The sequence below is a fragment of the Anopheles coustani genome, chromosome 2 (assembly GCF_943734705.1).
Source record: "Anopheles coustani chromosome 2, idAnoCousDA_361_x.2, whole genome shotgun sequence".
In the NCBI taxonomy this organism is placed as follows: Eukaryota; Metazoa; Arthropoda; class Insecta; order Diptera; family Culicidae; genus Anopheles; species Anopheles coustani.
Genome location: NC_071289.1, coordinates 23,871,057 through 24,081,599, shown reverse-complemented (window position 1 = coordinate 24,081,599; position 210,543 = coordinate 23,871,057). Strand labels below are relative to the sequence as shown.

Sequence of the window (210,543 nt, the reverse complement as noted above, 5' to 3'; positions counted from 1 at the left end):
TTTTTTTTTGTTTATCACTGATAAGAACGATAAATTTTGGTCAACACACACCGGCCACAGTCATAATTGTTATATGCTGTAATTAACACTTGGGCAAACATGGACGCTTTACGCTGTTTACGAATCCGACACGTGCGTAACCCTTATTATAATACAAAACTCCCGGGTTGATTGCTTTGTGGTCGTTTGGTAGCGAGTTTGATGGTTTCAATTAAGTCGGGTGTGTTTTTGTACCAGAATATCGGGGTTTCTTTATCAACTTTGAATGATACATTTTCTAATCAAAAACCAATTACTTTTATCAATTAAAATTGATTAACCATGGTAAAAGTGCACTTTTTAAGCGCTACAATTAAAAACAGGATTTATTTAGAATCATATAAATTAACTTTATATTTTTTGGGATTTTAATCGGCTGTTCTCATATAGTTGTAGGTCTATGTGTAACTTTTGAATACTTTGCCTGATTTTAAAACAGATTTATATTTTTCCTAGTGTGAAAGTAACTGTACTTCCTTCCAGTTTGAAATCAAAACGAAGATCCGGGAAATACATTTTTGTTGTGCTATGCCTATAAATACTACTTACTTGATTACCTGAAATCATAATGCAACATTTCAGTTCAAACTTTTTTTTATTAAGATTAGCTATTTATAGTATCTATTTATCAGCCTTTGAATAGCTGCAGCAAAAAAAAAAACAAAAAACCTCTCCAACATTCAAACAAAAATGTAATACACTCTAAGAAGCCTTCAACAACCATGAAATATAGTATGAGTCGCTAACAAATCGCTCATTCTACTACAGGGCAACTTATTGTTAAAGATCGTTTGCATATAACAACACGGATGACACAACGCTGGAAAGCAAACAACCGAAGAAGATTGCCTTTTCCGTTTCAGGCTTCAGTCAGCTATTTTATTTTTATTTGACAAAAAATGTACCCATGGGTGTTTTACCATTTTGTCCATGAACGTACAACTTTGTGACGCAGTTGATGTTTTAGTCATTTTCACGATCATCTAGCAAAAACCTTTCGGCTTAAGTGGTATACATAGGTATAATGAATGGAGAGATTGTATTGGAAAAATTCAGACCGCAAACAATATCTTAAACAGTAAGTGTTGATTATCTTCGGCTCAACCTAACAACAACTACGTTAAAGGCACGTGCCAAACAAACAGGTCCAAGGGAACAAGGAGACTCGGGTATATAAAAAGGTTCGGATGACTGATGTTTTGCAGTCAGTAAAGTTGATAAACCGACAAGCTGTAAAGCGACTTCAAGTCATGCGTTGTAAGGTTCCATTCCTCGCCTTGGTTTTCGCCGTCTTTTGGTCGGCTGAGCCCACTTTGGCCACCATCGAATTACTGATGACTAAGGTCGACTACCTTCAGGGAAAGTTGGCCGAAATAGAACTCGGTATCAGGCAGTGGCAAGGTGTATGTCTGAGGAGTACGCTCGGGTCGTGTCAGGATGAGCCGACGAAAGTGTCCGGGAAATACCTGGTCCAACTTGGGCCGAACAAGAAGCCGTTCGAGGTGTTCTGCGAGCAGACCAGCTTCGGCGGCGGCTGGACGGTGGTTCAGCATCGCTTCAACGGTTTGGAAAACTTCTACCGGAACTGGACCGAGTATCGCGATGGCTTCGGCAGCCTCGGTGGCGAGTTCTGGCTCGGGCTGGAGCGTCTGTACGAGATTACGTCGCGGCGACCGCACGAGCTGATGGTGGAGGTGAAAGACTTCCAGGGAAACTACGGGTACGCGCTCTACAAGGAGTTCGAAATCGGCGCTGAAGTCGAGCAGTACCGGATGAAGAAGTTGGGCCTGCAGAGCGGCCCGGCCGGAGACGCGCTCCGGGTGAACCAGGGGCAGAAGTTCTCGACCGCCGATCGGGACAACGATGCCAACAGTAACTCCAACTGTGCCGTCGCCCTCAAAGCGGGCTGGTGGTTCTTCTCCTGCACCAACAGCAACCTTAATGGGCCATACAACAACACCACGGATGTGTGGAATGCGATGACCTGGTACCATTTTAAGAACGACAATCGCCCGTTGGCCTACTCGAGGATAATGATTCGCGCCGTTTAGGGAGACTTTCGGATATTCAACAAGAATCAACGTAGTATGGAGTTTTGATTTTATCAATTAATACTATTAAAGAGAGTCGTTATAGCCGAAGTTGAAGAATTGCAACTTTCGGTTATCTTTAACCGTCATACGCCTTCTGGACCATAAACCAACACTTTCAAAATCGATGTAAACGATTCATGTTTCATTCATTACCATTGTAATATTAGTGTGTAAGTGCCTAAGTTCCGTATAAAGAGAGGTCACAGTATACCATACAACGAGCCAGAAACCGTGGTCATATTTTTGACAGCTTGGTTGAATTTTTTTGCAACAAGCAACTGAGGCGTTTGATACATGTTCTGGTTGCAGGTGAGGAAGAGCAACAGACTTGATAACGTCCATAGCAAAGCGTCCAGCAAGATTCATATCCCATGACTGCGCACCGAAGAGCACTTTTGACTACTCAGGACATTATTTCACTAGACTTTCCGCGAGATCCTGGATTCAGAATTGCTATTTCGTTTCAGAGAATGCTGCGAAGATCTCCAACATAATGCAACTCTTCTCGAACTAACTGTCAAAAACCGAAAGTTGCTTTCGTTTAAACAACAACGGCTTCAACATCTCTTGTTTTGTAGGGAGGATCATAAATAAAGGATCATAAATAAAGTAAATGAACGGTTAGGAAAAATATTGTGTTTTGAAAACGAATCGCCATCTGAAAGGAATTGCTATTTGAGTAAAAACATACTCGTTTGTTAAGAAATGATTGCCTTTTTTAATATTTGCCAGCTTAGGATAAATATAAAAACAGGTTTGTTTTCAAAAAGGAACGATTCGGAGTTTAACACCACTTACCTATCGAAAGTTCTGTGTAAACAAAGTACTTTCAAGCTATGTTTCTTCCGAAGATCCACAATAACAAACATCAGAAATGGTTCAAAGAGAGAGAAAACGTTCTGCTTGTGGAGAAGAGCGTATAAATACGTTTCCACCAAATCAAAACAAGCAACCGAGCGTGCTGATTAGATTCGTGCGAAATCAAACAGCCTCTCGTTGGATAAATCTCCCATTTTCCAAAGTGCAAGCGGTTTGCTATCGATTGCGGAAAGAACTGCGGGACCACCTGTGGAAAAGTCACGTTACCGTTTGTGGAAAGATGTGGTGGCATCAGGCGTTCGTTAAACAATCGCGGCTCTTCATGATTGGACCTGATTGGCAGAAAAAATGGCGCTCTTTTGTGTGATTTCACCAAACAAGTCGATTATCCGTTCGCCGAGCGTTCCGAGGCGGGCCAACGGTGAGTCCTTCCACCACCCCGCGACCACCACCGGGTGAAGATAATCTTCGAATTATCAATCAATTTAATAATTCCTCGCATGTCGCCGCCCGAGAGTCCGTGCCTCTTCGCAGCACACGTGGGCATCGCTTCGGTTCGGTAAATAGAAGCACATTTGCGAGATTGCACGTACTCCGCCAGTGCATGGGTTCCTCCGCTACCCATCGAAAACCCAGGGAGCAAGTCCGTGCGCTCGCTCGGAGCAGACAATTTAAACACCCGAGCTCGGCCGTCCTTATCCCGCCTTGCTCGGAAAAGGTCACTAGAGGCTGGGAGGAAAAACTCCACATCAGCTCGATGGCCTCAACCCGTTGCACAACCAGGGGTGGTGATGGGGAGGTTGGCACGGAAGCTGGGAGGGGACAGATAAGCGACAAGAAAAATGTCTGTATACCTCCGTAAGCGCACCATAATAAACTGCATGCTAGTGATTGCATTCCCTTCGCCCTGCCTTGGAAATGACAGCGAGGGCCGTCTCGGGCCGTCCGGAAAACGCTTTTCCCTCGATCACTCGGTCGTCTGCTGCCACCGAAAGTCACCATTGCACCTTGGGAGTCGGTAGCCGGACAGACGTCCAGTTTCAACGAGAAGACTTGGGTTGGGCAGGATACGCCGGAGGAGTGACTTTCTTTTAAACGGGCGGACAGTTTTCCCCCCTGTGAGGAGTGCCGGAATGCATTTGGCATGCGGGTTCATTCGATCTGCATTCGTCCTAAGACCCCGTAGGCCAGATATTGAAGCGAGGATAAGATGGTTTTTCTTCTACCTCTTTCTCTCTCGTGTTCTGACTATTGCAACGTCATCCGGACAATAACAAGCTGGAAAAATAGGAAAAAAAAACCCCTCCCGTCTCGGCTCTAATACTCTTCGCGGGCCAGCAAACAATCCTTGGGAGGTCTACCGAGCACCGGATAATACAATCGGACAGTTTGGCAGGTTGCAGCTGGGGATTTCCGTTCCTTTCCTTCTTCCCGTTTCAGTCCCGCCTGCTTTCACTCTCTCTCCCTCCGTCTTCGTTAGCCCTGTTTTCCTCCGTCATGTCGCGGCACAAACAACTTCCGAAAAATGGCATCCGAATCGACTTTCGGACCGAACGGGTCGTTGAAGTATTGCACACGATCGCCGCGCTGGTGTTGGTGGTGGAAAGCGCAAGCGAATTATGGCACCGAAGGAATCGCAACGCGGACGTGACTTGGGAGTTGAATAAACCCTGGAGCGGATGGGGAAGGGTGGTGGAATCCACACGGGCTCGCGATTTTGTGTCCTCGAGGAACCCATTTTTCTCCGGCCGCGAGCTACGCGGGTTTTTCCGCTCCGGCGGTGGAAATGAAAAGCCTCGCCAAAAAAAAAAGAGAAGTAAAACAAATACGAAAACCCGTGCCTTCCGTTGCAAAGGAAAGCATCGTGAAAACGCTGATGCTTTTCCCCACCTCGCGAGCTGCCCCTTCCGCTGGATGTGGTGGAGTAGAATCGAAATGAAAAACAGATCACCGATCGCTCCCAGTGCAGTGGCGTCTCGATTGTGTCACACTCGCCCCGTTCGATGCATCCTTGCTTTCGTTCGGTTTTCCTTTATTTTCCTCGGGGTTTTCCCCAAAAACCCGACCGAATGCTGGAGGGCGCGATATGAGTTCAAAATTTCAATCACGTTCAATCGTTTGAAATAGTGTGTGTTTATGTGTATGTGGGTGCTTTTTTTCTTTCGATTCATCCCCCCTCCCCTCTCATAATTCCCCTCTTCTAGTGGTCAACCCTTTGCCAACCACCAAAATGCAGTAGTTGTTAGTGGTGGGCTGAATTTTCCTCTCGCTGCACCCATCTTGCTTTCTCTTGCTTCTCCTGAAATCGTCCCGGAAAATAGGGAACGGGTTAAAGGGGATTTTTCGTTTTGCTCGATCTTATTTTCTTTCCTTTTTTTCTATTTTTACCTCTCTCCCTTGGTGGTTTTCTCCTACGTGACTGATTGTGTGTGCGTTTTCCACCTTCACCATCACCGCCGGCTTGACCGACCGCTAGGGTCTAGGGTTTGCTGGAAATATTTATTAAATCTTTTCCACGCCAATGATCCATTAAATATCGGACAAAATTGGTCCGAAATGTTGTGGCCCACACTTCGAGTCGGCCGACTCGTGCGAGCTGGGATGGGAATCGAAGCGGAGGGAAAATGGGAAAATAAACCCCCTTCGATTCCTTTCGGGCTGAAAGCAACTCAATACACACACACACACCCTGACACACACATACCGCTCGTCTATTGAGCATCGGATGAATGAGTTGTTGCTACCTCTAGGGGGCTGTCCCTAATCGTGGGATGGTTTGGCTTTCTTTTCCTTTTTCTCCTTCCGCTGAAACTAGGTGGAAAATAGCTCACAAATGGTCTCGACCTACCCCATAAGGGAGTGAAAAGCGTTGGAAATGGTTTCAGTTTATTTCCTTCGTGCTGTTTTTTTTCTCCACTATGTTTTACGATGATTGCTTCTGTCGTCGGTTTTGGCGTCCCTTTCGGGGTTTTGGGGGGCTTTGATTTGAGGCTCGAAAGGCTCGGCTGCTCGAAATGGATCATGATTTTCTGGCCGATGAAAATCAAAGGAAACGCGATTCGCACTACCCCATTGCCATTGGTGGTCCCTTTGATGGTAGTTAATTATTGGTTACCATGATGAGCGAATGGTTATCAAACGTCGGGTGTGGAATGTTTATTTCCCGTGGAAGGTTGTCGAAAAAGGGCCCAGAAGGGATGCAATTTAACACGCGAGATTTTTTTTATCGAAATTTCAGAAGAGTTACAACATTGCTGTGGGCAGTTAATTTTTAGCCCAAAACAAAACGAAAGCGACAAGAATGTTAAACATTTGAAATCTGATAAAAATATTGATCAAAAATAGAAACAAAAAAAAAATATTGATCAAAAAATCGATGAAACTTCATTACTTTCGATCGAACGATTGCTCGTTTTAACATTATTGTTACGTTACTTGTTACATAATAAAATTGGTATGTTAAATACTATTGTGATACTATAATCAAAATCATTTGTTTTTATGCTGGAACGCAAAAAAATCGAAAAATCAAAAAATACAATCTTTTCATCTGTCATTGATGCACAAAAAGCATCAATTTTCTTTATTCTTCTTAATTTTCTGAAAATGTAATGTAACTTTAATTAAAACTAAATAGCAAATATAACTATGGTCCTACCACATCAATACAAACTATCAGATTGATAAGCAAAAACACTCAAAGTGTTTGGTTATAACACAACAATAAACAAACACTTTTTAATTTTTGTAAAGTAGTGTTATCAATAAAAAGGGAAAACATGCTCTCGGCAATGCGGTGAAGGTGATAATTTGATAAACAGCATTGTGATAAATATCTCACACCTTCTTTGTGTAGGTTATTGCTTCATTGGATAGGAAGTTTTTTTTTATCCTACGCCCAAACGTGCATCCATCCATCTATATTCGCATGGTTCAGTGATGAGCCGATTAAAAGATTAAAGAATGTAAGCTTGCACATTAACTCACTGAATCGTGAAGATGTGGATGGATTTTCCATCAATTCAAAATTATATTTAAAAAATTGGTACTATAATTTCTATCAGCATTTAGTTTTTTTGCACTTTGTTTATGAAACTTTTTTCCGATTAGTAGCAACTAAAATAAGTGTTTAAAAATGCAGCTCTTCATATATATATTCGAAAAATATCTTCATCAAAGCGTTAGAAGCTGCTTCTGGTACAAGCGTTTCAAATTTCTCTTAAAAATGCAACCAAACTGTTGATAACGTTAATCCTTCTGGGCTTCGGTTGGCGCCGCTTGAAACGGTTTTTCAGCGAATAATCTACCATCGGCCGGAAAACCCGCTGTGCGTTACGGGATTAGCCACAAAAAAAAAAAAAAACGGGCCGACACGGACGGGCGAAATGGGAGGAAAAAATAAATTACCACCACTTAAGTCGCAAACGGTGTGCGCCGTACGGTGGCTATTTCCGTGCACCGGATCGATAGGACCGGCTCGTCACCGGCATCTTGCCCGTTGTAATCCCGCGCCAATCCATGAGCACACGCCCGGGCGTGCGAAACAGAGCGGAACGGCCAACGTGAGGTCACGGGAAAAAAAAACGCGGACCATGATGGATTCTAAGCCTTGCACGAACTAATCGCCCGTGACGGCACGCAATGGACCGTCGAGCCGCGGACATCCGCTGTAGACCCAACCCCTTTCCGCCCTTCGCTCCCACCCCATTGAGCCGAGCGAATGGTAATTGATATGCCCGAAGGATGCACTTGTGCAGTTCGATTGTGGAATGGAAATTAATCCTTTGTCGTTGGGTTATTGAGGGCAGAGAAAAAGCGTTTTCGAAGCAGGCGATGGGGAAATGGGATGGTTAGTTACCGCTATTGTGATAGGTGGCGCTGCTTAAGTGTCATCCATTGGCGGAAGTTTGAACCGACAGCAAAAAAAAAAAAGATCCAGAGAATCGTGGGAAAGGTCTCAAATGGCTTTTGAAAACTTCCCTATCGTCTGACAGACATTAAACACGTTCATACTGGCGCCTTCTGAATAGTTACACATTTTCCCAGCACCCTTTCATATAGCAAAGCGGCCCTTAAGTTGACCAATCCCCCTTTATTGACCTTCGTTAGACCTTCGTTTTTCTCGCACCTCGGCCGTTCGTTATGATGTACAACCGTCCTTTGAACTTCGAACAGCCGCTGCAAAACCGTTCATACCAGGCAACTGTTTCCCTTCCGCATCGCTAAAGGAAAATTTATCTTGCGGTCACCGTCGTCGATGAATGGTGCCAATTTCCGGTCAGATGGGTCACGGGTTGGGTTCTCGAAATTGCCGGTAGCCTCCCGGATACGACCCGAACAATTCGAATGCAAACAGGTACCGATTTGGGAGAAGCGTCCAGAGACTCTTCTTCCGTGCATCGGATGGACCGCAATGGCCGATTAAACGAGTGCACCGGAAACGGAAACCGATTTGTTTGCCACGAAGGTGTGCTGGTGTCTGTACCTCGTATTCTCTGTCTACCGCTTCCGGACGCCACATTTATGGGTGTATGTGTGTGTGAGAGGATGGAAAACTCCCACGAAACGGGCGGCCGAATTGATGGCGGCCATTTGGAGCGAAAATGCGCTTTATTTTAATGCACCATAATGGTTGTTTCTCGGAAGATTCAACGGGAAAATTGTTGCTAGGTGAAAAATCTTGCACAGTTTTCCGAAGAGTATCCTCATTTTCCGAGGAAGGAAGAGTGCGAACTGACCAAAATTAATCGCGCACCAACTTTGGAATATCGTTCGTTTTTGAAAATTCTACAGATACCAATGAAAGGAAATTTTGCATTTCCTGCATTTGTATTGGTGATAAGAATGTTTAAACTGTAATGAGAAAATATGAAATTACGGATAAATTAAGTTAAATATTATGCAACATATGTTTGTGCTCGGTTCAGAGCTACGACGAAACTAATCAACTAGTAAACGAATAACATTTGATATAATTGAAAGAAAATATTTTTTATTGCAGTTGCTAACTTTATTGTACTAGTTCTTATATAATTAGAAAAGGAATTTAAAATGATTAAGCCACTCAAACCAGGGAAGTGTAGTTGACCCGTCAATTTAAAAGCAATCAGCTTGTTTCTTTTCTGTTGATATCATAGAATGCTTCACATAGAATTTTCGTCTCATAGTCAAATGGCAGTGAAATATATAACTTATTGTTCGTTTATTAACCATTATTTGTGCAACAGACAAGTAGTTTGTTGTATTATTTATGGTTTTCACTGTTTTATTCGAGAGAGAAAATAGAAATCATTCAATTGACTCTCAAAACCCCCACCGCGCTGTGTGGGGATGCATTTGCAATTATTTAATCAACTGCAGTTAACTAGCAAACCAATCATCAACAGGAACAATGGGTCAGTGGGCGTCCAAAGGCAGCCAAAGGACATTACATGGTTCAACATAATCAAACCTCTGCTCTGCTAACGATTGTCAAACATATGAGGATAATTACAAAAAAAAAAGTGGCATCAAAATGTCATGTATGGATTTATACGGTAACATGGCAGTGAGCGCCCTTTTCCGGTGCAATTCAACTGTACTCCTTTTGAGTTGATTTTTATATTTCCATCGTTCAAACGCACGGCTCTAATTGACATTTTACGGCTGCACCTCACACTCGTTTCCCGCCGCCCGCCGGGATGCACTTGCTGTGACGTTTATTCTTTGCTGTTGTCAATTTCACTCGTTTTTGGTTTTGCTATGCCTGTCTGTTTTGTTGTCAGCCGGTTTAATCAACACTGGCACAATTGTCGATCCCCGATCACTATTACCGAATTAACCCACGATGCTGCTGTGGCGTTCAGGATGTAGACGGCTCGATGTACAATTGTCAATCGCATTCGTCGATTGCTGTAATGCTGCACACTCTTCCCGAAGCGGCCCCCGGAAACTGAGGTTGGCTCGACAGTCACACACACACACATACATACACTCTCGCAGGCCACATCATACACATGGTCGATTTCGCATAATGAGCAAATTTTCAATTCATGAAAATAATGAAATAATGATTTAATGCGCACCGTACACATAATCAAGCTTTTGTCCGTCCGCTATCGTCCGCACGGGAAAGCTCGATGGCTGCGTTCACAGACCTCCCTTCCCCCCCTCACCTTCCGCCCTTCCGGCCCAATCAAGCTAACCGACTCGACGACAGCGCACCTTTCACCCCATCGTCGATGCAACCCCGTCGCAATGCATTTATTTCTTTTATTTCTGTTTCGTGTTTTTTATATTATTTTCCACTCCCCGCTACGTTCTCACAGCTGCTGCACACTGCCACTTTAGCCGAAGCCCCATCGGGTGTCGGAACACTTTTTGTTCCGCCTTGGATGAATCCTGGAGAGAGTAGAGTCCTTTATATTTTACATTATTTTAGTGCCATTCGCCTCAACGTGGCGTTCGGCCGTCCTGCAGTATATTATTGCAATCAAGCGTTGGTAGGCAATTGATATCGGTGTGCATGTAAATTAGTTTTGGATTAAAATATAATTTCACCCATAAATTGATGAAAAATCAACCGAACCGCAACAGCGGGAATGTTTTTTTTTTTAAATATGTTTGTATTACTCGAGACGTTAATTTATACATTAGAGAAATTTGCTGCAAATGCAAAACAACGTTAAAATACTTTGTCAACATCTTTTTTTATGAATTTTGCAGAACTAAACTTTAATTCAAATCATTAGATGTTTTTTGTAGTTGTTTTCTTTTATAAATAAAGTTTATATTACAAACTGGTGGCCTTCATCAAATGTATCAAATGAAATTGAACTATTCAAAACGTATATAGAAATATTTAATATTAAGTAAGGATTGAACTGAGTAAAACAATTCAAGCAAATAGTAAATATCAACTAAGCGAATGCACAGAATTGAGACCAAAAGGAAACACTGAAAACAAGAAGTAAGGATGGTACTGCGATGCACTAAATCAACACTCATGCTTCCGTCGGGATTGGTTCAACATCGATCAATTTTAAAGGCAAGTCTACCACGTACAATCGATATTTCAGCTACCGCATGGTACATTTCCGGTGAGAGACCCTTCATCTTGCCACTGGTAAGAATTGTGAAGGAAAGAAGACAAGGTCTGCATGGAGAGCTTTTGTGTTTTTTCCGTAATTAGGCAGGGCAACATGCGCTCCCTAGTTGGTATCAGGGATCTATGAAAAGCCACATCCGATATGCGTACGGCTACATCGCCACGTAATTAGTTTCTTCGACGATGGCGTGGAGGTTGGCATTATAACGTGGTTCAGGTTGCAATGTACAGCATGGTCTAGAGAGGCGAGGCCTCTATGGAAACTTACACGGTTTTAATTAAGATCAGCGTCTTGCATAAGGTTCGGTATTTTTAAAGGAGGCTGGATAAACAAAAACAGACATTCGGATGAAAAATTTGACGTTGAATGGTAAAGGTAGCCGGCAAGGCTTTCAAATAAAAAGAGCTGGGCTCATAGTTCATGTCGAAGGTAACACATTTCAATGCAAAGGTTCGTTCAGAAGAAGTTAATGAATGAAGGTAGTCATCCAACACTATCTGAACTCCAAAAAATTACAAATCATTCTGCTCACAATAGGAGTTTGCCTTGTAATCATTCAAACCAGCTTTTGTTCAACATGGTGTGGCTTTGGCGTTGGAATTATTGTATACATTACATTCTTCAGTTCACATTGCATTCTATAATAAACTCTATCATAAAGGTCCGCTGTTATCTATCGTAGAAATCTGCCATGAAAACGATAAATAGTTAATAAATTGTATAACTTAAATTGTTCTTCATACTGAACAGCTTTAAAACTAAATAATCCGTAAGAGAATCGTGGTTCTAGATTAAATCAATATACCACCTTATTAATAGAGATAATAATTTATTTCCGTTTTATGCTGTAAACCACCATGGAATAAAAACTAATAAAATTCAACCAACTTACCTCTTCTGATTCATGAACCGTGAAGCGATAGAAGCATGTGGTCAATTCATCGAACATTTCCTACTTCCATCCGGCAATCCATTTGCACAACATAACAAAGTGACCCAACGGTTAGATCTGAACGACTCGAAACAGAAAGATAAAATGCATGACATCCTTGCGTCTCCAACGAACTAAACTTTACGTCTCTCATTTCCAGGAAGGCCTGAACCTGCCGCTCGGAAAAGTACGGGTGGCAAACCATTTGAAGCTGCATCGATCGTGTGTTGCACGTGACGTTGGATCAAACACTCCATCCGCTTGCCCGATGGAGCATCATCACCGCGTGCCAGAGGTTGTGGAAAATATTGCACCATGGAACCATCATTATCGGCCACGTCCCGTTCGCAGTTCACTGTGGCATCGTTAGGGACGCCGAGTCATTGATTGAACTTGGACCGACGGTCTGTGATTGGGTGTATCAAGAAGAACGTCGTGACGTCACGAAGCAGGAAGTGCGAGGACTCGTCCAGGACCAGACCCAAACATGAGACTCGATGGTTTCGTCAACGCTGTCCTGTGCTGGAAATTGGTGATAATTATCAACGCGATTGATGGGAAATCGATGCACGAAAAAGACAAACACGGTAGGTAACCGTAGCAGCTGATGAGATTTCTTTATTCATGGCCAATCTGTCATTTGGAACCATCTAGAGTCATTCGTTATTTGTGAAACACTGATCATATCTGTGAAGAATAAATAACATTCATTCTTATTTTACATAGCTTTTAAATTCCTAAAGTTTCATTTTAATTTCTATCTTCGTTGGATTCATTTGATTCTTTGATTTCTAAAATTAAACACTAAATCTAAGTAGATATACATATTTAGCTGCATCTAAATAAAATGCTGTTTCTTACCCAACAGTGATCATTTTTTCATTTACTTGAACAGTAAGTTATCACCTTGAACAGTAAGTTCGAAATAAAAACTGTGCATGAACAAATTTTCCAGGTTTATTAGGTTGTGTTGGTTCCACTTGATTGCCACACAATCGTGTAATTAGAACGCCAAACGTTAGCACAAAAATTGAAGGTATCTGTTAAAGATGAAACTGGTCAAATATTACACGAAACTTCCAATGTCTTTGCCTAAAGAAATCACTTTTTTTAATCAATTTAAAAAAACGAGTTAAAATTTAGGGTTTTTTCTTTCGCCAACATATTACTTCAATTTTTCAGCTATCACTCATCAAAACATGAAATAGGGAACTTACAAATACGTTATAACTCTTACAGTTCATTAAAATATCACCCAGAATCTTTATCATTGCTGATCAATTTATTGAAATTGATACCAATACTCTACATATTCGAAATATTTACAGGAATACTGTTTGGACAAATCGATACTACTTTAATAATTTAAACAAAAGAAGGTTCATACGAATGACGCATTAAAATTATGTTTAATTAGAATGTCGCAGGTGTCATTTAAAAGCAGGATTCCCAACGCAGACCGGTCACTGGGCCTGCCCGCGAACCACCGACCGATGCCTCGTCCGCAAAGCTTCGGGGTCAAAGGCATAAGCAAACTTTCATGCACACCTCCTTCCACCACCACCGAAGCCGAACCCCTGCTCAGGATTCCCTCACTCCGATGATTATAAGATTATGCTCTTTCGGAAAATGTCTTTTCAAGTTAGGCCAAAGCTGGTTGTTTTCCCCAACCTGACCCTTGCACTCTTCACCCGCAACCCTGGCGTCACGAAGGACACAGCGGTTCACCTTTCCAGACGCTGGCACCACAAAAAGCAGGCCGTGGTCTGCTCACGTGGGGTGTCTGGTTGCGGTCTGTGCCTGGAACTGTGCCACCATAAAGTTGGTAAAATTAATGAACTCCTTGATGAGCTGGCTCCTGCTTGTTGCCCCCGGTGGTCCCCTCCTTCCGCTCTTTCCCCTGGGTGTATCCATTACAGACCGGGTGTCTCAGTTGCCATCAGTCGACAAAAGGCAAAAGACAATGGACCGACTGGGAGGGAGGTTGAGGGGACTGACTCAGATAGCCAAGAGGCATAAAGTCACCGCAGAAGCGAAACTTTTCCAAAGAAGCAACTCCCACCGTCTCCAGTCCCCGCAGTGTTCCCGCGTCCAAGAAGCCCTTTGGAACGAGGGGCCTAAGTTTAGGCACGCAATTTTTCTTCCTGAGCTAGTTTCTATACGCTGGACAAGAGAATAAAATAAAACACCACTCTGGGAGAGAAACGGACGATTGACGGAGCTAAATACAGAAACTCAAGCTTCGCACAGTGCGGTAAAGAAAAGAGGCGACTCTTTTCTTCAGCCTCTTATTTTGGGAACCGAAGCTGTCAGCTAGTTCCTTCAATTTACTTGCTACTGACGTTTGGTTTGTTTGATCTTCATAATTCTTCGAAGGTCCCCTCCATCCCTAGTACAGTGCGGTGAACGGAAGCAAAAAAGCCGCCCGCTTCGTCTTTCCCGGGTAAATATCATATTGGCTCGCACACAGGTGCGGTGGGTTCGTCTCATTTCACACCATAACATCGATCCCTTTCACTGGAAATGGGTGGTACCATGTTGCGTAATTAAACTTCCAATAAACTTCATTCCACCCGCCGCTGCCGCATCCATTACATCGTGGTATTCCTTCAGCAGCCGAAGACGATCTTCTTCGGTTGTTTTGTGGTAATGGCGGCTTTCCGGTGTGTGTTTTTCCGTGCCGATTTCATCGCCTCTACGAGTTCACCGATTCGCCTGAAATCTTTGGCGAACAATGTCATCCTTACATCGGGGCACGCACAACATCAGTCGCTCGCCAGGTTTCCATCGACACGCGATTACTCTCAACATCATGAGGCGTTCCACAGACGCTCGTGTGGGGCGAAATTAAAGTACACCTGCGCTTCGAGTTTTCGCACGATCTGCCACATATCCCGGTAGATAAATCACACACGACAAATTAATCTCTTGCTGTAATCACATCCTTCCATACCGCGAAGCCGGTGGTGTACGTTTTGATCCACAATTTAGTGGATTTGGTTGCCATAGGCTTTTTGGTAGGTCTAAAGGACTTATTTTCGTTGAGATTAGGTTTTTATAAAACGGTTCATCGAATATGGTAAAAGAAGCCACATTTTAAGCCTACACGGTAATGTTAAGAAGCAAAAATTACATTTTCACACATTTTTTGGAGTGTTCTTTCTTTCAGACAGGTGTAAAAATTTACAGATTACAAAATGTGTAGCAATACAAGAACAATGAGTTTGTTGGATATGTGTGCCCTTCTTAATCCACTTTGATTAACTCAAGCACGTTTTTTGGGGTTTCTTCTCGTTCAGTCAGTCTATTGTTCAATAAATGTTTCCAATTCAGCTTTTCAAACACCGGGCAATTGAGAGTGTTCGTTAACAAAATACTGTTAGTTATTATTGTTATTTTGCTAATAACTCAAAATTTACTATTCGAAGCAATTTTCAAACAATCTTAACATCCGCTTTTAAACCAACCTTTAAGCAGTGATAGAAACGGAAAGTTTGGATACAAGTAATTTAAGCCATTATGATACAAGTAGTTTTAGCCATTGTGTGATGACGATGGATTTTTATGTCATTTGTTTAAATTACATTCATAAAAAGCAACTACAAATGAACTTATATTGAAAAATTTGAAATTTATCAGATTTATGAAATAACTTGTTTCTGTTATATGAGATTCTCGAGACATAAAAATTATGGAAAATTGAAACAACATTTCTATCAATCAATATATCATTTTTGACTACTACTTAATCATAGTAGGCGAGATTTTTCACCCATATCTACCCATAGATATCCACGAGTCCATTTTCAAAAAACTAATTTAATAGAACTATAACAGTAAGATTATAATAAAATAAAAATAAAAAATAAAATAAAATAACAGGGGTGCACTGCTATCCGGCTCAAATATAAGCAAGATTGAATGTGTCCAGGATGATCCACTTTGCAATGCTTATCCATTAATACTAGTTCTCTAGAAATATTCAATATACTCCACCAACCAGTGTATTTTTCGTAAATAATTGCCGTTCGCCTGATATGACAGTGCGTTTCCACAAAAAAACCGAATCTCAAATCCTTTTGCAAACGCCAATGTAGATTGTTTCTGTAGTAGAGATTTTCTCTGTTTCTCGGAACTGTGTTTCGCAAATCAAAATGAGTTTCGTTGGAATCGTGCAACACGCTTCCCGGGCGTGGAACAGACGTTCCACACGAGGAGCGCGTGCGAGACGATGGCATCTTTTCTTGAACGTAACGCGTGACAAACTTTCTCCTTTAACCACGCGAAGCAAAGATCGGAGATACGATGCAGGGGGAGTAACTTTCTTTAGGTCGGATGGCTCGACGGGAGCCAACATGACAAACTCAACGGTGCCTCGTGGGGTAAGCGGGTTCACCGGAGCAATCGCACAAGAAACACTCAAGATGTTTGCGTTAATGCGTCGCATGTATGCGCCAAATGTGTGCCGTTTTGAGCCCGGACGCAATCTTCGCAGTCGCAGTCAGAATTTATTACCGTCTAAAAGGTATATGCCCCCCCAGCGAAGTCGGTTCCGTGGAACACGTTAGTCTGTGCATTTGTGTGTGTGTCGTGACCTTCAACACACATGCCTTGAGTTTTACTTTGGATCCCGATCTTCTTCAACTCGCAGCCTGCGGGCGTTTGGCAATGATATCTTAATAAGCCCAATTGGCAAGACGGATGATTAAGACTGATAAAAGTTGAATCGGTGCACGCGTTTTCCCTAGCAAGAATAACATTGTTGAAAACTGAGATTCCACTACGATTTTCATGATGGCCAACATTACAATGCACATGAAAGACTGACGATTTCCGAAAAGCAAAAAAAAGTAAAGTTAAAATCAGAGAATACAAAATGTTGATGACTTCGGACTCGATCTCTCGATATTTTTCTCGTATACTTAAAATTGAGTAGAACAAGTTGATGTCCCAAACACATTTGGAGACCAATGCGCGTAAAAATCGAAATCTAAAATTAACATAAAAGTACCTTAATTTTGGGGCACATCAATTTTCCCTCTAAATTTCTAGAACGTTATCCCCATCGCTTTAAAATCAGTCCCGTATGGAAGAATGACTTTAACCGTTATCGTGAACACAGTAAACACGGTCAGAGTCCATTGGCATTGGCATCGTTGGACGGTGGTTTTCCAAAAATGGCTGGCTCTATCATTATGACAGTAACCACGGAATAATTAATGTGGACTCGGCCAGTCAGCCTTCGGCTTCATCAAATTCCAATGTCCAAGCTCCTAATCCGTGGTGTCGTAAACGTAATCGATGGTGCCAGATGGAAGGGAAAAATGGGATTTGCTTCCTATTTTACATCACCGGAAGAAGCAGACTGGAAGAATAATAAAATCATTCCGTTCCGATGGTTTGGCTTCGGGTGCTGAAAATCGCATTTCTGCAGCATGCGTTTTCCGGGTTCGAGACCGATTTTCCCGGTTTCCGGCTACGCTTTCCCGATGAGCAACGCTGGACCACTTCCGGGGCTAGCCACACTCGACCGGGCGGATGATGATGATGATAAACGATCGGTCGGAGTCTGTGTTGTGTGCGTCTTCCTGGACCAGTTTCACCCGCTGACCTGCCGTGCGTGGTGGACGCGTCGCTCAAATTTGCCACCGAATGATCTGCTCGTTATGATGGCCACTGCTCCCCGCCGAAACGCCATCGGTTTACCAGCCGTGTCGGTGGAGTTTTACGAGGTAACAATTAATCACTCTCGCGGTTGACGCTCCACCCGGGTGGGCCTTCGAAGTGTCGCGTTGCCGTGCCTTTGCCAGCTACCGTACCAGCTTACTTACTTGAACAGATTGCCGGGTTGCCGGGCTGCAGGTGCTTCTTCCATAGCTTTCCACGCCAAACATGCTACCATTCCGATGGCACACTATAATTGAAATGCCACGCGACGTTAATTTCTCCAGGCACGTTCCATTCTACCCGTGAAGAGGGCCGTAATGACACAAAGCTTCATCCGGCTTCATCCAGGAGTCAGCAAGTGTCGGAACTTTCGGCTTTCATTGTAAAAATAATCCCACGAATGTTAAAGTCGGTTAATTTTCTCCTTATCGTTGCTAGAAGGTACGAAATATCTTCCTTGACGCTATCGGATTATCACTACCTGTCCTGTAGTATTATGACATCGGTTTTTTTTAACAAACGCAATTAATGATACCATTAGTTTAAAAAAAGGTTGGTTTTATTCAATCAACGGAATTCAATGGGAATTACAATAGTTATACGATCGTTCATCGAATGCCCCAACTCAATATCTTTCAAACGATTCGTTTAACACATTTTGTACAGCTGCTTCTTACCTAAATTCCTTCTTAAACGAACTTTAGGTAAATTGAACCTTATGAAATACATACTCAATAGATTAAATAGATCAAAACAAGAATTTTCAATCTAAGATCAATGAATTGTTGGAACAGCTTAAAAAAGTTAGCAGATTGATGCAAAAAAAAAACTTAAAATAGTACCGATCCATGGTATAACATTCTTAGTTAACATTCATCTAAACAAAAATTTTCTTTGTATGCACCGGTAAAGTAATTCGCTCCTAAAAATTAAAGAAAATTCCAAAATTAACAGAATAGTACGGTCGTGCACACCTCACACCAGGGTCCATATTGAAGTCATTTCCTAGTGGCCGAATCCAAGGTACTGAAAATAATAAAAACGTCAAACCAATTTAGAATTGCAAAAGTAAAGAGTGATTGACTCATTCGAAAAAGCGAAAACATTCCTCATGACTTGTACCATGTACATTGTATCTTCGAGGTATGACTACGTGAAAAATACCTCAAGATCTTGCACTACAATATTTTTGCTGTCCGTTATTAGTCCGTAGAGCTCACAGTGTTAATCACTATAGGGTATACATAACTCTTCAAACACAAATATATTTAAAAAAACATCCCTTCTCTCTGTGTATGAGTCTACCAACGTAAACTGGAAGAAGCATCCTGCAAACATGCGGAAAAGCAGCTTCCAAAGAGGACAAAGCAATGGCGGGCCATTCAGTGATCGAAAACTGAATAAATCATTTCGAATCAGTATGCAGTACCGTTTTGGTGAAAAATTTAAATTCGATAGTTCGCGGAAAATAATAACACACCCACTGCACCACTTCCCGTGACCTACTTCTGTTAACCGGTACACGAACTGTTTATCATTACCAAGGGTTGTCTGTGTGTACAAATGGCCGCTGGCCGACGGTGACACAGAGAGAAGGTGAAAGAGGAGCTTCATTGTTCGATGACAGACCAACAGAAACAAATATTATTGAGACCTCAAACAACACAACACACAAGGAGGAATTTCCCGAGCACGCGATTCGTCTTTATGTTCGTTTATTTTTAATTTTATTTTCACAAGCGTTAATGAATTATGATTGAAATAGTGGGGCACCGCTGAGAATTACCCGAGGACATAAAGTCTACGGTACTGCCCGAAACTCCGCCTCGTTTGGGCTGCTTCACCATATGACAGCACCTCTGGAAAACTCTGCTCCATTCGCCTCCGGAACTGAACCGATCGCTGGAGCGTAATGGACGCGACCCCGGTGGGGTTAATCATTGATCAAAAATTAAAATCTCCGAAACGATGTTCTGCTCGGGAGAATTTTATTGTACACGCACTTCGCCGGTATCATCATCATCATCATCATCATCATCATTATGAATTTTATTGTTTTTGGGAAAATTGCAGTCTCACCGAGAACGATTTTTACGCCACCAAATGAAGCGTATATTAGGTACAACTTTTCTACATCGAAAGTTATACGACTTTATGCCTGCACTTAATAAATTTTTAAATTGTGAGTTGTTTTATTTTTTATTTAAAGTATGTATCCTATTTATAAACTCATACTATTTCTGAGTTTTCAATCCACATTTCGACTGATTTTGTTTTGTCAGATTGCCGCCCTACAAGATTGCATCTCGTTCACGGATCATCATTCTCGTGTATGCCATTCCACTCCAGTCGTGATGGGACGCCGACCAATACATGGCTTCCAGATCATCAGTCGTATTTTGATAACGGCCATTCAGGTTCGAAGCACCGCAGTCCTTGTACCACCAGGCCCCGTGGCGATCCGCCGCACAATTCACACCCTTCCAGGAATCGTTGTCGAGATCGTGGGAGGAAAATTTTTGTCCCACGTTGTACCGCAGCGCGTCCCCCGCGTCTCCATCGTAGGTTCCGAGCAGTTTCAGCGGAAAACGCTCACTTTCGCTGCCAATCTGGAACGCCGTGTAGCGTGCGTAGCGGTAGTTTCCTTGGAAGTCTTTTACTTCCACCAGCAGCTCGTGGGGACGTTGTGCCGTCAGCTTATGCAGATGGTCCAGTCCGAGCCAAAACTCATCTCCGGCGTTACCGAATCCACGACGATACTCGAACCACTTCCGGAAGAAGTTCACCCGCCCGTTCTGGCGCTGCTGAACCACTGTCCAGCCTCCTCCGAATTTACTCTGCTCGCAGTACACCTCGAACACGTCCGCACTGCGTTCGATCTGAATCAGATACTGGCCTGTTACCTTAGAAGGCTCCGCGGCGCAAGACCCGAAGGGTCCTCTCTTTCGTGCTTCGTGCAGCTCGCGCACGGTTTCCTTTAGAGCCGTTTGCCCTTCGAGCGCTTTCTGGATGTTCTTTTTTAGCCACTGGCCCTCGTCTTGCAACTTCCTAAGGTCGGCGTGCAGTTTTCCAATCTGCGATTGGCACTTTACGATTTTTCCATCACTCTCCCGGACGCTTTCTTTTATTTCGGACAGCGTACTCTGCAGGAAGTACAGCATGGTCATGACGGGGTCCGAATTGGCCGCAGCAGGTTTGGCTGACCAAATCAAGATACAACATAGGCTGATACCGATCGAGTATACCAGCACACCCATGATTTTCAGGAGAACTGATCGCTGGCGTTGAACAACTTGTTTACTGCGGCGCACGATCGACTGGACTGACGAAGACAACACACTGCGTACATTTCTTTTATACACCCTGCGAGACACTTAGGTCCGACACTTTGGTCGTTTGTGTTTTGTTTGTAACTGAAAACTGAATCCACATCCCACATGCATAGGGCAATGGACAGCACATGTGTTCACTCAATTAAGAGCTCGTCTGGGGGAATCCCCAACATGTGTTGAACTTGAATTGGCGATAGCGTTGCATACGCTTTGTGCCGTCACTAACAAAGTCACTGCAAGAAATACGACACCGCAACGTGTGAGAATTCAAACTTATCACGTGTATCAAATTATTCATATTTTGCATGTTTGAATTATCGATGTCAATTTGCTTACGGTTTTCTAAATATTGTCTTGTAGATCCTGCAAGAATTATTATAGAATTGTCTTACTTGTGCCATATTTCTAAACAAAAAAAAACCAGTCAAAAACTTAAAGGGCAGCAAATTCAATTGAAGTTTTTTGAAGTTTTGAAGTGTTATAAATATAAATTTAAATCAACTTACATTCAGGAAACTTGTTGAACAGCATTTCGAACACCTTTGATGTAGATGACCACCGTCGATCGAACTACATGATGTTCTTTTAGATGTAAGTTCCAATTATTTAGAATTTCTCCAACCTCAGCATGATGTAGCTGAAAAAGCTATCCCAAAGCAACTAAACACAGAGCCGCGGTTGGATCTACAGGTTAGAAAAATGTATATAAGAAAATTAGCAATAAGAACTGTGTTGTCAAATATTACAAAGCGAATCGTTCGGTTTGCAAAAATTATGCTGATCACACGCTCAGTACGAAGTTCGTGTTGGACTTGCAATCACATTAGTGCAGTTGCGCCAGTTGCGAAGCAGTTGTTTCTTCACTTTGCAAACGGCTGCTCTTCCCTTCCAACGCAAAGAGAAGCACATCTGTGCGTATCGGTTTGCTTCTGATTTTTATTATTTTTTCTTCGCACTCCACGCTTTCCGATAGAACCAAGATAGGTTCCAGTTGATTATAGTGGATCTGCATCACGGATGTTTTCATATGCCGTTCGTTCCACGGCAATATTTTCGAACAAACATACAAACTCACACACACACTTAATAACATCGTGCCCGGAGTACACCCTTCGTTGGAGCGCTGAGTCTTCCTTGCTCCACCGTCATGCAGTGAGATGCATGAAAATGAAACATAACCGAAACAACAAACAGCAAAGTTCGGGCCGTGCGCATCCGCTGCATCGCAATAGTTTTCCCGAGCCGCGCTGAGCATACAAGAAAATGGAAAAGTCGCACTGGAAGCTCGGAGGGCCCTATCGCAACTAGCACTGGTAAAGACAATAAACAAAAAACATAAACACAGAAATGAACCAGCAAAAATGGTTCGCGAAATAAAAAACCCTCCAAACGTTCCTACCAAATCACGGGCCATCCGGCGACCGGGGAATGCTTGGAATGCCGGGTGAAAATTATCAACCCAAACACAGGACGACAACATAAATCTTCACCCGCATCCACATCCAATGCGCGATGGTTCGAACGCAGAGCGTGGAATTGTCTTCTTTTGACGCCGACACTATCAAACTTCTTGCCCGGTGCGGTTGTTGGTGGTTTGGCCACATGGTTGCAAATTAAAAACTGTCAACGGGCTGGCAATGACGAAGGCTGGGCGCCCCTAAACCGACCGCTATTCATCATCGTGTGGTTGGTCGTTGCATCGTAGTTGGATAATTTTTCAGTATGGGTTTTGTTAAATTATTTGGAGTCCGTTTTATATTCGCGACTTGAAAATCGAATCTAAATGAATCTTGGGTTTAAACAGAACGTTTTTGGCACGGAAATCTATTTAATATTCAAAAAAGCTCTGATCTTGCTGGACACGTACAAACTAACATTGACAAAACTACGCCTATTGAAATGCACCTGTTGAAATGGGTTACGATTTTATTTTACTTCATTCGATTTTTTTGTAAACTTCACAAAGATAGTTTCGATCGAAATATCGTTTTGAAAATAAGGCTTTTGGCATTTAAACTTTGGAATAGTATTAGGGAAAATTGTAATTGAATCTACATTTTTTTCTTAATAAACATGTATTTCAATTTAAATTACAATTTTATGAATATTGAAATATGAAATATAATGGTAAGTGTAATGAACGTTTTAACTTTAACTTGAGAACTACTAGAACGCTTAATCCGTGTCTAAACAAATTGTTTAGTTCAAAATACACTTTATTTTATCAGGCCAATTTACAAGCAATCGCTTATACTATTTCTTTATGGAACAAGTGAGAACCTTTTAAAGGCCCCCTTTAAATACCGAAACGACTTTTGCATCTCGAATCTTTGACATATAGACTAAACACTGTGTAAATGTAGATATTTGTATTCTAAATATGCTGCAAATCATAAAGCCCAATATAGCATTGAGTTTATGTGGTGTTGTCCGAGATTTTACATAATCCCCACAGTAGACAGCACAAATAAAGCGAAAGACAATACTGATCAATCATTCAATTGTGTACATCGAGGGTGGAATATGCTCTAACAAATCACTGACTCGCAATGGTTTCCATTGCTCTTTGTTTCCGTTGGCCTACATGAAAGGGCTACACTAAACCCAATTGCGGCTAGGGGCACAGCGAGCCCCAAAATCCAGCGTCATTCGGCCAGCGCGTCAAGAGCGGGATTGATCCGGACGTTGGCATGCCAAAGAAAATTAGATTACTGTCAGCGCCAAATGCTTTATCTGTTCCATTTGCGCCTTTCGTCGGTATTTTAGTGCCTTGTGTAGGAGCGGTCTGATTGGTGTCTACCGGCGTCGGACGCGGAAATGTGAAGCTGGCAAAGGAAAAACGTATTCCACCGATGCGAGAAACCACCACCGATTGGAAAACGCATCGAAATCGAATAGTGGCGCATTGAGCACGGTGTGCGTGTCTGCTGTTTGCGGGATCATCAGATATCTCATCCGTGGTTTACGGTGAATCTCTGATTTTTGTTCTCACCAGCTCCATAGCCTTCGGGGAAGGAAAAACCCATCGGTATCGCGGCGTACACCTGAGGCATATGCAAACCAGAGGCGTAAAAAGGAAGAGACGAATGACACGATGAACTGAAATCTGCAGTTGGCACTGCTCAGATGATCTAGTAGTTTTGCTTTCCGTTTTCCACCAAAAAAAAAGGTTTTTGCTGCTTTAGAAATATTTGTCAATAGTTTCCAAGTCGTTTTTTACTATGTCTACTCCAGTCAGTAATCGATTTTTCGTTTCACTTAATTTGGGATACTCTCCCTGGCGATACGCAGCAAATATAAAAAGCTATCAAGTTTTTTTAAATTTATTTTTCCATGTTTCAAATTCGTAGTTCAAACAAGAATGAAAAGTTTAACTTAAATTTCTTTTTTATTAGCAACAGTAAAAAATATACCGATGTAGCATTCGTATTCATGGCCGTTGCATTTTCTTTCTTCCTGCAGATGTCTTCAGCGTGGAGGGAGTCGAAGGACGAAGCATTGAGCTACAGTGCCCCATCACGGTGCCCCTGTCCCAGGTCTACATGGTGCTGTGGTTTAAGGATAACGCCGGCATTCCTTTGTACAGGTAGGCCGATCCTGCCTTCACTCACTTAGTGGTTTATTATTTCTTTAACATTGTTCCTTTACGATCTCTGCTTTCCCCGCTCGGTTTGGTTCGAATGAAAAGCGTCGATGTTCGTGACAAAATTTCCCGCCAGCCGGCTCACTGGTCGGCCCCGGAAGTGTTTGGATCACGCGCCCGCTTCAATATTGATAAATCGCCAGCGTCGCTGCTCATAAAGGTAAGTTAGGCGATTTAATTAATACGTACGTGGGGTTTGGCGTTAACTTGAGAAAATAATATGTAAATGTACAACAACAACTGGTAGTTTTCAATGTACCAACAAACATACGCATGATATTGAAATCTAACAACCTAGGAAAATCGAAAGAGATTTTGTTTTGAGAAGCAACATTTTGAAGTAAATCATTCTAATGTCAGCCTAACTTTGCTACTTTGTTTGGTTAGTTTTGGAGAAGAAAAAGTTTAACTTTTTGTTCAATCCTGATCTGCTCGTCTCTGTTTAAGAAATGATTAAAATAAAAGGAACTATTCTCTCATGCACATCTAACTAAACTCAAATAACCATCAAAAGTTATCTAATAATAAAATTTACTTTTGTCTAAAATTATCTAACACTGCTATAAAAGTTATCCATTACTATTACTACTATCTAATGCTGCTACTCAAAAAAAAACAATGTTGTTTTACAATATACACATCTAGTTTTTAACTATGACGTTATTATGTTAATTTAGAAAATAAAAGGATAACTATATCCTTCTACAATGTCCAGACGTTGTTTAAAGCGTCGACGTCACGTGATTCGTTTATGTAACATAGAAAATTACTCCGTTAAGTGTAAAGTGCATCGACTAATCGTCGTTCAAGCGAACGTCAGGCTAAAAACAGAAAGCCCTGCACCTAAACACACGCTGGCCTCGCTTTTGAGAAGTACTATTTTAACAGTTTGGAAGCAAGCCGCACTACCCACGGAACATTGTTAAAAATATCCTGTTAGAGTGACTCATGAACGTTACCGACTGCTGTTTGCTTCCTACACGCTTAATCGTCGAACGTGCTGGACCATTTCAGACGCGTGTATGCTTATTTCCTTCCTCTACCAGACCAATAATTTACTACAGATTGCTCACACCATTCGCAATTGCTGTAAGATTGTTGCCAAAAGCACGAAGGTTGGAAAAATTGAGTAAGAAATGAATGAGTTGGTAGCTTGGGACCATGAAAAGCACGTACGTTTTCTTGACACGCACGCTGGTTTATGTTTGAGCGTTTTTGCCAAGACCCAAGCATATGGGTTTATGCCACATTAAACATACTACAAGAAGTTGTTAAATTAATAAACAAAACAGTGGAAAGCCAAATTCATTACGCTACAAATGGATATTGAAATTTTATGTCACAGCGCCAGCTCGTGCCGTGGCGTTGTTTGTGGAAATTGGTTGACCGAGCCCCCTTTGCTCTCTTCCCCTCCCCCTCCTCCTCTCCCTCTCCCTCCTACCCTCCTTCCTGCTCACGTGATACACATATGCGCTGAATAACGTATTCATATTGCAAAGCCCACGGTCCACCGAAGCGCAAGGTTTTTCTCGACAAATGAGGTCCTACCCACGAACCCCAGTCTGACCGGAACAGCGACAGGTCGAGTTTCGGGGAGGGAAAATCAATGTTTAACCGAAGAAAATCGTGTTTGCGGTTGTAACGCATCTGTCGGCGAGCGTGCGCGCGCGATTTTCCAACGGAAGTGCGTCGGCAACGTGTTTGGTTTTTTAAATTTTTCTTTCACCTCGAACTGGAAATCATTTACTACGGAAGTGTCTATGTGTTGTTGTTTGTGCGCTGTTGCCATGTGTTTCTGTTTGCCACAGCGGTGTCTTCCCCCTTACACACCCACTCACCGCAAACGCAAACTTGCTCGTCCCGTGCGCCCTTTCGCTCCCGGTACGTGCGTAATTATCCGAAGAATTCGATGGCAAAGTGATTCCTTTATTTGCTGCTACACATTTTCCATGCTTCACACCAACTTTTTGCCCCGGTTGGTGTTTGTTTATGTTCCACTGGTGACCCGCGGAGCCGCCCGGTCTGTGGCCCGGTGCTGGTGGAAAAGTTTTTAAAAATGTGCTGGGATTTCTACTTAATTTAATTAAAAATGCGGCTTGGCATTACTGTCAGCTGGCGCAATGGCTTTGGTACGTTCGGTCCGTGCTGGATCTCTTTTTTATTGAGATTTTATTTTTCCGCGTTTCTCCACCAGGGATAGGAAATCGCATCGGTGCAAATGATGAAGTTCATTAGTTACCCAATGGTTTACATGGTTTATTTTTCAAGTTGATCTCTGTCTAGTGTTTTTTTAGTCCTGTCAACAAAAGGTGTATCAGTGTTTAATTTATTGACATCATCGAACTGCTGTTCACATCACGCTGTGGCAAAGTGAACGATGTGTGTGAAACAAATAAATTTACAAGAATTACTTTTGATGCATGATAATGCACGATTCGCTTCGATTGAAATTATCTAGAGATTGCAGATGAAATGAAATCATCTACACGTGTTCCCAAAGCTCTGTATCAACTACAACTAAACTAAATACAGCAAATCTCTCTTTCCATTCCATTTCAGAACCTTAAACGGCACGATCAAGGAATCTACCGATGTCGAATCGATTTTCGAACGATACAAACTCAAACGTACCGGTACAATCTATCTGTCGTAGGTAAGTGATTCATTTTGAGAAGGTTTCTCCAAAATTACACCTCCGAAGGCAAATTCTACGTAAAAATTCGTGTTGGTTTGCGTCCTCAAAACTTCTGCCCATAGATGTTGCCGACGAGCAGGCAGATCGCTGACTGTAATTGATGCAATTAATTCTAGGGGATGGCAAACATGCCTAATGGTGTAATTATCGCTCATCTTAAGAGCTAAGCATTTACATGCATCATTGAGGATGCCTTAGTGGCTGCATTTCGCACTCGTAATAACAACCAATTCAAAGGCAAATGCTTCCCCAGCCATGCAGCGAAGCTGGATAGGAAAAGATGCGGCAGTAATAGTCCTTCGACATGGAGCTGTTGCTACGAAAAAGCGACGGATTGTTTGATGAGAACTAGTTACCTTTGCACACTCTGACTAAAGTGCCTCACATTTACGTCGGATGCAGTCTCTTTGATTTCGTATTTTTCATTTCAACAAGTACGCCAATTTACTTTAACATGAGCTGTCTGCTTTGACATGAACAGATGAGTGATGTGGTAGTTATTTTGCACAAATTAGAACTGTTCTTGCGTAAAAGAGTATATATATAAACGGTATGTATAAAGTATTGAAGATGTAGGGTGACTTGAAAAGAAATAAACGTGTTAGTGTTGTGTTACCTTTTTTAAAGAGCACTAATGTGCTTTGATTCGAGTCATAGGAAGTTTTTTAGTTGACATGTATTTTATAACTAATTTTTGTACAGAAAATGAATTCCAAAAAATTTATAAGCATTTATTTAATCTTAAATTATATTTTTATTCTACATAAAGCTACACAATGAAGTGTGAAGTTGATTTAGCAACAACTCAATATCTTACTTAACAACCTGCTAGCGCAATGATGTCCAACGAATGAAAGCATTTAGCACCAACAAATGAGTAACTTCACTAACACCAGCGCTACCGGGCGCCATCATTAACTACTTGCAGTCCTGCCAGAGCAACCGGTGGTCCTGGATCGCTGGGGACGTCATCTCAACGGCACGAAGCTCGGTCCCAAGGAAGAGGGCGACGATGTCGTTATCACCTGCCGTGTTTCGGGCGGTAAGTCTGACTAAACCGGGGAGCACACACACACACATACTCAAGAACACACTACTATGTGGCCACACATAAGCCGTCCTGCGCCAACTCATCCCTGTCGTTGGCCTGTCATTGGCCTGTCAAACAAGCGACTGCGAGTGGACGTGAGTTCGGTCCGGGTGTTTTCATCAAGGATTCTTGCGTCCTCTAAATCCATTAACGCCACACCGTGCCCACCCTGTGTAAACACCCTCCCAGTTCACCCTCCAATCCGTTGGCCATCAGATGTGTTCCGTCAATCAGGACCTCCTCGTCCACGACTTATTACTTCACTCGCTTACCTCGTACGCGGTGCCATAATGGACGCTCAAAGAACGTCAACATTTTGCTGTCCATTGCATCGCCTCGGTCGAGCGCGTTCCTGGCTTTTCCTTTCGCCAGCCAGCTTCCAGCGGATAGCAGTGTATAGAATCGTGCCCTGAAGTAGTATCTTCCACGGTTCTTTTCACTGAGTTCTTTACCTTATTCTATGTGCACTGACTATCTTCTCGGATCGCTTCCTTTAGTGGTCGGGCCATATTGAAGAGTTGCAGGACTTGGGTAGGAAAAGCAGAATGCATTAATACCTATTGCTCGTCATCTTCCCGCTACTCTGTTTAATGTGCCGGCCTCTACAGACGTCAGAAACGCAGAAACGCCGGTACTCGCACTAATCTTGTCGTTTCTTTTTTCTCGCGGCAGCGAATAAAAAAACCACAACAAGCACTCCACGCAATACATTCTAGCCAACAGCGAAGTAAGCAACTACACCTTCGAAACGTTGAAACATACTTCATTCTACGGATTGCGTTTCCATGGCGATTCCTTTTCCATTTGGAAACCGCTTTCGTAGCTTCGCACTCGAGGTGCAGTGAAAACACGACTCACTCCACTCGACTCGACACACAGCAAAAATGTAAAACCTAAAAAACACCCGACCAATTCCAAGGTAGAGGAGAACTAGAGGGAGTCCCACCCACAACCCACCGCGATATGAGGGGAGTGGAGAATGATGGTTAATTTAAAAAGTTCGCGGATATTGGATAAGTTTGCCGCCTTTTTCTCTGTTTGTTGGATAACCGTGCGCTGTCGGCTGCACTTCCGGTTTGCCGCCCGCATGGAACGCGGTGCGTTCGTGAGGCGAATCCGGGATCCCTCCTCCTTGCGGTCCCCTTGGATGATATCTTCCCAATGTCGATCGCATCTTCCATTTTGCCATCCCAATGTCAATGATTGACAGCGGGATCGAGAAAGTTTTGCTCGAAATTTGCCCATTCCGCTCGGCAGCCATCGGGGAGAGATGAATTGTTAATGGATTTACAGCCGGAATGTAGTTGTACATAATTAATTCGCATCGAGTGAAGGCAACCGACCGTACGGGGATACGGAAATACGAACCGTCGCTGGTAAAGGATGTTTGATGCTGTTTGGTTAACACTTCCGCTACTTTGCTATAATCCTTCAACCTCAAACAAATCAAATATAACGTTTTATTCATATTACAAACGGGCTATAGTGGCCTAAAATTCATAAAAAGACCTTTTTATGGACACATCTAGACAAAGCATTGTTTTGTGCAATCAATATATGTCTTTTTGAGCTAAGTACTAACAACTTCTGAAGTAAGAAAAATTCATTTAAAACGATTTACAGTTCAGATAAGTCTTTATTAGATGGTAAAAATCTAGTAATTTAATAAATCTTTATTAGATGATAGATACTTTTTGGATTTTGTTGGAAACGTCAGTTACTAAAGTTGAAATGAAAAATCTATCAATAATGCCACAAAATGTGCGACAGTAATTGGAACATGATTCTTTTTTATTATTTGAGCAATTAGCAAACCCAACTCTTTAATGTTCGTTACTAGCTAACATGCATGCGTTAGTTTGTTTATACATTCAAGGGTTCTCGAAGTTTAATTTTATGAAAACTCGCGGAAAAAGAAACAAAATGTGATATTTGGAGACAGGAACGGTACCAACCACAAATTTTTCGTTAGAAATTACAAACCGAAAACGACAAAACCATGCAAAGGGCACTGCAAACGGATTAGGAAAACATACAGATTGGTTGAGAAAGCACTTTTTACCGGTCGCGTTCACTGATCCCACACTTTACGCTGCTTCCCTTCGTTGGCAGGACGGCCGCAGCCCGAGGTTCGGTGGCTCATCAACGGGGTCATCGTGGACGATCAGTACGAGCAGAACTCGGGTGACGTCATCGAGAACCGGCTGCTCTGGCCGACGATCCAGCGCAGCGACCTGAACTCCATCTTCACCTGCCAGACGATGAACACGAAGCTGGTGGAACCGAAGGAGACGAGCTACGTGCTGGACATGCACCGTGAGTATCCGGCCCAGCCCGGGGGAAGCCGGGTACTATTTATTGTAAAAATATTTGCAAACCACTGCCCCACGCTCGAGAGAGTTGCCCACCAGAATGGCTAGCAAAGGAAAAAAAAAGGATATCGTGGTGGGAAAAATGGTGCTGCTTGTACAGCTTGTTCCAGCTGAAACTTTTACCCAGCTGGGTCGTGCAGCGAACCCCAATACCTTTTTCACGCTTTGTACTTCAACAGCCAACTGTACTCATTTTTCGTCCTTTCCTTCCTTTTTCCCGGGATGGGTTTTTTTTGGAATCACCCTTGGTTAGCCAAAAATCATTGCATCTGTGTGAAAGGTGATTTCCGATTCTAGTTGGCATGTACATTTTCATGTTTCGAGATTTTAGGCTCATTGTCCACCATCTTTAGTAAACCATTTTTCCACCGTTTCCCACAGTGAAACCGCTCACGATAAAGGTGGTGAATCCGCCAAACACGCTGGTGGCGGACAAGCGGTACGAGATCGCCTGCCAGAGCACCGGTTCGCGGCCGAACGCCATCATCACCTGGTACAAGGGCAAGCGGCAGATGCGCCGGACGCGGGATGAGATCCTGGACCACAACACCACCACGTCGTCGCTCAGCTTCGTGCCGACGACTGAGGACGACGGCAAGACGCTCACCTGCCGGGCGGAAAACCCCAACGTGAACGGTCTGTTCCTCGAGACGGACTGGAAGATGAGCGTTGTCTGTACGTGCCTACCACCACCGGGGTCGATGACCGCCCGGGACCCCGTGGCTGGTACTTATTTTGTTTGCCGTTTTTTCAGATCCTCCAATCGTGACGATCCAGCTTGGACCGACGCTGGTCGTGGACGACATCAAGGAAGGCGACGACGTGTACTTCGAGTGTCACGTTCGCTCGAACCCCGACTGGAAGAAGCTGCAGTGGTTTCACAACGTAAGTTTTCGTGCCGTCGGAACAATGTTTGTCTCCCGCTTAGTGGCATTAAGGGGTCGATCATTCGATAAATTGTATAAATAATGTGGCACTGAGGTATTTAAAGAGCAGATCTTCTTCGGGCAATCGAACTCTTCAGTAGTGTTTCCAAATGTTAAACACAGTCTTTAAAACATTTACCATCTTATTATTAATTAAGTTAGTTTACAAAACTAATTACTTGAGTGGAACATAGCACTGAAAAGCAAATGACATATAAAAGCTTCACTCTACTCACTATAATCACGTTTCCATTCTTTTTGAAACATTTAATATTTTCGTAATTAGCCCTAAGCCAAAGAACTTTAGGCTCGTAGAAGCGTACTTTTTGAAAACATTAAAGTGACCTTCCGTAAATTAACAATTTTGAAGAAAACTTTACAACGAAAAGGCTTTTACCACGTAGTAAATGCAACAAAACATGTAAAGAACATGAAAATCGTTTATTTGAAACAATCAAAACCTAACTGTTTCCATATCAAAACTGGTTAAAATCATGCTCTTTGCGATGTAGTGCAAAGAATTGATGAAAATTATCGACAATTTATAATAGTATGTGGAATGGCTCGTATACTTTTATCTTGTGCTTGTTTCGAGTAACATTTGATTGTTTTTCCAATTACGCTTTTTCATTCTTAAAATACTTATCGAGCTTTTGTCTGTCCAAAATGTCTCCTGCATGAAGAAAGGCGCTCTTCCAACTTGATTTTTAATCGTAAATTTGTGCACCTTTTGTGCTTGCCTTTTGCTTTAACTTTCGCCAACGATAATTATTGAGCTAAACCCGATCCACTCAAGCAGCTTGAAACACTAAAAAGACAGAAAGAAATTGAATGAAGAAGTACAAATTTTATGAAAAGTCCACATCGAAGGGATACGAAGGAAAAGCAAACTCATGAAACGTTAATCACATGACCGTTGAAGCAACAGGTTGTAAGAGGAAGGTGTAAATCGTTTAGCAAAGCAAACACTGTCCCCCACCACACACACACTCGGTGACACTTATCCTTGTGCTTCCTTTTCATTGCGCCATTCCTCCCGCTTCGCAGGATATCCTGCTCCAGTACAATGGGTCGGCGCGCGTCATCCAGAGCGGTCAGAGTCTCGTGCTCCAGAAGGTGACGAAACAATCGGCCGGATATTACGCTTGCAGTGCAATCAACGCGGAGGGTGAAACCGTCAGCGATCAGCAGTACCTCCGGGTGAAGCGTAAGTACCTCCAACCGATCGTAGGTCAGTGTCAACGCTTCTTTCCCGCTTGGAACGTTCCTTGGTTGGAAATATTCTCTCTAATGAGACTGGCAGCAGTTTCTTAACCCGTTATGTGTCAACCGGGCAGCTGAACACTTCTACCGACAGGAAATGCTGGCACCGGAAATTGATAGTTGATGGATTTTTCTCACTCGTGGTAACCACTAGACGGGACGGGGTTGCTTATTTTTCCAAGCCCCAACTATCAACCCAGCTGAGGGTGGGTAGAGACAGAGGGGGTTTTTTTTAAACCCCATTTTAACCACCCGCTCATGACTGACCGACGGCATCCGGTGGTTTCGCTCAGTGCAATCATTGGTAACCGGAGGACTCCCGGCACTTCCAGCTGGCCGACTCCGGGCGCCTGCGCCGGTGGCGGAAATTGAAAGTTGATTGAAATGGAATTACATTTAATTGTCGCTTCCTGCGCACGGACTGTGCTGGGGCCGCGGATATTTGCGGTCACCTCCGGAGAATTGTGCAGGAAAATATGGTCAACACCGGTTGACCAACTGACACACATTCGGCCAGTCGCCAATTTTTGTATGCGTTCAATCAATTTCAACAAAGTCGACTAACCGCTTGGAACTACTCAGAAAACTATTGAAACTCACTCAATGTTGCAACACAATGTTGCATTTACACAATCATAGAAATTCAGATGCATGAATCTTCGGCACAACCTAGGGTGATTGAGAATCAGATGCATGAATCTTCGACTGAAAGATTCTTGAGTCTCAAAGATTCATCTTTTTTATCTGCCGATTTAACCCATGGAGGAACCATAAGGCTTTATGAAAGATTCATTAAGATTCATCAATGTTTCGAAAGATTCATGAATGTTTTGAGATCGAATCCTCAAAGTTTAACGAATTAATCTTAACGAATCTTGATTGCAACTTTCATATGAATAAATTCAATAAATTTAATTTCGATGACCGAAATTTAACCGTATGTCCTGTGAGTCTCCTCATAAGGACGAAACATTATCCGGTACAGCATAATAAGAAAGCATCCAGCAACGCAGTACACTAACAATATTTTTGGTTCTTGACGGGCGAAAAGAAATCAATACTTATTCTTATTATGAACAAGACAAATAATGTGTTCCTATGTTATTCAACATTACTGCAAAATTTGAGAAGAAATGCGAAGCCTCCGCTTCGCTAGTAAGGTGTAAGTAAACTCCCAGGGTTGAAACTAAATATGTTAAAGACATATTTTAAAGAAAGTATGAAAACAAAACATTTTAAAATATGAATATGGTTCTGTTCTTGGTGATCATTCATACAACAACTAAAATAGAATAAAATGAAAAAATCTTATGAATCAAAAACCTGCTTGGAGCGACCTCTCCTTATTCATGTGTAATGCACAGAGCCTACCTTCTACTACCACCCACAACTAACGTCTCCATTTACACCCTTCCCTCCTGGCAGGCCGCCTCGGCCCGCCAACGGACCGCAAGTACTTTCACGCTATCATCCAAATAACTAATTCATTAGGAAAGCTCCTGTCGGTCGGGAAATATGATTATATCATACCGGGTTTTTCCGGGTGGCGCAACCCGACGACTGTCGCCGTATGCCGCCGGCGGTTCCGGTTTTCGTCAGACTTGCCGACCCGCAATTACATCGGCGAAAACCGGCAAACATATAATTTGCACTGCGGATTTATAATGAAACTAATTACGGTACAACGTGCGGATGGGGAAGGGGCTGTGGGCGGACGGCGAAGGAGGCCGTCAAGGGACTCGGCTTAAGAGAAACCTAAACAAATGCAAGCCCCGTGGGGGATTCGCGCCGCTTCCGGTTCCCGGTTGCGGAGAAGTCGGCGCTTGTAAGCAAACTATCTCTTCAGACGATTTTCCATTCATTATCCTGGAGATCGTGCATTGGGAATGCACCCTTCCATGCCCGTTCACTGACGATGGATTTTTTCCCCCTCACGAAGCGGCCATATCGTTCTTGAAGCATAGTAAATTTGACTTATATCTAACAACAAACTGCGCGATTAAATTATTTGTCAAGATGGAACCAGCTGCTGCGGTAATGCAGGGAACTTTTCCCTACGCCCATTTTTCCCTTGTCCGCCTTCCCGGTGTCACCACAAACACACTCGTGCACATACGGTCACCAGATTGCATCCGCGCAAAGTGGGTCACGGCAGCTTGGTTGCAGCTTGCACTAAATATTTACCCACAGCAGCGAGCTTTTCCCGATGAATGCGTACTTCCCTGGGTGAGGAAACATGTTTTCACCGGAAGGGGGAGCGACACCGCCCGTCGGCAGATAATTTAACCAATCTGTTTTATTTCTTTCTACAAACACCAGAATCCTCAAATGCAACAAATTGCGTCAACGAACCGTGCACACAAGCTTCACTTATAAACCCCACACACACACACACACCTCACCGCCATGGAGGTGAACCCTAATCAAGCAGCCGGCTTATGAGATTTTCACCGGACGCCGGACCTTGTTAGTGTAACCCTTCTGGCGTGATCTTCTCGGCGAAACGCGAACGCTCAACGAGCGGTGAAAATCCGATTGAGCTTTTCCGCCGAACACACGACGATGGGGGAAAACATTCTTCCCGTTCGTCATGCGAGCGACCGTCGACCACCACCCGAATCGCCAACACAAAACATTCCCGCTCCCACCAAAAACCCGGGGAAAATCCGGGTGGAAAATTGCGTCGGCTGCTGCAATATGTCGAAAATAGTTGAGCGGACGCGACGCCATCATGCCGACCTGATGCGACCGGCTGCAGCAACACCGCACTCCCGGGTGCAATGCGAATCATTTCGCCGTGCGGTGTGTGTAGGCCACTCCCCGCTCCTTACCAACCATTCCCCCGCTACCACCGAGCCACTAATATGCCGCGTCATGTTCCAGTTCCGGCCCAGCTGTGGCTTTAATGAAGGACGTGGCGGGGGATTGGGGGGAAATGTTTTTTCTCCACCCTTTTCCGATGCATTCGGCGATCGAATTCGACCGCACATTGGTAAGCCGGGCGAACGGAACGGCAGGCGGTCTCAGGTTCCGAGCGGTCCTGCCAATAGCGCAATGCTCTCCAACATCGACGCCACATCAATGCTGAGCCTTGCGTACATCGAAACCGGCCCGAAGCAATCGATCATTGCAGTCGAGTGCCGGTTTCGGCAGACTGTGTCAAATGCGTACTTTCCACCCCACCGTGTGCCCTTTCCCACGCCGTTCGGTTTTTGCATGTTTGATTTTCCATCAAAGTTGGTGAAAATAATTCCATCCACCGATCAAAACGTGTATGCCTATGTAAAACGCTGCGGGAGTTCAGAGAATTAATGCTGAAGCGGGTAACGAACACAAATTAATCACTCATTCCCAAGGTAAAATCGAATCGTTCCTAAAATTGTCATGGTGTTAACCCCACTTTTAGGTTCCCTCATTTTTAAGTTAATTTGGATAGTTTAGTGTAGTCTTAAAACGTAACAATACCACTTGGTTTTACTATATGCTAGAGATTTACACTGTGTCCTGTTTTATAGAACCAAGTCAAGTGTATCTGTAACATTAAATTCATTTTAATACATATTGCAAATTCATCACTTTTTGCTCCCCATAAGTGGTTTTAGTAACTTCTGTTGATAACAAAACATTAAAGTAACAGGTACCCCTACCTTTACTGTATTTAGTTTGAAATATTCCGTTTGAGATACTTCTATTCAGGGTTTTGGGATATCGATTCTTTGATATTCTTGTTAGAAACAGAAACAACACTTCTTGGCTCGTCTGACGTATTAGATTCCCCTCATGTCGGTGACAGACCTAACCCGCGTCAGAGATCGATTTTATGGTACATGAACCAAACCCTTATTTCCTTACTGGTAGGGATCTTGCTGAAAAGATACCTTTTTCATACAAAACTTGTGAATGATTCTAGAACCTTAATGTAATCCTTTTTTTTTATTTGGCACGGTGTGTGAGTGCCAGTTCCAACTACTGAGAAGCACATTGTTGGATGGTATTGTTGGTGTAGATTTATTGTAGCAATATATAAAATACATACATTGCATACCAAATCCAATTAAAATACAAAAACAATCCATATTCTGCTAGGACTTAAACACACAACGTTATAATGATAGATGACTTTTTTGATTTTGTAATGTTCAATCAACGCATTTTGCGTTACAGACAACTGAAGCTGTGATTTACACCGACGGACACTTGGTTTGGATCTGTATGGATGTACCTAATCATCTCTTAACTTCATTTAGTAGTAAATTTTGCAGTAAAATTTCGAAATCAATGTAAACAAATAAAATTGATTAAATTAGTCAATTTTTTAACTAATTTAAATGTTGATGATGATGAAATTCAAAGTTGGATCAATGTGAACCCTTGTAAGTTATCCATCAATGGTCAGCAATTTTGGCGAACTGTGTTTATTATGCCTTACAATTGTTCAGCTTATTTTTGCCACAACAAGCTTATAAGATTTGCAAAATGTGACAAAACTTTTTCTTTGTGGAAGTTACCTAAAACTTGTTTTTTTGTTCATATCAAGATTTTTTCTAACTATACCGCCACAAAAGCGTCATTTATCTCTCTCAAAATTCCTCCTATAGATGGTTCTGTTTCGGTGCTTGAAACCACCATCATTACATTCCCCCATTAATGCTCGTTATATCATAATCGCATTTCAGCAAAGGCGCTCACTTTTCGCCGCAGCGTTTTGTTTGTAAATTTTGCGCAGCTGATTAAAAACGGTACCCGATCGCGGATCGCACCAATATGCAAATGATAACCGATTTATGCTGTCGGCACAGTGATGAAGTGACCGCGCTTGCATACGATAATGGCGTTATGGTTCGTTAGAGCACGCTAACGCAAACGTAGGTGGCATTAGGGAGGGAACAGAAAATAAAACACAAATAAAAAAACGCTCCCTAACCTAACGAAACAATTCCGAACGATTTCCCAGCGGGAATGACATTTAAAATTTCTGCATCCCTAAGCCCTTGGTGAACGCTTTCCGATTAATTACATTTAGCATATTATTGAAATATGCGTCCGCTCCGGCAGAAGCTGCCCGTAATCAGATTATTTTGCAAATGCGATTTTGCAATATTGTCATTGATGGTGCACATTTGGGGGAGCTTACGTGACCCCGACGCATCGGTTTCCGTCTCGCCAAAGCACCGGACCAAAGTGCGGCCCGTGCTTAGGAGTTTAAAGGGAAAGGCAAAATAATTGGCCCCCTCCCACTCTCCGCTACGCAGTTGAACCCTCCCCCTCGGGTAGGAAAACCCAGCCGGAAAATGTATCACATACAGCGAGCAACCAACCCGAGTCTTTCGGTACGGGGAGGATGCGCGGAAATTTTCATTTCGATAAACGGCTTTTCCAATCAATATTAGCTTACCGATGCAACGGGCAACACTTACGGAAGGGGTTTTGCTTTTTTTCCCCCAATTTTTGCACATGTGCTTTGTTTCACAACCGCGCCAACGGGGAAACGATTCATTACACCGGCAGGCCAACCGGATTCAACAGCACGCAATTGTTCCGTAATTCCACGATTAGGAAACCACAACCGTGCAACACATTCCGTCCGGCCAAATACCGACGATGTAAGCCACGGCCGTGCGAAATTTCCCGGAATTTGTATGTGTAATCTAAGGTTTTATGTAGGAAACGTGGGAGGGTCGGTGAATCCGACTGGCCAGCGGTGAAATTAAACATATAAAATAACCTTATGGTGCGGAAACACCTTTTGTAGCTCACTGCACATTGGAGTGGAGTGTTTTTATTTTCCAAAAAGGTGGAATTTTGCAAAACAAAATATTCAGGAGCCCTAATCGGAAAGAGATTACGTTTAAAAAGCACTGAAAAAATAATAGCCTATTTTATATTCAATCGTTTCTCGAATGCTATCTTATCTTCTACGGATTAATTTATGAATTTATTTACAAAATTAGACCCATTCAATAATATTTGATGGCATACAATCGTGCTAATGGGAGTAAACTTCTTTATTAAACCATTCAAGTTATGATAAGGTGTTTTATGCTTCCACTTGTTTGAAACGCATGTTAAAAGCAATTATCTGATACCTGAAAATTATAAAACGAGTACTTAAAAGTTGTTTTGCTCTGGACAAGGTGCTAGAAAAAGGTACGAAAAGCAAATGATTTTCATGGATTTTATGAATAGAAAAGTTGTCAAAAAATCAATCTTTAAAACAAGGGAATTTATCTGCGTTTCAGAGTGAACAATCGATTTTGTTCTAGATGGTCGCATCCCAAACTGTATGCAATATTAAACAAATGTAGTTCTCCTTTGACCTTCTATTTCGCCATCTCGTGTCCATGGAAACGATGAAGCAAGCTAGTCCCGTTGTTAGACATTATAATAATCCTACCGTCCAATGTCGTGTGGGTAGTCCTGAAATAAATTCCGACACCCGTGCGTTGGAGGAACCATTTGGAAACCCGATTTTAAACCACTCTCCCATCGGAAAAGGGCAATCTGGTTTCGACGACGGCGAAGCGAAAAGGATGCCCGTTTGGCGGCGGAGGATTTTCACGAAATCCCATCCTTCATTAAAAACCGCCGGCTGTCTCACTAATCAGAAATCCGCTCGGATCTACAAGCTCCACCACTGTTGCCAACCCCCGGCGGCATGTCCTCCACCTGATACGTATGCCGGTGCTTGTGTGTGTGTCAGTATGCGGCATGCATCGTGGATGTACGCGCAACGGTGCAGGTGAAATGATTTTTTGATTTTATTGCGGTTCATAACTAGCCGACCGGGTTGGCTTCGGGGCTCCGGAGGCACCACAGGATGGGAAATATTTTTAATCCACACGATCTAAAGGAAGGGTTGGTTGTGTGTTATGCAAGCTTCACATGTGGAAACGAGGGGCGGTGGGAGGAAGAAATATGAAGCGAGTTCTGGGTCACAACCGGTTGCCCGGTGCGAATGTGGATGAAAGTAATTAACGGCCTCCGTTTCTGCGCCACTCTCATTACAGATGTTCCCGTGTGTGCGACGGATCAGCTCGGCGGAAATGTGGCGGTAGGCAATGGAACCGATGGTGGTGGTGGTGGTGGTGGGGCAGCTGCAACCAGAAGTGGCATACTAATTGGCGCATCCCGGAACGAGAACGTGGAAATACCGTGCCATATTGCCGCCGATCCACCGGCCAGGTAAGTGTGGACAGGCGTGTGTGGGTGTACTTTTAAGGATGTGTGGAACTGGCATGGGACAGAGACCAAACTAACGAGAGTATCACGACAAAACATATGGTCGACCTCAACGTTGGATGTTCAGCGAAATGTTCGAGATAATGGACGTATTAATAGTTATGAGACGTTCAGGCAAATTATTTCAACATTTTGATAAGATTATTGTTTTATGTTTAAGTCCAGTATTGTTAGTTAAAAACGCACTAGCAATATTAAGATAAAAATAGCCTTAGTTTGACTTAAATTGGTTTTCGTTCAGCTTTAACTTTGCCTTAGTTTATTTTTCGTTAGGTATTTCATCTAGTCCTTGCTATCTAGATAGTACACCTTATCAAATGTCGCTGGATGGTTATTTTAATGGGCCCTAATATTACTGCAAACCCCGAATTCGCTAGGAATGATTTTTGTGTTGCGTAAAACCTATAGAAAGTTGTAGTCAATCTTTGGTCTGTGCAACACTAGTAAAGTGTTTATGATGTGCTGTTCTTTTTTCCTACCAAGAAGTGTAAAGAGCGTACATATTTGTTTTGTTTGTGTTCGTAAAACTGAGTTTCAAATGCTTTAGATGATTTTATTTAAAAAAAACATGAATTAAAAAAATCTTCAACAACATCTAATTGTTGCTAATGTTTTATTTTATGTTTGAATCAAAATTGTAATTGAACCAAACTAAATCCTAATTGCTAGAGTTTAACCATAATGGTCTCAATTAACGAAGACCAAAACCAAGGGGATGAGACATGTTTTTAACTTCATGACTGAACATAAAAATCCATTAAACACAGTTGCCAAAATTTCAAACTCATTAAAAACTATTCCGTGAGCCTTGTTTTGCCTTTTAATTTCGCTGTTAAGCCTGCCCCGTCGTACAGTGCGGCCATGTACGAGCCGGGTTGAAAGCAAGCCAACCACAGCGAGAACGCATTCCAAGTACACTTCACATTACAACTTAAGCCTTACACGTACGCGTACGAATGCTCGTTGTACCACACACGGGGCATCAGGACGGCTTTTCGAAGCTGTAGCAATCCGGGCATAGCACGGGGACGGTGGCCATTAGCCACCAAGGCCAAGGCAAGCAAGAACCATAATCAACCACCCGGATCATTATGAGCCCAAAGACAAACAAACAAACGAACGAAACCCGTGTGTGCCTTTTTGAAAGCCATTCCGGCACCAGGGCCTGTTGCCACGGGCCGTCGATTGGACGACTACACTTGCTAGGCTACGGAAAAGTTCTTCATCGGCGACGGAGAGAAAGTAACAAACAAAAAAAAAAAACAATCACCTTATCACGGGAGCCACAAAAGCTGTCGTCCTTTGCGCTTCGTATTAATATGTGTTGATTGCACCACCACCAACACCATCAGCACCGTGTCACGCAAGGGCTGGATTCCAATTCTAGCGAGCGTACAAAAGTGCAACCGAAATTGGTAAAAAGGGGAAAGTGTAGTACGAGATGAAAAATAAATAAACACAAACGAGGAGGGGCCGAGGGGGGGGGGGGAATGAACGGAGAACGAAAGTCAAAAATAAAAGCACCAAAAAACGATGGCTGCCGAAGCGAAACAACAACCGAACGCAAACCAATCTCGCAGCATCGCGGTTGAACCGCCACCGGACCACCGTGCCACGGTTGCGCAAAGATGCTCCCGGCTAAAGTTTGGCCATTTTTCTGGCCACGTGTACAACAGGCGTCCGCCTGGGGGAATCGGGGGAGGCGCTGAACCGATCGCGGTACCAAGAGGGTGGGGGGGGAGAGAGTTGGTTGATTCCGGTGCATGTTTACTTATTAAAAAGTTGCCCCGTTTGCGCTGGGCTGAGGCAAAAATACCATCGACGAGAAAACCCGAGCGGTGGCTCGGGGTGGTGGTAATTTCGCTTACAATGGTCTCGTTATTTTATTAACATCTATTTTCTTACCAGAGAGTGTGTGTATGTCTTTTTTCTGCTTTCTTTTCAAAAGAATTTCCTTCCAATGTTGTACCGTTTCGGTGGCGTTCGCTTCTGCGCCACGAGCAGTGTTGTTCACAATTCCGCGACAAAACCGCAAGAACTTTCTCCCAAATCGCGCCCTGCTTGGCGGGTGAGCAGAAAACTCCTCACCGACGGGATGTTTAATTATTGACCACCTCGAGCTCGAGTGAAACCGAACGCATAAGCAAGAAGGGGAGGAAGTTTGCTGGACCAAAACAGTCCGTATAAACGTGTTCCGTTTGGAAAATCCTTCCGACGTCCAATTAAGGGTGTTGTTCAAGCCGGGAAACGCTTTTCAGTCTTACAGGGGAGGATAGGCGTTTAAATGTGTCAAAAGTTCAACAGCACGTTCAATTGCACCCGGTACCTTCGAATGAAATGCCCAAATTTTCCCCCAAACACCGAAGAACACCGGCTCTCGGGACGTGAATAAAGGGCTTTCCTGCCCCGGGCTTGGGAGCTGGAAAGCAATCCGTAACTGTCTGCGCATAAATGCCACGCGCCGCATCCTTTCCACCCTGCTAGCCACTCATTCACCTCTGTCCCTTTCTTTTCCTTTCTAGGTCGTTCCACTGGCGGTTCAACAATTCCGCCGAAGTCCTACAGGTGGATGCGCATCGCTACACAAACCAGGGCAATATTAGCATTCTTAACTACGCACCGGCTACGGATCAGGTGAGCGAGGGGGGGGGGGAGAGAGAAGAAAGAGGGTGTTGGGAGGGGCAGGAGGCTTTTGGGGATCGTTTGATGTTTCCAGTCCTTGCCCCACGCAGTTCGTAGTGCTCTGTAAATCCGGTTCGGACCGGTTTGGTGTTTCAGATACAACACAATGTACGACCGATGAGCGCTCTCTGAAGGTCACCGATGCACAGATGAATAGCAATGCAAATGAGACGAAAGTGGCCATGAAACGAGCGCGTGTCGGAATCCTCTCAAAAGCATTCGATTATTCCACTAAAACCACACCAAACACCAGGCGTCTCCATTGGGTTTTATTTTTATTTCGTGATTGATTTTGAATGATTTTTAACTTCTATATTTTTATTATTATTCTTCTATATTATTATTATTATTCTTATTATTATAATTATTTTTATTATTATTATTATTATTATTATTATTAAGTTTAATTTTAAATTTTTTTAAAAAAATTTTTTAGTTATCCAAAATAGTTTCCAACACAAAAGGGTTTTAAATTTAACACACATTACTTTTTATAAAAACTTATGGGTGTGCGCTGGATTAAAATGCTCATTGTCCAACGCTGTGAAGGAGACCTCCGAATAATGTCGCTACGCTTTACAACATCACTTATTTAAATTTATCCTACCCTTCGAATGCTGAAATGCGTCAATTGCTGGTACATCGACAATGGCATTAAACATTCCCATTCGGCTGGATTACGAAACCCTTGCGCGGACGGCTTCGAAAATTGTCAAAGGGATCCATCCCTCCTGCATCCGTGGATTAGGTGAGCGAAAGAAAACCTCAAGTATTCAACCGCAGCACCACATCAAAAGGCAGTCGAAATTCGAAAGTGCCCTGTCCCTGTGGCAGGTTCTTATTTTATGTTCGCAAACGAAAGGGCTTACCATTATCTGCTACCGGTTACGAGTCGCCGAGTCCGCCTCGCCACCTCCACCGTGCTCGCCTGCATCGTGTAAATGTTCGTAAAATTGGTTTATGATGTACGGTTGGCATCGAATTATGCATAAAAGTGAAGCGATTACTCGGTGTCACTGTGTGTGTGTGTGTGTATTTTTGTGTGGCTTCGTTTCCATCATCTCCGGAGCTGTTATTGTCAGGCTGTACAAGAACTGTCACTTAGTTCACTCTCACCATGCTGCAGCCGGGCGCTTACCCACTCTACAACCGCTCCACCGGTTGTATGAGGAAGGAAAGAGTAATTTCGACATCGAACATAAAAACTTCCTGCCCGCAAATCCAACATGATGTATAATGGTGTTGTTGGTTTTCTTTTCCACCTTTTCCATGCACTGGAAATTTTTGCCGGTGTTTTTCGCACCGGAAAAAGGACCAATTTATTGACCTTCTGTCTGCCGGTAACAAGGGGCATTTATTGGCGTACCGGTTGTGGCCGTAAAAACTGCCGCGTAAGCCCTGTAAAGCAGAGAAAACTCTTCCTTATTCGGTTTCATCGTAGTCAGGTGGACACATGGACTTGGCTGAATGGAGCAGTTACTGATGATAATGGAAAAGACGTTTGTGGAAAAGTGAAAATGAATGTACTTTGTGGTGTTACAGTTTTTTAATTCAATATGTTTATTGCTTACCTCACCTTACTCGAAAGTTATGTTCATTGCAAAGCACCGGGCGCCTCCATCCAATTTCTATGGCATTATTCCATTTCACTTCCCTTTGACAGCTATCCCAATTTGAGTTTTGTGATCTTTAATTTAGTTTTGCTTGAGGCTGAAATGAGCTATAGTCTTTTTCCGTTTTATAAGTTTTGAATAAACGTTACTAAAACAAACATACATATTTGTTTCGGGGTGTAAGCCCCAGTTGTGTATCACAAAACGGAAGGTACAAAAACTTCACAGAGAACAACCATCTAATAAGATATGTACCTTATGTACCTTACCATACTTTGTACCTTTGAAAGTTGAGAAAATTTACCATTCGGAAGGTTAAAAATATGCAACAATTATTCAAGTTTTTTTAAAGGTATTTAAGGTGGAAGTTTTCAAGCCAGGTTTTATTATTAAGATGGTTATACAGTACGGAACGGTAGAGACCTAAGCTTCAAAATATCCTTAAAGCTAATATGCTTGGCTAATCAATCAACGAATTTAAAAATTTAGTGGTCCACCAGGCGCCTCCATTAAACGACAAAATATCTGCTATACGAAGTAGAGTGCGTAAAAGCATGGTTGTATGTTCTGTTCAAAACCAAACTTTCGATGCCATCACTAACAAACCTGCGTGTCTACGTTTCTTCTAACGATCCGGCATTTTCTCTTTCTCTCCCTCTCTCCGACAGGACTTTGGCACGCTAACGTGTTGGGCCGTTAACGAAGTCGGCCCGCAAAGTCAACCGTGCACCTTTCAGCTCGTTCTGGCAGGTAATGATTTTTTTTTTCGGCGAGGGCTGGGTGGCTTCCGCAAAATCAATATCATCCCGGAGTGGAGCTAACCTAGATTTTGACGCCATCCACGTCATGACCGTCTCTCTTTGCTGCACACACATACATACACACACAAACATATGCATGCAGACACAAGCCATCACGGTATCGCAGCACGGTCTTTCGTTTTGGCAAGCCTCATCAAATTCCGACCGATCGACCGTCCGACCGACTGGCAGACTGACCCGCCAATATGGCCTTTCACACACTCACACACACACACAGACACATATGCACTCATGATAGGCCATGGCACGGGGTACCGCAAGGCTTGCATCACTGTCAAATACATACCATACGCACGGGGCATTCCCGTTAGCATGGAACTCGTTCGGGAAATCGGGAACGGATTAAATGGAAAACAAAAACATTCGCCATGGTCCGCCTTCTTTCACCCGTCACACGACCCTTCGCCGAATCGACCCAATTTTGGGGAGAAAGAACTGGCCCAACGTATCGAAACTGACGTGCACATGTCGTTTGCCGGGTTTTTCCCGAACCGGAAACCGCAATAACAAATCATCCCTCGAATCTAGTAGCTAGTGGCAGTGACGTCACGGTATGCGTCCGTATCGGTGAGAGTCTCCCAAAATGAAAATGTGTGTATATATATAATGCATGGTACCGGCACGTACTCCATCCCGAACTCCGTACCTAAAATTTCGATACTCGATGGCCCGTCTGTGGGCATCAATCATTTTGTGCACTAGCTTTCTTTCTGCCCTCTTCTACTTTCCAGTCCTTCCAAATTGACGACGCAGTCCACTCGAACGGTTTTCCTCGGGCTTTTTGCACTTCTCTTTCTCTTCGCCCACATCGTGGCAATTTTATCCACTTCGTTTCGGTCATTATCCTTTCTCGCTGTTGGCGTTGTTTTGAGAGCCACTGGGAACATGGTCACGACTCTTTTTTTTTTTGTTCGCGACTAGATAGCACAAAACCGCAAGGTTTGTTTGGCAAAAAAAGGTGAAATTCAACGTGTCAATCTGCCCAGCATTTGCCGACCGGTGATGACACCACCGTTGGAACGTTCCGTCCGGGAGATGGTGGATCGGTTCGCGATCTGTTTCCCCTCTGGCCATTTCATGCTTCCAAAAAACACAAACACACACTCTCGCATTCGCACGCACATCACCATACCGACGCAAATCCAAAACAAAGCTGCGAAACCGTTCCCGTTTGTTGATGAAGAGAAGCGCAAGCAAATAAAAGCACCAGCCTGTTTCCATTTTCAATCATCGCATTTAATCCGGAAGCGTATTTCCATCGCATTCCAACTGTCCGTGCCTGGACGGGTTGCGTTTGCCTTGGACGGACGAACTTGGTATGGGTTGGCAAACAAAATGGTTGGCCCACATCCTCGCCAACTCGTGGGGTGGCCGCTAAGCAACCGTGGCTAACAGGAGCGCGTGTGTCAATCTTTTTCCGTTCCGAACAGATCTGCCGGCGCCGGTCAGCAACTGCAGCCTGCCGAACCGGACGCAACAGCTAGCGGAGATCCAGTGTACGGCCGGCTACGACGGAGGTCTGCCGCAGATGTTTGTGCTGGAGCTGATCTCGAAGCGGACCGGCACGCGAAGGTAAGCAACATCGTGTACGTCTGTGCTTAGCAGTCGAACATTCGGGATACCTTGTATTTTGAAGCGCACAATCCAAGCATGCTTTGCTTGCCACGTATTTCAATCATTTTTGCATTATTGGTTGCAGCAAGCTAGTTACTACATTTGGTTCTTCCAGATAAAAAGACATTTAAATATTATTGCTTCGGCTGTGGGTAAACAACTGGTATTTTAGAACCAATAATATAAAATGCATATGTTTTTTCAAAGGGTTTCATAACGCAACGTTCGATAAAGAAAGCCCGTTTTTCAAAGGCATGGCATATTATGCTACTTCAATTTCATATAAACCAAACCTAAATAGTCCAAATTACTCGTCTGTAAGACTTACTTTAAGCCATCCTTAGAAATATCACTGACATTAAATTTTCTTTCATTTGTTCTTTTCTCGGCAGGTTTAATTTTTCAAACAAAAACGAACCATTCTTCGTGCTCGATCGATTGGAAAAACTCAGCGCCCTCATGACGCTCGAGAACAACTCGCTGTCCTGCGTGGTCTATGCACTCAATCAAAAGGGCCGCAGCACACCTGTGCTAATACAGGACTTTGAGATTGGTCGCATCCAGCCATATCGAGCCGGTAGGTACGCCGGGCTGCACCCTCCCCATCGCACGCGCCTGGCCTGGCGCAATGTGGATTTTGTTTTTCCACCCAACCCCCCGATACAGGAGAACCCTGTCTGGCCAATCGACCAAACGCGCCTTCAATAAATGCCACTTTCTCACTCTCTTTCTTTTCCGTCCCAGCAGAGGCGAAACGAGTGGACGCGCTCGAGTGGCTTCCGATTGCCGGTGGCATTCTGCTTACCGTCATAATATTGGCTCTATCGATTTCAACCAAAACATACCTCACCCGGTGGTGCTGGCGGTACGGCCGATGGCCGCGACCGACCGGCAGCGAGACGAAACGGGGCGACCCGAACGGCAAAAGTGAGCATCAGACGCACAACATACTCCGGGCGGACGAGTTCGAATGTGGAACGCACTGCTTGAAGGTAAGCTCCGGCTACACCCACCACCCCAATGGGGCGGCTTTCCGATTTTTATTTATTCACCTTTCCAATCAAATATACACTCATGTGTGGGCGGGGAGCTTGATGTTTAATTTTCCCGGCAAAGATTCAATTCGCTTCAGCATAGTGGTATGGCTCACGACCACCAATCATGAACCATGGGGAACTGCCGACGCATGCCTCCCAGAATGGGCTTAGTTCACCAGTACTGGTGCCATAGTAATTAGCTATCAATTACTTTCCTCCCTGGCAGCTGAAAAACGTGCAAATGCTTCGGCGTCACAGTTCCCGCAAGAAAAACACTTCGAAGGATTCCAACGATGATGAACCGGAACCGGACGTCATACCGGCGCAGTTTAACATAGGTAAGTCCGGGTGGGCATCGGTAGGCAGGAAAAGCCTCTACCCGAACCGTGGTTGCGAAGACTGTAAAATTGACCGACTGCGTCCTGATAAACGAAGCCGCTGCAACTCCATGCTCCTGGGTTGTAATTTATAATTTACTTAAATGGTGTACGTCCACTTACAATTGTCCCAAACTATATTTTTTCGTGAGATTTACTTGAAGTTCTGTTACTCCTTGCACGCCAAGTATTGGTTAAAAATTATGCGTAGTTGAGACACTTCTTATTAAAAAAAAAACATGCAAATTAATCATTTACTTAAACATTCTTTTCTGTTTTTGAACATTTGAAGTTAATTCAAAGAACAATGCTCAATGGATTAGGTTTAAATACAATAACAAAATTACAATAATTTGGAAATTGTTAAACAAAGTACGTTTTATGATATTCCTGTAATTTGCAATAGATAAATTTGCAATTTTTTAAAACCTACAGCTCATCAAACAAGTTCCTTTTGTTTTCTCGAATTGTGCTTACCAACTCATCGGCATGCTTATTACCAAACTGAAAAATATTAGTTTTTTACGTACAAAAACTTTTGTATGTTCATCGAAGAGCAGCGAATGAAAAATTATTGACAACCAAAATGTGATTAAATACGTTCGTTCCGTTCCTTGACGACCGTAACTTCCTTAGATTTTTCTTTAATTTACCGATCGTTTGTAACAACGCTCACTTTGTGCGTAGTTCTTATACAATAAGAGTTATGAAGAAAATTTGCTGAAAGCGGTGAACATATTACACTGTTTTATTTTTAAAAGTTCATAATGTAACAGTGTTGTTTAAAACAATTCACGTTGTTATGTGAAAAATCATAGAATTATGATTACCTAGTGTTCTACTATAGCTCGGAAAATGTTTTCACTTCGTAATTATTATTTTTCTCTTCAAACTTAGTAAATGAAATATGCAAGCGTTAGAAGTTACAATGTTTTTTTTTGTTTTATTACTACCATTATGTACGCAATGAACTTTTAATTTAGATGTCTTTAATTACATTAACGTTATTTGTTTTCATTTTTATATTATACATTACAGTCTCTGCTTCCCCGCTGCTTCCAACGCCTCAGCACAACGAAACTACAACAAAGGTATATCGAGCGTGTATCGATCCAAGCGATTGCCAGTCTTACGCTTTCCTATATTCGCCTTTTTCTTTAAGGATTCCCCGCGGTACGGAGCCTTTTCACCCACCCCCATATCATATCAGGCGAGTACGGTCGTGTTGGCGAATCACGACGCGAACTATCACACATCGATAACGGCCGACCTGCAGCAAGGAGCGGTCGCTTCCATACCTCCCGCACCATCCCTGGAGGCGCTCGAGTACCTGGCGCAAGGTAGCATCGTGGGAATTCTGCCCTCGACGAGATCCGGTCCCGGTCCGGGTAGCTCCGAGCTCGATATCAACGTGATCAAGGACCGGTTGCTGACGACACGCGTGCCCGAAAGCTGCGTTTGACGTGCTGCTGCACATCGCTGAAGTGGACCCGAATGCTGCGTTTGACGTGCTGCTGCACATCGCTGAAGTGGACGTACCACTTGCCGTTAGACCGGTCGAAGGTCGCACGGAGCGCAAGGGACTACGGTGCAAGTGGTCAATTTTCGCCAAGCGTGCATCGTTGAATTCACGGAGCGTTTATCAAAGTACCCGTGCACCGTGGGATGCTCAAGGAACAGAAGCTATCGCTGTTTTCTATTGTCAAGCGGAACGGAGAAGAGTGATCATTCGAAAGCGTTGTAGCCGCGAAAACTATTGTGCATATCTTTGAATTATCCTCGATAGAAGAACGCGAAGAGTATTATTAAATAAAAAGATCGTTATTATGTGATTGCTCTATCGAGTTTATGTAACCTTCTAGAATCGCCTTTTTACTACCGCAATCGAGTTGATCCTCCCTGAGACAGTAAGTATGTTTTTTTCCTAGCTGCTGTTGTGACCACATCGGTCCTATCATTCCGATTAAATGCCTCTTCGGCAGAATACTGGATCCAGCGTTTAAAACTAAATGTCCTTATTTTTCTTCACTCAACTTGTGGATCTTCCTGTTGGGCTTTTTCGGCAGCAGATTCCTTCTTGATTTTCTCATAGCAGTTTACCCAACTTCGCAACTGATCGAAGCTACTCCGATCGGTCCGCGCGGCGTTGAAATTGAAATTTCGATCGTAGCGTTGTTCCAGCACGTGGTTAATGGTGCTTCGCAGCAACACATTTAGCTTCACGAGATTCTTGCACGTTTTGAGCTCCATCTCATCCTCCGCCGAAACCACCGGTCCCGCACCGATCGGTACACCGAACACCACATCGTCAGTTGTGATAGGGACGTGTTGGCTTTTCCTTCTGCTGATTCGATTCGGCTGTACAGTCACGTTCGGTGGCAGCTTTCTCTTGTCGTTACGTTCACCCATGCTCAATTTTGTGGTATTTGGTTTGTCCGTTTCCATCATATCTGCAGCGTCCTCGTCAGCCATATCGATGACCAGCCCACGCTCGCTGATCGATGAATCGTCAGACAGCGCTCCGGTATCGTCAAACGTCGGTGGATAGTGAAACGATGTGGGCACTTCACTGATGGACCGAACGTCCAATATCTGGAACGGGGAGTCCTTGTTGTGCTCTATGATTACACCTTTCGAGGAATTTTCACTTCTTTCCGAATCCATTTTGTTGACCAATGAGCGGTTTGTTTACTTGTATCATTACATTTCTAAACAACTCGACAACTGTCAGATGCCGATTGATAAGTAGGTTCGTTCCTCTTAAAGGAATGATGCAATCAGCCCTGAAATGTCGATGTTCAAAATTTGAATTCATTTAGGCCCGTTTTTCCGCGTCAGTTGTAGAATGCTTTTCAAATAATTTGTTTCAATGAAAATATCACCTAGTTTGTTGCAGTAATCCTTGTTTATTTGCGTCAAATTGTACGTGTTATTTTTGCGTAACATCTTTAACACATGTAAAGTTCAGAAAAAAGATAAATTTAACGTAACAAAGCTCTAGTTGGAATTATCTTCGGCTCGAAGTCAATGGAGGGGTATTGTCATATTGTTGTATCCTACGACCACGACCAATTCCCCGTACTTGAGCTATCATCCCTGTTGGATGCAAATAACCCCGTCCGGCCGTTAGCATTTGATGCGTTTCAGAACTCTCGTCCGTGATTGTATCTTCCGTAGACTCCCGATCAGCTCGCTGACCAGAAGGAACGCCGGCATAGCTACTGTCGTAGTTGCGAATAGCACTAGAGTTCACCTCACTGGCAGCGCTAACAAACCGGAAGTTACCATTGTTGGTAGTTGACACCGATGTTGTATTGTTCTGCTTCGAGAAAACGTCAGCCATGGAGACACAGTTTAGTGGCATGTGATTTCCTGGCTGCAGATCGATGTGTAGATCAAGGCAGCAGCTATCTGAGATAACGTATGCCCAACGGATGCAGCGTGACAGGGCACAGTGCGTCCCATCCCCTTTCTGTTCGTGAAATTCACAGCTGATGTTCTCAGTGTAGGCATACAAGTCCCTATCGATCAGCGTCTGAGGAATGCTTTCCGTCGCGAAGCCCTCTGGCAGACTGAGACTGTAGTACAAAACACACTTTTTCAAAAGGAAAAACATTTGAGCTAGCGGACACACAACTATCTCCATGCCGGTCTTGTTCGAATTGAGAATTTCCTCTAAAATGCTCTCCACCTGCGGAATGTCACTATGGTCTGTGAACAGCAAAGGCAGCTTCTTTCCGGACAACTTGAGGAACATGGCAAGTTTGTTTGCTATCTCCTCAAAGTTAGCTTCACCGAGAGCATTGGGTGGTATTGGCAGTTGATGAAAGTTATTCGAGTGCTCCTGCGCTTCGAGGGATTTTCCCAGTGGGAGCGGGCCGGGATTGATAAGCATGTGAAACTTCTCCATGACGCCTTCTTCCATACAGTAGCGGATGGCGCCAACCTCGGCCGGAACATATCTTCCATCGGATAAGGCACAGAAGTAGCTAAACGAAATGAAATAAAATTCAAGCCGCTCCAGCACTGTAAGAGAAAACTCGTTATTTCAGAACGATAAACTATTTCGATATGTCCCATGCGTAACGGTCGTTACTTACTGTTGTTTTCGGCTGCATTGCTTATCATCTTTTCTACGCGGTTCCGGATAAGTGCTGTTTTCGACCGTGCAGCGCGCTCTTCAGCAAGTAGTACTGATTGCGGTATCCCCCGACAGTTTAGCCTTTCTTCGTTTTTTTGAATACTCTGCTTTCCCTTTGCTACGTACGGTGCACGTTCGCTTTCGTTCATGTTCTAGAAAATAAACGTATTAGTTGCAAATAACATGTATTTTCTTAATTAAAAACCATATAGCCAGTTGTAGACAACTGCACTATAGTGCTCAAACATGCCGTATGTGAACAAAAGGACGGACTACTCCGATTACACAAAATATGCTTTGTCAGATTTTAGTCGAGCAATGAACTTACCTTCCATATCGGTCCAGCAACCCGCGACACATCTTCGAAACCGCGAAATCTACGGCCTTTAGCTTCTTCACGACGTTTGTATTCGATCATGAAATGGAAAAAACCGTTGTGCTTTTTCTTTGGCATTTAGGAAGCTACTCGTTAATGACCAAAATGTTAACTTATCGCTACGAAACACCGAAAAATACTAACTGAATACAAAAATGAGGTGGTTTCTGTAATGCAACGGATCTGTCAAAAATGGTTTGTGCCAAGATGAATACAATATGCAAGGTAAGTTCATAATTTCGTAGTTACAGCCATATTGAATCGGATTTTTGACAATCGCAAATGTGGTTTACATACTAAAATAAGCTAATACAAGAATTAAAACATCAAAGATGACGCAACTCGTTTGTCACTAGCTGCTTGAGTCACCCAAGAAGACTTGGTGACTATCATAGAGTTAGTTAGTGCTGATGCTAGTTTGTTCTCAGAAGGTGATTGTTGCGTGTGATCGGCTAAGCCTCTGCGGTGTCCAACGATACATGTGTTAACCACCTGTTCTCGAACTCTAGAATTGGTAGCGACAGTTCTTCCATCGGTGTACCCATTGATGTAACTTTTGCAGAACACAGTACACTCATTTACAGCGCACTGGCAGCTTCCTTCGAAGAACGATGTTTCAGGCATATTCAATGTCCACTTCATCTATGATGAGCATACACGTTTTTCTATACTATAGAGCAATTGTCCGGAAAATTTGGTACACCCAGATACTAAACGGTCATGTTAAAATTTTCGTAACTTTGTGTCAAATTGATGTGTTCACTTCGACATTTACCTTCTCCTAACTATATACCTTGAACGGGTGCTGTCATAGATCCCGCTTATAGCATTTCGTTTCAGAAAACTGTTGACGCACGTTGTTTTAAGTAGACCGCTCAACAAAGTACAGACAATAATTTCTACTTGTGCTAGCTTCTTGCGTTTACGATATGGCGAAAAACGTGCCTCTTTATGGAGAAATGCTCCAGTGTCCCTACGAACTATCCCATTTAATACGCCCAGAGCGTATGCAGCTACACTTGATCAAGTGCGAAAAGCAGCACAAGAATATAAAACTGCTCAAGTGTATGTTTAACTTCTCGCACCACATTAAACCGGAAGATTATGCGGAACACTTGCGGATTTGCGACGATCGTCGGCTGGTCGAAACCACCCGGTATGTTCAGGAGGGAGAGGTTGCCCGCGGTATCGGAAAGACGTCGTCAACCATCGGAGCTGCGACGAACGAGATGGATCCACAAACAAAGCAGGCGTTCTGGGGTGAAGAAAATTGGGACGACATGAACGAAGCACCATATAATCCAGAGAAACACTGCCTAGAGAACAAGATCATCCGGAAGGCCAGACTGTTGACAAAGGCTGAGAAACGAGAATTTTACAAAACGGAGGCACTGCGCCACGATGAGCTAGCTAAGCGCACTGCATGATAAAGCTGCATTCTTATCCAAACTGATAAAATATATTAGAAAAACGTTCTTAGTAAACGGTAATATAAGCAATTCTACTTGATGAGATTTTTTTTCTTTTTCGTCAGAGTAAGAAAGAAAACGCAATCCATTCTCGTTATTTAATTTATTTGTCACTTATTCACTTTACGACTTTATCAATAATAGTTAGTGTTTTTTTCATTTCTCGATCGCTAGTAAGGTTTACTGTCACATTATGCTTGTTCGTTTTTCGGAATGCTCTCAGCTCTACAGTGTCTTCTTCGGGCTTAAAATTCTCATCCACGTATCAGGTGCTCGCGCACGTTCACGTTTATATCGAGTGTATAAACCTTCATTCTTATTTTACACGCAAAACATCGTTTCCCGCGGCATCGCAGACACCCGTGCAATTGGTGAACTACGCGGTGTCCAATTCGGTGCATGTTTTCAGTAGTTACACCAAAGTTATAACGTTATTGTTCCGGTAGTTCCATGCAGCTCAAGCCATGCACAAGAGTGTCGTGTTTCAGTTGAAGTGGAGGTACCACCGGTACCAAAACTAGAACATTGGTTCATCTTTCGTACACAGATAGATCATAATTGTTTCTAACGGGCAACTTCTTCTTCTTCGGATTCCTTTGTTCAATTGTGTAAGTATAGCGGAGTGTCTGCCTTGTGTTGATCAAGTGTCTATTGTTTTCATTTTTCAGATGGTTTACCTATTTTCTTTGCTAGTTTAGCTGGTTCTTACTAAAAGGTAAAAGAGAAAACACATTCATGTTCTGTGCATCTGGTTTTGGACATTATCCACATATCTCATGTGCCAGATCTTTGCTACCAGATTCCAGCGTTAGTGCATTCTAAATTCACCATGAATGCCAACATATGATTGCTCTTCTAATTGTCGACAAAGAAATTGAGGTCCCAGGTAAACCTAAAATGTATGATTATGTATAGAGGATATGTAAACTGAATCACATCAAATATGTTTTTGGTTTATTCTTTTCTTTAGGTTGATAAAGTTCAGCTTCGAAGCATCGTTTCTTCGCGAGACACTCGATGCAAACGTGCTCAAGTGCACCAAAGACGATACACTTTCGATAAGTTTGCAAAATTAGTACCGGTTGTTCCATTGCATTCCCTGATGACCAATCCCTGACGCCATCTTCGATGCTTCGATGCGATCATATTGTTTCGATTCGATAAAGAATGCAGACAACGGAGAGTTTTGAAATATGTTGTTTCCTGATATGGTTTGTAAGCCCATGTGATTGAATTAACTCTACCGAGGTCCAGAACTATGTCTTTTCCTTTTCCATCTTTTGCAGGTGGAAACCAAAAAACAAACACAGATCAATCTGGCCACCTGATATGCGTTTCTAGTACGTTGCTGTCATGATGTACAATTGCTGTTTTGTGCGCTTTCTCCTAGAAACTCTTCAGTAGTGTAGCACAACCTCAGTAAGGTAAGTTTTAAGAAATTTAAACCCAAAAGTCTCCTGAACCAAATACGCTGATTTTGTTTTTTGTATTTCCATTCGCATGGTCCTCTGCCCTGGGGAGTTTTTATATTTTGCAATTAGCAAATCGGTAATAATTTAAAAAACATTATCATCTCTTCCCCTTGTGTGTTGTGTTATTACTTTCAGTCGTATAACTGAAAATCATTCCGTTTTGCATTTCAAATTTTGCATTTCATCCATCGGTTTGCTATTGCTATGGTGATGCTGGTTGCTGGGTCCTGTTGAATTTCGAAGTTCATCTTTCAAGTCACATCAACCTCCTTCGACCCGTCAGCGCCTGCTAGAAGTTTTGTATTCTATATTTTCTCTATCCTTTGACGTTATTTACACATGTGTACTGCTGCTGCCAATTTTGGGAAATGCTTATTTGAAACAATTGTATGAATGAACGGTTGCTTGATGAGGGAATGGCCATGTGTTTTCCCAATGTTTGTGAATAGTGTCTTTACTACTGTGAGAGTTGTATATTTCTGTTTGCATCCGTTAGTTTCTCTTGTTGTTTCTTCTTGTAGCTGCTATATGCATGGATTTTCGTATATTTATGTTTTGTCTTTTTTTTTTCTTCTTGAAGTGCAATTACAATATCGAACTATCTAATTATTTTCACTTAGTTGCGCCATCCCCCTACTTTTTTCTGTCACAGTGTGAAAAAGATCTCAGACTGGTACTGCTAGAGTCGGAGTGACTGGTTTAATTCCCCCATTTTCCTGCACACCATCAAGCGACTTACTCCACGCCACGCGTACACCATTGGCCACCATGTCATGCACTTTGCTAGCCTTAGATGAACATAAACTGAGAAACCGAAAAGGTCAAGCTACCTGTTGACGAACAAACTTTGCATGGAACCCATGCATAAGATGTGAAATTAGTTTGTTTTGCCAATTTACTGTTGTTGTTTTTTAAATTCACCATCCAAAGCATAATCTACTTGTAGTTGCTTAACATTTAACCACGACGCATCTAGGGAAGATTATGCGCTGCGTGTACCACGTAAACTTTTCAATTTAAACACATTTACACAGAAATTATTTTGCAAAACAGAAAAAAAATAGTTGGACGAAAACTTAAACAAGTTGCCACCATAGATGGGTTTTTGATTTTTTTTCTCACTGCCTTCCTACAGTGTGCAATCATTTCACAGTTCCGTGCGTGAACTGCGTTTCGTTTAAAATATTTCAGATACCTTAATAGCTAGCTAGAGTTTTCTTTAGTAGACTTCTATACTTTTTATGTATATATATATATACTTTCCTCAAATAAACAAACATCGTTTCTGTTGTTTTGTCATTGTTGGAGTTTTAATAGCAATTATTCTACTCCAGTACCGTACGGTTGATCCGATGTTTGCAGTGTATGCCAACATCCTTCCCTCGCAGTTGAAGAGATATACACTTCCTGCCACACCGTGTAGGGCCGTGTGCTTATAGTTTATAACCATTTGCGTAGTTCGCCCTCTGCTTTTTCCCTCTGCACATTACAATACTATATGGAAGACATTATATAAAATTATTTCACCCTTGTCACCTGCCTATTGCCGCTTCACGTCTCATCTAGATCTAGGGATTTGATTGCCAGCCGACAAAGACATTCCCTTGTTCGATTGTGTAAATTGCCGCCCGTTCGTCCGTTGCTATTTGACATCCCTCTGCTGGTCACATCTTTTGCCTTTTCTGCTACCCACCCCGTGTTGTGTGACCCGATCGATAACGCTAAACACTACGGCTAGATGAAATTCCATTGGAATATTAATTTAAACAGTTTATGATATAGCGTGAGCATGAACCTGACTTTGGAGAAAATGTACGCATATGTATGTCATTGTGAGTGGAGTTTTTATCCGTTTGTTTTTTTTTTCTCTCGTCTCTCCCTCTTGGAATGAATACACACATCCGGTGCTGTCCTTAACTTTGAAATAGATGTTTAAATGTACAAGCTTTCGTACGGGAAACGACAATGTATGGGAAGAGACAAAACTGTGTTATAAGTAGTTCAATGTGTTCAGTGTGTGTGAGATTATAGTATGAAACTTTCTTCCGTTGGGGTATCCTTTGGAGCACATCCTGAACTAAACCGATTCGTGTATACTAATCGTAAAATTTTTGGTATCTTTTCTCTCCACCCAAAACAAATCATCTTTTTTTTTGTTCATTTGCACCGTTTCCTCCACATGTGGTTTCAATTATTGCTGCTCGTTCATTTGTATCGTCCAGTTGCTTTGAAAGTCTTCTTCATAAATTCATGATAACAATTTTATAATCTATTCAAGATGAAGATTTTTCATAGCCATGCGGTGTGCTATTAAAATATTAATTTTGATGTTTTCAGGTTGTATTGTTTTCGTTATATTTTTAAACAATAGATAAAGGTAAAAAATGCTTCGAGCAACAAACAAAGTTCGTTATTTCAAGCAAAATTTAAATTTCATCAATTAATATTCGGCGTTTCTTCTTAACTTTGTTTTTCTTTAACTTTTAACCAATGATGATGTTTTGTATTGTGTTACCTATTAATATACTCAAATGGTAGAAGAGGTTTCCTTCAGATGTGCGAAGATTTATAGGATTTTCATAGAACCGGTGGCAACCGTTAAAAAATTTGAGATTTTTTTTCTCGTTCAAACTCAACCACATTTCCACTTCTTAAACGACCGGTGCATGTGTTTGCTTCTAACGCCATACTGTCCAATCAACAAACTAAAAAAAACATACCCAAACTTAAGCTCGTTCATTTCACATCGTTCAGGTAATAGAATTATTCATCTAGTGCAAGCCAAGACACATTAAAAGTAATTCACTAACTCACTCCACCGGGGGAGGCGGGTGGAACGCCCTGCGGCTGTGGAACGGAATATTATGATGCAATATTAAAACTAGTAATTTTTATGCTGCTATTCATTAACAAGTTGAGGTGTAACGCATCACGACACCTGGCCAAAAGCATCGGTGTCAGTTTGCCGAGATGTCGCAATGGCAACCCCAAACTCAACGACAAGCCTTCTGCCACTAAACAGATACGAAACAGCATACGATTTCGCTAAGCCCTACCTTTCCGTCCTTTGTTTTATACACACTCGCAGTCGGTAAATCATGAATCTAATGCTAACCATACAATATGTGCTACTAATGAATGAATCTCTGCTCAACCTACCATCTCAACTGTGTAATTTACAATTGGCTACATTATCTACAACTCAGGAAACCCAGTAACACGGAGACGCAAATAAGGTACACTACTGCGTTTTGGTTTGGCAGCGAACCTGTACTCGTTTTGAGAATGGAATTAGATCCTCTTCCGATAGCTGTGAAGCTCCAAAGTTTTGCTGCTTTACTTGCCACAACTAGTTTTTTTAATTATTTGTTTCACTAATGGTTCTCTGGTTGTCACATCAAAGATTACCGTTTTTTGATAATCGAAACGAGCTAAACAAAACCAAAACAACGCCTTCTTTGTTCCTCCTAAATGCCTAAACAGTCCCAACAGATGTTTCCCCTTGGTGCTGGTTTTTCAAAGGGAGTTTTTACTAACAATTTACCTAAAGATGTAGTTAAGTTTGCAATTTGTTTTTAGTCGTCGGTCAGTTATCCCAACCACGCATGGCTTTTTTTTGTAACGCTTGTTTTTTTCCAAAGTTTGTTAATTTCCTCTGTATTGAGATTTGTATTGTCGACAATTTTGCTTCCAACGTGTGTATGTTTAAAGTGTGTGTGTGTGTGTGTGCATGTGTTTTAGCGTGTTACTCGTTGCGATTTGATGTTGCTTAATTTATTATAATTTACTCCACCCTGCTGCAGTTAGCGGAGTTGCGGAGCGGTTCGTATTTTGAATGTATGTACATGTACAGTTCGTAAATTATGTTACAGTTTTTGGCCGATTTTGATTTGTTTTTTTCTTTGTTGCAATTTTGGCCAAATCTCTACCAACCATCGACGTGGCAATAGAGGAAGCATTTTTTGAATCACCAGAATCTTTCATAATTTTCGAAAAGGTAACCGAATCTTTACAAAACTTTTTAAAAGCAAAAATAGAAGTTTGCCCACACGGTGATAAATGGTTTATTACGTGAAATTAAGGGAGATTAAATAAAGTATATATCAATACTATCGCCACACGAAGAAAAAAAAGTAAAACTATCCTAATAAAACTTTATGTGTTCGCTAATGTTATCGCTAAACAATACAATATGAACAAAACCCAAATGTTTGTGAAACCAAAGATCAATATTTAAACCTCTATCGTTCATCGCGCATTTCTTAGGCCTCTTCAAAAGATGATTTCCTCGCTGTTGGCCGTAGCAAAAACAAAATTAACCATAATCTTATCGATAGCATGTTGGGCGCTACTTGCTTCATTTTCATTTCGCCTCGGTTTGGTGCCAGAGGAAACCTGCTGGTTCAATCTTCGTCGTATTTTTATTTGGTAGGTTGTCATGAATATGTTGTTTACTTTTTTCTCTTCTTGAAACGCTTGACGGAGGTTTACCAGTAATCTAATGTACAAACTCGGTGTATTTTCTAACCGTTTCTTTATGGGTGTTGTCGGAAAACATTCACCGTAGGATTATGTTTTGCTTATAGAGTTCTTCATTTTTTCGCTTGCAGCGTTTCAGAGTGTTTTTGGTGGTTGGATTTTCTATCGCCTTGGATCGTTGGTGATATCGCTTTCATGTGGGTCGTTTTTGAATGTACTGTTTTTCGCACCCTTGGGGAGGATTTCAGTTGTGGGGACATGGTTTATTTATTTACTGTTTTTGATTTGCCAATGCATCTCTCCTCACGATTGCCGTAAACTGTATACATTTATAACTTTTTTTTACTTATTTTAGATAGTTTTGGATTTTTTCTTCATAACGTCACAAGTACAACCCAAACCCCCGTTGGTGTACCATGCTCCTGCAATGCGCACACATTCGGCCTATTTAATGTTCGGAAGGGTTTCTTTTTTATCTAGAGTATAAATGCACATGGAACTAGATTCTCGCTAGCTGTTCCGATGCACCCAAGGGCAAACTCTAGCACGAGCAACATAATTTCACAGAAAAGAGCTAATCAAGAAAACAAAAAAACCACAACACCCATTCCATCCCGTTCAACATAGTTCAGCGCCTTTTCGTTACCCTTGTGGCGAGATGCCGTAGCTTCTATTCTTTTTCGTTCCCGATGCCATCGCTCTGCCCTCCACCAGGCGCACATTCTAATTATTGTAGTAGATTAAACTAGCACTCAAAAGAATGCACCGATCAGCAGGGAGTTGGGAAGAAGGTGGCAGCGTCGATGTCGATCGCTCCCGTAACGGAATCACCTCCCGACTGCAGTAAGGTTGTTTTGGGTTTCTTTTGCTGACGACACCGGCTCGGTCGCACGCTAGAAGCGCTTTAAACGGCCACTTCCTATCACGCGCTGGCAAGCACCCATATCACAATGAAGGTCGCTATCGTCGAGTACAGCGACGCACGGAACAAAGTCGTCGCCGTGCCGCACTGCTTGATTTCGATCTCCTCCGGGTGGTAGCTGATGCACTTGCCCGGACGCTTCCGGAGCATCTTCTCCTTGGCCATGCGACGCACACCGCAGGCACCTGCACGTGGTTTAGGGTGAGAGAAGATTTGGGCGAGTTATTAGAGCATCAGCCTTCCCGAACAGTTGGTTGGTTGGTGGTGAACGATTGGAAACGCGCCTCGCTTACCTGCACCGCCGACGACCTCTTGGGGTTCGATGTCGAGCTGCTTGGAGCCGCACGGACACAGCACGTCCACTACCAGCAGGATGAGATTGCTGTTCGGTATCTTTTGGACACTGAACGGCCGCTCGCAGCCTGACGAGTGACAGTTCGTAAGTTTGCCCTGCAACGATAGATTCCTTTTTAGTACAGCTCCACCTTGAAAGTAACCTAAGAATACACTTCGATTGTAGAAAGTAAGATTGAAATGAATGTATGATAAATTTATAAGACAGCCTTGCAATTGGTCCAGATCTTGGTTTTTCGTGTTTCATAATTTCCGGATTCCAAGTCACACAGTAACTCACATTGAAAGCATTTGTTTTAAGGTATTTCGATCGATCTTGGATCGAACGTTGGCCGAGTCGGAAAAAAGGGAAAAATATAAGCAATAAACAATATCGGTCGTTTCTTTTCAGATCTCAGGTTTTCAGCCAGAGGCGCTCAGCGGCCGCTAATTCCATTGGAAATGGCTTTAAAAAAAAGCAATCAAACTGTAACCTAAAGGTGAAAATGAAGTAATACATTACCAAGTGACTATTTGGATGGATTTTCCTACCTTCAAAGGATTATTTTGTCCACTGGAGTTCAACCGGTCCGGTTGCAAGACGTAAAGATCGGTCTTCAGATCACACGGACGAGCGTGAGCCGGATCCGGCACGACCCGGGGACCGGCCTGCAAGTTCGAACGCTGCGGGGTAGGCGTCGAGCGCTGCTCGTAGTCGGGTGTGGTCACATCGCTGTGCTCCGGTGGCAGTTCGTAGTCCGGCTGCTCGTAGTCGTACGTGTCGTCATCGTCCGGCTCCTCCGCGTTGTCGTAGTTGTAGCTCGCGTGCTGCAAGGCACCGATCGGCGTCGGCAACACCGACAGCCAGTACGTGGCGAACGAGACGAAGTACTGCAGCAGCCACGACATCGGGCGTACCGGTTTCAGCGGTTCGCCCGCTCCGGTGTACGGGTTGTCCCGATCCGAGCAGATGCCCTGATAGTCCATCAGTGGCACGCGCCGGTAGATGCGATCCTGCACCAGCGAGTCCATAATGGTACCGTCGATTTGGCCGAAAAATTTGCCCGTGTGCTCGCTTCGCTCCGACAGGATCACGAACCCGTTGTCGTCCAGCAGGTAGCAGTCGAGCTCATCGGAGGCGCAGTTCTTCTTGCATGTTGTCGATGCCGTACACTGTGAAGGATCGAAGTACAATTGGTAAAGTTTTCACCCCGCACGGAACAAGTGTCGAATGTCAGCAGAGTGGGGAATTGACCAACCTTGGATGTGATGTTGATAAAATGTTTGAACAGCGACTCGTGCAAAAATTGCAATCCCACCACGGCAGCTGGTGCCTTGTGGCCTCGATGATCGATGAAGATGGCATGACTCGCCGTAACCAGCGTTGAACTGTTTTTACCGGAGTATCTGAAAAGAATGATCTGGGTTAGAATGCAATATTCACCCAAAATATTCGTTCAATCCGTACCCAGAATTGAACGGAACACTGAAAACGAATCCTTCTGGTTCCGTGGCGTACAGATCGACAGCCCGCTTGTACCAACTCATATCCATGGCTCGGGCGTTTGTTTCACTGAAGTGCCTGTGAGAGTTTTCGAACAATTAGAACAGATTCGGTTACATGTTTTCGATTTAAGGAGTCTTTCAGGTTCATCAATCTGAAGTTGTAATGTAGCCGTTTTTTTTTTCCTTTATCCCAAGTGACTTACGGTTCCGTCGAATCCTCCGAGTGCGGCAGATGATCGATCCAGCGCAGCAGTCCCGATCGTGTCGCCACAAACGTCGTCTTCACGCTGAACATGCTGAACCCGAGCCGGCTATGTATGGTTCGCAAAATTGGCCATCATCCAAACGCGACGAGCGAAGACAAATCCGAGTGGGGCAACGACAGAGAGCGCAAAGAGAAGGAAAACGGCAGTTAAAGTACTTGTTGAACATGCGTCGGTCGAATCCCTTCAGGCCTATCACGGCAGTATCATCATCGGCCACATCCTTCACATTATTGGATTATCTTCGGGCGACAATCTTTTCCGGCATGTTTTGTGAGTCGATTTGTTAGCCCCCTTTTTTCAAGCTGGACTACCGGCCAATTAAATATGCATGCGTTGTACTCCCCGGTTCGCACTGTTCCCGCGACCGTGGCGGGATGGGAAAAAAGGGTCACTGCCAGGTCGTAAAAACAGGGCGCACAGCCAATTCATTATCCGGTTCCATCCTTGGCGTGGACTAATGATTACGGTCTCGCCCCTCGGGGACTAGGCACTGGTTTGGTTTGGTATCGCTCGGTTCGGGCTTCCCGGGAGACAATCGGAAGGGTAAATCACCGGCCGAAGAACGTGCCCCAAAATCCCTCGTCCATCGGGACTCGGGTGGTAATCTCGGTGGTGTAGTTTAATGGGTGAAAAATTTAAATTAATTTACGTACCGCACCACTTCATTTTCCGTGCGCTCATAACGATCATGATTAGTAGCCATCAACGCAAATGGCGTACACGGCGGTCGGCCAATGCGGGACGAACGCTTCATTACGGGGGGTCTGTTCGCGTGTAGACCCTTCGGTTTTTGTTTTTGCCTTTTTTAACGGGCACCGCGAGGGGTTATTTGTTCGTTACAGAATCACGCTACACAGGAAGCGGAAGTGCACATCACGAAAGTGAGGACCTTCATGCAATCGTATTTTTTGTACAAAGTGACACGGTTACCACGACACTTTTTAATTGATTTATGTTGTTTTGTACTTCATGTAATTAAATCCAACTGTCCAGATGGTTTGATGGCGTCACACATGAAAGAACCATATCAAAATTACCTTGCCGGATGTAAGCCGGATGCGATTTCTTGAGTTCTAAACACCATTGACACAAATTCAGCCAGACTTTCGAATAAATTAAGATGTTTGAACTGGTTACATGTTAATTCTTGGTTACATGTTAACTTTGTAGAATGACTCTTGAAAGTATTATCATCCTGATAATATGGATTCATATATTCTCTCTTAAGCCGTTGAACACGTTTAAGACAGATTAAAGAGCTTAAAAGCTAGTTTTGTATAATCTCTTGGACACAATAAAGAATCATGTTCATGTCTCTTTTGGGGCATTATACCGTTAAAAACACGTTAGATTTGAAACGGCATTGATAAAACGCTCTTATATCCTTGCAATCAAAATACTTTCTTCTTATATCGTTTCTTCTTTCACTTCCCTTTCAGTGCAAATTCGAATTCGTCTAATTCGTTTGTCGAAAAGCGTATGCAAGACAATACGAACTCTTTCTATCGCACGTATTTAAAGGATGTGTTAGGCACAAAGGATTTTTTTCATAAATATCACAGTTTGCAGATTGATCATTGAATTCATTAACTTTTTAAACCATTTGAGTTCCTTCGGTTGTGGAACCGAGTAAAACAATCTTGTTTTGAAGCTGATTGACGAATGTGTAATTGCCTAGGTCCTTTTTCCCCTTTCAAATAATCCTTTTAGTTCATGTGACATACTTATCCTGCAGAACCCATTATAGGTTGAATAATAATTTAAATGGAATATACAAAAAGTGCTAGTAACAACATTTCGCGACTTCCCAAATGTGTCCATAAAACCGTGGGGGAGAAGAAAAAACGGGAGTAGAAAAAAGAAGGCTATTTGCGGCGAAGACGTTCAAAGTTTACCTGTGCAGCAATGCCATCAACGTGGCAATGGGGCTATATAAAGTGGTAAGTAAAATACACAAAAGGAAAGCAAAGAAAGTATGCGTGTGCGTTTCCATAGTGAACGGGAAAGAGGTTAAAAAGAAAGACACATTTGCAGCGGTGCAAAGAAGAGTGCAGGGTTAGTAAGATGTTCGTTAGTTGGTGCAGAACGCAGGTGAGAATCAAACGTAAGGCAACAGAAGAGCGAGTAGTAACAGTGGGGGGGAAACGTCCAAGCAAGGGGGTACGGGATTGGCCTACCTTCGGTCCTCCTTGCGCGAGGGATGGCTCGGGGCTCGATCCAACCCGTCGGTAACGATGGCGTCACGCACGAGGCTCTGCACGAGGGTACGGTCGCAGTAGTACGGTTCCGCTTTGCGCGACCCTTGCGAGTTGAAGTGGTGCTGGGCGTAGTGCCCCACCGGAATGCCACCGTGGCCGTGGTGTGGCTGGGGTGACCGGGGTCTTAGCTAAACCGCGATGGGCGAGGAAGGGAAATGGAAGAAACAAGGCAAACGATGAGCATCGGAATCGGTTAGAGTTGCGCACGCGGGTCGTCGCGATGGTTTCTGCTTTCTTTTTGTCACAGCTTACCGACATCCACTTCCACCCAGGCCTGCCAACACGGGCCAAGAAGTGCAGCATTTGCTCCTCGGGAGTGTCGAAACTTTCGTCCTTGTCCCGGTAGGTGGATTCCGCCGTACCCTCGCCATTGCCGTCGGCGTCCTTTAGGCTGTTGTACTCGCAGTACACCCAGTCCGGGTGCACCTTCCAGTTGTTGCCCTTAAAGTGTTCGGTCACTGTTTGGTGCGATGAACAAAACAAAAACAGTATGCATCGGTTTAGTTAACAGTCCGATTCGTCCCGGGTTTCGGGTACACCAAACTCCTCTTGGCTCACCGTTGATGTGCGAGTGCCGGATCTCCTGCTGAGCGTTCAGCTCATGCACGCCGTACGAATCGGGCAGGGCGATTCCCAGCGAAAAGGGCGTACCGTCAATGGGGCCGTAAAAGTACCTGCAAACGGAAGGATCTGTTACTAACCCAACCTTCAATCACCACAAACAATACGGACAAAGTGTAAGGTGTTTGACATACTTTTGGAAACGCAACGACACTCGCTTCATGCTGTCGAGGTGCGTCAGTACAGTGAGTTCGTTTTCGCCTTCCTTCTGCATCACCATCTCGTTGCGTAACTGTAAAGGAAACATCGGTACCCGGTTCGTCATCTCTTCTCCTTCTCGGTTGTCACCCAATGGTTAGTTACCTCTTGCAGCGTGTTGGCGTAGCGCTGATCGTGCCGGTCGTTGATCGTGTTGCTCGGATTATCCACCTCCGGCAGCTCGACCTCGGTCAGATCGACCGAGTTGTACTTGTGTTTCAGCGTCGCACTGTACTGATCGTTGTCGCTCAGGGGGCGCAGGTCGGGATGGTACAGTACCCGGCCGTTGTTGTCCACGATGAACGAGTACCCGTTGACGCCGAGCTTGTGCTGCGGGATCATCTTCTGGATCTCCTCGATCGGCACATCGGTTCCGACCACCCCGAGCAGGTTGGCAGCCCGGGCCGAATGGTTACGCCGGTCGAACACGGGCGTGGAAACCGTGGTGACCAGCTTGCGCCGGTTTTCGCTTTCCCGCCCGAGAACGCCGCTACGGCCGCCCATAAACACCGGGCTCCAGTGGACGGGATGGTCCGCCTGGTAGAGCACCATCGGTCGGGCCATCACCAGTGCGTACTCGACCACCTTCTTGCGTGCCTCCTCGGCGCTGTTAATCTGAACGAAGAATCCTGGAAAAGTGGATGTAAAATAGACGCACCATGTAAGGTTTTTTTTTGTTTTACGAAGTAAAATTAATATGTTGCCAATATAATAAGGCCTGTCAGGCAGCTGCCTTACGTTGGTCGCACATAAGCCATAGTCATCAAAAGTATTGATGTTGGCTAAATATTTTCGTGTGACGGGTTTGGATGGATTGTCCAAACATGTTGGGGTTTGGTGGGTTCCGTACCACGTTGATCTTCATTCGGTTCATCTCCATCAGTGATGTACTAATGTAAAGTATTGCCGAATAAATGTAACTCTTTCCATATGTTTTTTTTTTCCTTTTAGGGAACAAACTTTCGACAAACATTGCGTGTCTTATACCGCTCCATTCTCAGCGGATTGTCAGAAATCTAAAACTCTGAGCCATGAGTCATCAGCTGACTTCCGCGAACATAAAGTGTCGCACGACTTCCAAGACGTTCACTGTCTGATTTGATCTGAACACAAAACAAATGCAATTCTAACTATTTAGTTCTAGTTGTAGTTGGAGTAAATCGTTAACGTTTGACAATTTGCTTTGCTTCTTTCACCCTCTCCTACCTTTGTTCTCGCACGCCATCCGGTACAGGTTTTTACCGCCACTCTTGTCCGTCCCAATCAGGTACGTGAAGATGCGCACCGGCATATGTGGATGGTTGTAGTGCTTGATGACGTCCATAAACGTATCACTCGGCCCGTCGGTGATGAGCATAATGGCCTGGTTGCACTGGCTCCCCTGGGAGCTTTGGTTGTACTGTGGAATGCAGCAAGAAGGAAACCAACATCAGGTCAGAGAGTAAGAGTACCAAAAGGTCAGTATAGACTCCTATAGCTCATTGTAAGAGTTAACCGATCGTCCACTGGTTCAACAGCATCAGCAGTACCTTTCGCAGCAGCTCGAAAGCCGTCTCAAGGGCAGCGGAAAAGTTGGCCGTATTTTCACACTCCACCGCGTTGATGGCCGTTTTCACTTCCTTCACGTTGTCCGGTGTGGCGCGTACCTGATGTTTTGGGTGAGAGGAGAAAAACAAAAGGGAAAATCGTACGGTGCTGAGAAGGAAACAAATCAGAATGCCAAAACAGTACTAATCTTACCATCTTATCTTGGAAACACGGCACAATCACGCGGGCCTGGTCAGAAAACGAAATCAGATTGAAGAAATCGTCATCGCCGAGCGTGTCCAAGATGGCGCCGGCCGTGGCCATTGCAAGCTGGTACTCCTTGCCACTCATCGAGCCGGAAGAATCGAGCAATATAATCTGGATAACAAAACAAACAGACCAGTGTGACCGATGGTAGTTCATTAAGCCGGTTTTGACGGTGAACATTCTTACCACATCCTTCGGTGACGAGGCCGCCTGAATAAACCAGTCCTCCGACCGGAAGTCGTTAATCTCCTTGCTGCCGTATGAAGTCTCCGGTGGCCAGGCGGTGCCCGGGAAACGCCGGAGGAAACCGGTGCTACTACCGAAGTACTGCCACGAGAGGGCCGAGTCCCGTTCGATGTTGTTCGCGAAAAGCGGATCCAGGTGGGACGACCACTTGATCGCGCCCTGCGTTTCCGGTTCATCCAGACTGACGCCGACGGGCAGCAGCACCGAGCTGAGACTGATGTTCACCGGGTATCCCTCGAAGCGGCGCATATGACGCAGCAGCATCTGCCGCGAACCTTCCGCCAGCCGTCCGTCCGACTGGTACTCGTTGATCCGCCGGGCGTCGTAGAACCCACCCGGGTTGGACTTGGCCGTGCTTGACTCCGGATCCGACTCCGAAAGGGCTGCCTGCTCCGCCGAATCCATTATTCGCTGTTAGAAGAAATACGAAAGAGGCAAAATGTCAATTCAAAAGGACTATAGAAAAATGTTTTGGTTTCTATTTAAATTTGTTAAAACCACCTTTAGGATTTACAATTGTGGGATTTGTACTTAGCTTTGATGTGTTCTAGATTCAGCTTGGATCAATAATCGAAGTTGGCCGTGAAATACGACGTACTTTTCGCTTCATCCGCCTTCGTTCAATATTCAAAAACAAACATTAAATTCCCTAATGCTTCTTTTGCGCTGAATACAAGCATGCAGTTCACGAGACCCGTAACGATCACATGGTTCGCTACTTCCGAGGACGATGTCTGTCATTGAAAGAACGCATTAAGTTGAGCTAATCCGCTTCCATACACAATCTGCACATTCTCCGTTATGCCCTCATCGCATCGATTCATTTTCAGCTCTGGGGCAACTGTGCGAATCGTCTACAAACAGGAATTTTGCAACGAACACTTGGCAGTCGGAGAAGGGAAACGCACACTTAATGTCACGAAGGGACAGCCAGTCTATGCTACTGCGTACACGATTACAATCAAGATTTCCCCTCACACATTTCTTATCAATCAATCCTGCAAAAATTCACTTAACGAAAATGGCTCCTCACTTTTCGTCCCTCACTTAGTGTGCGATGGCTTTAATGTTTATCTTTATTTATTTTTCGTATGGAAGCGCTTAGTAGGGACTCGAGGAGCGAAAAATCCATTCCCGAAAAAACAGCTCACTCGAAGCGGACCGGAGCGCCTAAGTAGGCCATGATGGGATGGTTGGACTTTTACCGAAGGTGCACTTGACAGAGCGGCCTAATCGAAGCAAAGCAAGGGCATCCTTCCAGACTCACTTTACAAGAAGCTAATGGACGCTCTTTGTCGACGGGAAGGTTCGTGGATTAAAAAACGTGTCCTGTTTTTTGCTGGCTCTCGTTTAAACTTTACAGACATTGCCAGCGGGCATGTTGTTTGGTGCTGCGCCGCTTCGTGATCGATACGTTTCGCAACGATGGTAGTTCGATGCACCGTGGACAGTCGGCTCTGTGTCTGTTAGGTTCGGAAAACTTTTGATTAATAAAAATTATCTTCTTGTTTAACTCTGTGCCAACAGTCTTCCAATTTGTTAAATTCTACTCCATGCGATTTTAAATGGAAATTGAAATCTCTGTTGAGTTTATCTGACAAACATTGAAATTTGTAAATATTTTCCATTTATTTTTTTTTAAATTAGGATTTCTAATCTTTACTAACTAAGAAATCAATCAATGTTAAAGCACTTGCATATAATCTCGTTTACACTAAATTAGTAGCATAAGAGATTGTTTCGCAAAACGATCCCATAACTCTCATCGAAAACTGAGAGAACAGAATAATATCGATGTTGCTAAAACGATCGAATCAATTTGCAGTTAATGAATAGTTAATAACTTCATTTAATGTGGCTCCTGGTCCTGAGACTGAGCCTTACGAGCGTTCATAAACTTGTTGCAAATGACAAATTAGAGTTTCTTTTTGCGAAAAAAGATATTCTACAATTTACTATGATCGTTTGGTTTTTACTATGGTGAACAAAACAATTTAATTGTGTTTAGAACCCCACATGTTTATAATTTTCAGTAGCTTAGCGACTCATTTTTTGTGTTCAAAAATTTATTTGAAGCAAGCCCAAAATCTATTGGAGGCGTTTTTCAAAATTAGGAAGAAGCTTTGGGTTTTAGTAGTTTTCACGGGAGCATACTTTCCCACAAAACCGAATAAAAATTGGTTACTGTACTTAGGTATCGGATTTTCCAGTGCCTCCAATCCATCATATCCCCTTCTCATACGGGGGAATGAAAATCTTTCGAAAATTATAAATTAGAAGAATTTCTCGCTCAACATGTTGTTCAATTTACTATCTCGCCCCTAGTGTAAACGATAAAGTTATTTGTAAACCATACAAATTAATTCGATTCGGGGCGTTAAACAAATGTTGTAACCGGTTTCCCTCCCCACAGCCAGCCCAGGGATCGAGGGAACGCGCACGCGAGCGCCTCCTTAATAGATAACGTGAGTGGAATAACTATTATCATTTTGTCCCGTACTGTATCGCTCGCCAGCAGCAACGGAATCCCAACGTTCCCGGCCTTTCCCGCAACGGGGTTGTGTCGAGCCGTTTCCGGCCGTCGAAGACGAAGCAGACGACAACGACAACCACCACGACGACGACGACGATGGGACTCTATCTTTTCCCTTGTGCAAGTTTGGTAACAATGGCTAAAAGGTTTCCCATGCTGGCCCCGGTTTTTCCTCCAACAATCGCCGTCGCCCAAAGCGATAGATAACAAAAAAAAAACAACGAAGAGGAAAAAGAAAAGGTTCGCCCGATCCGAGCAACATTTCCCAGCGGCCTGTGCACCACAGAAGGAAATACGTGCTGTTGCTTCTATTCCGCACAATGCCGCCATTTCCGGGGGACCCCGCTCTGCAAAAGGCTTCACACAACCCTTTCCCTTCGTTGCTACTATCACGTGTTTCTCGCTCTCTCTCTCTTTTTCATCCTCGTGTGTGTGTGTGCGTTATGTTCACCTCCCTTTCCGTATATGAAACTCAGTGTTTTGTTCTATCCGCCGTTTGCAAAAGCACACCGCGCCATGTATGCCCGGCGTACGGTTCGATCGATCCAGGGAAGGCCCACGTGTAGATATATAAACTATATTTTCCATTTTAATTTAATACAGCGAACATCGTTTTCCCCGCCTCGACCCGCATTCGAGACCGCTGCGCTAAAACGGGCTTCTTGGACAGCGACACAACGGAGGCTCAAGAGTCAGCCACATTATTGGCTTTCACGTACAGACTTCCGAGACAACCGAGTGGGAAAGTCTTGCTCGTGGCTGCCTTTTCCTTACTATCCCCCCGTTCCCGTTTCGCTTCATCATAGACCGTTCGCCAAGACGGGGTTTTGTAGAAGCGGTACACGAGCAAGCCACTTCCGGTACACCACACGACGCTCGGGGTAAGACGCGCGGCCAATAAAAATATCGAAATTAAAGAGTATAACTTACATGGCAAGGACGTTTTCGATATTACGCTTCACTAGGAAATAAATTTCTAAATATGTTTCTACCGCTCGATATGGTCCGCGGCGTCCGATCGGGTCCGGGTGCTGCCGTTCCGAGTTCACGATAAATTGCATTGTTCCGAAGCGAAATTGGGCCAACGTAAATGAACTGTTAAATTTAAATGAATCCAAACCGAACGCGGGGTGTACCGGACGATGGAATCGAAACGCGCGTGGTGTAGCTGAGTGGGAGTGGGAGAGCTTACATAATGACTATTGTTTCATACATTATTAAAACCGGTCTTAATTTGTTTCTATTTTTAGGCGTTTTTATACGTGATATTCAAATGATCAAACAACTCTTTGAGTTTTGTTTTTCTGGGTTGTTATAAGGATATTCGAATTTGCTCCGGTTTGTAACTTGATAGAAGAAAAACGATTTAAAAAAAAGATTAAAAAAGATTAAAAATGATATTTACTTTGTCGATTGCAGAAACTTTTCCAACCGCCACCAATCAATAACTGCAACTGCGAAATACTTGGATGCATACCATCTTACCAACTTCTTCGCGAACAGCCCTGCCTCATTCGGTCCCATTCCAGAACCCCCCTCGGTGTGTTCGGTGCCTACGGGTTAACATTTCGCCCGGAACATGTACCACCGGCGCGCCGAGGTTGAGCCGGAACCGAAGCGGAAGTGCCGTGAAAACGAAACAAACCGAACGAACCGAAACGAGCATACGTCATTGTTAGCGCAAAGCAATGCACGCCGAACACGGCGTTTGCACACGAAAAACCGCCAGCAACAACACACCGCCGGAACGGGGGAAAAAAAGTTTTCCTCACACGTAAGCAAAAGGTGCTGCGCGCCCACGGAAAAAAAAACACACCGTATAGAACCGTTTTTCCGTGTGCCTGTTTGCCAAACGTGAAACGACCGAGCGACAGAGTGCTGATCACATACACACAGACACAAACACAGCCCGAGAACATGGTGGCCAATTTCGCAAAACACACACGAAGGACAATTTTCGAAACAACACTTTCCGGCAACGGTTTGAACAAAAAGTAAAACGAAGGACGAGACGAACACACACATGAAGCAAAAAAAGAAATCGTTGGTGAAAACAAACCAAACCATTTCAAGAAATGGGAACATTTAGTGCAAGCTTTTGTTTGCTCGGGATTTAACCAGCTCCAAGGAAGGTTTTGAAACGAGGATCATGCTGAGCCTTCGAGGTTTACCTGTTTGGTGCTCATTAGAATGTAGTGACTCTAATTATGCGTTTAAGTGGTAAGCCACGCATTGATTTAGTATACCTGTTGTCTGTTAATATTGGACAGGATTTTAAATTATAGAATTTCACTTCCCTAGTTACGACTTTGGAGTAACATATGACTTCACTTTTACACAACTTTCGAACGGGCAGGGTCCATTTTAAAATATCAACCTACTCTATCGAGTCAAAATAATACATTTGTTTTGGGACCAGGCAAAGTTGATTCCAACAACGATGGTCCTTTTGTTCAAATTTAGGTGGTGTGTCTGTTTGAAATACCCCTTCCTATCTACAACCATGTGGTTTACAACTCCCTTAAACTCTACCATCGATCTGCGAACGATGAGAAACGGTTCGAATGAAAATCGTATAGGATCGGATGTAAAGGATCATTGCGCTTTGTCTCTTGCTGCGTTCGCGTTCGCAGCCAGGTTCAGTGGGAAGCGCCAGTCCGAACCGTATTGCCATTGACCTTTGTGCAAACAGTTGACCCTCAACCGATTGAACCAATAAAGTACGAGTCTCACGTTCATGCTCGACAGGTTGTACGGACATGAGAGGAAGGCGCTTGCAACGTACTTAAGCCCTCCGGGAGTGGGGGGACCGTGTTCCGGTTTAACATCCGTACGATTATTTATCCGTTTGAGTACACAAAACGTTACGAGAACGTCCGGATCAAATGGGAATTATGTTTCCACATCAAGCGGAAGTCTAGAAAGTGGACAATAGAGACAAGATAACAGATCCTTCTGCTTCTTTTACTACGATTGCTTTATAAGTGGACGTTGAGGGATTACGAAGGGGATTTGTATCAGTCAGATGCATCCTTATGCGATTGAAAGAAACATACAGAGGTGCATTTAATATAAGGTTATTAGGAGAAACAAATAAGATGGAGGAGAAACAGATATGATGTAGGAACTGAACCTGCTTTTATGCAATGTTTTCACTAAATTAAACTTCTGCTAGGTTATACCACGAATACAGTTTAGTCTTGATAGTTATGATTTTGATGTTTTGTAAATAAAATGCAAAAAAAACTTAGATAAGCTGTAAATTATGTTGAAAATGTTATTTTTGAATTATTATATTCTATTCACTCTATGGTGTATATTTAAAATAAAATCAGTACAGACTTTGCCTATGAAATTGCATGAATGTTTCATTTGCAAAATAACATACTAGTGCAATTGCATTGTGAAATTTGTTTCGAAATCATTTTTTTTATGTGGCACGACATCCTCAAGTGGGACAAGGCCTCTCTCCGAGGAGAGTTTTCGGTGACCGAAAGACGGTATATTATAGCTCGGTGGTCAGCCGTTCGTAATACCGGGGGGGTGCCAGACTCGAGATTTCGAAATCATACAGAGCAAGAAATTCTAGAATCTTGTTTTCATTTAAACAAGAGCTTATGCACAAACTTTCTAAAAATGTGGTTTCAATGACATATTCTAAGCTATTTTACACAAGGCTTTTCTTATTATTTTTAACGTGGGCTCTATGATTATGTGCAGCGAAGCACTTTGTTCCATTAATGTGAGTAAGCGCATGCTTGGATGTTAGAAAAGGTCTTTTTAAAATAAGATTCCACCTGCAAGTGTTCGCCTAATTCTTACTCTGAGCACTCTCATGTGTAAGAACAAAATAAGGAAAAAAGGTAACTACTGCAAAAGAACCAGAACCCGCTGGTGGTCCCCTTCAGCTTCCCTTTTTCCGAGCGTAGCAGCGGCCATCCATTTCTACCGTCAGTGAGCGAAATGAGTCGCGCCAAAAAGAATGGCTCGGATTTTCGGCTTTTCCATGCGAGCACGCCAACCATATCCATCATCCGGGGCTGCCCATCCGGTCGCCCGCAACGCACAACACCCACACACACACACACACACACACACACACACATACCGGGCCCAACACCAAATCCTCATTAAATCCCGCACCGGATCGAATAAAAATCGCTGACGCACTATCATAATTCACACCGCCTGCCACCGCGTTCGGTTCGGCTATCTGTGCCCATCGGCCTTCTCGTGGCCTTGCTAGAGAGCGCAAGAGAGAGAGGGGGTGAAGTTTTCCGGGACCCGAACAAGATGGGCCATTAGTTCGCGCGCCATGCCACCGAAAACTTCCGGGTAGTCCGGGAAATGAATCGATCGATCGATCGATCGATCGATTAGGACTGCTTTTAGAAATGTTCTTATTATTTTTTTCTTTTCCCCCCTTCCCCCGCATATCGTGGTGGGCGAAGGGTCCCGTTAAAGCGCCGTAATAACACCTACATATTCGCAGTTCGCCGAAAACCACCAGGCGTCTCCATCGAACGGGCAGCGAGAGCGTTAGATCAATAGACAGGCGAGATTTTTGCTGCAAATTTCCACACATTCGCCTCATATTCGCTTCCTCTTCAGTGTATGTCTGTGTGGGTCGTGCTTATTTCCGTGGCGTTGACGGGTGCCGAAGTCAGCAAATATTTTATTACTGCCGTAAAGTTACTGGCCCTCCCGGTTTACTTCGGCAAGCCAGATAATAATTCTTCTCGTTGGGCCAAACCGCGCGCGAGATCTATTCACGCCCGATTCTGCGGGCGAATTCGATCACGTTTCCATCATTTGCCCCCTCTAGGGTGGGAAAAGCGTTTTGGAAAACGGGACGCCAGCGCGCGTAACGCGTACGCCATCAGTCATTCTATCTGTCATTTACCAACCGGCCGAACAAACCCGCCACGAAAACGTTCAAACTTACACCGACACTAGCGTGCACTTGCCAGCTTGAAGGTTCAACCAAACCAGAGAAGAAAAAAAAACCCAGCCATGTCGTGAAAATGTTCGCTCCAACCCAACGCGGGGGGCGCTGGGGAGGATTGGTTTTGTGGGGTTTTTCAGTTCGGCGGAAAGAATAGCAAAACGGCGACCCGACCAGTGTTCGGTTCGGTTTAGAATCAATTAATCATAATCTGTCACGCAAAATGGCAAATCTTTAATTCTCGCCCCCCCTCCCACGACCCCTCCGAACACCATCCATAGGGACGCATCCCCTCCCCACTCTCACTCACTTCGGCGAAATGTTGCGCTCGGAATCATTTTTCTCCGCCATCTCCGTTGGTTTGTTTTCTTCATTGTGCCTTCTTTTTTGTAGCCCTCGGCCGGTGTGTCTTTTCCTGGTTTTATCTTTCGACCATTAGTTTGACTCTAACCCACGCATCCCCCCGCATCCCTCGCATCCTTATATGGAAAACACACAACCCCGACATGGCGGGTGTGAAGAGCGTACCCGGCTGGCGGCGGGTCGGGTATGTCTGGCCGCGATGTATTCCACTTCAGCATACTCACTCGACGTCCCTTTCCCTCCCCCTCGTCCGGTCACATTTACTTCCGCTTCGAAGGGCGTAGAAAAATGTCAGTTCTTGCGAGTCGTCCTTTGTCAAACTCGAAGCTGCTCGAAAGGAAAAGGATGGTGGAGGGGGGGGGGGGGGGGAGGGAAACTTGTAAAGGGCTTTAGGTAGGGCGAAAATCACTAAAGGACTCTCTAGGGGGATTCTACCTTTCTCCTCTTCCCCGTGAGACACTCTTCTCATCTGAAGCGCTCCGTGTAAACGCAAAGCGAAAGTAGAAAGATCGAGACGTCGCGGAAAGGCGAAAAACACAAATTCGGTGGGCAAATCAAGAAAATTAGACACCAACACAGACACACACAAAGTCATACACGAACGACACAAACAGACAGACAAAACAAAAAAAAAAAAACGAAACGCTCTCAAGGACTCGCAGCGCACCGCAGCACAAGACGACGATCTGACATGATGAATAATCGTCAAGATTCCAGGCTAATGTCTGGGAAAATCATTGCCACCGTTCCGTTCCGTTCCATTTCATTTCATCTCCGACGCTGGGTACACCGAACGTCCCAGGCCGGCGTCCGGAAAAAGGGACCGCTGTGGAGAGCTTATGCTTTTGGGGGCTTACGCTTACGGCATCTCGGCGCTCGCCACGATTTTCGGTCCTGCTGTTTCCGATTGAATTTGCGAACGACGACGACGACGACGACGACGACGTTGGTTGTCAGTGTCGGCCGGACGACCAGATACGGACGGCCACAGCCTACAGGCGTACGGTCTACTCTTCTTGTGGTGAGTTGGAAAAGGAAATGTTAATGCGTATCTCCCGCGCACCTCACTCCGTTCTTAATTTCCCGATATCGAACCGGTGGCCGTTTCCGTTCCTCCTCGCCCCGGGAGTTCCAGGTCTCGTCGGCGCAAGGTGATGCGGCCGGCGTTTATTCGCCCTGTCACAAATGCGCTCCAATTTGTGGCGCTACGCCAGCCCAGGAGGGATAATAATTGAAACATTTGTCTACTTTCGCCACCTTCCCGGGAACCACAACGGGATTAAGGCAGCGCACAGAGATGGGGAGAACCATGATTCGAATGATTACATCAGTGCATTTTTTTTTTGTTTTGTTTGTGCTTTTCAACATGGTTTTTCTTTTTCCTTCGCTCGCAGCCAGCAGGGGAAAACGTGTGATGCAGAGCCAACGGGAAGGGACACAGCAGGGACACTCACTCGCTGTTTCAATCTGTCAATGAGGGCGGTAAAAGCAAATCACACCGGATTGGACGTTATGATGAAAATCTGCGCTGAAAATTCGGAATAAATCATTCCGAGGCGTTCCCGAAAATGAAAACCGCTACGTAATGGACGGTTGTTGGTCTCTCGGGACATTTTCGAGATAATTTCACGAACATTCCATTTGGAAAATGTGTTTTAAGCTACAAGAATGTCCTTTTTCTGCTTCTTAAATACGAGCATCAATGTCTACCATTGATGTTTGATAAAAGATGTACCGGTCTATTCCTTCCTTAGCTTTCTTCTTTAGTAGCTTTCTCAATCACTCTACACAGCAGGAACTACTTTCAAAAGTACTAGTTTAGGTACTTACTTACATGTGCACATGGATAGAATAAATTGAAAACACACATTTAAAGGAGATTATTGATACCGCAATCGAATAAAATATTATGACTATTTTTTCCCGGCTAACAAATGTTTGTGTTTTAACATCAATTTTTTCTATGTTATTACCATTTGTAAAATTCATCCACAAATATCTAAGCTCCAGCTGAAAAGATATTGTGCGTAGATGAGCATTAAAACAATTTTGAAATAAATCCCAAGTGTACTTAGGAGTAGAAAAACAGCTCCACCATTTCGCTTCCTGGCGTTAAAGTATCGTTAGAACAAATATTTATAATGAAATTGACGTGGTTCATTGCCGGTTACACTCGCACTTTGCTCTTTCTTTCTAGATTTCTGACCAAAATTTTGAGCTTTTTGAGATGATATTAAGCAAATTTGTAAACAGACCTTCTAATGGTCTATTTCAACGTGTTTTTTCCTTCCCCCGGGTCTGCTTTTCAATTATTCCTTTCCAAACTCAACGACTCCCGACCCATCGGTCAAGGGCGTCCCGTGATCCACGCTGCGATCCTCGCTGTCACAACAACAACTTCATCGCAATTCAATTTGTACCACTTATCCGGAACGTAGCCCGCCCATACCGCCGGGCGGTTCGTTTGAAGTGCACACTTTTACAAGATTTGAAGCTTTTTTCCGCCTCCTCTCGGAGCAACCTTGAGAAGCTACTTTACGAATGGTTGTATGGAGAGGTTGCGGAAAATTGAAATAAAACGAGAAAAGATCCTTCACAAGGATCCACCGGCAGATCATCAAATCAACGCTCGGTTTGTCCGGGGTCGCTGCCTGCGTGCTTGAAACCCCCATCTCGAGGGGGAGCACGAATCTTTTCCCTTCTCACCAACCAACCCCCAACGGGAAGGGCAAATGTTTCCCGAGCGAGCACATTTCGCGGCACGACGGTGGCTTCTTGTTTAGCGAAAATCGAAAAGAACAATCGGGAAATTGGTAAAAAAAAGGAAAGCAGGAAAGCAGGAAAGCGAAGCCGATCGGGCGAACGAGCCGGCGAAAGAGGGAACCGAGGCGAGTACTTCAAGCGAAAAAGGACTCCGGAGCCCTTCCGGGAGCCGAAACAAAAACGGTGCCAATTGCACCGGAAAGAAACGGAAAAGCATCGGTCCCTGCTGCTTTGCTGAAGCCAACGGAAGCGGAACGTACATTTTCATCATTACTTCCTTTCCTTCCACCGTCTTGACCGGTTTGCTCGCATTTGGTTTTAATTGCAATACGAAAGCACCGAATGTTTGGCGCAAGGCACAACGCTTGTAAAACAACGCACGAAGTTGGGTTGCGTCTTTTGCTTCAGTTTTTTTTTTGTCACAAGTTTGGGGGAAAAATCTGCACCCCAGCAGGAGAAGAAATCTCCAACAGCAGAAAAACCATTTGCAGGCGTTGTGTTGCTTAAGTTTCGGGCTACGTGAGGCAAGAGAGAAAAAAAAACCAAAACTCCTCAATTTACAGCCATCGTCCGTGGGTTGTTTAACAACTCTTTATATTTAATTACAACCGACTGTACACTCTTGCATGTTAATGGGAAGTGGTGTATTGAATGGGACTTGGTTACGTTTTGTTTAAATATGTTAAACTGATATTAAAAAGAGTATCCAAGTACCACAAATTTTCAATATAAAAAGATATTATTTAATAATCTTAGAAAAATATTTCAAAACGTCCTTAATCTAACATACAACTAAGCATTTTGTATATTTACCACATGATGAAGTAACCGTATTATTGTTAAATATTCGACAAAATAAGGATACATTTCCTCGTTTAGACAACAAGATGAAGCATATTTTGGGAAAAGCTGTGGTTTAAGACTATAAATATTTAAAATACATATAAAACAATATGACAACTTTTCGATCCGCTATGTTCTAAATACCAAGATATTTTTATAAACATGAAACTGAAGTTTCAACAATCGAGGTACAACAACATACAATAGTTCGACGTAACACGTTTTTCAATTTATAATTTGCTTTAACAACTATCTTATTTATATTTGACTAATCATGTGTATGGAAAAGAAATAACTGAAGAAACACTGAACTTTTTTACATGGCCCCACAATAAAATATGACAATTAAAATATGCCCAAAGTTTCACAAAGATGCACGGCCTAGATAGCTTTAATTCGTTGTAAAGTCGTATGGCGTTTGCTTTACCTTTACATTGTCCTTCTTAAATTTAAACTGTTAAGCTAAACTTGTCTAATGGTCCTCGAAGTTTTTTATGTGTTAATATAACAATCAGGTGCCAATAAAATTTTCTTAAAACGATACACTATTCCACACATTAGTATATAATTTAAGCAAAGAATCCAACACGACTCTTACCATTCCCTAGCTGGGGGACATAAAACTTACAATGTGTGCCGGGAAAACTAGGGCGCTGGTAATGGAACGCCAACCAGATCGAACGAGGAATGAAAAAAAAAGTAAACGCAACTCTAATTGCTATAGATGATTACTTATAATAAAACTTTCATCATTAAGCAAACGGAAAGCACGAACGGAGCGAAAGTTGGGCGTACAAGAAAAATAAGGACATGGTGCAAACGACACTGGTGTAAGTTCGGCATCGTCCGAAGCATCCTAGCATCTTGCGCTGTAGGCAAACGATCTCGGAACCCTCGGGAAGAGCTCCCGGAATTTCCACTGCACTTCGGGAAGAACGCCCTGCCCACCGCAACCCGCCTCCTCGGGTCCCTTTTCCCACGACAATTTTACCCACACAGAGCGAAACGTTGTCGAGATTGAAGCGGGCGAGCAAAGTGGAAAACCCCGATGGCCAACGAGCCGGTGAAAATTATAACGAAATCAACCAACGCCAATGATAGGACGATTTTCCAACTTTCCATTTGCCCTACGTTGAGTTTGCCCAACTATCCGGACGTCCGATGAAAACTTCAATCCAAAAGATTCCGTTTCTTGCCGCTTGCTATTTTTCTCCCGCGTTCGTGTGTCGGCGTTCTTTCCTGCTCGAACATTGCCTTCTTATCGAAACCTTTAAGGGGCCGAAACCAAGCAGCATCGCAAAAGGAAGGAAACCATTGGGGAAAATGGACGGATGTGGATCCCCGTGGATTTTTTTTCATTCTTGCTTCCCACTCCCAACGCTCGTCATTTTCTTCTCGGGCCTCTCGGGTCCAACTGGTAATTGCATCAGATGGCAAGCGGGGCACGGGTGGGAAATGCGTTACAAGGCCCGGGCTGTGGCATTGGAAAAGGGCAAGAACAAAGAAAACGCTCGCTTGCAAAACAAATTCCACCCCTAACGCTCAAGGGAAAATGGGGGAAAACCCCTGACGGGAACCGTTAGAACCCGGGCGGTATCGAAGCCAAGTCAAATGATATGACGAAGAAACAAGGGACAAAAAAGAAAAGCCTCCCTTCTCGCTGCGAAAGCTGCCCGGAACGCGCAACGGGATGAGGGTCAACAAAAGCGTAAAAAGTTGCAAAGTTTTACAGATGTATGCCAGCAAATTGGTGTCAAAGTGATTTTAATGCACAGATAAGTTATGGCAAAAGTTTGTCCCACCCCCACCCTTCGCCGCGCGATAATGGGATGAAATTGTAAGGGAAAACGCAACGCACGGGAAAATGCACGCGATCAGCTGGGAAAGCAATAGCACCCAGCAGGGAAAGTTAAATCCGTCATAATTGGATCATGTCTGTTTGGGTAATCATTTGAAAATTAGAAACACGATAAAAAATATGGACCAAAAAGGGAAAACTCTTTCACACACACACACACATGCACAAACCCTAGCGTGCGTTATAAGTGCCCGGGGAATTGGGAAAGTTTACCAAACAAGCTTACATTGGTGCATGTGCATCTGGCAATGTAAGAGAAGTTTTTCCTTAGGATCAATTGACAGCGAGAGATAGTTCTTTTTATGCAGCATGGGATTGCAATGGAATAACTTTTAATGAAAAACTATGTAAACCATTGACATTGGCCATCCGTTTGCAGATGCTGTCGCAATGGATGTGTTGGTAAATTAATAAATGAAATGTGTATCATAAACATTTGAAGTTATGCTAACTGGATCTAAGTTCCATACTTTTAAACTGTAAAAAGAGTTACAATCATGGTATTTTTATTTGAAACATTTTTTTCCAATATCAAATTTTCATTGTCGACAAACTTTTAATAATTAAAAGAGCTTATTATAATAATTAAATTACCTTCCGATTTAGTGAGTCCAAACATTGCAACAGGTTTAAGGTTGTTTGAACATAAATTGTATTGATTGTTGTATTACAAAACTCTGAAATGAATGTTACATTTAACAAAGGTCTTTATCAATCTTGCATCATTTGATATGAAGAATTGTACAATTAAAAGCTACAAACAACAAACAAGGATTTCAAAAAGCCTTTCCGAGTGGTTCTTCATGACAAAAATAACTTCCTTTATAGATATAGTGTATTGAAATAATTGAAACGTTATGGTAATATATGGGAGAAAACTAGTGAAATGCGAATACGGTCTGTGTATTGTTTTTTTTTTTTTTAATTTTTATTAAACTTACATACAAATATGTTCAACTTGCCATTTACTCCCAAATCGAATCTGTTCCTCATGCAAGTGTGGTTTATTTAATAAACCATAATTAGACACACATTTATCTCACCGATTTGCTTCAATCGTATCAAAACGCGAAGGGAACATTAGCTTCTATTGTTTCCCCAGGGGAAAGAGAAAATCATAACAAATTCCCATTCGTGCAACCCAACAGACAAACAAACGACAGGAAGCGATAAAACAAAGCGATCAAAAATCACTCCTCGGTGAAAACACTCTTTTTAAAGACCGCACTGATTGTGCTTCCGCTTTGCGGGGGGGGATGGGGATGGAAAACACAGCTGAAAAAGCATCAAACGGAGACACCAAACATCGCGTACGACAGTCGTTGCTTACTCCCTTCCCCATTTCACCACAGTGTCGCCGCGCGCCTCAGCTAAGTGGAAAATAATTGTTCACGCTACAAATAAATTAACCTCTTCTTAATCATCTAATCTGCTTCTGGGGTTGCATGGGGTAGGGGGCCCACGTGGAAATCGACGTACCATGGTGGCACATTTCCGCCCACACATACACACACACGCACACACGCATGGTGTTGAGGAAAACAATGTGTATTAACACCGTGCCAAAGTAAATAAACAGTGGAAAAGGCGTCCGCGGTAGGGGGAGGTGGAAGGTAGGGTGGGACAAAAAAAGAAACATACGATCCAACGGTGGAGTTTTCCAGCCCCCGAAAGGACACCCCGAAAGCCGGCCCGAAACCGAATAAATGGGAGACAATAAATTCCACGATAATTTTACGATTCCGTTCCCTTTCGGTGTGCCGCTTTGTGAAGCGCAACACGCGCATTCAAACGCGCCCTGACCACCCCCCCCCGGGCGCCCTGGCGGAAAAGCGTTCGTCGTTTGTGCACGATTGCTGTGAATGGTTGGAAATTTGTTGGGAACGGCAGTTCAAAGTTCGTCAGCCCACCCGAGTGCGTTCGTTTGGGCGGTTGGGTCGGTTCGTTTGTCATCGCAACACCAAGCGCAAGGGTGGGAAGATGGGGAAGGAGAGTGGGAGGGATGGGGTGGTTCGTAATGGAAATGCGGGTCCCCCTTAACCACGACTATCCGCGAAAACGCCGGTGGAAATCTGCACTCGTCGAACAAACAATAAAAAAGACCCCAGATACAAACGTACCTACACACACACAAACAGAGACTAATTCGTAAAAATGCTGCCCAAAGAAGGCAAACACTGGAACCCCCCGGTGAGTGGGTGGCAAATCTTCTGTGTAACCCGCTACCGTTCGTCAAGTGTTTGAGCTTTTCTATCGTTTTTCCAACTGTTCTGCGTTCACACTCTTTGCCGCCTTGCAGCCGTCTGAGCGTGGAGCGTTTTCCGACACGACTTTAAGTTACGAGCGTAATGAGTAATTTCCACGGGAACGACGGGTTGAAACGATGGAACTTTTCCAGCACCAACTCGCATAACCGGTGCAGATTCTCGAGCTTAAACGCGTCCAACGCTTCCGAAAGGCTGAATGTTTGTGCCGAATTTAGTGTTTGGGGAAAATTTGGCGAAATATCGCCCCTTTTCTCGAGGGCCCCGTTGCTCGTTAGTAAAGTTTTTCGCCTAACGATGAGCGGATTAAGCGCGCTCGAAAGTGATTTAAAGATTCTCTTCGCGCCATTCACGTTCTTCGAACGTCGTGTCGACGGAAAACCTTTGCCACAACCGAAGCTAAAAGCGTGGCACTTTAACAATAGATTTTCCCGATTGAATGCAAACGATCATTACACGGAGCAACGATTACATTCACGATGAGTGTATCATTTGAACGCCATTCAACCGTAACGAACGAACGAGTTCACAATTTATTGGGCAAATTTTTAGGTTCTGTTCATCATATAAAACTTTATAGAAACAGTGCCTATGAATTTAGAGCAACTGGCTTTACCTTAACATTACCGTGTGAAAAATATGGAGATTTACGTTTGAAGGAATATTTGTTATTGTTGGTAAAACTAGTCTTTTTTCAGTACCGTTCAAAAAATTTCAACAAAAACCCATAATTTAAAACTAAATAATATTTTCGATGTGTTAAAGGAATATAAACATACTTTGTTTTATGTCTTGTACTTTACAAACATGTATATGTTATTACGATCCAGTAATGAGTTTGTGGCATTATACTTAACGAATGTATAATTTTTAGCAACTTAATAATTTCATGAAAAAACTTTAAAAGTACAAGACATTGCTTATCAAACTAATGGTCCACTATTACCTGTAATTTTATCTTTATTTTTGAATAACAAAACACATACTTTAGTATTTTCGGAAGACAATAAAAAATATCTATATGTGCTGGTTGGTATTACTTCTTTTTGAAACCCAACCGTTTCCAACACATTTTCGACAAGAAACAAAAAAAATCTTTATCCTTTAATTTTTAACTGTAATCGATTCATGGAATTTACAAATTAATCAAGCTACAAATTAATCCAAGACAAGTATATTGGCTTTACAAGAATTGAAAGACTAATCGATGGCAAGCGTTAAATCGCTTGAGGTTAAATTCAATTCCTTAATTTGCTTATTTAATTTCTCGTATCGAAATCGCTTGTAATATTCACGAACAAGCGTCCCACAGACGGATAATTATTCATTCAACACTTTTGCCGACCCCGCCAAGCAGCAAAACTCCAACCTTCCCCAAACCGACCCCAGGGCCACGATGGAAAACAAATTGAAAGAAAAGCTCCAAGCGTGCTAAGCACGCATTCGCACAAATGCACACTCGAACAGAAAGGTTCGCATAAAAAAGCGACAGAAAACACACATCGGAACACACGACCCCGAAAACGAGCAGCGCGGATCGAAGGGCGGGCCGAGACAATCGCAAAGTTTATCTCGCCATTTTCCTTATGTTTTCCGCTCAGGAAGGGAAATGTGTTTCTCCTTTGCTATTTTTCACTTTTGCTTATCCTGTAAAAGGGCGCGTTTCGTTACGAAACAACCCCTGCTTCCGAATCGTTCACTCTTTTGTTTCGCTTTCACGCGTGTTCTCCGTCCCGTTCCGGTCCCATTCTTTCACCTCGATCCACCGTCGTTACGACACTCTTGGACTTTTTTTTTTGTTTCCGGAAGAGGCGCTTTTTTTTGCCTTGGTTCCTTAGCCTCTTCTTCCGTTCGTGTATTACAACCGATCCGGCAGCCATCGACATCGACAACGGCAGATGCTTCGAAGGCTCACTGTCTTTTACATTGACTTTAAGTTGAACACTTTCTTAGCCAAACACATTTCATATTCATTCTTTTTTTTTGTTTTCTTGCACTAAGTTTTTTCCGTTTCGGGATGTGTGTGTGTGTGTGTGTGTGTGCCGGGTCTTGTTTGTATGTACGGAATCTTCGCTCATTCAAATGAGCGCCAAGGTTCACGCGTTCGTAACAACCGTTCCGGCGATTGTTGTTCTCTTCCCACGCCGAACACCGTATCAGTACGTACTTGTATTCTTTGCCACCGTTTTCCTTTCCTTAGTTATCCCACCATTCCCACACTTTCGTACAATTTCCTTATTACACACGCCCGCCCCCGGACCCTTATTCGGGCGGTTTATTTCCATTGCCATTACCGTTTTCTCATGACGCGCGGTTCCACACTGCGTTCGCTTTTATCTCGCAAACCGTTCCCATTTTCCGGATGAACCTTTTTTCCCCCTCCCCCTCCCTCGCTCCAGACGGTGGCCAGGCGATGGGTCTGACAATAAGATGGTGAAAATGGCGCAATGGAAGGAATGGCAAAGACCGAGAGGACCGAGCGGGCAAACATGTCCGTGCATTCCCGTGTTCGAAATGGCTTGGTTGGTTTGTTCGAAAACCTTTATATGCTACGCCAAACTCGGGCAGGGGGGCGGGGGGGGGGGGGAGAACCATCGGGCGTCATTTATAGGCCAGTCTGCCACCATCTTCCAACACCTCTAAGTGTACGTTGTAAACAATAAATATTACAGTACCATTTCCACCAAACAGTAAAGCCTAATGCCACCTCAAAATGGTCGCTGGGGGTTTTTTTGTTTCGGAAAAAATCTATAAAAAAAACCCGGCTCCCGTTCACTTTTGATTTTGAACAAAGCAACGGATTCGACAAAAATAAAATGGGTGCGAATACATTTGCATTTACATTGGAAATCGTTTTACACTCGTCCAAATTAAGAGAGTCTGCATGTAATCGTCTTTATACCGATTAATGTTTACCCTTTCGGAAATAAATTTCTTAGAAAAATGAAGCAGTTTTAATTTGCTTTCTATATTGTTTTTAAATGTGTTTGCGGCAAACACACCTTATTCAGTACGTTGTTCCAATGTCCAATTTGACGAAGTTAATTTAAAATTAAACAACTTCCATACCATGCATGATTTTGTTTCCATTTTAAAAATATTAAACTACGCTTCCACGAAAATTAGACATGAATTTTGAATTGCTTGCCTTCAGAAAGCTTGGGCCATAAATAGGCCACCCCGAATGCACGTCCTCTTCCCCTCCGTAACCCTCAAATAATCAGCGCCCGGGTCTGTAAGAGACCCCGGTATATCTGATTAAATTCATCAATATTTCCCATAAACTCATCCCAAGCATGTTTTTTTTCGATCCACTTCTCGCATTAATTCATAAGCGAATCCCTTCATCAATAAGTCACCGACAAAAGGGTTGCGGAACCGTCGTTTCTCTCGCCCCCTTTTTTCCTGAACGGCCTGTCGATTGTCCAGTTGTCTAACGAACGGCACACAGTTCCCTTTTTCCACCGTTGGAAAATGTCAATGGGAACGCTCTAATGGCTTCGTGTGCCACCCGAAATGTTCACCGATACCTTCTTCAATCACCGTCACATCAAATATTCAATTAAATACCAAATTTAGACCCTCAAAGTCCAACGGCTTCAGTGATGTCCCCGCGCGTGGTTCATGCGTGGATCGAAAATTCATGGAAAAATATTTCGAGTTTGTTTTATAATTCGATCATTGCGTCGTATGTTGGGTTTTAAAAGGTTTCCTTCATTCATTTTACATGTTGTATGTAAGGTTGAGAATGGCACAAATGCTTTTCGTGGTCATTTGGTTATTTGTTACTTCTGCAGTAAGCTTTACATATTTACACGTAGCTTTTTATAGAATGTGAAATAAAGTTTTCAATTGCAATTTTTAAAGTCCAATAAAAAGGTACCACATTGGGCTCTTAGTAAGTATGGCCATCGATTATTTTGTTTCTCGATATTTCTCTTCGGGTTAACCACAACACTCCACATTCGGGGAGCACCGCTCGACATTTAAAGGTCATTCGTGTAACGGATTCTGCTGATGGCATTTTGAGCGAGCCCTGTCTGCCAGTGGACAACAGTGCGAGTGTTCTAAAATGTACAAACCCAGCTCATCACTCGCGTAAAATTCAATCATCCTGTCCGTAGCGCGCCAGTCGCGTGACAGACGCATCAGCCGCGCGCAGGATACGACCCAAAGGGCCCCGGTTCCATTTCCGACCCCGAGCCAGCTGTCGACGTGTGGAGACGTTGCGAACAGCTGGAGTGTTTTATGGGCCTTTACTTCCGGACCCCTTTTCCAGCAAACCATGTGAATTTGGAATGTGGTAGGGTTCCCGGACCCGGACTACATTTGCTCACCGATTTCAAACCGATGTTCTATCAACTTCAAAGAGAGCCTTTTTTTGGTTTTCATTGCTATTCTTTTCAAGATTGTATGAAAAATCTCTAAATCTTCCGCTAAATACTTATGGGGCTCTAATCGTGTAATAAAGAATCTAATGTGTCTTGATTAAGAAAACTCCTTTACCGCTGGAAAGTGTGCTATATTTCATATGCAAAGGTAATGTAAAAGTTCCTCTTCATATCACTTCATATCAAACATTGACATAAAGCTCATCGTACGCCAAACTTTTCGTTGGGTCAAAATTCATCTTTTATATTTCTTTCATTGTAAAGGCTTCAATTCTGTTTTGTTTGTCGTGTTATGCATCTCGCTTTTTTAATTGCTATACAAGTTATAACATATTCTTTAAGTACTGTAATGGCATAACAAAAAAGAAACTAAATTAATAAAATGTAAACCAAAGATGAAATTAATTAAAAATAAAGCATAGGAAATACATACGTTCTGCAACGAGAACAAAAAAATGACAAACGAATCTTTCCAATTAAACTCTCTCCAACCAACCGCATTGTTGTACAATGGTAGCTTATCTTTGGAATTCCAATAGCGAATTCATAAAAGCAATGAAACGATTTGTTGCACTTTAAACACACAATGATTGACCATGTTGCCACAAACTAATGTTACTTTCATTTGCAGTTAGATAACAAATCCTTCAAAGAATAAAACAAAACCAAACGTCGACAAAACTCATCGGAAGAAGTGAAACACTGCTATTCAACGCCGCGCGCAATAGAACCTTTTTACGTCGTTAAACGGAAACCAACACAACCGAATCCCCGACCCCTCCAATGCTCCCCTGCAAGCGATGGACGGCTCCGACGGACACCCTAATGAGCGAACAAGGCGAATTTTCGTCATGTTGTTTACCATTACTTAACATTAACTGTTGATGGTACGCACCGGAAGCCACTGTTTGCCCATTGCCCGCCATCTCGTTGCGCCGGCCGACCACCATTCCGCAAACCGTGGAAGCACAACGTATCGCGAGCCGGCAGAATGTTGGCTCGTTTCGCCAGAACGACTTTGACGCCGCGGGAGGCCCTAGGATCGATAGTAAAAATTCTACTCTCTCCGCCACCAGGGACAACCTTCCCCCGTCCCGCTTGGCACGTTTTCAAACCGTAGGGTTAACGTTACCGGTAAATGTGAAGTGAAATTTTTAATTGAATTTCCTCGAGTGTTCGCGGACGGTGTCGTCCGTTGGAAAACCGTTGGGAGGGTGGAGTTGGTGGTGAAATGGGCACGCAACCACATTAGGCGCAGCCACCCATTTCGCACTTTCACTTTGACGTCATTGTTGTGCGTGCCGGTATTGGTTTTATGCCTTCCCAGGGCACTAGAGATGTTGCCAGGGACCAGGGACAAGAAAAGTGAAGTTGAAACGAGTTTGGAGCAACAACAAAAAAACACCGGACGAACGAACGACCAAACGCCAGCCATGGATCCAAAAAGGACTAGAGCACGTGCCAACAAATAAACAGAGGAATCAAGCATTCGGCGGAATCCATGCGAAAACGCAAGTAAGCACACCGAGGGAACTAGACCACGTCATCTTCAGGCCGGGTGGATTCTTCCGGGAAGGATAGCCTGGTTGAGGGGACAGTGGGGGCAGGGGGATCACGGGCGGGGAACGTTTGATATGCTCGTCATGACACTCGATGTTACGCCTCGATGCTTCCCGAAACGGGTTTATGGGCCCCACTTGCGAATTCATCATTGCTGACTGATTATTATTGCTGTTTTAGTGGATTAGCTGGATTTCCAATTGATCTCTGACCAGTTTCCGGTCATCCCCACCCCTTCCCCGGTTCTCGCGGGTCGTTGATATGCTGACGGGTTTCTAGAAAAGCGCCGCCCGCCAGCTAATGGATGGAATTGTTAATTATTATTAGAGCGATATTTCGCAAATTGGCCATCCAATGGCGGAAATTGATTGTGATTGCGACTGCTCCGAGGCTTAGAGTACGCTGGAACAGCTCATAAACAATGGGTTATGACAATAAATTTCGTCGGAAAAGATCCCGTTCATCATCCTAGGATATTTGAATGTTGGAATGATTTATAATTTAGTTGATGTTTTAAATCCATAACAGCGTAGTTCAAACATCCGAACGAAACATATCATAACAAATGGGCAATGGAGCAGTTAAACGAGAAACAACAGCGACGCCCTTTAGCAAATGGAACAATACACGCCTGTATAGAGTGTCTTAATTACATTAAAAAAATATCGCACTTTAACACGTTGCGTGAAGTTGAAATATTTTTGAGCTAAGCGTTTTATGACACTTTTTTAATACAATCTTTATCGATAAAATTTATAAATAACATTTACGTATTAACTGTCGGTTTTTAAGGCTAACCAAAGTCTAAGCTTCCCAAAGGATATTACTACAATTTTTATGTTGCATATTTATTTATTTATGGGACCAAAACTTTTTAGAACTAATGATAGCTGGCTATAAAAAATAATAACCATGACAGTAAACGTGTTAATATGATTGGCTTATTTTGATTATCAGGCAAGATTAGAGATCGCAAAATTTAGATTTTGGTCAAAGGTAATTTTACATTTTCCTTAAGGAAAATAATATTTGATTGTGCTAAAAAATCTTTTGCATCTACATCAAGGTGCTATCGGTTCTACATTTCTAATATGGTTATTAGTAACAATGAAATGCCTCGTGGAAAAGAGAACTTAATTGACCCTTTCTTAATAAAAAGCTTGGAAACATGTTTTAAAAGTAAATAAAGGGAAAATAATATTTAGGTTTAGTAGGTAATGCAACCATTCTGAAGTTCCTGATGCGTAAAAAACGCTTTTGAAAATCTCTCTGTAGCTTTCCAAATTGCATTGCATTATGTATGTTAAGGAAGCCACCAAGCATTGTGAGCGAGTGTGTGTAACACAGTGTCAATACTGTTCAAAGATACTAATCTGGCTCCACGTTCGTGGCTGTGACAGGTTCTGGTTCGATTTTTTCCCCGCTCCCGCTTTCTCAACAATGCCATCCAATCCCGGAAAAAGCGCTTCCTTGGTGCTGTTGTGTTTGTACTTTTATGGAAGTCTTATTTTTCCGCGCTCGGTTACCATGCCATTCCGGGGAGCTTTGGTGGGGATATGGAAAATTTATTAGCCCCACTATCTTCCAGCGCTTCATTTTCAATCCGGCCCGGTCCAGAGTTCGACCAGGCCAGGCCTAACAAAACACCCCAACACACTGCCAGCGTTGTCCCGCGCGCGCTGGAATGTGTGCCAAGTTCATCCGAAACGAAACCTCGCTAGCAGACATATTTCAAACATGGCGGGAAAGGAAGGGATGGACGCGCCTCGAGTGTCATTGGGGTTTGGAATTATTTTATTTCTTCCTTATGTTGTCTCCCTTCTCCTCTCCATATTGTGAGTTTATTTTGTCGAAAAAACCATACGCCTTGCCCGAGAGTAAAATGAGGAGGATAGACAACGAAAAAATAAACTGATGATAACAAACCAACAGAACCAAACCATAGAGCAGACGGAGTCCAACTTATTTTTCCTAAAGTAAGCGATTTTCGTTTGATGTTTTACTTCGAAAGGTGAAAACAAACAAACAAAAAAAAAACCACGATGAACCCAAACTGTTTTTAACTCTTGAGCATTTTTATCCCATTTTATTTTACTTCCCAAGCACTCGCTTTACTTGCAGTAACTTTTTTTTCTTTTTGTTCGGGTAAAAAAGATCCCTCACATATACCTGCTTAAGGTACGATTCATATTCACCGACAGACCCGGCAAGGCACGAGTTATGAACAGGGCGCGCGCTCGGGTACGAAACACTCCATGAAAGTGGTAACAAGCGGGTGGACTGAAAATTAAAGCGTTCTTCGGGAAAAACGGAACTCCACCGGTCCACCAGGAGAGCGCATTGTCATCCATTCGGTAGGTAAGGTTCGGTAGTAGGGTTTCGCAAAACGGACCACAAAACATCCGGCTTCTCGGCCGTTGAAATGGAACGACGCTCGTTTCGGCCAACCCGTTCCATTCTGGCCAACGGAACGCAAAATGCAACGGAAGAAGAAATGCGAAAAGCGCGACCGAGGGCCCTCGGTATTATAATATTCAGAGATTCCGTTTTCGTTGTTGTGTATTTCCTCGTTTTCTCTGGTTGCTCATAAATATTCGTTAAAGTGCTTTTGTGAGCCTTCGTGACCGGTACACCGGGAGTCCTTTTAGGATCTCTTCCAGAGGGAAGGATTAAAATCGGGCGCCTCTTGACGGAGCATAGTAGGAAAAAGTTCTTTACAATGAGTACTCGTTCTATTCTCCGTGGTGATTGTGTTTAATTTCGGTTTCCTTTTTTTCTATTTGTTACGAAATCACAAACAGAGAAGGTTGGAACTTGTTTTTGCCATTTAAACAAACCATTTTATCTTATGCGAGAAATCAACTTGTGTGACATTTGGTTTACGTTTTAACAACATTAACAGAGTTCTATGTATCTGCTACAAGCAAGCTCACTGCATCGTAATTGTATTTTAGACAGTACGGGGATTAAAAATTAAGTGCATTAACTCGTTCGGAGAGGCGTTAGAAAACGCGAAATTTCCCCTGACTAAAACATTTCCATAACCATGATTTATGTTTCTTTTCGGAAACTTTATTCAATGTTATTGGAGAAAATCATGCTATCTCTCATTGCAATCCGGCGAACGATTTACGACCGGTGACCCTTGTCCAAAAAACGGGCGGCACGGTGCAAACTTTTGCCATACCCAACACTAGGGTCCCCAATAATCAAATCAGCTTCGTAAGCGATTGACTCGTCGAAAAGGCATCGAGTCCGCTGGCAGGTTCGTGTTCGTGTACGTTTTATTTCCTGCTTGTTTTTTTTTTTTTTTTATTGGAACGAAATGAAAAGTAGGGAAACCACACCGTCCGACCAGACCGGTCCATCGGCTCGGCGAGAACGAAAAACATCGAAATCCTTCCACGGGCTCATTTATCATGTTCCCGTTCGTGGCGATACACGGCATACAGTTAACGTTTCTTTTATTTTGTTTTGCTTTGTTCCGTTCTATGCTGCATCCGCCCTCGTGCAATTTGAAACTCTTCGAACGCCCGGTAGTGTTTCGTACGCTTGGACGTGCTTGCCTTGGCCTGGTGTGCTTGCCCACCATTGCATCGAGCTGTGGAAGTGGAGGCACGGAGATGGCTGCTGCCGCCGGCGAAACCCGTCCGTTTAGCCGAAGGGGCTGAATCCAATTTACGGAGAAATTTCCGTTCGAAAGGTAATCAAACGTTAATCGGAACGTTGAAGCGTCGGGCACTGAAGCCCCCACCCGCACCCGCAATCGGCCACGGATCTGCACTGCACCCAGCTTTCTGCGGAGTGCTTATGGTTCTCTTTTTCTCCTTCTCTCTCTCTCTCCATTTTGTTGAAAGCCACTACTTTTTCGAAGAAAGCATGGTCGTTTTCTTCGATTGGCTTCAGCAAACCGGCGATGCACGAAAGCACTACGAAAATCCTCCATCTAGGCTCAACGGTGAATCCTCAACGAATCCATTCTTTTGCCGGAGAACCGAAGGCTCGTTTGCCGACGAAACCAGGCAAACCAGGAGGCAAGATCAAACCACACACGGCCACGGCCTAGAGCCTTGCCTAAGACCTTGCCAACACAGCATCCATTCTTCCCCTACCTCCATTTCCTCTCCCACCGTGTATATGTGCTGGCTGTGTGCGTGCAGGACGCATTGCGCTACTCACCATTACGGCGTTCATTTTGAAATCCATAAAGTTCTTCACTTCCGTCGCCAGCTCGCGCAGCAGCAGGATGCCATCCTTGCGGGTCACGTCCACGTCCGAGTCCTTGAAGCGCTGCAACGAAGTAAGAACACAAAAAAAAACACAGTGAGATGAAAATTGATTTCAATAATGATTTCGTTAGTTTCGGCACGAGCCAGCTCGTTTTTAAGCGCCCGGCGAAATCGGACCCGGCAGGAATGCGAACATCGGTTCGCCAGTTTGTACACAATCGATTTTGTTCCACACAGGAATGTGATGGCTGCGATGTGTATTAAATAGTTGTCCCCATTTTGAGCTGTTGTGTTCGGAGTGGATTTTATTTTGCTTACGACTTATTTTTACTTCCTATTTTATGTTATGTTTTGCTTTGACTAGTAGCCATTATTGGTAAGTTTTCCATCGAAATGATGATTACTTTTTTTCAACACATGAAACGTTGGTTAAATTGTTTGCTATCCAAATTTTCAAACAGGAACTGGAATGAAAACATAAACGTCACTTAGGTATAGATCCTGTTTTCCATGATTTGGTCTAACAATAGCATAAAATATACTTTGAAACATTACATGTTACTAAGGACATGATCATAGCCACCAATAGTCTAACATACTTTTTTAACTCAAAGAACTAAAAATACAGAATTACGTTTTCTTACCAACGTTAATCTCTAACTTTTACCTGGTCAATATTAATTCTAACGCCTTTCTCACATATAGTTTTTAAAATAATCTGATAGCATCATTAAAAATTAGTTGCAATCAAAACTAAAATCGAACAGCTACTATATAAACTCATTTGTGTTGACTGTGACTTCCTGTAGTAAAACATATCTCAAATCACCAATGTTTCTAAAAGAAAATGTCAAGAAAATAAATTCGTAAGTTTCGTAAGTAAAAATTGTTCTTGGACCTACCTTGAATCTAGTAACTAATAATATTCCCTAATAACCACTAGTTTAAATATAAAATCTCTCTTTGTTGGCGTAGTGACCGTCTTCGGTAATGCCTACACCATTAAGGGTTTACTCGGCTTTTTCCTTTTGCATGTGTGTATAGTGGACAACATGACATGTCACAATATGTGTGACAGAACCAAATTATAAATCTATAATTCGGAATATATTTTATCAATTAATGCAACGAATATATTTTATATATAGAATATATTTAATCAATTAATGCAACGATTAAATTAATGCATTCGCGCACAGTCACATTGTACCTGTTTGGTTTCTCTAGAAGAGTACGTATCAATAATGATGCTAAGCGTTGCATTGCGAAACATATGAGCTTGATTTTTTAACATAATTGATTCCAACAGATGTCGTAAAACCATGGAAGGCTAAAACAAAAAATTATAGCAGATTGTGTAACAATCAGATCCAAATTGAATCTTTTGTACTCTGATCAAACAACACGTGTTAGAGTACGCAAAGTAAACATTCATCAAACACATCGAACCATCTACTTAAACCGAAGCGACATAGTACAATAGTTTAAACAAACACAAAACACTTAAAATAAAATGTAATAAGTAGGTCACTAAGCAAGTATAAAGTAAACGGACCAGATCGAACATTGCAGTACAGTACAGTACAACGGAACCTCAGTCTCAGTAGTAAGACAGTAGAGTTGTATAGTACAAAAAACACCACACAGTTCATATAGCTCGTCATGAAACTTACAAACAATTGTAGCTGATTTTGGATAGTTCGAAAAAGAAACCAGTTGAATCTATCACACTTCGTAAAAAATAAAGATATCAAATAAAATGTAACAATGTACATACATCAACTTTCACACGACGGATAATCACCCATCAATTGAACTATAAATGCGTTAAATGATACGCCCTAAACGGCGTACCACGCATCGAAATATAACGAACCGGACGGATGTACAACAACAGTTATTACGGCTTCATTCATTGATTCAATCGTATCGTAATGATTCACGCGACGCGACACGAACGATTAACATTCACACTTTCCATAAAATTAAACCAAATCTCCCATTAGCGCCAAAAGCGCCACATGATGTGCGTTCCATATTTAACTTATCGATCGGGCGCACCCGCGCCAATGTTCGAGCAATTTGCAGCTGAAAGTCCCCGTCACCACGTCGAAAACACACACACACACACACACTAACACACTGCGCCAGTGGCCCGGACTCCAATCAGGCTGAATTGTAAAACGAATTAGTGTCGAATGACATATTAATCTAATTATCAATCATATTTTATCGCTTATCCGTTATCAATCAAGGTAATTCGGAAATCATGTTCGCCCGAGGACGTGCGGTCACCGGAGCGTAGCCGTTTTCCGTCAGCCGGAACCCAGCGGGCCCGCCAGCGAACGGCCAACGTTCTCGAATCGTGGCGGTGGCCGCCTGCTGTCAGGAAACCGTGTGAAACGGGGCTACCGCTTCCGTTTCGGTTCTGCCTGGCAAACTACTGCTTTACTTCTTTCCACAATGACAACACTCGGGTGTGTATGTGTGTGTGGGTATGAGTGTAAAAACAATCACATGTTCTAGTATGGCAGGACGAATGCGGACAGTGTCGGGAAATCGGTTTTCCTTCGCCGGCCCACATTGTCCCGTACCCCCGAACGTAAACCGTCACGTCATTAACGCTTTTGTTCATCGGAGCCTCATCGAGCGGTGGCGGTTCCGGCACGACTTCTTCGCCGCTTCCGGTTGCCGGAAAGCGACCGAGCCCAAGCGGTTGGCCCAAATCGATGTGCCGCAATCGCACCAATACACCAATGCCCCGGATCCCAGCAACAAAGTGTTGAGACGGCCGGGCTGGCTGTGTGCGTGTGTGCGGGACGGCCGCGTTCGGCCCGTTCGATCCGATGCGGCAACCAGAACCGATTATGGACCATCCATCCCTCGTAAAATCCACAATGAAACCCGGGCCTGTCTTCGGGACCGGGTGCTCGCCATTAACGGACGATCCCACTGCGATGGGAGGAGTAGTATTTGGAATGCTGGCCTACGCTGATTAGCGCAGGAATGTGCCCGGACAATGGAGAACACCAGGCGGGAAGGGATGGAGGAAAGTAAGCCTGCGGTTGGCAGGTTGCAAAGGGGCGGTCGGGCGGACGAACGGACATCACACTGGCGAGCGTCTGGAATTTGTGTTATTATGTCAAGTTGCTGCCAATGCTATCCTTGACCTGTCCTCTCGATGCTGCCCGACCGGTACGGAACGTAACGATGGAGAATGTGTTATTCAAAACCTCCACATAGCACATACTTCTAGTTTGAAGAACCGGCCAACCTTGTACAATAGAAATATCTAGAATTTCGACGACTGTTTTAAAAAACTAACCAAACCTTTATAAACACGCTACAAACGTACAGTTAAGCAAACATTCGATAGATCAAAACCTTTTCTGACATATAAAATGTATATTAAACTTTATACTATATTATTATTATTATTATTACTATTATTATTATTATTATTATTATTATTATTAATATTGTCTTTTTACACATTTATTTATTTGTTTATTTGCATTCGAACGGCGTGGCAGCTTATTAAGTCTCATCTCGAGCTTCCTCGGTTGTTAATAGTCATTATGTGAATTGTAATAACTGAATTAAATTTTAAAAGGACAATAGAACTGCCACTTATAAGGAAATAGAATAAAAAGTAGTTTTTTCAGTATAAAATCTTGAATGTACTGAAAAACAGGACGCTATTGTTGTAAAACAAATTTATTATCATTTCGTTGTGTTATTATTTATTATTATTATTATTATTATTACTTATTATTTATTATTATATTCAAAGTGTATGGCCAAACATTGGAGTTGATCAATTTTTTTTTTCAAATTTTATGTTATATCAAAATGTTGGCAAACCAATTGGACGAATTCTAAAAGCAAACCGAATCATTACCCTGCAATGATGCGTAAATTACAGTTCTGCTTACAAGTTTGTATACTATGTAATACTTATCACAATTGCTTACTGAATTTTCGCTTAATTTTAATGAAACACCATACAATTTTCACCATAAAAGCTACAATTGTAAGGAAAAATGGTTCACAAATGGCGGTGCATTTTTTAACTTTCTCATTTTCCCGATTTTAATTTTTAAAGAGTGAATTGAAAATATTGTTTTGTGCAATCTCTGACTCCAAATTATCAAACGAAACGGATTTACTCCAAACACGACCACCCAAGGATGTTAACTTGAAGAGAAATAGAAAAGAAGGTTTCGAACGTTAAAAAATGCTCTTTACATAGCTCACCGGGTTGGACATGGTCAACGGTAAGATAGCACAAACATTTACATCGTGAATTGAGTTAAAATGTTACAGCAAATGTGTCTTCATAAAATGTAAACCTGTAACCAAATGATTCGCCACAAGAACGTCCGATTGGAACACTGCTTCGGAAGGCTCTAAAAATCCCTTTCAACCCTCATCACGATGCCACCACAACACACGTGTTCCATAGAGAGACGCATATCGCCCGTACCGGAGGGACATATATTTAATTAAATCCTTGCAGGGCAGGGATGGGGCAAATTGGCTGCACATTGCTTTCCCAGTTCTGTCATCGGACGCCACCCCGGTGGCCGTCATCATCCGTCAGCCAGTGACAGAGCGATTAACGTTGACACCTGCCAATAAACCGTCGGCTTCGGAAAATTAATTCCAACATTTCAATCCCGGCGGATGCGGCTACCTGCCGCGCTCCCTTGGGCCCTCCCCCTAGCTGCCGCAAAGACGCTCGGACCCAGCTTAGGTGCCGGCTTAGGTGAGTTAGTGTGAAAAATACCCATCCGGAACGCCCGTCAAAACGGAAGGCAGGAAAAAACACAGGCGCGAACGCTAATAACAATTATCCATTCAGTTTGAATTTTAATGCTGTCGAAATGATTTCCCGGAAAATCTGCCCCATGGATTTGATGCGTTCCGTAGGACCATTCGTCGACCCTTTTCCACCTCCCCATCTCGGGCGCGGAGTTTCCCGTACCTTCTTCGAGTTTCGCAAAACAACACGGCGAAAAACAGAGCCGGCGGATTCCAGCTTTTCCATCTTAACGTCGACCGCAGCGGAAAAAAATCCTCCGCGGTACTTAAAGCGCGCGCGCGCGCACTTGATGGACACGAACGGACCGGTTGGGATCGAGTAAATGATAGCAGATGTGCTCAAAAAAAAACAACAGACCAAGGGAAAACACCGTGGGACGGGAAGGAAAGAAGGCACTTTGGAAAAACAACAGCCACTTCCGTTTCGGCTCGCATCCCAAACGGAGGAAAAGAGCAAAATGGGAGGGAATGGTGGGTGGGTGAAAACGAGAGCGAGGTAATTAAAACCTTTACCCGACTTCGCAACGGCCCCTACCCTGCCTGCGAACTCCAGTAATGCCCCCTCCACACCCTCGACCGGTGCACCGATAATGGGCCGGTGTCAATAGTGAACGGAAAGAAAATGAAGCGCCGAGAAATTTTCCTTTCGATTTACCTGAGTCGCGGGTTTGGCCCGCGTGGTGGCAGGGAAGGATTCTTTTCAAACTCGTCCCGATGCTTCCCTCATCGCAACTTCTAAAAACCGACCAGACCAAAAGCACCGAAAGGCAAAATTCACGAGACCAAAGCTTATTGACGCGAAACGACCTTTCATTTAAGGGGCTTTTTTTAAAGAGTGCCCCCAGGTACTTCCGGTCGAGTTTGCTAATGATGTCTGGATGGTGTTTTTAATTGATCATTCCCGAGCGAAGTGGACCGTAAGTTCGCTCGACGCTTTATGCGAAAGGAAAATTGGATGAATTATAGCAATTAGATACCACCAGCCATCGGACGGTATCGCACTTTTGTTCACGCGCATAATCCAACCATGCAAGCAACTACTTTTTTTTGTCTTTGTTTCGCTGTAACTTATTAGATCGGAAAACCAGCAAAACAAAGAAGCGCGATTATTTTAGCCAAGTCTGCAGCAAGTGGAATGAGGGAAACATAATTTTAGTGCTTCACTTCCAAATACACATCTTTTTCGTTAATTTTCTATGATCCACTCCATTGATTTTATTTTTTTTTTTTTATTAAGCCTATGTGAAGCTAGTTTAAAAATTGAGAAACAGTTTACCAAAAATATGATGAAAGAAGTTGAACAAAGAGTCAAGTTTATTATTACCAGCTAATAGAGCTTTAAGTTACTAGCTTTGACCAGTACATCATACTACTAGAATGCATGTTCTTCTGATGTTTAAATGTCTGAATTTATATCCTTTTCTGATTACACGGAAAATGAATGAAATGTACAAAAGCATATTGAAAAAGAAGCAAAGGTGATCTCTTAACTCCACTTTAAAGTTTTTCGAAATTTGGAACATTTATAATGCGTCAATTTTCCTTGTCGGGTTCGTGTATCTTAGTTGTTATCCAGCTGAAATGTGTTCTTTAATTTTCATGAAAATTTTTCATTCTATTGCAGTTAAATTCAAGGCTGAAGTTGCCACTTCTTTCTGCCTAAGCAGAAGGTTTATTCACGGAAGAAAGAATAAAAACTGTGCGACAACGCTCGGGAGGTAAAGAGAAATGCATCGCGGCAGATGCACACCGACAGCCCAGCAAACCGAATGATCCGATTAGAAACTGTCGACTGAGCGACGATTGATAAAATTGTTCAAACTTCTTCCATCAACTCACCGCTCAACTGATGGGTGCTGCCTTCCCGCAGCGCATCGACCGGAAAACCAAGTGCTGTGACAACAGTTCCGACGAAAGCTACAATCGCCGAACGTTCGACCACGTGTGCGTGCGTGTGTTTGGGTATGTTTTCCACCGTTCCGCTCACTGGTAATTGAAAACTTCCTCCAAGTGAGAGCACGATTCGGACCACGGGGTGCTTTCACTTAATATTTCAAGCGCTCCAAGTCGTACATCGCCGCGAGAACCAGGCAGCTTCTTTCGCCTGAAGCTGAACGTGCACGTGAATCGTTCGAGGCGGTCCGCAAATGAGCCTTAATTTAGTGATTTGCCATTTCCCGCTAGTGGCGAACGCGGCATACCTCCCCCGAGGTCGGGATCCGCTTCTCCCGGCCCAAAGTAGGATGGTCACTTTTGCACACGGATCACGTCTCGCCGGGACAATCGTCGTTTGCTAGCTGTAATGGTCCGGTGCTGAATGGGGTGCGAGTATCACTCACTCGTGCGCCTTAACGCAGGGACATCCCAAGCAATCATCCCGCTCGTTTCTCAAGCACGTTGCCTACCTACGATGTACCGAAGCCCGGCCCGGCTACGATTCACGACTCCGTGCCCCAACGGTGAAGACGACGGAAGGCGAGGACGTATCGAACGGCCACGAGCCACCATTAATCTACGTCCCAGGGGATAAAATATTCAATACATATACATTCGTTTGCTAAGTGCCGGAGCGTGGCGAATATTTTATGCCACGCTGTTCAGACCGGGCACCGCAACCTGTTAACTCATCCTGCGAGCGGATCGACCGAGAAGAAGGGCAAAACAAATAGGAAAAAGAGGGCTAAGGAAATTGCTGAGATTTCTTTCCCGTGCGTGCTTACGTGCGTGCGTGCGTGCGTGCGTGTAAACTGGTAAAAACAAATGGGGTTCTGTTGCAGAATCTCGTCCGTCGAAGCTGTGTGTCGGTTGGATCCAGTTCACACCGGATTCGTCTCATGCAGTGGTTGGACTACTTAGCGGCGTACGTTATGGCAGCTACGCTCTACTATTTCTCGAGTTTATTGCAATCCCATCAGAATGACGATAATCCAGCAGAAGCTTTGAGCTTTTCTATGCAGTTACATTTTTGGTGGTTTAGTTTCCATTTTGGTTGTAGTTATATCATTTTCTTTATTTAAAATATGTTCACAGTGTAGCGATGGTTTTCTATTTGATTCTTTACTCTTCTATATTTTTTTCTAAACTATAACAGAGGTAATAAAACATGCACATACAATCGCTGCTAAAACGAATTTTTTTTCACTTTGAACTTTCGTCTGAGTTCGTTAACATTTTTGTTTGTCGCATGTTTTGTTCTTTCGTTACGCGGGTTTTTTCGAGTGTACCTGCTTTCATAACGCGTTCTCATGTGGTTGTAAAGTTTTATTAATTTATTTGACATAAGTTTTGCTTATTATTGCTAATCACAATCACAAATGACACATAAGGTCGAAAAAAAATACTTGCATAGTTGCTTGCAAACTGACCATCATTTAATCAATAAAATTTTTCAAAAATTTAAGGAAATATAATTTTGTCTTCGGTTTTATGACAAAAACTGTAGAAAAATTTGAAAAAATAGTATGCCAATTACACTGAAAGGTTAAAAAACGTTAAATGAGTGTTCGCGAGCTTCAAACGATGCCTTTTAATGTATTTGAGCTATTTCCTTGACTTGGTAGGACTGTGAAGAGGTTAAGAAATACATTAGAATGAGACATTTGGATTTTTCAATGTTTGCATGCAATAATCATACCAACATTTCCGGAAAAAGTTGTTTCCCTAAAGAGCCGCCACGCCAACCAAGCAACGCGGTTGGCACAACATGGAAAATACGAGTGGAATAAGATAAAAGCCCACATCGAGGCGAACCTATGTTAACAAGCACACAGTTGAACTCGGCCCAAGTGAGCGTGTAGGCTAGGAAAGGGGGGATGGGGAGGGGGCGTGGGAATTATTTCTGGTCCGTCGGTCGGAAATGTTAATAAAGGTTGATTTAGTGAAAGAAAATCTGAAAACATCTACTGCCCGGCCGGAACCATTGTTCCCGGTGGGTGAAAAGTAGAAGATATGTTTGTACGATAGCGTGCTCGCCTTGCAAGTAAATTGTGCAGAGCAGGCTGCATTATTTTCTATGCCCGTTTCGTTTTGTTGTTTTTTTTTCCCTACTACCAACACCGTGGTCAGTGTGTACAACGTACCTGAACGGCCCGGGAACACCCGGAACATTAGGAACAAAACGAAAAACTCAAACAAAACCCGGTGCATTAACCGTCGTCTTCCAGCGCAGCACACCTCGCAATGCAAATGCAAGATACGTGCGCGCACAATAAAGGCCGTTCGTTGGCCGACCGCCGTTGCGAACGATGAAAGTTTTCGCACGTTCCACCGATAAGGTACGGACAGGTATGCGGCTAAAGAAGAATTAAAGGGGAAAAAAAAACGTAAAGTGAACGCCGGTCGTTCGCCAGGCGAGGTGCTACATTGCAATCAACATTAACGCTCGACACCTCATGAACACGTTAAAAATCATTGTTTTCCAGTTTCTGCTCCTATCTTTCATCATCGCATGACGGCGAGAGGGGTGGGAGGGGGGGGGGAGGGGTTGTATGGGATGAACGGGAAGAAAAACGGTGTGCACTATCGCTTATGAACTGCAACGCGGAGCTATTATGAACTTCTATAGTAAGCTCAATTTATCCTAGACACGTTCCAATGTAAAGCACCCGGAACTACCGACAAGTATTTTGCATATTTAATGCTAAGGAGATTCGAGCTGATGAGGATTTAGTTCTTAGCTATTAAAATTGAAATATCAATGGTTTTCTTTGGCAAAATTGGATTTAAAAATGGAGACGCCTGGTCTTCCATGCCAAATGGAGACGCCTGCTCTTCCAAACCATATGGAGACGCCTGGTCTTCCATACCAAATGGAGACGCATGGTTCATCACACCAAAATGGAGGCGCATGGTGCTTCACACAAAAAGCGTACTTCACGCCGAAACATTTCGATCGCTAATACACACAAGTTCTTTAACTTATTATGATTGCTTATGACGCATAATGGTCTTGTCTTGAATTTTAAATTACTTTCAATTCAACACAACCTTCTTCACCATTATATTTCTTCACATTCTCACTTTAAATGTAAACGGTACGCTATGCTTACACTTTTACACGAATATCTATCCAGTAGTACCTACATACCAAGGCCATACCTTGCATCTACAGGCAGTTGGATTAATAGCACATAGTTAACCATATCAATCTGCGCACGGAGACCAGAACAGCACCACCTGAGAAAATGTTTCCACCTCTGGATAATATTTCACTCCAAGACGGTTTTCCTTTCCATGCATTTCAATAGAAACTAATTTCAGCTACTTGGGGCCCCGAGGCCAAGGTAAAAGGCACCGACAACTAAGTTCCTATGTACGTTCGCGTTCCAACGTGCGAGTAGTTTAGCCTACCCGTTTAGATCCACCTGCCTTTCACATCGGGGTTCCTTTGCCGTCCTTAAACTTTTCGCGCGCAGCCGGAACAGGATACGCCTTCATCACTTTTACATCATCGAATTCTATCTATCCTTGCACAGCCGAAGGCAGTGGAAAGCCTACCGACGGAAGGCGACGGTGGCGACGTAAAGCCCGTAGGACATAAAATCGATGCTCGAGCAGTGCAAATTTTAGCCACGGCACACGCAGAAACGGCCACTTTTCCTCGGTACGCAGGTACGACTGGGCTGTTGGCTGGGAAGCGGGGGAAAACTGTGCGCTGTCAATGTAAGGCACTCGCTACTGACAGGACACATTTTTCTTTCCACCCTCATACACACATACATACACGCACGCACACATTGGCTTCGGGGTGGGTGTGTTACGCCCTTGGGATGAGCCAAAGAGGTAGGTTTCGGAGAAGAAAAACTTTCAGCAGATATCTTCACCGCCAAGGCAACCCCTTCACCCCGGACAGGCGGGTCCTTGCTTCGAAAATGCCCACTCTGTCTCTCTTTCATTTGAACTTGCACAAAGTATATCGCATGGAGAGCTTCCTCGAATCCAGCGAAGGGAAAAGCTCAGGATTGGGAGGGTACTAAAAGGAAAGATTTACCGAAAATTACACACATCGTGCTAGTCTCGCACGAAGCCAGGCTCAAACCTTGCAAATAGCCCAGGATAGCTTTGGCTGAAGCTAGTTTACAACCGGTACCATCAGGAAAAACGGAGGGAGTTATCCTTCATTTCTTACGAAGAAAGAAAAGCTTCCCTCATTTCATACAGGCCAGTTTTTCATCTTGCTTCTTCTATTTGGTCTCCTGTAAATCTTCCAATCCTTTTCCTTCTCCTTTGTTACCATTCACTCCCGGTGACCAATTCTACTTTCGTCCACACGGAACGATAAAAGTGTACGTCCGACATTTTTGGGTCTTCAGGTGAATTTCCAAAATGGTTCCAAACGAAACCGCATAGCGAAACCATTTAAAAGGATAAATTTCGCATGCCTGCGTTGCCACGGACAACGGAGAAAAGTCGTCGGACAGGGCGGTGGTGGTAAAAGAGTTTAGGAGGAAAAACTCATCCCACCACCCCACCCCTGTCCCTCTATGCCAATCAATGGGCCGATCGGTGTACGACAAAATACACGACGCTACTAATCCTTCCACCCACTTTCGTGCCCCGCAGGAAAGTCAAGGCAGCCGGTCGTTCTGTGGTCGTCACTTTTCCTGCCTCCCCTCTCGAAAATAATCCTCCCGAGAGCCGGAATCATCCTGCGAAGAGTTTAGCAAACGGTACTTACGTTTCTGATGTCGTTCACTTTGGTAAACTGCCGCCCGAACTCCCACAGATCGACACCGAAGCGGATCGCCCAGTTCCGCACTCTGCGCAGGAAGAGAAGAAAGGTGAAACGTAATGTAAGTGCACCGGGGAATCGATTCAAATGATTGTTAAATGAAAAGTGGTTTGGAGCGATATGTCGTATCATTCTGAACTTATGTTTATAGTCTGTTTTATTCTCACAACCCACTCTGCAACGAGAATGTTTTGTTTATTTTATCCTTTTCTTAAGTAAATGTATAGTAAAGTAAATGCAGATTATAATGCTAAAGAATGATATTCATAAAAAAAAACATAAATCATCTTAAACAGTTGTGAATTTGGAAGCTGTTTATCACTCAAGCAGAAGGATACTTTTTCCTGTATGACACTGAAACTAATGACAAGTAAATAAATAAGAATCATTTTGATTCAAGCAAGTAGTAGCTTTAAGTAGTTAGTAAGTTTTCCAGTATTAGCAAGAAGAGAAACCATCAAAGCTTAAGATTTAGAAACGGCAATATTCTCTCAAATAATCTCCTGTACCCGGTTGTATTATAAATTGTAAAGCGAATAACATTTTCTCAATATATCAGTGTAAACAAATAAACAAAAAATTAACAAATAAGTATCAAACAAAACACATTATTTTTCCGGTCCCCAAAGCGTAACAAAATCATCGTTTCTGTTTCCATATTTTTGTACAAGAAATCTAATAGTTTGGAGTAACAAAGCAAAAAAAAAAAGACACTCTTAAAAAGTGATGAGAAGTTTTGATATTGCCTTACTTTACTATCAGTTGCAAGTTGTATGAAAGTGCGAAATACTACTGGAGACAATATGGTAAGCCAACCAACTCGTGAGTACTCGTAACCTAATCCAAAGTGTCTTTAGTCTTTTCTCTAAAATAGTTTGAAAACTGGTCCCTTTATAAATATAACTATATCTGGTTCCGCGTTTTTAGAATGAACCTCCGATTTTATTCACATGTTTCAAGCATCTTATCCGTGAGCTCGCTTGCGCACACACCGAATAAACCTTTCGCCAGCCATAAAACGCTTCACCATCAAGCCCAATCTAGGGCGATACAACGCCCCGGTGGGAAAGTGAATGTGACACATACACGACGACGCTCGGCGGTGAGATTTATCATATCCCTTCACGATGCATCGGCTGCAGCTAGCGATTTTCAGTCAATCCCTATCACCGAACGCCGTAGGCACCGAAATGGAAAAGCGCGTCGTTTCGGCGGCGTAACTCTCACGCAACGAGGGTTGGAGGTGGGACCTGTTTCCTGGGGCCGAAACTTCCCACTTTCCATTCACGATGCTGGGGGAACGTGGCGGGAAGGAAGCGCGGTCGCATCGGCAATGTAATATCTGTCAATACTGCAGAGAAAGTGGCGCCCAACTCCGGCCTGCGGGCCACTTTTGAACAAAAGCGGACGAGTGTGAGAGGGACAGAAAGTGCCACGGAGGGGGAGGGGGGTGGGATGCTACGAGCAGAACCCTTCAAGCGACAAGTGGAAGCGAACGAACGGACGAACACATTCCTTTCTATTCGAAATTCCTACATAAATTTTCCTACCAACCCATTCCAGAGCCGGCCGTGGGTTTGAAAACGCATTTTCGCGCCCTTCGACACCACAGAGAGTTCCTCGCTCTGACATCCAATCCCTCTCTCTCTCTCTCTTTCTCTCACTTTCTCTAGGGCCCTCCGAATTCGGTCGCCCTCACGGGGAATGTTTTCCCGTGGCCTCCCGTGGCGCGTTGGCCTAACAACGTACACGTACACGTCCTGTCGCACCGGATGGCGCATTCAATTCCTGAGAAGCGAACGGCAACAAGGGCCACGGGCCGGGCTGGGCGAAATAGCGAAATTCCTCGACGGCCAGCGCCACACCCAAACCAAACAAAACAAAAAAAAAAAAAACACCACCATCTGATGCGGGTGTTTTCGAAGGCAAAGGCACACACACACGCCTCGAATGTATCGACACCGGGAAGAGATCGTCCCGCCGGCCTTGTTTCGGAAGTTCATTGCAACTCTTTCGAGCCGCTGCGAATCGCAACAACGTGTCACCCACGGCCCCTCTTATTTCAATTCGGGGGACAAGATTTATTGAAAATTCTTTTCCCTTGCTGAACCACACGGGGCGCAACCGAATGCGGGAAGAAAGCTGACGGAGAAACTCCCTGCGGACAAGCCACACAATCCGAGGTTTTGGCATGGGACGTGTGTTCTTCCTGCACTTTCCCGCACTTTGGAACTTCCGTTGATCGAGTTCATGTCAGCGGCAGCGATCGGAGGCAATCCGCACGGAAACGTGTGCGACATATTTTCGCCAGATTCCATGGATTGTAACTTGCTCGAACCTAATTTTATTCCTTTGAGGCTTCAGAGCTAGATTGAATAATTATTACTGCGGGTTCAATCCCACGAGGAGCTAATAATTATGCGCTGATTCGTGACAGTAGGATTTATCTTTTATCAGTTTAGTTTGTAACGATGGAATCACCAAAAATGGTGAGGTAAATCACTAGTGTTTTCCATGTTTACAAATAAATAAATTGAAGGAAAAACACAGTGGACAGTATAAAAGCTTAAGCCAAACATTCTCGTGGAAAATGTGAGCCAATAGATGTTTGAAATATGAAGGTTTAAACATATTGTAACTCACTAGAATGTGTACCGAAGTTGGAATTATCCAATCCAATTAATTTTGGAATTATCGAAACCATTAAATGCACTGAAAGGCAAAGCAACATTTTTGTTAAAACAATCGATCGACAATCAGAGATTAGTAATTTAAATTGTCCTTCGATATGGGTGATAAAGAGAAACTAACGATAGAAAGTAAAAATATGAGGCAAAAGTAAGCAAACTGATGTTAAAAGATAACGTTGCTTGACGATCATTATGAAGAGGAAAATATTTGTATTCTCAAAATGAGCATACAAAGAATGCTTCTAGTTGACTACTCGAAGTATATTCTTAATTACTTTACACATTTGTATTTAAGGATGAGCTGCGCAATAAGATTTTCCGTCAAATTGGATTGTTCGTACTATTTCTATTGAGGAGGTGTAGCTCATAAAATTAGTTTTAGACTACCTATCTTTTAAAACCAAAAAAACCAAAAAAACAAAACCAAATTCAAAATACGTACGGCTACTTGAATGCATTCAAGTTCTAGAACTTTTTCATTTAATAAGGTGCAGCTCGACGAATTTGTCTCAAACTAATCATCTATAAATGAAAACAAAACAAAGTACAAAAGACGTACCGAAACTGGACTGCATTGAAATCATTACTTGTATTAACAGAGAAACCTAACATAAAAGACGTAATTTAACTAAATCGAATACTTGTCTGTGGTTCTGTATTGTCTTACACAACATTTTAAATTCTACTGACACCAACTAGTATCACGATATTAAGATTCTAAAACATGTTTATCTAGAACATTATTATAGCAGATTATATGAGTCGCTGCTAAGGAACTAGAACAACTTATGAAAAAGCATTACCAGGCACATGCCATACGGTATTGCTATGTTCAATGTGCAGTACGTTTTGTTGCCATTGAATATCGTAAAGAGCTGCTAGCCATCAGCTAACACTTCCATTCATTGTGTTTTTTCTTCACTTCCCCACGTTTTCAGTTTTGTTTTATTCCGCAGCACACTTTTACCTTCCCCTCCACCGTCCCGGATCGCCTTTTCAAACATCATAAAACACGTGAGAGGAAGTTATGATCGTTAGGGGCTGTGAAATTTCATTTTCCTGACCAATTTTTTTTTTTCGTTTTCTATTTTATGCCCCAAACCCACACCACTCCTCCGGCGTTACGGCTGTTCGGCCCTCCTCAACTCAGAGCAATCGCGTCACACAAAAATCCATAAAACAACGATGCTGCTGGTTGGTTCTTTACGACCTGACTACACGCTCCATCGATCGTAACGGCCGTAACGTTTCTTTGCCGCCCGACACCCACCCTTACCCCGAATTTCCACCTCCCTTCAGCTCTTCCAGTTACCCACTCCCTGGTTAGCGCACAATAAAAGATGCAAGTGACGTTTTCATTTAGACGAAACGACCGATCGGCGCGGAAAACAACGCGTGCAAACCCGGAAAATGGGGGAAATCAATTGAAACACATTACGCAACTTAGGGCCAAACTTTTTCGTCGCTGTTCGATGGTTTTTTTAGCAGTTCGATTCGTTTCGTACACAGAAAAATGCTAAATTAAATTACAACATTCATTGGAAAGCTAGAAATGCGGGGTTGAAATAGTTTAAGCTCCACCACAACGAAGAGAGATGTGTATCCTTCAACGACAAAAATGAAAACTTCTATTATCTTGCCCATCCCACGGTGGGTGCAGGAGGGATTAGAATCCAGCCAAGGCAACAGCGTGCAAAGGGCAAGCTTGAATGATTAGAATCAACTGCCATACCGTAACTACAGTTGTTAATCCCATCGAGCGGAGTAACTCCGGTTGCTGTGCAGTGCAAGTGCATCTTTGCTCTCTGAGGACGTCGATCTGCACCAGTCGTGACACGGCTTGCAATCATGCTGATTGCCTCTAATCTCGCTGAGAAGCCGTCGCCAAGACCCATTCAACCCGTTCCGTATGCCTCCGCACGGATCCGACTCCAAAAAGGGTTACATAACGTGCCGCCCGCCCTACATCATCCACACAAACAAAGTAGCTGCACTAAAACCACCCCCCTTCTCCCCGTGGAAGGAGGAAAAATCCCAGGGAAGGGAAAAATCTTTTACCAGTGTACAGATTGCCGAGCGCCCAATCCTTGAGCATGCAGAGCGGGCAAACATCTGCGTGCGTGTTAGTTCGGTGGGGAATGGGGTGGATGGGTGGTTTAACTGCAACTGCACCACCCCACTGGGCGCGGACCACCGATGCAATCAACGCTCGGTCGTCCGCTCGGTCGGATGCCGACAAACGCTGTCGGGATTGTAATGAGTTTGAGAGCGCGGCGAACGGATAATGAATGGCATCTTTGTCCTTCAACCCGGAGCTTCCACACATACGCAGCTTTGGCAGACGCGCTTTCGTCGTGTTCCACACAGTTGTCACACGGTCGTAAAGCCCGCGATAGCATCGCCGGTTCGTGCTATCTTGCGAGGACAGGTCGTGCAAGACGTACGTGCGAGATTCGTAAGACAGACCATGATGATGGGGCTGTGTGCAGAGTTGCGCCGTGCAAGGGGAACTCACAGAACTTCCTTTTCACTCGCAAAAACACGCCCGACCGGAGCACGGAACACCCGGGGGTGCAAGTGCGGTCGGGGACCAACTTTTCCCCGAGGTGATTATGTATTTTTCAGCGAATAAATATAAATCTTCAGACCTTCGCCAGTCTGGCGTGCTGGGCGAGTAACGTGGTGGGACCGGTTCACCACCGAGAGATGAAACCAAGGCGAGGATTTTCGGGCCGACCAGCACAATCTTGCATCCACCTTCGGTGTCCTTCGGTGCTGCGGTATGTCCCGGGGCCGGTCGTCGGGTTGCGCCAGACCCGGGGCGCACTTCTTTGTCGAGATAATTTAAACAATTTAAACTTTTCAACTATTCGAGCGTGGGAGTCGGTGCACAACCACCACCCACCTCAGAAACATGCCACCACCCTAAGCCCTTCGATCTCTTTCCTACCGCTGCCTAGAGTGGTGCCACTTATTTTCTTCAAGCCACGAGAAATGCAGCACTGCTTGCGGGCTGCACCGGGCGATGCCGAAAGCGGTATTGTTGTGGAACGGGCTGGAAGACATGCCGGACGACGCACCAAGAAAACCCAACGGCTGCAATTCTCAACGGCCGGATGCAACTGTGAGCTTTTTCCGAGAAGAATCCGAACACCAGACAATCAGTCAGTCAGCCGAGTTAGAGTTCAGTGGGCGAAATGTTGCCTACTGGCAATGCGATAAGAGGGTTCAGCAAGCCATAGGAAAATACACGCCGACGTGCTTGGACAGAAATCAATCGAGGTTCTTTAGCGATTAAAAAAAAATACTGCAATCGTATTCGATGGAAACTTTTTTTTGTGAGGGGTTTGAGGAAACCCTGTCAGGAAGCGGGAAAATGTAAACACACTTTTCCTTGCTGCAGAAAATGGTTGTTCGGTAGGGTAAATACCGATTTGTAGAATTTGCTGATGGTATCCTTCGAAACTTGGTTAAGTGTACTCATTACTCGGAAAGTGTTTTCCTTGTCGAATGCATTGCACAAATAGATGCATTGAGGCGTTAATAAATGAAATAGATGTATTCCCGGAAACAGATATTGATTTTTAAACAACAAAGAACAATTCAAATCAAACTTTTTGTTCATATAGAGTAAATAAAGTATTTTAAAATCCATTGAGCATACATACATCATCTTGAACTATTTTGCCAGTGGGAAAACCAATTGAAAATTTAGAATAAACGATATATCAATCGTTTGTATCAATCAATCGTTGTAGCGCCGGTTAGAAAATCGGCCCATGAGCGCCGGAGCTCACCACCTCGACGGCGTGGGTTCGAATCCCAACCGAGACCGGACCCTCCCCTGTACGAGAGGACTGACTATCCACGTACAACAGGGAAACAAGTCTCGTAAGCCCTTAATGGGCAGGCATGACCAACAACAAGGTCGTTACGCCAAGAAGAAGAAGAAGATATATCAATCATCTTCAGAAATGAATATGTGTTGCAAAATACTCGCAAATATGTTTAATTTTACCCAACGCAGGATTTCGATAAAAGTAATCGCGTATGATTTGAATGTGTATACACATTAGTAAGGGTAAATGAATCAACATAACTAAATAATTTACCAATAAAAAAAACAAATCTCTTCTTTTCGAGCCTATTTCGTTACTGTAGAACTATTTAAAATAGTTTAGCGCGACTTTTCAAATTAGGAACAAGAGCATTTTTTTCAAGTATCTATATCCCCTACTTTCATAATGTCCCAGCAGATTTCATAAAAAAACTGTATTGAAGCTTGCAGATTCCAATCAATTTTAGAATAGAAAAAACTATCAAAGATTAGAAATTTCATATCATATTCTGCATTTCATATTGTGGATAAAGAAACTTACTTTTAACAATAGCATAGAAAAGAAGAAAGATATAAAATAGCACAATTTGTCAATCAAAACGGAACAATTTGATTTTAAAAATGATTGAATTAATCCGATAACTCAAAACTATTTCTTCCAGCTTCAAAATACGAAACTTTAAATCAAACTATTCTGGGACTACACAACAAAAGCTTTGTTTCTTCTTCACTTCGTCCCGAACGACAAAGGAACATTTTTAGGTAATTTTGAAACCGTATTCTTGCGCGGGGAAATATTTTTACAACACTAGTCTGTTGAACCATGTCATTTTCTTAATCTTGACAACATTTTATTTCGTTGTTGGACATGTTAACCAAGCGATTGATCGAAGCGATCGGATGGTGTTTTGGATGCTATATTTTTTCTTTGCTTAACGAGAGTTTTAGTTGAGTTTATGATGAAGAATTTAGAAGTTTAGTTCATGTGTGACTGAGAATGGAAATATATTCCTTAGGGGGAGCATATTGGCCCATGTTTTACGACATATTCAGACTAATCGTAACAAGATCACATCAGTTTCTCCTAGATTTTAATTGGAAATGTTCTCCGCCTAGGGTTACTTTGTATTACATCATTTCCCATCGAAGCTACGCTTGGGCAACCCCAATCGTTTCCAACCCCCTCCACCCTACACGATACTTACTCGTTGTGCGGAATGTCCTCGTCCGGATCGGCACCGACCGGGGCGGGATCGAGCGCCAGCAGCACACACAACAGCACCAGCAGCGATCCGGTAAGCAGATGGCGTCGCCTCCACCGACACCACCGACCCTGGGGTGGCTCCACCATTTGGAAGCAGCCCGCCACCTTCTGGCGTCGCGCGTCCCGCTCAAGCACGGTCCACACCGTGATTTCCCCGCCACTTGCCGGGTCACTCGCCGCCGCAGGAACGAGTTTCGCGTGAAGTTTGGCACTGTCGTTCCGGTTACCCCTATATGGTTTATGGTTTATTTATCTTTAGCTTTACGACTCGACACGAACGAACCGACCGCGCACGGATGACGGGGTGGTCTCAACGCAGACACACACACAGACCCGCCCGCGAAAACGCACGCACACACACATGAACACCGTCACCTTCGCGTTGTAGCTCGATGTTTGGATGTGACACCGTCTTGGCCTCGAGACCTCCGAGCAACTCCGAGCCCTCAGCAATATAGCGTACGTATGCACAGATTTACACAAGATCACTCACCCGGACACACATATACACACACACGTTGGGCCCTCACACGGGACACAAACGGGAAATTCATCCTTACCGAGGCGCTGCTATTGCTAGCGAACTGCAAACAAATCTGAACGAAACAGCACGGAAAAGGACGACGTCGTTTCGGACGTGCGGTTGTTTATCAATAAAACATTCAATTTAAATATAAATTACAACCTCCCATCACACTTGACACGCACACACACACACACACGCTCGAATGGGGCATAATATTTTACAGCACTCGCTTCTGTTGGGAGTTTTCCATTTTTCCTCCTCGTTTCCACCGTTATTGCGTCCAATATTGATGATACTTCGCGTTCGCTAATGTTAACAGTACTAAACCTGGGGCATTGTTTTACTTTTGCACAGAACGTCGTGGATTTTCACCCTTCTCGAAACACGCATCGATTTGCAGTAACGAACAAAAAAAAACATTAATACAAAAATAGGACAATCATCAACAACACTCCGAAAAACGCCTTCGTCCAGAGTTTCGCTTAGGAAAGTGATGTAAAAACGGGAAAAGACATCGCGATAGCGCAACGTAGGAGCGAACCAGTTGTAGCTCAGCGCAGAGCAGCGATAGGACTCTCCGGGAGCTGCAGCTGCAACTCCACACGGTGCACACAAACCCAAGCACGCACACACACACACACACACATACACCCACAAACATACACCAGCCAACAAGCGAAGCGACTGCACTTGCACCTTGCAACTGCCCCTGCCTTGGTACGGTTTTGGCGATGTTCGATGGCAACTTTTGTTTCCTTTACTCTCTTATTGTTTCACTTCATCGGCACACATACACACACACACACACCAAGGATACCTCAGTGGTACGTAATACCCCCTTTCCTGCACGATGCAACAAATTCCGCTGCCGACAATTCTACGAGCAGTCGTACCGTGGCCACGAACGAACGAACGGAAAGGTCCCTGGGGCAGGTGTTTCCCTATAACCGTAAGAGCACGTGGTGCGTGGGAGGGACACGCGGTCGATTTCGTGGCCAGCCGTAGCCGGTGGGCGGGCGGATAGCCGAACTGCACACCCGCAAATCCATCGATTCACCTTTTCACACACGCACGCATGACCTTGTGGGAGCTTCTCGGGCGCGATTTCCCATGTGCATACGATTGCATGTGTATAAACGGATGTGTGTATGTGGGTAGTTGCAAAATGCACCTTGCAGTTGGCTGTTTTTTCACTACTTTGTACTGCGAAATTTCTTTCGCAAAAAATGTTCCAAATCAGTATTCCACAAACCAATGTTGAAAAGAAACATGAAACATAATACAATTTCAAGATTACATAAGAAAAGAGAAAGAAAGCAAAAAAGCGAAGAATAAAAATATTAAATTGTTTAAATTATTAAAACTCTTTACCGAACCTATCAACATGGTCACCAATTGACGAAAAGGGAAAGCTCAAATGAGATAATTTTGCAAAGCTTCAAGCTATGCCTGTTTGATAATTGAATAAACCTTCCCTTCCTTGAGGAATTGAAGGAGTCTTGAAAATTTTATATGAATGCAAAATTATTCTTTTAATTTGTTCATAAAAACTACTAATGGTCCGTTATTGTATCGAAATTATTTTCAACCACAAGCTTGGTACATAATGAAGGTCATTTGGTACATAATGAAGTAATTTTTTACACTTTTTTTACACTTATGGTTATTTCTGATAGACCGAATGTATTGTAAATTATTTCTTTCTTCGCCCATCGATACGAGTATGACTATCGAGTATAACTATCTGTTTTTTTTCTTTTTATCCCTTCCTTTCTCTATCACACATTCCACTGTTTGATCCTTTTGTACTAACAATTTTCGTACGTGTTTGTTTTTTACTCCTCTTACCTCCAAAAGAAAAAGGATTGCGTTAGCCTTTTTTTAAGTCATCGTAAAACCATTATCCTGTTAGTAGAGTTGGTAAAAAAAACTAACCTTCTTAGCAAACCCCTTTGCAATTCCCTCCCAGACAGCACGATGAGCAGAAAGGGCATCGGATGCAGCTCGTTACACATACACACACACACACACACACACATACGCACAGACGCCTGCCCAGTTACTACTACTGGATACTACTCTCCGGTCGCGTAGTAGTAGCGCAATAGTACTCTCTACAACTGCTCATCACACACACACACACACACGCACAGTCACACATACACACTCATGCGCCAATCATCTGCACATCAGAGTTAGGAGAAAAGACTCCGCAGGAAGGAAAAGTGCTGGCACATTAAACGGGTGCATTTTAGATGCAACGACATGAATAGCGAATTAAAACCGATCCCAATTTTGGACAGCGACAGGATGGTTTCACTTACATTGTACCATCTTGTGCAATACGTGTGCGTGTGTGTGTGTGTGGGTGTGTGTAGAATCGCCGAGCAGGAAAATTCGCAGGTCACATGCTTCAAGGCCAACCAAGATTCGGCTCTCGCGTCGTGCAAGTGCAACGCCAGCGGATGCGTTGCTACAATCTTCCACTGTTACCCCTTCTTCGATCAATGCAACCCTTGTTCGTAATGGGAAAGGACGAAAAAAAGGTAAAAGAAGAATGATCTAATTTTACGAAAACTATGACTAAGCAGGGTTCAAAGAAGCTAAAAATTGAGGAAAAAAACGTTTGAAAAGCTAAAACGACGCGGGGGATGACATTGCACTCATAAATGCCCCTATCCACGGGCCGGTACGGGGGTTGCAAATGAAGGAAAAGGAGTTGGGTTGGTGTCCAGTTTCATCCTATTCCGATGGGCCACAGTAGCACATGCTCTCGACACTGGCGCGCGCTTCCACGCTCTCGCACATACACGCACGCGTGCCACCGTAGAGCCTAAAGGAGAGGGCCGGCCTGGGGGGAGGAAGGAACGGAAGGTGGTTGTAAAGGGCGAAAGGAACCCCGAACCCCGGCCCCCGTCAACCTAATCGAGTTAGTGTAATCACCACCGCAATCGGTGCAAATCGAAATGGAAACGATTTTTCGGTTCGGCTGAGAAGCAAACGAGCGTTTGTTTCTTCTCCGCATTTTTTTCCCACGGCTGCTTAAACAACTTTCCCGTCGGTTCGGTTTTTCCTTTCTCCAGCAGTTTTCTTCCATTTGGTTTTTGTTTTTAGAGAGAGCTTTCCACAGAAGGCACTGCACACTTGGCTGAAGTGGGCAACCAAAAGAATCCTTCCTAGTTATGCACTATAGATATAAATTAACACAATCATCACACCAAACACGCACACACACACACACCTACAGCAAACACACACGTCTGCTGCACATTAAATCAATTTGAAGGAGCATTTTTCCGACTAAATCCTTCACCGCACCCCTTCTTGTCCTGCGGAGGAAGGACTCTTTCTTACGCCACACCGGAACCGAATCGCAAGGTTGTCTTCTTCCCGAGTGGAAGGCAGACATTTTGCAGCCCACCCCATGGTTCGCCCATTTTTACACACGCACATACAAACCGAGATACCACCGACTGCTACGACCGAATTTCCCGTTGTCTCGTGTATGATTTCGGTTTCTTTTCGTCGGGTTATTTTTTCGCGTGCGCTCTATGTTTTCTTTGTTGCTCGAGTCCTTCGGGAAAAGTTTGAATGTACCTATTTTGGTGTGGTAGGTTTTGTGGGATCCTATTTTCCTAGGTGTGTTTTGGCTGCGAAAATCTATCGCCAACCGCTTGCTAAAACGGGCAGAAAAGCCCACCGCCGATATCCGAAAATCTGGTTTGGCCGGAGTTGCGTTTTCGGCAAGCGGACGTACGCCAGGCGATACTACCGAAGGCGATGTGAAGCGCGCGTATTCCTCGGTGCTGCTTTTCGCTGCGAGCGAAGGAATCCTTTTTCCGCCCTTTTTCTTCTCTCCAGCAGCGTCCCCACTCTCCCCGTGTGCGTGTGTGTGTGTGTGTGCGTCTCTTCTCTTGGACTTTTTCGGTTTTGTGCGAGTCAACCGACAAGAAGTAGAGCGCAGGCGCGTCAACCACACCGTGCCAAGCCTTCTCCCCACGGCCACCCCCAATTATTATGGCAACACACATGCACACACATACACACCCACCAAGCCACATACACTGTTCGCTCCTTTCCCCGACAGATCAAAGCGCGTTCAATGGATGGATTTTTCACGTGAAAAATCACACGGCACTCGACGCGAAACGAACGTTTGTGATAAATTTTCACTTCCACCGAACACAACGTCGAGTACTGGCCCACCAGTGGCTGATGGTGAACTACTTCACACTTACTTTTACTAATGGTAAGGATAACGAAACGGTGTGCCTACTTCGATGCTCTCTTGTCACAAGCGCCGCCGTAATGCATCTGCTGAGGCTTCGGGCTACCTTCTTAATGGGCTGTCAGGCATTTTCCGCCCCGCGATTGGACGGATGGGCGAAGGGAAGGAAACGAAAGGACGAGGCCCGACACTGACACTAATCGATCGATGAAAGGCTCCAAAAAGGCTCGCCCGCCGTCAGAAGGAAAACCCCCCTCGGTGGGCACAAAAGGTTCGAAACAAATCCTTTTCGTATAGGAAGTTTTCTGAAGGGAGTTTCCCTCCGAAACGACTGTGGTTCAAACTGCCCAGTGAAGGATAGTGCTATCAGTTCAATGCCAGAAATGTAGAATACGACAAATTCAAGTAAAACTTCATCGACTTCGTGCTCAAACTTCTCAAACCAAATAAATGATTTAACTATTTTTCTACTTTCGCTAATCGTAGTCCTCTTTTTATTAAAAAAATTTTACTTATAAACAAAATTGCTTGTTTGGCAACCAATAGGATCCCAAACAAATAAAAATCGTTGGCAACGAAGACCGCAACATAGCGACAGATGATTAAAACGCTAAAACACTAAATACAAACATTTGTTGTTCAGTATTAGAATCCAAAAGCAGTAAGTTTTAATGTAGCACTAGCTTACACCTCATTTTCTCTTCAAAAACGTCGAAGCTTTAGCATTTTACAAATATTTGGGCGGTCAAATTGGCTCATCAAAACATTCGGCCGTGGTCCAACAGTAATGTATTTTAAGATTAAGAACCATACGCGACAGCCCTCCTCCTTAGCAACGAAGTAAGATTCCATAGCAACAAAGTAATACTTCATAGCAACAGCTGAATCATTCCATAACAACACCAGCATCTTCTTCAGGAACAGAACAGCATTGATTTCAGCATATTGGCAACGGAAAAGGGGCATTCGTCAAATTTTATAGCAACGGAGAACAGGAAAATATCGAACATTCCACGCGATTTTATTTCAAATAAGAATAATTGGAGCTTTTTATACAATCTACCATTTCCGGAAAAAGTTTCTCGTCCACTGCCATGAAAGGATTAATAATGCTCAATATAATGCTCATCAGAAAAGAGAGGAGGAAACCAGGAAGAATTGTTGGCCATCAGAAAACTGAAAGAGGCTCTTCGACAAGATAGATTGATAAGCCTATAAATCGTACGATAAAACTTTTTGATTTAGGCCAAGAATGCATATTTTTACAACTTCAATGAATGAACTCAAAATGATTAACTTTAATAAACTAATTAAAATGATACAAAGGAAAAAATGAACGTTTTAGTATAAGAAATTTCAGCTGAATGCTAATGCCGTTTAAAAGAAAGCAATGAATATGATTAAGTACACCCCCTTTTTAAGAAAGTGTGTTGCGCATCATTTAATACTACTGCTTTCTAATCTTTCTACGCAAATATTCATCTTGAAATAGACTGGAGCCATTTTTGTACGGCTTAATTGTTTTATTTAATTTATCGTCGTTTTCGAATCCATTCACTTACCAAGCAACAAACGCAGTTATGTTTGATGTCCGTTAGTTTAACAAACCGGATTTTCCTATCTGCAGGATCGAACACTCTTTGCGGACAAAACATAACGTCGGCCACCTTGCATTACAGGTAGAGCGAGGCCGCGAAAACAATGTCACGCTTCAGCAACCGGATCGCTTCGGAGAACTTGTTCTCCAAGTCCGTGTTACCGATCGTCTTGGACGCTTGCACCATTTGGCGCAGCAGCTCCTCCAGCCGGCGCATGCAGCGAATGATGGACCCTTCGAAAATGTCCGTCATCTTGCACAGCTGCGAGAATGAGGCCCCCTTGCACCAGGACAGCACCACGTCCATCAGGAATGGTTTGAACGAGTCCACGTACCGCTCCTCGTCCACATCCACCTTGCACTCGTTCGACACCTTCGCTATCCGGCGTGCCAGGTCCTGCATTTGGCGCAGCGGACCCGACAGCTCCTCGGTGGCCGCCGGTACTTCCGAGCTCTTCTCGTCGCACACGAAGCAGCTGAGCAGAGAGCACGACTGGGCGGGGCTGAGGTCGGTGAACGTACCATTGAAGATCATCTCCGTGATGAGCAGTTCCTCGGCGCAGCTTAGTTCGCACGCCACGCGTCCCTTGAACTCGATCACGTCGGCCGCCGTGCAGTAACCGAGTCGGCGCAGCACACGCTTCCGGTGCTTCAGTTCGCTCATGTGCAGCAGACTACGGGCTTCCCGGAGCGCATTCTTTTCTGCCCGCAGCTCCTTCTCCAACTCCACCTTGCTCATGTACTTGCTGTACATTTGATCGAGCTCGGGTGCTTCGTGCAGCGGGTGACCGAACAGACGCTTCTCGAACTTGTCGATCATTTCGACGATTTCCTGGAAGTCCTTTTCCCTGATGTGCATGTCGGCGATCGGATTGAGCAGTGGTGGGCCCTGCGGGAAACGCTTCTTGACCTCCTCGATCGTCTTCAGTACGGAACGCCGATTGTCCGCCGGCCGAAGATCGTTTGGATAGTACACCCGCAGTGTGCTGATGCGCGTGACAAGCTTGTGCAGCACCGGGACCACCTCCACCGAGCCACGTTTTCCCGGCGGACAGGGCCGTGGGACGCCGTCTCGCTCGAAGCCATCGGCAACGTGCAGCAGCACGTCGATAATGACCTTCTGCTCCGTCTTGAGCGGGTTCTGCTTGACGTCGGCATTCTCCTTCTTGAAGTTCACGATGATACCCCACTCGAACTCGCCAGTATCCGACTGAATCTTGATCATCCGGCCGGGCTGCAGGAACGGTACCAGGTACATCGGGCGCGTAATGTACTCCCGGAACTGCTTCCCGAGCGTATCGAGCTGCTCCCGGATGTGGTGATACGAAACGATCGACTGCTCGTCCCGAATGTGAATACCCAACAGCTGCCGCTGCTTCTGCTGCACGCGCTTGTAGATCTCCGGAATGGACGATTGATTCTGGAACTGGAAGAACGACCGCTCGAGCATGTACTCCGGGTTGATCTCTTCCACGCGCAGCAAGTTCAGCACCATATTGTACGTCAGGTGGAAGGCAGAATTGATCGGATCCGCCCGGCCCTGCACGATCTCCTTCCCCACCGTGGGTGAAACCGCCTCGTCGATCATCAGTATCACGATACCCTTATCGTCGAGGCCTCGCCGACCGGCACGACCAGACATCTGGATGTACTCTCCGGACGTCACCCACCGGAAGTCTTTTCCATCGAACTTACGTGGCCCCGTAAACAGTACCGTACGGGCGGGCATGTTCAGCCCCATCGCGAACGTTTCCGTCGCAAACAGCGCCTTGATCAGTCCCTCGCCGAACAGGATTTCGATCGTTTCCTTGAGAATAGGCAGCAACCCTCCGTGATGGATACCGATGCCACGGCGCAACAGTGGAAGGACGTTCTCCACCTGCGGCAGCTGGCGATCCTCCTCCGTCAGCACGTCCATCGCATTGTTGAACACCTCGTCCACCAGCTTCTTCTCCGTGGTCGAGTTAAAGTCCAGCTTGGCCATTTGCATCGCAAATATCTCGCAATCTTTTTTGCTGAACGAAAAGATGATCACCGGCGCAAAGTTACGCTCCATGATCATTTTCACGATCTTGAAGATGTTCGTCTCACCCGCATTGGACGCCTTCAGGCCACCCTTCCTGCCTTTTTGGTCACCTTTCGCTGCCTCGCCGGCCGTTTGCAGTACGCCCATTGCCGTATTGAAGTTATCCTCCTTGAACTGGCCCTTCTCATCCACCACCAAATGGATGCCGTCGCCACCGACCGGGAAGAGATAGTGCTGCAGCGGCGTTGGCCGATAGTCGGTGTACACTACGTGGCACGGTTGTTTGTGTAGGTGGCACACCCACTCGGCGAACTGGCGCGCGTTCGGGATGGTGGCCGACAGGAACACGTAGTGCACGTTATCCGGTAGCAGAATGAGTGTTTCCTCCCACACCACACCACGCTCCTTGTCACGCATGTAATGAATTTCGTCAAAAATTACCCAGCCCACCTCGCGCATAATCTCCGACCCACGGTACAGCATATTACGCAGGATTTCCGTGGTCATAATCAAACACGACGCGGTCGGATTGATCGTCACATCACCAGTCACCAAGCCGACGTCTTTGAACTCCTCGTGGAACTCGCGATACTTCTGGTTAGAAAGAGCCTTGATCGGTGTCGTGTAGATGACACGCTGTTTTTCCGCGAGTGACTTCGCAATGGCATACTCCGCCACCACCGTCTTACCGGCAGATGTGTGAGCGGACACGAGCACCGACTGATTGTTTTCGATGCACAGGATCGCTTCCTTCTGGAACGGATCTAACACGAAGGGGTACTCCTTGGCCGGTTTACCCGCCGAAGGTACCAAAGGCATATATTTTTGATCCGGATACACAGCGACCTCGTGCGTGCACGCTTCGGGCGACTGGATCGTGTGAACCTTAATGCGGCTCTCAATATTATCCAAACTGAAGGAAACGATACAAAGAGGATTAAAAAGCGTGCCCTCGGGTATCATTACGGCGTCACTTACTTGATATCATCCAGAAGAGACTCAACCTTCTCTACCGGTACAGGAGGTTCATCATCGCTGTCCAAACTGTTCAAAGAGCGAAACGAATTTGCTTACTTATCATAAATTCATACCAAGTGCGTACGATTACTTACACTATATCTGTTGTTGTAGAGTTTGACTTAACCTTTTTAGACGTGGAGTCCACCAAATTTGCTGTTTCACCACCTTCTAAACTTCTCTTTGCCTTACGGGACCCTTCGCTGTATGGGGGAAAGGGGAAGAAAAAAGAATCCAAATTATTACAATCCCAATCGCCTAGGACGTGTCCGGATCTTCCGGTCAACGAGCGTACCCGACGAGCTTGCCTTCGCTGGTATCGGTCTCCTTTGGCTTCGCGGACGACGGCGTATTCAGCACTATCGGCACGCCACACTCTTCATCGTCGTCGTTTTCTACCTCGAACACATCGAACAAATCGTTCACGTCCGCCATCCTCGCTTCAGCTCGGTGTAGAAAAATTACAGAACAACGTGGTTTTGCTGATTAGACGCCTCAAAATGGAAAAGTTTACAATTGCCGGGAGAAGGACTGCTTTTGACTTGCTTTTGATATTCACGCGTGTTTTTAACTGTTTTGGGCGCAGTAGTGTTGACACCTACCATTTGCACCTACTAAGTTCGATCAGTTCCAACAATGTTAATCATGAATGTAGTTCCCAAAATTCCAGGTAATCAGGACTTTTTCGAAAGGACCGTTAATATATAATAAATATACAAAAAATAACTGAACAGCAAGAAAATTCTTTATCGAAATTAAATTGGCCCTTACCGTAGAAGCACCATACTTGGCGCGGGTCCAAACTTGGCGCACTTTCTAATATTTTGTTCGATATTAGACTATTTCCAAATCATTTCAGCCTAAAATAGGGAGTTAAATATTTGTTTATGTTTGTACAATACATCCGCATCAAAACATGTTATTGGTTTTTAGTTATTGAATGTATATATAATTAAATGAAAAATTCCATCTCACAAGTGCGCCAATTTTTACTCGCGTTAGCAACGCTGCTAAGGAATGGGTTCAACTGTTTCCAATAATTTATACGCAAAGGAAAAATCATTGAGGATTTTATTTATCAGAAACTGTAAAAAAGTAAGTATTTTCAATGAATCGTGGTTAGATTTGGCGCTTTTTGAGATTATTATGCTAATTTTGAAGTGAACAATTTTGCGCCAAGTTTGGCTCACAGTGTTCCTAATTATTCACCGTGGAGAATATGACTGTTTGCGCTACTAGATATTTTTGAATCATAGAAGGCTTTGATGAATGAGATTATAAAAGTTAGTGATGAGATAGTTTTATTTTCACGAGAGAAGCCAAAGTCCGCTGCAAAAACAGCTAAATTGTTTTTTAAATAGGTGTTGAAAAGTGTTTCTATTGTTTTAAGTTGACTTTTGAATATAGCTGTTGAATTCAATTAACTACATCCATTTTGTTTTAAGTGCGCCAAATTAGGAACACATCGCGCCAAGTAAGGAACATTGCAAAAACCATGCGCCAAGTTAGGAACATAATGTGCCACACAAAGAGTTTCTGAAACTTGAAGAAATAACAATTTAAGAGTTTCTCACTTATTTTTCTTATATTCTATGGTAGTTAGGCTAGCACTGTGCAAAAAATGGTATGATTGGACCGAACATTGATTTTGTTATTCAACTTTTTATGCAGAATTTCCTTAACTGCGCCAAATATGGTACATCTACGGTATCAACTGTAAAATAAATTAAACACTTCCATCTCTAAAAACCACGCATTAGGTTTGATACAGAACGAAACCTTGAAGCGTAAAGTCTAGAAAATAAGCTTGCGTAGTGCTTATTACATAAAATATAGAGTATTTTCTGCAAGGTTATATGGTTTTTTTTTATTTATCACAAAACATAAAATTATCAATTTCTCTTGCATTTTGAATCCCAAAACGCTTCTTAACCGTGAAATTTGACTTCAGGAATGAGTCACATAATCACAGTCTATTTAGGAATTAGTCAAACAAATGTTAATATGAGCACAAGCCATGTAGCACTTGGTCGCGAATTGAACATAAACGATTGAATTCCCACACCACTCGCACCATCCCACCAAAAGTACCCCTGACGTATCCCAGAAATAAAACACATTCATTTTGTTTGTATGACTATTACAACTCCTATCGCAGAGGTGAGTTGTGTTTGCGTTTTGAATTTCTGTTTTGAAATCATTTCTTTAATGCTCTTTATTTATTATTAATCATTATTATTACTTTAGGATGCTAGCTTTTTGTAACGCTTTCTTTGCATTTTGTTTTCTTTTCTTTTGCTTTTCTGCCACAGATGGATTTTACCACATTATCGTGAATGGATTATTTTTTTTTTCTCTTTTAGTTTCTTTTTTTCCAGTGTTTCCATTTGAAGAGTTTTCTTTTTTTCGTGTGGTTTCCATTCGATTGTTTTCATGTTGTGTTTTCTTTCCAGTTTTTTTTTGTTTGTTTTTTTTAGATCCATCTTTTCAATTCATTACTTTTTTTCATCATCAAATCTTATCAAGCCACGATCGCGTGTATCGCGTGACTTTGAACTTACGGGCTATTACAAAGCTTTTGTATACGTATATTGCTGACCAAGCTTGTCTGCATACCCTTCATTTCACCCCGCGGACGGGGTGTAACGATGGGAAGCAGATGAAGACATTGGTCTTACAATTGCTTTACATTGTTTATCCAACCCAGGTTATATGATAGTTTTTTTTTTTTTGTCGTTTGCACAAACTGCCATTCGAACGCTCGACTTCGTTGGTTGTTACGCGTTTTCCATGCCTATTCCGAGTACAAATCGTATTCCTACAACACATCGATTGCTATCTAACACGACTACGCCGTCGTTGAGACAAAAAAGTGGAGAACAAGTACCTTTCCCTACAGCTGATACCAACTCGTGTACTTTCGCTCGGGAGGGGGGTTTTTCAGAATATGCTGCAGTATTTTTGAATGAGTATATGCGAGACTCTTGTGGGTTTTTTAAATCAACGACGCTAGTTTATCGTACCACGCTCTATACCATGGCCTTCACCTTCCATGGGGATCCCAAACAACAACAATCTAGAACCATTCGAAACGTGACAATGGTTTCGAAACAAACTCTCGCAAAACACACGTGCTGCCACGATGGAAGCAAAACTCAAAAGCAAACCAAAATCTTAATCCTTCCACAGCGATAAAATCCTTCCGGTCCACTAAAGCAGACAAAATTAAAAAAAGCTATTAAAAAAGAATAACAAATGCTACAATCCGAGAGCACACCTTACACGCACCGGAGGGTGTCGTGGTGTGTCTGTGACCTCTCCCTAGCTCGGTTGGTTTCCTAATGACATTATAATTTAATTTCTCTGATTCTGGGGCAAAATGTTTACCAATATATCTATTACATGACTAAAATAAATCGTGTACTATAATGCCTTATACAACTCTCATACACCCTTCGCACTCTCTCGGTCTCTTCGACCCGGTTCCACGATTGACGATAGCACATTCGAAGCTTTTCAGCAGCACCGACCAGAAGTAAAGAAAACAAACGGGGCAAAGCTTGTGGTCGGTGCGTGGTAGGCTTTTGAAAGCGGCATTAGAAAACCGTCGCCATCGTCGAGAGTAGCGAAAGAGGGACTACACTAAATTAGGGACTTATCCATCGAAAAAAAAAATACAATAACAATGTAAACGCTTGCAAGTAAAAAACAATCGTGAATTAGTACGGGGGAGGGGGAGGGGGATTTGATTTATCATTTCGCAAGGATTAAAAAAAACACAAACACACCAAAAGCTTCTACTAATCTCCTTCCTTGCGAAAGACGTTCATTTGACTTTCAAGATGTCTCTCTATGTGGCAGGGTGTGTGGGGGTTGAGAGAGTGTTATGTTGTCTGATAGGAAGGGTGTTTTAATTATGTTAAATAGAAAATAAAACCGATTCCCAAACCCGAAGGTTTGCTCCCGCCCCTTTAAAAACCGCGTTCTTACACAGAGGGGGCTGGTATTATCAACGACGCCAGGAACGTTCCGGTTCGATGTCGTCCTCTTCCTCCTCCTCTTCCACCACCAGCGGCATCTCCGATAGGTCGTCCGCCTCGTTCAGGGTCTCCATCGAGGATGAGTGGATGATGTCGGCACCGCCACCACCCGCCGGGCCCGTCGTCGTCCCACCGTCGGCTTTGGACGTCGCGTCGTCATCGGCCGCCACTTGGGTCGTCATCGTTGCGTCATCGCCACTGCTAGAATCAACGAGAGGGGGATTCACCCCCCCGTCCTTACCGTGGTCGGCGGCGGGGATGGCACCAGCGATGGCCGGCGTCGTCGACATCGGGTTGTTCACCGCGGGCACCGCCGCCGTTGTCGTCGTCGTCGTGCACCAGGCGATGGTAAGCGTTTTGTCGTTGTACAGCTTGCCGCGTGCCAGCGCCTTCTCCGCCACCTGGCGCGTGCTGTAGCTGATCGTGAGCGATGGCACCGTATCGTCCAGCTGGTGTTTCGTGATCTCGCCGAAATGCTTGAAGTGTCCGAGCAGCGCCTCGGCGTCGTCCGCCTCAAACCCGGTCACGGCGATCGTCGTCGGACGGCGATCGACACTGGTCGAGCCGGGCGGAGCCAACACTCGCCCTCCAGCGGGACCTCCTTTTCGTCCACCGCCATACGACTGTGCCGCCAACGGTTGCGATCCTCTGGGCGCAACGGGAAGCGGAACACCCGCTGATCCCGATACCACTGCGCCATCCGGTCCGCGGAGGGTGCGCTGCTCCTGCGCAATCATCTCCAGCTCGGCGTCCAGCATCTCCTTCTCGTGCTGTTCCTTCGTCTTGTGCTGATGGTGATGCTTCGGACCATGGTGTGCCGGATGCTGTTGCTGTTGCTGCTGCTGCTGCTGCTGCTGCTGGAGGCTCGCGACCTTCGCCAGACTCTGCGCCTGGTCCTGTTCGATCTCCTTGCGCAGATTGTTGATCTTTACCTGTATCTCGTCCAGCGAGGACTTGAGCTGCGAGCGGCGTGAATCGCTCGCCTCGTACGTCACAATCAGCTCCAGCAGCTTCCTTTGCTCCTTCAGATAGCCATCTAGCAGACCGTACTTGCGCTCGTGGATGCCCTTGTTGAACTGCTCGTGCTTCTTGCGCAGCAGCTCGTTGGCCGCCCGCGTAATCTTGTTACCGACGATGCTACCACCGGTGTTCGCTCCGACCGGTAATCCCGACACGGGATTGACATACTTGTTCGCGTTGTGTCCTTTCGGTGCCGGCTGTTGCTGCTGTTGTTGCGGTGCGAGGTTTTCGTTTCCATTCGCCGAACCAACGGTGGGGCTTCCGTTACCACCCTCCTTCCCAGCATTCGCCACCTGAAGCGTCTTCCCGGCCGGGTCCACCGCGCCGCCGGAGGATGCATTTTTGTTGTTCAAATTGTTGTTAATGCTGTACTGGTTCGGGTACGAGCGACGCAGCGAGTGCTCCGTCTTGGCCGGTGGCGTGATGGCCGGTTGATCACCGCCCGCCGGCGGAATATGCCAGAACACTTTGATGAAGCGATTATTTAACACCGCCTCGGTGCTCCGGTACGCCACGTTCGCTTCTGCGTGCGTCGAAAACGTCACGATAGCCGCCTCCGGATCGCCATCGTAGCGGATCTGGATGTTGATGATCTTGCCGAACTTCGAGAAGTGATCGTTAAGGTGCGAAATTTCGTTCAATCCGCGTGGGATTTTACGTAACTCTAGCGAGCAGTTTTGCTGCGGGTTGTGCGTCGGCATTGAGCCCGGACCACCCGGGCCTCCATGCATACCGCCGGTGACACGCGGCCCGAGCCGATTGCTCATCGCCATCTTGCGTTTGCCACCACCGCCGCCACCCATTCCACCGTGCTGTTGTGGCCCATCCGCTATCGCCACAGCGTCCTCCGGTTCGAAGCGTCGATGCATGTGCTGAGCCGACACGTCACCACCTTTATTCGCGTCCACCACCGGCACGGAGATCAGTTCACGCTGGAGCGGCGTCGCACCGATCGGATTGCCCGGGAAGCCACCACCTGGTGGCACCGGAAATCCGGGTGCAAACCCACGGAAGTTCATCCCCATACCGCCAGGACCGCGCGGACCAAATCCAATTCCACCGCCTCCACCCAACCGTTTCGCCATATTTGGGCGTCCGCCCGGACCGATCGGAGGAAGGTTTGACGGTTTGTTCCACAAACCGGGCGAGTCAGGATTGTACTCTGGCACGACGACCGGATCGCGGATCTGGACCATCAGCGTTGGATTGTTGATGCCCTCCAGCACGACCGGGTCGATACCATGATCCCAGGGACACGTTTCGCCACGCATGCAGTATCCTTTCTCGTCGAAGTCGCGACAACGCTGCCGCTTCGTGGTGGTTGGCGCTCCGGCCGCTAACGCTGCTGACGCCACCACCGGTCCACTCTCGCCGGCGACAGGATTCATTACGAGATCGAGCGAAACGGCCGACGGGGCTGGCACGGGAGCAACCGTCGGTACTACGAGACCGCCTCCGACCGGCACAACCGGCACACCGCCCGTCGTGGGAACGGGACCAAGTGCCGGATTCAATCCTCCCGCCGCTGCCACAGCAACGGCATTCACATCGCTTGGCACCACCGCCACCGCCGCCGCTGCGGCACCACTTCTAGCGCGGTTCGGCGACACGGAACGCGCCATCTTCCGACGATCGGCGTTCGGCGACGGAGAACGACTACGCGAGTGCGACCGAATCTTCTGCGAGCGACTGTTAACGACCGCGGAGGACACTGTGTTACCACCACCACCACTGCTGCTGTTCCCCACGGCATTCGATCCTCCACCTCCGCCTCCTGCTCCGTTGCTGTTGCCACCGGTGCTATTGCGCCGATCGTAAACACCACCACCACTGCTGCTGGCGTGTCCACCCTTGCGATCGTACCTCCGGAAGCCATCGCTGCCACGGACCGGTGGAGACTTGTTCCGGTACGACGACGTATTGCGACCGGACTTGGAGTCGGTACCGCCACCACGGACCCTCGACGACGGAGGTTCGCGGGAACGCGATCGACGGGTTTCGCGAGGACGCTCGAACGAACGCGAACGGGATCGCGATCGACTGCGGGATCGATTCTGCGTTCGGCGGCTACGGCGGGTGTTACTGCTGTTGTTACTACCACTACCTCCGCTGTTACCACCCTCTTTGCTCTACATACATTTGGAAGAAAAGAAAGGAAATAGTATTATTGAACAAAGTGTTGAATTATTGGTGGTGTATTTTATGTTTTACTGAATTTAAAACTATGCGCCATAGCATCTTTCAAAATAATAGACCATTTTTATTCTTGGATCAGCTGAATCCAAAATTGTAAGCAAAGAGTAAACAAAATTTCAAACATTCAGGATTCGAAAAAATCCCAATCAGCACAAACGGAACCTACCGGTTCCTCTAGTGTACAAATTATCATTCCGTTTTCTTGTTACGTAACGTCTAGTATACTTTCGTGTTTGAAAATGCGGTATTTCTTCAGCGGTCACGTTTATGCAAATGTACTTTCTTCGTATAATTTTTTATGACTTCATTGATGAATTTGTGCGCTTGTTAACACAGTCATGCCGGCTCACTTTAGTGCCTACTGAACTTTTTCCCTATGCATACGTGGATAGTCCGTGATCTCGTACAGGGGAGGGGGGATCAGTCTCGCTTGTGATGGCAGGGAACGTCAACAATTTAAATCAACATACGCTAGTTTTATCGATATTTATAGCATTTCACTTAATTCGATTCATTCAAAATTATAATCTTGTGTATAAACTCATACTGTATTTGAAAACGACGAAGTCTAAGACACTACGCTTATCACAAAGTTGTAATATTTTTTTGTTAATTAAATGTTGAAACAACAAACAAGGATTTATTTACATCATTCTGCTTTTGATCATGATTATTTGAAGAAGCAAGAGGTTTAAAATGTATAGAAACGAAAAAATCTAATCAAAACCGGAACCAAGACATATTATCAACCGAAGCATTAAAAGTTGTTTCCGTTACAAAATTGGATTATTGTAACTGTTTTTATAATATTTTTTTACGACTCCTCATGTCTTTATCTTTCAATTGTCTTGAACACACTACATCACAAGGGTTCCAAAATTCACAAACACACGTAGCCATACCGACAACCCCATGTCTAGGGCAAGTAAAACCCGAACTTCTCCGGTACTCTACTTACAACCGTGATCTGTTGCATTAAATGCAACAACTCTCTGCATTGACCGTCAACCATTCTGGGGCCGGAACATACGCTTCCAGAACGAACGACCGAACGCACAAGAAACAACAATGTTGGCCAATGTGCAGTGCCTCACGCACTTTGTTTGCTGATAGTGTAACGACGGGCGCTTGATTGAAACTGGCGTCTTCAAGTGAAACTCGCGCACGAGATGTGCAGGATCGAACACGATCATGCACGAAACAGTGCGCACGTTCACGGCTGCACCGCTTGATCGTAAGGTGAGATGAACCAGCCCGGTACAGGCCCGGCGCACACTCTGAGTAAGTATTCCGCCAGTATAGCGTTGTACCGGGATGTTTGCGCCCACGAAGCGCACTAAACAACGGTCGTAGACCGTGAGAGAAATCTTAAAATAACGCGCAGCGCATGGCCCCGTAGCGGATGCCGAGTTGTGTACGATAATGACGATGACGATGATGACGCTGGGGACTACCACCACGGGCGGGCATGGCGTCGGCATCGATGATGACCATTCACCTCTACCAACACCAGCAGTCCAAAACAAACACCATCTACGCATTGCACCATAAGAAGTTTAAAGCTAATTAAACATTGCTACCCGCTTCGCTTTGGTTGTACTTGAAATGTGTTTGTCGACCAATGTTAGGGCAATTCTGACACGGCCTCCGTGGAACACATGGGACAACGGAGGACGCAATAAAAGAGAAGATTTTTTAGCTAAATGTCTCGAAATAAAAACAAATCATATGATATCAAAATTATGCTCACAGTGTTTTGTCATTTAGAACATTAGGGAAATCGTATGATAATGGTGCTCAGCCAAACTACCAGCGTACACTAGATTTGGAATTATTAATAATTTTAAATTAATTCTCCCGATTTAATTACCAATTTTGAGCATGGAAATGTTTCTTAAATACGATGGCAAAACAAAGGATTTCGACACCAAGGGAATGATTTCCAAATATTTTCCTTTAAAAATTATTGACCTGGAATATTGTTCAGAAAATGATGTTTAAAATGATGTTAAAATCAAATATCTTTGCCATTGAGAAACATTTGTGGATATTACTTTAATACTTTTTAAATAGTTTAACGTAATTTTAATGTTTTTGCGATAATTGTATATATTGTTGTAGATATTAATTTCAATTTTAGATGGTTTTGGATTGTTTTATCCTCAAAAATAGGGCAATTACGACAATTTTTTGGGCCACTGGTAAAAAACACAGAATGATATGGTCAAGTATCGAAAAAACAAGGTTAACTTTAGCATTATAACCAAGGCAATGAATGAGGGAATTATTCGACCGCGGATTATTTGTAAATCTACTGTAATCATACCTGTTATACCCTATTTACTCCAGAGATGTAACAAACAATTTTTTTTTTAAATAATGGGTCTTCTTTAGTGTAAAACCCCTCTATATAAAACTGAAAGCATGAAACAGCCCCACTAGGTTAGCCCCTGCTGAACTGATCATAGACAACTCATGCTAACACAATTTGAAAGCAGCGCCCCGAATGACTATATCCCAGCACGAATTGCATTCGGTTCTATCTAAAATAAATATAAATTGTCCGTACCCAAACGAGACCTCGACTGGAGATACGCCAACCAAACGATTGCAAGTGAACAGCGTTCACCCAAATTATTGGTCCCTCCTCGAATTGGTGTTGGCGTTGATGGAATTGCCCAAGAACATGGGACCGACCGATGGTTCTAGTGTGGTGGTGTCATTTGCTACGTACAATATTTATAGTCGGAGTCAGCGCGCACGAGATAAATTTAGCACCGCGCTACCGCCCGCCATTAGAGAATAAACGGCGCGACTAACACATCGCGTTGGTCATAGCCCGGCGGATGCTTTATTTAGTGTACCATACCATATCGTCACTGAACGATACGTCCGTCCCTCCCCTAACACACTGGTTCGTTCCAGAAACATACCCCGCCCGCTTTCGTCCCGAAATGACTTACATGATCGTCTTTGTTGGAACCTCTGGAGGGTGAATGCAGGCGGGAAGCGGATTTCTGGCTGGTGCTGGTAATGCTGCTTACCGACGCTGTATTGTGGTAGTTCGCGGTGCTGCTGCTGGTGGTACTGCTGCTACTGCTGCTGCCACCGGGTCCCCCGGACCCCGACGTAGTATCACGTCCCTTGGATCCTTGGTGTGAGGACGTCCGGTCACTGCTTGCCGCAGCGGACGAGCCCGTCGTCGAGGACGAATCCTTCCCAGCACGGGAAACACTCTCGTGCAGGGGTGGAGTAAATTCACGCTTCACTCGAACTCGGGAGCTGCTGGTCACTTCCTCGGTGTGGTTAGTGGAACCGGACCCGACTGACGTGCCGGTCACTGCAGCCGTCGTGCTGGTGCTGATGGAGGACGCTTGCGCCACGGTCGCTCCATTACTCGTCGCTACCCCAGCGGCCGGCGCTGCAGACACTGCTGCAGCGGGTGTCTTCAGGTACTCCTCGCTCTTGATCACCTTAAACAGCTGCTCGAGGAACGGCTGCGTCGCGTCGGTCAAGAAAACGTCGAGCTGCTCCTTCATCGACACGATCAAATCCTTCTCCGGTTTGTCCTTCTTCAGGAGAGCGAGCACGTACCGAGCCAAGGCAGCCGGATCGGCATCGCACAGCGGTTCCAGCACCTCCGTGAGCCATAGCTTTAGCGCATCCGTATTGTTGATGTGCATGGCGTCAGACGTGTTTGCCCAACGAAGGCAAGCTTCAGTATCGTTGCCTGCTACAACTGTTCGAAACAGTACGCTTGGTGTTGTTGTCTAACTTTCAACGACGGACGACTGCGATCAGCTGACAGGTTGACACGAAAGTGGTTTTCCGCCGAAATGCACCGCCTAGTTTGACCTTAATCTGAAATGAAAGTAACATATCGATTAGATACATGCGTCTTGTTGATCAAAATACACTACAGGTGATGGCCAGAATAAAATCATTGAAAATGCGCTGCACTAACGTTTTAATTAGAGCTATTCTCTTCATGTCAAACCTAAACATTTCACTTTTATCCACGAAAGTATGTTCCATTCACTTGTTTTAGTACCTACAAGGTAAAATTTTGTAGCAAAACAACTTGGACAAATTCATTTCGAAGAAAAGTTCGACAACGTGTGCTCAATTACCGGATCGATGACCGCCCCAGGAACATACTGCGAGCAGGGGTCATTGGTTTTACCGGTAATTCCGTACAGTCTACCGGGTGGGAGGGAGGGATCAAAGAAAAACATCGAATGAGTTTCGAACAGGAATGAATGAAGTGGTTTTCTTCGAAATTCACTGCATTGCCCTTCTCGCTCACTCCCCGCCCTGCTTCCACCACGACCTTCCCGCTCTTTACCCCATCCATTATTTTCCACGCATACCTGTTTTTCACTTTCAATTTTTACACACCAGATGACTTTGCCCTTCACGTTTACTGCTTCGACGAACACCGTCGGCAGTGCAATTACTGTTTTTCACTATTCTCCTGTGCAAATCTCAACTCAGGTAGCTCTATTTTGAGCCTCAATTTTCCGCACTATTCCGTGCTTCACCATTCGAGAAAAGACTCGACTTGACTACTCCGACCTGCGAAAGTGGTTTCTGCTCTCTCGCTCTGCCTACCACGAAGTACCACGAGTTACATTTCGCCTGTTCGAATTCGCCCGACCAAGCGAATTAAGCCACAAGGTGAATAGTTTTTCGTAAACACTTTTCGAAATCATTGATTTTTTTTGGAAATTTATCATCGATAAGGATTGTGAATCACTAAAAGTATTTAAACTAATAGTTTACACAACAGATATTAATATCTGATCATACTTTTGTGTATTGCTACCTTGCAAAGAGTCATATGGTTTCAGTCACCCTGGTGAAGTGATGAAAAGTCTAACTGTACTGCATAACCCTACCTGGGATTACATGTACCGTGCTCAACACGAAAACCCAAATCAAGGCGACAAGTCTGCATCCCAGGCTTGGTTGGTTTATAGATTTACGAGTCGCCGGTGAACTATCTCGGAAAAGATGGCATCATCGGATACCGGCGGTGTGAAGCCGATGTCCATCACGGGCCGTATGGTCCGTGAGCGGGAGCGGCTGCTGGGCATGAGCGCTGAGGAACGTGCCTGGAGAGCGCAGTGGCTGAAGGATCAACATCTTTCCCATAACGAACCGAAATATGTGCCGGAATATTGGAAGGAGCGATACAATCCCATCCGACGTGCCTACCGTGCCCCGTTGAACTTGGTCCAGAAGGCGCTCACACCAGTTATCGTAAGTTTTGTGCCGATTGTTTTGACTCGCGGCTAATAGTTGTATGTTATGTAATGGTTACCTACTTCTCCCGTACAAACCCGCAGGGTCTCGAGTGGGCACACGCAATCCGATTCTGGACGGGAAAGGTAGCTATGACTGGATTCGCTATCCTGGCGACGGCGTACTACTTCAAATATAATCAAAACGTAAGCTTCATACGCTGCAAACCGTTAATGATATGGTTACACCTGCAATCTCAACAACCTGTCATAATTTCCATTGCCCTTTCTAGGACTGGACCCGCAAGGGAGGCTGGCGTGTTATCCACTCGCGCGAGGCAGTTGTTCCGGGAGATCCAGGTTATCCGAACTTCCCGAAACGCGAATCGCCATCCGAATATGCCGCCCGCGGATTCAAACAGTCGCCCATTTAATTGTTTACGAATCAATATATCTGTTGTGATTGGTTCGTATGTAGATAATAAACAATGAAATCGGATAACTTCTGGTAGCGTATGCCCTGGTTAGTTTTTTAAAGCCGTGTTCCAGAGACAGAAGTCATAGACAAAGGTATGCATTTTAACCACTATTTGAAAAAAGTTATAATTTCATACCATTAAAATATATTATGAGAGGAAAGAACACGGTTTGTAGTGTGGATGTAATGATGGCTATGATGTGGAACTTTAAGTGTACGTTGATCTTTCCAATGTACATATCTCTTGATAACCAGTCATCGCGTTTGCTCGAGCGTGGAAATCTGTATACGACTAGGATCAGTCTAACTAGAGCTAAGTAATTTTAGAATTGTACGTTCACCATTATCAAGGTGCTTTTTGGTGTGTGGTGGTGCTCTACTACTGAGTATAGTTGTGATTTTAAATTGCGACAGGTTCGCTGTTTTGAAAAGCGAATGTAAACGGATTCGAGAAAATTCCTTACTTCAACAATGAGTTTTTTAACTTATCTTAAATGGTAAGCGGTTTAAATAGGTTGAGTCACATCAGTGCAAAATCTTCCCCAAAAACCTTGTCTCAATCTGGTACTAAATACGAACTTATAATTATGGCATGATTTGGTAGAGTCCCTCAACCATGCGCCACCATTTAAACAATATTTAGTTCTTGTGATTTAGTTGATAACTGGTTAATGCATAGTTTAATGTTTATTTTAGTTTGAAAAACTATGGTTTTATCTCATTGAACCGTTTGCTGAATCCGTCAAGCGGTCTTCATTCGTGTATATAATAGCGTAGGGTAACTCGGATTCAGATTCATGAAACAGAAAAACTCTTTCAACAAACATTAAATAATAAGCGAATCATAGGATGATAGATTCATTCAACTTCTGCGAATTATTAGGATCAATTAATATCAAAGATTCATAAATTGCGATTTATTATTCCAACGAATCATTATTCACCAACGATTCACCTTAATTCATATACCTTCTGTAAGGATCGACCCAAAAAGATTAAGAGTGGTAAAAGTTGAAAGAAGGATAACACAACCCAATGCATTGTTTACATTGAATATATTTTTAAAAACACGACACAATTTGCAAATTATTTGGCTACGAAAATCGTAAAAAGTATGGCCTACGGACATATTAAAACGAAATATTTTTGAAAAGTACTGGCACGGTTATAGAAAAGCAAAGAAAGAGATAGTTATATCTTGACCAGAGTGGTCCGTGGAAAGATGGACAAAGACAATAAATAGTTTTATCGAAGGATTGAAGTCTATAAAGAAATAATTCGTGGAGATTACGACATTTCCATGGTTCTCACCATATTCAACTCTTGTTTATTTTATGAAATGTATTTTGTCGAATTACTTGCGCTCAAACCTTGTATTATATAAGAATTTAGAGTATTTTTCCATGGTTCCTCTGTGCTACTGATGAACGACTCGCTATTTGATTATCTTGAGCTTCGTGAGCAAAGATTGCTCGTTCAAATTTTTAATTTATCCACCATGCAGCACTTAAGCGCAAATAACTAGGCAAGGGAAAAGTAAACAAATAAAACGCAAATCATACTTGAGAATAAGTTTGTTTCAAAAGGAATGCTCAAGTCCTATACACCCAGGATTTTGTGCTACATTTGGCAGAGCATGAAAGGAACGAATATTATATTTTTTGGTTTTATTTGGCTCGATTATGCCCTATTTTCTAATGATTATCCTTGGAAAAATACCACGCCCACCTGAGAGTTTATATCAAATTTGTGTTCGGCCATTCGTACACTACTTGGATATCATGTACGAATTTCGAATCCGAAATCGTGTCGTTCCACTAAATTTATTTCATTACATAACACTGTACAATTCTGCTACAACGAATTCAAGATAGTGTTTGTGTTTTTCGACACTTGTTTTGAAATAAGCATTCTACAAGATTGAAAGAAGAACAAAAGTTCGAAGTGTACAGAATTTATAAGCTACTGATCGTAAACATTCTGATCACGAAGCTCGCGTAGCTCCGGGATATGCCATAAAACCGTGTGCGCATTTTTCGGCTACGAAGAAAGTACACATGCCGTGTGCGCATCCGGTAACATAAACGGCAACAACACATGTCAGTGACGTCATGGCAACCGGTTATCGAGCATAAGAACTAGTGATGTGTTTAACGATTCTTTTCAAGGAATTGATTCCGACACTTGGGTGCAACGAGTTCGGATCGACCCGAACTACCCAATTGTGAAGCACCCGGTAATACCCTTATTAGACGAGGAATTTATCTGTCATATTTTTCCAGAAGTTTTCTGCCAAAGTAGGCTATAGCAGGGCGTTTGACATAAAAATGATGTCCGCTCGTGTAATAACGCAAAGTTCCACAAAATGGGTTTTGCAGTTATTTGATAATTCTCACGTTTGAATTTAGCGTGTTGTTCATTCTAGAGTAATGATCAAAATCCGTTGCAAACAAAAGAGCAAAAAGTAAACAAATCGCCACTTTGACATATAAATTCCAGTCGAAAGAAAATCGGAACCGGTCGTGCCTGTGATATTCGTGTGTTATACACGTCCGCTCTGGTTGGAGTCCAAGTACAGAATGCTTTATTGTTCATTTACAGTTCATCATGTGGTTCATCTGAACCGGTACAATTCCACGTTTATATCTGTAGTTCACTACTGTGACATCTTCCCTTTCAATATTTTTAGTAATACACAAAATCGTTGTTCCGCTTTACCCGCACCTCTCTTCCACTTCTTGTTCTGATTGTACTGTCTGGTGTGATCGCAACGTCATGCGGTGGGGCTATGGGAAGAGGATCAACCTGCTGCTGATGACTCTCATGCTGTTCTTGATGATCAACTATGGCAGGGAATATCATCCTGGATTCGGTAGTGCCTTGTAGCGTTTTCCTTTCTCTGATGTCTCGTACGTTTCTGCGCCATACTTTTCCGTTAGCTAATTGTACCATGTACGACCGTGGCTGATGCAATTGCTCCTTGATTTTGCCTTCCCTCCACAGATTCGATTTAATGTCCTTCAGCATAACCGGTTGTCCCACTGCGTATGTTTTGGGATTGATTGTACTTCTATCCGCATACTCTTTTTGCTGCATCCTTTTCTCCTTTAAGTTTTCCGCTACTTGTTGTATTATTCGGGGTTTCAGCACTGCATTGGTCGCTGGAATGGTGGAGCGTAGGGTGCGATTAGATAATCTTTGATTCGCTGACTGTAACTCTTCATCTCTTGGTGTGTTTCTTAACAATAGAAGAGCCAATTGTAAATCGGAACCATCCTCTGTGCATCGCTTGAGCAGATTTTTTGCTGTCTGAACGAATCTTTCAGCGAGACCGTTGCTTCTAGGAAAATGTGGGCTGGACGTGATATGGTCGAATGACCAATCCTTGCTAAACTTAATGAATTCACTAGCTGAATATTGTGGTCCATTGTCGGTGTGCAGTACTCTAGGTATGCCATGGGTTGCAAACCATCTTTTAAGCTGTTCGATAATTGCTGCGGATGTGGATTCTTTCAGTTTTACAAAGTCGAAAAATCCGGAATAACTGTCCGCCACTAACAGGTATTCGTTGCCATTGAAGTGAAATAAATCCGACGATACTATCTCAAACGGAAGCGTAGGAATTTCGTGGTTGATCAACTGATGTTTAACGTTTGCCCGTTGGTGTTTTTCACAGACTGTACAATTTTCAATCATTTGTGTGATATCCGATGTCATACCAACCCAAAATAAGGATTGTTTTGCTCTACGTATGCATCCCTGGATCCCGGTATGACCTTTGTGAATCTCCTTCAACATTTTGTTTCTTAACTTTTCCGGAACTAATATTTGGTGGGATCGAAATACTAGCCCTTCATAGACAGCCATTTCATCCCGGAAGGACCAATATTTCCTCAAGCCTTCTGGAACTGCCTTTTTCTCACTTGGCCAGCCCTCCATGATGATTTGTGTAAGTTTGATCATTTCTGCATCTGTCATGCTTTCTGTAACAATCTCTTCGCGTGCCGTTTTTGACATCTGCAATACTATATGTACTTCTAGCTCTTCCGAATGTTCGTTTGATTCTGTGTTGTCTACATCTCTGCTAAGGATGTCCGGCAGAGGTATGTCGGATCCTTTTTTGTACGTTATTTCAGGGTTGTACTGAGTTACGTCCAGAAGAATGCGTTTCAGCCTGGGAGGAGCTCTAGGAGACTAGGAAAATAAGTGGATCTTCCAAAGGCATAGATTTGCAGAAATCCGAATTAAAATGGGCGAAACGGAGGCAGTGAACGGTGTAGACGACGCTACCGACAAGAAACAGAAGAAATCATCGAAGCATGATAGCGGCGCGGCGGACCTGGAACGAGTAACAGATTATGCCGAGGAGAAAGAAATAACATCCCACTTCTGACACCATGTGATATTCGTGTGTTATACACGTCCGCTCTGGTTGGAGTCCAAGTACAGAATGCTTTATTGTTCATTTACAGTTCATCATGTGGTTCATCTGAACCGGTACAATTCCACGTTTATATCTGTAGTTCACTACTGTGACAGTGCCCGATTCCGATTTTGCGGAAGGAATGTATCTGTCAATCGCGTTTGGCAGAAAACTTCTGGAAAAATATGACAGATACATTCCTCGTCTAATAAGGGTATAATGAGTGCATCAATGACCAACCCAATAAGGCTCCATCAAAGAGTTATGCACCTACCATTTGAAAGACCTATTCATCCATGTTGTCAACATAAGCTGGGGGTTGTATATCCCTTGGATGGGCCAGCATGGAGTATGACGATTGACTCGGGTTGCACTACTTGGAACATCAAGAATACCCTAGGAGCTGTCTCGACTGGTCTTCTATGCACGAAAACTACCGAGAACTAACGAAAATTTCCAAACTATTTTAAAACAGTAAAACTTATTAACAACATACACAACACAGATGCAAGCGATCCGTAAACACAAAGCAGAACCTACATGAATGAGTTGTAAAAGGTCCGTTGGGGGGTCGACCCGGACTCGTTGGACTACCACAGTTTGACAGCCACCAGTGTGGTTAGCAGAATCATAATAACCACAGAAAATCAGGACATTTGGCCTTAGTAGCTGGTTCTTAACTTAATAGAGGTATACGTTTCCAGATTAGCTTGCGAAGGCCTATGAAGCTGGATTCAAAACCCGTCCTGGAGTAAATCCTCGCCAAAGAAGAAGAAGGATTCGTTGGATTGGGAATACGACTCAGACCGCTCCGGGTTGCTTACATATGACTCCGAATCGACAGGTTCGGGTCGATCCGCTCATCACTAATTTGAACGATTGTTTGGATTTCGAAATGTGGAATGTCAACGACGTCTGCCGGCTTGTTGTTGCCTCCTGCTCACACTCACGACCGCGTGTCGGCCAGCCGGCATCAGTGTGCCCAGTACCGCCGAATAGCGGACTAATGCATAAGGGGTCGAAAGCTTGCGCGCTTTCCAGCTGTGCCGCGTCGGTCCATTTGCCATGTAGCCTTTGCCACGGTACGTGGTTGATCCTGCGCGCACCAAAAGGACTACAAGTTCGACTACTGCAAAGCAATCGAAGCAGCGCAAACGGTAAGCGACCAAGATCGCCGACGGACTAAAAAAACGAGCGAACAGAAATAGTGCGAGAAAGGGGACGTCTAAACAATTCCAGTTGTTTAGGATATCTTTTATCGTTGCCGGTACGCTTAGTGCACTTTTGTGTTTGGTGCAGAAGGTACACCGGCAGACAATTAGATCGGAAAGTACGCATTTACCTCGAAAGTAACCGTGTGCGAACGGTGCGAGTAAAGAAAGGCTAAAAACTATTGTTATTATCCCGAGAAGTCGGCCCATTGGAAATGTGATCTTACTTCCGTAAAAGCAAAAAGTTCCAGGTATTCATCGACAAGTGTGCTGTGCCTCGTTGTGCATCGCAACGATCGAAGGAAGCTAGCTCCTGTTGTGTACGTCCGTACACGATAGAACTTGTCGTGGACCGGGTTCTTCCGTAGTCTGACCGGAACGTGCATCCTGGACGTGGAAGTGGTCCGCACATTTGCCGCACTTCTCCGCGCATCACGGCTGATCGGGTACGGATTGTGTTTGGCGCGACGGCGCGTACAAACGCGCGCCGTGTTTGTCACTGTGACAGCGCACAGAGCCGTGCCGAGCCGGTCGCGGTGCGGAGCAGCTCTCGTCGGCAGCTTGTTGAAGTTGAAAAGTGCGCGAAAAGTTCCTGCTGACGTTTTGACACAACGTTCGTTTCCCCACGGTTGTGGAAGAAGAACTAAAAGAGTGTGCGGTGCCCCCTTCGATGTAGGTGCAAAGCAAGGAAGGCTTAGTGCTGCCGTGTGTGTCGACCCGAAGTAACAGCAGCAGCAGTTCCGGCGGAGACATTGCCTCCACTGATAGAGGGCCTAAGCCATCATATTGCACCTGTGCTTCGAAGCCAGCGGCTGCAGCACCTTTGCACGTATCTGAACTCGGGCTACGTTCGGACACCATTTGGAGGAGAAGCTGAAAGTAAGCTGCGCGGACCACTGACTCAGCACTGCACTGGGTGCGGAAGCGGCGGTACCTGCTGTGCTCGACGTGGCCATCATCGGCCCCGGCGTACTAAAGGTCGTTCTCCGAAACACCTACGCCTATGCGAGAATAACCGGCTGGGAAACTTTAGCTGTGGCCAGTTTTTCTTTCGTACGTGGTTTTTTTGGTCAGAAGTGGATCAAAATCGGGTGGATTTGGTCACTGCCTTCAGTGTCGCGAGCATCCGGAGCACCTTTCTACATCTTCTGGCGAGGCGCCCCCCTCTCACCCTCTCCCCCTCGCTCGTTCACCACCTCCCCGCATCCGGGCTCATCTGTGAGAATGAGTGCGTGATAACACACCAGCAAGACGCTGTGCCTCTGCGGTGGCGCAAGTTATTTTTCTTTTTTCTGCTGGTGCATATTCGTTCGAAAAAGTGACTAAGTGAAGGGGCGTGGACACAGTTCTATTCGTATGATTAAAAATTAAAATTATCCTCCGCCGAACGCTCGTCGCCCCCCGTGCGCAAAGTTCCGGAACCGGAGGAGTGTGTGCCGTTTCCGGCTTACCCGTTTCGGGTTGTTCCAGCAAAATCCTTGGGGCATTGTGTAAGTGTATGTGGGTGCGTGTGTATCTCTGAGCTCGAAAATAGTTTTACTATTTTATTACAATCTAAGTGACCCTAGAGGGTAGAATTCGTGTGCATAAGTGGTTTACCTGGTTTAGCCGTTGTGATCCAATTTTCATCGCGAATCCAGGACTGCGTGGAAAAGCTAACACATCCTGGAAAGCACCTTATTGAGATGGACCATTCCAATGGGTAAGTTTGCAGATGTGTATTGTACGATCCACATACTAGTGTCAAAGAAAAATAATGTAAAGGAAGAACACTTGACGGAACGTTGGTCTCCCCCCTCCCTCCCTCCATGTGTGGCGGTGGTGGAGGATGTGGTGTGGAGCATTGTGGCGGGAAAAGAGGAATTTTTCGCGACTACGTGTGCATATGGCTATGCGATGGAATCTGGTTGGTGTGGTGGCAGCCTGCTGTGTGAAATCGAGCGATTGATGGACACTTGTGTGTGCTTTTCTTTTTCACTGTAAAACAGCATGAGTTGTGCAATAATGTAATCGGTTCTCGGAGATTACTCGCACAACTTTGTCTCTTTAAATCTTCTTTTCCTTCCTCACTAACCCTTCCCCATCTTATTGAGCGTGGACTACTCGTTGTTCGAATGCAAAATATTAAAATATTATTCTATCACGCGGTGTATGGGATATGCCCCGTGTTGCACATATCTTTTTTTTCTAACTTTACCCTCCTCACCTCGCCCCTTGTCATGAAACCCGTCGGTCATCTGTTCCGGGGACGGAAGAAGTATGGGTTTCAAACGTCGAATTGGTAGTACCACCTATTTTCCGCGAGCTTTTTCTTTCTTTTTTCGGATCTTCTTTTTTTTTAAACCCCCAGTCTTGATGTGTGTGCTTGGTGGTTGACTTGTACGTGCGCATCGTCCCATCCTGCTCACGTGATTCGGCCCGGTCCCGCTCGCACGGCTGATCGGGGTCGACGTCGTTCAACTGCTGCCCGTCCGCGACTGTGGTCCATTTAAAGAGACGACAATCGCCGCGAGACGTCTGTGTTGTGCCTTCGCCGCGTCTGCTTCTTGTTTGTCGCGTTGCGTCAAAGTCGAGTTCGAGACACGGGCATTTAAACCGCTCGCGCGCCTCTCCCGCCCGCTCCGCACCCGTCTGTTGCGATTGTCATGGGAGATAAGCGCCCCACACCTCGCGAAGGTGTCCATGTGGGAGCGCGCGGTGGACCGTCTCACTGCGTGCTCCCCTTCTTTGGGCGATTCGCTCTTTTTCACTTTTAAGATTTTTTTTGTTTGCACTTTTACGCAGAACATTTCGATGAAGAGAAAATTCCCCCCGCTGCGGTTATGGTTCTTTCTCTTTCTTTCACTCACTCATTCTCTCTGCTCTTCCTCACGTATCGATGGTGGCGGGGAAAATCGCCCATCTGTACTCATCATCCAGCTGGGGAGCAATCGAGGAGAGTGTGAGCAGGACGACAGCCTAGAACTTGCGAGCGCGCGAGCGAGAGAGCGTCGAAGAGGCCGAGAACGCTCGAAGGGGAGGAAGCAGAGAGCAAACTCGAAATCTGGCGGGTAAATCGAACTGCTGTTGCGCTTTGTGCGCCCAATTCCGACCAGCTCGAGCGCGGCAAATGGAAAATGGAATGAAGCCGCACGTCGTTGCGAAAATAATAAAAAGCTAAAGAAAGTGCTAAAAGGCGCGCGGGAACTGCGAACTGCTTTGCTAAATGCTTCGCTGGCGCTAGGCGGGCGCGCGTTTTTCTGAACACACGTCAAACCGTCCTCTTGTGTCAAGCTCTGCTGCGTTGTGTCAAAAAATTACTCGTTTTATGTATAAAATCTACCCTCGACAAACCCTGGTGGGTTTTGCTGGTAACTGGAAACACGGTATTTAACCGCTTTTTGACTCATTCTTCGGTATGCAAATGCAACTCGCCTACGTCAGTGTAAAACTGGTTTCGGGGCGATATGATTCGGCAAGAGCAGGTTTCAACCAAATGGAAGAGGAGCAACTGCACGGATATGGGTCACACAAATTAGGCCTTCTAGTAACATGATGGAGGCGCATGGTGCGTTTCAGTTTTGACATTCAAATGTCATATTGTGTGATGTATTTTATTCCACTCTTTCACTGACAAGGCAATAGTTATATTTGACATATTTTTTCCCACTTTTTTTATAATGTGTTTTGCTTAATTTGTAACAAGTAGTAGAGATTTATTCCTAATTTCCTGTCGAATATGTTTTAAACACATGTCAGTGTGTGCTCGTAAGAAAGTCAAAACTGTACAAATTATTAAGGCCATTTCGAAATAATGACGGCACCTAGCATATGTCACTTTTTTTCGCTTTTTTAAATATAGTGTCTTCTTTTTATATGGAATTTGGCCTTTTCGCGTCGAGAAGGTTGGTCTCGTAATAAACTCTTACATTATCAAATTATAAGGTAAAATTGAATGAACATATTATTTATTGCTTCTATTAAAATCCCTCATCAACTGATTGAACCAACTTTTTTTTCTCCTATTTTACTAGATCGAATTATGCAAGCAGAGTGCCATCATCGCAAACAAACAGGCCAGCACATCGTAGAGGACGCAAACGAAAGCACACATCAGATGGCATCGTGGTACGTAGACTCGATTCTCTTCACTCATGTACAAGGATATACGTAAGACCTTCAAAACCATATTTCCTGAAAGAGTATCCATTTTCAAAACCTTCTTTTTCCGCAACATGAAGCACGATCCGTTATGAAACATTTAAAAGGACGCTAACATCGTGAGTGTAGTTCCATTTAAACATTGTATGCCGAACAAGGTCCAAAGCGGACGGGAAGAAGGTCCTTACGGAAGGCAAACATGCTGCGAAGTTGCTGCTGCGAGTGGGAACGTCGAGCTCTGGTTATTTAATACCAGTTTTGAAAACAGTTTGCCTTCTGCAAACGTCGGCCATCCCATCCTGCGACCCAGCGTTTCTAGCGACCCTAGAAGATTGCCCTTACGCTTGCGAAGGAAGGGAACAAAACGGAACCTTAAGGTCCTCCGGGACCAGGGAGGGACTGGTTGTAAGATGCCGGTTTAAAGCCCCGCTTCTTTTCATCCCCGACATTCTGTGTGGACGCGCCTGGACTCCGCTCGAGGAGTGCACATCAGGATCGCTAACCCACGAGGGTTGCATTTCGGGAAGAAGACAAAATGGGTGCGATTGTGCACACGAAGGGCGAGAAGGCGACGAGGTTTAAGATGTGCGGATGGAAGGAGAAAACTTTCACAAGCAAAGGAAATATCATGATTGATGTTTATCTAAATTTTTCTAGGAATCTCGACGCTAAGTTGTCGAAAGAGAAAGAGGGAGAGAACCGTGGTAAAGTAAAGATTAATGTGTTTGAATTGTGCTGGCGGCGAATGATTTTAAATTGCTTAAATGCATTTTTTCTAAACGATAGAAACCAGAAACGCTTTTAGACAATAATTATTGACTAGAAAATATATTTCTTGTAAAACCGGGCAACTCTAGCAGCAGGAAACGAGAAATATACAAATTATTATTCTGCACCTTTCTGCTGATCCTCAGTGCTCCCTGGCGCCATGTGAAATCAGACCGTGATAAACAGTATCACAACAGTTTTAACCCCATGTTTGTCGATTGCTTATCAGCTGCTGCACTGCATTCAGTGTTCGTTGTCGCGGAGGGTATTTTGTGGTGGTAATCTTACCCACCACCTGTCGAAGTTAGCAAAAGAGGGCGACAGTGAGTATAGCTAACACTTTTGCCTAGCAATTGCACGTTTTTTGTACCAAGGAAAAACTCCCCTTTCTACACATGCAAAAGTTTAACTTCTTATTTGCCAAACTCTAGTTTTTGATATTGTGGGTGTCCTGCAGATTCCTGTCGATATTGTGAGCCGCTTTGCAGAAGGGCTTATGAAGGGTAATTGATTGGCAATTGGTGCCAAAGCTGTTTGCGCAGCTAACTCCATCGTGTTATTATGACGGATGGGACTTTGGAAACGCCCAAGGGGGAACAAATCGTCCGGGGAAAGTACCCCGTTTTGTGTATCCGGTACATTTTTAAATGGGTTGTTTCATTTAAAATTGACAACGCAGGGGACAGCTTTGAATAAATTTTGTACTCTCGGCACGGGTTGTGTTTATTAAAATGTACCATTTCTACCACCAGCTTAAAAGATTGAATGCACCAGCATTTTGAAATTGGATGCTATCTCGTGTTTTTACTCTGTTCGCGGCTGCCTGCTTACCTAAGAGCTGGACCCTGTGTTGGTGGTCGTCGACGAGCGACCGGAAAAGCTGTTTGCCATACCATTCAGAATGTTGTCGATCGCTCCTTGCCATCATTGCCGGCTGCGTGGCCTTGCGTTCTTGCGACAAGTTCGCTGTACGTTTCCTTCCCGGGCATCCCTTGTTCCAGCGTGACACAAACTAGTTTTTCTTCATCTCAGCGATCCCGTCCCGATAGCCTTCCTTCATTACTCTCCACAAGTGAGCCACAAATTCCTTCGATGTTTGCGCTGATCCCGCACAAGGAGGAATCCCGTCCGAGACTTTCTCCTTTGCTCTCTGCCTTCCCGTTCGTGCCGACAGTCTTTTTAGGCGGGTCTGCATGGCGGTCTATGTGCGTGTGTGTGTGTGGTCAGGATTGGAACTGGTCGGTTTTGTTTGCCATTCCCATCGGCCGTAAGCAAGCACTTGGCGGGCTTCCTGTTTTCTCATCTTCCGGCTAACTTTTTAGCTTCAGTCGAAATGAGAAGCAAAAGTCGCCGTTGGTGAAATTTAAAGGCAGAAGAATCTCAGCTGACAAAAAGGGTAGATATTTGCAGCCTTTTTGGTTTTGGATCCTTAACATCTCTTCTAAAGGTTACGAGCGCTTTAAATAAGGAGAGATATAGCAAGCAAGCCAAAAAAATTGTTAACTAACCTTGTTCTAGGCTGGAACATGTTAAAACTCGTACAACTGTGAATTCGCCGCATTCACCTAGAACGATCACCGAACGGCGATTAAAGACAGAAGACGGACGTCAAAAACATTGAAGTACGAAGCAGTACGGCCGAAATCATATACTCGGGCAGAGCTCTAAAGGTTAAAAGCAATGGATACGTAATGTAATTATACTGGTGCAAAAAGAAAATCGTATAAATTTAAAAAAAGCATTTGGAAAACTGGCATAATGTGTTCTGAACGCTATATTAAGCTCGATGTTGGTTCGACACCGTTCATATTACGTGAAAGCTGCCCTGTCAGTGGCGGTACGCGGGAAAATCAGCTGCCACAAACCAACGAGCGATATGATCACCGTCAACAATGCCCAACCCCGCGGGCAAAAGCGAGACAACACCACATTCACCGCAAAGCTCAAGTACGATAGAGCAGGCGCGAACGAACGAACGAACGTTGTTTTGGCGCCAACTTTTCTCTGACAGCGCGCAAGTACACGGCGGGAAAAACATCCAGGGCGCGATCGTTATGGCTTGACACAAACCCGTCGTGGTTTCCCTCCACCCTGAGAGGACCGTCAATGACATTTTAGATCCATCTTCCCGAATATTATTCGACCAAGAAGCCGACAAAATCAAACGGCTTACGTAAATGGTTTTATTACCTTCACAGGGAATGACCAGGCGTTCCTCACTGCAAATTTGTTAACCACTTGGATGAAAAAATATGTCGATTGCTGATTTTTTTTTTGACTCAAATGTTATATAACGTATAAGTTATCTAATTTAGTCATATAAGTACGCTAACAGAATTTTTTTGTTATTTTCAAAAACTCCCTTTGAAGTGCATTATGGTTAAACCCAACCAGATAACAGTCGGCAACGGAATTTCATTCATGCTGTTGTGGTTTGGTGATGATAACACGAGCGATTACAACCTCCATGATGCAACCGAAACTTGAGTTATGGTAGCTTCAGTACAAATTCCCAATTCAGTGTTTTGTGTGTTCTTTGTTTGATAGGAACATTACTCATATTGGGATTTTAAAATGTTAACCTCTTTTTACAGTCTCTGTTTAAGTTGTTTTTTTTTTAGCTTGAATTACGAATCTCCCCTAGTCCTTTTAAATGGCCCTTAGTTGTGACCCTCGCATCCTGTTGCTGCCCACCTGTGGCTAAGGTTTTTCCTCTTTTGACTCTACAACTTCTTAATGTTGTGTTACTTTCGACGCTCAACCAAACATCATCGTCGTCATACGAAGCGAAACACGTCACGTTCCAGTGACTCTTTTTATTTTCTCTTCCTCAACCCTGCGCGTTCCTCTGCACTGAGACGCACAAATTTGTGTTGTTCGGTGCTGTTGCCTTGATCCTGGGTGTCGCGCAAGGAAAGAGGCCAGGGTCGATCGGCCCGAAGCGGTGCGCCTGCCTTCCTCATTGAACACTTCCGCGCCGAGGAGCTACGAAGCTGTCCACCAAATGTTCGGAAGTTGTCGCTTTTCGGCTCTCCGTTTGTTGTTATCGTCCATTGCGCCTCAAACCGGCGGTGCATTTGCATTACAGGGTGTTCGTCTTACCGTCTGCCAAACCGTGGACCCGGTGCTCGTTCCCTCATTAATTTATTATGTAAAGGGGTCGTGTTGAAGCGTTTTTTTTTCATCCAGTCGCGTGCACCTTCGCACCAAGCTAAGGTTAGTTTTTTTTAGAACATTTCTATGTTACTTTTTTCGGTCATTACCGTCCTTTCCAACGTGTGTTGGGCGCGAAAACACATCGAAAGCTATCCAGTTTTAAAGGTCTCTTACATTTGTTCTGCTCCATCGTTCATTCGGGAGGTAGCAGCGGAAACAGGAAAGAATTCTAGAGAGGGTAGGGATTAGCAACGCGAAAGGGTGTATTTGTCGGCGTGTGCGCGCGCGCGAGCAAATTCTTTTCTTAAGCCATTGGCGCTCATGTACTTTCGTTTCTTTTCGGTTTTTCACCTCTTCGTTTGCTCATGAGACGGCCAACATGCGGCAGCATCATCATCTTCCTGCAAACCACTGGCTACGGAGGGAAGAACATGATAACGAAATGATGGCGATTAAAAACCAAATCTACATGCGAAACAGAACAACCTTAGAGGAAGTGGCAAACCTCCCCCCAGTCCCTTGCCTAAGCTCCCCGCTATCTTTGCTTCATCATCTTCTATCTTGCCTGAACAGTCGAATCCCGCGAGCTCTTGTTGGGCTCGGCCTAGCTTTTCTATTTCGTATGGTTAGGTGGTGTTGTGTTGTTGCCGCCACACCTCACTCTCGCTCGCTAGTGTTTGTAAAACTTCCCACGAGCGCGAAGCGTTGGGATGGAGGAGGAGGGTTCGATCGCTAATATTCTCGCGATCGAGAGGCGCGCAAGAAAAAGTGCGCCTTTTTTGCCTAAAAAGGGGTTAACGATCTTTACCCTGGTCGCTCCTCCAGGGTGCTCGCTCTAGAGGTGGTATTCGATTGATCGTAAAGTCAAATATCAATCCCATTTATCAGAGAGATAATTAAACGACTGGCGAGCTCTTGTTCACGTTTAACTTTGAAAACAGAAAACTCTAGATGCTTATTTATAAACTAGGAGCAGATTATGGAATGAGTTTCGATCATTCGTGTCGGTCCTTTAAAGCGATTCAACGTATGATTAAAAGATCTTGATTTATTTAGAAAAAAGTTATTTAAAATGAAGTAACATATCCAACATAAACCAAAGTTACGTTTGCATAATATGATGTTAAAGTTATGATCTAAAATACGTTGCTGATTCTGTGGTTTAAAACGTTTTACTTACCTCCTTAGGGATTATTTGTCTAAAAAAGGCAAATAGGCTGATTTCTGGCCTGTGCGAATTGATGTAAAATTGAAGCAAGTAAATGTAACCTCACATAGCTAAATATTTAATTCTATTTCCTGTGGTATTCTTTTGAAAATTTCAGGAATTCCAAATATCTTGGGAAAGGAAAATGACTTCTTTGGCGTCTCCAGAAGAGCCAACGCAAGGCTAGTGATTCTGGGCATAAACAAAACAACTGGTTCAAAGCACATATTTCACTGTACCTTATCTCAGTTTTGCCCTCAGTTGGTTGGACAGAGTGTTTCCAATTAAAACAAACTTCCACTGTTCCTATGTCCTGCCCTGCAATGTTCTATGGTGCGAAGCTGCTGATGCCGTCGAATGCAGTTCGAGCAAAGGGATAGCGATGCAAAAGGGCGACAAAGCGGTAGTTGTAGTAGTAGAACATGCTACAGTATGATGTTTATGATGATGGCGATAGTCCAAAACTGGGGACAACAACATACAACCTCAACAACCCACCGGTCCATGCCCATCCGAAGTTGGGCAGAAGGACAGAAAAGGAAAGTTGTCTAAAAACTACACCGGAAACATTGGCCAACAGTAGAGGTGTCGGGTTTTGTGTGCGAAGCCTACAAAGAGCAGAACCGGCCGGGTCCGTCAGAAGAGGAAGGTTGTTGTGTATGCAATCAATGGCAAAAACTAAGAAGAAATACCACCACATGCGGTCCTTTAACCACACACACACTCACAGCATTGCAAGGGCGGGAAACTGACGGAATTTTCCAACCGCTTTGATGAAGCCTGATGCGCGATCGAATGTTCGCGCCAAAAGTTGCGTCGGCACACACATGTTGTTCCCCTTGGGCTAGGGAACTGGCGAAGCGTGTAACGGCCGAATTTTTCCCTGCGACGGTGATGTGCATCGGAATTGGAGTTGGTCCGGAAGGGAAAGATAATGTCCTTACGTTGTCGAACGTGCTCGCTGGCCATGGAGGGGTTGTCACCCTTCGAAACAGCTGATACGACGGGTACTTCATAAGAAGGCAATCGATTCACAAGACGCTTCTCTAATGCTAAGGGAAAGAAATAACTGATGGGTAAAAAAAGGAAACAACTGATTATGATTCAAAAGGGAAGGTTTGGAATTATATAGAACGCATCCAAGATCTGGCCACAGTTTTTACGGTTATTTATTTTGTATATTTGCATTTTTCATGAAACTTTCTTCAGCAAGAATACGGCATCGAACAGAAGGGGATAAGGGATTCACATTATGTGTTGCAAGATTAAGAAGGACTCGTCAAACATTGCCTCGCCATCGAACATCTGCCTCCAAGGACTCGAATTAAATGCCTTTTAAATACGAATACGAAGCGAAATGCAACGATGCACGAACGTCGGTGTTTGTGCGTAAAGCGAAAGGATAATTGTTGTACGCGCCGTACGAGAAAGGGGAAGGGGGCCCTATGTTTCGCTCCTTGTGGAAGTCCTTCGGCCTGACTGGGCTCATGCGACTCGCTGGGAGAGTTGGTAAGAGGTACATCAAGAACTATGGTAGGGGAAGGTAGGATGCAGTAAGTTTAAGATGGTCCTGTTCGAAGTGCCGTTATTGAAGAACACCCATCAATGTTGGTTCTTGGAATCGGTTTTATGGATTTTAATAAGGGCCACATTTGACCCGCGTTCCGATAGCGGTTGGGAAAGGGAAGAGGGAGATCCTTTTGCTCTAGGGTTGATGAGATTTTTAACAATCGATTTTTTATTGGTCATCCCTGAAGATGTTTATTTGGTTCTATTCACTCCGGTATAATGCTATTTTCTCCGAAATAAGATTATTTCCTCCTTGTGAATGGAATGAAACTGGCTCAGACAAAGCAGTTAATAAACATTCTATCACCTTTAGGATTTCGAGCAGATTTTATCGTCACTCTAATAATGCATTCTTCTCGGAAAAGGTCCTTCGCTCGTCCTTGTGAATGAAATAAAGCTATCGCAGAGAAAACAGTTGGTAAAATATTTTCTTTTCTCTCCTCTATCGTTTGCAGGAAACGGAAAATGTACAACCCCAGGCGAAGCGGCTCAGCACGGCCCGAATTCGGCGATCTGTGCACGATGGCGCCTCAACGTCGTCGGCGGTGGCTGTGCCGGCGGTATCTGCCCCGCCTTCATCGACACCCGCCATCGGTCTGTCCATGCCGAGCATACCGAGCTCGGGAGGATCGTCGCTCGGTGGCCACAGTCAGCCCGCCGCCCACAGTGACTACACCTCCGACACGCAGAGCTCGTCCGATTGCTTTTCGAACGCGGTCGAGTTCGATCTGTACCAGCTCGTGAGTCCCGCCTCGGTCAGCAGCTCGAACGTCCCGAGTCCGGCCTGCGATGCCACCGGTGTAAACCCCACCGATCATCACCACCACCAATACCTGCATCATGTTCCTCATCACCAGCAGCGACATCCTCCCCCCAGCTGGCTACCGAAGGGTGACACAACGCCCCACGGGGGGAACCGGAAGGTGGTGGCGGAGAGCCTGGACGAGAAGCCGACAAACTGTGGCGGGCTCGTGGAGTCCTGCTACTGGATGCCATCGTACAAGCAACGGTCCTGTCCGATGCCTTCCCTCTCGTGGGTCGATACCAACGAAATGTTTAAGAAGATGTGCCGAAAGGACGACGTTGGGTGGCTCGCACGGGAACCGAACATGTTCAACGATCACCCAGGTAAGGATGCGTCTTTGCTGCTCGTAGCGCGCTCCCTAAAGTGAAAGAAAACGATCCGCTTTTCCCACAATCCACATTGATCGATTCTCGACTCTCTGCTCTGCTACCTGCTTCGATCTCCCGATGCTGACGAGATTTTTCCGTGGGAAAGCAAAGTGATCGTTGCAGGGCATAATAAGGAAAAGGGACCGTAGTAGGGACGGGTAGAGAAATGACATTGACACAGGGAGGCGCAGCGATCGATCCATTGAATCCATCGGCAAATCCGTTTTAACACCTCCTTTTCTTCATTTTGTCACATTCTTCTTGGCCCAACGGTAGGTTTGCAGCCACGGATGCGTGCGATCCTGCTCGACTGGCTGAACGAGGTGTGCGAAGTGTACAAAATGTACCGCGAGACGTACTACCTAGCGGTGGACTATATCGATCGCTACCTAAGCCGCAAGAAGGGTCTCATGAAGACGCATCTTCAGCTGCTCGGCGTTACCGCGCTGTTCATCGCTGCCAAGGTAAGTGATTGTGTTAGCAGCAAGTACCATCACACCGTGTAGCTTCTTGCTTTTGTGAGGCATATCCATAACCATCGTGTTTCCTTTCTTTCCGTTCCGTTCTTCCTCACCCCAAAGGTGGAAGAGATCTATCCACCCAAGCTGCGTGACTTTGCGTACGTCACCGACGGTGCCTGCACGGAGGAGGACATTCTACGCGAAGAGTTGCTGCTGCTGTGCGAGCTCGAATGGAACATCAACCCGCTGACGGTGATCGGTTGGCTCGGGATGTACATGCAAATCAACGTTACGTCTCGGGAGCCAGAAAATCAGCACCGTCCGGCGGTGCGTGCTGCCGGCGTGTCGGTAGCGAGCAAACTTCCTTCCAAGGTGCTGGTTTCCAATGAAAACGTTGACGTTCGATCGGCGACGACGACGCCGATGGTCAACAGTAGTACCAACACCACCACCAACGCTGAAGCGTCACCGGTAGCAAAGAAACCGACCAGTGAGAAAATGCTGTTGGCCGCCGGTGTCACCACAACCAAGACTGATGATACCTTTGTGTATCCACAATTTTCCGCCATGGAGTTTGCCCACACGGCACAGCTCATCGACCTCTGCTCGCTGGACGTCGGGATGGCAAACTTTAAGTATTCTGTGATCGCGGCCGCCGCTATTAGCCACACGTTCGATAAGTAAGTTTCATATGTTTAGTTTCATTTTATTCTAAATTAACTGACCCCTTAATATATGGTTTGTAAAGAATGGTGTTCGGAAACCAAATGGTTCAAGTAGTTCTTTGAGAAGGGTTCTAATGGTTCAAATGATAAATCTCAATGCTTTGCCAGCTTCGTTTTTGTATATATTTTATTTGGTTGTTTGTTGTTTTGTATATAAACATATGTTTTGACAGTCGGCGAAGCGATTTTGCCTGTAAAGAAATTTTTAAAATTTTTGTTTAAGACCAGTATCTCTTTTGAGTAGGGGTTTTCTATAGAATGTATCAAATTATTCCTGTCCATTCTTTAACCGACTGCTAACTGCCCTTTAAAATAAGAACTATATTTTATTTTATATCCCCATAACATTGCTCGCATTTTGGATAAAGTATGTGCATAACATTGGTAGGTGGGATATTTTTTCATTACAGGATTTAAATTGCTTGTACTAATTGACATCTTTTTGCACTCTCTGCACAGGAAAACGGCCACCTTAGTTTCTGGGATGCACTGGGAGGAGATCGCACCGTGCGCCAAGTGGATGGAACCATTCTTCCAGGTGATCTGCGAGGAGAACGCTACCTATCCGCTCACCTTTCTCGAACAGAATGAGCAGATCAAAATTAGCCACGGTCTGCATCATATCAGCCCAAAGCTCTTAACAGACCTGTACTACAACAAGCAAACGCACACCACTTCATTAGAAATGCTCGTAAGTGTTTAATGCCCGGTGGAGATCTTTCCGAGCTGTAATGTAATGGTGGTGTTCGATGTGTTCACTTATCCTCTCTCAAACGTCTCGGCTTTCCCCGCACACAGGACATGGTATTTATAAAAATGGAGGAAATGGAGTCGACGGCACGCGTGGTGCAGTTGGAAGCTTCTCCAGCGCCGCTCGGTATCATCGAGCCGGACAGTGGTATTCTCACGCCACCCGCCTCCAACCGGAAATCTTTAGAAATGGTTCTGATCACGGCCGCCGCAGGTGGTACGGCTGGTGTTGAAGGTGGTGGTGGTGGCGGCGGTGGGAGTTCATGTGATGGTCAACAACATCCGGCACAGCGCCAACACAACAAGGATCAGGAGCCACAACAGCTTCAACCGCCGCCGGGACTCGGTGTAATTGTTAAGGAAATAGCACTTAAGTAAGTTGGTATAAATTATTTATCCTTCACTCGCTATTACTCTCGTTTAGCTAGGTCTCCCTAAATCCTTCACTTGGAATGCTCTTGATTGCGTTAACAAGACTTCAATGTGGACGGTCCGACTCATTTAAAGACTTACCATTAAATAATAATCGAATATATATATACACTTTGCTGTTGAACTCATGAACTAAAGATGTGCCAATTTGAATAACTCGATGTCTAACGGTTTCAATAAGTCAAAGCATCCTCTTTCGACTTTCGGCAAATCTTTCTCTCCAAATAAATGCTCCACGCATCCCAGACCAACTAAAGAGTTAACAGCTCAAAGCTTTCTCCCAATAAAACTCTAACATACTTCTCCAAGCAAGATTAATTCACTAACATCATCTACGAACAAGGCCCGAAACCAAGTTCGTGCGAAAGTACAAACCAATTTGCGAATGGAAACTACTACGGAAAGGTGGTTCGCTTTGCTGAAAAAATCCAAGTTTTTCAAACAAAAACTTTCTTATTTTTCTTATAAGGCCAAAAGCAATATCAATGATCAGATTAACTTGAACTATAAAAAGACTACCGAAAGCTGCGGAATACGTCAAACTGGATGCAACCAGAATCCCTTACGGCTGTAAAAAAGCACGAATGCTGTTTACATGCTGAGAACATACATGTTTCTTGAGAAATGATAAAAAACATGCTCCTTGCAAGCAATGTTACGATAATCCGCTATACAAATAAATTCAATTACTAAAGCAACGAAGCCAGTTACAATAATATAGGTACTATATTTATGCTCTTGACAGTGGTTTCTCATATCATAAATGAATTAACATTTCATACGCGTCTTATCTCAAAACAAAAGTGCTGAAATAAACAATAAACCCCAAGCAAAGTTAGCAATCAATGTAAAACTAGTACATTATGAAGCAAAGTGTCATCTCGTCCCTATTGATACGAGTTAATGAACCGTAAAACAGTTGTGCTCCAAGAAGTTAGTCTTATTTTCTGGTGTCTTGTGATATACAAACAAACCTGGAAAAAGACTTGCAAGCCGTTAAAAAAGGGTAGGCATGACCAAGACGCTTGATACGCCAAGAAGAAGACGATCCAATGATAGAATTATTAAATGGAACAGATTATCAAAATTAAATAGGTACAGCTTCATTAGTAGCTGAGTACTTTCAACATAATTTCAAATTTCTATTCAATTACTACGACAAATTATCCATGTTCTGTTTTATTGTTGTGATAACAGCAAATGCATGTGAATTGAGAAACATAAAGCGAACATGGAAGGACTTATGACCAAATTTCCAGCCGTTACCCAAATTTCACGCATCCCAGACCAACTAAACATCTAATGAAACAAAGCTTCTACCCAATAACACTCTAATTTACTTCTTTCTGATTAAACTAACACACTAACATGTGCACCCAATGCATGTTTCACAACCGGAACTTATTGGACTTAGAACAGCAACATATTATAGGATTTAAAACATCGGGATTGAAAGAAAGCATATCATTTAGCCAGTGCTATCAATATTATTTTATCGTCCAACGCTGATTTTTCCTTCTCAAACTGCTAACAACATTACAAAAAACTTGACATTTCATTTAACTATGAGTTAAGTAACATGTTGTGACCAAACAAATTTAAAATCGTTAAACTGCCAAGTTAACTTCTGTCCTATATAGTACAATATGGAGCGATACATATCCCTTACCAGGTCAGGCAAGGCGACGGTAAAATGTAAGTCCTTGCTCTTGTCCGGATTTATCTTTATCTATCTTGTGATATTCAAACACAGCTCGGAAAACAAAAACCTACTGACGTAGAAGGAAAGCAAATGCAATGTGAAACAAAAATGTATGCAAACACAATGTGCTAAAAAACTATACGCCATATAACAATGTGCTACTTTGTAATTCACTATTAAAACATTGGACGTGAAAGTATATAGTTAAAAAGATGAAACAAGTACTACCAACAAACAAGTAGGAGATATGTGAAATATAGTCGATTGATGCCCGCGATTGATGACTACGCTTAGTCTTGTGAAGCAACGGTATCATCCATACGATAACTGTTGTTGTCGCCGTTTAACGCTTGATGTGTCCGCCTCTTCGGGTTGTAGGATAGTTGAACTTTGTATATTAAAAAAAAATGTAAATACTACAAACAAGCGCATTGATCACAAGGTTGTTTGAACAGAACTAGAATTGAAAAACACTAGCTAATGCTAATGCAGCATCAACGGAGTAATTATATAATATCAGCAATGGGTTGAATTTACAAATAAATAAATGTATAGGTACGTTGTAGTGCTCGTTGGACATTAGGCTAAAATTTGACGAGGAACATATTAGAAGCCAAGATGAGATGCATCGGTTGATGTCTTATCGGTTTCAACTAGATGTAGGTAATGAATGTATTAACACGTTTTAATATGAATTGATGTTGATGATCAGTGTTCAACAGTAATAAAAATGATTTTTTTAGCAAAAGAATGTAGAAAAACCGTTATTATTCATTTAACACTAAGAAAGTGTTCAACACCATGAAAGTGATGACGACCATAGATGTTGTAGTGTGCGCGAAATCTCAACATTGTGCTAGAGGAGGGCCACACTTTCGGCAGAAGAATATTGGAGGCAGGCTACATCGGGGTAGAAGAAGGACGAGCTCACAATTTTGTTGGTGCTAAATGGATCTCGTTCGAACGAATGAACGAACGAGCCGTAACCTAAACGAACAAGTAAAATGATGACATGATTTAAAAGGAACATAATAGATTCATGTAATACATTAAGCATAAAAGAAATCATACCAAAGAATCGTAAATTTATTTTTGACGCTAAATGTATTTGCCCTCTTTTGTTTAAGTCACAGCTTCTCTCTTTCTCCGCTGGGACTTCTTTATCAAAATACACCAATCAGCTCAAAACGGCTTGTATATGCTGCTTATGTTGCCAACCACTGTTTGAGATAAATGGTTCTAGCCGTACCGAGCTGGTTTTACTTCAAGCGGTTGCGTTACCCGACCGCACAAGCGCAGCATTGACCACAGGAGCGAAACAAATCTGATAAATGAACATATAAAGCCTGAGTCCATGGAACGGCCATCATTCGCTTCGACACTGTTGTGAAGTGCGGAGTAGCACCGAGTTTCCTGAAAGTGACTGTTCCGATTGTGCCGCTTAATGCGTGTTTATGTGTTTTTCGTCGTCTTGTGCGTTGCCATGCTGTGGCGGACGTGGCCAACCACGGCTGGCACTCTGTCAACCGAGTCTCGTCGTACAAATGGACCGTATACTTCCTGCCGGGAAGAACCCTCCAAAGTGTCCGGCATATACCTGATCCAGCTCGATCCCGACGGCGGCGGCCAACCGTTTGAGGTCTACTGCGAGCAGACCAGCTTCGACGGAGGATGGATCGTGATTCAGCGTCGTGCGCACGGAAAGGAGAATTTTTACCGTGGCTGGACCGACTACCGTAACGGGTTCGGTAATCTTAGTGACGAGTTTTGGCTTGGATTGGAGCATTTGAATGACATCACGTTCCGCCGCCCGCACGAGCTGATGGTGGAAGTGGAGGACTTCGAGGGAAATCAAGGCTACGCCAACTACAAGAAGTTCGAGGTGGGCGATGAAGACGATGGGTATCACCTGGAGAAGATGGGAGACTACAGCGGTACCGCAGGGGACTCGATGTGGCCCAACTGGGGGGAGAAATTTTCCACCTACGACCGGGACAACGACGACTGGAGTGAGGGGAATTGTGCCACGGACCGTCAAGGTGCCTGGTGGTTCTACAAGTGCACCAATGCCAATCTAAATGGGCGCTACCTCAATACGACGAATGATAAGACATCGATGACCTGGGACTTCTTGAAGTACGACTGGCGTGGCATGTCATATTCGCGTATGATGATTCGTGAACTTATAACAAATCCTGAACGTTAAATGTAGGTTTGCGCTCTTTCAATAAATATACATTTGTTCTTCTTTGTGTAACGACCGCCTTCGGTCATGCCTATCCCGTTGAGGGCTTACTAGACTTCTTCCCTTGGTGATCCCTTTACGCGCTCAGCTGTCGCGGATCCCCTATATACAATATTCACGCGAACGGAATATACACTTAAAGTTCTAATGTTGTATGAAGCATATCGAAGCGGGTTGTTTAAATACTGTATTGCTAATCTTAAGGATTGCATATCACGTTCATGCCTTCATAAATATAGCTCTAAAGATGTTGTGAATTTTTTTATAAGTTTTAGTAAATGCTGCAGTGAACATTCAACTCAATATATAATATTCCTGTTAAGATAACGAAAATTATCGGAAAATATATTGTATCAGTTTCTCTAAAACGACTCGGCAAGAGTGCTGTAGCCCGCTGTTTATTGCAGTCCAACTTACGTCTGTGCGTTTCTGTTTTATTCACCGCATGTTAATTCCTTTCGTCATGCCTTTTATCGTCGCAGAGAATCAACCGGCGGGTGCAGTTTCAGTGTACGATCATCGAAACGGGCTAGTTCTTACCATCCTACGAATAAACTATGTTTGTGATAGTTCTTTTTCAGAATACTTTACTCAAATTTCGCCTTTTTTTACATTTTATTCGGTATTTCGCTTTTTTTCTTCAAAATACAATCAAACTTACTGGTTAATGTCCTAAACTATTTTGACAATTAAAAAAAAACATACACAACTATGTCTAACTCACGCAGCAAATGCTACCTACAATTGTGACAATCACGTAATACTTAAATGGTATGTTGGAAGCGAAATGAAACTATATTTACACTCATTTCCTTCTCTGGTGGTGGAACCTGCATACACGAAACGATTCTAGGCCGCCCGGGGAACACAGACAATAGAAGCCAACCGATAGCGAACTCAACTATCGATGCTCAAGGAACCGGGTAGGATCTAAAGAACGAGTAGGTCTAGTCTTAACGAAGAAAATATAGTCGTAAGTAGATGACAGCACACCGGGATGTGCACTTGGCCTCAGGGTAACGTATTGTCTTAGAGCACAACGAATCACTCGTACGCCGTACGGTCGGTTCCCTTTTACCAACGCAATCCCGGCCGCCAGAGTACGGTAATATTTGCACAGTTTGGCCCAAAAATAAAACAAAGTAATGATAATGTCTACAGTCGCGAGCCTTGGTCTTCCCAACCGTGGTCGGTAATACGCTCGAACGAAAGTTAAGGAATCTAGATAAATAAACAGAATAGATAAGGAGTAAGAAGCTAACGGACGAATCGAGTCGCACAATGTGTCAATCGAACGTAACTAGCGCTAAAGTTGATACTAACGTACGAAACAAGTTAAAAAAGTGTTTGTCTTAAACTAAGTAGTACTAAACAAATAAAACAAAATCACTCGGGACAGGTACAACTAAACACAAACGGGATGTGAAAACGAGGACTGTCACGGTGATGAACTAAACACGAATTGGACGGATACACTGACACTGACACAAAACAGGATGCATCGATATGTACAGATGAAAACACGTAAATAACGATCAAGTTAAAATATAAAATCCTTAAAATAAAACCTACGGTTTGGATGCACGTTCGAGAAAGCCTACCTTTAGGCGGAAAGGCGGGCAATCCGTTTAGTGCTATAGGTTTGCCGTTCATGGGTAGAATTTTTTGTAGTACGTTCGTTACTCCACGGCAGAAATATATCTTTAAATTAATTATGCTTACAATCTAATGCACTGACTTGCTGACGGGTTTTTGTTTTTGTTTTCACCATCTATAACTACCTCTGAGGCACTTTGTGCTCGGTTCGCTTAACGTGGGACGTTGGGTAATCTATTGTAGATTTTAAATTCCCCGCTTTAAACTAGGTAAAACATTTTAAAAATCATATTTGACAACATCGCTCTTTTGTTAAAACCTTAAACTAAATGAACTTAAGTATACAGTACGGTTGCCTGGGGTTTTTTTCTTCCGCTAAGAATAATTTTATGCTAAGTTTCTGCCATTCAAGGGGTAGAATTAACGGTCCTCAGTGACACCTAATGGTTGGACCTTCCTAAGTAATGTGATGGGGCGTGGTGGTACGGCGCCATTGGACACGGTCAAGTGTACGGCGTTCCGTTGATAAAAAAACTAGGTGAAGTAAAAATAATGCAAAACAAAAGAAATCATAAAAACCTTATCCACGTATTCCTAGACCCTAGACCGCCGTCTGGGGAATGCCCTCGATCAGGTTGGTCCGGCTGGCGTTGTTGCTTTTCGTGCCACCCCGACTCGACGGTACCGGCGTCACCTGCTGGGACCGCCCGAGGGCCACACTACCAGGCGCAACCGAAGACACCTCACTCATCGGCGACGTGGCACCGCCGAGTTCGCGCTGCGAACCGGCCGTCGACGACGTCAGCAGATTTCGCGAGTCCGACCGCGGGAATTTGCCGTTCTTCTGCGGCTGCTGGGGCTGGGGTTGGTCGGGTGCCGCCTGCTCCTGGGTTCCCGCGTACTTGATGTTCCGGTCGAAGTTGGATTCCTTCGCCGGGACCGGCGACACGGACGCCGCTTCCTTCATCGAGATGGCACTGCGCAGCGAACTCTGGCTGCCGGTGAAGCCGCTCTTACCCGTCACCTGCGTCATCCCGAGGCTGCTCGGCGATCGGATCGACCCGCCGTCCGGGGGCATCTTGCTGTACTTGGACGGCGAGTCGCGGTACTCGTAGATGTTGTTGCCACCCGGGCCGCGCAGTGGCTGGGCCTGCAGGATCGAGTTCTCCATGACGGTGTCGCGCTCGGACTCCGGGTTGTCCATGCCGAACACTGCCTCATCGTACAGCCGATCGGACTCTCTGTGAATTCGAGAAAGCAAATTATTATTAGGCATCTGTAAGCTAAATTTTATCGTATTTCATAAGAATAGTCATTTTAAGCATTTACTTTTCGTTTGTCGGTATTTCATAGCTAATTTTTTCCTATATTTCATTCTTTATTTATTTGCAGGATGTAGAGAAGCGTTTGAATCGTCGGGTATGGTAGGCTTTTAAGACAAAAAACTTCAATAGACTTAACTCTAACTTATTGTTTATTAATAGACAAGCTTACCTCTTTGCGTTTCGCCACATTATGCAGCATATCACGACGAGCACCATTAGTATGAGGCAGGCAGCCGCTAGACTCCAGAACGCAATCTGGAGCGGTTCCTTCGGCTCCCACCAAAATTCGGTCGTTGGCGGATAGGTCGGTATCAACACTCCAACCACCGTCGGAAGATACTGGAAGCGGAGAAAACAAACATGGCATATCAATTGGATACCAAAATCTACCCACAGGTTTCGGTTTGGCCTTACCTCCATCCAGAAGGCGCTCTCCGTCTGACGGAAGTTCATCAAGATCGACGAGTTGTAAGTCGTGTTCAGATTGAGATACTTCAGCTCGCCGTTGCGAGCCTTTTCGAAGTACAGCCCAAGAACTTGTGTCGGCGTCGGGTTACCGTGGCGCGCAAAGTCTGAGTAGGTTTTCATGAAGAAGTGGCTCATGTTGCGATCGTTGTCCGTCCACATGGCACGATCGAAGCGTTCGCGGCGCGGGAAGAATTCCACGTCCATGAAGGGTGCCCCGGTTAGGAGGTAGTGTTCGATATCGTGTGGCACCTTGCACCATTCGGCCAGCTTTAGTGCTTCGATGGTGGTGTTCATGACGTAGCTGTAGACCGGCACGTTCTGCTCGAGGAGAAGTTTGACGAGCTTGTCTGTAGGGGCGCGGTATAGGAAGTCCGATAGTAGCTGTGGTGGATGAAAGGTTTGCCAGAGGAAAAGGTTTATTGTAGTAGGCGCTTCATAGATTTTTGTCATAGGAGTGATAGTTGGAAGTTTAATGCTTGACTTAATCGAGAACTTCGCATGTGCTACGTCGTAACCAGTATAGACCTCGATAAGAGTATGTCAAAGATTTGCTGAAAACTGGGATCTTTATGGGGTTCTAGAATTTGATCCAGAATTCGTGATCCTCAGGATCCGGTTTGAGGTATCCAGATCTTCATTCTGTATTCAGTAGAGTTGTGCCTTATGAATCTTTTGGTCCACCCAAGACTCATTCGCATTGATTCATGAATCTTTTAGGGCTAGAATTTCAAAAAATTGATGAATCTTTGGAACCACTCATAATCTTAATGAATCTTCATGGTTGGCCATCGATCGAGCGGGCAGAAAAAAGGAGAGAATGGGGATGGGTTTGCCCTTCGCACTTTGTGTCTTTTTGGGCTTCATTAATCAGATCAATTCAGTTTTTGGGATTCAAGAATTTCTTTCGTTCAAAGATTCATGAATCTCAAAAACAAAGCAGTCAGTCATTCGGTGCTCAGGTTCTTGAATCTGAATAGAAATTACCTAACTCTAGTGTTCTATGAACTTTTCACATTCAAATCCAGAACCTGGATTCGGATCCCCATGGGATCTGGCCAGATTGAATCGCATGTAGACTGGTAGGATCTACTCCCAATCGGGACTGTCCTAAAAAGCCCGGTATATGATTGGATATGGTAGAAACTGTAACTCACATGAATATATTGCTCCCTGATAAAGGTGGTATTCTTCGGATCGGGCCAGTAAGTGTACATGTACTTGATCGCCTCGTACGTCCCGTTCAGGTTGAGCGTGTAGTTAAAGCGCAGTGTCAACTCGCGCACCTTCTGGTCAAAGAACCGCTCGTCAATCTCGAAGTACGGTGCAAGAGATCGATTGGTCGTGATAAACGGAGCGGCCTCCTGCAGCGTAACGCCACTCATGTAGTGCAGCCCTCGGTTGAACTTCCGCCGTCGGATGAGACTCTCGGGCGTTTCCTCCAGGAAGTGCCAGTCGCGCTCGTTCCAACCCTCGTACCAGTTGTCGCCCGGGAAGGTGAAGTTGTTCTCCAGCACCGGACCCCACGGAAAGAGTCCGACCTGGGGCGCAAACTCGGCGTTCCCCAGCTCGTACGAACTGCGACCGTTGCGCATACAGTTCACCATCTTCCACGACGTCTCGATCGAGCAGCCGACGTTCTGGGCGAATACGCGGCTCGTGTTCTGCGCCCGCCACTTGTCCACGATCAGCGCCCAATCGGCAAGGGCCGACCCGGACTGGCCGATGACGCGCGTCACGATGTCCCGGGTTTGCGGTGCCACCATGAGCAACCCGGCTGAGGCTCCGCCAGCGCCCGGTCCGAACAGTGTGATCGAGTTCCGGTCCCCGTTGAACGACTCGATGTTCTCGTACACCCACCGGACGGCCATAATCTGATCGAGGATGCCATAGTTGCCGGGGGAGTTTTCGTCGCCCGTCGAGAGGAATCCGAGTGCACCGAGCCGATAGTTGAAGGTCACCACGACCACATCGTAGAATGCCGCCAGCATGTGCCCCGGGAAGGTGTTGGAGGCACCACGGACGAACTCACCACCGTGGATGTAGATCATTACCGGGTACCGTTGTGCCACTCCAGCTTGTGTCTGTGAAAAAAGCGTGATACATTTCGGTGAGTTTGTGGAAAGTTGTTCAGTTAGCTGAATCATTCCAAGACTAATGGAAGCTGCATCCTTGAATCTTATTTATAATATATAGAAGAAAAAAGAACGATTGTTTCGACACCGATCAATGAAAACCAACTTACATTCGGTGAGAAGATGTTCATGTACAGGCAGTCCTCGTCCATGTCGCGGATGCCCTTCGTCGCGCCCGTATACTGTACCGGCTGGGGGCAGGCCGGTCCGTAGTCGACCGCTTGCACCAGCTGCCAGCCTCGGTGCTGCCGGGGCGGCTTGAAGCGACCCTCGTGCGTCGGTGGCAGCGCATACGGAATGCCGAGGAACGTCGAGCACTTGCCCATGATCCGGTCGACGTTGCTGTGCCAGGGCCGGTACAGGCTTTTCGGGTCCGGATTGTCGTACAGGTACACCATGAAGCCCTGCACCTGGCCGTAGTTGGTCGTGACGAACACGTCCCGCTCGAGCTGCATCGAGTCGCGCCGTAGTTTACCCTGCAGGTCCTCGCGCCAGCCTCCAAGTACTCCCGGAAACGGTGTCTGCACCAGGTTGGGGTTGGTCTGGAATGTTTTGGAGATGAAATGCACCGTAAGTATTGGATGTTTGATAAAAAAGTTCTGGTTAATTTACCATAAGGGTTCATTTTTTGAAAAGCTACGAACTTGTTTATTCGTAACTTTTCTTTTGTGTTATTTTTTTTTGTTATAAATAGTATTTATTTTTCCTTTACTAAACATTACAGCATGGATTATAATAACTTTCGTACATAACCAGAAGATTTCTTATACCATTAATGTAAGGTTTAAAGGTGTAGCTTCTATATTATTTACTATCCGTTTCCTTTCACACTCTGACTAAAACTCTCTTTGCTACAGCTCGTCGCTCCTTTTTATATCCTACCATTTCTATTTCCATGTCTACTCGATTACTTTTTCGCCCAACTCACATTAATGTCCATTTGAACCATTTACAACAACAAAAATGACTAAAAGACAAACCCTAACCTGGATATGGATTACCTTCTTTAACGAAGATTTAAGATTATTTACATTTCCTTTTAATGCGTTTTCTTTTAATCTCAAACAAATTAATGAAAGCGAAACTAAATAGCAAATAGGCTAATTTGTTTCTTCTGCGTATGCATATGAATTTATTTTAAATTGTTTTCCTTTCCCTGTTATAAGCTGCTCCAGCTATACGAAAGTGAAAATAGGCGAGCGAGCGGAAGTGGTTAGGTGCTTAACTCAAAGCTTTACGCCAGTAAATCCTACGAAGCGTGCTATTCCATAAAGCTGCGGGGCATCTTTCTCTTACGAATGAGGTAAACAAGCCTACAGATAGATAACTAGAGATAGACTAGGATGCACTGCTTGGAGTAAAATGCACTGCACCACGTGTACTTGAGATCAGCGTGTCGATAATTGCTGCCCCCTCAAACGACGACATGTCGGTTCCGTTTGCCCTTACAATGGGATCCATTTGTGGCAGGGGACTGAAGCAAAGAAATGAAACGAGGCCACCCCGAAGGGCTAAGCGGCTGGCGGCTTCTCAAGGCGGACGAGAATGATGGTATCCACCGCGATCGTTTGGCGGCACTCCGACGCACCAGAAAGTGAAATCTTGCCCGACACAAACGTGCATGCATATGTGAATATGCAGACAGCTGATGTACATCGCTGCACAGAGCTTGTTAATTATTCACCGCCAGCTCCCGGAGATGCATGAAATGCTGCAATTCATTATGTTGGTTGGCTCCAGTGCCTTGTTTTCTTGCGATGGTGCATGTGTGTGGGAGCGCCTGAGAGGGTGTTTTTTTCTGCTGTTGCTTGTTTTATTCGATCCATCATAATCAATTTGCAACCACAACACGACGATGTGCTTGGTTGCGGTCTGAATTTGGGTCAGCTGGTACAGATTGGGTGTAAGATTACCTCAGCGGATCCGGACTTAAGTTATGTTTGATGAAAGTGAACTGCGCTCGCTTGGTGGAGAAGATAATGATCCCAAGCATTGAAAGTGAAGCCATATGGAAAGGATTAACATTCAGTTTCCGCAAGGTTTCGCATTGCTGAGATTCACATTAGAAAACCAGTTGCTTTTAGTTTTCACATCAAAAATTGAAAGTTCCATTTGGTCACATTTTAAGTTCGAAATAATGTGGCGTTTGCTACTTACCGGATCGTACTTGAAGCGATCGTCACCGAGACCGGTGTTGGTTGGATACTGGCCCGGTAGATTCTGTCCCGGGTACTGCTGGCCGTATCCGTTCGGTTGATAGTAGCCATATCGACGATTGTTGAACGTGTAGGTTCTGTAAACATAGTGCACGAAGCGTAATTAGTTACCGATTAGCTGATTGATGAATTGGTGTTACTTGTTGCATAAATGTTATCGTTCTTTTTTCACCATTTTTTTACTTTCCAGTATTGCAATGTTGATAATTTTTTATTGATAGTCTTTTTCATAGTTGGTTGTTAAGGCTTCTTCATTATCCATTGCCAAATTTTCATTCTCTTACTTTTATCAATTATCATTTATTTCAACGAATTCCAAAATAAAGTATATATTTATTCATTAAGCCATTGAAGCGACTATTGTTTACAAAGGTATAGTCTATTCCATTCTATTTGGAAGCATTGATTTCAATTTCAATTTATACCGCGTTTATATTTGTTCAATGAAATGCAACATTGGAAAAAAAATATATTGTGCACATTGGGAAAATCAATGCAAAATTTAACTAAAAGTTTACAAATCCCAAAAAGTAAAATAAAAAAATCAAATGAAATGAATGTTACCAAATCTTCCAAACAAAACAAAACACATCTTCCGTTGGTAACAAAAACTTCACCAAAACGTGGGCCCTTCAGGGCTTTCTAAAGAAACACATAACATTTAATTTTATAATACGATTTAAAAATTAGATTAATTTAAAGTGGACATTTTTCTTAGGTTTTTAGTTCACTTTAAGTATTATTTTTCTTGAACTACTGAAAGTGGTTTTGAAGTATGAGGATTAAAGACGGCTAAGATATTAAAATTTTCTATTGATAGAATTTTACATTCGATTTGCCACATCTTTTAAAACATAACAATGAACTGTCTATCAAATGGATTAGTATCAAAATGTTTCTGTGTTGTGATTGTAATTGAATCCTAAAATTTGGTGTTTTAAATTAAAGGGTTTCAGTATGTAAATCTTCTTGCGCAATTTCTTAGTTAACGACGTTCGTTGACACTACCTAACTTTTTACTTGTTTTGATAAAATGCGAAAATTAAATTGATTGTAGTCACACTAAACGAGGGATTTCATAGTAAAATAGTGAAGCACTTCAAAGTTGAACAAGTTTCCTAACAGCACAGCTGATGCCATTTATGTGTCTTCTGATTGACATACACTCGGTTTTATTTTCTACCAACATCACGTACGTGCTTATCGTTAAATTAACCATTACTGATAGCCAGGAATTTCACACACAACACACGACACTAGAACAACTACTAAACACTGATCTGATTCACTCACCGATACTCCGGATCTCCGGGGTTGGGCACTTTGTAGTTGAAATCACCTTCACGCGAATACCAGCGCGGATCGCGCGTCGTGTAGTACTGGCCGTCGGCCGGAACCACCACTGCACACACCACCACCGTTGCCGCCGCCACCGACAGGAGCAGCATCGGAGGCCAACGCGGTCCCCGCGTCCGCCGCCCTTGCTGCGGCCCCATACTACCGCCAACCGTAGCCGCAGCACAACTTGGTGGAACCGAACGCACGGACGGTGCACATCGGACTCATCCGATCCGGCCGCACCGGGGTCGCTTTTCTACCGCAGCACCGTTCACCACTCGGACGACGATTGACGCTGTCGCACTCACTCTCTCACTCTCTCTCTCTCTCTTCCGACAGGCCAGATGATTCACCGTCTCGGGGGTTTTACGGTCCCTCCGTCGACGTTATAACGATGGCACCGAACTGATGAGGTTTCTCGCCGGCCAAAAACGGGGCTATTAAGCGCAGACAAATAAAGTGCACCGACCGGGTAACGACGTCACTGGAATCCTCGGGTCACCAGATGACAACGCGCCACTAAACGACTGTCTCTTAAAAACGGGACGGCACAAATCGATCGCTGCTAAACTCACTACCTCGATGATCACTTTGAAATTGGAACCGTCGCGAACTGAGAACCTCACTTGGATGAGTAATCACCAGCTTTAGAACACACAGTACTGCGATGGGCGAGAAAAAGGGGACAAAATTATCTATCAGTACATTAACGGTCACTACGGTCCTAGTTGTTGACGATCATGTGTCCCACCAAAACAACCCCCGTCTCCCCGTGGTCTTCCCGTGGATGTCGCAAACCCGGTAATTGAGGTCTCGCCTTTGCGACCGGCGTACGGTTTAATGCAATTAGACACCGACCGTGCTGACTCAACCGATCGCGTGGTGCCGAAGGGCTTGGACACTTTGTCGACGATTTATTAATTGGGTCGTGACACCGTGACACGCTGGTTGGCTGGCCGGAACCGAACGGGCCGAACCGAAAACATCAACAACGGGAACGAGAAAGACGGCCGCGCACAACACGAGGAACGATGATGCATTCCGAGCTCATTCGGTTCCTTTCCCCGAAGATGGGCTTTAATTCAATTGAACGCAAAGGTTAATGGGTTGGGATCGGGCCTGGCCCGGGTTGCTCAATGTATCCGCCGTCCCGGGGAGGGTGGAGGCTGGCCAGACAGTGTGGGTTGGATTATGAGGGTAGTTTTTGTTCATCTTCTTCTTTACTTGGCGAAATTAAATCGGATTTGTTACCCTCGGTATGGGAATTTTTGTGAACGCTACACATTTTCTTCGATGGGAAGTTGGTTTTTATTTTTGTTATTAATGTTTTTTCATTTCTTATGACATGCCCTGAGCATCCCAGTATCGGTGAGATTATTTCTTACTTTTTAATGCCTTAATGTCTCTCTTTATTCCCTCCGCAAGCGAAAGGAACCCAAGGAAGTTCGCTGTGAATCTTCCCACAAACGTTATTTCCGAGGTATAGCTTGTTGGAACTTCCACCAATTGAAGACGAAAGAGCCTACGGAAGAAGATAACCATTTAGGTGATCTTTCTTTCTCCATTCCTTACCCCTTTTCCTCGTCCACCGTGGACTGTTTTAATTGATATAAATCAGCTTACATTTCACGAGGCTTATTATTGGGCGGCTAGTTATTGGTTCGTTTGCTAAAGAGTTTCCCACACCACACGAAATGACAAATAAAACACTGGCTAACGAACGGTTTCTCACGATGGTGACCAAGGAAATATCATCCAAAAATACTGACCACGTCAAACTGAACCCAACGCAATGCTCAAATAATCGGAATTTTGCCCATCGGCTGTTCGGGAAAACGGGTCAAGTGTATGTCCACCGTGAGCGGTGACTGATAATTTGATGTTTCGTAAAAACCACTTATCAACGAGATAAGGGTGAAAAAATTGCCTTACTGATAAGGGGTTAACATACACGAAAAAACACATCCCCTGTAGTCTCAGCAACCTTCAGTGTCGGGTGTTATCTTTAGTTCTGTTCTTATCGAAGAACGTACTTTGATCGAAAACTATTCCCATGCTTTGCAACGATAAAGCCTTACGGTAGGTTGGTTTGGCAAGGGTTTGTTTTCCTACCTTAACCTTCTTTTCTATTACTTACACTCATGTTTGACCAAAGGCTTGAAAGGGACGCTTCCGAACGGAGGCGAGTGCCCAAATGGTGTCAGTTTTCAAAAGGCAAATAGAATTGGGGACACGAGAAAGCGACAGTATGGTTTCTGTTGCATCGGAAGATGGTAAATATTTATTGAGGAAGCCCGCAGCCGGCGGGGCAGGTTGTTGCAGGTGTCTTGTTTTGAAAATTGGCCACCAATGTTTGTCCGGTCGGGTTTGGTTTTCGCCTGTTTTTCCCCGCTACTTGGAGAACGTTGCGCAAAAGTTGTGTTCATTGTTTCCCCGGAAGTAAATTCGTTAATGCCGCAGGAAATCAGATTTTGCGACAACGATCGCCGTGTTTAGGCTGAAAGTTTACTTCCTTCCGCATTGTGTGTCATTTAAAAAGACGCATAGGCACAAGGAAAAAAATTAAAGTAAGAAGCCACACTGTGTATATCTCATGCAATGTGTGGTTTGTTTGTACAAAAATAGGATTTGCTAATTTTTTTAACAATAGTTATCTTCATGCTTAGACTAATTTAAGTAGTATCTTAAGAAAGCGCATACATTTGGAAAAAATTGACAGATAAAATTTTAAGCTACTTTTACTTAGATATTTGAAAATCAGTCTCCATTGTAAAGTATTGTATTAAACGTCTTGTTCAACAAGGTTGCTTTTTGGTTTTTCAATGCAAACACAATCGATATTTTCCATTTTAAGGTTTTATTATTCCCAATCAATCTTCATGAAGTATGAAGTTAGTGTAAAAATATGCAAGTTTAATTTGGTTTTAGTAATTATTTGCAAAGTGAAAAAGTCAAATCGATCAAACTGCTAAGGTATTGGGTATTTTCACTGGATTGATTTAAAAAATATGATCGCATCTTATTTCATAGTTTGTCTATTGGACAATTGGACCTCTCCACCCTAAAATTTCGACAGCTGTTTCAATTTCTTTCCCACATCGAAAACATACCATACGCTACCAGGCTGGTGAAAATATTAGGTACGTTCATGAATGTGAAAAGTTTGCCCTTCTGGCCTTAGCAAAAAAAAAAAAACGGGATAGAACCATTGCCCTGTACAGTTAGGAGTGGCCGTCTGAACCGCCTAAGCTTATACATCGAACGAGAAATTAAGGTAGCAAGCGGTGGGGAAAAGTGGAAGCCCTTTCGATAGAGTGGAAGGTTAGCTTCCTAAAAATGCCGAAGTTGCTGGAATCGAAAACGCAACCGTTGCATCGAAGGTGGATTTCGGGGATGAAAGCATAACGAAAAGGCAATACAACAACATTTGAAAACTAGCACTTAGGCACCAAAGCCAAAGGTGCCAGAAAGAATTGAACCGAAAAAAAACCCGGCATGGAGGAAAATGTACCACCTGCAGGTTATTAGAAAGGTGGAAGTTAAAGGAACAAAAAAAACACACACGTACTGTGTAGGCAGTTATGAAAAGAGCAAACACCGCTCGTACGCAACGGAGCAAACACTACCATGCATTCACACACGGGAACATTGTACCGAAATTTATGTTTATCTTCTTTCCAGATCGTCTCCCAAGCATACCTGCGCGTTGGTGTGTTGTTTTAAAGAACGAACGTAGGGAGAGAGACAGAGAGAAGCAGCAAAAAAGCAACGTGAAGCTAACAACAACAATAGCAGGGGAGAAAAAGATCAACGAATTCTCAAAAAAAAAAACAGAAACCCCGCGAAAGGGAGCTGGGATCGAAGAACCACCGAATGAGAGCAAGAAGTCGTCGACGTTGGGTCTTCTTTTTGTTAGTTTGAAAGCTTCACCTCCAGCGGTTGCGTTGTGCGGTTCTCCCATTCGGTGTTCACCTTTTTCAAGCATCTTCGCGATCCCGGCAAGACGCTGTTGTTCTAAGCTTGGCTTGCGACTGACACTGACTTCTTGATCGTAACGGCGGTTTGTTGCTGTGAATGTGCAACCGAAGGAGATATTAAGCCGCACGCTCACCGAAACGGCGCTGGAAGGGCTTTGCGCGATCGCGTCAGGTCGATACAGGGGTGTACGTATTTTCTTCAGCAATGGCGAACGACCGGCCCGGTTCAGCCCCTCCATCGGAGAGCAAAAGAGATACTTCAGTTTGGGGAGGGGTGGAACCAGAAACAAACATACCCCCCCAAAGCTGGTCAAACAGGTTTTGAATCGATGCTCTTAAGTCGCGATCATGCAGACCGGGAGCGAAAGAGTTAGGAATGGTTTTCCGTTTCGCGCTGACTCAGTACTGCCACCCGTAAAGTGGACGGCTTTGCTGCGATTTAACTGGACTTCAACGCGAGTATAGAAGAGGAAAGTTTTTGGCTTGAATTTTCTAAAACCCGCTTCGGAAGAGGGAAATGCAACCCTCGGCGTGATGTAACAGTAAGCTGTTTTTCCCATTTTTCACTGCATGCTATCTGCCATTTCCTTTGTTTAACCTCTCTTTTCTCAATTTTAGGTTCGTTTCATGCTGGTTTTGAGACGTTCACGATGGAGATACGTTCATATGTTAGACGCATCTGCAACGTGCATTTAAAGCACACAGCACAAGCATCTCTTTAACTTCGGAGACACCGCTTTCCGTGGTAGTTTGGTGGGAAATGGCCGCTTAGGGTACACCAAAACGGAACGGAACAATGAACTTCGTTGAGCAAGCGCTAGTCACGGGAATTTTCACGCAATCTACATCGGGCTGGTGCTAACGAATGGCCACTGCCATTTTTCCTCCCGCCATGATGGAATCCGTGCGTCGCATACACAAGCAAACGAGGGGGGGCCTCCATTACGCATGGCGCTTTCGTAATTCGTATCACTGTAACTCGCACGCCGTGGCAACGGTGTGCTGTCGCACTATCAAATGGAACTGACATGAATCATCCGCACTGGCTGGCAATGTTTTTCCCTTCGTCCGCAGTACATTTTATCGATTGTGTCTGCGGATGCAAAGTCGCTCGAAACACGTCGATTGTTTGCGAACCGTTTATCATCTCACCGCGCGAAGTGTGCGCGCTTGCGTTATCTCACGCTATCACTTTCGATGTTGGGTGCGGCTTCCGAACACCTGAAGCATAGCACACGTTTGTGGGACAGCTTTTTTTTAATTCAAATATACGACCACACGAACACTCGAGCACCGCAGAAACAGTGTAAACCCACGCGCGTTAGGAAACGGTTGTTTTTCTCACAATGAAATTTGTACGATCTTGCTACGAAAACGAAGGTTGGACACTTTTAGAGGGTTGTTGCTTTTCTCCTACACCCTTCCCAAGGCACTACACACACACACACGCCGTCTCGATCGCTGGTTGGTGTACCTTTCAATCCCGTATTGTGACTTCCCGTCGGTTCGTCACTTGCTGCGGACTCGAAAAACGGCAACGACCGCGACAGAAAAACCCACCTCCAGTCGGTGGCACGTTCGTTGGGCATCTGACGCGAGAGCAGCGAGTCGGGCTTTGTGCTGGCAACGCCAACGCCCTCCGTCGCGTTTTGCTCTCGACGTCCATTGTTCACATGGAACGTTCGCTCTCTTGCGCCCTCTCGCAACAGTGGCGCTTGCAACAGCTCACGGGGTGCTGTTTCTGAATGGCTCACGCGCTTTTGCACCCTTCCACGCGACGATGGTGCCTTTGGCGCCCTCGTGTCGCCGGGGGTTGTTTGGGAATGGGGATGTCGCTGTTGTGGTATCGACCGCGAACATCGGTGATGCTTTACCTCAATGCAATGGTACACTTGCAAGCGCGCTAAGCGAAGGTTTGTGTTCGTGGAACGAGGATCAACGATCGTGAGATGCGATCGATGAGCGGTGAACGATGCACTGTTGATGGGTGAGAAAGAAGGTGCACTTGTTCAATGGTGGAATGAGAATAAAGACATTGGTGATGTTATTTGCACGTATGGTACGTCAATTGCATCATTCACATATGTGCATCGTGAACAAAAAACCCTGGTGGCCTCGGAATAGTAGGCTTTAATTAATCTTCTGATTTATTTCATTTCTTTTGCATAATCTCTATCTAACAACACATCTTGTCTCTTCATCTTTGACTCATCTTGAGATAAGAAATTTAACTATCAAGGCTGTAATGTTCTAACACGAGCTGGGTGTCGTAATCGGATCTAATTAAACACGTGATCATCTTGACCCTTGTTGTTCCAAAAAGGGCGAACGATAAATTAGAGTGTCCGGGGCCTTATTAAAGTCAATTAAACGCGCCTCATCGCATTCCTCCCTTTCGTTCATCTTCTTCATACGTTTATATTGTTGCGTGCTGCTCAAGTACTTGTCTTATTTGGATGATTTCTTTTCTACGCGGAAACCAAAGATTTTTACTGATAATGGGTGTACATTGTTTGTTTTTGCGTTTTTTTTCATCACATTTAATTAATTTTTATTACTCCTTGTTTATGTCGGCGTTTTCCTGAAACGCCTGTTTATCGTCTACCGTATTTAATTTTCAGTTTGGAAAGATGTATTTTCCATTAGCTGTACAAAACTAAATCTTCATTTTACATTCAATCCGATCATTGAAAATGAGATTTAATCAGGGAAGTTGAAATTGAATTTAATCGAATCGAAATAATAACACAAAAACACTGTACTTTTTCCTGCTTGCGTACAAGAATGGATGCGAAATATGTCAGATTTACAAGGTTTTTGTTTCTGCTAGATTTGAAATATTTCATTCAAATATTTGAGTAACATTTCATCACTATTTGAAAAATACATTTGATGAAATATTCAAACGAAGATTTACTTCAAGTTTTCGGTAGTAAAAAAATTACAATTCAATTTTGTTCAGAATAAATTTATGTCACTTTTTACATTGAACTGTATTACACCACATTTGGTGTTGAAGTATTTATTGATATAGATGTAATCTCTACATCATATTTTGAACTTTTGATTTGTCTAACAAACTTACATCAAATATTTCTAAGGATATTTTCTAAATAATCCTTAAATTTATGCTTGAAGCAGTTGAGAGCACCATCGGCAGTTTCATCGGTTTTTATAGATTGATATTTTTATGTTCAGTTTCTCCATCCATTCCTCGCTGGCGCACCTTAGTCGACACCTTGTATCGAGTTGGAAGCACGACACCACGTTCGCGTGGAAAGTACCAAACATCAAACAGAACCAGCACATGTACCGAAGTCCGCGGACGCACCCCATTTGATTATGTGACCGAAATGTGCCAAGCCCTCCTCGCAGGACCTCGCAAGATTTTTCGGCATTCATTCGTGGTGTTCGTGAGTGTGTCCGTGCGTAAGCGTGTACTGCGGAAGCAACGTACGTTCCCTCGCTCGTGGTGAAGATGATGATGATGACGAAGATGATGATTGTGTGCAACCAAATATCCTTAGAAGGGGTGCAGATCTAGCTGGTACCAAGCAAGGTGGGCGCCCTCCCTTGGACAATGGTCAGGATTTTCGGAGTCTCCTGTTCGGCTGTATTTTGTGCCTTTTTTCTTGCCGCAAAGGGGACGAACACCAACGTGGACGCAAGCAACGAAGACGGCGAGAGGATGCTGGCTGGTTTTGGTACAGCTTGGCGCTGGACGCTGGATGTTGGCCCTCGACCTGGACCTTCCTGGTGCTTTCGGTACTTTTCGGCCGGACTGCCACAGAATCCAGTTCCCCTGTTTTGGTTGGTAATTTTTCCCCTTCATTCTGCGCCGCTACCCTCCGCTCGGATCGCTCGGACAGGAGAAGATGCTACAGATCTGTTCGGGATGGCGGAGCCGGACCGCCAAGAAAGAGTTGATTCTGTGAGAAAGTTCCGAGCGCCTTTCACAGACCCGGTGTCCCGAAAAAATTGGGGGAAAATCACACCCGACAAAAAAAAAATAGAAAGAAAAGTAGGCAAGATGAAAACCAGTCACCGAAAAGCGGCTGGTGTTATTAAATTTTTTCGTGCGAACTCCGAAAATCGGGCGATCGGTGCGTCGGTTGCGTTTGCGTTGCTTCCTCCCAGGTCCGGTGGGAACTCGTTCGTCCAGTCGGGTATGTCCTATCTCGTGATGCGAAACTGCGAGATGACATTCTTCATCTGGCCAGCGGATCTTGTTTCCGTTCGGATTCGTCGAACTTTTTCCCGTTGATGAACTTTGGCCGCCCGGCTCGGATGCCGTTGGTGTTGTTGTCTGGCGGAGATTTTTGGATTCCCGCATTTTTCCGCGCTAATGGGGTGATCGAATCCTTTTTTTTGCTTGTCCAATGTTTCTTTAGACGCTGTGTATGGGATGTTTTTTTCACACAAGGAAAACAAGGCTTGAAGATGATCGTTGGTCATTCTACAACGCGTTTCTACTTTTTTTAAATTTTCAATTTCGTAAATTTGTCTCTTAGGAAAAAAATAACACTACATAAAAATCCATACGGGTTATAACGGCAACTTTCATGGTCAGGAAGTGGTATTCGTTTGTTGATCAAATCATCTACGAATATATTCCGGTCCGGTTTGTTTTAGCGGGATTTTAAACAAATATATTTTCAAGGTGCTGGACGTTGAGCTGAAATTGGGACATGAATGGTTTTTAAATAATTTGGATATATTTGTTCGTATACAGGGCAAGGAAATTATTAGATTACATCAAGAGTTTTAAAGTAAATATTCACGGTTGAGTCTATTTATATAGAAAATAAATGTAACCGAGGCAGTTGGTCTCCTTCTCTCTGACCGTTATGAAAGCCGTAACATATTTAGGATGGTGACATTCCAATCCAACTGAGTACATGTATGTTGGGAATTGATGGATACGTAGAACATTTTCTGCAAACTCTTACTTATTCCGTTCCTTGTTTTTATTTGCTAAGAATGGCATAAGACTAATCATGATCGACGCTGGTAATTACTTGAACTAAGATGTTTAAATCTCTATTTTCTAGCTTCACTAGCGATGTTAGCTACAATGAAACATTGACTTTGATATTCATTTATCGCTTCATAACTCAATGAGCTGATTTTACATTTGTTATTCAATGCACCTAATCTGTTATAAGGGAAGTTGCAATGATATCGAAAGAAGAGTCTTAGTCAAAAAAAATCATCTGAAAAACGAAAATTTTAACTGAGTTGTTTCACAAATTAAATAAAAATGTAAATTTATATTATATTTCTCCATAAACTAAAGAAGTTTGGCAATAGCACGTAAATGTTAACAAAAATGTATCAAATACATGACAAATTATTCGTATAAATTGTTCTACGAAGCTGTTCTAAGTAATGTTTCAAATGAACTAAAAAAGAATTCGTCACTGTTGAATTTCACGTTTAAAACGCCGTAGATAAACGTCGAATCTTTGGTTCAAGAAGACAGGAGGAGGTCTGTTCAAAACCGGTCGCAAGGATCTCGGACAACCGGTTCGTTGCGCTAATCTAGTGGGAAAAATCCATCGAACGGTCATCGATACGCGCCGGCAGACCGTGAAATCTTCCCAGGACATTCTCGATATACAATCTTCCACCAAGAAGCCGCCCCGAAAGGTGATTTAAATTTTAAACAACAGACGCATCTGCAGCAGCCGACGTTACGGTGGAGACAATCTTTCGCTAGGGAACAGCGCCCCAGGACGAAGCGGGACCGATGCGCTCGATCCAACCGGAAGAAAACCCGTTACCAATAAGCCGAAAAACTCAACCATCAAGCGGTGGTTGTTGGATGCTGTCGCCTGGTTTATTTCTTCGTTTCTTCCATGAGGTCATGACACCACATTAGCTCGCTCGGGTTCCCATCCGGTTCCAAGATGCCCGCGCAGGATCTTCGCTTTTTCCTGCTCTCGATGGCCACTGGCGTGTCGTCGTACATCATCTTCGGACACCGGAACCAAGATTCCGAGAACGGAGTGCGGACTGCCGAAAAAGTAATCGGAACCGGTTGCGTTAACGTTGAGAGGTGACGCACGGGAAGAGGCATTGTTTAGAAAATGCATTTTCGGCTGGATGCTGGCAGTCCGAATGTAGTGCTGCCCTAAACCTGTTGGACCAGTTTCACTATTTTTCGGGCCACTCTATCTTCATCACGGCGGAAGCATCTGTTCTGTGCGAGGGCCACTCTAGGCTGACCGCCAAAACTAGGACGATTTGCATCGCTGCGATCATACAGAATAGTGAAGGATGTACGTCCCATGTAGTGAAATAGCTTTAATTCATAAACAGTATCAAAAAAATGGACCCTTTAAATCTGTTGCCGACATTTTGTTGCGAAAATCTTCGTTACGTTTGTGGTCCATCAAAGGACGACCCAAATGAAGGAACGCTTTGTACGAAAACACATTTTCTTTACCTGCATCACCCTTAGGACCTCCTCCTGCGATCCGTAGACGGTCGAAATCCTTCGCTTCCTACCATCCAAAACTGAACTTCTCAGGTAAAAGGAAAGACTTTTGCCGAATTTTCCCCGTCTCAATGTTGACCTCCTGGCTCTAAAGTTCTTGCCTTACGTTCGCTGTTAAAGTTGGAGGATACTGAATTCTTTATAAAATGGAGAACTTAATCCAAATATTATTACCTTCAACCGGACTCTCTTCATTGTTGAAGAGAAAGAGAAATTTTACTTACACTATCGTAGGGAAATGTTCCTTATGCGTCCGGCAAGGTTATTTTCCTCGCTTTTAAAAAGTCCGAGAGAATGCGTGGTGGATGTTTTGCGACTCGTTCGTGTATTGGAGCCTGGTTGGCCACGTGCTTCGTGCGGCGACTTTGCGCAACTGGTAGCTTTTCCACGTGATCGTGCAATATGCAACCGGGAAATGTTCTAAATTGTGTCAGTGTTGGTAGTGTATCACTATTGACAACTAAACAACGCACGGGCGAAAACATGTTGTTATTTTTTGGTTCCGGTAGAATAATAATATCGATTCGAATCTTTTACTGACAAACATGTTTTGAGAAAGGTGTCCTTTGAATCGTCAATAAGGTATAACGGTCTTTTTCGCTTTTCTCTTTGGTTAAAAACGAAACCATGGCACAGATAATTACATTCCTAAGAAAAAATTAATCTGCGTCGATGACGATAGCTTTCGATACTTGTTTACCATTTATTTATTTCGAGGGGAAATAATTTTGAGTGATTAAGGAGAAAGGAAGATAGCAAAATAAAAAGTTAAAAAAGTGTCAATTATTCTTATTTGTTTTACATGTTGAATTATGCTGAAATGCGTTCAATCTTTATACTTTTGTGAAACATTTTTAATCAATTCATTTATTACTATTTGATAATATTTCAGTCCTTTTTTGCTGTACACATTCAACTAATGTTTTTTACTTGGAAAAAGTATAAAATAATTATTTTTCTTAGAAAACTTACATTACAGATTTATAACTTAAATTATTGTTTGTCATTCTTTCATTCCAATTTTATAAAACCCGTATATGTCTATCATCATTGTTAAATGTTTTGTTCATATATTCATATCCGTATTTCTGGCAATAATTTATCCAGAGTTTAATTATCCCTTTACGCACTTCTTTTCTTTTGTCAGTGCAGTTGCAAAATAAATGCTAGGCATATACAAGCTAAACTAAATTTTAACAACTAAAATCATCATCAGCAATCATCAAAAAACTGAACAAACATATGAACTGAAAAGAAATTTAAAGTGCCACCACCGGATTTTAGGCCTCCATACGGAAGTGAAAGATTTGAATTCGATTTCGAGGCTTCATCATGGCAAGAATTTGTCAGCTTCTTCCTGGATGTTTTCTTTCTCTGTCGCTCCCTCCGTCGAGGAACATTTTCGGGATTCAAATGGGGTGCTCGTTTGGCTGGTCTTGCCCAATCAGCGTGCGGGATTTTTTGTTTTGGTAGCCTCCTTGGACGAAATCGTCCTGGTCAAAATCGCGGTCGAAAACCGGACCCACCGCAGCGTACCTCCTCAGTTTCCCTTGCTTTCCAGCGCCTTTTGGCAAAGTGCATATCTTCGCTTTCTTTCTTCGTCCTTGCAAGAAGTACGGCGTTTCCCTTCGTTTCTTTCTTTTCTTCTCCTGTTCGCTGTAAGGAAAACCCGTTTGCCGCTCTTCCTGGCCGGATGATTTTCGGGAACGGCGCTTTTCCGCCACCCCGATGATCGGACCCGGCGATCGGGCACAGTTTCCATTCTGGTGCCGTTCGGTGAACAGAGGCTCCTCGGTGGCAAACGCTACATTCTGTTTTAAATTTCTTACCTTGTTTCTAAATTTCTACTACTGTTTATTTTGCTCGAAACATTATTTTTAACATTTTGCTGAGTGTGTTATGTTTGTTACTAGCGGGTGTGGTATATTTTGGTTGTTTGTTTAACCGCGTGTCAGTTGGTTTTTTATTAGTATTGCGTGTGATATTTATTCGAGTTTTTAACGGTGTTGAAAGTGGTGTTTGTAGTTTCTTTCAACAGCTAGTGTTTGGTGTTGTGGTTTTTCTCGTTACTTTTTCTCTTTCCTTTGGCATGTGTTTACGTTTATTAGATTGGTTTTTCTAGTTTGTGTGCGAACGTTTAAGGTTGGTTTGCTGATTTCGTTCACAATCGTGTAAGATTCTGGTTGAATAGCATAGTTTGGTTTCCAAGTGAAGTATGGATGCACAAAACTCACATTCTTTGCATACCCTTGAGACACCGGAAGTACGTCACAAGCCCGCGGAGGTGGAGTGCAAGCGAAATGAAGGAGTAAGCAGAACTTTCCAGTTGAGGGAAGAGTTTGTGGCGAACCGGAGGAAAGACCCACCCGGCGTTGGAGGCTCGTCACGTAGACGAAAGCGCCGACGATCGTGCTCTTTACCGCGGTCATCCTCGAGCTCGTCAACGGGATCGTCCTTGGCGGTGGTGGCGGCCAAGGTTAGCCGGCTCGGTGACTCGGAAGGACCGTTCCGGAAGTATGCTTTGAGCCGGCGCAGCCGACCACACAACTCCCAGCACGGTCGAAACAACGCGACGGACGTGGAGGACGAGTACGACGACACGCCGGACGAGACGGACGAGACGGACGATGACGTGGACGAACTGGAGGACGACGACGTCGAGGACGACGAAAGTCTTCCGAAGGACGTCGACGAAGACGCCAAGGATAATGACGTACGGATTTCCGACCGCCAAGCGCCACCCGGCACACTTGGGGCCACTCAACTGCCGGTGGAAAGCGGTGACGCGACAGGACGAACGAACACCAACGCCCGTGCTGGTAGTGTGTGTGCGGTGGCGCCCCACGGTGGTGAGAAAAACGACGAAAAATCGGCGCCATTCGACGGAACAGCTGATTTGAATTCGCCACCGCAGCAACAATTGCGCCACCAGCACCAACACCAGCATCCAGCCGGCTGCCAGCACTACCATCAGCAGCAGCAACAGCAGCAGCGCCAGAAGCGGCCAAAATACGACTACACACGTGACCAGATGTTCGAAGTAAATAGACCGTTTTTCCAGCCATCCCACGCGGCCTTTTCCCGCATTCACTCGCGGCACTCGCTTTTCCGAACCCGCAAACGATTATTTGAGGTTTTTCCTGACATTTTACTCTCCCTTTCGCTCTCGGTGTCTAGCGCTTGATAGCTTTCTCTATCAGTATTTTGCTCCCTTGGTATTTCTTTTTGCCACTTTGAACCTAAAAGAGCTTCTCTCTCTCTCTCTCGCCAAACTCGTCTCTCTTGTCAACGCGAAAGAGTTTCTTTCACTTTCCGAATAGCTTGTTCTCGCATTTTTCCATGTCACAACATCGAATATCCTTTTCCCTCGCGCCCGCGGCCGTCCTTGCATACTACAAACTAAAACCGTTATTTCCATTCATTTGTTCACCTTCATTCATTGCGGCCTTATTTGTAATGTTTTGTTGTCTCTCGTTTTTGCACTTCTTTTTCATCGCCAACACAATCCTCACATCTTCCTTCGCAAACATCTTGTGGGGATAGATTTTCCAACCGTGGGTCATCCGGACGTACGGCGATCGGGCGAAGACGAAAACGATTACGCTCAAGAAGCAGGCACGCATCATCAAGACGCTCCGGGGGCTCGAGATGAACAATCCGGACAGTTCCAAGTTCCGGTTCTGGGTGAAGACGAAGGGTAGGTTCTTATTTAAGCAGGGGCAAGCATTAAAGGGATTCTTCTCTGTTTAATTTGATTGGTCTTTGATATGGGCAGCAGCAACATATTTTCTTTACACAAAATAATAACAAAACTAGTCAGATAGATAAGAGGTAATAAAAAAATAGTAGACAATAGTAGGGAACCGTCGAGTATGAAACATAAGCTAAAGTATGAGATAAGCTCAACAATATTATTGATCAAACATGATTAAAATTATGTAGTACATTTCTTGGAAAACTACTTGTTACATGATATTTATTGAGATTTGCTAGCTGGTCAGATAATTATATTTCATAGATAATGAATAAAAATGAAGTACAAAAATTACCACCTGTTTCAAAGTCAAAATTAAGCAACTTCTCAATTCAATGGACATAATTTTGAAATAATTTTACACTTTTAAATACAACTCGTTTAAGTTGTTTATAGTTAATACTGATTCTTTTTTCTACTGAAACATAATGAGAGTGGATTTATTTTGCCCAACGTACAAAACTGCGGAATGGCCAGACCAATCAATTACATCTTTTTCTACTATTAATGGTAATGGTTTTTCCTAGCAGTCAAACAATGTGACTGCTACTCAAACTAATAAAAAATGTAAAAACCTCATTATTAAAAAGCCATCTCAATGAATATGCTACATTGTAATGACTTCAGTCCATTTTGCATTTGTTAATGTTCTATGAAAAACCCTTTATAACAATAATTATAACATACCGTTTTTTTGCAGGTTTCACCACAACTAAACCAGGAAATTTTCAGGACATTTTCACCCATCAAAACATACCCGAAAACGATGGCTGCATGTTGTACGCGCCGAGTGGGGGCATGGTAAGCAACTCCTTATAAAATTATCCTCCTATCGAAGAGGTGACGCTAATGATTCTTCGTGTATCCCAAGGAGCCCGGTCAGCCGTTCAAGAAGGTGGCGGTGGTGGAGAACTTCTTCGACATCATCTACGGCGTGCACGTGTCCTTGGGAAGCCGCGCCAGCAGACACGCGGGTCAAAAGCGAACCTATCGGACGGTGAGTGTGGCACAGAGGGGAGGCCAAAGGAACGGGTTGCTAAGCTTGCTTTCGATTGTCCTTTCGTTTGTGTGCAGATCACCGAGACGTACGCCTTCCTGCCGAGGGAAGCCGTCACGAAGTTTCTCTCGCTTTGCGGCCAGTGCTCGAAGCTGACGACGAAGGTTTACTCGACGTCCCGGCCGGACTTTAAATCGGAGGAACCGGCCGCCCTCGATCGTAAGTCGGTGAAGCTGACAAGGATAAACGAACCGGCACCACGCGTCGCACAAAGTGACCGAATTTCGCCAGCGATGGCCGGAGCTTCGGCAACCATTACTACACCGAGAGTGGGACAGGGGAATCGGTTGCATGATCAGCGTGGAGAACGGAGCTACTCATCGCTGCCGTACTACGAGTTGCTGAAGAACTTCTACCAAAATGTGAAACCAAACGGAGCACGCAGAGAATCGGTTCCGGTGCGATCCGGTCAGCATGCCGGAGCAAGGACTTTTACGGACCTAACCTCATTTGGCGCGTCCCCTAGGGAGGGTCCGAAACCGACCGATGGTTCGTGCGGATCCGTCCGTCGTAGTTGTGGTGCAGTGAGTGAAGTGAACAACGGACGCAATGGTGCCGGCGAATGTGCCCAAACGGCTAGTGTTACTCAAGGACAGTCGCGCGTCGGATTGAACAATAATTGCAGTGAAAAAGACTGTGTTGGTGGGGTCAGTGCTAGTGACGATCGGACTCAGGCGAAACCCATCACTTCGACGTATTTGGACGTCACGAGAGGCTTCGGGCTGCAGGACGACGATGCGTTGAACATGGTGAGTCTGTTCTACTACTTCTATGGGTATTTTAGTATGCAGAAGCTCAGCAACAATTGAATGTATTCGACAATTTGTTCACAATTTTTTTTTCAAATTTATTTTATTGTGTATCTTTATCTCTTAATTAAGAAATTGAGGAAATAATAGCATTTATGGAATTGGGTTTTGGGAACTAAAACACCTCTTGAACTCCCTTTAACCTCCACATTAAAATTTCTCTTTATCTTCAAATTAAAATTTATTTTTTTACTTGAGCTTTTCATCACGTAAGTGAAGTTACCAATATTTGTTTTTCCATTAGATCTTTGTACTACTTTAAAACTAACTTTAAACATTTGAGTGTAATAAATGGAAGTATCCCTTGTTAATTCGCGCAGTTATTTTACGTTAGTTTATCTTTTTAAATACTTGAGCTAAGGTTAGGATAAAAATAATTGGATCTGTAAGGATTCTTCAGTTTTAAGCTTATAATGACTTATTTGAGTTTTTAAAATCGTAAGGATTAGGAGATGATTGAAAAAGATTTGTTATTGGAAAATAAAAGGGAAATATCTGAAAATGGTTTGAAATTTTGAATCCAATATGATGTTATTTAACAATTTAGAAAGAGACTTAGTCATCCGTTTATGAGACATGAGAGTAAGAATTTGCCAGAAATGAAGCATGAACCTGACGATTGGCAACCATTTTATTTAAGACGTCAGCAGTAGAAGCTATAGCGACCTTCTACCTGGCTTTGTACCGCCTTCAAGAAAGACCTCTCGTGTCACGACACATGACCCCTTTTCCGAAAGGGTCCGCACAGTTCAATGAAGGTGATCCGGAAAAGCGGACCCCTTCCAACGGGACACTTTAAGATTCATGCAGAACATGCAAAAGAAAAAAGGGTCAGTGCGCGGGTCGGGCCCGGCAGAGGGAAACTTTGACACCGCCAATCACACACTGCCCCCGGAGGCCATGGACGGTCGCGCCCCTTAGTGTGTGTGTGTGTGTCGGGTGTTGGGCGGTCTCTGAGGGGTAGATTCGTCGGAACCACGGATTGGTGCCAATTAATCCCACCTCAAGGCCGTGACGCATGGTTAATGTGCGTCGAGATGTGTGAAATGGCGGACATGGTGATTTTCTTCCCACCGGAATCGATTTGCGATGGGTCGGGCGGTTGGAGCAATCGGGCGGAAAATGAGGCATGAGTAAAGTGTTTCGGGGATGGAACTTCGAAGCCCATAAATCACCCTTCGCAAACAGCTGATGATTTTTCCTTGGGATCCGTTGGCATCTTATGAAAGAGGGAAATTCTCAGCTCCCTTAACCGATGGTTAGTTTCTGTGTTAGTTAGTATGGAATGTGTTTTAATTTTCCACCCTATTGTACCCCTATGATTTGGCCAAATCAGAACTTCGATCAGTTTCAGGTTGGGAGAAAACTGGTAGACGTCCTGATGATCAGAATTGCTTTTGACAGCTCGTTAACACGGATGTCAACGCTATTTGGCATTTGATGGCTATAAAGTTCCTCTTTCCTTTACCAATTATCTTCTCCTACTAACAAGTGCAAGGAATAGTGTTCCAGTAAAAGCCATGATAGTTATGATAGTGTCTAAATAAGAGACATATTGTCACACAATTTTAATTCAATAATATGGGGAAAATAAAAAAGTTGTCTTGATAATCTTTGTTCTGGTAATAATTGAGAGGTTCGATATTGTTTTGATATTTTTGTCAAATGTAAATGACTCACGAACTCGGAAGCACTCCCGTTTGTTCTAATAAGCAGTGATTTTCTTTGCAATGTTTGACTTATATAATGAGTATTTGTAACTAAGAATTGAATTCCATTGTTTTAACACTTGAAAACCCCCAGTAACTTGTTTTTGTAAACTTAAAATCGAGACCAGTGAATAGCAGATTTATTTTAGTGTTAAAACTATAGAACTTGGTACTATATTGATTTTTGAGTTTTTGTTATTTTTGAACATCAACCCACACTGGCACGATAAACAGGTGAAACTCCTATGTGTTTAACACCCTTCAGAAACATTAGAGAATATGTGTAATACGTATACATGTCTGGAAAATGTTCGCACTCATTAAATTCGTCAATGAAACCATTGTACGAATGTACGTGTCTTCTTATCGATGTACTAAAGGGTACAACTCTTTCATATCAAATAAAAAAATAATAGAAGATGGATAAAACTCATCGGGATAAGTTTTCCTCCTATTTTGGTCAAGTCTTCGTGGACAGATTGTCTGGACGATAGTTGAAATGTTCACTTCAGTGGACTTTCATCTTTCTGGCGTTGCACTTTTCGTCGGCGAAACGACATCTTTTAACATCCCCAACGCGGTGATGGGCTTTCGTGTTGATTCCTTTTTTTTCTCCTCTTTTGCCTTCTGCTGTCTACCTTACCCGTCGGGGACGATTGCCAGCGGAAGCTGGTCACCCGCCCCCGGTTTCTCGATGTTCAATTAAACTCCAGCTATTACCGGAAAACGGGTCCCGGGGAAAACACGAAGCAAGCGCCCAGAAAGGGACACAATTTTCCACTGCGAACTGGAGGTAGGGTGGGTGACATGGGCCCATCGTCGCAGCAGCTTCTGCAAAAACGTCCCCACCCGTCCCCTTCCGCTTTCCCAACGGGGGGAGAAATATTACCTCGCCTTCCTGTCGCACCGGGCGCTTGGCGAGTACATAACCCCTTTTCGGGCTGGATCTTAAGGAAGCGAATAAGATGCCCTCACACCCCCAGCGCCGACGGTCGGTGGGTGGGAGCGTCTTCGGTAGGTTGGTTTGGCTTGGAGCGGTGTGTCAGTGGTCGAAGGGACATCCTGGTCGGGAGGGAAACTCGGCTCGGTCTTATTTAGCAAAGTATATACTCACTGCCGATCCTAGCGACCGGGGGGGGGGGATGGAAAATGTCTTCACCCCTACCTGCGAGTGGGATGGGTGGGATGGGTTCATGTTTTCCCTTTGCTCTCTTCGTCACCCCCACCACCTTCGGCCGGCGAAAGGGACAAGAAAATCAAACTCGAAACCCATCGCCAACGATCCTCAACATACTTCGGAGGAGGGTGGGTTTGCCGGGAGATAGGGGAGGCCAGGAGCTCATTCTTGAGAGTTTCTTGGGTGGTTCTTGGGCGGTGGGTGTACTCCTTCAGTGTGTAGCTATTCGAAGCGTGCGAGCGAGTGTGTGTAGCCATCCTAGTTCCCGTCGAAGATCGAAGGGATGGAAAGGACTCTCTGAAGACGACAACGACGACGACGGAATGAGTGAAGTAGAAATCGAAGCTTAGAAGAAGCGGCAAACATCCTTACTCCTGGCCAACCTCTTACCCATCGCGTCCCATTCGCCCAAGACGGGCAAGTCTTCGCTCCGGTTTGAAAGGTTTTTCGGTTGATCTCGGCACTCCCACCCCTGGGCGGCAGGAGCGGGGCCGGGTTTTCATCCGACGACCGACGATACCCTCCGGGGAGTACACTGGAAGGGGGAGGGACGAAGGGAATGAACATTCTTTTGCAAAAGGTTTTGGGTTTCTTTTTCCTCCCGGGCTCCGCGTTGGATGAGTCGGCCTTCGGCCAGACTCCGGGGACGAAAACATCCTCCCCAATGGTGGGAAAAAGGGAACGACCCGGGGAGGAAGTGGCGCCGGTGGGGTGGAGCGTAGGAAAAGTTCGTCCGAATATTTCCAGCGCGTTCGGGGGCCGATGCGGCGGTACCTTTCTATCGGGGCCGGACCGGTCGAGCACACACCCGTTCCGACGGGCCCGATTTTCGACGGGAAAATTGATGAGGAAAAAATGTGAAATAATAATGAAAATAATTTTTAAGTAATTTCCCCCCGTTCGGCTCCCGTTTCCCGCGGGCGGATGGAAACTCGATTTTCTCAATTTTCGGCTGACATGGATCGACGGCGTGGTTTTTGTGGCTTTTTTTCCTCCGTCCTGTCATTCACTTCTTTCGTTACGCTTATCGATATTGGGTGTTTTTATTGATGGCTTAACGTGGCAGGGATTCTCAATGTACCGTTTTTAAATGGTTATTTTTACTTTGATCATAAAACAACAAAAGAGAATATTTTAAAGACGATCAAGTTGATGTGTTATGGTGGCTTCTGGTTCGTTTTCAACGTGTGTAAAACAAGATGATTTATTTCTCAGTACACTTTAACACTTTGACGTCCAAAAACACCGTATCGTATTGAAAAATCGATTTCCAGTCGATCACACCATTAATACCAATATGTTATTACATTTTTTTAAAATAATATTGAAAGACAAAAACTCGTAATCGAACAAATAAACGGTTCGATCCATGAAACATGCTTCTATGAAATACTTTTACTAGATATTTGGAATTATTTTATATGGACATTCTGTTTCATTAGATGGTCTCTTATCTCACTGCTGATCGAACAAATTAACTGATAACGGTGGTAAAGTAAACAAATTCACACCGAAATGTTACACGATGGATTAAAATTAGTGTCAAAAAAGGGAAGTTCCTTTTTCTCAAATTTGGCATAAAAAAAATACGTTGAGTTAAAATTTGCTGCAGCAAATTGAGATATTTCCATTGAGAATTACTGCTGTAAAGATTTTTTTCATTTTTCTTAAATTTTAAAATCATACAACTAGAGAAAAGGGTTTTGATAGCATTTATGCGTCTTCCGTGTTTATGGAAGATAAATCTTTCGTAGGTGAACATCAATTAGTATTTTTGTGTCGATTTAATAAAGGTTCGCCAAAACGAGAACGCTGTTTCCTGCAGCAAATTTGTGGTTTTTTACGAGGTATTTAATATTTATGTTTAAAACTCCATGCTCTTCGAACCAACCCTTTGGTTTATTACTGACCAGGGAACTTACTTATTTACTTTCTTTATTGAATTCCGTAAAATCTAGACAAATAATAAAAAAGATTATCTCAAGATTTGAAAGATTTTTTATGCGAAACACATTTCGATAAAACTAATTGCTCATAGGTATTGAGAGATCTTGCTCGCAAAAGGAAAAAGCAACCGCAAGTACCTAATGTGAAATATTAATGAGCACCCTCAGCACACTGTAATGAAAAATATTTCCCGCTTATTGCCGCCGCCGGATATTTCGATTATTGATTTTCGGCTCACCGGACCCGAGATCTTGGAGAACCAAGCTTCCGCACTACCCGTCCCCTTTCTCATGCGCCCAAATTCTTCAGCTCTCCGGAAAAGTTTTTCTTTGGGTGCTGGAAAATGGGAAAATAAATAATGGGGGAGCTATCCGAAGACAAGGGTCCCGTCTTGCAAACCGAAAAGTTGGTTGGTTCATTCTTTTCCCATCGTTGGCTGTCAGAATCTACCGTTGGCTTCCAAATGGCTTGCGGAGCAGCAGACCCATCGCCGCTTAGAACCTTACCACCTCTTCCCCGCCCTTTCCGTTTCTTCCATTCCAGTCCAGTTAGGTTAAATGGATGCTAGATACGGGACGAAGGGACATCAAACCGGAGACAACGGAACCGAACGACACCGGCGACGACGACGACGACGACGATGGGACCGGAATGAACTGAAAATGAAGATCCGGACGATGAGTTTTCTTTGTCTGCCGGTTGAGGGTGTCTTTTGGTATTTTTTTTTTGCTGGGAGCTCGTCAGTTTGGGGACGAAACTTTCGGTACAAGCTACAAAGGAATCCCTCTCATTTGTCCTCATAAGCCCCATGGTCCAGCTGTGGCATCCTGGGCCAGCCCCAGCGAAGATGGAATATTTTTCGGGACCCGCAAAGGAATGGGTTCAAGATGCTGCGCTTCGGTGGAAATGAAAAAGATGACCGGGAGTAACGGGACCGAAGGGTAAAAAAAAGAAAGGGAAACGAAGCCAAAAAATAGTGAAAGAGTGGAAGCAGCACTGAAACCGTAAGGAACCGCAACCGGCCGCCTTTCGTCCCCGTTTCGATGCAAACCGGGAACCACATAAAAGGGATCCCGGTTTCCGGCGGGAAAGTTCACTGAAGGGGACGGCAGGGGCGGTATCTTAAGTACCGAGTGCCACCGAGTGTACAGGAAAATCGCCCTCACCATCCCCCGGTGCGACGGTTTGGGGTTGAGGAGCGATACCCTTGAACGCACTCCACTTCCTGTTTCTTCGGTGGTCAGGAAATGGTGCTCCTTGCATTGAAGTCACAGTTGAGGCACCGGGTAGTGTATCGTGGCCGGGTGGAAGGGGGAGACCTGAAGGCATTAGAACATGCATCGCATCGGATCTAAATGCTCGCCCTTTCCTTTCAGCCCGAAAACTCGATGATTCCTTTCCCTTCGAAAGGCGGGAGGGCTGCAGACTGACTGACCAACCGGATGGGTGACGAGGGGGTGTGGTGGAAACGCAAGGAAGGATCACATTTTGCCGGAGAAAAGCCTCATCCCACGAGAGGGAAAAGGGTGACCCAACCACCTCCCAAGACAAATCTCGAGCGGGCGCTTTCGTGTACAGTGTTGACCATTACTTTGAATGCAGGGAATTTTTCTTATTCGTTTTGGGACAGATTGGTTTTATTTTCAATAAATCTTTTTGTAATTCAAACAAAAATTTTTGAATAACGTGAGGCCGATCTTTAAGAGATCGGAAAATAGAAATTACCAAATTTTTATAATGACTTGTGTTCTGTAAAATACTGTTAACATACTGCTCAGCATAGCATCAGTTTCAAACAGTTTCGTAAACAAAACTAAATCCTTCGTAGAAACTCCCATTACAATTATCATTCGTTCAGTTGAAAACGATGAACTACTAATAACCACTTTCGTAAAACTGTTTTTTCAAACACGATTTTAATTGTATTGGAACATACAACAAAACAAATCAAATTTAGTCTAATATATCAGGAAAATTTAAACAAAATTTAGAAAAAAACAGCAAAAGAGCTGATTGGTACCATAATAACAAACGCTGTTGTAAGGGAAAATAAATAAATTAATTAAGAGATGCACTCGTGAATCATTTACCTGATAGAAATGGGCTTAACAAGTTTCTGTTTTTTCCAATTGGTTTTACCACTATCACGATCAATAACCCTGCTTTTGAAGTTCAACTTATACTCAAATCATACAATTATAGAAAACTTTTCGTTTGACAGTAGATATTGTATTGACATTTTTCTTTTTTGCATTTCTTGCAACACTTCCATGGACATATTTGTTTCCATATCTTCTTAAGAGACTCTAAGCTGCGCTTATTGGTATTTCGAGCACTGTATGTGTGCGGCTTGTATCCCACAAGCTCCTTAATCTTAAGCAGTTCTCCGTTTCCTTGAAATTCCCCACCCCGTTTCCACCACTCCACAACCTGCGTTTCACCGTCGAGCGCATTCGTTCGTTCGTCTTGGAATGTTTGACCCGGCCAACGGCTCACCCTATCCAGCTACCCTGCGTCCTACGGTCCCCGCCGTCGGGTGGACGTTGCCCGGGTGCTATGTTCGCCACCCACCCGAAGAAAAGCCCACCCAGAACACCCGCACCCCCCAATCCTCCGGCCAGAAACCACGGCACGGATGGGCGATTCAAGCACGTCAGCCTCCCTTTCTGTCCTTCGACCCAACCGACCGAACGGGAGAAAGGTCTCCAATGCCAACCCACCCTACCTGGGGTGGTGGAGTATACCGAGTTCCTTTGAGCGTGTGGATGTGTGCGCCACCCCCATGTCCTCTTTTCTTATTGATGATGTTTTGGGAGGGCGATAGGTTTGAGTTGGTCAAAGATTGTGTGTCCAGTCTGTACTCTCTGTGTGTATGTGTGTGTGTACGGGTGTATGTGATCGACCGCTTGGAAAGGAGGAGGACAAGGCCATACATGCGTGTGTGTATGTGTGCTTGATTGGGGCCGCATGTGTGAGTGTGTATGAATGTGTCGGGAGATATAGAAGTACAGCAAATGGGCTCCCTCCACCCAAGAAGGAGGTTCAATCTCGGAGCATCTTCGTTCGCTGCGAGTGGGATGGGCTTCGAGCTGCCTGGGAAGGATACCGAAGACACCACCCTCCCAAGGAGGCCAGGGCCAGCCTGTTGGGAGCCGATCTGCAGCCCACCGCTCGCCAACGGGTTCCCGATGTTATCCAAAAAGAGACAGATCGGCCCCAAACTAGCGGAGAACCAGGAGCTACAGTCTTAGCCTTCGGGATAGTGGGAAGCTCGAGGAGGCAACGGCCCTTGCGGGGATCCTTTTCCAAATGTTACCCTCCCCCACCCACTGGCAATCCCCTTTTTTAAACCCGGCACCATTTTCCTAAACCTTCCCGAGCGTGTCCTTTCGGATCCGGCGTCGATGCATTCTCGATGGGAGTACGGTCAAGCCGGCCACTACTATAGTCCTCCTCCCTCCCCCCTTCCCTTCCTGACAGGCATCACACCCGCTTTCTTCCGCTTTTCTTTTTCAAGCCGGAACGATTTCTTGCCCGACCTCAGCCGGTTCGTTTGGGGGGTCTTCGTTTCGGACCATAACGTCTCCGTTCGCTTGGTCGTTTCTTATTATATAAATGATTTTCTTAGGTACCAAAACTTTTCCGTCATACCAGTGGCAGGCGAAGAAAAGAAGGAGCACGCCATTCCATCGCCAAGGTTGGGCGAGGATATGCAGCACTGGTTTCGGAGCTGCAGAATGCCGGAAATCAAGAACCAATGACGTCGCACCCCGAGATATCCAACGATAGGAGGGAGGGGAGGGTAAAAGTCTTCTGACAAGAAGGAAAATAAAATCCACAGGGTAGCATCCCGGACCGGGTTCGGGCGAGATTTCGGCATCCGACCAGAGATCGCCGGATGCTGGAAGCGGGCAGTGTTCGATACCATTTTCTTTTTTAGAGTTTTCTTGCTGCAAGGGAAAAATTATACAGCACACAGCAAAGGTTCCGAACGATCGTAATGGTAGAGTGGAGGAAATTCTCTGCCAAATTTCTTAACACACACTTCTTCGTCCAAGCGTCCAACGGCCAACCAATGGACTGACGATGATGTGTTTCTGAAGACGACGATTTTGAATTGCTTCGAGAGAGATTCGCCTGCACTATCCGGCCGATTTTTGCATCGAAGGGAGAATGTGAAGGAAACGACGCTGGAAGGGTTATGGGATGCAACATAGGAAGACAATTCGTTGGGCTTTTAAAGAAATGTGATGTTTCGTTTGTTCCTGATATTTTGGGTACCACTATTTTAACAATTTGTTCTTTGTTTTGATCAGTTTACCAATTTTTTCCCAACTCGTTATAATTTTTATTAAGAATATTGTCACTGAAAACTTTTATTTTTACTTTCAATTGTAATGCATTTTGCATTAGTTAGATTTTTTGACTCGACGACATCGAAACCATTCCGGCTAAATTGTGTGACTTTGTTATGCTCTTGCTATTTTGCTATTTCTTTTCATTTTTCAGTGAGCGGTATTTCATCCATCGACCATAAAACAAATACTGCCTCTCTGTTTCCTACCGATTTCTTAAAGTCTTATGATGATTGCGTTCCATTGTTGTTTCTTTTAAATTTGTTTGAATTGAATGCTCCATAATATACCACATTCAAGAAAATTTACACTTGATAAGATTTCTTCCAATTTGTTAGAAAATTGTTCGCGTTTTGTTGTTCGTCTCCAAGTTCGATCGTTTCTTTGCATGGTATTCCAAGACCTTCTCAATCAGGTATTACTTCTAAAGTCTTCAAGTTTACGGTTCACTAGTTTAAACGCTTTCCAATTAAAAGGCAGTTAAAAGGTACTTGGCTAAGTGAGATAAAATAAGCGAATTTTCTTTGAATTAGCGTAGCAAGATATTTTTCAACGGATTACTATTTCATGAAACGCAGTAAGAAATATCATTATGTCTCGATAATGTTTTAAAACCATCCACGCTAGAGGAAATACCACGCATTGAGACGATGATGGCAAAGTCGAACTCTTGCCTCGACCGAACATCCCATCGGCGGGAAAATTCTTTCAAGTTTCAAGGTTTCTTAGGAAGTTTTGTGCCGCTTCACTGAGGTTGGTTGGCATATGTGACGTCTCATCCTCCCCAGAAATGGCCAAAATCTTTGTGTGTGTGTGTATGTGAGGAGAAGAAGGAACCAAACATTCAACAGAGGGCAAACGAGCTCCCATTGCCGGGTCGGAAGGTAGCAACGAAATTGTGCAAATTAAGGAATGCTACCCGGCGGAAGCGGAAAATGTCTGCGTCTTGCGCTAGTTGCTTTGACGAGTACTGGCCTGCCCTACAAAAAGAGAAATTTCATCCTTCTATTAGACGACGACGACGACGACGTTGATGATGAGGACGGCCAGAGGATGGCCATTTTGTTCGGGACGTCTGGTCGAACGGGTCTCGTCTGGAAGTGTTCAAGAATTGTCGGTCGGGCGGGTTCGGGTTGTTGTTGGTGAAGTTTTCGGCTTTCTTGGAACAAGGAAGCGTCGATCCGGCTGGCTGTTAAGATGGCCTTTGCTGATGCGGGACTTTGCGGGAAGGTTTTGGGCATAATTGAAATTGCTGACGAAACGAACGAAAGAGCGCCGGCAGCACTAATATTCGTGGCCAGTTCGGGAAAAGTCGCTCCCTCCCCAGGGCTTGGATGGTAACGTTAAACGTGCGTATGGCTGTAGTTGCCGGGGCTGCAGGGAGGGAGCGTACCTTTTTGCCATATGGTAGGTAACGATAATATTATTTTTACGTAAATTTCGTTACCAAATGAAACTAATTGGATAGTCATTTTTCTCAAGACAACCAACGCACCTTTTCTTTGCACGATTTTTGCAAAGAACCGTTTACAAACAACATGTATGTAATTTTTTTAAAATTGATTTATTTGAAACTTTTTTTGTGTTTATGTAAAGATTAATTGTTATAAATAAGTGATAAATTATAGTAAGAAAATATGCTTATCGAGCGATAAGTGAAACTGGTAGCGTCTTTTCATAAATATATAATCCAAATCCAAATGTAAAAGAAAATGCGTCTGCTGCATAAATATATAATCCAAATCCAAATGTAAAAGAAAATACATCTGATGTATAATATTCTTTATCGTATTAGTCATATTTCAAGCAGTAAAATAAGTTTCAAATATGGCAGAGTCAGTTGATGAATTATGCCATATTTTAAATTTGTTTTACGGCTTAAAATATGACTAATGACCCTACAAAAAAAAAACTAAAAACCAAAAGTGACAATTGTTTATAATTGGCCAAATAAAGTGCGCTTTCCACCAGCACCACAACACAAGACACAATTGTTTATAATTGGCCAAATAAAGTGCGCTTTCCACCAGCACCGATGTTTAACAATCAGTTTAAGGTTATTTTTACGTGTTTTTTGTGGATACATGATATGTATAGAGTTGAGTTTTATTACGTTGAACTGTTCCTTAGAGCACACACTAGTAAATCCCTGCCGGTAACGAAGTGCCCTACGGTATGCACCTCCCAAGGAAGAAATTTCCACCCACCCAGCCGTTGGTGGTGGGTTGTTTCCCAGCCGTTTGGTTGGTGGCCATTAGAGGAGGCTCCGGTCGTAGGAAAGCTGCCGAGATTTTGAGCGGAAAACATAACTGCATGCACCACCCCGACTCTTGTACCCACCCACCTCACACCCCTTTTCTAATTTCCAAACGCACCCACCCCATCGGTCACTTCAATGCACGCATGTGTTGGCGAACGTGTGCGCATGAATGCACTTGGACGGGGCTAATGAGATGCGTAGTTTTGTTTATGCACTCTCCTTCTCAACAATGCACTACGGTACTGCAGGAGGCGGCACGGTTTGTGCTGGTGCATTCCCTGGGCGGGTTTGGGACGCTAATGTGTTGTACTTCCTTGTGCCTCGAGAGTGCTGGAAAACGAGACATGGGGAAAGCGGATGACGGAACCGCAAGATGGACGATCGATAGGGAAGCTTAGGAAGCGGAATTTGGATGCGTTCGGGTGTGCGTGTGTGTGTGTGTGAGAGAGACGGGCGAGTGGGCCTCGGTGGGTGGCGGGAAAAGCCAAAGGAAAACACACCGATAAACCAGTAGCAGGCGCACGGAAACAAAGGCAATTAACAACGGATCTACTCATTTCGCTCGAACCCGGAGAAGCGGGTGGGAGGGTGGTACATGCAGGTTGGATGAAATGGAAACAGAAAACGATAATGAGGGAAATAGATAGGTGAAGTAGGGCCCCGGAAAGGACTTTATACAAATATATCTTGCTGGGAAAGGGAAGAAGGAACCGGGCCACCGGAAGCCGGGGTGTTGCTGTTCGAAGTCATACTGAAAAACATAACATCTACTACTGCTCGACCACCCGCTGGCCACCCTCTTTGGCAGGTGGAAATGGCAGCCGGTGGTTGGGAGAAGGGAAGAGAAAAATCGATTGGAATTAGTTAGGATGATGTCTTGGGCCAGATTGGAAAAGGAGCGGAGATGGTGGAACGGGGGGGTGTCTTAGCAAAAAGCTAAGACGATTGAACCCGACTGTGGGCTCTTGGGCCTGGGGTCTGGGGGGTACTCCCACACCGGCATCGAACATCACCTCGGTCATCGTCGGGATAAGTTTTCCTCGTCGGACGTGGGATGGGAAATCTTAAGGAAGCGAAGTGTTTTCTTAAAACATTAAGGCCTTCTTCGACCACCGGAAAGGGGCGAATGCGAGAGGCCGAGTGACAGTCCGGCCGGGATAGTTCAGATTGCATCTTTTGCTGGAATTCAGACGCACATACACACACACTTACACTCATGGATGCGCTCGGTAGAAAAAGGGGATGTCCACATATGGTTCTTGTGGGTATATAAATACATAACGAGCCACGGGTGAGATGGTAATCGAATGGAGGAAGACAAAATCTTGCTGAATTCAGGCAAGAATCAGAAAATACATATCTTGCGATGTAAATATGCTTTAAAAAATCTAAAGTAATCTATATTAACCAAAAGCATAGAATTTTCGAATGAGATGTTGAAATGCAGGGGTTCTTGTTCGAAACCATACCATTTATTTGTTTTTTTTTTGTTTATTTGTTTATTTTATGCATTGTGTAAAATATACTTCTTTAGTTTAAGCAGCAGTTCGGTGAAAAGTTATGCTATTGTAAGAAAAAGCTAGCCTTATGGCTGCTAATAAGTTTTGCTCTTCTTCTTGGGACAGGAAGAGCAACATCAAAATGATTTCATGAGAAATTGAAACATGAACTAACTTTCAAATGAGATTCTGTTGTATCCATTCTGTACCTAAACTCGGTGTGTTGATTTAAAAGATAGATTTTCTTACAGTTTTTCACTTTTGATTTGTGTTTATTTAATAATTTATTATACTTATGTAGATTACATATCTGATTATGCTACGGATTGATAACAACTTATTTCTCTTTTTTCGTTTTGGATTTCATTCATGGTCACAAGCTTTAACCACTTTTATTGGTCACATTTTCTTGCTATACTCTTGTTAATGTAGTTGTAACTACATTGTAGTTGTCTCGTTACCTCTAGCAGATTTTGTACCAGAAAATTGAACCATATTGAAGCACTAAAATCATTTTCTTCCTCGAAGTTATCGAAATCATGTTTAGTATTTTATGCTCCTAACAATGCAAAGCCTTCAGTTTTTACAGGCCAGGATGAAAATAAAACCTTTTTCGATCATTTATCTTTCCTAAGGGTTCGTGTTGCACCGCAAGATGAGCACGATTGTCCCAGGTCAGTGAGAAACGTCGATGTCTGCCCGTCAAAAAGGACATCGACCGAGAAGGTTGAAATTGTAAACGTCTTGAAACGTGTTTCGCCAGTGGTTGGCCCGTCAACGGCGTACATCTCATAATGTATGCATGTTCGACACCGGTTTGCGAACAGTTTAACGCTGCTTGAAGACGGTCAAGCCAAATCGGTTCTCGTGCAGTCCTTCTCCGTATCTGAGCGTACGGAAGGCGCTGTATGAATGCTAATCGTGAATCGCTAAACATGTGTCCCGGGTCGGATGGGTTTCGCGGAAGGAGTGAACGAATGATGACTTAATGGGCTGAGCTGGTCGATACCTTGGATGGAGCCTGACGTGTGAGGCGCAGTGATTTAACGTTGGCTAACTCACGTTTGGTGGATTTGTGCGAGGAAAACAGACAACGCTACGGATGTTTCCTTTCGCCCGTAGGTTTTGACGAAAGAGACATGGAACCATGTTCTACGCATATGCTTGCGGACGGCTCTCCGAAAGGGAAGCTAGAGGAGTTGCCGACTATTAAAGGGGCCAATAACATTTCTTACCTGTTACTGTGTCTCGTGCATCAAATGTACATTGTGGAGGTTAACTAAAATTGCTTACGACATCAAGAGCTACGAATTGTTACTTATTCGGTTCAACCAATATTACCAATATCTTCTTTTTTTACTATTCATTACAAACACACTCTCTTTACAAAAAAACATAATACTGGTTCCTTCCTTTCTTTCGATCCCTGAACAAGAGAGGTTTTGAATTTACTAAGCAAAAATAATAATAATTCATTGCAGATATCCAATATGCTTATTTATTGTGGTAAGTTAACATTTTTAAAATTTTCCTCCTAAATTCTCATGTTTTTCATCCAAAAATGAATATGGATGGCAATAATACATAGCTCTTCTAGATTTGTTGACTTTTTGTGTGTCTAAACTTTATGAAGATAAGAATTTACATAAAACAATCTTTAAAAATTGCTTTAAAAACTATACGGTTCAGCACTTCAGCATACCAACTTTTCGTTTTGGTTGGCGTTTTAAATTTCCCACAATCGCAATCGATTCGATTCCTCTCCCATCCGAGCGAGATCAGCAATAAAACATTAACACACCAATGCTTTCACGGATGTGCAATTGTACTCAATGATATTATTGAAATAAAACAAGACAAGAATATAAAATAAAACGACGCAAAGCGGGCGTGCCCCGTGCAGTGGAATTTCCCGCACTCCCCCCAAGTCGGCGCAAACAACGGTACAGGCATTTAGTTTTATGGTTCCGTCAATAAAACACCCCCGGATAACAGTTGCCGGTTGGAACTATACGGTAATACGGTGACAAAACATCGCCCTTTCGTGTGCGGAACAATTGCGTTTGGTGGTGGAAAATGCTTTCGAGGTAGGAACGAAAAAAAAGGTGCATAGAACTACGAGGTTCGCTTTGGTTGTGCGTTCGTTTTCCAATTTCCAGCATTTTCGTTCGTCCCGAAACGGACACTTTTATGCCGAACGAAGTTTTTCGGCTCGAAGGGAAATAACTGCAGCACACTCCAATGTTTTGTAAAGCCCGGAAATTGCATCCGAATGGGAAAACCGGGGATGGGAAGCTGCGAAGCGATTGGGATGTGGACGCATCTTTGCTTTGGAGTTGCTTCGGTGCGCCGTCTCGCACGACCCGGTTAAAAGTGATGTGATTTCTGGCTCCCAAAGCAAAGTCCTCGTCTTTGTCGAGGGGTTCGTCGTCAGCCCGCGCCGATCTCGAATGCATTTGCATTTTTGCATCCCACCGAACCGGCGAACCCTTCGCTTCGGTTCCGGTGTGATAAATTAGAGTTTACTTGCCCCGGACAGTCACCAGGAGCTAGGGTGGCCTGCAAGGAAGCCGATAAAAAAAAATGCAAACGCAACGAAACGCGTATGAACGAACGCACGAACGAGCACATTGGCAGATCCTGGAGTGTCTCTCGTCCGGAAGGGCATCCGTAATAAACCACCACACTGTGTGTGTTTGGGTGGATGGGTGGGTGTATCGATGGGGCCCCAAACCAATCCGTTCCGAAAGGTGAAACTGTATCGCCAGTGTGAACTGCATACGCGTGACGTGTGCACGGGCTGCTCAAAAAAGGGGTGCATTTTTAAAATGATCCCGAGTCCGCCAGATCGAATCAGCGTGTTGGTGTGTGGTGTGGGGATACATTGTGGGATTCCTTTTTCTGGTTTAATATACAGTTGCTTACACTTAAAGTGGTACACACCTAAAGTAGGAATAAACATACCTTGTGTTTTAACTCTTATAACATTATGTTGCCAAATAGGTTCCCTGTTGTGAAAAGTTTTCAACTATTTTAAGTTCTCGTTGATGTTCGTTAGCTTTTATATTTGCTTTCTTTGACTCTAACTTCTTTCTTTCTCTAACGCATCGCTCTAACTCATCAACTTTTATCTCGTGTTCATCTTGATTTATCTTCCGATTTCAATTTTTGTTCCTTTGATTTTTGATTATTTAGAATGAATGCATTTTTGTATTTTTGTTTTTAAGGAAATGAGTAATTGTTAACAAATTAAACGTTTGGTACTGACCAAAATTTTAAAAATATACAGCAGCGATTGTAAACAAACAAAACAATCGAAAATAAGTTCACCAACGGATTCAACGCTTCAGTCCAGATTTGCGCAAATAAAAATGTACTAAAAAATGGATACAAAAACATTATGAAAATATGCACCAGTTAGTTTTAAAGCATAAATTAATTAATATTTATGATTGTTACTGTATAATTATCTAGGAAAAGCACAAGAATCCATTTTGTTTTTATGTGTTCGGCAAGAGACAAAAGCTGATGAGTTAGAGACAAACTCAGATGTATTAGAAACAGAAGCTAATGAGCTATTTCAAAACTTGATGCCTTAGGAGACAAAAACACCTACCTTCAAGATAAAGCTTAGTGACAACGGCTGTAAAATGGACGTCTCGTAACGGTTTAGCTACATTTGCATTCATTTTTTGTAACATTCTAGGGTTTTTTGAGGTCGCTGCTTTCTACAAGCATTTTAATCCGGTTCCATGAAACTTAAAGTGCATTCCAATTCAAATGTCTGTTAAACCATATTTTTTAATTTAAAATAGAACCGAAAATAGTGGTAGGACATGAGGATGTTTTATATTCCATGATATTGACTGTATTCCCCCACGCTCACTCCACAAGCTATTCCGTGGGGAGGGTACGCTTTCAAATCTCCCAACGAACTCCGTAGGGTGAGGTGTTTCAATGTTGGGAGTTGTCCGACTCGCGGAATGGGTTTTTTAGCAAACCGGGGGTTGCATCCGAACGGTGGATACAAGGATTTCACGATTGCGAGCGTTCAATAACCGTCGATTTTTTGTTTCTATGCCTGTTTCTATCTTCTACTACTATCTGCTTTTCCTTATTTTCTCCTTTACGTCCATCTGCCTTCCCTAACTCGCTCGTTTTCCCCCCTCACTACCCACATTTGGAATTGTGCAGCATCAAACCGATGCAACGACGCGACGATGCGCAATTGCATTCCCTGCACCACGACTCATCACAAAACCCCTCCTTTCATCCCCCTTCCTATTCACCGGGTTTCTCGTGAGCTGCAAAAGCTGGGGGTGTTTAATTTGTCTACGGAACACACGGAGGACGGTGATCTGTCACTTGACCACCCGGGTGGATGTTTGGGGGAGCGAATGGAATGAGTTAACATAAAATTTCATTTACCAAGTTTTGTTTATCGCATCCTCGCTCGGTAACGAGCGGAAGTCGGCGAAGGAGGAGTGGGCACCCGGGAGTTAATGGGAGAACTTAGGCCTAGGGTTGTACCTAACGGGTGTTAGTGTGCGGCTTCGGGTGAAGAAAATTGTCACCGGGTAGGTGTGCAAAATGACCAACACCCTCCCCAGCCGGCCGACCCAACCTACTGCGAAATGCCCCCGATTTCTGGGAGGCAAATGTATTGCGGCGAAACACCGGCGGAGTTTGTTAAAATTGGAACTGAAAGGGAGGCAGCGAGCCTGGCGTGTAGGTAACTAGGGATTGGGTGGCTTTGTTAAGTAGATGCAGTAGATTTCAACCCCATCGCACACACACACGCACACAGGCAGCACATGCATAAAATCATGTACCCGATCGCAGCGAGGGATGAGTTAGGGATGGGCGCCCGGCATGTCTTGGCCAGAGGCCGTCGCCGCTTGAGAATGGTACACAAGATGCACTCATCCTCCCGTTCAGCTCACCGCTTCTCAAAACCTCCCCCACTCCATCTCTTTCCCGCACGTTGAAGCGATTGTGCCCGATTGTGCTGTGCAGACTCGACACCGGCTTGCCACCACCCGGGTGGGTGGTGGGTGGTGCCGTTTCGCTCACGAACGGGTACCGTTTCCTCCCATGGCGAACAGGAAGGCGCACATATAGGCCTCGGCGTGTATGCCCATTCCAGCCGGCTTCAAATCGACTCCACCATCTTGGACATATAGCGTCTCGGAATGAAGAACCCCATCCCATCGCTCGAGAAGGGTGCTTTAGGGTGGTGGGGTGGGAAGGGTGGTTAGTGTGAGGCAGCAAAATGGAAAAGTAAAGCCTATGTGTAGGAACCACCCGGATGAACACCTCCTTCCCCGAGCTGGTTAGAGAAACAACGGGGTTGGTTGGGTCGGTCGGCGGGAGGGGAGGGTGCGATGTTGTTGCATCCACCACCCTCGGAGGGTGCCACCTCCCCCTTACCACTGCCGGGCCGATCGGTGGTGGTAATGTACTGAAGCTCGCGCACCGATGGAATGGGTTCCGGGCCGCTAGCAGAAGTCTTATTAAACAACTTCCCCCCTTATTAGGGTAGGCCGGGGCACTGTAGGCCTGGGGTGGGTGGTGCGTTTGATCTTGGGTTGGGTGGTGGTGGTGGTGTGTTTCGATTTCTCCAACAGGAAGAGGGACACAAGATGCTACCGATACCGTGGAACCACCCCGAACCCACACCCGGTGGCATTTGCAAGAGATGAGCCCCATCGGTATGTGTTTGTGTGGGTGTGTGTATGTGCGACGCGTATATGCACGCTGCCAGAGAAGAAGAGGGAGAACATGGGCCCCCATCCCTACGCTTGCTGGAGATGCCTTTGGAAACCCCATTTTCAAGACGAGAACCACCCGGAACGCCCCCCTCCCCCCCGCTCTCCAACGGGAAGAAGGGACCAATTTCTTGAAGCTTGTGGGAGGCTGTCGACCCAAGCTGTATCCGAACATCGGGTGTTCACTTGTGTGTGTATGAGTGTGTGCGTTCGGCTGGGAGAGGGTGCGTTTCTTGAAGAACATTTTCTTAATAATAAATCATAGGCACATAAGGTTGTTAAACAATCTTCGGAGAAGTTGTGTTTGAATTTTGTCTTACCTTTTCCCACCCACGTTGCTTTCACCTCCTCCGGTTGGTTTTCCAACCCTCCTCCCCCCTCTTCCAACCAGGGCCCGCTAGCGGTTGACGTTAAGAGGGGGCCGCGTAGGTATGAGATAAAGGAAAAGAACCTCCTCCGCCGGCCCGAACTCGACGGGGATGTCGACGAAGGACACGGTCGCCCATTCCCCGGGTGAGTCTGTGGAAATAAATTTGCTCCCGCACGAAAAGCTTTTGCCAGCCAACTTTCCCCCTCTCCCCCCTCGAAGGACCGCTAGCGAATGATTTTCCGCGTTCCCCTCCCTGCTGTAGCCGATGGTTTCTTGGAGTGGTTTCGATTCCTTCCGGTTTTTCCGGTTGGCTCTCGTGGTACGTTGGATAGGGTGGTGCGGGTGTGAGGCGTCGAAGAACCTGAGAAGTTTTTCGACAAAAATTGGTAAGAGCCGAACACACACCCACACACACACCCTAGCACACAGTCACACTCACAGGCAACATTGCTCGAGCGAACACCCATTGGAGCGTTTCGTTGGTGGAAAAGGATCCAGGAGGAAACTGGGGAGGGCAGGAAAAAAGGTATATATATTTGAGATGTGGGCGGAATGGGCGAAGCGGGATAAAAAATCCTTTCAACTGTTTTAATCTGCTTCGGAGACTGCTGTGGAAGCAAGTAGAAACCGGCACTGCGGGAACCGCGTCTTTCGTGTTCCCTTTGCGAGCCATTGGAAAACGGACCGACCGCATCCCCATTTTCTCCCTCGTCGGGTGCGTGCGTCGGGGAAGAGGGGGTGACGTGGGGGACGGAAGAGCACATTGCCTGATCCCTTGCGGCGCCTTGTGAAAGGGTGGGTGTTTGTGGCGGGTGGGAGTTCCGAGCGAAGGAAAATTCGTCCGCCCTGGGATGGGAAATTATATCTACCACCACCAACGCCAGGGCGTTAATATGAAATGCAATGCCGAGCAACTCGAGAGAGTGTAAGAGAGAAAGAGAGAGAACTACAGTGGAAAAAAACACTTCCGTCGGGATAAAAGCTGGTGGTGGAAAATAAAGAGAAAAAAGATGAACCCTTTTCGATGGTTTCTGGGAGGTGGGTGGGTTTTTATTTTCCCTTTTTTTTCGCAAGTCTACTCCGTCGCAAAGAAGCGAGATCCTTTAAGCGCGGTCCCTTGACGAAGCCGAAACTCGGCATTTTCGGGAGCTATCGAATGACACAGGGGCAAGTAAGAGGATGGGAAGCGAAAGAGGAAAAAAGGAATCATCCGAAAAACGGATGAAAAACACCCAAGAACGGCCGGGTGGGCTGGGTGATGGCGGTAGGGAAGACATTTTTTCCCGCCACGCTTCCGGAGCCCATTCGACTTCCGTGTTGGTCAACCTGATGGGTGTACCGGGCTGGGGGGCCGGGTGGGCGGGTGGACGGACATTTTTATTTTTATCAAAGTGGAAAAACCTCTTTTCGCCCAAACCATGGCGAGCCTCGTCCTCGTGGCGAGACGCTCGATGGGTAGCAAAAAAAAAAAAAAAAATGCTAAGCCTTTCACTTTGCACCCAACAGAGGGAAAGTATTTCCTTGTTCCCTATCGCTAGCAAGGTTTGTTACAGTGAAGGCACATTTTTGTGTGCGCACAGATTTTATGTTGGAAGTTCCTTTTGAAATTTGAAAACTAAAACAAAATATTGCTTAGTTATCTCTAAGTAATGTCTGTTTTTATTCTATGTTAGACAGTTGTCTGCTTGCTTGTTTTCCTATTTCTTAACAACTGTGCAGTTCTTAACTTGGAAAATAGTTTAATTAAATAATATTAAACTGTAACACGTTTTATTTTAATGTTTTTGGTTTAATTTCAGTTTATCATTTGGATTAATTGAATGAATGTTATATTTATGTTATGTATAAAACGCTAGTTATATTTTTATCGGGTAAACTTAATCTTCTCTGCTCCTATTTTACTGACTGTAATCTTTAATAAATAGTATTTTTAACTTGAGTTTTAAATAAATCTAGTAAGTGCTACTTTTCAAGTTGAAATAAATAAAAAGTAAATAAGCACCATTTTACCTTATCAGTAGATAATGTCGCGATGTGTCAGTTTTCTCGATGCGATCCGTTAAACTCCCATACGAAAAAGTACGTCAACTTTCGACGCGTCACTAGCATAGTTTCAAATGTCGATTAGTTTTCGCTTTTTTTTATGCGGCTGGCTATTTTTTAAGTTTTTTTTGGGTTGTTTACTTTTTATATAGGGGTTTGACGGGTCGTGTCAAGAAAGTTTGATAGATCGCCTTAGTATCTCATGATACTCTCAGTTGTTGTTTAATTTATGTTGTTCGTTGTTTTGTTAGGGTTCTTTTGGTTGTTGGTTAAAACCTTGTTTTGTTATTGTTCTTTGCCGATAGTTTTCAATAAACAATTTCTTGTATACACTTTACACTACGGTCAGTGTCCAACTTGAAACGTAAATTCTCTCCATCACTGTAATTTTTATATATTTTTCTTTTACCTGCCATATCGGAACCGGGTGTATGTGCGAGTTTTTTTTCACGAGCTTCACCACCCTGCCTCCGATCTCCCACACCGGGCGGTCGTCAACGGACAGTGGCCGCCACCGTGGAGTGGGTGAAACCTTTTTAGACAATTAAATAAATTAAAATAAAGGATACCAGCAGCACCAGCCAGCTAGCATCGATCGAAGCGGTTGGGGATGGGTCAAACGTCCGCCGTGGGAAGGCGGCGGCGGCGGCGAGGAGGAAAATACGCGTGAACGGACGCTGGAAAAACTTCTCCCATTCTGCCGCACCCTTTCGATGGTTCCCGCTTTTCGGGACCCGTGTTGAAAGGGTGCCGGGGTGATTTCTGGGGGGGAGGGTTTCGCTTTTCCAGTGGATATATTTTTTTTTGTTTGCCTCCATTTTCGGGCTCCGATGGGTTTTGCTCCCTCGTCGCGCACGGGCTCGCAGCACCAGATAGCGGGAAAACTCGAGCCCCGAGTCGGCTGGAGGTGGAAGGGGTTCGTTGGGCGGATGTTTTATCAAACTACCGCACACCCTCGGCTCACCTCCGAGATCCCCCGAGACCGGGAGAACGGTTCCGTACGATGGAAGGACAACAAAAGGGACCCCCGGCAGAAGCGGGCCCCGTCGTTTTCCGTCGAGGTTGCGCTGGTTGACGAATTAAAATTGTTGGATGGTGCTGTGCAAGAAGTGTTGCAGAGGGGCAAAACAGGAAGAAGGAACCTGCGGAGGGGGAGGGGGGAAGAGGGAAGAGAGGAATTGGTAATATTTTTCTATCCTTTCACTGATGGTCCTTTCTGTTTTGCACTGCTCCGGAATCTTCGAGCGCTTCTTGTTACCAAGGAATCGGTACGGGTCGAGAAGAAACAGACGAAACTGAGATGGAATAAAGATTCCCTGGCAAAGGGAAAGGATTAAAAAATATCGAAAGCAGTTCTTAGTTTTAGTAATGATTGTTGATGTTTTCCCCGACATACAATTCATTTATTGATAATTTTAATTAAGGTTAGTTCAACTTACGGAAGGCACAATTCCCAAGAGAAAAAAAAATAGTGAAACTTGATTTGAATAAAAAATACATCAAATGCGGAATAAAGTCATTAGTACCAAGTAAGTTAGTTTGAAACTGATATTAAATTTCCTAATGATTTACCCTTTAAAATGTGTTCACCTACGAGGCAAGTACTACGTGAACATCATTAAGCTGGACCCCACAACCAAACTGTTGGAAGTTCACTATGGGAACCGTCGGTGTGAAACCAAGCAGCATCGAGCAGAATTTTTCCCCTGTTTTTTGTTTTGTTTCGGGATGCAGAAAAGACGGTTCCCCACCGGTCAGTTTTCCATCCGGCTTCACCCTGGGTAACGTTGGTCCACCTGAAACACGGATTTCTGGCTCGTGGAAAACCTTCGCGATAGTTTGCAACCGACGGTCACGCGTCTCGATTGTGTATAGGTACCTGTCATATTGGTCTTCTACTGCTTTGCCTTTCCTTCCTCTTCGTTTTTTATTTGTTTCTACCACATACCGTCACGTGCTTTTTTTTTTCAACTCACTGCCGTGTTGGCCTCTTGGATTGCAAAAATGATCCTTCAACTGGATTGGAGCGACCAATTTCGAGAAGTTCTGGGCGCTACGTAGCCTCCCCATGAATCTCGCCCGAGTCACAATCCTTGAAACTTTCGTCTGCGTTGCGAGCGATTTTGAGCTTCTAGCTATTCTTGTTTGTAATTTTAACATTCTTTTGCAAACTTATTAAACTCTTTTATACGTTTAATAAAGCGACACGGTTTTAGATCCATCATGAGAAAAATTGACGAACAAACTAATATTAATTTGCAGAAATTGTGCGTAAGCAAAATTTGTTCAATGTAGAATTGAAGTTGCGGACTTATTTATATTCACATTTACATTTACATGTCATTCACGTAATCCATTCATTCATAATTTCATTAAATTTGTTAATTTAAATTAAATTATTAAAATTTCCAAGTTAATACATCAGTTTATTGCTTTTAGTTTATATCGAACTGATAGGACATCCCTCCGAAACTATCTTGCAAATGGTTCCAAGTTACTGGAAGTTTCCAATGTTCAAGAGTGCCCGTTATCATACAAGCACAATTTCAATTTTTCTATTATGCTACATTGGATTCGAATCTTTAGATGTTTCACAATTGTCAAGATATAGTTTTGAACCCAGAAAGCTTGCACAAATCTTGTGTCGTAAGCCTAGATATTTTTTTATTATTCTTGGTCAAAACTGATTTTTTATCATTTGAATACTTCTTACTACAAACTTACGTGTGCATTTAAATTAAGTTGATTCATCCAAAAACCACACTAGCTCTTTAGGACATAATCTGAAGTTAGTTAAGCCCAGATTGATTCTTTTCTATGCCTTCTAAATAATATTCAAATGATTTCAAGTGAAAAGTGTTAAGCATAATTTGATAAACAAACTTTTGTCAAAAACCTGTCATTTATCTCGAATACGATTGTAACACTGGCAAATAAAGCCAATTTTATGCGCTACTCGTGCACCACACTGTCATCGAGTGGTTGTTTTCAGGACAACAGGCGCTTGGTTTAATTTCCCTCCTCGGCCACCCACCCCCAACCTTACTTCCCGTTTCGGTGTGTACCATTTTTGCGTTCCTTTTGACGAACCAAACCCAACGCTCGTTCGCGCAAAGCCCCACCCCTACCCTCTCTCCACGATCTCCAGTTCACCACCGTGGGACGAAGGTAGAAAACGAAACACTCATCCCACCCGGCCTTGGGAGTCCCTTTCCGTGCGATATAGGCACACGCGAACTGAGGCTTCAAGGTTTTTCGGAGCCCGGGACGGGGGTAGAGCGGGTAGGGTAGCGGTTCGCGAAAAACCATCCCCAAGCAAGCCCTATCTGCGTCCTACGAGGGCGTCCTTTGTCTCCTCTGCGTCGGTCCGCGAGCTTGTTGGGATGGTATATTTCTCGGGTGCCTCACAATCCTGGTACCTGTTTTTCGGAGGGTTTCCCAGCAACTTTCCACCTCCATCCACCGTTCGGGACACTCCGACTGCCAGCGAAACTCGGGTGCTAAATGGAAGGCTCACAACAACGCTGGCGACGACGACGATGACGACGACGACGACGACAACGGAGGATGCTTTTAAATTTTTCACCAGCATTTCTTTCCTCATCAGCCGTTCGCTCGCTCGCCCGTTCGCCATAATTTTCCATTTGCCATCCAGCGCCAGCAGCAAAACCGTACCCGGTTCTCTCCGGCGACGCCAGTTGTGGCGCGTGTGTTGTTTTTGTTGCCAGCACCCCAAAAACCGTGCGGCGTACAGTCCCGTTACTGGCCCGGTGGCCAGGACGAACGATGAAGAAGAACCTTTTTCCACCCATTCGAATTTTCACTCGTCGCGCAGGATGTGCTGTCGACGAAACGGGATGATGATGAAAGAAGCTAAAGATGGGGAAACCGCGGGGGATGGTAAGCTTTTCCTAGGAGACACACCCCGAAGAGGGAATGAAGACCGGGACGGGGGGAACGAAAAACAGAAATACGAAATAAAAATCCAAACTCGCCCCCCCGATTCTCTAGTCCCGGTTGGAATATAATCAAATGAAACTATGAGCAGCACCCCGTCAGCAGGAGATCCGAGTAGGCGAATGTCCTGGTTGCCGGTGGCAACATCCCGCCGTTCGGTCCGGTCCTCTCCCGACAAGAAAAAAATACAAAACGCAAAAAGGAAAGCACACCCCCAGACGGAGGGCGCATTTTTGAAGGAATGGTATTTTTTTACATCCATTTTTCTCGCCCCGCACGAGGCGAGGTGGGAGTGAAAATTTTCGGAAAAAAAGGAAGGAATGTTTCGTATCCAACGTTCCTTTCGGCGAACGGACGCTCGACCGTTGGCAATGATGGAAAAAAGAAGGAAATTACTCCCGCTAAGGCAAACTCCCGCGTTGTCCTTTTCCAAAGTGC

General features: G+C 44.2%; 12 protein-coding genes across 13 annotated transcripts; 6 read left to right on the top strand and 6 right to left on the bottom strand.

The window, feature by feature from the left end:
* The first annotated feature begins 1,373 nt into the window (after positions 1 to 1,373).
* LOC131264122 (angiopoietin-4-like) lies at positions 1,374 to 2,090 on the top strand. The gene has a single exon (XM_058266411.1). It carries the CDS (start codon positions 1,374 to 1,376, stop codon positions 2,088 to 2,090), a length of 717 nt encoding a protein of 238 aa, XP_058122394.1.
* A 10,366-nt stretch (positions 2,091 to 12,456) lies between these two features.
* On the top strand, positions 12,457 to 49,802 carry LOC131265330 (nephrin-like). The gene is made up of 19 exons (XM_058267588.1): positions 12,457 to 12,556; positions 24,431 to 24,554; positions 24,657 to 24,771; positions 27,171 to 27,264; positions 28,235 to 28,348; positions 30,509 to 30,712; positions 31,150 to 31,443; positions 31,523 to 31,653; positions 32,742 to 32,901; positions 39,965 to 40,139; positions 42,719 to 42,830; positions 45,160 to 45,241; positions 46,743 to 46,884; positions 47,319 to 47,503; positions 47,671 to 47,918; positions 48,190 to 48,301; positions 49,379 to 49,431; positions 49,503 to 49,554; positions 49,621 to 49,802. The coding sequence occupies exons 1-19, from the start codon at positions 12,457 to 12,459 to the stop codon at positions 49,800 to 49,802; spliced, it is 2,679 nt and encodes an 892-aa protein (XP_058123571.1).
* On the bottom strand, positions 49,301 to 51,024 carry LOC131265333 (uncharacterized). The gene is made up of 2 exons (XM_058267592.1): positions 49,883 to 51,024; positions 49,301 to 49,837 (listed from the first exon to the last, which is right to left on the bottom strand). The coding sequence occupies exon 1, from the start codon at positions 51,002 to 51,004 to the stop codon at positions 50,366 to 50,368; it is 639 nt and encodes a 212-aa protein (XP_058123575.1). The 5' UTR covers positions 51,005 to 51,024; the 3' UTR covers positions 49,301 to 49,837; positions 49,883 to 50,365.
* A 213-nt stretch (positions 51,025 to 51,237) lies between these two features.
* On the bottom strand, positions 51,238 to 52,999 carry LOC131265332 (protein maelstrom homolog). The gene is made up of 3 exons (XM_058267591.1): positions 52,810 to 52,999; positions 52,441 to 52,633; positions 51,238 to 52,366 (listed from the first exon to the last, which is right to left on the bottom strand). The coding sequence occupies exons 1-3, from the start codon at positions 52,933 to 52,935 to the stop codon at positions 51,348 to 51,350; spliced, it is 1,338 nt and encodes a 445-aa protein (XP_058123574.1). The 5' UTR covers positions 52,936 to 52,999; the 3' UTR covers positions 51,238 to 51,347.
* Positions 53,000 to 53,698: 699 nt separating this feature from the next.
* Positions 53,699 to 54,355, top strand: LOC131265335 (gametocyte-specific factor 1 homolog). Its single transcript, XM_058267593.1, has one exon. It carries the CDS (start codon positions 53,787 to 53,789, stop codon positions 54,282 to 54,284), a length of 498 nt encoding a protein of 165 aa, XP_058123576.1. The 5' UTR covers positions 53,699 to 53,786; the 3' UTR covers positions 54,285 to 54,355.
* Positions 54,356 to 61,199: 6,844 nt separating this feature from the next.
* Positions 61,200 to 113,603, bottom strand: LOC131264121 (voltage-dependent calcium channel subunit alpha-2/delta-3). The gene is made up of 19 exons (XM_058266410.1): positions 113,458 to 113,603; positions 105,671 to 105,752; positions 94,121 to 94,231; positions 68,362 to 68,832; positions 68,122 to 68,286; positions 67,911 to 68,027; positions 67,588 to 67,780; positions 66,487 to 67,010; positions 66,318 to 66,415; positions 66,121 to 66,236; positions 65,815 to 66,020; positions 65,482 to 65,690; positions 65,200 to 65,232; positions 63,242 to 63,349; positions 63,001 to 63,114; positions 62,792 to 62,939; positions 62,085 to 62,705; positions 61,493 to 61,649; positions 61,200 to 61,384 (listed from the first exon to the last, which is right to left on the bottom strand). The coding sequence occupies exons 1-19, from the start codon at positions 113,601 to 113,603 to the stop codon at positions 61,200 to 61,202; spliced, it is 3,804 nt and encodes a 1,267-aa protein (XP_058122393.1).
* A 6,111-nt stretch (positions 113,604 to 119,714) lies between these two features.
* Positions 119,715 to 123,410, bottom strand: LOC131265329 (exosome RNA helicase MTR4). Its single transcript, XM_058267587.1, has 4 exons — positions 123,206 to 123,410; positions 123,006 to 123,113; positions 122,872 to 122,937; positions 119,715 to 122,806 (listed from the first exon to the last, which is right to left on the bottom strand). The coding sequence occupies exons 1-4, from the start codon at positions 123,343 to 123,345 to the stop codon at positions 119,944 to 119,946; spliced, it is 3,177 nt and encodes a 1,058-aa protein (XP_058123570.1). The 5' UTR covers positions 123,346 to 123,410; the 3' UTR covers positions 119,715 to 119,943.
* A 1,623-nt stretch (positions 123,411 to 125,033) lies between these two features.
* On the bottom strand, positions 125,034 to 134,696 carry LOC131265328 (zinc finger protein swm). The gene is made up of 3 exons (XM_058267586.1): positions 134,537 to 134,696; positions 133,130 to 134,027; positions 125,034 to 130,099 (listed from the first exon to the last, which is right to left on the bottom strand). The coding sequence occupies exons 2-3, from the start codon at positions 133,847 to 133,849 to the stop codon at positions 126,920 to 126,922; spliced, it is 3,900 nt and encodes a 1,299-aa protein (XP_058123569.1). The 5' UTR covers positions 133,850 to 134,027; positions 134,537 to 134,696; the 3' UTR covers positions 125,034 to 126,919.
* A 383-nt stretch (positions 134,697 to 135,079) lies between these two features.
* LOC131265336 (uncharacterized) lies at positions 135,080 to 135,925 on the top strand. Its single transcript, XM_058267594.1, has 3 exons — positions 135,080 to 135,428; positions 135,515 to 135,616; positions 135,703 to 135,925. The coding sequence occupies exons 1-3, from the start codon at positions 135,180 to 135,182 to the stop codon at positions 135,841 to 135,843; spliced, it is 492 nt and encodes a 163-aa protein (XP_058123577.1). The 5' UTR covers positions 135,080 to 135,179; the 3' UTR covers positions 135,844 to 135,925.
* Positions 135,926 to 142,606: 6,681 nt separating this feature from the next.
* Positions 142,607 to 155,897, top strand: LOC131265331 (G1/S-specific cyclin-E). 2 transcript variants are annotated; one of them, XM_058267590.1, is made up of 8 exons: positions 142,607 to 143,223; positions 145,535 to 145,628; positions 152,817 to 153,489; positions 153,811 to 153,998; positions 154,116 to 154,343; positions 154,527 to 154,675; positions 155,180 to 155,411; positions 155,519 to 155,897. In XM_058267590.1, exons 1-8 carry the CDS (start codon positions 143,207 to 143,209, stop codon positions 155,846 to 155,848), a joined length of 1,911 nt encoding a protein of 636 aa, XP_058123573.1. In that variant the 5' UTR covers positions 142,607 to 143,206; the 3' UTR covers positions 155,849 to 155,897. The 2 variants fall into 2 exon arrangements, with proteins under 2 accessions (XP_058123573.1, XP_058123572.1); XM_058267589.1 differs by having other exon boundaries at positions 154,116 to 154,675.
* A 3,190-nt stretch (positions 155,898 to 159,087) lies between these two features.
* Positions 159,088 to 159,810, top strand: LOC131264120 (fibrinogen-like protein 1). The gene has a single exon (XM_058266408.1). The coding sequence runs from the start codon at positions 159,088 to 159,090 to the stop codon at positions 159,808 to 159,810; it is 723 nt and encodes a 240-aa protein (XP_058122391.1).
* Positions 159,811 to 162,046: 2,236 nt separating this feature from the next.
* LOC131264119 (cholinesterase) lies at positions 162,047 to 169,082 on the bottom strand. The gene is made up of 7 exons (XM_058266407.1): positions 168,880 to 169,082; positions 167,528 to 167,663; positions 165,481 to 165,912; positions 164,393 to 165,319; positions 163,185 to 163,619; positions 162,940 to 163,109; positions 162,047 to 162,686 (listed from the first exon to the last, which is right to left on the bottom strand). The coding sequence occupies exons 1-7, from the start codon at positions 169,080 to 169,082 to the stop codon at positions 162,047 to 162,049; spliced, it is 2,943 nt and encodes a 980-aa protein (XP_058122390.1).
* Between the last annotated feature and the right edge of the window lie 41,461 nt (positions 169,083 to 210,543).

Excerpts from the sequence above, each read along its gene's own strand:
- LOC131264122 (XM_058266411.1), top strand. The coding sequence starts at position 1,374 with ATGACTAAGGTCGACTACCTTCAGGGAAAGTTGGCCGAAATAGAACTC.
- LOC131265330 (XM_058267588.1), top strand. The coding sequence starts at position 12,457 with ATGAGACTCGATGGTTTCGTCAACGCTGTCCTGTGCTGGAAATTGGTG. Across the intron at positions 32,902-39,964 it reads GCAGTACCTCCGGGTGAAGC|ATGTTCCCGTGTGTGCGACG; the intron begins GTAAGTACCTCC and ends CTCTCATTACAG. Across the intron at positions 48,302-49,378 it reads ACCGGCGCAGTTTAACATAG|TCTCTGCTTCCCCGCTGCTT; the intron begins GTAAGTCCGGGT and ends TATACATTACAG.
- LOC131265333 (XM_058267592.1), bottom strand. The coding sequence starts at position 51,004 with ATGGATTCGGAAAGAAGTGAAAATTCCTCGAAAGGTGTAATCATAGAG.
- LOC131265332 (XM_058267591.1), bottom strand. The coding sequence starts at position 52,935 with ATGCCAAAGAAAAAGCACAACGGTTTTTTCCATTTCATGATCGAATAC. Across the intron at positions 52,634-52,809 it reads TTGCTGGACCGATATGGAAG|AACATGAACGAAAGCGAACG; the intron begins GTAAGTTCATTG and ends TTTATTTTCTAG. Across the intron at positions 52,367-52,440 it reads CAATGCAGCCGAAAACAACA|TGCTGGAGCGGCTTGAATTT; the intron begins GTAAGTAACGAC and ends TTTCTCTTACAG.
- LOC131265335 (XM_058267593.1), top strand. The coding sequence starts at position 53,787 with ATGGCGAAAAACGTGCCTCTTTATGGAGAAATGCTCCAGTGTCCCTAC.
- LOC131264121 (XM_058266410.1), bottom strand. The coding sequence starts at position 113,603 with ATGGTGGAGCCACCCCAGGGTCGGTGGTGTCGGTGGAGGCGACGCCAT. Across the intron at positions 67,011-67,587 it reads GATGGCGTGCGAGAACAAAG|GATTCTTCGTTCAGATTAAC; the intron begins GTAGGAGAGGGT and ends CCACTTTTCCAG. Across the intron at positions 65,233-65,481 it reads TCGCGCAAGGAGGACCGAAG|CCCCATTGCCACGTTGATGG; the intron begins GTAGGCCAATCC and ends CACTTTATATAG.
- LOC131265329 (XM_058267587.1), bottom strand. The coding sequence starts at position 123,345 with ATGGCGGACGTGAACGATTTGTTCGATGTGTTCGAGGTAGAAAACGAC. Across the intron at positions 123,114-123,205 it reads AGCGAAGGCAAGCTCGTCGG|CGAAGGGTCCCGTAAGGCAA; the intron begins GTACGCTCGTTG and ends TCCCCCATACAG. Across the intron at positions 122,938-123,005 it reads TCTACAACAACAGATATAGT|TTTGGACAGCGATGATGAAC; the intron begins GTAAGTAATCGT and ends CTCTTTGAACAG.
- LOC131265328 (XM_058267586.1), bottom strand. The coding sequence starts at position 133,849 with ATGCACATCAACAATACGGATGCGCTAAAGCTATGGCTCACGGAGGTG. Across the intron at positions 130,100-133,129 it reads GTTCCAACAAAGACGATCAT|AGCAAAGAGGGTGGTAACAG; the intron begins GTAAGTCATTTC and ends AAATGTATGTAG.
- LOC131265336 (XM_058267594.1), top strand. The coding sequence starts at position 135,180 with ATGGCATCATCGGATACCGGCGGTGTGAAGCCGATGTCCATCACGGGC. Across the intron at positions 135,429-135,514 it reads AGGCGCTCACACCAGTTATC|GGTCTCGAGTGGGCACACGC; the intron begins GTAAGTTTTGTG and ends ACAAACCCGCAG. Across the intron at positions 135,617-135,702 it reads ACTTCAAATATAATCAAAAC|GACTGGACCCGCAAGGGAGG; the intron begins GTAAGCTTCATA and ends TGCCCTTTCTAG.
- LOC131265331 (XM_058267589.1), top strand. Across the intron at positions 145,629-152,816 it reads ACACATCAGATGGCATCGTG|GAAACGGAAAATGTACAACC; the intron begins GTACGTAGACTC and ends TATCGTTTGCAG. Across the intron at positions 153,490-153,810 it reads CATGTTCAACGATCACCCAG|GTTTGCAGCCACGGATGCGT; the intron begins GTAAGGATGCGT and ends GCCCAACGGTAG.
- LOC131264120 (XM_058266408.1), top strand. The coding sequence starts at position 159,088 with ATGCTGTGGCGGACGTGGCCAACCACGGCTGGCACTCTGTCAACCGAG.
- LOC131264119 (XM_058266407.1), bottom strand. The coding sequence starts at position 169,082 with ATGGGGCCGCAGCAAGGGCGGCGGACGCGGGGACCGCGTTGGCCTCCG. Across the intron at positions 163,620-164,392 it reads TCAGGGAGCAATATATTCAT|CTACTATCGGACTTCCTATA; the intron begins GTGAGTTACAGT and ends CATCCACCACAG. Across the intron at positions 162,687-162,939 it reads ATGTGGCGAAACGCAAAGAG|AGAGTCCGATCGGCTGTACG; the intron begins GTAAGCTTGTCT and ends TCGAATTCACAG.